General features: G+C 47.5%; 4 protein-coding genes, 3 long non-coding RNA genes and 1 pseudogene across 10 annotated transcripts; 4 read left to right on the plus strand and 4 right to left on the minus strand.

Annotated features, from left to right (window-relative positions):
- Positions 1 to 2,484: 2,484 nt before the first annotated feature.
- On the minus strand, positions 2,485 to 16,750 carry LOC114591948 (putative peptidyl-tRNA hydrolase 2). 2 transcript variants are annotated; one of them, XM_028719726.2, is made up of 6 exons: positions 16,321 to 16,750; positions 16,104 to 16,178; positions 12,892 to 12,972; positions 11,925 to 12,022; positions 10,817 to 10,931; positions 2,485 to 8,507 (listed from the first exon to the last, which is right to left on the minus strand). In XM_028719726.2, the coding sequence occupies exons 1-6, from the start codon at positions 16,747 to 16,749 to the stop codon at positions 8,418 to 8,420; spliced, it is 888 nt and encodes a 295-aa protein (XP_028575559.2). In that variant the 5' UTR covers position 16,750; the 3' UTR covers positions 2,485 to 8,417. The 2 variants fall into 2 exon arrangements, with proteins under 2 accessions (XP_028575559.2, XP_077781276.1); XM_077925150.1 differs by having other exon boundaries at positions 2,485 to 8,534.
- Positions 16,751 to 20,747: 3,997 nt separating this feature from the next.
- On the minus strand, positions 20,748 to 51,835 carry LOC114591949 (SRSF protein kinase 3-like). Its single transcript, XM_077920460.1, has 12 exons — positions 47,088 to 51,835; positions 43,014 to 43,120; positions 41,684 to 41,792; positions 41,295 to 41,382; positions 33,555 to 33,644; positions 31,944 to 32,048; positions 28,783 to 28,945; positions 27,849 to 27,934; positions 25,696 to 25,803; positions 24,417 to 24,486; positions 24,228 to 24,320; positions 20,748 to 21,971 (listed from the first exon to the last, which is right to left on the minus strand). The coding sequence occupies exons 2-12, from the start codon at positions 43,057 to 43,059 to the stop codon at positions 21,787 to 21,789; spliced, it is 1,143 nt and encodes a 380-aa protein (XP_077776586.1). The 5' UTR covers positions 43,060 to 43,120; positions 47,088 to 51,835; the 3' UTR covers positions 20,748 to 21,786.
- On the plus strand, positions 34,277 to 40,854 carry LOC144325891 (uncharacterized). The gene is made up of 2 exons (XR_013391050.1): positions 34,277 to 35,795; positions 37,710 to 40,854. It is a non-coding gene; the product is annotated as an uncharacterized LOC144325891 (long non-coding RNA).
- A 140-nt stretch (positions 51,836 to 51,975) lies between the features above and the next one.
- On the minus strand, positions 51,976 to 62,737 carry LOC114591950 (ankyrin repeat and SOCS box protein 5-like). 2 transcript variants are annotated; one of them, XM_028719728.2, is made up of 5 exons: positions 62,502 to 62,737; positions 60,351 to 60,574; positions 59,261 to 59,454; positions 57,583 to 57,711; positions 51,976 to 54,735 (listed from the first exon to the last, which is right to left on the minus strand). In XM_028719728.2, exons 2-5 carry the CDS (start codon positions 60,559 to 60,561, stop codon positions 54,514 to 54,516), a joined length of 756 nt encoding a protein of 251 aa, XP_028575561.1. In that variant the 5' UTR covers positions 60,562 to 60,574; positions 62,502 to 62,737; the 3' UTR covers positions 51,976 to 54,513. The 2 variants fall into 2 exon arrangements, with proteins under 2 accessions (XP_028575561.1, XP_028575562.2); XM_028719729.2 differs by lacking the exon at positions 62,502 to 62,737 and adding an exon at positions 62,177 to 62,455.
- A 2,505-nt stretch (positions 62,738 to 65,242) lies between these two features.
- Positions 65,243 to 69,084, plus strand: LOC144325879 (uncharacterized). Its single transcript, XR_013391046.1, has 2 exons — positions 65,243 to 67,697; positions 67,938 to 69,084. It is a non-coding gene; the product is annotated as an uncharacterized LOC144325879 (long non-coding RNA).
- A 944-nt stretch (positions 69,085 to 70,028) lies between these two features.
- Positions 70,029 to 208,828, minus strand: PLXNB1 (plexin B1). Of its 2 annotated transcripts, none has more exons than XM_028719730.2 (39): positions 208,292 to 208,828; positions 177,248 to 177,297; positions 176,155 to 176,279; positions 146,610 to 147,738; positions 135,494 to 135,676; positions 131,235 to 131,363; positions 126,689 to 126,789; positions 123,293 to 123,425; positions 122,245 to 122,401; positions 120,906 to 121,014; positions 120,713 to 120,821; positions 117,567 to 118,430; positions 116,526 to 116,651; positions 115,131 to 115,253; positions 110,950 to 111,043; positions 110,014 to 110,180; positions 107,794 to 107,945; positions 104,677 to 104,782; positions 102,539 to 102,675; positions 100,870 to 101,046; positions 99,303 to 99,471; positions 98,178 to 98,420; positions 95,596 to 95,772; positions 91,091 to 91,239; positions 89,980 to 90,080; positions 88,083 to 88,300; positions 86,677 to 86,855; positions 85,484 to 85,550; positions 84,051 to 84,197; positions 82,370 to 82,547; positions 81,640 to 81,743; positions 81,139 to 81,223; positions 79,091 to 79,257; positions 77,115 to 77,275; positions 76,467 to 76,614; positions 75,551 to 75,615; positions 75,376 to 75,451; positions 72,560 to 72,634; positions 70,029 to 71,500 (listed from the first exon to the last, which is right to left on the minus strand). In XM_028719730.2, exons 4-39 carry the CDS (start codon positions 147,735 to 147,737, stop codon positions 71,396 to 71,398), a joined length of 6,609 nt encoding a protein of 2,202 aa, XP_028575563.2. In that variant the 5' UTR covers position 147,738; positions 176,155 to 176,279; positions 177,248 to 177,297; positions 208,292 to 208,828; the 3' UTR covers positions 70,029 to 71,395. The 2 variants fall into 2 exon arrangements, with proteins under 2 accessions (XP_028575563.2, XP_077776311.1); XM_077920185.1 differs by lacking the exon at positions 208,292 to 208,828 and adding an exon at positions 182,026 to 182,198.
- On the plus strand, positions 87,065 to 87,320 carry LOC144325858 (guanine nucleotide-binding protein G(I)/G(S)/G(O) subunit gamma-5 pseudogene; annotated as a pseudogene).
- LOC144325885 (uncharacterized) lies at positions 139,787 to 150,895 on the plus strand. Its single transcript, XR_013391048.1, has 2 exons — positions 139,787 to 140,020; positions 150,349 to 150,895. It is a non-coding gene; the product is annotated as an uncharacterized LOC144325885 (long non-coding RNA).
- Positions 208,829 to 257,327: the final 48,499 nt, after the last annotated feature.

Below are 257,327 nucleotides of genomic sequence, written 5' to 3' on the forward strand. Positions count from 1 at the left end.
TAGTTCTTAGGCCCTCCAAAACTCCCTTCCCATCTCGGTATTCCCTGTCTGCATTTGCAGGATGTAGTAACACTTAACATCGGCGCAATGGGACATGAGGCTGCCTTCCGGTAGGCTGAGATTTTGGAAGTCCCATCCCCCACTTTATAAAGAAAAAAAGGGAGAAGCAGCCGCCACAGCCCTGTTTCTATATCAGGCCCCATAATGCAACAGTGCAGCCTCCCTCCTCCACCAGGATGTGGAGAACAGGAAACTGGCACAGCTGCTCCCCATGTCTGTGGCAAAGCAGGGGACAGACAGCGGCACCTGGTGGCCGAAAAGGCATTGTACACGCTGGACAATTGGGTTGTTTTGAGAGCGCTGGGCTGTCCACTGTGAAAAATACCCTTGCTCACTGTCATCAGGCATGTTGGGTCTTCCATCAACAACTTAAATTCATATTGGGGGGTGGGGAGGTGATAAGACAGCAGTCTTCACCGCCTGGTCATATGAACCCAGAAAACTGCCTTACAAAGTATTTGTCCGTCTAGTCCGCTATTGCCAAAGTCTGGGATGGGGTGTGTGGGAACACCTGAGGCCTATGAAATGTTTCTGGACTACAACTGCCCTCATCCCAGACTGCTGAAGGGGGCTGGGGCCCACCATCCAGGTGTTAGAATTCCTGCTCCGTGATTGCAGTCATGGGAGTTGTATGATGGTGTATATTTTGACTCCACAGAGTGGGAAGTGACGGAGACAGGATGTTTGTGTTACTGTGTTCCATGAAGTGGAACTATTGTCCTTTGTTTTTTCTCTTTGCTGTCCGATGCTAGAGAAGGAGGGAGCCATGTTGCAGTGCTCCGTGTGTGTTTATATGTAAATAAAGTAGATTAGCCAAAATGCTGAGGTCTGTCACGCAAGCTGCGAAGACTCTGCGGATCCCGAAGTGTGCCAGTGTCTGTTTGCATCGGTTGTTGTGGTGTTCGGGCTGAAGAAAGCTAATGAAGCTCCCGAACAATCGACCAGGAGGGAGAAAACATGCCAGTTGGGCATGTGTCTCTGCAAAGGTCCTACTCAAGTGTAGGACAAGCTCCTGACACCAGGCTCCCCAGGTCCCACCAAATCAGACTAAAACTCGTCGTCTCCACCATCCTGTATCCCGCAGCAGCAAACCCAATGCCACTGCGAAGTCCCAAGTAGGACCCCAATGCTGTAGCCCTCTGCTATTATTTCACAAAACGATAAAGAGTTGGAAGGGAAGCCAAGGTCATCTAGTCCAACCCCCTGCAATGCAGGAATCTCAACTAAAGTACAGTGGTACCTCGGGTTAAGTACTTAATTTGTTCCGGAGGTCCGTACTTAACCTGAAACTGTTCTTAACCTGAAGCACCACTTTAGCTAATGGGGCCTCCTGCTGCTGCCGCGCCGCCAGAGCACGATTTCTGTTCTCATCCTGAAGCAAAGTTCGTAACCTGAAACACTATTTCTGGGTTAGCGGAGCATATGTAACCTGAAGCGTATGTAACCCGAGGTACCACTGTATCCAAGTCAAGTCACAGTCTGCCCGGCCTGGCAGTGGTCCTTGAGGGTCTCAGGCTGAGGTCTTCACTATCCAATGTTCCCTGCTCTTTTTTCAGATGCCAGAGACTGGAACCAGAACCTTCGGCATGCAAAGGATGTGCTGTGGCGGAAAGGAAAATAAAGATAAATGTATTCAATAGAATTTCAACTTCCCACATGACAGAGGAGCAATCCTTCTCCCTGGACATCTGTGGTTAAGAGTCTATTGGTTCTCATTCCTGCTATGAACCAGACTCGTGTACTTTTTTGGCCTTGCTTATTATCTCAAGGGTTTCTCTTCTCACAAACAGCTTCGTGCTCAAAACATGGAACCTCGTGGCAGATTTGTACAGTGGTACCTCACGTTACAGACGCTTCAGGTTACAGACACTGCTAACCCAGAAATAGTACCTCAGGTTAAGAACTTTGCTTCAGGATGAGAACAGAAATGGTGTGGCGGCGGCAGCAGGAGGCCCCATCAGCTAAAGTAGTACCTCAGGTTAAGAACAGTTTCAGGTTGAGAACGGACCTCCGGAACGAATTAAGTTCTTAACCTGAGGTACCATTGTATGCTTAGGATGCCAAGTTGGTGTTGGAGCTTACTGGAAGCTATGCCTCAACTCAGCACTTTTATATTGCTACTAAGGCAGAATTTCCTTTTTTCATGTTTGTTGATATACAGTACTTGTAAATACTGATATTGAGCGGTATTCAAACAAACTTTAGTCAGAGTAGACCTACTGACATTAACGGACCTAACCTAGTCATGTTCGTTAATTTCAGTGGGTCTACCCTGAGTAAAACTGAGCTGAATAACATCTGCAATCTGATGACGCAAAGTAAGATTTACCCGGACTAGTATATTACTATAATGCAAGTCATTTAAATGCGATGTAGGATGTCAGGTATATGCAAATTTAACGTTTAATTAAAAACACGACGCGCTTGGAAGCTTGCATACATTTTTAATCATTTATACAGCACTATCATTGTACATGGAACCCTTACGGCGCTGATTTAAGAAGAAAAAAAGGAGGCAGGTCCCTGCCCCCATGAAGCAGCAATCTAAATTTTGACAGTATTAGATAGAAAGGGGGAGAGGAGAGGAATGTGAGCAAATGCCGTTAAATATACTTAGAGGAGTCTTTTAGTCCTCATCCACGTGGCTAGGAATGATAGGACACGGCCAAAGGCTTCAACGAGAAAAACCCAGCGAATGTCGAGAGAAAACACGGTCGTTTCACATGGGTATTCACACTGATGTATAAACCAGACCAATGGATTGCAGTGCCACCCAGCTGCATTGCAGAGAGCTGTGGCCACAGGGTGGTGCCTGCACTGCCACACAAAGCCCTGCTTACCATAGCACAGTCTCCCTTAGTTGTCACGAAGGGGAGACCAAGGGGCCAAATCTGCTCCCCAAATCGCCAAATCTGGAGCCAAGAGGGGCAATGGGAGGAACCGGTGGCGGCAGCAGGAATGCCACAATTTTTTACTTACCATACAGGTGTTTTAAAAAAGGCACAGGAGCTACCCTAGAAGGGGGGGAGGCAAAACTAGCAAGCTGAACGCCTCCTGTAGAAACAAGTGCGGAAGCACACGCAACCACCCGACGAACGGACATATATGGGAACGAGTTCTCTTGCAAGAAGCGGGATTGGCCTTCGAGCCTTGAGAACAGGGATCAGGCTGCGCACTGCTTTAACCCAGCTCCTAAGTGGAACCCGGAGCACAGATGGGAATGCCAGCTCCCAACGTGACTCTTTGCCACTCTCTTTTTGCCCGCCTGCTTCCACTTTTCTAAACCCTCTGTGCTTGCCGCCACGGAGAAGCGAGGAGATGGGAGGCAGCTGGCTCTCTCTGCCACAGTTCCAGCCCTCCAGGCTTGCCAGCGCGAAATACGCCAGGCAATTTGTTTCTTTACTTTGCCGGTACATAAACTTAGCAAATTGCACACCTACCAGCAGGACCCTGTCTTACGAGTCACTCCAAACCATCGGGGGGTTTATGACTCGGCTGTAAACATCACGTTGTCTTTATTCCAAGAGGCTCTTAACCTAGTTGCAAGCTTTTTTGTCTTCTCCTACCCCTCAACCCCCCCCCCCCACCCTCCGCCTGCAACATGGGCTCCTGCCAGCAATTTGTCTCATTGTGTGGCGAAATACTTGACCTAAATGGCAGGGGGAGAGAGGCAGGCTAACAAAATGCTTTTATTGGATGACACACACAAAAAAGGACCCCCCCACTCAACCGTCCTTACCCAGAAACGCTCCGCGTGACCTGTTAAAACGGGGCCAGGCTATTAAACCTGCTGGTTCGTGCTGAACTCTCCTTTTAAGCAAGTAAGATGAGACTGCAGGATCAGGCGAATGGCCTGTCTAGACCAGCATCCTGTTCTCACAGTGGCCAACTGGATGGCCATGGGAAACCCTCAAGCGAGACCCCAGCACAAGAGCCCTTTCCCTCTCTGGTGGAATCCAGCAACTGAGATCCAGAGGCCTCCAAGTGTACACAAGCCTTGCCACCATGGCTGGTAGCACCAGCTAGGCTTATCCTTCATGACTTTGCCTAATCCTCTTCTAAAGCCATCCAAGTTGGTGGCCGTTGGAGCGAGTGCCACAGCTTAACTACACAATGTGTGAAGTGCGGTCCTTCCATCTGTCCTGAATCTTCCAAGAATCTTCTCCATCTCCTCATCCTCCTTTGACCTCCTTGTCATAAAGGTCCAACCATATCTCTACATGGTCTCCTGCTACTAATGTAATTGAATAACTTCTTTGTTGTTAGTCTTAATGCTTTTAGCAATGCGCACCTCAAATTCCTTAAGGCATCCCTTACTGTGTGCATGCACCAAAGCTTTTGCTTCCTTCTTGTTCTTTTCATTTAGAGAAGGCTTCCATATTTTGAAAAGGACCTCCTTAATAACTTCCTCGACTCTGCTCTTTAATCATGCTGGCATCCTCTTGGCCCTCGTGACATCGTTCCTGGTCTGCCACAAACATTCCTGCTGAGCTTCCCATATTGCATTTTTAAACAACTCCTAAGCATTTTGGAGTGACTCAATCCTCTGGGCTTCACTTTCCTTTTTTATCAGTCTCCTCACTTGGGGAAAGTTTCCTCTTTTGAAGTCAAATATTGGGCCACACCACAATACTGTGCCGTGTTTTAAAGGAGGGGAGTTTGGCGGCAAATCTTATCTGGACTGCAATATCCTGGGCCTCTGGGTGAATGGCCTATTTGCAACACTCATAAGCTTTTTCTTTTCTTTTCCAAATTTACTATAACAAAGCCATCGTAATTCCCATGGACATAGAGCTATGCAACCAACCAGCAGAGAGTTTTTTTTATATTAATTGAAGCTACAGCTAGAAAAAGACCTTCAACTAGAGTTCCACCTGAAAACAAAATTAGGGGGTGACATTACAGTGGTGCTCCGTTCCGCGATTCTCTTCGTCTAGCGGTTTTTTTTGTCTTGCGAAGCAACCCTATTAGCGGCTTAGCGGATTAGCGCTATTAGCGGTTTAGCGGCTATTAAAGGCTTAGCGGCTTAGCTGCTAAAAGGCTATTAGCGGCTTAGAAAAAGGGGGGGGAGCGGGGGAAAAATCGCAAGACTAGCAAGACGTTTCGTCTTGCGAAGCAAGCCCATAGGGAAAATCGTCTTGCGAAGCAACTCAAAAACGGAAAACCCTTTCGTCTAGCGGGTTTTCCGTCTTGCGAGGCATTCGTCTTGCGGGGCAGCACTGTACATCTTCTGTTCCAACTTTTGACATAGAATTGGCACCCATTTCCACACCTGTCAATGTGTACTGAAAACTGAACTGGACAAGCGGCAATACAGGTGTTAGAGGTGGCATCTGGAGTTACCCATGTATTTTTTTAAAAAACAAAATGCTTAAAAAATTAAAGCAGACAGCTTTTCTCATCACGTCATCTGCATGCTGGGGAAAACGACACCTAGGGAATATCTGTTTCAACCGGCAGAGAGCCCGGTCGGAAAACAGGTGGTAACTTTGGTCGAGCAAACCACACACCAGGCTTACCTGCTTTCATCTAGACAAGCTAACAGTTTTGGCCTTCAACTGGCAGGGCCACTGACATGGGTGTAGCTGGGGGGGCAACTCCCCCCAAATCAATAAAAACACATAGCTAACTGAGGTCCTGCCCCCCCAACAAAAGGCCTGCCCCCCAAAAAAATCCTGGCTACGCCCACAGCCACTGACCCCCAATTTTATGACCCAAGACTTGAGTGAATACAACCCTATATAAAAGCTAAGCCGAGCTATGCAATCCCAGGCTCCACTACTGACTGTACCCCCAAGTTTCTGCTATCAGAAAAATTCAAAATGGCCGCCATTCATTCCTTTCACAGCAGAAGACGCCGGTGGGAAAGGACACAAAGTCCAAAAATGGATTGCAGGTTGCAGTTTGGTATAGGGAAGAGTCCTGGAAATATCAACGTCTAGCAGGTAGAAAAACCGCTACAACCCACGTTCACATCAAGCCTCCGTCACAGACCTGGTGTGTGGGCCTCTTGTTCTGAACGTTTGAGAATCTGGAACAAACACTAAAGCATGCCTTAGGGAGATGTTCTGGGAACGACACCAAGACGAGCGGACATCTGTTTTGCCACCTGGGAAAATGCCCCGCCACGCGACAAGTACCTGCGCAGCAGAGCTCTCAAGTCCCGTCCCGTCCCGTCCCCCCGTCCCCCACTTCCCTTCTCATGAATCCCTTCTCAAGAGGCATGTTTTTCATTTATTCGTTGAATACTTTTGTTCTACCAAAACAGGAACACTCACATTGGGTTTTTAATCGGACAGGAGGGGAAGGAAAGGATCGCACACCACCGAACACCAGTGTCAGGGGTTCAGGGAGAGAGGCGCAGATGAGGGAGGAGACTGAGAGCGAGGGGGAAGGATCCCAGGGCGACGAGGAAGAAGATGACAACGAGTCGAGGGGTTCCATGAGTCTCTCCAGTGAATCGGAGGATTCCCAAAAGGGAGCGCCCCTGGTCAGGCCAAGGGGAGCCACAGGGGGGAGTAGTCAGGAGCAGGGCAGCAGCAGGGGAACCCCCAGTGGGAGTTGGAGATCGGGACTGGCTTCTCCGCCGGAACGGAGTGAAGGGGGTGGAGTTCCCAGTGTGTCAGACGGAGCAGAACAGGAAGCAGAGAGGGGAAGGAGATCGGGGCAAGACGTCCTGCCGGAAGGGGCGGAGTGTAGTACCGAGAGCAGTGTAACTGTCAAAAGGAAGGTCAGAAGCAGCGTACGCGCGCCAAGTTCAAATGTGGAGGCGCGCGGAAGTGAGGAGAGCCCGGAGGAGGAGCCTGGTCCCAAAGCACGGAGGAGGGGGGAGCAGGCGTCAGAGGATTCAGCCTCTGGGGAATCCCGGAGGGAGGGAACCCAGGGGGGCAGAAAGACCCTGCGGAAAAGGAAGGAGAGGAAGAGGTGGTCCAGCGCAAGCCTCTTAAACTGGTGTAGAGGCGGGACTGATTCAGAAGGGACTTCAGCGGTCTAAGCCTAACAGGCGTGGGGTCACGCGCCTCGGATGTGGAGCTAACAATGTTCTTCAATAAAAGCTTTTGTACATAAGCTGGACTTGTCGTTGGTCTCTTGTGAGCTGGGACCTTGGGTGGCCCTGACAACCAGCAAAGCTGCATTCTCTTCTACATTGGTCCTTAGCTCTAGGCTAGGTAGCAAACATTGGGCCTTCCGGGTTTTTGCTGAACGGCCAACTCCCAACACACCCCAGATTATTGGTCACGCTGGCTGAGGCCAATGAGAGTTGGGATTTCGGCAACGTCCAGAGGGCACCGTGTTGGCTACCCCTGCTTTGGCTGCCTCTCTCTGCTGCTTTAAACCAAGGGTGGGCAGACAAACATCACAGCCTAATTTAATGTGGGTGGCTGGGAAAGGAGCAAAATTGGGTGGGGTGGGGAAGATGAGAAGGCAGGGGAGAAAAGGACGGTATCCCACCCACTTTGGACTCGGATCCTACCCACTGCTAGCATGCAGCCCTAGTGATTGCCCCCACCCACCCAGGAATACAGCCCCCCAGCAGGGAAAAAAAGTTCTCCATGTTTGATTTAACCCTCCTGTGTCAGCTATGGCCTATTCCTGGATGTGTCCAGCACAGCCATTCCTTATTCCACCCCCCATCCGTTGCCTGGAGACGTGATAGTACGTTGCGAACTCTATTTTCAAAATCCTTTTCCACCCCCCACCCCCTGAAGTCATCTGAAAAGGGTAACAGGAAGGATGCCGCAAAGATAGGAAAACAGTCCACAAGCAGGAATACAAAGACAAGGGATTTCAACTACTTTTGGCTAAAACAGAGATAACGACAGCTTCCTAAGAGCAGTTCAGCGACAGAATAAGCAGTCCGGAGGGGTTTGCGGCATCTTCATTCCTTCAATAATAATAATGCCCCAAATGAGACAAGTGGCGGCGATGCGTTAGGTACAAGGTCAGCCTTCCCGTCGCCAGGTGACCCCGGCATTCCTTTCATGGTTTCCCTCCACACGGAAGCTCGGGCCACACCTGTACATCATCTCACCTGGTTTGAGAGCGGTATGGGAAATGCAGACCTATATCCATGACAGAGCCACTGGGGAGAGAACCCTAACAATCCAACTGGGGAAGAGAGAGCTTTAAAGCCTCCGCCTTACTGGAAAGAAAAAGAAAAGGGGGGGAGAAAAGGAGCGCTCCTCTTATCGTAAAGGAGAGCCACCCCTCCGTTCGGCATGCTGCCCTGACGGGCCTCGAGAACTGCTGTCGGCAGGAGCTTCCTCTTCCCACGAGAAAAGCGTGTGCGCACACACAGGGGCGGCGGCCCCGCGGACTCCACGTGGGGCGGACAGAGCCACGCTCTGAAGCACTTCTCAGTTCAGCAGTTTCAGCTGCCCAGTCACCTGGTTCACCATCTCTTCCTCCCCCATGATGGCGAGGACTGTGTGGGAGCCCGTCGGAACCTGGAACACAGAGAGGACACCCCACAGCTGGGGCAAGCAAAGCACTGAGGAGGGAGCTGCCAGAGCGCTGGGGCCGCACCTCAATCTACCGTGCTCTCACCCCTGCTGTATACTTTCGAGTGCTCCCAATGTGGGATGTAACATCACTGAAGCAGTCAAGTACAGCGTTTCCTGTTTGCCCAGAGTGGACACACGGGGGAACGTTGCTCCAGCCAGGAGGACTTCCTGTCACACCTGGTCTGGAGCATCCTTCCCCTGCTTGTGACCAGGTAGATGGGCGTGACCCTGGCAGACCTTATAAAGGGGCTAGTCATGAAGCCATCTTTCTCTTACTCTCTCTTTTTTTTAAAAAACAAACTTATTGCTCAATTTCCACATAACAAATTATCAAACCATATAATCACCTACATAATTAATAATCCCCTTTTTTTTATTCCCGTGCCACCTCAGCTCCTCTCCCTGATTTCGCTGCACATATTTTCTCTGCATATTATAAAATTGTATCTGTCCATACATATCTGTCCATCATGTTATCAACAATAAAGTTGTGTACGTTTATTCAAAACCTGCCAAGGAGTCCACTTCATTTTGTTGTGTTTTTAAATAATTTGTATAAAGTTCCCATTCCTCCGTGAAGTCACAGTTGTCCTTGTCTCACAATTTGTATGTCAATTTGGCCAGTTCTGCATAGTTCGTCAATTTCTCTTACCACTAGTCTTTTGTCGGGGTTTCTTCATTCTCATCTTCCTCTTACTCTCTTCATCCCTTCTCTCCATTATGCCTTTTGCTCTCTGCTAGCTCTCAGCCAGCAGCAAATGGACTCATCCCTCACTGAGAACGAACCCACACATTTCTCTGTAACTGTAACCAGGGCTGGATTTAGGTTTGATGAGGCCCTAAGCTACTGAAGGTAATGGGGCCCTTTATATGCCCAGCTGTCCTTTGTCAACAACAAATTGTCAAGGTTTTTTTGTGTTGAATATATGCTATAAGGTAATTTATGGACCTAATAGGTATCTAAAGCCATTTGCTGTATGTAGGTTTTATTTTATTTGCTTTTATCTTATATTTTGGAAATGTACATCCAGGGTTTTTTCCCTTTAAATTTTTTTGGGGCCCCCAAGAGAGTGGGGCCCTAAGCTATAGCTTGTTTAGCTTATACGTAAATCCGGCACTGATTTACTACAAGCTAAAGCCTGCTTTCAGGACCGTACTGTGAACTGAATTTAAGTAAACTTTACCATTACTTTTAAAAGAAGAATGTTGTGTCATTATTGTTTTGAAGACGGAACTAAAGGGGATTTACCAGGAACAATCTGATCTGGACAAGCCAGACTGGATTGCTTAACTCAAATGGGTCTAACGAATCTATCAACTAGCTTCCTGTAATGTACAAGGGAATGTGCTCTGCTACTAGCTCATTAGCATGAGTGAGGAAGGATATTATTTAATCAATATATCCTCTCCTGCTATCCTCAACATTCCCACACTCAAGATATCAGGAGATTATTTTGCTGGGCTACTACAGTAGTTTAAACCAGATCTTTGTAAATAAATGACATTCTTTCTGTATGTGCTGTTGAACATAGGTGGTTTTTTTGGGAGGGGGAGGGGTGGGGATTCTAAAGGGGAAACGGTTGAGGTCAGCAAGATAGCCTCATCTAAATTGGAAATGTGTGTGTGTGTTTTTTAAGTGGATGTGAATTTTGAATGTCAGGCTGAAATTTTCAGGTTTGTAGCTTGCTCCTTGACAGCAAAGGATCTTTCAAAGTAGCAACTGTACTACAGAACACAGCTTTTGTTATCACCTGGAAGGAACCTTTCAAAAATAAAAGTTGCGTAAGTTTGCAACTCTGCTCAATATTGTAGGGGGGAAACCTTAACAGACACCAGCTTCAACTACAGGCTTAGAAACAGCATTCCAGTGCTTAAAAGGCAAAAGCTTCGTTTATTTTATCTCTTAAGTCCTCCCACAACCAGGGTTTTCCAGCATTCGGTAGAAACTTTCATCATTTCAAAACCTACTGCCTTTAGTGATCCTGCCGTATAAAAAGGAAGCCCTAACTAGAAAATAAAAACATCCTTTTGCTCCCCTTCAAGTTCTGAAACCAGAATTAGGTATTTGCAAACATACCCAATCTGCCCAACAAAGAAGTCAACCCTCCCCATGTGCAGAAATTAAAGTCCTCTTTTCTTACCTACCTACCTGCTAGCATCCCTGCAGAACACAAGAACCAGGTACATTCGCTTTGTTCAAGGCAACATACCTAGGAAGCGCGAACCGACTTTCAGAGTCTTTGGCCAATTACCTGGGTCCTCCCTGCGTCTTGCACTAGGTATGTTGGCAGTTCCAGGCTCAGGGCCAAGGCGTGCAGCTCCAGCAACTGGTCAGTGTTGGAACCCTGCAGTACGACTTTCTTTGCGCTGAGAGAAAGGCAAAGCAACCTTGAGTGTAATACCAGCTCCCACTCCACCCCGGCGCAGAATCTTGCACCTCCAGCCGAAGAGTCTGGCCTAAGGCAGCTACAGAGATCAGCAGCCCAGGAATTAGGACCTACAAGCCTATTTCAGAGACAACAAACAGCATTGTGTGCTGGGGATCAGGAACATGCTCACCTGCGTACCTGGAAAGCTCTCAGACGTCCGTCCAGGACTGGCACAAAGATCAGGTGTATTTTGTTTAGAGGACTTAAAAACCTTTCTTCAACTGATGTGGAGGGATCCACAGCCATGCACCCAGGACTGCCTGTGTGACCGCCTCTCTCTCTCTCTCTCTCTCTCTCTCTCTCTCACACACACACACACACACACACACACACCAATTAAAAAATCAGCGCATGTGACGCTAAAACATGCTCTGCAGGGGTACCAAGCTAGATGTGCTGGACTGCTGGATTCATAAGGTGCTCAGCAAGCCGGTTAAAATATCAAAAAGCCCCTTGACCATGTCATCTGCTGGATCCAAGAGGAAGTACTATGATCAAGGCTACTGGCCTGAATCAACAGACTATAAACAACCGCCTTTAAGCTCCTCCATCTTGCCAATGCCAAGGAGTTTGCTCTGGCTCAGCTTCAACACAGACACATGGTGCCCCTTCTGCAAGGTCTTAGGACATGGGTAGGCGAACTAAGGCCCGGGGGCCAGATCCGGCCCAATCGCCTTCTAAATCCAGCCCGCGAACGGTCCGGGAATCACCGTGTTTTTACCTGAGTTGAATGTGTCCTTTTATTTAAAATGCACCTCTGGGTTATTTGTGGGGCATAGGAATTCGTTCATCTATTTTTCTCCAAAATATAGTCTGGCCCCCAACAAGGTCTGAGGGACAGTGGACTGACCCCCTGCTGAAAAAGTTTGCTGACCCCTGTCTTAGGAGGCTGGTGTCCTCCGCAGGCCTGATTCCCCTTCTGCTTCCTTACCCTTGTTCATCCCATTGGTTGATGATGTCCCTGTGAGACGACTTCTCCTGCAACAACTGGAACAGGCCAACGGCAGCATGCCCCACTTGAGCGGCGATCTGCAACAATAAGCACCAAGAATCAAGAAACGGAAAGAAGACAAGGTCCCTACCAGAGAGGAACGGCAAACCAAGCCAAAATGGCAAAACCGACTGGGAAACTCAGAAAACCAAGAGGACAAAAACTTCATAAAAGAATGGAAGAAAATTAGAAGTTATTTAGGAGACCACTGTAAACAAATGGAAACATTGGCAGGATTTTGATTTCACTTGCAGTTTAACAAATACCAGGGACAATATGGACTGATATAGAAGTCAGGAGTATGGAATAATATGCAGTTGTAAATGTTCAAAATGGGAGCCCATGGGGGGGGGGGGAGTCGTGAGATTCAGAGTAACCTCTGCACATGTATTTGGATTTTTATAACTTTGTATTTGTAAAATCAAATAAAAATGAATTCAAAATTGGAGGGGGGAGAAACAAGAAACCCACTTCCCTCGCACGGCTTGCGCCAAAGCATCGCTACAAAGACAGAAGATGACAGCCTGCTGCTGAGATACCTTGCCATCACCTGCAAGGCGCAGGCTGGCAACAAGTTAGGAATCATAACCCAAATCATCTTCTAGACAGGGCTCAACAATAGCAGGTTGACTTATTTCAGTAGCAGCTGCGTCAGTATTGTTACTGGGCCCCCATCCACAAATTTATTGGAAAACCAGGAGCCCCTCATTACTCAAGGGCTCTTGCTCGCTTTCACTTTTCAGCCTTGGATAAATGCCCTCGATGGTGTAAGCCAAGGATGGAGAACCTGAGAACCATCTAGTCCAGCCTCCTGCAATGCACTCATCCTGCCCACATGTAAGCAAATCAGCAAGCAAAGCCAAAGGCCACTTAAAAAGGCCGAAACACAACCCATGAGTAGCTTTACCTTTCCAGTCCCCATGGAGAGCTCCATGTTCACCACAAAGACCATCTTATAGTAACCGCTGCCTTGTGCATCCTCTTCTTCCTGGAAAGAGATGGTGATGATCAAGTCCCTTTCGTCATAGCGTAGTCACCCGCCTCTCTTGTTTACGGCTCAGGATCACAGATAGTTGCGTTATACTGAGTTAGGCCACCGGTCCAGCCATCTGCATATTGTCCACACTTGGCCAGCAATGGTCCTCCAGAATTTCAGCCAAAGGTCTCGCCTAGGCTTGTCTCTGGAACCTTGTACATGCAAAGCCACTGTCCTACAGCCCTTCGCCATTTACCACAAGCCTGGTCTGACACCCAGGTCCTGCCCACACTCAAATACAGCTGTTTAGTACCTGTGGAATTAGGTCCGTTCTACTTCACCATGGACAGAGGTGCTAAGGAAGCCTTTACGAGGGTCTAGTGTATTGCAATCACTTCACCAGAATAACAGGGTGAGACAGTTGCAGGACCACAAATCTCAGCTATGTTATTTACACATGATAGCCCTTCGGCCGGCCCGCTGCAACCTTCCTCCTGCAGCAGAGCTGAATGAACTATATGATTATTCTGAATGTGTAGACTAGGACTCCGAAGGGCCAAGGACAAAGGTTATGTTTTATGTTGTGAACTGCCCTGTGATCTTCGGATAAAGGGAGATATATTACTAATTTTTTAATTTAAATTTTTTTTAATAAATTTTTTATTAAAGTTTCAAAAGTTTTTTATAACAACAAAACAGAACAAAACAATACAATAAAACTGACAAACAAAAAATATAAAAAACAAGTATAATTTCAACCCTTATTTTCTTATAATTTACTTCGACTTCCTCATACCTCCCCTTTCTGCATTCCAATTTCTAATTTATTATTCAGCAAATCCTTCCCTTATTTTTCACTTAATTTTGACCTTTCTTTTCTTTTTAACTTATCCATTACCGCTAATAACCACATATTTTCTAATCCAGCGTCATTCTAGCATTCATTAATCTTACAATATTTCTTTAGATAGTCCTTAAATTTTTTCTTCCCTGGTTTCGGATTCTGCTCGTCATCTCTGCCAATCCCATGTAGTCTATCACCTTCATCTGCCATTCTTCCAGGGTGGGTAATTTAATATTTTTTTTTACTTTTTTTTTACTACTATTACTAATACAGTGGTACCTCGGGTTAAGTACTTAATTCATTCCCGAGGTCCGTACTTAACCTGAAACTGTTCTTAACCTGAAGCACCACTTTAGCTAATGGGGCCTCCCGCTGCTGCCACGCCGCCGGAGTACGATTTCTTTTCTCATCCTGAAGCAAAGTTCTTAACCCGAGGTACTATTGCTCGGTTAGCAGTCTGTAACCTGAAGCGTATGTAACCTGAAGCATATGTAACCCGAGGTACCACTGTAATAATTTCATACCACTAAGATAAAGGGCAGGTTTTTCCTTTTTCCAATATTTTTTATTAAATGGACAGATTCTTCCCCAAGGAGTTTTAATCAGCACAAGGCTGGGGAAAGAAGAAAGGTATTTTCCTGATCTAACAGTGCTTTCAGAGCAGGGCATCTATAAGCTTTCTGCTTCCCCTTGCCCAGGGAATATCATTGTCTCAGTTGGGGCAACAATTAGCTTAGTTTCTTAAAGCCAGTCATGCTTCTGGCCCATAGGAAACCGCTAACAGTGTTCCCCCAGGATTGTCTGAGTTACTGATTTGGGCTGTACAGAGGAAGGCAATCCTCAAGCAGTCCTGGGCCTAAGTTATTCAGGGCGTTGTACATAGAAGGATAGAAATGTAGAGTTAGAAGGGGAACCCAGGGTCATCTATTCCAACCCCCTGCAATGCAGGAATCTCAACTAGATCACACATGACAGACCCACACCTCCAACCTCTGCTTAAAAACTTCATGGAAGTGTGGGAAAAGGAGATGCTGAAGGCGTTACTTAGAGGAGGCACAACACACAAAGTCTGCACCGACTGTAGAAACCCGGAGTATTGGCAGGCAGCTAGAGGTTGGAGCCATGACAGATTGGGTGGTCTCAGTCCTTTGCACGAGTCTGGTACAAAAACCTTGAACTTGGTCCAGTAGCAAATGGGAAGTCAATGCAGGTCTTAGCTACAAAGTCATGTGTTGCTTGGTAGTCTTCTTTCCTGTCTGGCCCTAGCATTCTGCACTAACCAAAGCTTCCAGACCCAAGGGCTTTGCACTAATCAAATCTTGAAGTTACCAACCCGTAGATTATGCATATTGTAAATCACAAGTGGACTTGCTTTTTACATAAAGCAGGTCTTCCTGCATGTGCCAGTACCCCCCAAAGACCAGCATCACGGCCTTCAGTGCATATCACAAAAATCTAGGCACTAAATACTCTCGTTGCTAGTCATCCATAACCATTCAGTATGAACCAGTTAAACGGCACTGTACCAAGTTGCATCCTAACAACCAGACAGGTGTGGTGGATGGGATCTTTCATTAAGTAGGTTAACAGAGCAAAATGGAGAATGAGGGGAAGAGCTTCAGTTATGAGTATTTAACATGCTTATAGGTAGGTGTTTCAGACACAGTTACTCACAGAGACAGGCTAAAGAATATTGGCTGTGAAACAGGCAGCAGCGATTAGTTTCTATTGTCACAGGTCACCAATGTGGAACCCACAGACATACATATACACGCAAGAGGCCTTCCCTGACACCCACAGGTTCCTATTATTTCCACTAAAATTAGGACTGGGGAGGTTAATCCTCATCTGCGCTTTCCAGGAAAACCACACGCGCGCAGATTGGCGAGTGGGTGCGGGGAGGAAGTAAAAACACTTCTTTCAAGGGATGGGGAGTAAGAATGCGTGCACGCGGTTGCTGGGCACGTGTGTACCGTCGCAGCACGGGGTCAAAAAAATCTCAGAGCTGCTCAGTCGCCTCTTGAATATCACCTCGGGGCGCCACACCCTCCGACGCGAGAGTCCCCGGTACCCAATTCCAGAGCGTGCCGGGCCGCAAGAAAGAGGCGCTCTTCACATGCTCAGAAACCGCGTCAGCAAAAAGAAAGGTTTGCGGGTCAAGGATTGAAAAAAGCGTAGGGCAGGGTCGATGAAACAAAGAGAGGAGTGCGTTGGGTTAGGCCGGAAAATGATCCCCGGCGGGATCAGGAGGCAGGAAAACGAGATCGGGCGGGGGGGGGGGAGATCGGGACGGGATTACCTGGGAATCGAGGCCGCTGCTGAAGTAGAGCTGTGCCGCCGCCTCGGCCGAGCGGCCCCCGGTGAGCGCTAGAGCCTGCGGGAAGGGAAAGGGAGACGGCCGTGAGGATCGGCTGCAGGGGGTGGATCCCGGCCCACACCCGGCGCCGCCAGCGCCACAAGGAGCAAGCGGCCCCCATCCCCACCCGCAAGAGAAAGAGATCCACCGGCCGACCCACCCGCCGCGCCGCCACCTCGGGGATGCCGAGCTCCAGCAGCGGCGCGACGAGAGACTCGTCCACGCCCGAGTCCGAGTCCAGCGCTTGCGACTCCATTCTTTTACAGCTGCTGCTGCCGGCGCTCTGCCCTCCGATTGGCCTCCCCTGCCGCCTCCCGGCCAATGGGAGCCGCCCACCGTCGCCGCCGCCGCCTCTCGGCCAATCGCCGCGTCGGCTCCCCGAGGCTGCGGCCAGTGGCCGGCGCCCGCCGAGCGGCGCTTCCCCCCCTCGTGACCGCCGCGGCCCGTCCAGGTTCGTGAACTTGCGCGCGCCTTTGGTCGCTTCTTCCGCACGTGACGCGGCCGCGTTCCAGCCTCCCTGCGAGGAGGGCAGGCGCGGGAGGAGGCGGGCTTCCCCTTGCGGGAGCAGCCGCAAAAGATGGCCTTGCATATGTTTTATATATATATAAATATATATAATATTTTATATTATTTATAAAAATATTTTATAAATAATGAAATAATATAGTACCTAACACACACACACACACACACACACACACATATATATATGTTAGGTACTATATTATTTCATTATTTATAAAATATTTATATTATTTTATTTATAATCACACATACCGTAAATAAGAATAAAAATCTGCGCCTCACCGCCAAGTATGATTTCAATGCGCGGAATGGGTGTTTGAATGTACAAGGTCACGCAAAAAAACAAACAAACCGCCAATGGGGGGGGGGGAGGCCCAAAACGTCGCCTATGAATATTGGCAGTGCACGGTGAAGAGAGCAATTTTGTGGAGCGGAGGGTCCCCTTGGCCTTGCACACGTTCAAGCCGCAATCCTATACACGCTTAGGGGCCGGATTCAACACAGTGGGACTTGCTTCTGGAAACTGACAACTGGGAAACACTGGCCTGCGAGCACTCCAGTTGGAGAACAGCATTTACCTTTATCATGGGCTTTGAAGACACTCGAACTCGGGACGCAAGGGGGAAACGTGCTGAGAGTGAGCCACGCTTGGCAAATCCACACCATGATCAACTCCCACCCGGAAACCAATGTCCCCACTGTGGAAGGACATGTGGATCCAGAACAGGCCTCCACAGCCACTTACGGACTCACTGTTAAGACCGTGTTTATGGAAGACAAGCTACGAGTGATCGCCAAAGAGAGAAGACTTACCCGTACCTCTGGGTGGGCAAATATAGGATTGTCTGAAAACCCTGAATTAAATTAAATTGAATTAGATTGTGACAGAGTGCACTTCGAATTAAATTGTGACAGACTGTGCTTTTTGCATTACTGTTTAAGCCCCACTCTTTACATTACTTGCTTCTTTTACACCCATGTGTATAAAAGACGCCTGGATCATAGAATCATAGAGTTGGAATAGACCACAAGGGCCATCGAGTCCAACCCCTGCCAAGCAGGAAACATGGATGAACTCCAGTCAAAGGCGACTGAGGTGTGGCACTCATCTTGCTTTTCAGGCCAAGGGAGCCGGTGTTTGTCCACAGACAGCTTTCCGGGTTGTGTGGCCAGCAGGACTAAACCGCTTCTGGCACAACAGGACACCGTGACGGAAACCAGAGCGCACGGAAACGCCGTTTACCTTCTCGCCACAGTGGTACCTATTTATCTATTGCACTGGTATGCTTTTGAACTGCTAGGTTGGCAGGAGCAGGGACCGAGCAATGGGAGCTCACCCCCTCATGCGGATTTGAACCACCAACCTTCTGATCAGCAAATCCAAGAGGCTCAGTGGTTTAGACCACAGCGCCACCCGCGTCCCCCATGTGTATATGTCCCTGTGACAACTGTCCAGGGCTCTGCTCAGCATTATGAGGCAATAGTGCAGAGCTTTCCAAACTGCGTCCAGGCACGTTAGTGTGTCGGTTGCAGTGTAGGTGTGTTGCATTAACGCTCCCTGTGCTCCTCCCGGGGTTGGAAAGAGGTTTGTTTAACCTCGTTTGCTAGCTGAATTCCTGTGTCACGAAATGATGCATGTCTAAAAAGCGTGCCACCAACACGAAAAGTTTGGAAAGCTCTGCAATCGTTGCTGCTGCCCATTGAAAACGAGAGGGCAGAAGGCAGGGAGGTCAACAGCAGGGGGAGCCAGAGCCAGCAACAGGCAGAACCAATCAATCCTCATTTTGTCCCCTATTCCCCTCCCTACAGGGCAACACTGAGACCACAGAGGAGGAAGTCTAGGAAACCACCTCCTAGACTAGTTGTAAGAAAGAAGGCAGGGAGGAGTTGGGCCAGTAAGAGCAGACTTGAGGTCAGTGGGGCAATGTCCATTCGCCCTAATGGGCCAACTTTCCGTGGCTGGGGGGCTCCCAGATAGCCAGCTTACTACATTTTGAAACAAGTGAAAGCATAAACATTGTCATCCGAAGAGCCCACCACCACTACCATAAGGCCAACAAGTCCACAGTCTAGATAGAACAGCCTTTCTCAAATGTTGGGTCCCCAGATATTGTTGGACTACAACCCCCATCATCCCTGGTCCTGCTAGCTAGGGATCAAGGGAGTTATAGTCCAATGCCTGGAGACCCAAGGTTGAGAAAGGCTGGTCTAGAATTTCCACTGTGTTGCCACTAGCATTCAAGGGGTGATTGGGGGTGGACAAGGAAGAAGGCAATGCCGTTGAAGGACACCGTGATGGAGGTTGTGGGGAGGGGAGAGAGAAGTGCTTATGCTTGGAGCTATGGAGAATTGTTGAGGTGGGAAGGGAGGGGGCTGTGGTAGCTCAATGGCAGAGCATCTGCCTTTCATGTAGAAGATTCCAGGTTCAATCCCTGGCTTCTCAAGGAAGGTGCTAAGAGCATTCTCCTGTCTCAGATCCTGGAGAGAGTCTAGTAGCGTAGACCAGTGTTCTTCAACCTCATGTCTTCAGATGTTGTAGGACTACAACTCCCATCATTTCCAAACGAGCCAGGAATGATGGGAGTTGAAGTCCAACCACATATGGAGACATGAGGCTGAAGAACACTGGTGTCAACAGTCCTGAGCTAGATGACAAGATGGGTTTGACTCAGTAGAAGGCAGGCTCATTTCCACATGCTGCAGCAGCAGCAGCAACAAGAAGGACTCTTGACTTTCCACCATGAGGAGTTTTGTGCATGTAACCGTTCAGTTTAAGAATTTTGGCCAATTTTGCAAAAAATGAAAGTATGGAACCAGAGTTACATATATTTACACCAATGCATCCTTTGCTACAATTCCATTAAATTTTATTTTGTTTAAACCAGTCGTGATCTTTCCTGTATGTTTGCATTCTGTTCTTTGCTTGTTTCCTGCATGAATACACACAGTTCCGTCTTCTTCAGATTAGCAGGCCATTCACTGTGGTTGCGGTATTTTTTTTATATTGCATTTTAATGAAAAATCAAGTTATACATGGGCCCCTACGAACACAGGCAAACAATAATTTTGCTGATGAGGTGTGTCAACATCAAAGGTGGCGTAGGAGGACCTTAAGACATCTCTGTGAGATCAAGTGGTACAGATCCCTCAAAATTCAAAAACCAACAAAGGTGTCTAGTGGAGGAGGTGGGGTGATGAACGGGTGTGCACATGCTCACAAAATTCTTAAAAGTGGGTGAGGGGGAAACAGCTTTGAATTTTGTAACATGGGGAAATGGATGGGCTGAAACATTCATCTAGATAAATAGATGGAATATCATGAAAAAGTTACTACTGCTTGTTCTTATTAGACACTCAATTTCACATTAAGAGGGTGGAATTGGCGCACCAACCAACTTAGGATGAGGTATGAAGTGTGGAAGACTCTCAAGAGTTCTGCTTAAAATCCTGCAAAACCATCAGGCGCAGAAAGGACTGGGTGAACCCAGATGATGTTTCTAGAGCAGAGAAACCTCCGTTTCCAAAGCACTCCAGTGGCAACTGTGTCTCCTACTTTACAGAGGACAATCCTCTATTTCAAGGAGTCTTCTATATGAAGGTCTGTCTAGTCCAGGTCTGGCTCAGTGATAAAGAACCGTAAGAAAAGGGAGCAAAGGCCCTGACGTTTCTCCACCAGCTAGATAACAGACTGAGCAGGTACACAGGTAACCTGGTCACAGTCTTTTCCTCTGCCGGGGAGGTGTATTGCAGTTCTATTTAAATGATAGTAATTCTATTCTAAATGTGCCGGGGAGGTGTATTGCAGTTCTATTTAAATGATAGTAATTCTATTCTAAATGTGCACCTATACATACGAATTGGCACATGCAGATCTAATGCAAATCTCTGCTGTCTCTTTTATGGTGATGTATATGCTGCCACCCTAGGAACCATCCTTACAAGCGTCTCCTTCCTCTCTGTGCTGCAGTTCTGCAAAATCTCTCTCTCTCTCTATATATATATATCTATATCTCTGCAAGTTTGAAGCAGAAGGTCTCCTAGCCTGTACCTGATGCTGATTGGCTTGCCCATCCATGATGTCACTCCAAAGCCGGATCCCAATCCCCAGAGAAAAATCTGCTCTTCTAAAACCACGGCAGCAAAAGTCACGAATGCATAAATGCAAACATGGAGAAATTAAGGTGGGCAGCTTGCCTGAGATGCGTGTGGCCAATATCCAGGCATACACACCTGTCATTTCCATTGTGAAGCCAGGAGGAAGCCAGGCTCACCCCATGGCAGAGGAGGGCCGCACCTTTTGTCTTACGTTAGGCTGGTCTTCACCCTGTAGAACTGGTTTGCCAAGGTGGATTAAGAGGAGACGTATCCAGAGTTAAACCATGACCATTTGCTCTTCAAGAGCCTCATCCATCCAAGACAAAGGGCAGCCAGACTAGGCATGATGTTGACTTCATCAATACAATTAATGTGCATGTGTTTGGTTACATAAGCAGATCTGGGACTCGTGAGGGTGGGAAGAATTAAATTCTCTCTCCCAGCTAAATTTGCCCCTCCAAAGGATCCACTTGCATTCCAAGGGATGCAAATAGCAGCTCTGGAGAGTTGTTTTGTGTTCGATTTGGCAGGGAGTGAAATAGCTGAACTACCCCTCTGCACCCTGTAAGGTCCCGGGGTGCTTTGAGGCCGGGGCTGTTGAAGTTCAGTAGCTCACTCTGACAGCCCCTAGATAGCCACACCCCCAAGGAGTTGTTGTTTTAAGCAGGTGTCAATCTATTACATAAGCTGCTCTCAACTTCTGACTCCCTCTGTGCTCTAGTGAAACTTGAAAGCCTCGTTATCACCTCATTCACTTTCCAGAGCAAGGAGAGCCTGTCACTTACCCTGCCTCTCCTGTAAATGAGGTCATCGCTCCCACTCCGAGAAAAATCCCAGAGCTGTACTCCCCGTGTTCCCTTGTCCGTGAGACCCCTGCTTGCTTACATAACAGAAAAACCCATGCACTTTAATTCATGCCTAGTCTGCCCCTAAGATTCCTTTGTGAGCATGTCCTATTTCTAAACCATCCTGGCGGAGAGAGCAGCAGGATCAGACCATGCCTGCACTAGGTATTGAGCCAAGGATGCTGAAGGCATTTGTCAGCTGCTGCTCTCCTTTCTGGGGCATATTCCAGCATAGGCAGGAGAAAACTGGCAAGCGGAGATGCCTGATGCTTGGGCCAGCTGTATTTATCCGTGAGGATATGGTAGAGGTCGTAGGGAGACAGCCAGGACATCCTCAGGAGAGCACCTGCCAAAGGAGAGAGGGAAAAAGGAGCCACAGTCATGTTCTGGAAACCTGTTAGATTCTTCCTGGGGACAAGGGCAGAGTGTGGCGTTTGCCTCCTAGGATGGGTCATAAGGAAAGGGTTAAATGAGTGTGATGTGATTGGCCAGTGGGAATGCAAGGGAGGAGTAAAAGTTAGAGTGGGGGGGTTTTGAAAGTCAGTTGAGGTTTGGGAGTTGAAAAAGGAAGAGGGAGGATTAGGTGTGGTTTGGTGGAGTTGTATTGTGAGAGAGTGAGAGGAATTGTTGGGTGGTGTCAGATAGATAGTTGGGAATAATCAGTTTGAAGTTGCTAGGAACTAAGATTTAAGAAACTGACAAGGAAAATTAACTGAAACCATAAGCTTGTTCCTGCATTTAAAAAATAAACTTGATTATTTGTTAATGTTAACAACTGACTGGACTCCGTGTGTACCCGAGAGAAACGGGTTGGTGGCAGCGAAGAGGCAATCACAGTGGTGGCACAGGGTCAATAGACCGTCAAACGTCCGGGGGCCCTGTGTGATCGCCACAAAGGGACACTGACTTGGGCCAAGATTATGGGTGCCCATGACGTCATGTTGCATCAGCGGTGCAGCGCCGCTTCTGAGGCCTCGCAAAAAAACGGAAGTTGTATTGGACTCCTGCGTTGTGGGTGCCCTGGAGCTGGCACCTGTGGACGAGGCTCTTGCATTTTCCCTTTACAAACTTATCTTTGGCAATTGCACGAGGCAAGTGCAGAATTTCACACCAGACTTGGGCCCGGCTGTGCAAAGGCAATCCTCTGCATTTGCACTGCTTCCTATGCAACAGCGTAGGGCCAAATTCAGAAGCGAAAAGTCCCTTCATGACAGCCACAGCCACTTCCCCTCACAGCCACAACCCCTTCTAAAATGATACAACCTTCAAGGATAATGCAATCATCTTAAAATTAGGCACGCATTGCAAACATCACGGCAGATCGCCATGTGTTGCCTTTCAGCTAGATCTACTATTTTCTGCGCATAATAATAATAATAATATAATTTTATCATTTCTACCCCACCCACCTGGCTGGGTTTCCCTAGCCCCTTTGGGCAGCTCCCAACAGAACATTAAAAGCAGAATAAAACATCAAACATTAAAAACTTCTCTAAACAGGGCTGCCTTCCCTAAAAGTCAGATAGTTGTTTATTTCCTTGACATCTGATGGGAGGGCAGGCGCCACCACCGAGAAGGCCCTCTGCCTGGTTCCCTGTAACCTCAATTCTCACAGTGAGGGAACCTCCAGAAGGCCCTCAGTGCTGGACCTCAGTGTCCAGGCTGAATGATGGGGGTGGAGACATTCCTTCAGGTATACTGGGCCGAGGACATTTAGGGCTTTAAAGGTCGGCACCAACACTTTGCCCGTCCATGGGCAAATGATACGGAGTGCTGCAGTATCTTCTTTCGGAGTTACTTAGGTAGGTTTTTTACTTGGAAGTTACACTGTACTTAACATAACTTCCACACTTCTTCACTTGAAAATTGAAGCACCTTGTGTTTTGAGTGCTTCTAAATTCCTAGCTTTGGAGGATAAATAACTACTCCTTCGAGACTTTGCGCCTGCCCGTTAGGGGAAATAGGAAGCCTCGAACATATATTTCTTATATGTCCTTTTTATGTTGAGATTCGTAGAGACACCACTGACCCTTTGCTGAAGAGGCTCGCCGATCTTTCAGACAAGTCTAAACTTAATTCTCTCCTCTTAGGCAAAGATCATAAGACGACCTGACTAGTAGCCAGATTCTGTGCCCAGATTTGTAGGCACAGATCATCCTCCAGAATAAAATAGCTTACTAGGGAAATGCTGAAGTTGCCCTTTGGGGCGCCTCGGGGCAATTTTTTATGGTAGCCCAAATCTCAGTTGTACGGGTGTATGTATATATCTCAATTTTAACTCATGAGCTATTGCTGCAATCTGTTCCAATTGTATATTTTATCTTTATGAACGCTGTTTTTATTGTGTTATGTTATGTGAGCTGGTCTTTGACCGTAATAAATTATCTAATTATCTAACGACTCCTTCATGTTCTTCCAAAACGACTCTAGGAGCCCATCCTCTGTGACGGACTTATCCCTTTTCACTCTGATTGGCTCAATCAGCACTCAAGGTGAGAAGACTTCTGAAAAGCTCCCCGCAGAAATAGTAACAGGCCTTCTGACTCCCCGCCAACTCCTCCCTCTGGACCTCTGCTCTTATCTCCAACTCCCGCAGTCTCACCTTGCCTGTTGAAGAATGTTGTCGCCCGCTTCCAGAACAAAGCAACTTTAGGTGGGATTCGGCCCAGGAGTTCGATGATCCGAACCACGTGATCTGAAATTGGGGGGGAGGGAAGCAAAGTTAGATGCTTTACTGTACGGTTTCTCCTATCAAATGGAGTTTAAGAAGACAGGCTGGACTCTGACCTACCATCATCTCTTGAAAAATACTGCCCAGCCTGGGGATCAAAGAGACGGTCTCCGGTGGCCAGTTCAAAAGCCTGCAGGATGACACACACCCCTCGAGTAAGTCCACTGCGAGCCAATTCGTATAGTCAATACAGTGGTACCTCGGGTTAAGTACTTAATTCGTTCCGGAGGTCTGTTCTTAATCTGAAACTGTTCTTAACCTGAAGCACCACTTTAGCTAATGGGGCCTCCTGCTGCTGCCGCGCTGCCAGAGCACGATTTCTGTTCTCATCCTGAAGCAAAGTTCTTAACCCGAGGTACTATTTCTGGGTTAGCGGAGTCTGTAACCTGAAGCGTATGTAACCTGAAGCATCTGTAACCCAAGGTACCACTGTAAATATTTTTGTTTTTACAAGACACTTAGCAGTTTGAGCCGAATCACTATAAATATTAAAATATCTATCTTACGTCTCTGAAACATTTTCACAAGAAGTAGAGACAAAAGGGTGAGACACGCAGGGGTCTAGGGTGAAATCCAGCTGTGCTCAATCCCAAAGGTGCCTCCAGACTATTTTACAGGAGGGATTCCAGTGCATGCCATAAATTTAGGGTTGCACATTTAAAGTGGATTGAAGCGCTCCGTCGCCTCGGCACAACAAATCCACAGATAAACTGCATCTTTTTTGCAGCTTGCAGAACGATTAAGAAATGCATTGCAAAGTGTGGGATGAATGAATGGTGAATGGGAAGACATGTAAACATCCCACAAGCACATCAGGGTGAAGGCAGGATGACTGCTCATTGTCATATAACCACTCCAGAAACAAACCGGAACAAATGCTCAATAAAGGCTGAACATAATCTTAAACACTGTTTGAGATTTGTGCAAACAGATTAGGGTGAACTCTGAGCGAAAAGGGCATTAGGAGGAGCCCCAAGGCTGTCAAGTTCATATGAATAGATGGTTGGGATTCTAAAGGCAAGAAGCAGCAGCAGCAGCAGCAGTGCCATTACTGAAGGAACATTCCTGTTAAGTTGTGGGTGAACATATCAGACGATACAGCAATTCTGCAAACAGCTCTTGTTTATTCAGAGGCCAGAATAAAACTGAACTGAAGGGTTCAGCCAGCCCGCTTATATAGGGCTCCACTACAACGCAATAGTAACCACTTTCTGTAACTATCCAATCACTGAACGTCACTTTCGATCCCTTATTTGCATACGTGGACCTGAGTGAAAACTATCTACAGTATCCCCCGGCTGGCCCAGGGTGAGAACTTCAGTACATAACAATTCCTTACCAGGCACGCTGTGCTCCAGATATCCGCTGGGGTGCCGTAATCTAATCCGAGGAGGACCTCCAGGGCTCTGTAGGGCTGGGTCTGGATCTTCTTGGAAAAGGGCTTGTACTGGAACAGAAGGGACAACGGGCTGAGTGAGAGTGGATGGCCCAAATGCACCTTTGAGTAGGCAGGCAGCCTAAAACAGCAGCAGATCCTTAAGGGAATAACACTGGGCAGGATTATTTTATTTGTTGATTCATTTCATAAGATTTAAACACTGCTTGATAGCAAAAAACAAAACCACCCTCAAAGTGATTTACAAACAGATAGAACCGTAAGACCAGGAAAGGTTTGCAATGCGCTAAAACACACACAAGAGGTTAAAAGACGAAAGCAGATTAATATTCACGCCAGCTTTTCTAAGCACCAAAACAAGAACGTTTTTAGCAGGGGCCGGAAATAATCCAGAGAAGGTGCCTGCTTGATTATCAACAGGCAGGGAGTTCCAAAGGGCCACTCTAAGCAAATGGGTTCTTACAAATGTGGAACGGGTATTCTGCGGCAGCTGCGGCAGTGCCATTTCCGCCAATCGAAGCAGTCAAGCGGGCACATAAGGAAGGCCTGCAAGCATGGCCATGGGAGATTCAAAGGGGCTCAAAGAATCTTCCCTGCGAGGCTTTGAAAAACGGAAGTGTCCGGGGCTTTTTGGTTTAGGAGAATTTTTATTATTATTAAGAATGCAGACCTGGGAGTAAGCCCCACTGCAGTCAATAGGACATGGTTAGGATTGTACTGTTCAGAGGAGGTATACATCCATATATAGCAGTTTGGGGGGCAACAACAGGTGGAGAGGTCTTTTGCCTTAGAATCAGTGCTTTTCCCCCCTAAAAAAATGTTTAGGGGTACTCTCATTTTCCTACTCATATTGAAATACAGTGGTACCTCAGGTTAAGAACTTAATTCATTCTGGAGGTCCGTTCTGTTCTCAACCTGAAGCAAAGTTCTTAACCTGAGGTACTATTTCTGGGTTAGCGGAGTCTGTAACCTGAAGCGTCTGTAACCTGAAGCGTCTGTAACCCGAGGTACCACTGTACTGTCCCTCAATGAGGCCAAACTTAGATTCACAAAATGTTTAGGGGGTATGTGTACCCCCCCTCATCCCCCAGAAAAAGCACTGCTTAGAATTATAATAATAGAATTGTGGGGTTGGAAGGGACCATGGGGGTCATCTCACGCAACCCCCTGCGATGTAGGAATCTTTGGCCCCATGTGGGATTCAAACCCACAGCCCTGAGATGAGTTTTATGCTCTATTGACTGAGCTATGGCTCTGCCTTCCTGCTCAACTTGGTGGCATCTGATAGTCCACTGGGCAAAAGGGAATGGTGGACTAGAGGGGTATTTAGACAGAGCCAGCAGGGCTTTTATTACATATTCACACCTGTCCCGATGTTCACTGCTGCCTTTTCCCCCAGCTTAAAAGACCAGGGGCAAAACCACCCGCAGCACAGCCTAGGGCAGAAAGCTCTTGTGTTTTGTTCTTGTGGCTTGTGGCAAGGGGACAGGTACCTCTGCCAAATTTTAGTTTCTCATTTTTCCAATTGTAATTGGATTTTTTAAATTGAAGATCGAATAAAAATGTATTCTTTTTTTCCAGCTTCCATAGTAGTTTGCGATTATTTTTTTTAAAGGAAGCTCCTCATTAAAAAGTCCTCAGCATTTTTATACGTGTTTCTCCTACGCACACATTCCTGTGAAGTTATTCCCCGATATACATTATTTTTTTTTGCAAGCAATTTCCTGAAATATAATGCAGTTTTGTGCATTATGAACTTTTATGCACGTTTGACACTAATATATGCATTTTTTTTTGGCGGGGGTACACATGACTTGGCTGGAAAACTGCACAAGATTTGGAGAAGCGCAAATTTTGAAGCAAGGCTCTGCTTCAGTTTGAGCGTTGTTGCGGAACGTGCAAATTGGGTGTGTTCACCTTTAAGTGTGAACTGACAGATTTCCCCTCCATCTCTACAACCTGTGGCAGTCTTGTCAAAAAGATTAACTAGCCAGCCATGGGGTGATGCCCTCACTGGTGAACTTCAAGGGAGAGCAATGTACTAACAAGCAACGATGGCAGAAAAGGGACGGGTGGGTGTGCTGTCATAGACTCACCGTCCAGCATGCGCTTCCCAGGTCAGCAATTTTCACTCCCAATTTCATGAGGTTGCAGCAGTCCAGGACAGCAGCCACGTCCTCCTCTGGACAGAACAAACACAAGGAAATAAGCTCCGGAGGCGATAGAAAACCATAGGTTATATATCCCTTATGGCACCTGTATTTCACACCAGCCCTGATCCAACAGCAGCAGTGTGATGTCTCATCCCGACGGAAACCAATTCCGAAAGAAGACTGTAAATGTATCTTGCAAGCTTCAGCCCGGCAGGAGTCAGCTGCAAATTATAGCACAGCAGACCCTCCAAGTGTCCCTATTTTCCAGAGACAGTCCCAGATTTTCAGAAGCTGTCCCGGTTTCTGATTTGATCCCAGAAAGTCTTGCTTTTCCTTAGGACGTCCCTGTTTTCATCAGAGAACCGTTGGAGGGTATGGAGTCATGCGAGCCAAGGAGATAAGTAACTATGCAACCTTTAGAAGGCAGCCCTGTATAGGGAAGATTTTTTTTTTAATGTTTAATGTTTTGCTATGTTTTTGTATAGGTTGGAAGCTGCCCAGAGTGGCTGAGGCAACCCAATCAGATGGACAGGGTATAAGTAATAAACTTATTATTATTATTATTATTATTATTATTATTATTATTATTAAATAGGATGTCCCTAGTTTCATTAGAGAAATGCTGGAGGGTATGGCATAGGCATTGCCACCCTCTCCCAATTAACCTCCGTCTCCTGAGTTGACAACCCTAGGCCCTGCCCACTGCCAGCGTGCGGCTCCAGAAGTTAACTCACAAGGGGCTGCAGCCCTTGATCTAAGAAAAATTGTTCCCCACCCCTGGCCTGAAGTGCCCAAAGAGGGATTCCTCCGAGTTCCTGGGTGGACGTGCTCTCCCCTTCCAAACAAACACTGCGGCCTTTTCTCCTGTGCGGCGTACCTGGCCTCTTGGGCTCAGCTCCTGCGCCGTGTTCCTGGAAAGCCACCTGGTGGAGAAGCGCCTGCAGGCTCCCTTCCGCCACGCAGAGCAGGATGTTCTCCGGTTTGATGTCTGCATGGATGATGCGGCACTCCTTGTGCAAGAAGTGCAAGCCCTGGAGAACCTGCCGCGAAGCAGAGGCAATCAGTGGCCCAAAGCTGTTCAATGTGTACTGCGCTTTATATTTTTGCGGTATTGAAGAGCATAAAGGAGAAACTCCAGAGTTGGGAGCAGGGCTCAGAGGCATGGGGGTATGGAGATCGAAGACCCATATCTATTTCTGCAGCAGGGTCCCTGTCTCCAGCACCCTAGAGCCATCCGATCTGACTGGGACTCATCAGGGTCAAAGGGAAGGTGAGTCAGCCAAGGAGGATCGGCTTCTGGGGTCACTCTGGAGAAGGCATGTGGAAAGAACATGGAGTGGAGTTGCTTTGTATGATCCAAAACTGGACCATAAAGAAGGCTGATCGCCGAAGAATTGATGCTTTTGAATTATGGTGCTGGAGGAGACTCTTGAGAGTCCCATGGACTGCAAGAAGATAAAACCGATCCATTCTGAAGGAAATCAGCCCTGAGTGCTCACTGGAAGGACAAATCGTGAAGCTGAGGCTCCAATACTTTGGCCACCTCATGAGAAGAGAAGACTCCCTGGAAAAGAGCCTGATGTTGGGAAAGATGGAGGGCACAAGGAGAAGGGGACGACCGAGGACGAGATGGTTGGACAGTGTTCTCGAAGCTACCAGCATGAGTTTGACCAAACTGTGGGAGGCAGTGGAAGACAGGAGTGCCTGGCGTGCTCTGGTCCATGGGGTCACGAAGAGTCAGACACGACTAAACGACAACAAACAACAACAAGGAACACAAGGGGCTTCTGTTTCAAGGGAATGCTGTGCAAACTCCGTAATGTAAAAAACGCGAGTCACTCCAAAAGAGTATCTCCAAATCAGTTGCCATAAATAAACAGAAGTAGCTAAAAGGCAACACCTTGAGATTTGCATTGGTCGCTGCAATGCATCCGTGAGTATTATTATTGTATAATTAAAAGATTACAGCCGTACCTCTGGTTGCAAACGGGATCCGTTCCAGAGCCCGGTTCGCAACATGAGCAGAACGCAACCCGCATCTGTGCGTCTGACGGGTTGCGATTCACCACTTCTGCGCATGCGCACGACATCATTTTGTGTTTTTTTTTTTTTAAATATTTTTTATTGGTTTTACAAAATTTTTAAAAGAAACAAACAAACACTAAAAGTGACAAACATACACGTATAGTTTCAAACATATTTTCATAAACCTCTTTTCTTGGACTTCCCCATACCCCCCCTCTCTGCATCTCAATGTCCATATTTCAACCAGCAACTCCCCATTGTTACTTTCCATTCTCCATCATCTTAATCCTCTTTTATAATTCCAACCTTATTTCCTGCACCCCTTTGTTTCTAGGAACCACAACATTTTAACATTCATTAAGTTTATAGTAGTCCTTAAGATAATTTTTAAATTTTGTCCATTCTTCTTCCACCGTCTCTTTTCGTTGGTCACGGATTCTGCCTGTCATCTCGGCCAATGTCATATACTCCATCACTTTCATCTGCCATTCTTCCAGAGTGGGTAGATCTTGTGTCTTCCAATACTTTGCGATGAGTATTCTTGCTGCTGTTGAAGCGTACATGAAGAAAGTTCTGTCCCTCTTTGCCACCAATTGGCCGACAATGCCCAAGAGGAAGGCCTCTGGTTTTTTAGAAAAGGTACATTTAAGTACTTTTTTAATTTCATTATAGATCATTTCCCAGAAGGCCTTAATCTTCGGGCATGCCCACCAAAGGTGGTAGAAGGTACCTTCAGTCTCCTTACACTTCCAACATTTGTTATCGGGCAGATGATAAATTTTTGCCAGCTTGACTGGGGTCATGTACCACCTGTAAGTCCGCACGACATCATTTTGAGCATCCGCGCATGTGCGAGCAGTGAAACCCAGAAGTAACCCTTTCTGGTACTTCCGGGTCGACGCGGGACGCAACCTGAAAAAATTTAACCTGAAGCAACCGTAACAGGAGGTATGACTGTATTGTATCATCTTAGAAGGGTGTGTGGCTGTGGCTGTCATGAAGAGGCCCTGCACTTCTGAATTTGCCGCTACAGTACGGGTAGGTCTTAGCCTTAAGAAAAATCTGTCATGGACTGGATGTGCTCACACCTCAGGAAGGAAAAGGAGGGTGTAGCATTGACTGCCTGTGATTGGCAGGAAGTATGGGAGACCTCCGGATTGGCCTTGTGAAGTCTCTTATTCCGGAAGAAAATTCTGCACATGCGCAGAAACACTTAGGTGCCAGGGTTGCTTACCAATGTTGCACGTGATCCAGGAGGGGGATGTGCCAGGGACTCAAGCAGCCTCTTCTGCAGGCCTCCAGGGTTTTATGCAAAGGGAGAAACTTGCCCAGCATCCGTGGAGGCTGCTCCATGGGGACATTTGGGTCACAGTCCCACCTGTGTCATCCTTCCCTCCGCGCTGCCTGTCACCTTCCTCATTTTCAGTGTTGCCCTTGTATGACTTAGCAGGGAGGATAGCAGTTCGAAAGCACGCCAAAAAGTGCAAGTAGATAAATAGGTACCACTCCAGCGGGAAGGTAAACGGCATTTCCGTGCGCTGCTCTGGTTTTGGTGTTCCATTGCGCCAGAAGCGGCTTAGGCATGCTGGCCACATGACCTGGAAAAACTGTCTGCGGACAAACGCTGGCTCCCTGAGCCTGTAAAACGAGATGAGCGCCACAACCCCCGAGTCGTCTGCGACTGGACATAACTATCAGGGGTCCTTTACCTTTTTATGACTGGAGCTGTTGTTGGCTCTGGCGCCACCTGCTGTCAGGTTCCCTGCCTTCCGCCCTACCAATCCCAATGAGAACCAGCCAACGCTGCCCATACATCTGAATGGGAAGATGCATGAATTTATATTGAGCATGCGTGGATTTTGGTGAGGCCAGGGCCACGAAGAGTTCCCCACCCAGTGCATCCTTTGCTGCTACTGTCACCTGAAAACATCCCCACAGTAACTGCCTTGGTGCATCTTGGCCGGCCCTGACGCTGGCTGGCTCAGCTCTCCAGGTAACCCTGTACTTACTTACCTGTTGTGTTGCTTTCTTCACAAAGGGTAACGGGAGGCCCTGGACTCCTTGGCTGCTCAGCAGAGACTGCAGAGAAGGCCCCAGCAGCTCAAACACTAAGCACACATGTGGGAGGAGATATTGTCAGGGATCCAGTAACTGGGAAACTGCTGGAATTCGGTTCACTCCATTGGCAGCTCCCCAAAGTCTCGTGCAGAGGGAGTGGAGGATGTGAGAAATAGCTTACTGAGAACTGTGTCCCACAAAGAAAGTTAACTGGGAGAGATCATCAGGGGGTTTGGGCTGGGTGTTCACAAGTAAGCAGATGATACCCAGCTCTACCTCTCCTTTAAATCAGAACCAGTGAAGGCGGTGAAGGTCCTGTGTGAGTGTCTGGAGGCAGTTAGAAGATGGATGGCAGACTGAGGTTGAATCCTGACAAGACAGAAGAACTGTTTTGGGGTGGACAGAGGGCAGGCAGGTATGGGGGACTCCCTGGTCCTGAATGGGGTAACTGTGCCCCTGAAGGACCAGGTGTGCAGCCTTTGAGTCATTTTGGACTCAGCTGTCCATGGAGGCACAGGTCAATTCTATGTCCAGGGCAGCTGTCTACCAGCTCCATCTGGTACGCAGGCTGAGACCCTACCTGCCCGCAGACTGTCTCGCCGGAGTGGTGCATGCTCTAGTTATCTCCCGCTTGGACTACTGCAATGCGCTCTACGTGGGGCTACCTTCGAAGCTGACTCGGAAACTACAACTAATTCAGAAGCGGCTGCCAGGAACAATATAAGACTAGTCCTAAAAGATCTTCATTGGCTCCCAGTATGTTTCCAAGCACAAATCAAAGTGTTGGTGCTGACCTTTAAAGCCCTAAATGGTTTCGGCTCAGTATACCAGAAGGAGAGCCTCCACTCCCATCATTCGGCCTGGACACTGAGGTCCAGCATTAAGGGCCTTCTGGCGGTTCCCTCACTGTGAGAAATGAGGTTACAGGGAACCAGACAGAGCGCCTTCTTGGTAGTGGCGCCCACCCTGTGGAACGCCCTCTCATCAGATGTCAAGGAAATAAACAACTATCTGACTTTTAGAAGACAACTGAAGGCAGCCCTGTTTAGGGAAGATTTGAATGTTTGATGTTTCACTGTGCTTAAAGTTTTTAATTTGTTGGAAGCCGCCCAGAGTGACTGAGGCAACCCAGTCAGATGGGCAGCATATACAGTAAAGTAAAATACAGTCAAACCTCGGTTGTTGAACGTAATCTATTCCGGAAGGCTATTCAGCTTCCGAAATGTTTGACAACCGAGGCACGGCTTCCTATTGGCTGCAGGAGCTTCCTGTACTAAAGCGGAAGCTACGTCGGACGTTCAGCTCGCTAAAAATGTTTGAAAACCGGAACACTTACTTCTGGGTTTTCGGCGTTTGGGAGCCAAAACGTTCCAAAACAGAGGCGTTTGGAAACCGAGGTTTGACTGTAATGATGATGACGATTATAGCGAATTCCGTTAAGGACAGCTGGGTGTGTCAGGACAGCAGCTTAGTACAATATCAGTGGAAATGTCCAACTTTGTTTAATAGCAATGCCCTGTCCAGCTTTTTGTGCCCTTGTGGTGCATTATCTACCAACCAAAGGATATGGAAGCCATTGTCTCCAATCATTTTGAAATCGTCCAGGAAGTGGATGACACGGTCGCTGCCTTGGTCTTTCCTCCTCTTGCTGTTCACCTGCAGAAATATAAATAAATAAAAAACGTGCACAAATTACTTTTATGAGGCCTTTGACAGTCTCCAGATGGCTTTTGACTAGAGGAGGTATCAACTGTGTTTGAAATGGGCCATTAACGTAGGAATGGCATCATTAGTAGTACTAATGTACAGCTAATGTACAGCTTTTTCGGCTGTGGCTCCGATCTGGTGGAACACTCTGTCACAAGAGACCAGGGCCCTGCGGGACTTGACATCTTTCCGCAGGGCCTGCAAGACAGAGCTGTTCCACCAGGCCTTTGGCCAGGTCCCAGCCTGACTCCCTCCCTTGGCAATCTTTGCGGAGCTCTGGCCGAATGGTTGCCAGTGGCTTGAATTAATTAATTTTATAATGAATGATTTTAGAGTGTTGTTTATGCTGTACTTTTGTACTGTTTTATTGTTGTTAGCCGCCCTGAGCCCGGCTTCGGCTGGGGAGGGCGGGATATAAATAAAAATTATTATTATTATTATTACTAGTATTAATTATACACCTTTCATCTTGAGCTCCCAGGGCTGGTTACCATGATTAAAAACACAGTGTTAAAAACAGTTTAATACAGCTGGCAATATTTTTTTAGGTGTGCCCTAATTTAATACAGTTTAATACTGTGGCATCTGAATATAGACTGCATTTTTAATCAAGGCATATATTGGCTTATATTTGATCAGGTTCCTAAATTAAATGGGCTTAGATTTTCAAATGTTTCATGCCAGGCAAGAAGGCCAACTGTTTATAGAGAAAACCTTGGCCATTCTCCTAAGACAAGGGGCCCCCCTTTGATTTATAGCAGAAAACAATTCTCAAAGTCATAAAAGCTGGAATTACAGGTTAAAGAGCAAGGTTACGGAAAATAAAACCATGTGCCTTAAACTTGAGCCAGATCTTCTTTCTAAGGTTAAAAGGCCAAGACCAAATGGAGAAGCATCTAGCTGGCAGAAAGAGAGGCTTTTTGGGAAGTCTTTTTAAAGCATTTTTGGGAAGTCTTTTAAAACTGTTTCTTTCTTAAACTGAGAGAGTTAAAAAGAGCAATAAATGTTGGGAAAGGCAACTGGCTTGGCTGGGGAAGAAGAAGCTTCTTCCTATTTTATTTTGAGGCTGGAAAGGAGGGTGAAAGGGGGGGGTGAACTGAAGAGGTTCCTTTTAAAAGCTGTTTTTTACTGAGTTCCTTCCTTTTTACTTTGAGAAGCTTTATTCTTTTAAAAGGTTACCTATGATAATGTATGAAATATATTGGTTTAAATGTAATTATGCAAAGGATCTAGAAAGAAAGAAATGTTAAATTCTTATTTCATAGAGTCATATTGCTGTAGGAGACCAGGGGGGCAGATGAGCCTAGCTCCCTGCCAGAAATGAGACGCCATCCGAGCAGTTCTGATATATATGGTTGTCAGACATTTGTTTAAAGACCTCCAAAAGGAGATATTTCATTGATGATGCATGAGAATATGAACCCAAGGTCTCTGACATCTGTTCAAGATAAAAATTTAAGATTAACCATTTGTTTTAGAAGGCAATAGGGCAAGGAGGGCAAAGAGGTGAGCTGGTAATTAAGATTCCTTGTTGAGACACATGTAAAGATATATTAATACTTGTTTGTCAATTATAAATGGAAGGAAATATAGCTCTTTGTCTCCCATAAAAGGCAATAGGAAATGAGTGTATTTTTGTGATTGGTCATACCAATCAGCCAATAGGAATTCCAACCAGGCTGGTTGGACAGATGCAGCCAGAGGAGAAGCAAAGGGGGCTGGATTAAGGAAATATAAGTGCTGGCCATAATGGCAGGAGGCCAGGCCAGAGCTTGGTAATCATATACCACTGTGCCTCACATTTATTTGTCTGACAAATAAATTATTATTTTAATTTCTCTGTTGCTGCGTTGAATATTTCATTCCAGCTAAGCGTTAACCACAAGCAGGGTGCTACATTTTATGGTGCCGTGACTCGGATAAGTGGTCTGCTGGAACGCAGCCCCTTCGCCTACTGAGCAGGGTACAAGACAGAGGATCACTCACTGCCTACTCAGCGCGCAATGGAAAATTTTTTTCCAGGGGAACGCAGCAGTCTCGTCTGTCTGATACCCTGCCCACCGACGGCGACGGACCGGGGGGAAACGGAACCAGCTAAGGGTAAGTGCACTAAAGGGTTTTGGCCCTCCAATTAATTGGGAGGAAGAGAAGTCCTGATCAAACTTCTGCGTCTCAGTAAAGGGGAACTGAGTACGCTAGGTGGCTGGGTACATCAGATGGTGATCTGGTGTAGGGCAAAAGGGAAGATTGGGAGGTAGAGTGTGGGTGAAGTATCTTGCGCATTGCATGTGTGAGAAAGTACAATGTGTAACTGACCTAAGTGTGGAGTGAGTACTACTTCGTTTCCCAGTAAGGTGTGTGTGTGAGTGACTGAGTGGATACTTCACAGGGCCATACAATGGGAATTGGGGGTTCAAAGGGGGAAATACACCTCTTGAATGTATGTTAAATAATTTTAAGAAAGCCTTCTCAGGGGCATATGGAGTCAAAATGACGCCAGGGCGCTTGAGAACGTTATGTGAACTAGAATGGCCAAAACAAAATACTGAATGGCCATTTCAAGGAACCTTTGATATAAATTTAGTAAGCAAACTTTGGTCTAACATCACCAAAGAAACTGGAGGGTGCCCAGAACAATTTTCATATATAGATTCCTGGCTGAGCACATTAAATAAAAATCCTCCATGGATAAGGGAATGCAAAGTCCAACGATGCAAATTATTGGCTGTAAAAGCCAAAGCTAGGAAAGGAATCTTGCCAAACAAATTCAAACCCTCCACCAGTTGTAACCCCAAGGCAAGAAAGTGGAATGAATAATGGGGGTGGAGTCATAGAACTTGATTCCTTGATAGATTATGATAAATATCTTCAGGAGGCATTGGAGTCCTATAATGAAGCCCAAGCAGAAGTGGTTATTCCACCTGTGAGTCCCAGTAGAACTCCATCTACAGTCTCCTTTAGTGGAACAACTGATTGCCTACCCTAAACCCCTGTACATCTATTATTACAGAAGTTACAGGGAGACCTTAATCGGTCAGCAAGCAATACAGCTAGGCGTATAGAGCTGCCAAAAGAACGCCTTGGGACAGATACCATCCCCTATGATTTGAGGCCCCTAGAGCAAAGCGAAGAGAAAGGTCACGTAGTAGCCCCTCTTAGAAGAGTATTTGATGCACTTGAGGAGCCTGTGCTGGTTAATGGGCAACCTGGACCACGGCCACCTCGAACTTCGACCCTGCAATGTATTCCATTCACAACTACAGTCTGATGAATTGGAAAACGCCCCATCTTTCGCAGAAAAACCTCAGGCTATGATGGACTTGGTGACTTCAATAGTAAAATACTCATAGTCCTACTTGGACAGATTGTCGCCAGCTCCTGAATACTCTCTTCACCACTGAGGAAAGGAGAGACGTAATTAAAAAGGTACAGATATATTTGCGTGAGCAGGCCAGAGTGGGAAATATTTATAATATTGACCGTCATCTCCAGGACAACTATCCCTTGGAAGATCCTAATTGGGATCCAAACAATGCGATTTACCTGGCCAGACTTACCACCTACCGCCAGACGCTTGTGCAAGGTATTTGCAGGGCATGCCAGAAGCCCACTAATATGTCTAAAGTCTCAGGAGGGTAGATGTGTTACCCATAACACTGTTTCGTGTTCGGTGCGCACCCACAAAAAGACTTAAGTTGTCACCTTTTGAGCTCCTGTATGGGAGGCCGCCCTCCTTTGTTCAGGATATTCCAACTGACCTCAAACAAATAGGAGACCATGTGACACAGGGATAAGTGCAATCTCTCTCCCGTGTTTTTGTCTCTCTCCCGTGTTTGTTTGTTTGTTGTTGTTTTTTTCTTAACAGGTGGGCCCTCAAGCACACGCCGTGCAGCATTGCCAAGCCGATTCATCAGCTCCAGGCTGGCATAGCATATGGGTGAAAGAGTGGAAAACGTGATCCACTTGCACCTAAGTGGCGTAGACCTTACACCGTCTTGCTTTCTACTCCAACAGCGGTGAAGGTAGCTGAGGTGACCCCCTGGATTCATCACTCTCGTTTGAAGAAGTCTGAAGGCAGTTGGACGTGCAAAGGTGACCCCTCTAATCCTTTAAAACTGACTCTCTCCAAAAACCCCTGTACCTAGCCCTACGGGGAACGGGCTAGGTCACGGGCAACATTAGACGACCGGCCTGCTGCAGCCACAACTTGGAAGCTGGCTGACCTGCGCACGCCTGAAGCTTGAGGAGCATCTGAACCAGCGATTGTGAAAGGGAAGATTCTCTTATACAATTGATTGACTGCCCCCTTGTGGAACAATTATCAGAGATATTACACATTGGGGATCCTTGGGATATATGTTTTGGTCTTGGTGGTTCCCCATTTCTGTCACTGGGGGAATTATATTGGGACTAATAGTTTTATGCTATCACAATAAGGTAATCTTTTGTGGAAGGAATGCATATGCTAGACATCAACATGATTTTATTATTAATCCTGATCCCTTGGTAAGGGGAAGGGTCCTTGAATCTGACCAAATTTGTTAAATATGGATTCAGCCATGACCACAATATGTGGGTAGGCTTAGCTGAAATGGTAGCCAATGTTGCAAATAGGACCAATTGCCTTGTTTGCTCTCTTGGGCCAGATGATTCAGAGGGAGGTATGCCCTTATTACTGATACCATTAAATGCCATTGGTATGGTAAGCGAAATGCCACACCAAACAGAAGTACAGAATTTCCCCGGATGGAACTCAACTATACCTGTACAAGGGGAATTCTGTGTACATAAATCATCAGATGCAGCTGATTCTACCATGATAGGCTCTTCTCATTGTCACTATACTTGGGATTATATTAAGAATAGTCATACCTGGGCACACGGTACTACCTATCGAACTCGGAATACCTTGCCCTGTGCACCTCCTTTTATTCATGCATGGAAAGTGGTATGGAACATAACTGTGACAGAGAAAGGCAATCTAACATACTGCACTGTGAACTCTATACCCCTTTTGATATTTCGCCTTATACACTCCACATACCAAAAAAACCTCAGACCCGATGGTTGTGGTGGATATGTGGAGAATGGGCATACAAGAAACTCCCTTCCAAATGGAGTGGGACTTGTTTCCTGGGATGGGTATTACCACCAATGTGGATTTGCCCACTAGTTCAGCTAAGCGAACACGAAGGAATGCTGATATTTCTCGTATAGCAGGAGGAAGTACCCAAAGTTGGAGCGGTACTAATGATTGGCCACCAGAGCGCATTATAGCCTATTATGATCCTGCCTCCTGGAATCCTGGTGAGCTCATACAAGGGGCACGGGATCCTATTTATAATCTAAACAGAATAATTCGATTACAAGCAGTAGTGGAACTTGTAACCAATGCAACGGCCCAGAGTTTGAGACTTATTGCATAACAGCTGGATGAAAGTAGAGCCGCTATTTTGCAGCTGAAAATGGGAATGGATTATGTACTTGCCAGGCAGGGAGGCCTATGTGGAGTCTTGAACTTGACAGGGAATGCCTGTTGCTTTAACATTTCTGATAATGGTGAGGCAATCCGTGTGTTGGCCACAAAGATGGAGAATATAGCACATGTCCCAGTATAAACATGGGAAGGATGGGATATGGGATGGCTCACCAATTGGTTACTTAATGTCACAGGACTCAAAGGGATACTATTGTCTTGCTTGTTTTTCTTGACGGTAGTAATAATGGTTTTATGTATGATGCCATGTATCATCTCATGTTTTAGACGTACAATTAGCAAGATGATTTCGAATGAAACTCTACCTCATATCATGGCCCTATACAGAGCTTTAACTTAGGAAGATCAAGCTATCAAGGACGCTTTGTAGCCAGGTCCTTGAGCTTGAAAGGGGGGAATGTGGCATCTGAATATAGACTGCATTTTTAATCAAGGCATATATTGGCTTATATTTGATCAGGTTCCTAAATTAAATGGGCTTAGATTTTCAAATGTTTCATGCCAGGCAAGAAGGCCAACTGTTTATAGAGAAAACCTTGGCCATTCTCCTAAGACAAGGGGCCCCCCTTTGATTTATAGCAGAAAACAATTCTCAAAGTCATAAAAGCTGGAATTACAGGTTAAAGAGCAAGGTTACGGAAAATAAAACCATGTGCCTTAAACTTGAGCCAGATCTTCTTTCTAAGGTTAAAAGGCCAAGACCAAATGGAGAAGCATCTAGCTGGCAGAAAGAGAGGCTTTTTGGGAAGTCTTTTTAAAGCATTTTTGGGAAGTCTTTTAAAACTGTTTCTTTCTTAAACTGAGAGAGTTAAAAAGAGCAATAAATGTTGGGAAAGGCAACTGGCTTGGCTGGGGAAGAAGAAGCTTCTTCCTATTTTATTTTGAGGCTGGAAAGGAGGGTGAAAGGGGGGGGTGAACTGAAGAGGTTCCTTTTAAAAGCTGTTTTTTACTGAGTTCCTTCCTTTTTACTTTGAGAAGCTTTATTCTTTTAAAAGGTTACCTATGATAATGTATGAAATATATTGGTTTAAATGTAATTATGCAAAGGATCTAGAAAGAAAGAAATGTTAAATTCTTATTTCATAGAGTCATATTGCTGTAGGAGACCAGGGGGGCAGATGAGCCTAGCTCCCTGCCAGAAATGAGACGCCATCCGAGCAGTTCTGATATATATGGTTGTCAGACATTTGTTTAAAGACCTCCAAAAGGAGATATTTCATTGATGATGCATGAGAATATGAACCCAAGGTCTCTGACATCTGTTCAAGATAAAAATTTAAGATTAACCATTTGTTTTAGAAGGCAATAGGGCAAGGAGGGCAAAGAGGTGAGCTGGTAATTAAGATTCCTTGTTGAGACACATGTAAAGATATATTAATACTTGTTTGTCAATTATAAATGGAAGGAAATATAGCTCTTTGTCTCCCATAAAAGGCAATAGGAAATGAGTGTATTTTTGTGATTGGTCATACCAATCAGCCAATAGGAATTCCAACCAGGCTGGTTGGACAGATGCAGCCAGAGGAGAAGCAAAGGGGGCTGGATTAAGGAAATATAAGTGCTGGCCATAATGGCAGGAGGCCAGGCCAGAGCTTGGTAATCATATACCACTGTGCCTCACATTTATTTGTCTGACAAATAAATTATTATTTTAATTTCTCTGTTGCTGCGTTGAATATTTCATTCCAGCTAAGCGTTAACCACAAGCAGGGTGCTACAATACAGCTTGCAATATTTTTTTAGGTGTGCCCTAATTTTTTAGGTGAGCATCTCAAGGGTCATAAGCTTCAGGGGCTTTTGAAGAAAAGAGGTGATTTGCAGTGGAGGCTGGTCCAGGAGGGTGAACAGGGCACTTGTCCCAACAAGCTCAGTCCGATTCCAGTCCCTACCTATCAGCCTTCTTAGTTTATCAGTCCAGAGGGTGGTACCAGCTAACGGCTTCCCTCTCTCTCGTCTCAGTGTTGCCCCTTGTATGAAACACAACTGGTTCGGGTTGGCTCTGTCTGCCGTCAGCTCTGTCGCCACCTCCTGTTGGCCTCCTGCCTTACACCCTACCAGTCCTAATGGGCCACCAGTCCCCCAACTGGCGGTTTGTTACCTACACAGCGAAGGAGCATGACTTCATCCAAGGCTGCCTCAGCAAAATCCTCCCCGCCCTTGGGCACTTTGACAGCCACACACCTCTTCTTCCTGAAAGAAGATGCATAGATTGAGAGCCAGAACAGATCTCTGGGCTCCGAACTGTTTTGCAGCCCTCTTCCAGCTGTTTCAAAGATGGGTTCAAACCTCCCCACCCCACCCCACGATATAGCAGCCTACTTTGCAAGGTTGTTGTGAGGAGCAAATGACAGGAGGGGGTCTTGTGTTCGCTGCCCTGAGCTCCTTTGAGGAAAGGCCAGATGAAAACACAGCCCTTCCTCAGCCAACAGAACGTGTTCCTACCACATGACTGGCCTCTGCACTTCGGAGCAGGCCGTTTTTGTTTACTCACCCCAAGTCTTGGCAAAGCCAGACGGTTGAGAAGTAGCCACACCCGAGAGTCTGCGCTACGTGGTACCTTCCATTGAACACCTCTCCTTTCCTCACGGGATAGTAACCTTCTGCACAAAGGGAGGGAGGATGAACAGGCGTTAATGAAAGACACCAAGAGACTTAGGCTTTGCAGGTCATGCCAATAGTATAAATCTTCCAAGGCTGAACAGTGGAAGGTGTGAAGCCTCTGATGGTAAGTATTTGAGAGATTCCCTGCAATTCTGTTCATAGAGGCATAGTGGACTATGCAATCTAGTGAAAACATCCCTATCTTATATATTACACCTGTATTCTCCCATTCCAGTAAGCAGGGTATGATTTATGGAAAGACAAAGAAACAGCTATTTATTGTATTTCCTCCCCACCCCCCCAAGAAAAATAGAGAAAATAGGGTGCCGATAGGGCAGCAGCCCAGATATGCATGGCGCCAAAGGAAAATTACTTTTCTGGCAACAGATTAGTTTTTAATTAATAGTTCAACTTGGGGTGGAAAAAATTCAAGAAGAAAACTTGCAGCAGCTGTTTGGTGATGCTGGCTCCTTTGCTGGTAGAAAAGCTGGTTTTTATAAAATTGTGACCAGCTTCTTTCCCCCCTGCTAGGAGCAATAGCCATAGCTGTCAACCTTCCCTTTTTTTTTGCGGGAAATTCCCTTATTCCAGCGCCGTTTCCCACTGCTATCCCGGATTGTTAGATATCCCGTAGTCTGTCCCCGGGACAAGTGAGGCTGCTGATCCCTTATTTTTGAGGCTGACGATCCCTTATTTTCAAATCTGAAAGTTGGCCGCTATGACAATAGCTGGTGTGCAGTCATGTGTCTGGGACTGATAGGAGCTGTGGACAGTCCATCTTGGGGAAGGCCAATTTGGACATTGTGGAGTGGCTCACCTGTGGCCCTCTTGTTATTGCTGGACTTCCTCTCCCGTCAGCCACAGCCAGCCTGGCCAGTGCCAAGAGATGATGGGGTTGGAGTCGAACAACATCTGGGAGGGCCACAGGATAGCTACCCCCAAAGGAGACCAACCTGCATTCTTCAGCTGCACTTCACAGGGGGGGGGTGGACTGGATAACCATTGGGGTCCTTTCCACGCAGTCTATGTTCCCTGACTTTTTTGGATCCATTTGCCCATCTGACTAGCAGCCAGAAATCTTCCTTCATCTATAAAGCTTTCTGGATAACCTTTTGCTGGATGCTGTTTCTTGAGAGTGGAGACCACAGCCTCCTTTGAGGGTTGCTAAATGTCACAAAGAAATTAAATGATGCTAGACGCATGCCTGCCACCCAACTCACCTGCGCAGGAGGCCAAGGCCTCCTTCTGCCACTCACACCCATCCATAGCCGGTGTGCAGCTCTCTCAAGGATGCTGAGAATTCTCCGGGGTTGAGGAGGCTTCACATCTAAGGGCAGAAACATTTTTATTCCGGAGTCAACTGTTACTCCTCAAGCTGCAAGCTAACTGAACAGAACTCTGTCTTAAGCCATCACTGCAAAGACTACTTTTGTCAGGTGAGAATAATTAGAGGAATTCTGCAGTTCTACAGCACAGAGAGGGGGATCTGCAGAAGTCGTAGGACTCCGATGCCCAACAAGGCCAACGATCAGGGATGATGGGAACTGGAGCCCAAGAACATCTGGAGAACCACAGATTCCCTGTCACCGCTTTAAAGATCTGGACCAATTGCATGAGGAAAACCTGAAGTCAATAGATGTGTTCAATCTTGAGAAATGCACGTGCCAGTTTTGAACTGTTTAGGAGGAGGCCTGAAAGAACCCACACAATTAACTTGGCCTGCGTTGTTGCTGCAGCTCATCTGATTAAACAGTGCATTTGGGGAAGAGAGCCAGTGTGGTGTAGTGGTTAGGAGCAATGGACTCGTAATCTGGTGAACCGGGTTCGCTTCCCCGTTCCTCCACATGCAGCTGCTGGGTGACCTTGGGCTAGTCACACTTCTCTGAGGTTTCTCAGCCCCACTCACCTCACAGAGTGTTTGTTGTGGGGGAGGAAGGGAAAGGAGATTGTTAGCTGCTTGGAGACTCCTTAGGTAAAGGGAGCCCTGACCATTAGGTCCAGTCGTGGCCGACTCTGGGGTTGCGGTGCTCATCTCGCTTTACTGGCCAAGGGAGCCGGCGTACAGCTTCCAGGTCATGTGGCCAGCATGACAAAGCCGCTTCTGGCGAACCAGAGCAGCGCACGGAAACGCCGTTTACCTTCCCGCCGGAGCGGTACCTATTTATCTACTTGCACTTTGACATGCTTTTGAACTGCTAGGTTGGCAGGAGCAGGGACCAAGCAACGGGAGCTCACCCTGTTGCGGGGATTCGAACCGCCGACCTTCTGATCGGCAAGTCCTGGGCTCTGTGGTTTAACCCACAGCGCCACCTGCGTCCCTTTTCTCTTGTTAATTATGCTGTTTTAAATGTGCATTCTATATTTGACTTCACTTAGCATTTTTTTGGGGGGGGAAATGTTTAAGATTTTTGGGGGTTAACTTTATGTTAAATATGTATTCTGTAGTTGACCTTCTTTGTAATGTTTTATTTTGAAATCTTGAAGATGATATTTTAGTTTTCTGTTAATTATGTTGCTTTGACTGTATACGCTATATTTGACTTTCTTCAGAAATGTTTGATTCTGGATTGTTTTATTGATGTTTTAATATGCGGTAAACCGCTTTGAGTTTTTTCCTAAAAATATAAAGCGGTATAGAAATGAAATAAATAAATAAATAAATAAATAAATAAATAATAGCTGGTGTTTAAGGATAATAAGTTAAAAATAACAAAAAATGTAATACAAGGTTAATTATAGGGAATGGAATCCGAATTAGAAATAACTGGGAAAACAATGCAGCAACAAGAGGAGATTATGGACACATTGAGAACGGATTGCGGGAAGCCGATTTTTGGAAAAATGGCATTAAATTTCTTTCAATTTGCGGTTGATTCATTAACATTTGGAAAAATCAATAAAAACGATTTGGCAGAAATAACACAAGCCTATTGGGTAATCGTAGGGGACGCAGGTGGCGCTGTGGGTTAAACCACAGAGCCTAGGACTTGACAATCAGAAGGTCGGCAGTTCGAATCCCCGCGGTGGGGTGAGCTCCCGTTGCTCGGTCCCTGCTCCTGCCAACCTAGCAGTTCGAAAGCACGTCAAAGTGCAAGTAGATAAATAGGTACCGCTCCAGCGGGAAGGTAAACTGTGTTTCCGTGCGCTGCTCTGGTTCGCCAGAAGCGGCTTAGTCATGCTGGCCACATGACCCGGAAGCTGTACGCTGGCTCCCTCGGCCAATAAAGTGAGATGAGCACCGCAACTCCAGAGTCGGTCACGAATGGACCTAATGGTCAGGGGTCCCTTTACCTTTACGGGTAATCGTAATAGAAATACTGATTGTATTGGACAAGAGGAGGAGGAATATTTGGTTGGCTCTGAGCAGGAGCTTGCTGTTTCAGAACCTGGAAGTGGAAGGAAGGCAGGAGATGGGAGTACCTGCCGCCTTATACCATTGGCCCATCCAGCCCAGAGCTGCTACCGACACTGACTGGCAGTGGCTCTCCGCAGTCCCTGAGTACTGAGCCTCATCCTTCCCTCTCTCTCCCCCCCAGCTGTTACGACTTCCCAATCCTCCTGGGCTCCTGCTTCCTTCAATTCTGAGCGCTGGCCTGGCAGGAGAATTCCTAGCATTTCTGATAGGGTCGTGGCAGAGATTATTTCAGCTGCACTGGGCCTGGGCGTTTCAAAACGAGGGCAGCTATGCCCGTTCTGCTTTCCACACTCCACTGAGCTGGACCAAGGCCAGGCCGAGAGCTCAGTTTCCTGGCTGCCCTTCCTTGGATTTTCAGATGGGATTAGTGAGGATTGGAAGGAAAGGCCCAGAGAGGCTTCCCTGCTGAAAGGCTGGCCTGGCCTTCTGCTGGGAGCTCTCAGATCACCTTCCCCAGGCGAGCAGAGAGGAGAGGCTGTTCTCGCACGTCCACGGTTTCGCACGTTCAAGCTGCACAGTTCAAATGCATCAAGAGCCTTTGGGAGGATGGAGCCCTGCGCGTCCCGTCATGTAGAAAACCCTTTTTAGCAGTTGCAATGTAAGCACAGATCTGGTCCAAGGTGAATGTTAGAATTATTCCAGTTCAGGCTGTGTTGGGTTGAAATAAACGACAGACGAGTGGCAAGTGTCATGTGGGAGGCATCTCCCGAGCATGTCTCGGGGAGTCCCTTTTATTGAATATTACAGCATTGCCACATATGTGCTTGTTGCTGATTGGTTAACACAAATACAGTAAAAGGGTTGCATATAGGCAGTAATCATCAATAGATTAAAGGTTGGGAAAGGGAACACAGAATTAGACAGGCATGAAAACCTCCTTATTAAACTATAACTAATGATTGATATAGCAAAACTTAAAGGAGCATATAAACTATTACTAATGATTGATATAGCAAAACTTAACAGGGCATAACTATTGTATTCCAGATGTGGTCCACCATGCATTAAGAACAGGTCAGGGTACGATGTTTCATGAACTCAGTGTGAACTGAACATTCTGGGATGGGTGAGAAAGGAATGCTTCAGCTTAGATGTTTGCCAGAGTCATGTGCAGAAGCAAAACGTCCCATCAAGGCTGTCCGGTAGCACAGCAATCAAATCAACCTCATGTTCGTGAAGAACAAAAAGGGACGACACCACCAGCCAGCTTTCTTCCTCCTCTCCTCCCCTTTCCCGCTTTACTTACCATCTAGCCCGATGAAGAGTTCTGCAGAACTAAAAAGCTTGCCCATTAATGGTCATGTGGGCATTTTTCCTCACAGCAAAAAACCAACCTGTTGGAAGTGTTGACCCTTACAACACTGCTTGTTTGTGGATGCTCCTTTCTTTCAAGACAAGTACAGTGGTGCCTCGGGTTAAGTACTTAATTCGTTCCGGAGGTCCGTTCTTAACCTGAAACTGTTCTTAACCTGAAGCACCACTTTAGCTAATGGGGCCTCCCGTTGCTGCCGCGCTGCTGGAGCACGATTTCTGTTCTCATCCTGAAGCAAAGTTCTTAACCCGAGGTACTATTTCTGGGTTAGCGGAGGTTTTTAAGCAGCGGCTGGATGGCTGTCATGGATGCTTTAGCTGTGATTTCTGCATCCCTGGGGGTTGGACTAGCTGCCTCTCAGGGTCCCTTCCAACTCTATGATTCAATCTAAAAGTTTCATTGGCTAGCAATGTAAGAGTCTGGAGATCAAGAGCAGTGCCCAAGCTGGGAGTTTCTGAACACTCACAGGACTTCCTCCCCCTACTTTCTGTGCCCTTTGCAAAATTACAGAGCCAAACAACAGTAACTTGCGTATACAATCCCTACCTAAAAATGCATGAAACTTACCTTCGTTGCGGTTCAGGACTTAAGCAGCCCAGATCGTTCCGGACTCGCCCGGGGAAAGGCAGCTTGCAGGCTCCTGAGCTCTGGGGAGACTCAACCAACCAGCTCCCAGTGCTTCCCTTTTTAGTCCCTGTTGCTGGAAAGGAGGCGGGGGGAGGGGGGCGTCCAAAGTCCCCCAGCATAGCTGTGGTGAGGATAGAGGGTCGGGATTGGATCGCACTGAAGTCTGTGGAAACACACAGTGCTTCGAAACAGTTCACGGGCCCCGGGACAGCTGGGAGGGTCTCATTTTACCATCCCTTTTCAACCCTACACCTGTTGGAATAGCTTCCTGCTATGCTCTCTAATACTTTCCTGGCTCCCATCTCTGCCCAGCAAAACCCGGAATCTCCAGGGTGTATATTTATAGATCAGCAGTGGCCGATTGCAGAGATGGAAATGCAAACTTTTGCATTGTGCAAAATGCAGACATATACCTAGAAGAGGTATAGGTCTGAACTCGGAAAGACTTATGCCTGAACAGACAGACATAAGTCTTTCCGCTGAACTCGGAAAGACTTATGCCTGAACAGACAGGCAGAGGGCTGTGTGTTAATTAGCATACCAATCATTCTCTCTCTCTCTCTCTCTCATACACACACACACGCATATACATATACACACACACACAGTGGTACCTCGGGTTAAGAACTTAATTCCTTCTGGAGGTCTGTTCTTAACCTGAAACTGTTCTTAACCTGAAGCACTACTTTAGCTAATGAGGCCTCCCGCCGCCGCTGTGCGATTTCTGTTCTCATCTTGAAGCAAAGTTCTTAACCCGAGGTACTATTTCTGGGTTAGCGGAGTCTGTAACCTGAAGCGTATGTAACCCGAGGTACCACTGTATATGAATGAAATTATAGATTAGCAATACATGCTACTTTGTTTATTTATAAGAGTATTCGTATACTGCTGTCACACACAAAAAAGGCTGACAAGCAACAGAAACCATATAATAAAAAACCATTTAAAAACAGAAATCAGCTGTTATGGAAAGATGTGTTCTTAATTGCCTGCCTAGGCTTGGCAGAACAGAAATGTTTCCAGGAGGCACTTAGAAGTTAGCAGAGTAGGAACCTGCTGAATCTCAACTGGCAGGGTGTTCCACAGGACTGGGCCAATGCCATGAAAGGCTCAGTTTCTTGTTGTCGTTAAATGAGCCTCGCCAACTCGGGGAATGAAAAACAAGGCTCCTGGGGATGATCTCAGCAATTCAGCCAAGATCAACCTTGGGAATAAGCCCTCATGAACTCAGAAGAACTTGCGCCTGAATTCCTAGGCTTACCACTGCCATGATACTTGCGCTGTCACCAACACCGTTGCTTTTATGCAATTCCCCACTGTCCTTTTTGCATTTTGTTTCCCTCCAGCCTCACTTTACTCCAGCCCATTCCCAAGCTATGTGTATACAGTGGTACCTCGGGTTACATACGCTTCAGGTTACAGACTCCGTTAACCCAGAAATAGTGCTTCAGGTTAAGAACTTTGCTTCAGGGTGAGAACAGAAATCGTGCTCCGGCGGCGCGGAGGCAGCGGGAGGCCCCATTAGCTAAAGTGGTGCTTCAGGTTAAGAACAGTTTCAGGTTAAGAACGGACCTCCGGAACGAATTAAGTACTTAACCCGAGGTACCACTGTACATGCCTGCTGCATCTGATGATCACACAGTAATACATTTGCCGGTCTTTACGGTGCCACAAGACTCTCCATTGTTTGAAATATACATACAGACCGTCCTCAAACAAAGGCTCCTACATTGTGCCAGAGGACCACAAACCCAGGACGCTTCTGCCTTGAAACTTAAGAACCAAGACAACCATTAACTCTGATGGCAAAACAGTGATGTCAGGGCAGTGTGTGTGTTTTTTAAAGAAACGGCCTCAGCAACTGCGCTTGTGAACTCTCGGGGTGCATTCAGACACGCCTACTAAAAGAAGCCGCTCCATGTTTTTTCCTGCTGCAGGGAGAACTCTTGCTTCCTCTTACTTTCATTCTTCTAATGACAACACCCAAAACCTGGCTTAAAATCCAATGCTGATTTTCTACAAAAGATGAACAAGTTAAATCTGTGACGATAGATTGTGCAAGAGATGTAGGACATAATATAATGTTTGAGGATTGGGAAAGACTATGGAAGAAAGGAGTCAGGTTCACCGCATTAAAGTTAAATATAATGAAAATGATGTACAGATTGTATCTGACTCCTGTAAAATTAGCAAAGATATATCATAACTGTGATAATCTATGCTGGAAATGTAAAGAAAAGGAAGGAACATTTTATCATATGTGGTGGACCTGCCCCAAGGGAGACTTCTGGGAAAAGATATATAACGAATTGAAAAAAATGTTGAAATATACGTTTATAAAGAAACCAGAGGCCTTTCTTCTTGGAATAACAGGTTTGGAATTGCCCAAGAAAGATGTAAAATTATTTTTGTATGCCACAACTGTGGCTCGTATTTTGTTAGCTAGAAAGTGGAAAACCCAAGAATTACCAACGATAGATGAATGGCAGATGAAGATGATGGATTTTTCGGAGCTAGCTGACCTAACCGGAAGAGTCCACAACCAGAAGGAGTAGTATCAGGAAGATTGGATCAAATTTAATGATTACTTAAACATGTTAAACTAACTGAAAACAGCTTGCAGATACTTAATTGGCTTAGGATTTTATTTAAGTTAAGTGATGAATTAATAGGTTTAATTTCATACTGTGAAGATCTAAGGATGTGTTAATGTTTAAGTTAAATTATTTTAAGAACTATGAGTTGGAAAACCGTTAAAAGGAGATGCAATAAAATTCAACCAAGGGGGAGCAAGGAAGTAATTTAATAATGTTAATGAGTGTAATTTTTAAGAAGGTTATGATTTATGTTTGTTTGTTTTATGTTTTATGTTTTATAATGTTGTGAAAATCAATTTTAAAAATTGGGGGGGGGGGATAAAATCCAATGCTGATTTTCATTTTTTAAAAAAATATTTCTTTTAAAAATTCAGGTGGTTAGCATGTTCATCAGGCTCAGAGGTAGGAACGTGGCCCTGAGACTGAAAATAATTCCCCACCCCAATCTAGTCAAATGATTACTTATCCTCCCCACCATCAAAAAAAGGGCCACTCCATTGTGCTGTTTAATGAAACCTTGCTCCAGACAAGGGGAGCAGCAGCATGCTTGTCTTCTGTGACAGATTTTCTAAGCCCACCTAACATGGAAATGCGGAGTTTTCCTGATTTGTAGCTCAGTCTCTTAGCCACTGAGGTCCAGCTCCGAGGGCCTTCTGGCGGTTCCCTCACTGCGAGAGGCCAAGTTACAGGGAACAAGGCAGAGGGCCTTCTCGGTAGTGGCGCCCGCCATGTGGAACGCCCTCCCATCAGATGTCAAAGCGATAAACATCTACCTGACATTCAGAAGACATCTGAAGGCAGCCCTGTTCAGGGAAGTTTTTAATATGTGAAATTTTAGTGTATCTTTCATCTTTGTTGGAAGCCGCCCAGAGTGGCTGGAGAGGCCCAGGCAGATGGGCGGGGTACAAATAATAAATTATTATTATTATTATTATTATTATTATTATTGCCACTAGTTGTGGTCCCCTGCTTGTGGAATGCCTTCTTGAGAAAGGCTCACCTGCCAATCCATCACATTGTGGCCTTTCTGACCTTTTCATTTCCCCAGGCTAGTTCAAAGGTTAATAGCCCCAAAAGCTTTGGTTATTGCGGCTTGATAGTAGCATAGTAATGCTGGTGGTCAACAAAAGAGGTTTAAAGACTCTCCCAAGGCAAATCTAAAAAAAATGTAGCATAAACACCGATAACTGGGAAGCACCGGCCTGCAAGCGCTCCAATTGGAGAACAGCCTTTACCAAAGGTGTCACGGACTTTGAAGATGCTCAAACTTGGGACGAAAGGGAGAAACGTGCTAAGAGGAAGGCACGCTTGGCAAACTCTCACCGTGATCAACTCCGGCCTGGAAACCAATGTCCCCACTGTGGAAGGACGTGTGGATCCAGAATTGGCCTCCACAATCCGCAATCACTTACAGACTCATTGTTAAAACCGTTCTTCAGATACCTGAAGAAGTGTGCATGCACACGAAAGCTCATACCAATAACAAACTTAGTTGGTCTCTAAGGTGCTACTGGAAGGATTTTTAAAATTTTGTTTCGACTATGGCAGACCAACACGGCTACCTACCTATATGTTAAAACCGTGTTTATGGAAGACAATCTTACTCGGCTACGAGTGATCACCAAAGAAGAAGAAGAGCAGATGAACGAAGTGAGCATAAAAGCAGCAAGGTAGCAAAATTAAAAATTCCGTGCACACAATAACCCAGGGAAAAGCAAACACAAAAACCCCCAACAGTTGTAGTAAGCCTTTGATATAAAAGTTTTTTAAACTGCAATGTGCATTACATACACACCTTTGGCAGCAGATGAGGCTAAGAGAAGATCAAATTAAGGTATTATCATGGAGACAGACAGTTAAGTTGTATATCCATAGCAGTGACCGGAGGAGAAATGACCTCTGGGAGGAGCACAGGGAGAAGAAACACCATGGTGCCCCTGTAACAACAGGAAAACTGGACACCTTCATCTGCCCCAGCTGAAACAAAACATGTCTCTCCTGCTTTGGTCTCTACAGCCACAACAGGCGCTGCAACTTTCCAACAGCTTGACCTCACCCCCCAAGGCGCATTCCTCCATTGTCTCCCGGGACAGACAGAATGCCAACATACAAGTAAAAGGAACAGGTGAAGAGACAGAGGAGGTCCAAGCTGCTGAGATACAAACTGATTTCTCCAGATACAAGACCGTTTCAGTGCTGGCAGGGTCAAGAAAGAAAAAAGAGAGAGGTCATCCCAGGGATGAATTAGCTTTATTAATCTCAACATCAATTAGAACAAGAATCTTCCAGTGGATAGTAATGCAGTAGTTTGGATAGTTAAGGTATCAAATTATAGCTTTTCTTGTAATCAAGGCGCATATCCAACCTAACTTCATCACCCTTTGCCGACTGGGACGTATGGCCGAACGTGGATAATTTTTTGTAGCAATTGGGGCAAGAAGTTCCTAGAAATTTTAATTTTAATGCCAGAATTGGTGGGAAAAGAAGTGAACATTTAAACTGGAGTGATCAGGAATTCCAGGGACTCCCAAATCAAGTCCTGAGAGGTTCTGGTCGGTTTATTAGTCAAAGCTAATCTTTGTTGAATGGTTTTGCGAAAGGGGATGAGAAGAGAGAATTCACTTTTCTTACAAAGGAGCAAATGTAATGGATTATATGGCTGCTACTCCACTCTGGTGGTATAAGTGGAAGAGTTTCTCAAGTTCTTCCAGAACTGGGACGTGACCACCAACCCAACTGCACACTGGAGAAGATGAACTGAAGAAAGCCCATCAATGTACACCTTCTCATCTTAAGGGTAATAGAGTAGTGTCTAAATTCATGTACAGATCCGAGGACATTACAGATACCGTATGGTATACCTTCCTCTTGGTTACGAACCAAAGCTAATCCACCCATGTTAGATTTTAGTAAATAATAGGATGACAGTAGTTTATTGGATTAAGTTATCCTATGGAAATGGCTGGAAAATTTCCAGGCTAACACTTCTTACTCTCCTGGACCAGAAGATCTCCGGGTGATTTCTTACAAGAATTTCTTACTCCTCACTGATTAAGGGAGGAGGCAAAGGAGTAGCTTTATTTGTGTTGTTTTTTTGTATGGAAGGACTATGAGCCCATTTCAGTTCTGTGGTACTTGAAACAAATTTCTAGGCTTGGAATTCTCTAATACTAGCAGTGTGTCTCTTCGCACCTGGCTCTGGTTTGTGGATCTGGTTTGTTTTGTTCTTAAAGTAGGGCCTGCATGCTTGAAGCCTCCTTTTCCCTTGATCTAAAATGCACGTGGAGTCAGCTAGAGATAATAGGGGCAAGCAGCAGGAGAAGGTAAGGCATCACCTTCATGCTCTGCTTACAAAAGGGGTGAGGAATCTCCCCCCCCCGGACAACCAGCCAAGGGTTCAAGTAGCCCCACAAGGCCATTTCCCCACAACCATGTCCACCTGTCCATCAGCTGATGTCACCGGATGACATCACCTGATAGGCTGGGGAGTAAGGTTGAGTCCTGTGTGGTGTAGTGGTTAAGAACGGCAGTCTTGCAATCTGGTGAACCGGGTTCGCTTCCCCGCTCCTCCACATGCAGCTGCTGGGTGACCTTGGGCCAGTCACACTTCTCTGAAGTCTCTCAGCCCCACTCACCCCACAAAGTGTTTGTTGTGGGGGAGGAAGGGAAAGGAGAATGTTAGCCGCTTTGAGACTCCTTCGGGTAGTGATAAAGCAGGATATCAAATCCAAACTCCTCTTGTTCTTCTTCTGCTGGGTACCGCTTCACTAGAGTGCAGGATTGGACCCTCTGCTCATCAGCTGGCGAGCAGAGAGTTCAATCCTGCTTGATGCCGCTTTGAATCGGACTACTCCATCACCACCACAGGTAGGTCAACATTTGACAGGTGGGTGGGACCAACCCCCTATCAGTCATCACGATGTCAGATGATTGACAGGCAGCCCACCTTGTCGGGATGTGGAGAGATAAAAGATCTGGCCTACTTACTGTGCCAAAAAGGCTCCCCCCTGCCCCTAGTTTACAAGCTCCCCAGCAATATCAGGTTTTGTCAGGAACAAGAGGTCTGATCCAGGAAGGCAATTCGGCCATCAAAATGCCAAGACATCCAGGTGACAAGCAGAAGAGATGAAGGGGTGCCAATAAGGAAAGAAGTGACTCGCAAGACAATAAGACACACCCCCCCCCCAGATCAAACCCATCTAGGCTAACAACCGCTTTCAGGAAGTGACCATCTAGTTGCCCCTGGGAATTGCAAGTAGGACATGAACGCAACACACATCCTCCCACTAGTCGGAGGAATCATGCCTCTGATCCCATGTGATCATTGACCACCTTACCCTCCGCGAAGTGACCTAAACCCCTCTCATAGCCATCCAGTTTGGTGATCGTCGCAGCATCTTCTGGCAGCAAACCCCAACGTTTTAACAATGCGCCGTGCAAAGGAGTCTCCCAGCACTGAGCTTCCTTGTACAACCAGGTCCTTGTGGGAGGAAAAACGTCTTTGTTCTCTTTATATGTGCTACACATTGCTTTATGCGCCTTTCTAGCGTGTTCCCTTCGCTTGCCTTTCCCTCCTAAACTAAAAAAAGTTGTAATCTCGGCCCCTCGTCTCCTTCTTGGAGAGCCCGATTTCCGTGTGTGATGGTGACGCCGGCACCCCAGTCGAAAGACAAAGGCGACATACACCGGGCAAGGAAAAGGCGCCGGCAGGCCCTTCCGCAGCGGAGAAACAGCGCCAGCCAGGAGGAGCCGATTCTGCGCCCGCGAGGCTACAACCCGTCGAGGAGAGCCAGGTCTTCAAACATAAGGTATTGCTTCAGCAGCGGAGGGAGGTTGAAGTCCCTGATGGCTTGGAGCCTCCTGTGGCCCAGGGCAGTCCGGATGGAGAGGCGGCTGAGGTGTTTGAGGGAAAGGGGCTGCTGGCGGCAGGAATCCATCCAGGACATCAACGCCGGCTGCGAGACGAGGCGCTTGGGAGGGGCTCCTGTTTTCTGCAGCCGGAAAAGAGGAAAAAAACAGCATTTCGGGTTGCGTTCCCAAAGTCCTACTTGGAGGAGGTGCACTGAAATTAGTGTACGTGAGTTAGCCCTGTTCCTTAACGCCAAAGGGTCTACTCTGAGTTGGGCTGGCACTCGAGGTGATTCTTCGGTTTGGGTGGCGAGAGGTCAGGTGGAAGAATGGCAGTGTAGCAGGGAAGGTAACCTGGGACACAAAGGAACTTTGCCACCTTGGAATTAGATATAATTATTATTATTACCGTATTTTTCGCTCTATAACACGCTCCCAACCATAACACGCACATAGTTTTTAGAGGAGAAAACAAGAAAAAAAATATTCTAAACAAAACAGTGGATGTATGATTTTTGTGGTTCATGCTGTGGCCACAGACATGTGATCTGACGGTGAGTTTGGGGTAGCCCAATGCAAAAATCCTGAGGATCCATGTGGATCCGTGCTTTGTAACCACGTTTTTGCACCACTGCGGCCCCAGGCAACAGTGGGTGCGTGATTTTTTTGGTGCAAGCTGTAGCCATGGACATGCTATGTGATCTGATGGTGAATTTGGGGTGACCCAGTGCAAAAATTCTGAGGATCCATGTGGATCCGTGCTTTGTAACCACGTGAATGAAGGAACTGTCAGTAATGTATGGTATCTCCAATACAGTGATGAAGGAAGAAGGGGGGGGGGGGGAGCTCACACTTGTCCTAGGCAAAGCAGCCAACTCCTATAGGCCTAGGTGCCTTCACCCCCTCCATTAAGTATTTGAGGGAGTCATCCTCCCCCCATGCTGATGGGCATTGCCATTCATATAAGGTACCAGTGTGCATGCACTTTGTCTTGAGATCATTGCAGTCTGTGAGATGGGGCTTACCTGTACCTGCCCCCCCAATATTTTATTGAAATTGGAAGAGGGAGGGAGGGAGGGAGGGAGGGAAGAGAGATGGAGAGCTCACATTTGTCCTAGGCAAAGCAGCCAACTCCTATGGGCCTAGGTGCCTTCACCCCCCCATTAAATATTTGAGGGAGTCATCCCCCACCCCCCATTGTGGTATGTGGGTGGGGCTTACCTGGTTGTCCCCCCAATATTTTTTGAAGTTGGAAGAGGGAGGGAGGGAGGGAAGGAAGAGAGAGGGGGAGCTCACATTTGTGCAGCTGCCTTGCCTCGAACCGAAGCAAAAAGAGGAGGAGACGCAGGGACACGAGCCTTGTAAGCAGCTTTGTTTGAATTTACCGGTGAGGTGCTGGGGGAGGGACGGAAGGGGATGCCCTCTTTGTCCCTCCTTCCAGCTCATTGTAAAGAAAGCAGAGTAAGAGCCACTTACATGTGTGTAAGGGAGAGCCATAGAGCAGGCAGACAGGAGGGAGAGAGGCTGTCTCCCTTCTCCCACCTTGGCTTTTACAGGCTGCAGGCATCTCTTGCCGGCTTCCAAGCTGCCTCCCTTCTCCCACCTCCCCAAAAAGCCATAGAGCGGGCAGACAGGAGGGAGAGAGGCTGTCTCCCTTCTCCCACCTTGGCTTTTACAGGCTGCAGGCAGCTCTTGCCGGCTTCCAAGCTGCCTCCCTTCTCCCACCTCCCCAAAAAGCCATAGAGCGGGCAGACAGGAGGGAGAGAGGCTGTCTCCCGACACTCAGCTGTTGCTCAGCTGTTGCCGGCTTCTCAGCGAGCCAAGCGGAGGAAGAGAGGCTGCCGAACAGCCAGCAAGAGCGGCTCCTCCTGCCTGCATTCGCTCCATAACACGCACACACATTTCCCTTTACCTTTTAGGGTAAAAAAACTGAGTGTTATGGTGCGAAAAGTACGGTACTTATTTTTTATTATTTGCTATCAACTATTATAATTATAATATTTATTGTTGTTGGGAAGTTCGGGTTACGTACTTAATTCGTTCTGGAGGTCCGTTCTTAACCTGAAACTGTTCTTAACCTGAGGTACCACTTTAGCTAATGGGGCCTCCTATAGCCGCCGCACAATTTCTGTTCTCATCCTGAAGCTTCCAGCCAACAGAGGACACTGGGATTATCTCCATATGGGATAGCTCCACATGTATATACTTTGTAACTTAGTCTGCCTTCAGGGATTCAACTGTGAACAGAATGTGAGTAAACTACGTTTATATACTTTACACAAGATTGTGGCATGTTCATTCTTTTAAGAGGGATATAAGGGAACTGACCAGAAACCCAATACAGTCATACCTCAGGTTGAAGTTGCTACAGGTTGATTGTTTTCGGGTTGCGCTCCGCAGTGACCCGGAAGTAACAGAATGCATTACTTCTGGGTTTTGCCACTCACGCATGCGCAGAAAATGATGTCATGCGCAGAAGAGGCAAAACGTGACCCGCGCATGCGCATGTTGCATTCACTTCAGGATGTGAACGGGACTCTGGAACGGATCCTGTTCGTATCCAGAGGTACCACTGTAGTGAGAGGCTTACACAAGCCTGCAACCAGCTACCAGGGGAATGTGAAACTCTGCTAAGTAAAGGAACTTGCTAGCGCAAGTTAGGAAGGAAATTAATAAACAATATATCCTCTCCTGCCTCCCTGGACATTCCCACAGTCTTTAGCATGGGTAGGCAACCTAAGGCCCGGGGGCCAAATCCGGCCCAATTGCGTTCTAAATCCGACCCGCGGACAGTCCAGGAATCAGCGTGTTTTTACATGACTAGAATGTGTCCTTTTATTTAAAATGCATCTCTGGGTTATTTGTGGGGCATAGCAATTCGGGTTTTTTTCTTCCAAAATATAGTCCGGCCCCCCACAAGGTCTGAGGAACAGTGGACCGGCCCCCTGCTGAAAAAGTTTGCTGACCCCTGGTCTTTAGTAATAGGCTACCTTGTTTCTGTAGCAGATGCAGGCCCCAGCCTGCACCAGCAACCGGATGCACTCTGTCTGTCCACTGCAAGCAGCCAGGTACATGGGGGTCACTCCCCAGTTGTCCTTCAGATTCACATCTGCGCCGTGCTGAGGAGAAACAACAAGTCATTAGCACCACAGGCCTCCCCCCCCTCATGTCCTGGCTTGCTGAAGCCATATGGTGTGAGCAAAGTCCAGAAGTCCATCCTCGGCATCTTTAGGGCCGAATCGGATGCAACAGGTACCCGATTCCCCCTCCACCCACCACAGGCCAAACAGAACAGCTTCTGTGTAAATAATTTCCTGCAGTGATTGAATTTGCCCTCCCTTCCTCCTGCCACTCTCAGGAATGGCAGCTAGGAATGGAGGAAGCTGGCTTGAAATGCCTCGTGGAGCAAAAAATACCAAGGGAGCAAAAAAAGCTGTTTATGTACGCAACAACGGCAGCCCGGATACTCTTAGGAAGAGAAGATCCCTATACAAGAGAGGAATGTATAACAAAACTGATGGACTATACCAAAATGGCTAAAACGACTGGGGAAATCAGAAGCCAGGATGATAAAAATGTCAATAAAGACTGGGGGAAATTTGTAGCTTATCTGAGAGAACACTGTAAACAGTTTAAAAATATTAGGACTGTAATAACACTTGCAATGGGAAAAAGAACTTCAGTTAATATTGAGTACCTTGGAGAGACAGGTGACGATATGATACGCAGCAGAAAGTGACTATCTGCGGACTCCACGGAGTGGAGGAAGGAAGTCAGAGAATTATTTATTTTATGGTGGTATTTTATGTTTGAAGGTAAAATTAAAATGTAAAACTAATAAAAAATTGCTTTACAATATAATGAAATGCCTTGTGCAGAAAAACCTCTGAACAAGTAAATGAAGTCAGACCACAATCAATACACAAATAATTAACTATTATATATTATATTATTATTATTATTATTATTATTATTATTATTATTATTATTATACCTGTCAACAGGCCGCTATTATGATTATTATGATTATTATGATTATTATACCTGTCAACAGGCCGCTATGCCCCTCTGGATCCTGGCAGCAGGCATGCGGATTAGGAGCAGAGAAATCTGCCTTACACCATTGGCCCACCCCAGGTTCTCCCATCCCACCTTAAGAGATGCCAGGATTGAACCTGGGGCCTTCTGCATGCAAACCTGGTGCTTAACCCCTGGACGATGGCCCTTTCCCTAAGGCTTCCATAAAGGTAAAGGGACCCCTGACCATTAGGTCCAGTCATAGCCGACTCTGGGGTTGTGGCGCTCATCTTGCTTTATTGGCCGAGGGAGCAGGCGTACAGCTTCTGGGTCATGTGGCCAGCATGACTAAGCCACTTCTGGCGAACCAGAGCAGCGCACGGAAACGCCGTTTACCCTCCTGCCGAAGCGGTACCTATTTATCTACTTGCACTTTGACGTGCTTTTGAACTGCTAGGTTGGCAGGAGCAGGGACCGAGCAACGGGAGCTCACCCCATCGTGGGGATTTGAACAGCCGACCTTCTGATTGGCAAGTCCTAGGCTCTGTGGTTTAACCCACAGCACCACCCGCGTCCCGCTTCCATGGAAGGAAGCAAACACCACTTGCTGCAGGACAGGATGATACGGAGCAGCACCTTTGACGACGTTACCTGGATCAGCAGCAGGGTGCAGTCGGGGAAGAGGCCGACGGCCGCGTGGAGAGGGGTCCCCCCGTGTTTGCAGCAGGTGTTGACGTTGGCGCCGTGCTGCAAGAGCAGCTCCACCGAATGCCTCTGCCCCTTGTAGGCCGCCCAGTAGAGGGCCGTCTTGCCGTAATAATCTTTCCTGTCTACCAGCTCCCTGCCTGAAACCAAAGGGGAGATGAGCACCTTCCAAAAAACAGTGCAACACGGAAACAAACCGAGAACTTAAGAAAAGCCGGCCGGATTGGGCCAGTCTAGTCCAGCATCTTGTTCTCACAGATGCCCCCCAAGCACAAGAGCCCCCTCCCCACCTGTGGTTTCCAGCAATTGGTACCCGGAAGCATCACTGGGGAGGTAGAGTCTAGCCCACTATTTTAGTGTTTTGTTGGAAGCCGCCCAGAGTGGCTGGGGAAACCCAGCCAGAAGGGCGGGGTATGAATAATAAATTATTAGGCTCGTGGGCAGGATGTGGCCCAATCGCCTTCCCAATCTGGCCCGCCGATGGTCCAGGAATCAGCATGTTTTTACATGAGTAGAATGTGTCCTTTTATTTAAAATGCATCTCTGGGTTATTTGTGGGGCATAGGAATTCGTTCATTTCCCCCCAAAAAATATAGTCCGGCCCCCCACATGGTCTGAGGGATGGTAGACCGGCCCATGGCTGAAAAAGGTTGCTGACCCCTGGTCTATCCAACGCGGCCAGTTGCCCTCGATAGCCCTCCCCTCCATGACTTTCGTCTAATCCTCTTTTAAAGCCACCCAAGTCGCTGCCTCATGGGGCAGTGAGTTCCACAGTTTAACTGTGGAAGGGCATTCTTTTATTCATCCCAAATCTTCCAACATTCAGCTTCACGAGTTCCCAGGGTTAGGAGGGAGGAAGGACAACTTTTCTCTGGCTTTCTCTATGCCATACATAATGGCCTGGATTAGGAGTGGACTACAACCACCCTTTGCCTCCCGTCCCCTCTTGTTTGGGGTGGTACAGCAATATTGTTATGGGGTTTTGCTCCATTTTTAGCCCTACGTGCAACCTGGAAATGTTATATAGGACACACACTTGAGGTCAGCAGCAGTTGTTTCAGCTTCTCCACGTTGCCACGGCTGGCCTCGTAGTGCAGCTCCGTCCACCTGTAGTTGTAGCTGGGCGCCGCCTGGTAGCGCTTGGCAGCGGGCCGCGAGGACTCTGGCGGTGCCCCATTGCCGTAGGGCGCTCGGGAGAGGGAGCTGATGTAGAAGCCCATCTCCGTCCGTCCTCCCTCTGTCCACATGCAAAGGCTTCCCCTGTATGGTAAGGTAAAGGTAAAGGAGCCCTGGACGGTTAAGTCCAGCCAAAGGCGACTCTGGGGTTGTGGCGCTCATCTCGCTTTCCGGTGTTTGTCCACAGACAGCTTTCTGGGTCATGTGGCCAGCAGGACTAAACCGCTTCTGGCGCAATGGGAAACCGTGACGAGTGCCAGAGCACACAGAAACGCTGTTTATCTTCCCGTCACAGTGGTACCTATTTATCTACTTGCACTGGTGTGCTTTCGAACTGCTAGGTTGGCAGAAGCTGGGACAGAGCAACGGGAGCTCACCCCATTGAGGGGATTCGAACCGCCAACCTTCCGATCGGCAGTGGTTTAAACCACAACGCCACCTGTGTGGACTGGGGGGTGCATTGAGCTTCAGGTTGGTGATAAGAGAACAGGGGAGAGGTTAAGCACCCTTATGTGTTGCATAAGACCCCATGACCAGATTCTCTCTACCACAGTGTCTTCCCAGAACTACTTTAAAACTGCTGAGGGTCTTGGCAGACCACTTTATGATTTTTCTGCCAGTTGTAGCAATTGGCCAAAGTGCTCCTAGCCATGTACAGAGTTCCTCCCTACTATGTCCCCCCTTCTCTCTCTTTCCCCGCTTCAGCCATAGCACGGCTTCTCAGGGACGGAGGGGGGCAGACATGGTCACCCATAGGAGCCAACTCCAAGGGGCCAAGGTCCCTTCATAGAATCATAAGAGTTTGAAGGGACCCCAACAGTCACTGCATTCCCTTGCAATGCAGGAATCTCAGCTAAAGCACCCATGACACGTAGCCATCCTTCTTCCCATCCCAATAAAATTTGTCTCCCCCAAGTTGATGCGCATTGCCGTTCAAAAGTGTGGGTGTGCCCCATCATGTGATCAATTATGCAGGGTGGGGCTTACCTCCCCCCCCCCCGTATTTTATTCAAGTTGGCACCCCTATGGTCATCTGTCAATCCCACTAGGAACACGGCCCCGCCCCATACCCAGGAGTGCCAGCTTGGCCCAACGACTGTGGGTGCCATGCAGTGTGCATGGCCCTGGCGCCGAAATTTGTGGGTGCCTGGCCCCTTCATGGGAAATTTTGTGGGAGCTTGGCAAGGCCAGATTTAGGTTTGAGGAGGCCCAAGCTACTGAAGGTAATGGGGCCCTTTATATGCCCAGCTGTCCTTTGTCAACAACAAATTGTCGCCGTTTCTTGTGTTGAATATATGCTATATGGTAATTTATGAACCTAATTGGTATCTAAAGCCATTTGCACATAACAAAATATGTATTTTATCAAAGTAATTGTTGAACTGAAATACAACTAAGAAGTATATGAATAGTGAAATTTTTTTGGGGGCCCCCAAGAGAGTGGGACCCTAAGCTATAGCTTGTTTAGCTTATACGTAAATCTGGCACCCAGGGAATTGGCACCTAAACCTTAACTCAGCTCAAGCCTCCTGCACCAGAAGCCCAGGGCTCCAAAGAGTCAGCGAAACGAGCTCAGGGGTGCTGGAGCCTAAGACCCGCGCTCAGCCCTGGGTGTCGAGCGCACTTCTGAACATGTGCAGAGTGCAGCGGCCCTAACCGACCCATTACTACTACCAGACCACGCACCCATCGGAGCTCAGGGGAAGGACCTTCGAAATGGATTCATCCCAAACTTTCGCAGGGAGGACAAGGGGGAAGCTGATCTGGGGCCGGCAAGAGACGTCTCTGTCCGCGATGCAGAAGGAGAGGCTCCCGCTGCACCGACGCCTGGACCGATTCGCAGCTGCAACATTCCCTCCCCGCTGCATCCGGCGCGGCGAGCGGATCCGGATTAAAACCCGCTTCGACCCCTCCCCTGCGCCATGCATTGCTCCTTTGAACGCCAAGATGGGTCGTGGCCGCCCGGCATCTCCCCGAAAACCCTCCCTCCTTCCCCGTTTGGGCCGCTTACCCGCCCGCGCTACGCCCGGCACCGGCTCGGAGAGACGCGGCCGGCCATCTCGGAGCGAGAGGCGGGCGTTGCGAGTCCCGTCGGCGGCGCCGCTCCGCCCCGGGGAGGCCGCTTCCGAGGGCTTTCCTCAAGGCCCCGGGGGAAAGGCGGCCGAGCCTCCTTCCTCCGCGCCGCTCCCGCCCCGAGGGAGGAGGCGCCGCCTGCAATGGCTGCCGCGCGGCGAGAAGGGAGCCGCCCTCCCGGGCGCCGCGTTCTCTGCAGTGCGAAGCCGGAGCCGAGCGGGGCCTCGAGGAGCCTTTGTAAAACACGCGGGAAACCCCGGGGTGTGACTCTTCAATCCACACGCCTTCATTTTAAATTCATTTTTAATGCCGTATAACACCGTGTTAATCAGGGGCGTAGTCAAGGGGGGGTGGGCAACTGCATCCTCAAAAATCATTGAAAAGTATTAAAAATACTCAATTACCACTCGGCAGATAAGGTCAAAAAAGAATGGGGATGCTTCCAAAATTATCTGAATAAATACGGTGCCAATAATAACACTTGGCTGTGTTTATTTTAATTTCACAGAAAAGGGAAAAAAATTATTCCTATTGTTTGGATAAACAATAAAACACAGATTATTTAATTCTAATAGCAGAGTCAAACCACGAAGAGATAGACAAACTCATAAGGGACTCAAACCAGTTGGAAGGACTTTGTGTACAGAATATCCAAGTATTGGTTTGAACTTCCTAAATGTTTGTCTTAGAAAAATATTTTTTCCTAGTTTTTGTCATTTTGTTTTGGTTTCCCCCCCTTCCTTTTTTCTTTTTTAATGTTACTCAGTTTATCTTACATCTTCTACCATGTATTTTGTAACCCCTGTTTTTACCTTATGTAGTTGAGGATCAAATTATTCTTTTTATTTGTTCTTTGCAAATTCTGAAAATGTAATAAAGTTTATTAAAAAAATTAAAATTAAAAAAATACTCAATTAACGGAGTGTGACAAAAGCCTGTCCCCCGTGATGTCCTCTTTTTGGACAGGAATTTGACCCGTGATCTCCCCCCCCCCCCCCAAAGCTGAGCTCCATAACTTTGGGGATGGTAATAATAATAGATGTAATAATAATAATAATAATAATAATAATAATAATAATAATAATAGATGGTCACATCAGGAAGGTGCCTTAATATAAAGTCAGGCCATTGGTCCATCTAGCAGAATGGCTTTAAAAGAGGATCAGCCAAATTTGTGGAGGAGGCTAAAATTTATTTAATTCTTATTCCATTGTTTCTCCAAGGAGCCCAATGTGGTTTTACAGAGTTCTCCTCATTTAATCCCCCACAACCACCCTGTGAGGCCACGACAGGCCCAAGGTCACCCAGTGAGCCTCATTGCCGAGTGGGGATTTGAACCCTGGTCTCTCCCAGCCCCTTGGCCAACCCACTGACCACGTCACCGCATGTGAGAACATCAGAAAAGCCCTGCTGGATTAGCCCAATGGCCCTTCTAAAGTCCAGCAGCCTCTTCTCACATAGGCCTGCCAGATGCCTAGGAGGACCTCAACACAACACCACCTTCCCCACTTGTGATTCCCAGCAGCTGAAGCTCATCTGCTTTCACCAGTGTAGGTAATAATTACATGGCTAGTAGTCCTTGATGGCCTTATCCTCAATGTTGTTGTTGTTGTTGTTGTTGTTGTTTAGTCGTTTAGTCGTGTCCGACTCTTCATGACCCCATGGACCAGAGCACGCCAGGCACCTCTGTCCTCCACTACCTCCCGCAGTTTGGTCAAACTCATGCTGGTAACCTCGAAAACACTATCCAACCATCTCGTCCTCTGTCGCCCCCTTCTCCTTGTGCCCTCCATCTTTCCCAGCTTATCCTCAATACTTGTGTCTAACCCTCTCTTAAAAGCCATCCAAGTTGGCCATGCTGACACTGCCGGGAGATGGTCGTCCTCTCAATACCAATTGCTGGGAATCGCAGGTGGGAAGAGTGGTTGTTGTGAGTTCGAGTCTGGCTTCTCGCAGGCATCCGGTTAGCTGCTAAGAGAACAGGAGGCTAAGCAGGGCTCTTCTGTTCTTAATAGTACCAGTTAAGTGAAAGCAAGAGTTTTTCCAGGCCCACAACTTGGCTGGTGACCTCCCACAATAAGGTTCACACACACACACAAACTAGCTTTGATCCTCCGCTTTTTAACAGCATTGTGGCACAGAAATTTAGCTGGTGAGGTTTTCCACAGCAGAATACACAGGCTAGGAAAATTGCAGTTTCTAAATTTATGTATCCTGTTAAAAACACAGGAGCAGAGCCAGTTGGTTTTTTTAAGGCAATCAGACCTCCCACATCATTAAGGAACTGGAAACTCGAGCCGTCTTCTGTGTTGTATATTAAAGTTTATTGAATTACCGTGTAAGAATTTTGCTCTGTAATAAAGTCATCTGGGATCTAAACTGATTATTTACAGACAAAACTTCTCATTTGATGATAAAACTCCTACTTTGCTCAGAACAGTATCTACAATAACATTATTATACTATGGAACAACAACAAAATCAGGCTGGCTGGTTTGTCCATCAAGCTTTCCAGATTGGAGAACTTATTATTATTATTAATCAGTTGAGAGAGTGCATTTACGGAGCTGGGCCAGAATGGGGGGAAAAGGGAAAGTGAGATGCTGAGCACCAGGGAAGCAAGAAACTAGAAAAGAAACACAGGCAGAGTCCCACCCACCCACCCACCTCAGGCAGCCCTCTCCCCAAAATAAGAAGCTACCTTACAGTGAGTCAGGCCATTGCTCCATCTAGCTCAGTATTGTCTACAGTGCAGGCAAGAGACTCTACATTGACTGGCAGTGGCTGTCCAGGATTTCAGGCAGGCATTTTCTCAGGCCTACCTGGAGATGCTGGGGATCAAACCCCCCTTCTGCATGCAAAGCGGGTGCTCCGTCACTGAGCTGTGGCATGTGCCAAGAGCAGTTTCTTCCTACAGAATTTATTCCCCCATTGTAGAAGTTCCTGCCGCCATTCACGCTCCAATGGAAATCTGTTGGGGAACCGAGCTGCCAAGACATATAACCTGAGGAACTGTCCTCTCTCTGCTTTTCCAAGAAGCATGGTCACCTGTACCAGTGCTTGCAGACCGGGCTGGTGTCAAAAACACACCACAACTGAGACAAGTTAAAAAAGGAAGAAGTTGGCATTCTGTTTTCCTTCTGCTTGTTGCAAGAGCACAGGTGACTGGTGCGTGGGACAGGAAGGATGGGCTACAGCAGTGCTCTCCAACCTTGGGCCTCCAGCTGTTTCTGGACTACAACTCCCATCATCCCTCGCTAGCAAGACCAGTGGTCAAGGATGATGGGAATTGTAGTCCAAAAACAGCTGGAGGCCCAAGGTTGGGGAACACTGGGCTACAGGACATGAGACGTGCCAAGGAGCCAAGGCAGAGGAGCCCCACCTTTCTTAAGGTAGCGCTAAAGATACAACATGGTCCTCTGGGCAAGCCGAATTGTGCAGGGACCACTTTCTACAATGGACAGCTGCCGCTTTTCAGTCTCGGAATGGCCATTGCCACTAGAGGACCACCTCTGGGGTTTGAGTAAGCACCAGACTTACCACTGCTTCACCCAAACGCCTTTTTAGCACCCACAGAAGGCAGTGGGTGCTGGGACCCCGCAAGAGGGCTCACCACCTCAAACAATGCTCCCCTCTCACTTTGCACAGAGCACCCCCCAGAATCGGAGGCGTCCCGAGGCAAAGAAAGGACTGAGGTACGCAAGAGGGGACAGGGTGTGGGGAAAAGAAACTCTTAATACTAGAGCCTGGAAAGAGAGCATTGAACTACAGTGGTGCCTGGCAAGACGAAATTAATTCGTTCCGCGAGTTTTGTCGTCTTGCGATTTTTTTCGTCTTGCGAAGCATGGTGTCGGGAAAGCTTTGGAAAAGCTTCAAAAATCACCAAAGTCTTTAAAAAACCTCAAAAAAGGCTACCACACCACGTTCTATGAGTTGCTCCTCGAAGTCAAGTCGAAACTGTATTAACGGTGTTAAGAAAAAGGAAACAAACTTGCAAGACGTTTCCGTGTTGCGAAGCAAGCCCCTAGGGAAAATCGTCTTGCGAAGCAGCTCAAAAAACAAAAAACCCTTTCGTCTTGTGAGTTTTTTGTCTTGCGAGGCATTCGTCTTGCGAGGTACCACTGTACTAGAACCTGGACAATCCGGGACAAAATGAGGTGCTTCTTCACGCTTGGGATACCGTTCATGAAGAATGCTTGTGTATTCATGTCCGCAGGCACTCAGAGAACAGACTAGATGGGACCAGGAGGTTTCTTCTTAGGCTTTTAAGAACATATCCCCACAAAGCAAGGCAAAGTCTCAACCTCTGCATCCCAGAACCAACTCTGCTGCATTCCTCTCTCAAGAACTGCAAGCTCCTAGGCATGATTATAGGGTTGGAAAAGGTCCTTCACTCCAACCCCCTGCAATGCAGGGATCTCAATTGGGTGGTCGTCCCCCTATCCAATTTGAAACCATACCAGACCCTGCTTAGCTTTGCAGTTTTATCGGGGCACCACTAGGAGGGATAATAATACGGAGCTTTCAGATTCAGAGGCGTCTCAGTAGCAACTGCTAGGGAGCAACAACAGGAAATGGGTATTGCCCTTTGCGTCTCGCTTGTGGCCTTCCAGAGACATCTAGCTGCACACTTTGGGGCTGGGGGGAGAGAAGGATATGGGAGTAAACAAACCTTTGGCTCTTCCTTACATTCTTATCCTTGGCAGCAGGGCTAAAGAGGTAAGTTGCTGTAGGCTGACGAGAGTCGACTGGAAGGCAACTGCAATTTTGTCTCGTAATGCGGTGATGAGAGGCCACCCCATTCTGGGAAAGGAAATGGGTGCCCAATATCTGTCTGTGCACGATACACACTTTTCGTGGTACAAATCTTTACGGGACAAATTCGGAGCTCAAGACTAAGGCTCCAAGTTACGAGTTTTGTCTCGCAGCCTGGTTTTAACTATGGAACAGGGGAATAATAAAAGGAGCAAGAGGCCTGCTGAGCATGTACAGTGTGCTCCCTACGCCCAAGTAAAACCAGCACTGCTCTGAGCTACCTGAAATTTGGGGGGAGGTTGTTCCAGGTCAAAGGGCATGGTTTCCAAGCACGGTTGTGCTCTCACCTGAGGTATTAATGACTAGACTGAGATAACAGGTGGGAATAGAAAAAAAATTCCTTCCAGTAGCACCTTAAAGACCAACTAAGTTAGTTCTTGGTATGAGCTTTCGTGTGCATGCACACTTCTTCAGATACCAAAGGTACCAAGGTATCTGAAGAAGTGTGCATGCACACGAAAGCTCATACCAAGAACTAACTTAGTTGGTCTTTAAGGTGCTACTGGAAGGAATTTTTTTGTTTTGACTATGGCAGACCAACACGGCTACCTATCTGTAGGTGGGAATATGTATGGCTGGACGGCTATGTTGGCTGGATCTGGAGGGCATCAGACTGGAGAAGGCCGATGCGGCCTTTTCCTGAAATGTGTGACACACGTAATCTCAGTAATCCTTACAACAGCTATGCAAGGCATACCAGTGTAATTATCGGCGTTCCCCATATTGTAAACAGGAGGCGGAGGGTTGGAGTTCAAGAGGCTGGCTTAAGGCACCTGGGGAGTGTTATGGCTAGGCTGAGATTTGAACCAGCAGTGCCAGAGCTGGCAACAGGTGCTCTTCCTAAAATCTGTGCTACCAAGGTGGCACCAGCCTTTGAATCTCTTAAGGCATGATGCAAGGAGATCCGTGAACAGACTCGCCTGCATTTTAAAAAGCCAGGGAGGAGAAAAAAATGTGATTTGAATTCAGGCCTTGGTGCTAACAGATGGGAGGGAGCTAGACCTTTCGTGCTTGTGCCATTTCCTCAATTCAAATCCCCCTCCCCGAGGCTGGTGTTCGATTTGTTTAAAATATGCAAGACACCTGTATGGTACCTGGAAGTCTACCAGCCACAGGGCAAGTAGCAGCTTTGGGGGAGCGGGAGTTTAAAATCAGGAAAATGGCACAGTTGAGAAAGGCAAACAAGCGCTGCGACTCTAAGCTGAATCCTCCTCCCACTCTGCGCCTGGTTTTAAATTACAAGGGTTGGAGATATATGCTATTCACGGATGTCCCACAACATGCCTCATATGGCTCTTGTTGACCTATTTTGATGCTGGCACAGGCATTCTTTTAAAATTACACAGAACTCTCCGTAAAAGCTCACTGGAGTGTTCTAGGAAGCCGGACTAAAAAAAGCTGGGCATCTATCTGCAACAGAGCCTAATCCAGGGAAAACATGCCACCTCTTCTGTTTTGTTGCCTGACCGTGCAGCTGTTGAAGGAGCAGGAGCCCTGCCAAAAGAAAGAGATAGCAATCCTTACCCCACGGCTTGCAAGGAAGGGGGCCAGAGGCAACGATGCAAAGCGGCAGATTGGAACGGTTTACTGCGGCTGGATCTCACCTGAAACTGTGGCATTAGTGCTGTTTTACGTGGGCTGCAAACATACAAGGAGAAGCAGAACTAAAACTGCAGAGGCAATAAGGTGCAAGGGGGAAAAAGAAACCATCACAATCCAGGGTTTCTTTCTCCCCTGTGAGGAATGACATGGAATGATTCAACAGCGCTTCAAGTGATAGTTCCTTTTCAGCTAACCTAAGTAAGGTAGAGTTGTCAATTGACGGAAAATAACTCCCCAGCTGGGCTTGCACCCGTGTCTGTTAAAACAGATTAAATCAGCAAGGGATAAATATTGCCTCCTGCCTGTGGGTTTGGGATGGGTACCTGCGACCTTCCAGATGTTGCTGGAGTTCAAGGGCGCTTCCAGACTGCTGCTATTTAGGGATGGGATAAGCAGAGCAGTGGCAAATTCAGAAGTGTAGGGCCCCTTCACCATAGGCACTGCCACACCCCCTTCTAAGAAGGCTGCATAACCTTATAATTATACAATACTACTAGTAATCAGGGATGTATTGCAACGATAAGTGCAGATCTCCATGTGCTTCCTGTGAGCTAGATCTACTTTTTACTGTGCTCGTACACGGGCAAATCATTTGGAGTGCTCCAATATCTGGAGTGACTTAAGTTGTATTTGTACGTTACAGAACATGCATGCAATTCTTCCAAAACCGAAGCAGCTTGTGTTTTCAGTGCTAAAAGGCTTAGCTTTGGAGCATACAGAACAACTCATCTGAGCACTTCCTGTGTGCCTTCTGTAGAACGACCCTGGGAGCCAATCATCCATGGCTGACTCACTTCCTTTCCCTCTGATTTGCTCCAAACAGCACAGTAGCTAAAAGACTTTCCTGTGGCTTCAGGACCCTGGAGGCAGAGACCCTGCTGCAGAAATCGTAACAGGCCTTTGTAACACACCATCCCAGACCACTAACACCTCTGGGTGAGAGTCAATGACATATGGACAAATTCATGTTGGGTAAATAAATCTGATTTGGAGCTCTTGCTGGAGAACCTCATTCCCACCTCCAAATCTTATTTTTTTATAATAGGGGAAGTGACAGGAAAACACACTGGGAAGTGTGGTATAATATTGCAAAATAAAATAAAAACCAGAATGCTAAATAAACAGCTGAGGCTGTCTAGCTTCCCCACAATTTTTGTGCAAACAAATCCCAAAGTAAATAAACAGAACGTCTGGAAGTGACCCAACTCCCATCAGCCTGAGCCAGTGGTCAAGGACAATGACAGGAGTTGTCGTCTAGCAACTTTTGGAGGGGGCGAAAGGGTAGCCATTTCTGTTGTAGACCAAGCAGCTCTCAAAGACACAGAATGAGTAGCCGGTGAAATATTGGCAACCGAACTGCAGGCAGAGAAACAGCAAAAGCCGCCACAATGGGCTTTGGAGGAAGCCAGAGGCACGGCCAATTGGTTCTGCAAAAATTCTGAGTTGCCTCTGGCAGACCCAGGAAAGACCCCCGTGGGGAAGCGGGGCGGCGTTGGACAGAGCAAAGCCACAGCGTGAGAGACAGGAACACGAGGAAAGAGGGTGTTTGCTTGAGGAGAAGTGCTAACTCAAAAGAGGAGCGGGAGAGGGGAGGAAAGGCTTCCCCTCTCCACAGTGCGATTCAGAGGTCTGTTTTCCCCCAAACAGCAGCAAACAGGAGGGGGCGAGGCAGTCGGAGGGGAGCAAGATCTCCTTTGTGCTTTCTGGGGACGGGCTCTGTGCTTGGAGCAGCAGCTGCAGAAAGGCATGCTGGGATTGCGGGGGGCAAGGACCTCCGAACCAGGTGTGGGTGAGCAAGGAAGGCGCAGGCTCCTCTGTGCTGTTTCAGGAATCTCGGCGGGGTCCCAGCTAGCGGCAGGCCTTTCCCAGCCTGGCGGTGGCTCCTCTGTCCTCCATCCTCAGCCTCTTCCCTTTCGCTTGGCCCCAGTCTGTTTTGATGCGCCAGGGAAGGGCACTGCTGATGAGATGCTCCCCTCCTTCTCTGATTGCTTAGGCAGTTGGATGCTTTCTCTTCTCAGGGCGAAAGGGAGCCTGGAGGCTGCTGCCCAAGCCTTGGCTTCAGGCGTCGAGGCAAAACAAATCGCCGCCTGCGTGGCTACACTAGTCTCTAACCCTCTTGGCACATTCGTGACTCCCGGCCTCCTGGCTCAAGCTGAACGGGAGGAGCCCGCAGCTTCTGAGGAGGGAGACACTCCCCTAAAGTCCATCATCATCATCATTATTGTTGCAAAAAAAAAAAGGAAAAAAGAAGAATAAAGTTCTCTGGCACCCTCGGCCCTCCAGGGCGCTTGGCATTTCCTGGTCTGCTGCTGCTCCTCCCTCCTTCCACGTCGTCGGTGTGGCGTGCCTGGTCCCGGCTGCAGCAGGTGCCCTCTGCCCTCTCCCCCCGCCTGGCTGACTGTCCCCTTGTGCACATCACAAGTCCGTGACTTTGTTCTCTACGGCGGCGGCAATCTGCTGCAGGCGGTAGCCCAGCTGCATCTTCTGCGCCGTCGGGTCTTCCTCCAAGGCGGTGATGATCTGTGGGGAGAGGAGACCTGGGGTTGTTATCTGGTAGTGATCGCCTTCTAGAGCCAGATTTTTGGTTTTGTTTGGTGTTGGGGCAGCGGATGCTCTGCATCCTAGAGAGGCCTCTGAGGCTCGGTGCATGGATTGCTAGAGGCCAGAATCTCCATCAATAAGATACAATGCGAACCTACGTTGTATTTTAATATTCTGCTGGAAGCCGCCCAGAATGGCTGGGGAAACCCAGCCAGATGGGCGGGGTATAAATAATATACAGTAGTACCTCTGGTTACGTACTTAATTCGTTCCGGAGGTCCGTTCTTAACCTGAAACTGTTCTTAATCTGAAGCACCACTTTAGCTAATGGGGCCTCCAGCTGCTGCGCCGCGCGATTTCTGTTCTCATCCTGAAGCAAAGTTCTTTACCTGAGGTACTATTTCTGGGTTAGCGGAGTCTGTAACCTAAAGCGTATGTAACCTGAAGCGTATGTAACCCGAGGTAGCACTGGATGATGATGATGATGATCATCATCATCATCTTTAGGAGGGCCCCTGCTCTGGGTGCCTTCCTTGTTGGCATCCAGGAGGAGCAGGGCCTTTTTGGTAGAGGCACCCCGATTAAGGAATGCTTTCCTCTTTGGGGTCTGTGGTCAGCATGATTCATTCGCCCTCCTGCTCTGAATTATCTCCCCACTTCCACCTTCTCTCAGCGGCCAAGGGACAAGCACCAAAACAAATCCTTTGGTGGAGGGAGCAGTTTTGAGTTCCAAGGGAGCCACAGAGTTTCTGTGGGGGCAGTGGGCTCTTTTACACCCAGTCTGCAATTTTCCCCGTTGCACGTTCGTTGTGCCACTGAGTTAGTAGTAACGGCAGCAGCAAAACCAACCGAGAAACGGAGTCTTATGAACCATTAACCTCTGTGGGCTAAATGTGGTACAAAGATGAAATTTGCACCCACTTTTGCCTCTGGTCCCACCCACCAGGGACATGTGCCCCCCCCCCCCAGCCTGAAAAAACGTTCCTTTCCCCTACAAGGAAGTTTTTGGGACCACATTAAAATATGAGCCACATTTACCTGGTCATAGTACTTGTTGATGTACTTGTAGAGCTCATGCAGCGCCACCAAGGAATTGAGGTCACCTGAGTAGTTCTGTAACCGAGAAATGACAGGTTAATAGTCACCAAGAGAGTAAGATACTGTCCCCCTCCCCTACTGAGTCACTTTCAATAGTTTTGTGGTGGTCCAAGTTGCATACAGGGCTGGCAATAATAAGGTGAAGTCACTTCATGGCGGGAAACTCTCAATGGATCTATGGAACATGCCTTAAATAGGACTGGGACGGACGCCTTGTCCACCTGGCCCAGTTCTGTCTGCTCTGATGGAAAATGGTTCTCCAAGGCCTCGCGCAGAGGTCCTTCCCATCATCACCTGTTATCTTGATATTTTTAACTGGAAGATGCCAGGGTCTGAACCTGGGAACCTTCTGCATCCAAACTTCCGCCTGCCCTTTGGGCTGGACTCAATCTAACCCCCCCCCCCATTTGTTTATTTTTTGATGGAACCCCTTATATAGGATTTTGTATATAAATTTTCCCTCGGCTCTTTTTGCTCGCCAATGTAGGACCAGCATGGATAGTTGGCCCCGGTGAGTATTTGACGTTTTCTCCCCTTATGGCTTTGATCTATAGGCTACCACTAAAACGAGGCTGCATTTTAAGCTGTATTCTAACTTATATCCTAATCAACTGTTTGTTTGTTTGGTTATTTGTGTATGTGTGTGTGTTTTGTTTTTAATGTATTTATATTTGGTGTTAGGGGACGCGGGTGGCGCTGTGGGTAAAAGCCTCAGCGCCTAGGGCTTGCCGATTGAAAGGTCGGCGGTTCGAATCCCCGTGGCGGGGTGCGCTCCTGCTGCTCGGTCCCAGCGCCTGCCAACCTAGCAGTTCGAAAGCACTCCCGGGTGCAAGTAGATAAATAGGGACCGCTTTCTAGCGGGAAGGTAAACGGCGTTTCCGTGTGTGGCGCTGGCCCGCCAGATGCAGCTTTGTCACGCTGGACACGTGACCCGGAAGTGTCTGCGGACAGCGCTGGCCCCCGGCCTCTTGAGTGAGATGGGCGCACAACCCCAGAGTCTGTCAAGACTGGCCTGTACGGGCAGGGGTACCTTTACCTTTACCTTTTTATCTTTGGTGTTAGCCGCCCTGAGCCCGGTCTTGGCTGGGGAGGGTGGGGTATAAATAAAAATTATTATTATTATTATTATTATTATTAAACTTGTGCTCTGTCATTAAGGCACACAGCCACAGTCTACAAGCTAAGACTTATTTTCCTTGCAATAACCTCTGCTCTAACAGAGTTGCTTCAGGGGATTTGGAAGCCCCAGGTGCAAGGAAGTTGGGATGGAAGGTCATGATGTTACCTCGGCTCCATCTTGTCTGTGAGACCTGCTCCCTTTCCCACCTGGCCTGGGAGGGCGGGGCCCTGACTGACTCCAGCTACAAAAGCAGAGGCTGCTGAACAGACTCTTGGTCCGGGGTATTGTTTGGGGTGGGGGGTGGGGGGTGGGAGAGAGTTTCCTGTTATCAATGTTACTTTTTTTGCATCTTTATTTTGGATCTTAGGCGTATTTTTTGATGCTTCACTTATTGTTTATGACTGCTTTTGTTATGTTGTAATTACGTGTTGTTGTTTTTAGCATTGCCAGCCACCTTGAGCATGGTTTCAACTACGGAAAGGTGGCGTACAAGTAGAATTATGTCAAGTATGCATCTCTGCAATGGAAGACAAGGGTGGCAGAGAGCAACGCCAATGCCAATGCTGCTTCTGTGCCCATTATGCAACCTGACCTGGTAACTCTAGAGGAGCGGACAAATTCATGGAAGAGAAGGTTATTTTGGGCTACCAGCCACAAGCCAGGCTTCCTCAACCTCAGCCCTCCAGATGTTTTGAGACTACAATTCCCATCATCCCTGACCACTGGTCCTGCTAGCTAGGGATCATGGAAGTTGTAGGCCAAAAACATCTGGAGGGCCGAGGCTGAGGAAGCCTGGGCTATGCCCAGAGGCAGCAATGCTTCTGAATACTAGTTGCTGGAAACTGCAGGAAGGGAGAGGCCTCTTGTGCTCAGATCCTACAGGATCTGGGTGACCTCTGTGAGAATAGGATGCTGTATCAGATGGGCCAGCATTCTTTCCCCTGGGATAGCTCAGCTGGTAGGAAAAGCATGAGACTCTTAGTCGCGGGTTCGAGCCCCACATTGGGCACAAGTTTCCTGCATTGCAGGGGGGCTGGACTACACGGCCTTTGTGGTCCCTTCCAACTCCACAATTCTATGATTGCCTTGATCCAGCATAACTCTTCTTCTGTTCCAAAAGAAGGCTCCTACAGTTTTCCCAGTAGTGATGTATGGAAGTGAGAGCTGGACCATAAAGAAGGCTGATCGCCGAAGAATTGATGCTTTTGAATTCTGGTGCTGGGGGAGACTCTTGAGAGTCCCATGGACTGCAAGAAGATCAAACCAATCCATTCTGAAGGAAATCAGCCCTGAGTGCTCACTGGAAGGACAGATCGTGAAGCTGAGGCTCCAATACTTTGGCCACCTCATGAGAAGAGAAGACTCCCTGCAAAAGACCCTGATGTTGGGAAAGATGGAGGGCACAAGGAGAAGGGGACGACAGAGGACAAGATGGTGGGACAGTGTTCTCGAAGCTACCAGCATGAGTTTGACCAAACTGCAGGAGGCAGTGGAAGACAGGAGTGCCTGGCATGCTCTGGTTCATGGGGACACGAAGAGTCGGACACGACTAAACAACAACAACAGAGGTCTTGGCTCAGCAGGAGGAAAGCAGAGAAAGGAAAAAAGACTGCGATGTAGCTCGCAGCCTACTTACTCGTGAGAGTTCAGCCAGGGCGGAATTCATTTCCTGGTCACTTGCAGAGATGGTTTGGCGGATATCTGCATAGTACCTGCAGGAGACACAGAACGATAACCCTTCATTTATTTACCCTGTTTCCTTCCTTTTCCTTCTAGGCACATCCAGCCAGCTCCCTGGCCCTCCTCCTTACCTTTCCACCATCTGCTTGTAACGTGGAATGTCACGGGCGTAGAGAAGCTTGTTAATCGGAGAATCCTGGAAATGCCACAAAGGGAGCAAGACATTAGGAACAACACCCAGAAAATTTTTAGGTGTCACGATAATGGTTATCCAAATGGTGGCACTGATGAATAGGAAAAGGAAAGTTTGAAAGAGGAAATTTTGAAAGAGCTGGGTTAAGTTTAGGATGTTGTTAGCACTCCGAACTCCCTTCCATCTCTGCCAGCATGGCCAAATGATCAGGAATGACGGAAATCATAGACCAGAAGTTCTGGAGTGCACCAGGTTTGGAAGGCCTGTTCTGAGCACCCTAAGGTGCACACAGTGACTGACAACTGCCCTGATGAATGGAGGTTGGAAAGCAAAAAAATTGGTTTGGGCAGCCACTCTGGCTGCAGAGAGGAAGCCTCGCATTCTATCGTCACCCATTTTTTAAAACAGTAATTGCGGGCAGGAGCTCTGCATGCACATTACAATGAATGACAACGGAGACATTGCAGCAGCAGCAACAAAAATGGGCTGGAGTTGTGTCCCTTGGCATCCTTCGCATGGCAGGTACTAGCCAAGAGTCGTGCAACTGCATGATTCCTGCATTTGCAAGGGAGATGGGTCCCTTTGGCCCCTTTCCCCACGATTCTCCATCAGGTTGCGTCAGTGCTGGAGAGAAGCTCATTTTCCGAGCGAGAAAGCACTGTGGGTTGCGCTCAGGAGAAAGGCAACATGCCCACAGGAGAGGAATGCCTGGATCCTCTGCAGCAAAAGGGAACAGCCCCACTTGACTTGCGTCAGGAAAAGATGGCGTGGAGAGCATACGGCTACCATATTTTCCCCCAACTGATGTCAACGCATAAACTCAAGGCACCCGCCCAGGCCTTCTCCAAACTCACCCGACCCAGCTTGTGGTCAGCGAGAGTGCAGGAGTCCATGAAGGTCTGAGCGATGACCAGGAGCACAGCGTCCACATTGTCCGACGTCTGCACATCAAATACGAACTGGGGGTTCTTGATTATGTTGATCCAGAACCTCAGGGGAAGGCTGCAGAGAGAAGAGGAAACGGTCAACACACTGGCATGCAATGGGAATCCTATGGGCTTGGTAGCCCAGTGAACAGGGGCCCAAACCCACAACCCAATTGCAATCCTGGCACATAGCGACAACCCCACAACCCATTAGGGGCAGCAGAGATGGGTGCTGTCAAAGTTCTGCTAGAGCATGGGTAGGGAAACTAAGGCCCAGGGGCCGGATCCGGCCCAATTGCCTTCTAAATCTGGCCCACGGATGGTCCGGGAATCAGCGTGTTTTTACATGAGTTGAATGTGTCCTCTTATTTAAAATGCATCTCTGGGTTATTTGTGGGGCATAGGAATTCGTTCATTTCCCCCACAAATATAGTCGCCCCCCCCAAAGTCTGAGGGACAATGGACCGGCCCCCTGCTGAAAAAGTTTGCTGACCCCTGTGCTAGAGTATTCTCCGTCAAGAGAAGTGGAGAGCATGACAATATCCCAGTGGGATATTCCACTCCTGGGCTGCACACCTGTTTGTTTTCCAGATGTGGATGGTCTCTGGGTCCGTGATCCCATGGCTCAGCGCTTGATCATCCAACAGGTCAAAGAAGTACTTCACAGCCAGCGGGACGGGGCGGGAGGTACTGAGGATCACCTGGAACAGGTCGTCTACAAACTTTTGCATCGTCCCCTGAAGGCAAACAACCCAGGTAGAAAGAGACAAGCCATCAAGAAACTTCTACAGTGCTGTTTTTCCAGCACGGAGCCAGCGAGGAAGAACTGCCAAGCTACATGGATTTCCATCGTTGTTTCGGGTGGAGTACTTTGGTCTACTTTTCTTTAAATAAAAGGTTGCTGAGACTGTACAGTGGTACCTTGGTTCTCAAACTTAATCCGTTCCAGAAGTCCGTTCCAAAACCAAAGTGTTCCAAAACCAAGGCATGCTTTCCCATAGAAAGTAATGCAAAATGGATTAATCCGTTCCAGACTTTTAAAAACAACCCCTAAAACAGCAATTTAACTTGAATTTTACTATCTAATGAGACCATCGATCCATCAAATGAAAGCAATAAACAATGTACTGCAGTCACACAATCAATCCATCAGTAGCTGAACTGGGTTCCACACAGTCACAAAAACAACACAAAAAGAGCCGCAAAAACAAAAACACAAAATAAGTAGCAAAAACAGACACACCTCAGCGTGACACTCAAAACGGAAGTGTGGCACTCAAATTGGAAGTGTAACACTCAAAACGGAGCATATTCGGCTTCCGAAAAAAGTTCGCAAACCGGAACCCTTACTTCTGGGGTTGCAGTGTTTGGGTTCCAAGTTGTTTGAGTACCAAGGTGTTTGAGAACCAAGGTACCACTGTAATCAGAAACTGAAGACCACTGGAGTGGATGTTAAGGGTCTTTCAACCTTTACCTCTTGCACCCTCAGTGGAAAATGTACCCCTCCTCCAAGTCTTTGCTTATGAGCGACAGAGCTTTTATGTACAGTGGTGCCTCGCAAGACGAAAAGAGTCTCTTTGTCTAGCGGTTTTTTCGTCTTGCGAAGCAACCCTATTAGCGGCTTAGCGGCTTAGCGCTATTAGCGGTTTAGCGGCTATTAAAGGCTTAGCGGCTTAGCTGCTAAAAGGCTATTAGCGGCTTAGTGGCTTAGAAAAAGGGGGGGGGAAGCGGGGAAAAAATCACAACACTAGCAAGACGTTTTCGTCTTGCGAAGGAAGCCCATAGGGAAAATCGTCTTGCGAAGCAACTCAAAAACGGAAAACCCTTTCGTCTAGCGGGTTTTCCGTCTTGCGAGGCATTTGTCTTGCGGGGCACCACCGTACATGCCATAAGCAATGATAGTAGCAATTATTAATAAACAATAGCAATTATTGATAAATAATATATATAATACATAAATTATCAACGGATCATGGAAAAACAAATGCTAAATTGTGAAATGCATCAGAACTGACAGATGCAGCCATGTAAGATGTGTATGGAAAGCAGTGCTTTTCATTTCCAGATTACAGTGGTACCTCGGGTTAAGTACTTAATGCGTTCCAGAGGTCCATTCTAAACCTGAAACTGTTCTTAACCTGAAGCACCACTTTAGCTAATGGGGCCTCCTGCTGCTGCCGCACCGCCGGAGCACAATTTCTGTTCTCATCCTGAAGCAAAGTTCTTAACCTGAGGTAATATTTCTGGGTTAGCGGAGTCTGTAACCTGAAGCGTATGTAACCTGAAGCGTATGTAACCTGAGGTACCACTGTGCTACCTTTCTCCCATGAAGGTTCAGCAAGAGCATCGTGGGACAAGGTCCTAGGATGCAACAGTGTCAATGATGCCAAGTCGCAGTGCACAGGCCTAGCGCTGCAATTCTGTGCATGCTTACTCAGAGGTAAAGTTCCTCTGCTTTTTCACTGGGGCTTATACCCAGGAAAGTGTGCCTAGGGTTGCAGCCTGAAAGGATACCAGGAATGGGAGGAGACGAGCAGGGAGCTCCTTCTTACCTTCATGGAGAGGAGGCGGGTGAGATAGATCTCAGGAATAGCCTTGGCCCTCTCTCTCTCCCGGACGCTCCCTCGCCGATGTTTAGGCAGCTCGGGCTCCTCTGTCGGCTTCACCAGGTGCCAGAGCTTCATCCCACCCTCATCAGCATCCTCCAGCATCGGGGTCTCTATAATGTACAAAGCGGTAAACACCAACAAATGTTTAGAATTTGGAACTGGGTATTGCCTGTCTTTTAAAATAGTTTTATTCTGTCTTTTCTCCAAAGGGACCAAGATGGCATAGATGGCTCCTGCCTGCCTGCCATTCATTCTCACAACAGTCCTGTGACGTAGATCTGTGTGTGTGTGTGTGTGTGTGTGAGAGAGAGAGAGAGAGAGAGAGAGAGAGACAGACAGACAGACAGACAGACAGAGACAAAAACTGACCCTAATAATAAAAATAATAATTTATACCCCACCCATCTGGCTGGGTCTCCCCAGGCACTCTGGGTGGCTTCCAACAAAAGATTAAAAATACATTAAAACATCAGACATTAAAAACTTCCCTAAACAGGGCTGCCTTCAGATGTCTTCTAAAAGTCAGATAGTTGTTTGTTTATCTCTTTGACATCTGATAGGAGGAACGTTCCACAGGGCAGGCGCCACTACCGAGAAGGCCCTCTGCCTGGTTCCCTGTAACCTTGCTTCTCGCAGTGAGGGAACCACCAGAAGGCCATCGGAGGTGGACCTCAGGGTCCGGGCTGAATGATGGGGGTGGAGACGCTCCTTCAGGTATACTGGGCCAAGGCCGTTTAGGGCTTTGAAGATCAGCACCAACACTTTGAATTGTGCTTGGAAATGTACTGGGAGCCAATGTAGTTCTTTCAAGACTGGTGTCATGTGGTCTCAGTGGCCACTCCCAAAAGCTTCATGGTCAAACAGGGATTTGAATGCAGGTGTGCTCAATGCGCTGACTACCACACCACATACTGTAGATCCTTGCAAGCGAATGACAGACCTTTTCTTCTTTCGCCTCTCTGATCCAGGGGCATGCAGACTTCCAAGCTTACAGAATTGTGTTGAACCAAAGGTGAACTGTTCAGGAAGCTCTGCAAACGCCATCTTGGTAGTCAAGATAACCCCACAATTAATGGGCAGTTATTGCAGCAGTGAGCTCATATATGTTTATATTCCCTTGCTTTGATATTAAGCCAATTGGCTTTCTTTGATGTTGTCCTTATCTGTGGGCTTGGGGTGCTGGGCTCTGAGCCCAGAAAGAGGAGCTGCCTGTAAGATTTGGGGCAGGCATAGGCAAACTCCGGTCCTCCAGATGTTTGGGACTAAAATTCCCATCATCCCTGACCACTGGTCCTGTTCGCTAGGGATGATGGGGATTGCAGTCCCAAACATCTGGAGGGCCAGAGTTTGCCTATGCCTGATTTGGGTATTTCCTGCCTATGCCCTCATCTGGTCAGGCGAAGTGATGGGAAGTTCTATCCAAAATGACGTGTGCTACTTTGTGTATACAGTGGTACCTTGGGTTAAGTACTTAATTCGTTCTGGAGGTCCGTTCTTAACCTGAAACTGTTCTTAACCTGAAGCACCACTTTAGCTAATGGGGCCTCCTGCTGCTGCTGCTCCGCCGGAGCACGATTTCTGTTCTCATCCTGAAGCAAAGTTCTTAACCTGAAGCACTATTTCTGGGTTAGCGGAGTCTGTAACCTGAAGCGTATGTAACCTGAAGCGTATGTAACCTGAGGTACCACTGTAAATAATATGTAAACACCTTCTGAGGGAGGCCGCTCCACTTATCAGAGCTGAGCTCACAGTCCTGCCTTACAAAAATCCTGTCCTAGTTTCCTCCAGAAGCTTTCTTCATTTCATCAGCCTACTTTACAGGGGGAAGGTGGAGGCTTTCTGTTGTTGCTATTGTTAAAACAACCGGCAGTCAGAATATTTTCTGATCTACCGGCAAGCATTCAGAGATTTACCTTCTGCCCACCCAAGTCAGCACTGATTATTTCTCCAGATTTTCCTCCAACATTTAAACAAGAGTTAGAGCGACTTACTCTCTCCAGGGATATAATCCTGATTCTCCCTGGGAAGATGCTTGGTCATACGAGGAACAAGAGCAACAGTGGCTCCATCGGGCACCTGTGAATGAAGGGGGAAACTGAGTTAGAAAGCACCGCGCATTCCTCTTTTCTCTCTATAGAATAAAAATGTCATCATGTCATCATGCAGCCCCTACTGGAGGATCCTGCAGCGGCTCATCACAATCTTGGATTTGTGTAAAGTCAGGGTGGGATAGGGGAGCAAAAGCAATGGCAGGATGCACAACCCAGAATCTTAAGTGGGAAAGGACCAAAAGGCCAGGAAGCCCAACCCCCTGCCGCAGAGTAGGACCTTTCTTTCACCAGATCCCAGAGGTCAAGAACAGGCCGAATCTGGAGAACCAGGGCGTTCCAAAAAAGGTCCTTAGGGGAAAAAACAGCTCAAGGCAACCCATGCACTGAGCCAAACCACCCACTGTAGAAGAAAGCCAAAGGCCAACAATAATTCTCCCTCACCTTGTAGTGTTGCAGTGTGTTGAGACGCTTCCAGTTGCCCTGGACAACAGAAGTCACGTCCTCATCGGAGAGGATGAGGTGCCCAGCCAGACCTGATCTCCACTCTAGCACCATCGGAAATGAGGGGGGAACAAAAATAAATAACCAGGTTGGAAAACAGCACAGAGCAGAGGCAAGCAGCTTAGAGATGGCTTGTGCCCAGATGGGGAGAGAGGAAGGAAGGAAGATCAACAGTAGGTGCAGCCCGATCCAGTTTTGTCCCCAACCTTCTCTTCCCTGCTTAGTTTTACAAGAACAACACTGAGACTAAAGAGGAGGAAGTTGGCAAGCAGAACCACCCTAGTAAGAATGCAGGCAGGTGGAAGCTGGAAGAAGGGAGACTAAAATTGGTCTGGCAGTGCTTCCTTTGCCCTAATGGACCAGACTTCACTGCGGCAGCTACAAACCCATAATGAGCACGGGGGCGGGAGACACTTCCTCTATGTATTATGTTCCCCACAGCAGGGACAGAAAACCTGTGGCCCTCTAGATTGCTGGACTCCAACTCCCATCAGCCTCAGTCGGCACAGCCAATGGTCAGGGATGATGGGAACTGAAGTGCAGCATCAGTTGGGTAGCCACAGGTTCCCTCCATCCCTGGTCCTGCAGCCAGATAGTCCATCTCCTTGGTACTTTGGGGTACCGTCCCACCATAATCGCTCTTTCCTCCACTGCCTGGGATTCTACTCACCCAAGTCAAGCGTGTCTGGGTCTGGCCGGTGGCAGTAAGGTGTCCCTTTGTAGACCTGGTCGAGAATCTTCTCCTTCACTTGGGTGATGGTGTCGCAATCCAGCCCCTTCACCAACACCCCCTGGGAGCCCTCTGGTCCTCCCACCGTGCTTCCAGTTTGCGCCACGGCTGTCAAGGTCTGCAAAAAAACAAGGCGGGCAAAGATGAGCTGACTCAGCGGCACTCCACTCGCCCACCTGTTTCTCGAGTTCCCAAATGCTGACTAAGTACTATAAAGATGAGTGGCGGTGCTGCTGTGGTGCAAAGGAAGACACCACAAAGAATTCTGGGAGCTGTAGTTTGTTAAGGGTGCTGAGAGTTGTTAGGAGTGTCGGAATCTCCACTCCGCCAAGCTGATAAAGCTCATCTTCCGGCCGAGTCCTTCGGAATCGCCCTCCCGACGGATAATTAACGACCTGAGCCTTTGATTAGGCCTCAGGCACGTTCCCCCATTCAGCAGAGTTTCCAAAGCAGCAGAAGTGAGATTTATAGCTACATGCTATGCTTTATTACTAAGCTACGCAGACAGCAAAGAAATATACACCCTCTCTCTATGAAAGCAGAAAGCAACTGAAACAAAGGAGCAGAGAAACCAGTACGTCACATCCGTCTCCCTTCTCCCGTGAGACTTCCAACAGTCTGGAAGGTCTCTGGAATGTAAACAGAGTCTTGTGACTCTAAGCAGCTGCTCAGTGGCAAACAGAAACTAACAAGGAGACCCCCCTATTCTACTCCCAGAGCTACAATTTTCTGATTGATTTAACAGTCCATCCCTCTTCCCAGGGAACTGCTGGAACTGTTAGCTCTGTGAAGGAAAAGGACAGAGGGTGAGAAGATGAGGTATGCATTTGGGTGGCCAGAGAAGCCAGTGTTTAGCTGAATGAGAGACTGTTTCTAGGTGGGCCTCTCTCCTGTGATAGGAATTTTATGATCTTAGATATATGGTAATGTTCATAACTGCATGTATATAGATCAGCACAGGAAGACCGACCTGAAGCCATTTTGATTCCTAAACTGAGCAAATGTTTTCTCTGCAAGGTCAAAGCGGAAAAGCCTCCCCATTGTCTTTTCCTTCACAAATCCTGTCTTAAGGGTATGTCTGTGTTTGAATAGGGTGTGAGCCTGTGACCTGGTCTAGGAACTAAGTATTTATCACTACAAAAGAATGGCCAGGCTCCCCAGGCAATCCAATCAAGTAACCTGCCAGACAGGAGATAAACAACAACAGGAGAAAACAATATTCAAATTTCTGTTTTAGACCGCCTTTTCTGTGATGTAGGTGTGATGTATCTGAGGGGTGGTCTTAGGTTACACCCCTTCTGTGATGTATGTATGATGCTTCTGGGGATGGTCTTGATCTACAGGCTGGGAATTTCAAAAGTCTTCATAAGGCCTTGCATGCCATTTTTCTGGGTTCCTCCTCTCTCCTGTCGGTGAGGGGAGCACCCTGTTGCAACAGATCAATAAAGATCAAGCTTACTAAGCTGCTTTGCTTCTCAATATTCTCTGGTTGGCCTCTGTTATTCTCTCCTACCAATAGGGAACCTATGTAAGGACTCTATATGGGCTCTTGGATACCCCATAAGGGAAAAGGGCAATTTTTGTTTACAACACTCCCCAGCAGGACTTTGGTTGCTCTCACCAGTGTGCGGTATTCCAGGTCTTCTCTGAGAAGGCGGTTGTCATTCAGGGTGTACTTCGCCTTTCCCGTCACCCAGTCCACTGGCCCTTTATCCACCTGGTGCTTTATGCCCCGGAAGAGCATATAGAGAGGCTCTCCAACAGAGTCCTAGCGGAGAAATGGAGAAAGGCCTCGTCAGACACAACACAGCAGCTCTGGGAGCTTCTACCTGCCATTCTGGGCCATCTCACTGCAGAAGCAGGTCAGGTGGGAACATCTAACCAAGCCAGGCTGAGTGGGTCAACTGGTGGGCTGAGACCAACCAGTGGGGCCCAGCTTCACCTAAAGTGGGTCACACCAGCAGCATTACACTGCTGAAATACAGGGTGGAAAAAATTAAGGAATTAATCCCAAAATGCACGTTTGGGTCTGAAAAAGTTGATTAGTGTTACCACTGAGCCACGGTTCCTCTTCAAAACGTTAAAAATAGCCAGGCCTTTGGCTGATTTGACATCCAATGTCCTTTCAAAATGTGTTGGGGAGGTGGTTTTTGTTCTTGTTTATTATGTATTTTGGGTTTTTTATACAGTGGTGTCTCGGGTTACAGACGCTTCAGGTTACAGACTCCACTAACCCAGAAATATTACCTCGGGTTAAGAACTTTGCTTCAGGACGAGAACAGAAATCGAGCGGCAGTGGCGTGGCAGCAGCAGGAGGCCCCATTAGCTAAAGTGGTACCTCAGGTTAAGAACAGTTTCAGGTTAAGAACAGACCTCCGAAACGAATTAAGTTCTTAACCCGAGGTACCACTATATTGTGATTTTATGCCATCACTGCCCCGAGACCTGCAGGTATAGGGCGTTATACAAATGTGGTGGGCTCGCAGGTCTGAGTAAAAGCCGATTTAGCCAGCAGCTGCCTTGAAAGCATCTTGGCTTCAGACTAGATGCTAGTGCCTTCAAAGGAGGGGTTGTGTCGATCCACATTTCACTATTCTGAAGGACAAATGTTCCTGGTGTGTCAAGATGGCCAACCTTTTCATGGCCTGGGCTTTAATGTGTTGGGTTCCAGGGTCACCTCTGACTCCTGTTCCCCTGCTCTTGCCACCTTTATCTTGGGAGAAAGTGACAACGGGTTCTTGGAGCTTTTGCTTCTCCCTGCACACCAAGAGATCCTGACAGCTGTCCCCAGCCTTATGGGGATGGGCAAGATTGAGTTACTCAGATAACAACAGCAGGCCAGCCACATAGGAAGTTGGCAGCATAGTGATCTCCTGACGCAGTTGGCCTCATATTCCCATCATCCCCCGACAGTTGGCCATGCTAGCTAGGGCTGATGGGAACTGTAGTCTGACACCAACTGGAGGGGGCCATTTTGGCTAGCTCTGTTCCAGCAGGACATGCAAGCTCCACCTTGACCTCCTCTCTCAATGGACAACTAGGAGCATGTCTTACTCTCACAAACGCATATAGGCAGATGGACATCCAGTTTGTCAGCAGCTTCTCCACCACCGTCTCTGTCCTGAAAGAGAACCCAAATTTGTTAGGCTTCTGTCAAGGGTGGATAAAAATCAGTGATTTTTTAAATGGATTTTTAAAATTTAAATTGGATTTTTTAAAATTTTAATCGGATTCTTTTTAATTTAAATTGGATTTTTAAAATAAAATGCTTTTGGAGGAAAAATCTTTCTAAACATATTTTTCTATTTCAGTTACATTATAGTCCAAAGGCTATTCATCAGGGAATAAGGATTTGTTTTAAGTTTTTCATGTGTGCTAAAACTCAGTAAGTTAGTTTTAAAAAGATTGTTTGACCACATCAGTTAACAAACATGGATAACATATGCTACAATGTTATTGTTTTAGTTAAATAAATTGCTTAAATTTTTATTGAGGAAATGATTATTTTTCTCCTTCCAATAAAGTACAGAAGAAAAGTTGTCCAAATTTAGAGTTAACTTATTAAACGCCACCATAATTTCAAAATTATTTTTCTATGTGCAACCGAATCAGTAACTTCTGATAGAGCTGTAAAAACTACTCTGAAAATTCATTATTCCAAAAACGAAACCTTCATCTGGTATATTAAGATTATACCAGCAAGAATGAGTCTTTCTGTAAAAAAATATTATTTAAATCATCTTACTGACTAGTGATTTAAATCGTGATTTAAATTGATTTCATTTAAATCAAATCCATCCTGCTTCTATCTCACAGCTCAAAAAAGACAGTAACACAGGGGTGCCCAAACTTTTTTCAAAGATCTGATGAATTGAACATGCGTGAGGGCCGACGAAAGTTGTTGAGCTTCTCTTAGGATTGAAGTTTACCCAAAAGTTGTTCACCTTTTTTTAGGATTTAACCCAGAAGTTGTTGAGCTTTTCTAAAAGGATTTTACCCCAGGACATATACTGCCACGGGAGCTGAATTAAATCGACCGACAGGCCAGATTATGCCCCTGGAACGGACTTTGGACATGCCTGTGCTCCCCACAGGGATATACTGGGCACTCAGTTTTTTCTAAAACATCTTGAAGTTGGGAGGTGGGGATGTCAACACCAGAAAAAAAGTGGCGGGCTTTCTCTCTCTCTCTCTCTCTCTCTCTCTCTCTCTCTCTCTCTCTCTCTCTCTCCCTCTCTCCTGCCCACCTTCGCAGCATCAGTTTGGGGTTCTTGGCGACGTACTGCTCCACCAGGTCGTTCAGGAGGGTCTTGAGGATGTCCGTGAAGTACTCGAGCTTCCCGTGCAGCGAGACCGTGAGAAGAGACGCGACGTAGGCCCGGTCCCTCGGGGAGAAAGTGCGCTGGATCTCCAAAGTGTGTATAAACTGGGCACATCGAGGGGGGGGACGGACAAAAACACAGAACTGTCGTTAGGAAACAATTGATTAGTTGGGGACGAGGTATTGGTTGATGGGTCGTCCTTTAGAGGTTGCTTTCCCATAAAAACAACAACCATGGAGATTAGCAGCTGGAAGGGGTTAAATTTAGAAAGGCCCCTGCCTTGAAGATTTACAAGAGGCGCGATTTTGGGAACCATGTCCGGCTCCTCCAACGTGGCAGCCATGAAGAAGGTCGTGCAGCAGCTGCGCCTCGAGGCCAGCGGGAGCCACGTGAAGTTTCCACAAGCTGCAGCTGACTTGAAGCCGTTTTGCCTGCAGAATGCACATTGTGACCCCCTACTAACGGGAGTTTCCTCAAGTACAAATCCTTTTAGGCTGCAGAAAGTGTGTTCATTTCTCTAACTTGTGTGACCTACGTGGACTCTTTTAATGATCTAAAAACCTTTCAGTCTGGTGAATATGGAAGCGAAAGAGAGTAACCTGGAACCTGTACAGAAATTTTGTGTAAAATGTGCCAACTTAGAACTAGTAAAAAGCAGAGACATCACCTTGCCAACAAAGGTCCGTATAGTTAAAGCTATGGTTTTCCCAGTAGTGATGTATGGAAGTGAGAGCTGGACCAGAAAGAAGGCTGATCGCCGAAGAATTGATGCTTTTGAATTCTGGTGCTGGAGGAGACTCTTGAGAGTCCCATGGACTGCAAGAAGATCAAACCGATCCATTCTTAAGGAAATCAGCCCTGAGTGCTCACTGGAAGGGCAGATTGTGAAGCTGAGGCTCCAATACTTTGGCCACCTCATGAGAAGGGAAGACTCCCTGGAAAAGACCCTGATGTGGGGAAAGATGGAGGGCACAAGGAGAAGGGGACGACAGAGGACGAGATGGTTGGACAGTGTGCTCAAAGCTACCAGCATGAGTCTGTGGGAGGCAGTGGAAGACAGGAGTGCCTGGTGTGCTCTGGTCCATGGGGTCACACCAAGAGTCGGACACGACTAAACAACTAAACAACAACAAAAAAGAACTAGTAATACTGCCACTGTTGTCAAACTTCTTACAATCTACCTCTCTAAACTTGTATGCTAGTTGCAATAACTTCTGTTATCATGATGGAATCAATTTTATATTCAAGCAATAAAGAGTTCATTAAAAAAAAAAAAGAGGCGTGATTTTTGCTTTACTTCAATACGAAAGCACCTGTTCCCGAAAACATACCTTGGTGAGAAAGAGCTTACTGTTGAGAAGGTTGGAGAGTTGCACCAAGCCTTGTTCGACCGTCTGCCTCCGGCATTCTGGCACGTCCAGGTCCCTTTGCAGCGGCGACTCGCGGTGGCCTGGGAAGAAGACACGCTCTGCGTAGGACTTGTAGTCCAAGAAGGGGATCCCGGTGCCAACCAAGTCGCTGGTGAGGTCCATCATCTCCGTCATGAGGTCTGCAATGAAAGAAAAAAACCCAGGTGATGAGGACGAGAGTGTGGGAAACAGGATATGAAAGGAAGCTTCCTTATATAATCTCAGACTATTGGTCCGTCCAGCCCAGTATTATCTATTCTGGTTGGCAGCTGCTCTCCAAGGTATCAGACAGAAGTCTCTTCAAGCCCTCCTGGGAGATGCCAGGAAATTCTGCATAGACGCTAACACACGGGTAGGCAAACTAAGGCCTGGGGGCCGGATCCGGCTCAATCGCCTTCTAAATCTGGCCCGCAGACAGTCCAGGAATCAGCCTTTTACATGAGTAGAATCAGCATTTTACATGAGTAGAATGTGTCCTTTTACAGTGGTGCCTCGCAAGACGAATGCCTCACAAGACGAAAGAGTTTTCTGTTTTTTAAGTCATTCCGCAAGACGAATTTCCCTATGGGCTTGCTTCGCAAGACGAAACGTCTTGCGAGTTCTTGCGAGTTTGTTTCCTTTTTCTTAAAGCCGCTAATAGCCGCTAAGCCACTAAGCCGCTAATAGCTGTGCTTTGCAAGACGAAAAAACCGCAAGACGAAGAGACTCGTGGAACGGATTAATTTCGTCTTGCGAGGCACCACTGTATTTAAAATGCATCTCTGGGTTATTTGTGGGGCATAGGAATTTGTTCATCCCCCCCCCCCCCAAATATAGTCCAGCCCCCCACAAGGTCTGAGGGACAGTGGACTGGCCCCCTGCTGAAAAAGTTTGCTGACCCCTGCTCTACCACTAAGCCTCCTCTACTACTAAAAATGCCCCTTTGTTTTTATTTTAATGGAGCTCCAGCTATTTCTTCTCGCATTGGGAAGGCCCTGTGAGATTCCCCCGCAGCCTTAAAAGTTCAAAGAGGAGAGCAGCCTACGCAGAAGGGATTCTTCTCTATTTCATGGGTTTGGCTGCCTAACATAACAGCATCATAATGAATAGATCAGCAATCCTGATGCGGCAAAAGAGGCAATTCACAGCATCGGCCTTGAAAGAAACCTGCATCGTGAGACTGAAGGAACGTTCTATCATATGTGGTGGGCCTGTAAAAGGGCAAAAGAGCACTGGGAAATAATCCATAATGAATTGGAAAAAATGTTTAAAAGTACTTTTCAAAAAAAAAAACAACCCACCCCAGAGTCCTTTTTGTTGGGGATAATTTAGACGGAAATTCCCAGGTGTCAAAAAAGGTTATTAATGCATGCCACTACTGCAGCCTGTGTTTTGTTAGCTAAAAAATGGAAATTGAGCAAAGTCCCAACCAAAGAAGAATGGCAACTTAAACTGATGGAATAAGGGCAGCTTGCGGACCTACGATATTCTATATGAGAACAAGAGAACAAGAAGAACATACGTTTAAAGAAGATTGGACAATGTCTATTGAAGATATGGAGGAAAATTGTGTTTATTTGAAAATGCGGGCAGCATTAAGATCAATTCAACGGTGTAAACAAGTTTTGATGGCTTGGTTTATATAAAATATGCAGGGATTTATGTTTTGTAAAATGAACCATGGAAAGAGAAGAAGGGAAGTCGTCGATATTTTAAGGTTGTTTAAATGAATGTCCCAAATTGTAAAACAGAAAATTTAATAAAAATTAGAGAAAGAAGAAGAAGGGAACTTGAATTCCCAGGGACAGATCAAGGGAGAAGCTCCTTCCTCTCCTCTTACCAGTGAATTCTTTTTTGCACCGGTCCCGGACACTCGTCTCTAGGTTTTCCAGCTGGATCTGAACTTTTTTGTAATCCCTCAGGGCCTGCTTGCTCTTCCTCCTGGAAAGAAAAACCATCACCATCATATGCCAAAGTCGATCCCTTCTACTCACAGCGTAGCTCTTTATTTCTGTGCAAGAGAATCACCCCAGGTTTTGCAACCACAAAACTGTGCAAAAAGGAAACAGCGAGCTGTGCAGCTAGGTTGATATTTTCATCCAAGCCTTTTTTTGACATTCTCAGACGCATCAGCAAAAAGGCTTTCAAATATCCCCCGTGCTAGGGTTGCTATATCTTGAAGAGCAAAAAAGAGGACAGCTGGAGCCGCTGCCAGCCCGAGCCAGGAAAAGAGGCACACAGGCCTGTTTCCCTGGCTCGGGCTGGCAGCTGCCACAGTGCAGAGCAGCCCAAGCCCCCAAAACCCAGACATTTCCTTTAAAATGGAAAATCCGCTTGGATGGGCATGTTGGTCTCCCAAAAGAGGACATGTCCGGGTTTTCCTGGACGTATGGCAACCCTACCCCCCATGCTGCACTTTGATGTCCCAGCAATTGAGGCTTCAAAGTGCAGCATCACCTGTTGTCATAGTGATGTCAGGTGACTGACCCTGATCACCTGTCTAAATTTGTCTGCCAGGAGTCGGGGAGATAAGGACCTGGCAGACAGAAAAACTTCCTCACTCCTGTCTTACAGGGTTGCTGTAAGGGATGCAACAAGATAATGAATGGGATGCACTTTGAAAGCTTCATCACTAGCTTGCCTGAACCTGGTGCCCTTCAGATATTTTGGACCACAACTCCCATCAGCCCCTGCCAAGTATGATCTCTGGTGTGGAAACAGGGAGGAAGAAACCTACAAAGTTCCCACTGCTCTAAGCAACTCTGAGCAGTTCCTGCTTCAGTGCCAATGTACTCTGTTCCCAGAAAGCAAATCTGTGTTGTTGTTTTTCCGCAAACAGAACAGGTCTCACAACCCAACTGGCTTCCCTCCCATGTAGACTGCAGTGCCTGGCTAGGCCTATGGAATATGGTCCTGCAGACAGGCCGGCAAGCACCCTCCCTCCTCCTCACCTGTAGATGAAGACGATGATGAGGACGATCAGAGCAACAAAGGAGGCGACAACCCCCAAGCCAATCTGGGCCTCTACAGGGAAGGTCAGCTGACTCTCTGTGTCATACTGCACGCGGCCCAGGCGGAATTGGTTGTTGCCCATTTGAACCTACAGGAGGACAAGAAGGTGGAAAACTGATTTCACGTGAAGGTGAGAAGGAGGCGCCTCCATTATTAATATTATTATTATTATTATTACTATTACTACTACTGAGGGACGCGGGTGGCGCTGTGGGTTAAACCACAGAGCCTAGGACTTGCCAATCAGAAGGTCAGCGGTTCGAATCCCCACGATGGGGTGAGCTCCCGTTGCTCGGTCCCTGCTCCTCCCAACCTAGCAGTTCGAAAGCACGTCAAAGTGCAAGTAGATAAATAGGTACCGCTCCGGCGGGAAGGTAAACTGCGTTTCCATGCGCTGCTCTGGTTCGCCAGAAGCGGCTTAGTCATGCTGGCCACATGACCTGTATGCCGGCTCCCTCGGCCAGTAAAGCGAGATGAGCGCCGCAACCCCAGAGTCGGCCACGAATGGACCTAATGGTCAGGGGTCCCTTTACCTTTACCTTTATTACTACTACTATTTCCATGATGTATGTGCCAATCATCTACCTACCTATCGTCTATCTATCATCTATCTACACGCATATATTTACTAAATTTGGGGGGGATTATAATAGTGGGTTGACACAATCTTTCAATATCGCACATAGTTCAGTCTGAACAAGGAAAACAAATGGAAGAAAAAACTAAAGGAAAGGATTTCTCATCACTGACCATTTTATCTTTTTCACGGGGTTCAGCAAATGATGCTGTTGGAGATGCTGAAGATATGGGCTGTATATTACTGCTGTAATAGTTTTTACTTTTTTGTGCTTTACCTAGCTGCAGTTTCTGAAACCTCAGTTCCTTCGTTAATGCATTAAAAAATAAATCAACCATCCCATGACAAATAAAATGCTTGTTGTTACTGCTATGCCTTCAGATAAGCATACCTTGTGGGCTAGCTTTTCAGACAGAGCCAAAAAAACAACCCCAGACCCTATTATACCAATACAGTGGTAGCTCTAATTGTGGACATGATCCGTTCCGGGGTGCCATTCGCACCCGAAAAGACTACATCTAGAGCGGCGCTTCTGCGCAAGTGCAGAGCACGATAGAGTGCTTCTGCGCATGCGCAAAGCATGCAAAATGCTTCTGCGTTTACACTTCCGGGTTTGCCGCGTTTGCAAGCCGAAAAGACGAAGCATGAACCTAATGCAACACGAGGTACAACTGTACAGTGGTACCTCAGGTTACATATGCTTCAGGTTACAGACTCCACTAACCCAGAAATAGTGCTTCAGGTTAAGAACTTTGCTTCAGGGTGAGAACAGAAATCGGGCTCCGGTGGCGCAGCAGCAGCAGGAGGCCCCATTAGCTAAAGTGGTGCTTCAGGTTAAGAACAGACCTCCGGAACGAATTAATTACTTAACCTGAGGTACCACTGTATTATAAAGTGGCCGTTTCTAAGTATTTCCTGCTTTTCCCCACCAGATGGACCCAGTGTCTCAGAAGACCAAAAATCTTCAAAACTTGCTGCCGGTGGCAAAGGAGAAACCATGGTGTGGTGTTGTTAGTTTGACCCTAATCTGGCACATTCTCCGTGCATGTAAGCAAGCATGCAAGGGTACATGAGGATGCATTGCTGAATCCTGCCCCCTCTGGTATTATCGTTTTCCACCCAGTTCTGAACCCTCCACACAAATTTAAGGGCAAAGGTCCGAAGTGGGGAGCCTCCATGATTCCTGCACAATTACAGAAACCTGACTGCGCAGCAGGAATCATAGAGTTAGAAGGGACCCTAAGGGTCATGTAGTCCAACCCGCTGCAGTGCAAGAGGAAAGTGGAGAGGTGGCTCCTCACTTCAGACCTTCGACCCTCAAGCTCCTGGAGGGCCGTACACAGAATAAAGAAGACCAGAAGAAGATGGGACTGCCAAGATGCTCCCCACCAGCTCCCTCTCATGCGATTGCTTACGTCCGGCTACAGCAAACAGCTGGATAGGGCTCCGCACAAATCAGCATGATTAGTGGCGTCAGTGAGGACCTTCTCTCGTGACTATCCCAAGAAGGTCCCCATCAGCTCTATCTCTGTTACTTTATGCCAGTGGTTTCCAAAGAGGTAAAGGTAAAAGGTAAAGGACCCCTGGACAGTTAAGTCCAGTCAAAGGCGACTATGGGGTTGTGGCGCTCATCTCGCTTTCAGGCCAAGGGAGCCGGCGTTTGTCCATAGACAGCTTTCTGGGTCATGTGGCCAGCAGGACTAAGCCGCTTCTGGCGCAACGGGACACGGTGACGGAAACCAGAGTGCATGGAAACAGTGTTTACCTTCCCGCTACAGTGGTACCTATTTATCTACTTGCATTGGTGTGCTTTTGAACTGCTAGGTTGGCAGGAGCTGGGGCAGAGCAATGGGAGCTCACCCCATCACGGGGATTCGAACCGCCGACCTTCTGATCGGCAAGCCTAAGGGGTCAGTGGTTTAGACCACAGCGCCACCCGCGTCCCAAAGAGGACCCGTTTCCAAAGAGGACGGTACTGCCAAGAGGTGAGGGGGTGGCAGGGGCCCCCTGGAGGTGTAAATGGGTCTCGGACTTTGAAAAGTCACTGGATCAAGCCCATCCATTTTTGCTGAATTAATTAAGCTAAATAATTTCAGGACAGGAGTGCCTGGCGTGCTCTGGTCCATGGGGTCATGAAGAGTCGGACACGACTAAACGACTAAACAACAACAACAAACAACAAAAATAATTTCAATTGGATTTCGAGTAAACTTGCAATTGATTGTTACTGTTTTGAATTCTATTGTGCTGTTATCATCCTTAGTGGGTCGTACAAACCTGAATAATGCATTTTATAGGTAGGGTCAGGGTCACAAGGGATGAGTTTATGGAACCAAGGGGGGCGGTGACCCAAAAATGTTTGGCAACCACTGCTTTATGCGATATCCCTGCAAACCTTTTTTTACTGACAAGATCCTCAGTCCACCACAGTATATTAGGGGAGTGACTGGCAAAGGGGTAGTAAAAGGGTAAAGGTACCCCTGCCCGTACGGGCCAGTCTTGACAGACTCTATGGTTGTGCGCTCATCTCACTTAAGAGGCCGGGAGCCAGCGCTGTCTGCAGACACTTCCGGGTCACGTGGCCAGCGTGACGAAGCTGCTCTGGCGAGCCAGCACCAGCGCAGCACACGGAAACGCCGTTTACCTTCCCGCTGGTAAGCGGTCCCTATTTATCTACTTGCACTTAGGGGTGCTTTTGAACTGCTGGGTGGGCAGGAGCTGGGACCGAAAGACGGGAGCTCACCCCGCCGCGGGGATTCGAACCGCCGACCATACGATCGGCAAGTCCTAGGCACTGAGGTTTTACCCACAGCGCCACCCGTGTCCCGGCAAAGGGGAGCTGGATAAAAATAGCCGTTCCTGCTCAGAAGCCACAACTCTTGGTATTAAACCTTCGTCAAATTTTGCTTCCAACTGCAATTGAAGAAGCAGCCCACAAAGCGATAGAGTACTATTCTTGCTAGGGTCTGCCACCATGATTTTATTTTATTTTACAGAATGTGCGTACCACTAATTGTATAGAAGGAGCAGGAGGAGGAGGAGGAGGAGAAGAAGAAGAAGAAGAAGAAGCAGCTCAAAGCAGTTTACATAAAATACACACATTAAAATGATAGGGAAAAGCCAGAAGCCTGAAAAAACAACAAGCTGACCTAAAAAAATCCAAAGGTAAGATATAAATAAAACCTGCATTTAAAATAAAATGATATACATTTATAAAATAAAATAACATATTAAGAGGCATGTCAACCTTATCTATCCAAGCGAACAAAAGGTTTTAAACAAATTTGGCTACAAGATGTGAAGCAGGCGAAAAGGGTCTCTGCTGTGGGGTTTTTTCTTCCAGTTTTGCTAATTGGCGGCTCCACAAGGCCCACTTTGAAGATAAGGGAGCCTTTGTTCTCAGACGGCCTGTTTCACCCTTCCTTCCCACAGCCTCTGTCAGAAGTAAATCCCACCCACCCACCTCAACTGCTTTTAATCCCATGAGGGAACAAATGAGCACCATTTATACCCGCTTTCTCCACCCCCAACAATTTCCCACAACGCCCCAAAACAGACTATTAATAACTACATTAAAAAAAAACACAACACAACTTTTTCCCAATGCACCCTCTTTTAGACCCACAAGAGTTCCTTACAGATGGAACTCTGAAGAAAATTATTTTTCCTTCCTTTCCTCAGTCCTGACCTATTGTGTTCTAATTCCCAGCCCTGCAATTCTTCCATCAGGCATTCCTTCCTTCGCCCACCAGGTTCCCTGCCCCCCCACCCCCTGGCCATCTTATCCAACTCTTCCCTTTCCCTCACAGTCCACCCCGCTCCCCATCCCGGTTCGAGTTCTTCCCATTGCCAATATCCACCCCTTACTGTGAACTCTGGCAAAGAGTCTGTGCCTTCCCGCTTGGCCCGGTGCAGAGGGGCCGGTTGCTCGGCGGGGGGTTCGCAATAGAGGTGGTTCTTCGTCAGGGTCTTGACCGAGCAGACGCCAACTCCGATCATGGCTTTCACCTCTTCTTTGGAGATGGCCAGGTCCAGGTTTTCCCCCTGGAGGAAAGAAACCGAGGCAGTCAGGTGAGGGCAAGCTGTTTTTGTCGCACAGCAGCCCAGTTTGCACGCAACGCTAAGCCAAGCCACGGTTTTGTGTTGATCTATATCGCCGTTTAGCTGACAACAGCGGCAGGACTGGAGAAATGAAGTGATGGTTTGGCTTAGGGTGTTGTTTGAACGCAGACTTGTGGTTTGTCTTGCTCCAGATAAACCATAGCCTGTAACTAAGGTTTGTTCTTCATTTATAGCTTGTGGCTGTTTATTATTTATATAAAGGTAAAGGTAAAGGGACCCCTGACCATTAGGTCCAGTCGTGGCCGACTCTGGGGTTGCGGCGCTCATCTCGCTTTATTGGCCGAGGGAGCCGGCGTACAGCTTCCAAGTCATGTGGCCAGCAGGACTAAGCCGCTTCTGGTGAACCAGAGCAGCGCACGGGAACGCCGTTTACCTTCCTGCCGAAGCGGTACCTATTTATCTACTTGCACTTTGACGTGCTTTCGAACTGCTAGGTTGGCAGGAGCAGGGACCGAGCAACGGGAGCTCACCCCGTCACAGGGATTTGAACCGCCGACCTTCTGACCGGCAAGTAATAGGCTCTGTGGTTTAACCCACAGTGCCACTGGCATCCCTATACGCCATTCATAAAAAAATACCAGAGTGGTTTACAACAATTGTACACGAAAGCATATGGTAAAAGCTATACGAAAAAGCTGAAGTCAGCTAACTATGAGGGGAGACAAACTATGAGCCCAGGTTTGGACAACACGCTATGCCAAACCATGGTTTAGCTCACAGCAGCAGGACTGGAAGAGCCAAGTGTCCACAGTCTCAACCCAGGAACCCCAACAGTTGCATTATAACATGTTTTGGCACTGCATGCAAACCGAGCCAATTTATTTTATATCAGTGCACGCCATAACACTGTCTAAATTAAATAGTGCTATTGTTAAGGGTTGTTACAGGCACAGATATAACTTTAAAGGTCTTGTGACTTACAAAGGACAGAGCTTTATATTTCGTGACACTGGTCCATTGGTCACACAGTATCGTCTACACTAACTGGTAGCAGTTCTCCAGGGTTTCAACAGGGGGTCTCCCACAATCCTACCTGGATATGGTGGGGATTGAAACTAGAACATTGGCTCCCAGTACGTTTCCGAGCACAATTCAAAGTGTTGGTGTTAACCTTTAAAGCCCTAAACGGTCTCGGCCCAGTATACCTGAAGGAGTGTCTCCACCCCCATCATTCTGCCCGGACACTGAGGTCCAGTTCCGAGGGCCTTCTGGTGGTTCCCTCACTGCGAGAAGCAAAGCTACAGGGAGCCAGGCAGAGGGGCCTTCTCAGTAGTGGCGCCCGCCCTGTGGAATGCCCTCCCATCAGATGTCAAAGAGATAAACAACTACCCAACATTTACAAGACACCTGAAGGCAGCCCTGTTCAGGGAAGTTTTTAATGTGTGACATTTTAATGTATTTTTAATCTTTTGTTGGAAGCCGCCCAAAGTGGCTGGGGAAACCCAGTCAGATGGGTGGGGTACAAATAAATTTATTATTATTATTATTATTATTATTATTATTATTATTATTATTATTATTATTAAACTTTCTGCATGCCAAGCAACTGCTCTATCACTAGCTATGACCCTTCCCCACCAAAAACAGTCTAGAGATTATGACTTCTGTTGGCATAACTGGGCGGGGGCTTTGGGTAGCATACATTAGGTAGGGCATTACAGAGGAAGGAATTCATACACCGCACTTTCTACCTGCTGCCTTTGCACAATGCCTAATGATCTTATGGAACTCACCGCCACAAGACACGGAGGTGGCTGCTGTCATGGATAGATTGCATAGGGGGATTAGATGGATACAGAATTATTATTATTTTTAAACTTTTTATTTATGCTTTTCATGTTTATACATTTCATTAGTTTTACAATCAATTTAGCATCTCAAAATTTGACTTCCTTCTCCCCTTTCCTGCGGTTCCTTAAACGTTTTATTTTAATACCTTCTGCGTATCCAAATTCATTTCACTCGCTCCTTTAATTATATGCTGCAAATATATACTCTTGTGTAACTGCAGGTTATTACAATAATCCTGCCAATGCTTTTAATCTGTTTACAATTTATCTGTAACTATTCAATACACCATTTCCATTCTTTTATAAAAAGTTTGTTATCTTGATTTCTTATTCTTCCGGTAAGTTTCGCCCATTTCTGCATATTCCATGAGGTTTCGTATAACAACGTTCTTGTATGCAGAGACGAATGCAGAATGAGACCTTTCTTAGGAGGGACTGAGCTACCTTGGAAGACAAGTTGTGGTCTATGGAGTACCCAAAATCTACAAGCAAGGGACAGTTGTATCTGCTCCCTGCATGGTGGGGCTGCCCCATTACCTCCACAGAGATGACGCTTCCAGGCTTGTGACGATAGGGCTTGGTGTGGTCGTCCATATTGAGGGGGTGCAGGACGGGGTCCACTTCGTAGGAGAAGCCGCTCGGATGCACAGCGTTGAAGTCGAAACTGAGGTTATCGAGGACAAACTCCAGCTTCACTTGCACGGAGGGAGAAAGCTGCTTAATGGCAGGCGTTTTGCACAGGATGAGGCTGGAGGAGTTGACCTCGCAGGGCTCTTCAAACTAGGATCGGAAATAAAGGAGAGTGAAAGGCTGGCCCCCCCTCTCTCCTAGACACCCCACTCCCATTCACAAGGACACCCCAGAGCAGAGGGAATCCCTGGAGTGGAGCTTGCTAAAAAAACATCTGCAGGATACTCTCTGTGGGAGACCTGGGGCGCATCCCTTGTCCAATTCCTCAAGACCAAAGCCAAAAGCCAGTCTACCTTTGAGGAAACCCAACTGCAAATCCCCCTTCAATCATCTGACTGGTCACTTTCAGAACAGGATGTGGGACTAGACAGGTCTTTGGCTTGATCCAGGTGAGGGTGTTTGTGTGTGTGTGTGTGTGTTTGTGTTCAGCCTTCAAGTTCAGTGGGTGAACTTGGGCCAGTCACGTTCTCTCTCTTCACAGGGCTGTTGTAAGAATAAACAATTTTTTCCCCCTGGGGGCGGGGAGAAGACATGTTTATGAAGATGGATGGTACTTAATTTTAATTAATTAAGTGGAAATACATTGCATGTATCTTTGTTCTTTTTTATCTTTTTCTCTTATTTTTTGTTTGTGTTTATTATTGTTAATCTTTTCTCTTTTTACTATGTTTATCTACTGAAAATAATAAATATTATTTGAAAAAAAGAAAAAATGTTCACCACCCCGAGGTCCTTAGAAGAAGGGTAGAATCCAAAGGAAATGAATAAGGCCTGTCCCCAAAACGCTTTGGTATTAAAAAGGGGGAAATCCAAAACACCACTAGGGCCTGAAATGAGAAGTGTATTGCAATAATACTAAATGGACCCATTTTCGCTACCCTTTAGTTTGCAAACTGAGGCAGCCGCAGATCCCTCACACCGGTAGCTTTGAACAGAACAACACATTGCCAAGCATTGCACTGGTAAACCTACTTGCTGGACGCTGCAGAGGGCATTCTCAGGGCATTCTGTATCCGGAATAATCCTGCGCCACCTGCCCAAGCCCCGGCGCCGGCGCTCCAGCGGAGAAACCGTGACGCGGATTTTGGGCCACTGCACAACATCGAGGTTGTGCCCACGAACTCGGATCTCTCTCCCACCACTGAAATACACAAACACACACGTTAGTGGCTACAACCAGTGCAGATCTGAGGGCCTGCAGCTTCAGGATTTGCCCTTTGAGGCAAATGCTGCGGCTCAGTGGAAAAGCCCCTGCTTTTCATTCAAAAGGTCCCAGTTTCAACATCTGGCATCTCCAGGTAGGGCAAAGGAAGATTCTTGCCTGAAAAGCTGGAGAGCCACTGCTGGCCAGAGTAGGCAATACTGAGCTGTATGGCCCATTGGTCTTACCTCTCTCTCCAAACCCACCAGCTTCCTGCAGCTGATCGCTTTCCTGATCACAGTGTGCTGTCAGGCAACTTTGGGAAGCTGACAGGCCTTGTAAGGTAAAAGGTAAAGGACCCCTGGATGGTTAAGTCCAGTCAAAGGCAACTATGAGGTTGCAGCGCTCATCTCGCTTTCCGGTGTTTGTCCACAGACAGCTTTTCGGGTCATGTGGCCGGCAGGACTAAACCACTTCTGGTGCAACGGGACACCGTGACGGGAAACCAGAGTGCACGGAAATGCCTTTTACCTTCCCACCACAGCGGTACCTATTTATCTACTTGCACCGGTGTGCTTTCGAACTGCTAGGTTGGTAGGAGCTGGGACAGAGCAACGGGAGCTCAACCCCATCACGTGTATTCGAACCATCAACCTTCCAACCAGCAAGCCCAAGAAGCTCAGTGGTTTGGACCACAGCGCTACCCATGTCCCTTGTAAGTTATCCTGTCTAAATACAGATTTCCAGAGCAGCAGCCATGTTAAGCCTGCACTACAGCCAAAACAACAGAGTCTCGTGACTCCTTTAAGCAGTCGTTCTCAAACTTTTTTCTCTGGGCCACACTTTCAGAATAAGAATTTGCTCTGAATATGTGCATTGGTAAGAAATACATTGGAAAACAAAAAGAAACGACTCCGAGCCGTGTTTGATTTATAATGTATAACACAACTGCTTTGTAATATGATCACGGGACATCCAGAAAGTATAAAATAACGCAACTACATAAGAACACGAATCATTCCCAAAATATAATATTGATCACCCTTGAATCTTGCCTCCCTCTCTTCCCTGTGGCACACCACACCCTTTGTGAACCACTGCCTTAGAGGCAAACAAATTCCCAAGCTTGCTGGTCTTTTAAACTGTGATGGCATTGATTCAACTGCTTTTGCATTTATCTGACCCATTTTCCTCTTCCTCCTCCCCCCTCCCACAAGGTGGGGGTAGCTGCCGAAGGCAAAGGAAGAGTGGTCTGATAATACCGAAGTGATGGAGGACCATTCCAGGTTGGTGGAGCGAGAAACCAAGCGGTCAAAGTCTCAATATTTTTTTTTTAAAATTAAATTTAAAAAAACCGCCTTACAAACTTGTCTTGGCGGGGACGGAGAAGTCATTTACCTCTGGAAACTCTTGGCTGGTTCTGCATACGTGATGTTGGGGTCCAGGGTGTATTTGAAGCGGGGGTGCTCCAAACTCCGTTCCTGATCCCCGTACTTGATTGTGACGTTGAGTTCCACAGATGCGTTGCTGGCGCTAGTCAGGCACTGAAGCTCCTTCTCTTGTACTTCAGAATGACTTGTGGGGGCGAGAGAGAGAAAGAGAAAAGGGCCTGGTTTCAATTTAAATATCGTATAAATATATTCAGCCACTCGCCTAGAAAATCTGTTCTAAACTAGTGCCCTTCAGCCTTGGGTTCCCAGGAACTGTTGGACTACAACTGCCATTGTTCCTGACAGCATCGGGCTAAGCTGCGGTTGGGGATGATGGGAGTTGTAGTCCCTTGCTAGTTGTTGTTGTTGTTTTGCCTAGGCCTCAGCCTCCAAACTATCAGGCCCCACCCAAAGGAGGTGAGGAGGGCATCCGATGATCTGACCTGGTGAAAGGCCTCTTCCTTATTTCTCCAGAAATATGTTGCTATCTGGCTAGTAATGACAGGAAAATTGCTGCTTTCTTCCTCATTCCTGAGCAGGTAGAAATACAGTGGTACCTCAGGTTAAGTACTTAATTCGTTCCGGAGGCCCGTACTTAACCTGAAACTGTTCTTAACCTGAAGCACCACTTTAGCTAATGGGGCCTCCTGCTGCTGCCGCACCGCCGGAGCCCGATTTCTGTTCTCATCCTGAAGCAAAGTTCTTAGCCTGAAGCACTATTTCTGGGTTAGCGGAGTCTGTAACCTGAAGTGTATGCAACCTGAAGCATATGTAACCTGAGGTACCACTGTATACCTGTTTTTCCTTGTTAAGAGGGCAATGTTACCTTAAAACAGGGATGGAGAACTTGTGACCCTTCCAGAACCTGTTGGATTTCCCAGCAGAAGCAGCCCATATGGCCAATGGAAGCCAACATCTAAGGAGGCCGCAGGTTCCCCAAATCTACCTTGGAACTATTCTGAAAATGCTGACCCAAAGCAAACTCTGGCTTATGACAGAAGGTCCCCATGGCTCATAGCTGTTAACTTACAGATTTGAAAATAAGGGACCAGCTGCCTCAAAAACAAGGGATTAGCAGCCAAAATAAGGGATTTTCCAGGCACAGGTATGTTCAACTTCTGAGCCCCTCCGAGCCAAAGGCAGAAAGCCCAGCCAGCAGCCAAACGAAGCCTGAAGCCTCAAGGAAAACCGCCGTCACCTCTCCGCTGGGAAGCACTGAGAAAAGGCGAGTCCCCAGGCAATGCAGCCGATTTAATCAGCATAAGGCATGCAAGCTCCACCCCCCAGTCGTTCTTAGACTCCTTATTGGGTGAGCAACGCAGCCAAGCAACACAGTTGGAGCCTCCCTCCTCCCTGGCCGGCAGGGAGGGAGGGAGAGGAGCTGCTTCCTTTGAAACCCGGGAAATTTAAGGGACATCATCAATCCGGAACAGCAGCAGGACACAGCGCTGGGATAAGGGACTGTCCCGCCAAATAAGGGACGCTTGACAGCTATGCCATGGCTTACAATGCCCCTACAACCTAGAAAAACTTGTCAGGGGCTATGTCCCAATAATCCAAATCAATGACCACTCTGAGCCAACAGCCTGGGGGGAGGGTGTTGGAGCAGCAGCCTGCTGCCCGGCGCCATTTCTTACATATAGCAGGGGAAGCGTCCGACCAGAATGCTGATTTTGCTGGGGTTGCCAGTCAGCAGCTTGGATCCCGTCAGTGTGAGGCAGGTTCCTCCAGCCTTGGGGCCTCGTGTTGGGTAAATGGACTTCAGCTCTGGGTTCTGAGCAAAAGGGAGAGGAAGGAAAGAAGGAACAATCAGCCAAAGGAATTCAAGAGGCAGGGAACAACACTCCTGGCTTGGGCTGCACATCGCAGGAGAGCGCAAGGAGGAGGCTCAATGGCCCATCTTGTCCAGCGTCCCGTTGGCGCCTCTGGGAAGCCAGCAAGCAAGACCCGATCACAAGAGCAGTTCTCCCCACCAGAGATTCCCAGAAACGGGTTTTCAGAGGCCTCTGACAGCGGAGGCAGAACATAGCCATTGTTTCTAGCAGCCACGGAGAGCCTTCTCTTATAGAAATGTGAAGAGGAGCCCGGCTAGATGAGGCTGTGTCCCCTTCAGACCGGTGGCATTTTTTAACACTGCCGAAAAAGGATGACTTTGGGCATATGCTTGCAGCCCCTTAGCTGCTTATGCAACTTGCTGCTCAGGAAACAAAAACTTTTCTGGCAACCATTTCTGGGAAAATACGGAGGGGCAGGTTCTCAGGGGCTGGTGGCAAAGCCATCTATTTGTAAGGGCCACGGGTGGGAAAAAGAAGCCATGGGGAATCTCAGGCCATGGGCCTAGTGTGGTCCTCCAGGCCTCTCTATCTAGCACTCAGGACTCTCCCCCAGGCTAACTGCCTAGCCAGCCTTTGCTCTGCACCCTCCTCAAGTGTCTCTTGCCTGCCTAAAATGTGCCCTTGATGGTCCCTTTCCATGGGTAAACTAATATTTACTGATCCACTCACTTTTGCTTCTGGCCCCACTCACCGCTGGCATGTGGCCCCTTGGGGGGTAGCCTGGAAAGGAATGCAGCCCTCAAGCTGAAAAATGCTACCTGCTCCTGATGTGGCTGCTCTACGCAACCAGGGTGTTCTGTGCACAAAGGCACTCCTATTTACATTCAAAGTGTTGGTGCTGACCTTTAGAGCCCTAAACGGCCTTGGCCCAATATACCTGAAGGAACGTCTCCACCCCCATCGTTCTGCCCGGACACGGAGGTCCAGCTCCGAGGGCCTTCTGGAGGTTCCCTCACTGCGAGAAGTGAGGTTACGGGGAACCAGGCAGAGGGCCTTCTCGGTAGTGGCACCTGCCCTGTGGAACGCCCTTCCAGATGTCAAGGAAATAAACAACTATCTGACTTTTAGAAGACATCTGAAGGCAGCCCTGTTTAGGGAAGCTTTTAATGCTTGATGTTTTATTGTGTTTTTAATATTCTGTTGGGAGCCGCCTGGAGTGGCTGGGGAAACTCAGCCAGATGGGTGGGTTATGAATAAATCATCATCATCATCATTACATGCCCCATGCAATGTGTTGCTGACGCCAGAGCTAGCAGAGCATGGTCCCTCTCCCTAATCATGTTTACTGTATGTGTGGAGCATGCATGAATAGGACCACGATGTCTCACTGCATCATGGGTTTCCTGGTTCCTGCAAGCGGTACTGGGGAAACGTGCAGCATGTCGGCATCACAACATACTGGATTTTTCTGGGTATAAGACTAGGTTTTTCCCCTAAGAAAATAATGTCAAAAATCTGGGTGGCATCTTATACACGGATACATCTCCCCCCATTTTCTTAAATCGGAGTCCCCCCAAAATAGGAGGCGTCTTATACATGGGGGAGTCTTACAGTCAGAAAAATATGGTATATATTCCTTCGCTATTATGGGGAGAAGAAGAGGAGGAGTTTGGATTTGATATCCCGCTTTATCACTACCCGAAAGAGTCTCAAAGCGGCTAACATTCTCCTTTCCCTTCCTCCCCCACAACAAACACTCTGTGAGCTGAGTGGGGCTGAGAGACTTCAGAGAAGTGTGACTAGCCCAAGATCACCCAGCAGCTGCATGTGGAGGAGTGGGGAATCGAACCCAGTTCACCAGATTACAAGTCCACCACTCTTAACCACTACACCACACTGGGAGGAGAGACTTCCTCTTTTTATCTGGCAGGCCACGTGCGTTCTTGCAACCAGACAGCTCTAGCCTGGGAGTTGCTGTCCAGAGACAGGGGCCCCCTTACCTGGTAAGTAAACACATGTCCAGAAACTCCCTGTCCTCCTCCGGGAACCTCCACGACCACGTGCCCAGACCTCTCCACGCCGCTTCCGCCCGTGGTGCACACGATACTGCAGGACAAGGGCAGAAGAGAGGATGGAGAAGAATCCCCCACCAAGGTGCACCACATGGGCTGCTCTAAACCTGAGTTAATGAGAGGGGGGGCACTTTTAGCTCTCGGCCTGAACAGTCGCGGCGCCAAATGATTTCCCCCGCTTCCTCTGCTCTACGTGGCTTGGCCCGTTCGCGTGAGCCACCTGGGAGAGAGTGAGCTGTGCAAAGCACTTTTCTGCAGCGCCAACAGACGGTGGTAAGGGACATGGGTGGCGCTGTGGGTTAAACCACAGAGCCTAGGACTTGCTGATCAGAAGGACGGCGGTTCAGATCCCTGCAACGGGGTGAGCTCCCGTTGCTCGGTCCCTGCTCCTGCCAACCTAGCAGTTCGAAAGCACATCAAAGTGCAAGTAGATAAATAGGTACCGCTCCGGCGGGAAGGTAAACGGCGTTTCCGTGCACTGCTCTGGTTCGCCAGAAGAGGCTTAGTCATGCTGGCCACTTGACCCGGAAGCTGTACGCCAGCTCCCTCGGCCAGTAAAGTGAGATGAGCGCCGCAACCCCAGAGTCGGTCACGACTGGACCTAATTGTCAGGGGTCCCTTTACCTTTACCTAACAGACGGTGGTACAGATCGCACAAGGTTGCTGTTTGGTTATGGGGATTTTTTTGGGGGGGTGGCATTCCTGATGCACAGTGACTTGTCTCTGGGCACCTACCAGTTCCGTCATTCTATGTACTGCTTTTCATCAACCTCATTTTCGGTCTAGAGGAAGCACTTCAGGCAAGTTCCTTTATTATCCCTTTCCTCTTGGGCCCCTCAGACAGACACCAGCTTAGGAGACGGCTCAGAGTCAACACAGAACAGAATCCTTGCACTCTGCATGGCAGATGGGCATGATCAGAGCTGATGTCTCCACTGCGTCAAGATCAGAACGGACCAGAACCATGCCACACTGTTAATGTTCAATAAGACGCACCTGCCAACCCTATAAACCAGTGTATCAAATTCCAACAGAAGTACAGTGGTAGCTCAGGTTAAGCACTTAATTCGTTCTGGAGGTCCGTACTTAACCTGAAACTGTTCTTAACCTGAAGCACCACTTTAGCTAATGGGGCCTCCTGCTGCCGCCGCACCGCCAGAGCACGATTTCTGTTCTCATCCTGAAGCAAAGTTCTTAACCTGAGGTAATATTTCTGGGTTAGTGGAGTCTGTAACCTGAAGCGTATGTAACCCGAGGTACTACTGTAACTCATAAAGTTCAACAAGCGAACAAAGCAGACGACCCAGTGGATCAGATCATTCTCTAGTCAGTTCATGCATCAGGTCCATCTGTGTAATATTGTCTATTCCACCTGTCTGTTCATGAAGTCCAAACAATCTACGTGATAGGTTAGACCAGGGGTCTGCAACCCGCGGCTCCGGAGCCGCATGTGGCTCTTTTACACCTTTGCCGCGGCTCCGGGGCGGATACTAGCGAGGGGAGGAGGCGCATTGTGCGCCCCGACACTCCCCACTGTGGCGGGCGCTGTACTGGCTGTGACGTCGCATGGGGGCGGTGCGTGCGTTAGTCACGCGCCGTCCCGACGTCACCTTCCCGCCCACTGTCAGATCGGAGGGCAGCGGCGCGCATGCTTTAAATGTCGCAATGGTTTTGCGGCTCCCAGGTTTTTTTTTCCTTCGGAAACGGGTCCAAGTGGCTCCTTTTGTCTTAAAGGTTGCAGACCCCTGGGTTAGACAGTCTCGTTAGACACTGTGAAAGGATTTTGGAGAACTGTAACAACCTTTCATGTGGATTGTTTGGATTTTATGAACAGACAGGTGGAATAGACACCATTACACGGATGGACCTGATGCATGAACTGTCTAGAGAATGATCTGATCCACTGGGTTGGTCTTCTGTTTTGTTTGTTTATTGAACTTCATGAATTACTTCTGTTGAAATTTGATACAGTGAATAGTATACCTTATTTATCTAAGAACACAGCTGGTTACGCCTCGTGTGTTTATTGAGGATGCTTTACGTGACCATAGGTTTGTTTGTTGTTTTGTTAACCCTATAAACCAGGCATGTCCAAAGTCCGTTTTGGGGGCCTAATTCGGCCCCCCGGCAGTTTATTTATTGGGGTAAAATCGTAAAATGCTCAACAATTTAAACTCTAAAAAAAAGCTGAACATCTTCAATCCTTAAAAAAAAGGTGAACAACATTGGGGGGAAATCCTAAAAAAAGCTGAACAACTTTGGTCGGCCCTCACGGATGTCCACTTCATCAAATCTGGCCCTCTTTGAGAAAAGTTTGGTCACCCCTGCTAAACCTCCCTCCCTCTTTGTCCCTTTAGTAGCTAACAGTGTCAACTATCAAGGTTTCTCCACTAAGTTTTTTTTTTTGCAGATTTCTTTCTCCGAAATGCAACTTCAGGAACAGGAGATTAGGAGGCAGGCAAATCAACGGGGAGTGAATCGCAGGATAATCGGGTGTCAACCTTGCCCAATGAACATGGCACAAGGCAGCGCTACTATTACTCTTATTAATAGTAATAATTGAATTTGTTACTCGTTTTCTCTCGCCCAAGGCAACCCGAAGCAACTTACAACAACCCAACCAAGAGTGCTGAGAGTAATTTGGTAGTTCTGCCCCCTTATTGGCCAGAAGGCATTAGAAGGCTGCCCGAAAGCTTGCCCTAAGGTGGGGATTGGGGTTTCTTTATGGTATATATCTTACACTTCCTGGAACCTGTCAGTTCCTGTTTCCTTCCCACCCAACACCCGTCCTGCAGTCTTTTAGCCTGCCTTTCCTCTCTGGGACTGATCCTCGGAAGAAGCCGCTTGTGCCAAAGCTACCATTCGATGCCAACACAGTGGAATTAGAAGGATCTGGCTGAAAGAGAGAGCACTTTCTTTCCCAAAGCCCTGCCATCTTTTTTTAAAGAGGGGGGGGGAATGGAAATTTCCACCTGTTGCTGCCTAGGTCATGATGGAGAGCCAAGTATCAGCTCCCTCCTGTGAACCCCTGGGAAAGCCACTTACCTGCTGGAGATCTCGTACACCAGAGCATCGACCTCGCAGGGGATTCCGGCCACGGTGACTCTCCCAGCAATGTCCTGGTGCTTCTGACCAAGGTTTGAGCCGGTGATGGTGATTCTGGTACCTCCTTCAACCAGCCCAGTTAAGGGATAAACCTGAGAAGGACAGAGTGAAAACCACCCATGTCAAATTAAGAGCCAGGGGGAATGCAGATGTTTCTGGTGCCAGGTTAAAAAAAATAAATTAACCTCCATAGGGAAGGGAATCTTAAAACTAGGGAGCTTTCAAACCAAAAGGCCCTGCCTCGTGTTCCCACTAATTAAACCTCTTTTGGTGGTGCAGCGCATAACAAGACCTTGGCAAATGATACCAGGCTCTCGTGTTAACATTTCTATCGCCAGCTTTTCAGGACTCAAACGTTAATGCTTAAAATTCTCCACTTCTCTGCCCTAGATTGCTCTTCTCATCTCTCGCTATCGGCATGAGCTTATCTCCAGCACAGGCGCCTCTGCCTTTCATCTTCCTCTCCCACGCTCTCCGTGTTTTGTCTCTGCGCTGCTCTCCGGAGCCTTCACCTCCACTCTGCCCTCTATTCATTAAGCCTCTGCCGAAGTTCATCTTCCAAGACCTACTTCCTCTGCAAAGATTGCCCTTCTTTTAAAATTTAAATGGTATTGATTCCTCTCCTCAAGGTTACTTCTGCTATAATCCCTTGCAAACACACAAGGGAGCTGGAGAAACCATTCCCTGATTACGGGGTCTCAGAGATGCTTCTCATGATAAATCCACATCAGCAGGTCTCTTATCCTGCCCCACATTCATTCTGCAGGCAAAAAATGAAATAAAAATACTTCTGTGGCTGCTCTTCATAAATTATATTTTGCACACGCGCTTTGTACACCGGACTCAGCTTCCTGAACCCAAGAATTAGCACCGCCCTTCATAAAACAGTGCATTGGGCTGAGTTGAAAGGAGGGTGAACTTTTGTGAACGTTTTCCGCAGCTTCCTAAAACAGCAATTCTTTTGGTGACCAATGAGACAAGACTTGAAAGTGCTTGCTAATTCAGCCAACACTGCCCCCATTCTAACTTGGCATCCTTTGCCCCTTGCGACATAATCAGGTAGTCGCCAAATTTGACTGGCTATTGTGATGAAATTCCATTCGGCATGTGATCCCTGATTGGCTGGGATCACCCCTCTGAAAGGAAGCATCACCGTCACACACAATTAGCTTTGTTAGCCTTAAGTGAGAGCGATGCCTCCCAATCTGATCCCCTATGTAGTGCCGTTGCGACGTTGTCTCATTCATTCCATGATCCCTGATTGGTTGGAATCACAAAAGTCACTATTCCCAGGACATTATAAAGCAGGTCAGCAATAACTCGCAAGGTGTCAATGAGGATTATTCAAAGAAACTAAACACCTCAGGCCTAGTGAGCCCAGCAGCTCTTCCCACTATGTCATGCCCTGATGAGGCAGTTGCGAGGATGGAAGGTCCTTGCCTTCCCACAGCTCTCTTAAGTCACCTCCTCCCCCAGGTCCTTCCCAAGCAATCTGAGACTCTGGTGCCTTGTCTGTTTCTGCTCCACCCTCTTCATACGTCTATGGGTTCTGGGAGACCGGGTGGAGGGGAGCTGGTCACAGCAGGAGCCAGGGAGACCCTGGCTTCTTCAGCAGCCTGACTCATCTCTGCCTCTTGGTCCTCCTTCTCCAGCCTCCGCTTCTGCCTCTGATCCTGAAGTGCTCTCTACCACAGCCTCTTCCTGCTCACTAAACCCTGCCGCCCCTTCAGCTTCTGACACCTCCTCCTCCTAGTCTGCTCCCTCAACTCCCTCTGGCCACTCATCTCATCATCGTCGCACCACCAATCTCCTGGCTCTGAGCCTTCCTCTCTTGGGGTTTCCCCAGCTGTTGGCTCCCCCCCTCCTCTGCATCCAGCCAGTCCATAACACCTAGGGGGGACAGAGTTTGGCTGAAACGAGGCAGCTGCCTACACTCCTCAATGCCAGGCTGCAGAAAATGGGCAGGGATCCATGCCATTCTCCCTCTGTGGAGAAAGCCAGCTGCTTTCCCGCACATCAAATGCTCCACGTCGAAAGTAGCCACCCACCACTTCAATCGCAACCTTGGCTACCCTCGTCGGGCCACTTGGGACCATCCTGGATCCCTCCCGGGTTTCTCCGACAAACGCCTGGCTCCCGCCCCACCGCGCTGTTACTCACGGCGTGAATCAGGGGAGCCGGGCATGTGTCCGCCACATCTTCTTTGCAGGAGTCGCGGAACAGACAGCTGGGCTGCTCCCCACTGCACCACACGCAGCCGTACTTGGCATCGGCCGTCTGGCAGCGGCTGCAGTCCAAGTGCCCCACAGAACAATTGTACAGGGTCACTGCAGAGAACGAGAGAGAGAGAGAGGCAAGGGTGAGTCCCTGCTAGCACAGTCCTCTGGATAAGAAAATGAGGCTATGCGGACAAAGGGGCATAAAAGAAGCCCAGGTGTGGGGGTATCACATTCCTTCCCTCCCTCTTTGCTTGCCCCAGAAGATAGGACTCAATGGATTCAAATTACAAGAGATTCTGGCTAAACACCAGGAAGACTCTTCTGAAAGTGGAACGGACTCCCTCGGGAGATGGTGGGCTCTCCTTCCTTGGAGATTTTAAAGCAGAGAATGGGTGGCCATCTGCCAGGGATGCTTTAGCTGCAATTCCTGCATTGTAGGGCAGGGGAAACATGTCCCGTTTCACCTTGTCCTGGCTGCCACTCCCGCTGCCGTACCTATGACTGCCGGCACAGCTTCTCCACGCTCCTTGCAGCCTCAGCCCCTGGTGGAGAAGCAGCATTGGCACAGGTGCCAATTTCGGGCAGGATCGCATGAGATACCGGCGCTGCTTCTACACAGGGCTGCAACTAGGGGGGGCTTTCTGCCGCCTGAGACAGCCGCCCCAGTTTGCCTAACGGCAGAGCAGTATGCAACTTGATCTGCAACTCCCATCGGCCATGGCTGCTATGCTAGGTGGAGATGATTGCAGCTGCAGCTCAAAACATCTGGCGGGCACCAGGTTGGGGAAGACTGACCTAAAGCTGCAGTGATTCCCTGTCTCCCCCTTTTACCAGCTCCAGAACCCCCACAATTCTCCCCGTGCTCCTTTTCCTGTACCGTGGAGATCATCGACGCTGTCCACACGCAGGCGCCTCTTCCGCTGCACAAAAATCACGGCACTGAATTCCAGCTGGGGGGCTGAGTAGCTGTACTGAAAGAGAGACCAAAGGCAAACAAATAAATAAATCGGTATTACATAGAGCTGAGTCACCGCAGCCCAGCTCCGTGGAATGCAGGATTGCCTTCACCTTAGCAAAATAAGGGAAGGGGGGCTAGTTCAGCTGTGCAAATCGTAAGTTTGCCTTCAGAAGGTTTTAATAAGTGAATATTATTTTTCTTGGACCTCCAGACGCTGCGGCATTAGCAGGCAGAGGGAGACTTTGTAGAGTTATGTAGAGCCTCCTCCTTGTAGAGGTCTGGTGGTCCCTCTTCTTGCTTTTGGGTGGGTTTAATAAAATCATCATTTCAACAGGCCTTCAGAGTATGACTTTCTGGGTGGGCTTTTAAAAAATTGCTTTCCTGTTAGTTTTACCACTGCTGTTTCAATTGGGGCTTCTAAAAATGTGGCTTTAGCCTGATCCTCTGATTTCTTTTTAATATCCCAACCAGCTGCATCAAAGGGAGAGAGGAAAGGCCACTCCATCGGCCTGGCTGGGACCCGCTGAGAACTGGCTCCTCCTCCCTGCAGAAATCCTTCCTCCATTGGTCATTCCACCCGGTCCCTAAACCAGTGTTTCCCAACCGGTGTTCCGCGGCACACTAGTGTGTCGCGAGACGTTGCCTGGTGTGCCGTGGGAGGGAGGCGGGCGAGTCGGGCGGCGAGAGGCGGGGCGGCGGCGGCATCTCCTGCTGGATGCAAATCCAAACATGGCGGGCGCCTCCCTCGCTCCTTTGTAGGCGGACCATCGAGAGAGAAAGAAAAGGAGGCGAAAGAGCGAGAGAAGGTGCCTGCGCGGAAAGAGGAGCGAGCAGTGCGCCTGCGCGCCGCGGCGCCCGAGTGCAGTGAAATTCCATGAAGAGGGGAGGGGGGCTGGAAAAGAGAGAAAGGAAAGATTTTTCATTTTTAAAAAAAAAAAAAAAGGAAGAGGGAAAGAAGAGAAAAAGCGGCAGAAGCTGAGGGGAAGGTTTCCATGAGGGAGAGAGAGAGAGAAACGCGGGGCTGGCGGGACCCCTCCTCTTCCGCCACGCGTTGCCCGCCACCGCCTCAGAATCTCCTCAGGAGCGGCGGCGACTGCTCCCCCTCGCCCCCTTCCTCCCCCCCAGCCCCCTCCCAACCCCCGGACGAGGGACGCGAGGCGGCGCCGCTGAGAGGACGGGAAGGCCCCCGGCGGCGGGGTCGGCTCGAGCAAGGAGGGGCGAGCGCTAGCCGGCTGGCTCTAGCCCGGCAAGAGGAGGAGGAGGAGGAGGAGGAGCACGCCGTCGCTTCCACAGCGGCCGCCCCACACTCCCCTCCCCGGGCACCGGCGGGGAGAATGATGGAGCTCCAGTCCGCGCTGCTACTGCGGAGACAGCTGGCAGGTCGGTCCGTCCGTCGGTCGGGGCAAAACACACCACAGCGCAGGCAGAGGCAGGCAGGCCCGTCTCTCCCTGCCCCCCCTCGGACCTGGCCGGCCTGGGGTTTGCACCCCAAACATTCATGTCCACCCCAGCTACACAAGCCACACCTTGCTCTCAGTTCGATCTGTCAAATAACTCACCTATCATTCACATAAAGAACCTAGTCTATCCTCAAACGTCAGAATGTACCTCCTCTCTAGCTTCCCCCACTTCATCTAGGCACTTTCAGCCCTTACTTAACCCACCCCAGCCTGCTTACTCTTCCTTCATTTGCTATAAAAACTAAATACAGAGAGAGACTGAGAGCTGTTGACGAAGAGCTACGTGTGTGTCTTTCTTCGATTCCAGCCAGAATATCAGCTTTGTGTTCAGCCAAACAGGCCCAGGTTGCGCACTGAATAAAGTATTTTATAATTTTTCATATTTCTGTTTACTTACTATTTCATAATAAAGTAATTATAAAATACTTTCTTTGTGTTTATTTGATTCCTATTAAAGAGAGTTACTTTATATATAGTCAATATAGGCACAGAGTTAATTTTTTAAACATTTTCTAATGGTGGTGTGCCTCGAGATTTTTTTCATGAAACAAGTGTGCCTTTGCCCAAAAAAGGTTGGGAAACACTGCCCTAAACATTCATGGTCTTTTATGAAGAACCAGTGCCTGATTTTGCTTGGTCTCAGGATCCCTCCATGTTCTCTTTGTCTCATGACTCTTGGGCCCTGTCTGCAATAATGCTTCCGGCTGCTGAGAGTAGGTGGGTTATGAACTCTTTATAATGTGAGTGGCCATTGTTATCTTGGAAGAGGTTCAGTAGGGCCAGTGATTTCTTATTTCTTGTACGACTGATGTCCAGAAGTTGGGTTTTGGGGCATTCCCACCACATGTGGAGAAGAAGAAGGAGAGTTTGGATTTGATATCCCGCTTTATCACTACCCGAAGGATTCTCAAAGCGGCTAACATTCTCCTTTCCCTTCCTCCCCCACAACAAACACTCTGTGAGGTTAGTGGGGCTGAGAGACTTCGGAGAAGTGTGACTAGCCCAAGGTCACCCTGCAGCTGCATGTGGAGGAGCGGGGAATCGAACCCAGTTCACCAGATTACGAGTCTACCGCTCTTAACCACTACACCACACTGGAGGTATGTGCCTGTGGAAGTGCAGCCTCTCCAGCATTTTGGTGAGGCTCCTGGGCACATCAGCGCCAGTTTCCGTGGTGTTAGGTCCCATTTGCAAGTGAGTGTCAGGGTGAGTTCTTTTCTTTTCCATTATATGGATTTAAAAGGAGGCTTAGAACACATTCTAATCCATTGGGTGGGGTTAATTTCAGAGCCTATGTCGTCCTCCCATTGTTTTTTTATTACGTCAAGAAAGATTTTGGAGCAGTATTTTATATATTATGGATACCATCCCCTTGTTGTGTCCCTTTGCTGTTAGGAGGAGATTAACAAAACAAGAACAAACAAACCTATGGTCACGTAAAGCATGCTTAAGAAGGCTTGTAGTGGGTGGTGTGTTAGCCAGGGTATTTGGGTGTCCCCTAGTTTGTCTTGGATTTCTTGTGTCGATGTGGGCTTGTTATTTTTGTAGAAGTCTGCTTGGCGATATAGGCCTTTGGCTTGCCAGGTTTTTATGTGGAAGTTTTGTGCTGCGTGGTGGAATAGTGGGTGGTGAGCCAAGGGGATTAGTGGGGATGGGGTTGGGGACAGTTTGCCTACCTCTTCTTCTTTCCATACTTTAAACATGGTCTGTGTGAACCTGTTAAGTGTTGTGGGGATTTTCCTTAGTTTGATTTGGAGGAATGGCTATGCTATGGTGGGGGTATTTTCGATTATGTCTCTCTCTAGGTGCATAGGTTCAGGCAGGTAGCCGTGTTGGTCTGACGCAGTAGAAATATATAAAATAAATAAATAAATTGTCCAGTAGCACCTTAGAGACCAACTAAGTTTGTTCTTGGTATGAGCTTTCATGTGCATGGTATTTGAAGATGTGTGCATGCACACAAAAGCTCATACCAAGAATAAACGTAAGTTGGTCTCTAAGGTGCTACTGGACAATTTATTAAATTTTTAAATATATTTCTAGGTGTATACATTGCTTCGTCTCATTTTCTAGAATGTATGGGATTATGTGGCAATGTAGTACAGTGGTACCTCGCAAGACGAATGCCTCGCAAGACAAAAAACTCGCTAGACGAAAGGGTTTTTTGTTTTTTGAGCTGCTTCGCAAGACGATTTTCCGTATAGGCTTGCTTCGCAAGACGGAAACGTCTTGCAAGTTTGTTTCCTTTTTCTTAACACCATTAATACAGTTGCGACTTGACTTCGAGGAGCAACTCATAGCACGCGGTGTGGTAGCCTTTTTTGAGGTTTTTGAAGACTTTGGTGATTTTTGAAGCTTTTCCGAAACTTTTCCGACACCGTGCTTCGCAAGACGAAAAAAAATCACAAGACGACAAAACTCGCGGAACGAATTAATTTCGTCTTGCGAGGCACCGCTGTATAGTTCTATGTTGGGGATTCCCCATCCACCTTCTGAGGAAGAGAGGTGCAGGTATTTGGGGTTTATTCTTGGTTTTTTTGGTGTGTGTACGTGAGGTGATAACTACTCCCCTTTATGAAGATTCTGAGGTCAGCACTCGTGGAAACTTGAGCACAGGCTCCTCTTCCGTGAAGGCCTTACCTGATGCAGCTGGCATGTGATGTAGCAAAGAGATGGATTGGTTTCGTCTTGTTCGATATGCGCCTCCACGCTCAAGGTCTTCCCTTCCAGGACCAACACGCATTCATATTCCCATAGATTATCCTTTTAAAAGATGGAAGAAGCACAGGGGCTGAATCCTACGAACCCTCGCTGCGGTGCTAAGCTCCATACAACACTGTGGGTGACCCCTGTTCACTTTCATCATCTATGGCTAATTCCCCATGTCAGTGTCTCTATGTTTGGTCCTGTGACAGGGCAAGTAGCTTCTGGGAGAGAGGCATTCACAGATCGGCCCACTTCTAGCGTATTTTAATGGGATGGGCTGTTCCTGTTCATCCACACAGGTGTTCAGGACACAGGTGGGCTCCTTTTATTATTGCTGAGGATAATTTGTTGGGGGAGGGAGTCTGCATGCCAGGAGTGGGCGGGGCCAAAGCCAAAAGCAGGCGGGGCCATGTCTCTCTAGATGACGGAACGTATCAAATATCCCTCCAGGCAGCAGCTCACAGTTGCATTTAACAAGAGAGATTTGCCGCCATTGCGTCTCTATCTTGCATCCAAGGGTTAAAAATCAGCGCCAGCGTTGGATCAGCTCTTAAGGACAGATCAGTGGCAGAGGAAATACCCCCCGGGTATAGGGTGGTATATACATTAATTAAATAAATGATATTTTGCACACAGAAGGTCCCAAGTTCAATTCCTGGCATCTCCAGGTAAGCCTGGGTGTGTGTCCGCTGCCGGAAACCCTAGAGAGCTGCTGCCAGTCAGTGTTGGCAATACTGAGCCGACTCTTCGTGACCCCATGGACCAGAGCACGCCAGGCGTTACGAATATACAAACATACAATTCATACAATCCTTAAAAATGTTCATACACACCCACACTTAATCCCACATATATTTCTTTTCCCTACCACCATCCCTTACCCCTCACCCCACCCTTGTGTTGAACTTCCAATCTACTCATTTGCAATTTCTTTCTACTTCTATTACTTTCTTTCACACACTTTTAAAACCAATTTTCTGCTTCTTTTTCTGTTACACATTGTTTTTTGTTTCCTATTATTAATAATAATAATAATAATACATGTGGGTAGAGAGTGGTATAATGATAATGATAATGATGATAATAATAATAATAATAATAATAATAATAATAATAATAATATTTATTGGATTTATATACCACCCTTTATCAAAAGATCTCAGGGCAGTTCGCAAGATTAAAAACACAAGAAAAAAGCACAATAGTTATAAGAAAAGCAACGCAACAGCAATCCTTCCCTTTGAAAGCTTTTGCTAAGCATCTTCATAAGCAGGGTTTTGCACCGCCTCCCCAACCCCCCGAGTGCCTGAGCTCAGTCTCTAGGTTTACCTGGTAGAGGTGGAAGTTGCTCCCTATCAGCGTGATCTTTCTCTGCACATTGACGGGCATCAGCGAGGACCCCTGAATGCCCCGCACACAGGGACAGGATTCCGGTCCCTGGCTCAGCTCCTCATTCTGAAAGCACACAAGCGAGGCAGGAAGAAGTAAGGAAGAGATTTGCCCGCACAGCTTTGTTGCTGCTGCTCCAAAGAACCTCCAGCCCGAAAAAGAAAGACAGCGGGTCAGAAATGTTATGGCACTGTTAGAAAATTGAAGGGGCTTCGATGAGATGACCCTTTGGGTCCCTTCCAACTCTATAGTTCCATGACTGTATGAAACGGGAGGCTGACTCTTTCAACCATGCTGGAAAGACCATGGATTAGGGAACCATTAAAATACTGTATTTTTCGCTCTATAAGACGCACTTTTTCCCTCCTAAAAGGTAAGGGGAAATGTGTGTGCGTCTTATGGAGCGAATGCAGTGGCGGGCTGCACTTCTCCCTCCTCGGCTCGTGAAAGGAAGTTCTGAGCAGAGCCTGGGATGCATACAGGCTCTGCTTAGCGCTCCCTTTAAAGAATACTTTTTTTCTTGCATTCCCCCTCTAAAAACTAGGTGCGTCTTATGGTCAGGTGCGTCTTATGGAGCGAAAAATACGATATGTTTCCATGGCAGACTGCAGATGTGTACTGCAGTTGGGTCTGTCAGGCCTTAAATAATCCTTCACCAACATGGGGGCCTCCAAGTGCTCCCATCAGCCAACAGGGGAGGGCCGCAGGCTGGTGAAGGCCGCAATAAAAATAGTTTGAACGCAGCGTACTTTTAAGGCAGGACTGGGCAACCTGTGGCCCTAAGACCATGTGCAGCCCTTGGCCTAATTTCACGCACCTTTGGTTTTGCCTCCAACCATGCCTGCCCACCATTGCACATGGGGCCCATGGCAGACGACCCCCCAGGGGAACACGCCCCTCAACAACAACAAAAGGTTGTTGCCTCGCAAAGTTCCCGTTCTCAAGTTCCTAGTCCTCATGCCTGAGGTTCTCGAGACTCACCAAGTCGAGAAACCCAGGCGCGTCGTACTGGTAGTCCAGGCCCGGGTTGAGGATTCTGGGGATATCAGAGACGTCGCTCTCTGAGGAGTCCCCGTCGCCCGAGAGGAGGATGGAGGCGGAGAAGGAGGACGTGTCGTTCTCGGGCGGCAGAGAATCTACCCATTCCGCACTGTCCTCGAGTTCAGAGCTGTCCCCCGGAGGCCAGTCGGGAAAGCCCGTAGCAGGCGGCGCCTCAGAAGTCGCGATCTCCGTCTCCAGATCTTCCGGACGCAAGTCAGCCGAAGAGTTGGGGGCGCTTCCTGTCTGGTTAGGGGCGAGGGAGGTTGGGACGGGAGAGGTGAGGGCCTCAGGGGCAGCCGATGGAACCGATGTCGAGTTTTCGGCATCGGGGGAAGGCGTCTGGGCCTCCACATGAGGCCGCAGGGTGCTGTCAGCCACAGTGGCAGGAGGGGACGTGGACCAGTCTTCGGGGCCAAGGACCGGCTCAGAGGTAGAGTGCGTCACAGGGCCCTCGGTCTCCGGCTGGGCACTGGAGACGACCTCTGAGGTAGGGCTGGCTGTGGCAGGCACGTCGGTCGGAGGCAGCGTCGGAGCGTCCGTCCCCAGCGAAGTGAGGCCGTCCGTGGTCGGGGCTGGCGCATGTGTGGGGCTGGGGGTTTCCGGCGGCAGAGGGGTTGTGGCAGGAGTTGCCGGCGGGGTGGTGAGAGGGACGGCAGGTATGGTGGTGGGACTGGGAGCGGAGGTGGCCGCAGGTGTGGCCGGGAGAACGGCAGGTTCGGTGGCCGTGGTCGGAGGAGACGAAGGGGACACTGCTGCGTCTGGGGTGGCCGCAGAAGGCCATGGGGTGAAGGCTGGTATTTGAGCCTGGAGGGGGGGAGAGAAGAGGCAGCCAGTCAGGGCCAGAGGAAGACAACAACAGAAGGATACCGTTTTTGGACTTTTGTGGTTGAGAACGAAGTGGCTCCTCGCCAAGCAGGCATCCCTTCCAACTTTTCCTCAACAGGCCTCACGAGTTTCCTGGTCTGAGTGAAGGCCTCTTGTGGTGAGTCAGACCATTGTTCTACCTACACTGGCTGGCAGAGGCTCCCCAGAGTGTCTCTATAATTGCTGAATATTGAACCTAGGGCCTTCTGTACACAAAAGCACATGCTCCACCGCCCAGTCCTTCCCCCACTGCATATCTGCCTATTTGTTATCCCTATGCTGCAAAGCTCTTCTGATTTCTCCATCAAGCAGGAGCTTCCAGAGGGACAGTCTCCTGTAGCTCAGTCAGTAGAGCATGAGACTCTTAACCTCAGGGTTGTGGGTTCGAATCCCATGTTGGGCAAAAGATTCCTGCGTTGCAGGGGCCTTCCACCAGATGACCCTCGTGGTCCCTTCCAACTCTACCGTTCAACTCTGCACACTGCAGATTTAACAAATACCGTATTTTTCGCTCCATAAGATGCACCTTTTCCCTCCTAAAAAGTATGGGGAAATGTGTGTGCGTCTTATGGAGCGAATGCAGGGGGGAGGCAGGCAGGAAAAGCCCCCAAGAGCTGCACACAAGCTCCGTGAGGCTCTTGCAGGCTTTTCCCCAGGAGGGAGAAGGGACTGACGTGGCCAGTCAGTCGCTTCTTCCTCCTCGTAGAAGAGCCCGCAGGAGCCACACGCTCCTTAAAGGGTGCACGGCTCCTGTGGGCTTTTGCGGGAGGTGGGGCTTCTTTAGCCGCGCGCAGCCTCTCCCGGCCGGAGAGGTTGCGCGTGGCTATGGCAGAAGCTTCTTTGCTCTTTGGGGCTGGGCTTTCCCGGCAGCCTTGAGGAGCTCTGGGAGAAGCTCTTTGGGGCTGGGGGGAGGGGGGAAATCATTTTTTCCCCCTTGATTTCCCCCTCTAAAAACTAGGTGCGCCTTATGTTCCGGTGCGCCTTATGGAGCGAAAAATACGGTATATTGTGGCTTAAGCTTCCGTGGGTCAGAACACATCTGATTAAATTCAGAGCAGGTCTGCTACCAACAGCTAATTCAGCAAACTGAATTTTCACAAAGCACTGCTTCCCCTGCTGCAGACACTCACGTTTTCCTCCCAAAGCCCAGTCTCTGGCAGATTGCCCCACTTTCAGAGGAATTCAAAACAGGAGCTAAGGCAAAGGATATGTAGTTGGCACAAGGAACTTGTGGCTCCTCAAGTGTTGCTGAACTCCGATCAGCCCCAGCCATCATGCCTAATGGTTAGGGATTATTATTATTATTAGCCACCCATGTGACTGGGTTGCCCCAGCCACTCGGGCGGCTTCCAGCAAAATATAAAAAACACCATAAAATATTAGAAGCTTTCCTATATTCGCAGGCTATGAAGGACTTGCTCACTAATTTATTGACAGCTACACGAGTTATTATAGCTAGGAAGTGAAAGGGGCAAGCAGAATATAAAATGAAAGATTGGTATATAGAGGTGTGGGATATAGTTATTAAAGACTATCATGTGCCATTAAGGTAAGACGGGGAATATGCAGGAGAAATGATTTTGAGGAGATGTGGAAGCTGTTTGGAGAATTTGTAATGTTAAAAATGGAAAGGGGTCAAACCATCGCAATTTTGGGAGGTTGGATAGTTACAATGGAATTGTCTCAGGGTTTGGGGAGCACATTTCTATTTCTATTTCTATTTATTATTACTTTGTCAAAATAAAAAATAAAGTAGAAGCAGCAGCAGCAGCAGCTTCCCTATACAGGGCAGGTTCCCCGCCCCTTTTCTACAGGGAATAAATAGTTCACTTGAGCAAAGGGAACTTGGGTTACTCATTTTCATGGTCCTGAGGTAGCTACCTTCATCCTAGACGAGCACCTTCTGTTGGAGCCACCCACATACTCTCTAGAGCACATGTGAGGAACCTCTGGTCCTCCGGATGCCGCTGAACTACAACTTCCATCAGCCCCAACCAGCACGGTCAATATCCAGGGACAATGGAAGTCGTAGTTCAGCAACATCTAGAACACCACAGGTTGCCCAGCACGTTCTCTAGAGCACGGAAAGTTCTAGAGGCCCACTCTCTTGGTACCCTGAATACTAGGGCTTCAAAATGGCCGCCCTCTGGCTACTGGGATGTATATCTGACAGGAACTAGCAGCAGACCAATCAGCAGACGAGAGCTATGAAAGACACACACCCTCTCATTGTAGATAACGGTTCCTTTTTCACAGGCATCTTTATGTGTACAGAGGTGCTGGTGGACACACCAATTGCATCCCCAGTGGCTGCTCACACATCCCTGGCACCTGAAAACAACACAAGAACAAGGTTGAGTAGGCCCCATCAAATCTGATGCCTGCTGCGATAATGTGGAAACGGGCAGGACTCACGGTGCCGATTTCCTCAGAAGAGCCACCGCCCTGCAGTCGTAGAAGGAGAAAGGCGTTGAGGTAATGAAGACGTCGTTGAAGCGCACCATCAGCTGAATGGTTACGTGGTCTGGAAATGGAAAGAAAAAAGGGAACCCTCAAACCACAGTTCGGCAGCATCCTATTCAGATAATGGGAAAAGAGAGAGAAATATGTATCTACTCTAATGGAACATAGTCAAAGATTCTAGTTGATAACAGATTTGTTCTTAAGCAAGGAAGACACATTCTGCAAATCCACCACTTGGAAGAATAAATTTTGTCTTTTCTTCAGATCTTCTTTTTAGGTAAGAAAAAACCCTGCACGTCTTACTAAAATAAGGACGCGTGATTGATCAGATTGCAGGGACAAATGTCTCTCAGCATCATCTGACGTGTTCATTCATGACTCGGTCGCAAAATTGGCAGAGGAGGAGGAGGAGTGGGGGGGAGGTCAAGGCTCATGAGATTTTTTGGCAGGGATCACATGGGATCTTGGCAAGGGAGCAGCGACTGGGGTCAACGGAGAGGGAGAGACGGCTGGGAAGAGAAAAGCAGTCTCTCTCCCGGCGTGGATGAAGGGAAAAGAAAGTGGGGAAAGACTAACGAAGCAACAAGTGGCCAGATGGGAAAAGGCATTCGAAAAAGCAACAAACTGATAAGGGCACCAAGGTTCGGATCGCTTCACAAATGACTCCCCCTATAAAAATGCCGTGTTTAATCAAATGTCTTAATCTGTTGTGTCAATGTTCTAATCTGTTTTAGAATGTCTGCTATGCCTTTGCTTTAAATGCTGCGTTTGTGTGTCACCCTGGATTCCTTGGGGAGGAATATAAATTCAATAAACAACTCCAGGCAGCTTCAGACCCTGAGAAATGGCCGACTTGCCCTTCATGAAACACTCACACCATGCACACACTGTGGCTTTTATATCTATCTATCTATGGGACGAGGGTGGCGCTGTGGGTTAACCAGGGCCTAGGACGTGCCGATCAGAAGGTCGGTGGTTCGAATCCCCGCGATGGGGTGAGCTCCTGTTGCTAGGTCCCTGCTCCCGCCCACCTAGCAGTTCGAAAGCACACCAGTGCAAGTAGATAAATAGGTACTGCTCCGGCGGGAAGGTAAACGGCATTTCCGTGCGCTGCTCTGGTTTGCCAGAAGCGGCTTAGTCATGCTGGCCACACGATCCAGAAGCTGTACGCCGGCTCCCTCGGCCAGTAAAGCAAGATGAGCGCCACAACCCCAGAGTCGGTCAGGGGTCCCTTTACCTTTACCTTTACCTCTATCTATCTATCTATCTATCTATCTATCCTGGCACTCACCTGTCCCTGCTTTCAAAACTGGCGCATGGCTGGGATCTGGCGAAAGACACATGATGCCTGACGCCATTGGCACTGCGGGGCTCTCATACTCTTCAAAGAAACACGTGTAGGACTCTCCGTCCCGCAGGGCCGGCAAATCCGAAAGAGTGAGGAACACCTGCCAATCAAGAGAACGGACAGATCAATACCTTGCCGTCCTAAGGAAGATTCTCCTCTAATTAGCATTATCTCACCTTCTGAAACTGGAGGAGAATTTTTTTTGGGGGGGGGATTGCATGACGGAAAGAACAAGGGCATGAAAAAGTAGGTGCGTAGTACACATTAAGTACCGGTTCTCGAGAGCTCGCAACATCTTTTGACTAACTCTTTTTATCTGCAGATTTTTTATTTTATTTTTTAAAAAATCCTCCTCAAAATATGCAAACTTAAAAATATCACGCAAACACCAAAGGCTTTGATTCCGAGGTGCGTTTTCTGGAACTGTGAGGAAGACATACTTTGTTTAATACAAAATAAAAGGAACGCATTGTTCTCCCAGACGCCAGATTCTGCGCTTGCCTGGGGAACCACATAGATGCACGAGATGAACATGCTCTTGTACACGAGATGCTATGGTGCATCAGCCACATAGGCTCCCAGACTATTTTTTTTAATAACTTTTTAATTCAAAATTAAAACAAAACATATTATCCAGAAACATATCATCCTTATTTCTCCCCCCATTTTTCCTCCCCTCCGTCCCCCCACAGAACCCACCCACCCCCATCCCCCGACTTCCCTCAGTTCCAGTCTTTGATTTCTCTAAAAATGCTGTTTTCTGCATGTTACACAGTTGTATAGATCCTCAAACGATTTAGCTGATTATTATCAATAAAAAGTTTGTGACTGTTTATTCAAAATATTTATTAAACAGCTATTGCACACGTGGCGGCGGTGAAAAGCACAAACAACTTCCCAACCCCTTCACAAATGACTTCACAGCCTTCAAAAATGGGGGTACGGCGGGGCTAGGGCGTAGAGAGACATTTTACTCATCATAATAGCTCACGTTTTTCTGTTCTTCTCTGCTGATGTTGGCTGGGCTCAGGGACTGGACGGAAAGACATTGCTGGGTGGACTCAAAGCCCCACAGCCACTGCTCACTCACTTTGAACCTGGAGCACTCAGAGCGACGGCTGCACCTGCAGAGATACGTATACAGGAAAACAGAACGGAGACCTTAGACTGCCCTAAAAGGGAGAAGACCTTTTTTCTCTTCAGTCAAGCGCTCGTCCATAAGCAAACAGACAGAGAAGATTACCTGGCACAAAAGTGGATGCGTCCAGAATGTCAGGCAAGGTTCTCCCCGCCCAGAAAGCACACAGCTGTTATGAATTTGCTGAGCATGATCCAAATGACGTCCGCATAATGCTAAGCCATGGTTTGCCTGGCCTAGGCGTAGCTTGCTTGAACGTCCGAGCCCAGTCTAGAAAACTAGCTATGGTTTGGTTCCTTTATTATTATTTTTGGATAAGATTACTTAAACGTTAGATAAGTATACAGTCGTATCTTGGTTCTCGAACGCCTTCGTACTCGTACATTTTGGCTCCCGAACGCTGAAAGTGAGTGTTCCGGTTTCCGAACATTTTTCAGAAGCCGAATGTCCGACGCGGCTTCCGCCTGAGTGCAAGAAGCTCCTGCAGCCAATCGGAAGCTGCGCTTTGGTTTTCGAACGTTTCGGAAGTCGAATGGACTTCTGGAACGGATTACGTTCGAGAACCAAGGTACGACTACATATGGAAATGTAATTGTTACCTTTTATAATTATACAACAGGCCTTTTCATTTTCATTTTGTTTAATTGAACTGTTCTTTAAAAACAAAAAAGCTATGGTTTGGCTCCTGATAACAAACCATGGTCTGATGTCATGGTTTGCTGTTGGCTTGCTTTAACTGTGGTTCAGCCAATGCCCTGTTATGTTGTGGCACTGAGTCGTTCCACAAGCACTGCTAGCAAAATGGATGGTGGCCTTAACTGTGGCACACTGTGTGTGTGCGTTGCGAGGATGGTCCATGACAATTGTAAAACCTTGCAACTGCCACCACTTCCACTAAGCTCTTCTGTTCCAAAGCAAGTCACGCAGAACAGTTCTCTCTCTCCCCAACTGGCTGGTAGCTCCCCAATCTCCTCTGAGTACAGCCTGCATGGGGTATCTGTGGCTCTCTAGATGGTGTTGGACTCCAACTCCCATCAGCCCCAGCAAGCATGTCCAGTGGCCAGGGCTGATGGGAACTGTAGGCCAACAGCATCTTGCGGGCCACAGGTTCCCCATCCCTGGCCTAAGGTGTTTGCAGACTGACAGCTCCCAACACAATTCATTTGTTGTTCCTTCGCCATAAACTGCACACCTATGACTGCTCTGTGGGGGTGATTGCACGCTTTGCATGGACATTCTTGCAATTTTCTGTCCAAGTTAGTGGGCAAAATGCAGCCCTGTGGCTCAGAAAGGTATAATCCACCCAACTAGCACGTGTTTTTAAAAAAAATAAATTTCATTCAATCCCAAGTGTCAATCTCTGCTCCTTCAGCGCCCTCTCTGCCCCCTGGCCAGTTGGCCCAGCCTCAGCCACCAGCTGGCAGAAATCCGAGCCACCGGCCTGCACTCCCCAGGGTGGCTGCTTCTGCTGTGATCCTCCTCCGGGGGACAGGGAACAATTCCCTTCCTTCCCTGCAGATGAAGTCATTGTGTCCCCCGCCTCCTTTTTAACCCCTGTGGCCTGCCGAAACAACTCCGCTCTCCTTCGCCCCAAGCGTAAAAAACTAGGGTTTCGGAGGCAGGTTTAGCCAGTTTGAAGCAAACAAGGAAACGTTTAACTCCCCAAACAAGCATGTCTCTCCCTGGAACTTGTGCAAGTTGCAGTCCTCTTTCAGTGACTGCGAGCAACTCTTGATGGAGCGATCAGTTTCGAATTAAGAACGTAAGAGAGCCCAGTTGAGTCAGGTCAAAGGCCCATCTAGTTCTATCAGATGAACCCATCTAGTCCAGTATCCTGTTCTCATGAGGACCAACTAGAGAACTGGTTCTCAATCTGTGGGTTTCCAGATGTTGTTGGACTACAACTCCCATCATCCCTGAGCTCTGCCTTGCTACCTAGGGGTGATGGGAGTTGTAGTTCAACAAGATCTGGGGACCCACAGGTTGAGAAAGGCTGAAGTAGAGGCCTGTGTGAAACCCATTGGCAAGGCCTGAGTATAGCACTGTGTTTCAATGAGGCAGAGGCTAGAACAGAATAGGAATCACATGTGCTCTCCTGTCTTGGGCCAGACATTTGGTAATGTTACATTTTTAAAAAATACGTTGGCTTGTATTGTATTGTATTGTATTGTATTGTATTGTACTGTATGTTGAAAATTCTTAATAAAATTGATTTCCTAACATAATTACTGCATCCGTGAAAGAGCTCTGTTAACATACATGCGTGTGTGTATGCACAGTCGTACCTTGGTACTGGAACGCCTTGTGACCCGAATGTTTTTGCTCCCAAACAAAATGTTCTGGCCGCAAACCCGGAAGCAAGTGTTCCGGTTTGTGAACGTTTTTTGGAAGCCAAACGTCCGACGCGACTTCCGATTGAGTGCAAGAAGCTCCTGCAGCCAATCGGAAGCCGTGCCTTGGTTTTTGAACGTTTTCGGAAGTCAAATGGACTTCTGGAATGGATTCCATTCATATATATTACAGTACTGGGGCAATTTAAAGGCAAAGAGGTAGGAAGAGTGGAGAACACATGCTCTGCAGGGGAAAACAGGCTTTCGGGAACAGACTGCTTTTAATGAAAGGGCTGGTGCCATGCTGTTTTTATTGCGATTACTTGCAAGGTTTTCATCGATTTTATCATAGAACTGTAGAGCTGGAAGGGTCCACAAGGGTCATCTAGCCCAATGCAGGGATCTTAACCCGATGTGCGGCTTGAACCCACAACCCTGGGATTATATACAGTGGTACCTCGGGTTAACTACTTAATTTGTTCCGGAAGTCCGTTCTTAACCTGAAACTGTTCTTAACATGAAGCACCCCTTTAGCTAACGGGGCCTCCTGCTGCTGCCGCGCCGCCGGAGCACGATTTCTGTTCTCATCCTGAAGCAAAGTTCTTAACCCGAGGTACTATTTCTGGGTTAGCAGAGTCTGTAACCTGAAGCGTCTGTAACCCGAGGTACCACTGTATGTTTATAGTTTTAATTAATTCTATCCATGTTTTCAGCAGTTCTTATTTTTATCTGTAAATTACCTTGAGTCCTGTTAAGGAAAAAGGGTGGTGGTAATAATAATAATAATAATAATAATAATAATAATAATAGCAGCTAAATCAGCCACGGCCCTCCCCCTCTGCCACTGCACCGGCCCTCTTGCTGCTGCACGAAGCATCTTGCCTGCAAGCAGCCACTGTGTTTTAAAACCGGGTCTTACCTTCCTTGGAGGACGCACCAGCCACAATAGGGGTCCCTCAGAGCCAAGCACGACTCGCAGTCGGGGTACTGGGAACACTCAAATATGGGGATCTTGGTCACCTGAAAAGGCAGAGCCACAGAGCGGCCTGTCAACTGGCATCCACAGATTGGGGAGTCTGCCTCTTTGTTGCAGCTGTGTAAATCTCTGGGGCTGTCCATCCTCCCCACTGCTGGTACTCCCATAGCAGAGAAGACAACAGGTTGGGACTGAGTCAGGGAGGCTTCCCAAACCCTCCCAGATTTGTGGGTGGAGGGGGTAAGTACATGAGCTCTTAAGCTGGCATAGAGATTTCCCTATTTTTTAAAAAAGGGGGGAAACCCCCCAAAGGGGAGGGGAGGCAGCCCCCCCTTCCTCATGTAAATACAACAAGGCTTTGGATTTGGAAGTTCATACACAACCACTAAACCCCACCACCACCACTGCCTTGTTAAGAATCATGACACCTTTTTAGTCGCTCAGTGTTTCCATCTCATTGTTTTCCCAGATAAAACTGAGATACAAGGAAGTACATCAAGAACCAAGGAAGAGAGCCACACTCTTTGAAGGAAAGAAAATCAGAACGTTACTCCAGCGCTAACAGCATTAAATAGAAGCAGCCTTCCATAAATCGTCATGTGTTCCAGGAGAGCAGTTTTTAAAATTATTTTTTGCTCCCCAAACATTGCAGCTCTGCTTGTTGCCATCTTACATTAAAACCATTGTCCGGCACAATATATTAGAAAGGTTCCTGTGCGCCACGTTTTAGAATGACAGAAAAGCAAAAAACATCACAGGGCCGTATTGCGTCTTGGTACTTAATTGTTTCGAAACTTAACCAATAAAGCCCAACATTCGAAGAACTTACCTGGTGGTTGTTCCCATCTTATGCCGTGTGCTAATTTTGTCATTATTACGATACCCCATTATTTTCCTTTATCCCATTAAAGAAAAAAACCCACACCATTCTTAACAATGTCAGAACATTACTTTTTGTTTCCCTTTCATTTTGCGAAACATTTTTTTTTTGCTGCGGTAAGGAAAAGTATCCAACGCTTCTATTTCTGGAACTGGGTGCTTTAAAAATAACTCAGAAGCGGCATTTCAGGTTTCATCGGTAATAAATAACCTGAAATTTCATTTACTGCATTTCTGGTTTTAATTATGTGGAACATACGCCCCTCCAAGGCTGCCTGCCTCTGATGGCAAAATTACCAAAGGAGTTAACAGACGACAAGCCCGGAAGGGATGATTATGCTGCCTCTGGGGTTGGAGATGGAGGGGAGCGAGGCAGCCCTGGCTTGGAACGGCCAAGGGAGCCTTTCAAGGTTTGAAATTCCCAATCGACTTGGACAGGGCACGGTCACGTGAGCGGGAACCTGGTGGAAGGCGCATAAAGAATAAGACAGTGATAAATGGCACGCGGCTGGGGGAGATGCATAAGATAGCCTGGGCTGCAGAGCAACCAGCCTAGCCTCTTTGTCTTAACGGACACTTCACATCTGCTGGGTTTTTCTTTTCCCCGCTGCGCTGTCTGCTTTTTGTCAAGAAGCCCTTCCTTATTTGTCCAAGCCACTTTTGCGATTAGAAAGATGCGGTTGAGTTAAACACACACGAAGGGAAGGAACTGAGATGCTTTGATATGGTGGCACGCAAATGTACAACACGGTGCCCTCTAAGTGTTGCCGGACTACAACTCCTATCATCCCATGCTGGCTGGGGCTGATGGGAGTCATAGTCGGGCAACATCCTGAGGGCACCACGTCGCCTATCCCTGCGCTGCAGGGTGCAACGTTTGGAATGTTGCTGCTCACGCCGGCCCCCTCCAACCTGGTGCTGATGGGAGTTGTAGTCCAAAACATCTGCAGAGCACTCAGCAGCATAGCTGCCAACCGTCCCTTATTTGGCGGGAAACTCCCTTATCCCAGCGGCGTGTCCTGCTGCTGTCCCTTACTGAGGATATCCCTTAAATTTCCCGGGTTTCATGCTCGCCCGGCTCGGGAGGGAAGCAGCGGCTTGGGGTCCTCTGCCGTGAGAGAGAGCGTGTGATGGCGCCGTTGTCCTGGCGCAAGGAGTTCCATCGGCCCTTCCCTGCCGGAGGGGGGGGGAGGGAGAGAGACTCTCGCCCACGCCGCCCGCGAGCCCGGAGGTGGTAGCGGTGGCGGCAGCTGAGGAGGCGGCCTGAGGGAGGAGGAAGAGGAGGGGATGGGGAGGGACGCAGAAGGGCGCCGCCGCAACCGCCTCATGCCGGATTGACAGCATCTGTCAATCCTACCAATGTATGCAACTTTACAATAGCAAAATCCCTTATTTTGGCTGCTGATCCCTTATTTTCGAGGCTGCTGGTCCCTTATTTTCAAATCTGTAAGTTGGCAGCTATGCTCAACAGGTTGGGAAAGGCTGGCCTATACCCTGCTCTGTGAGTCACCCTGAGATTGTATGATGAATCCAATTAATTTATAAATAATAAAATAATAAATAAAAACACACCCATCTTATAAGCCTGATTGGGCTTAAGTATTGCTACTGACCTTGCACCCTCGGGATACAATAGGGTAGGCCTCAAACAAGGTAAAATAAATTAAATGAAAGCACGCTTAGGAACCGGGTCCCCTTCTCAAGTCTCATAACCATCTTACAACTGTTAATGAATGAATGAAGGCCTTTCTCTTCCATTACTCAACGGCCTTTAGATGTTCATGATCCCTCTGGGATATTAGCATGACTGCCGGAGCTTTTGTTATCTATAAATAGATATGGATTTCCATCCTCCTCTGTGCTGCGAGTTCAAAGGAGGTCACAACATTCTAAGAGTGTCAGAAGGCTCTCCCCAATTATTCTCTGCGGGACGCAGGGAGAGAAATCCATCAATGTGCTTGAAAGCCCAACAAGAACCACTGCGGTATCGTGAGGATCTCAGCAATTCCAAGTTGTTCTACATAACTGTATTATTTTGGCAGGATGCTTTTTTTGACCATCAGATTTTTTACCCAGCCTCTCAAGGAATCCGTTTGGAGATTGATTGATTGATTGATTGATTGATTGATTGATTGACTGATTTGTTTGTTTGTTTGTTTATATTATCAGGTTTCCAGGTGAAAGAATACATTTGTTGGAGGAATAATATAGTGGTACCTCGAGATGCGAACGGGATCCATTCTGGAGCCCAGTTCGCATCCTGAACGCAACATAAGCCACGACGGCAGGTCTGCGCATGCGCGGGTCGCGTTTTGCCGCTTCTGCGCATGCTGTTATTTTGAACGTCTGTGCATGCGCAAGCGGCAAAACCCAGAAGTAACGCACTCCGTTACTTCCGGGTTGCTGCGGAGCGCAACTCAAACGCGCTCAACCCGAAGCACATTCAACCCGAGGTATGACTGTACATTGAAAATGGGGGGAAATTGCCCTGACTTGCTGAAATTTTTTTTGGGGGGGATTGCCTAGAGGCCAACAGCCGCGGGCGTCTAATAGGCTGCCTATCAGCTGTTCCCTCACCGGCAATTGCTGAGCTTTGGGGGGGGGGGCAGAGTTGTGCTTTTTTGGGTGGGGGGGAAGCGGTGAAGCTTTTTAAAAAAATTCTTTTAGCACTTTTCGCCTTTCCCACATGGCCTCCGTATTCTGCTTGCCTCCTCCCACTCTGCCCGCCCTACAGCTGGGAGGGAGGCTGTAGGCAGTCCGTTTTTGCCGTGCGGGCCTTTGCGCGGCTCCATTTGTGTGCGGGCAGCGCAATGTTACACAGGAGGTGCCTTTAACACCAGCGAAACATTGCGCCTTGTGCTCCTCCTGTGTAACATTGTGCAGCCTGCACAAAAATGGAGCTGTGCGAAGACGCCGCGCAGAAAAAACAGATTGCACGCAGCCTCCCCCACAGCTGTAGGGCAGGCAGAGTGGAAGGAGGTAAGCAGACTAACCAGTCTCCACCCCCATTGTTCTGCCAGATGCTGAGGTCCAGCGCCAAGGGCCTGCTGTTCCCTCATTGTGAGAAGCAAAGCTACAGGGAACCAGGCAGAGGGCCTTCTCGGTAGTGGCGCCCACCCTGTTGAACGCCCTCCCATCAGATGTCAAAGAGATAAACAACTACCTGACATTTAGAAAACATCTGAAGGCAGCCCTGTTCAGGGAAGTTTTTAATGTGTGACATTTTAATGTATTTTTAATCTTTGTTGGAAGCCGCCCAGAGTGGCTGGGGAAACCCAGCCAGATGGGCGGGATACAAATAATATATTATTATTATTATTATTATTATTATTATTATTATTATTATTATTATTACAAGGCCACATGAGAAAGGCCCAGAGGGGAGAGATATCTTCGATCACTGCGGCCAACTAGAACAGCAGTGCCTTTCCCGCAGGGCATTCTCAGCATCAGAAAAATTAGAGGATTTAAAAAGTATATGTGTCTGCCTCTTGGCTCAGGAAGAGACAATCCCCAAACAAAATCCCACCCCCCACCCCCAGGTGTTCTGTGCCTTGTCCAAAATGGCTGACAGCAGCCATACACAGCAGGGACTTTCACTTGCTCTCACCATAGACTGAGTCATGACATACAGGTGCTTCTTGGGCAGGTCGAAGAGGAGGTCTCCACTCACGGCACTGTTCGGCTGGATCACTAGAGAAGCGTACAGGTTGGCGTCTCCCATTGGTCCCAAGTACACCTGCAAGGTGGCAAATGAAAACGGGGAAAGGTATCAAATTCAAGGGGAGGGAGAGAAGGACGCCATTGTTGCCAGCCTAAGACTCTTTCAGTAATACAGTGGTACCTCGGGTTAAGAACTTAATTTGTTCTGGAGGTCTGTTCTTAACCTGAAGAACCACTTTAGCTAATGGGGCCTCCCGCTGCCGCCGGAGCACGATTTCTGTTCTCATCCTGAAGCAAAGTTCTTAACCTGAAGCACTATTTCTGGGCTAGCGGAGTCTGTAACCTGAAGCGTCTGTAACCTGAAGTAATAGGTAAATCTATTCATCGCGCTCAGTGAGCAGAAACCTTCATTTAATGTGTCCAGAATAAACCAGGCAAACTGAGTGCCTTTGCTGTCTCTTAAGGCCTTTCTGCATTGCAAGCCAAACCAAGGACCAAACGCCATTTTTACTTCTAAGCAAAGACCACAAGCTCCCAAAGCACAGTATTTTCTCCATGAAGTATTGGGATGAGGGAGAGAGAAAGCTTGACATCTTGCATGGAGGGAAATGACTGCTGTTTGCCTCCTCCTAATGCTCTAAAGCAGTGTTCCCCAACCTTGGGCCTCCAGCTGTTTTTGGACTACAACTCCCATCATCCCTCGCTAGCAAGACCAGTGGTCAAGGATGATGGGAATTGTAGTCCAAAAACAGCTGGAGGCCCAAGGATGGGGAACACTGCTCTAAAGCATTAGGAAGAGAAGACTCCCTGGAAAAGACCCTGATGTTGGGAAAGATGGAGGGGACAAGGAGAAGGGGACGACAGAGGATGAGATGGTTGGATAGTGTTCTCGAAGCTACCAGCATGAGTTTGACCAAACTGCGGGAGGCAGTGGAAGACAGGAGTGCCTGGCGTGCTCTGCTCCATGGGGTCACGAAGAGTCGGACACGACTAAACAACAACAATGCTCTAAAAGCATATTCAAGCAGAAGACGGGAGTGCACAGCTTGCAAAGAAAGGGAACGAAAACAGCGGGTGCTTCTAAAGTATCAGGCCATTGCATCAGAGGAGAGAAGGGAAAAGGGAAGGGATTGCCTTGCTGGCATTCGCATTAAATCAGGGTTTCACAAACTTGAGTCTCCAGCTGCCTTTGGGCTGCAACTTCAATCACCCCTAGATAGCAGGACCAGTGTAGTCCAAAAACAGCTAGATGCCCAATTTTGGGAAGCCCTGCATTAAATGAATAAGGCTGAGTGTTCCACAATGGAGTTGGGCAACTGTCTCCAAAATATGATGGCAATGCAAATTGAAAAACCCAGGGAAGTTGCTGGTTGGTAGGAAAGTAAGAGGGGACAGTGTCCCTCAGATTTTCTCGTTCAGTCACACACTGGAAGGAACATTGCCTGGAAAGTTAGCAGGTCCTGGTTGTGGCGACTCCCACAAAATCCAGACAAGGAGCCGAAACCCATGACTACCACTCAGCAAAAGTGCAAAAGGCAGCAATTGCTTCTGGCGGGAGCTGGGGCACATTGTGGGGACAGCCGCCACCTGCGCTGACTTTAGAAGAAAGCCACTAGGTGGCACTGAGGCCCAACAGTTGACAGGGAAAAGTTGTGAACGACCAACATTGCCTTTTTTGAAGGGCAGCTCCCAAATGCCCATTGGGTTGATAGGTCAGGCTAAGTGGGAAAAGGGGAAGAGACTGGTAGAGTGTTGATTTAAGACATGGGCAGGCAAACTAAGGCCCAGGGGCTGGATCCGGCCCAATCGCCTTCTAAATCCGGCCCACGGACAGTCAGGGAATCAGCGTGTTTTTACCTGAGTAGAATGTGTGCTTTTATTTAAAATGCATCTCTGGGTTATTTATGGGGCATAGGAATTCAGTCATTCCCCCCCCCCCCAAAAAAAATAGTCCGGCCCCCCACAAGGTCTGAGGTACAGTGGACCGGCCCCCTGCTGAAAAAGTTTGCTGACCCCTGGTTTAAGAGAAGGGCAAGCCAGGACTCGCATCAGCCCCATACAGCCAACGGTCAGGAGTGACGGTGATGGTTTGCTTTATTTCTCAGTTGCTTTTCTTACAACTCAAAGCAGCTTAAATTAAAAACTTTGGGAAACAACAATAAACACCTAAAGGCTAAAGCAAAAGGCAAGGCCACATGTCCCACCCCACAAAAAAGAGGACACCAAAGCCTTCAAATTAAGGACCGCAATCTGTAATATGGGGCTTGTAGTGCCACCTCCCACTGGTTTCTCCTTACAGTGAAGATACGAAGAAAAAATTAACCTTCCGGATCAAAGAATGCTACTTTTTATTTTTATTTTTAAACTTTCAGTGAGATACTGGTAAGAAAACCATGGAATCACAGAATTGCAGAGCTGGAAGGGACACCAAGGGTCATCTAGTCCAACCCGCCCACTCTGAGCTTTTAAAGAGTGAAAGTATTGCTAAAAATGCTGCTGCTGCAGTAATTTGGGCACACTTCAGTTCCAGGGTTGATGCCCCAGGTCCCACATAGATGAGAATGAGGCTGAGGAAGAACTGAAGCTCCTTTTTCCAATATGGAACTTTGCCTCCACATCAAGAACATGTGTATTTTGAAAAGTGTGCATAGCAGACTTCTAACTACATCCTGGGTCTCTTCATGCCCCCAAATGAAGCAGATTTCGTATTTTTGGCTGCGTGCTCTCTGTTTTCACGAAGTCCAGACACTGGGGCCGGATGCAAAACCTTAGGCATTTTTAAAAAAAAGTATCTTAAATGCAAGTTTCAGACCCTCGGTGCTGTATATAAAAGGTGAGGTTTGATATAGCGATAAGAAGATTGTCCCATCCATGCAAACATTTCTGCTTGCCCAATGGAACCATCTCCCCGCTCCACCCCCACCCCCACCCCCCATTCTGGGGGTTCTTCCAACCTTCGAGAGCAGATGTGGTGAAGGTGGGGGTCTTATGGGGGGAGGAGAGTGGGGGGAAGCCCCGTTGCGTAAGTTGGGGACCTTATACTGTCTTCCACTAGTGTAACGGTTTAGCTGAATCCAGCTCAAAGGCTACAGAGCTTGTATGAGTCTGGTGAAGTTGTGGAAGCCAGAAAAACAGCAGTAAGCAAGATTTCCCAGGATCAGTAGTGGTGTGTATGTGTGTGTCTATATCTATATCTATATATCTATATAAGTAAAAAGGTAAAGGACCCCTGGACAGTTAAGTCCAGTCAAAGGTGACTATGGGGTTGTGGTGCTCATCTCGCTTTCAGACCAAGGGAGCCGGTGTTTGTCCACAGACAGCTTTCTGGGTCATGTGGCCAGAAGGACTAAGCCGCTTCTGGCACAACGGGACACAGTGACGGAAGCCAGAGCGCACAGAAATGCTGTTTACCTTCCTGCCACAGCAGTACCTATTTATCTACTTGCACTGGTGTGCTTTCGAACTGCTAGGTTGGCAGGAGCTGGGACTGAGCAACGGAAGCTCACCCCGTTGCGAGGATTCGAATCGCCGACCTTCCGGATCGGCAAGCCCAAGAGGCTCAGCGGTTTAGACCACAGCAACACCCGCGTCCCTATACAGAACCTGAGTCTGCATCCCTCCTGCTAGGACACATCCAATCAACTATATAAAAGAACCAAATAATATTCCCACATATTGGTGTGCTTTCCACAATTTGTAGAGGTTGCAAAATTCAGCTCACTGCCCCCGATCCAATTAGCAGTGCATCTGAGCACACACAGCCCTGCCTGTACTGGCACGCACACATTACATAATAAACACTTTTCCTGATCTGCAGATCAATCTTTGTTGGGACAAGATATGCGGTGCAAACCTCGCCTTGCTCGTTTCAAGCACACACCACACAACTCCGCTTAATAATACAGTGGTACCTCGGGTTAAGTACTTAATTTGTTCCGGAGGTCCATTCTTAACCTGAAACTGTTCTTAACCTGAAGCACCACTTTAGCTAATGGGGCCTCCTGCTGCCACCATGCCACCGGAGCACGATTTCTGTTCTCATCCTGAAGCAAAGTTCTTAACCTGAAGCACTATTTCTGGGTTAGCGGAGTGTGTAACCTGAAGCGTATGTAACCCGAGGTACCACTGTAATGGGGCACCCAGCATTAGTGATGGCCCCATGAGGCGCCACCCCTCCTTCCCATGCCAGGCCCACCTCGCTCCTACCTTGTGCAGGCAGCCTTTGCTGTCTCCCAGGAAGATGACAGGGTGCCCATCTTCAATGCTGACGGCCACGGCGGTCAGGCGGGCGTCCGGCTTTTCCAAGATGGGCTCTGCTTCAAGCGGTACACGGCTGGCCATTGGACTGGGGGTGTGGTCTGATCCACAAGGGTAGGCATCCAAAGTATCCTTTTTTGGGAAGAGGGGGAGAAAGAAGAAGATGAGAATAAAGCTATTCCAAGCCAGCCAACATTTGGGAGGTTGGTTGCAATAATCTGATATAAACCACAAATACGTAAAGTGTTGGAACAGCAGGACTTGGGAACAGCGGAGGATCTGCTGGGGTCTACTGGCAGATCGACTGAAGATTTGCAATAGAATATGCACAACTTGCAAGGAACGCAGGTGGCGCTGTGGGTTAAACCACAGAGCCTAGGACTTGCCGATCAGAAGGTTGGTGGTTCGAATCCCCATGACGGGGTGAGCTCCCGTTGCTCGGTCCCTGCTCCTGCCAACCTAGCAGTTCGAAAGCACATCAAGTACAAGTAGATAAATAGGTACTGCTCCGGCGGGAAGGTAAATGGCGTTTCCGTGCGCTGCTCTGGTTCTCCAGAAGCGGCTTAGTCATGCTGGCCACATGACCCGGAAGCTGTACGCCAGCTCCCTCGGCCAATAAAGCGAGATGAGCGCCGCAACCCCAGAGTTGGCCACAACTGGACCTAATGGTCAGGGATCCCTATACCTTTACCTATGCACAACTTGCAGACTTAACACATAGAATAGGAGAATAAGAAGAACCTACGTTTAGAGAAGATTGGAAAACATTGATTGAATACGTATGGGAAATAATTGTGTACTGCTGAAAACGCTGGCAGCATTAAGATAAATTCAACACTGTAAGTTTTGATGGATGCAATAATGGAATACCGAATGGCATAGTTTTTGTAAAATATGCAGAATGAACCATGGAAAGAGAAGCGATGTAAAATGAGTATTTTAAATTGTAAAACAGAAAATTGAAAAGAGAGAGAGAGAGAGATTTGCACTAGATCAGCAAACATTAGAATCCCAATGGTTTAACAAGAGTGATAACAAAAAGCCCTAGCACAATTCCTGGTGTGAAGTAATTCAGGTGTAGTTTTGTCCTTTCATATTCAGCCCAGGTGAGTATAGGGTTGATAAGGTTAAGTGGCTCCAACCCAGGAGGGTCACTGCTTCGTCCCTAGCTCTGGTTGTTTGACCGTGGAGCTCCAGTAAAAAAAAAGGAAAACCGGTCCCACGAGCCCAGAATCTGCCATTATTGAATATGATGCTAGGAAAACAGGACTTTATGAAACATTATGGGAACGTTTCTGGGAACATTACTGCAACCACAGAGGCAGAGCATTGCCCTTGTGGCAATAGCCCTTGATAGCCTGCTACCCTTCACGAATTTGCCTAATCCTCTTTTAAAGCCATCCATCCAAGTTGATGGCCAAGACTGGCTCCTGTGGGAGTGAGTTCCATAGTTTAACCACACGCTGCATAAATAAATACTTTATTTTGTCCGTCCTGAATCTTCTAGCATTCAGCTTCACCGGGTGTCCACGAGCTCTAGTGTTCTAAGAAAGGAGAAACATTTTTCTCCATCCACTCTCGCCAGGCACATTTCCTCCTTGCATGCACACACATGCTCTCGCCACCCCAATATTGATGGTGCCAGAATTCAAACCCAGACCGGTTCCTAAATCTAGACTTGGCTTTCCCAACCAGATACCATCCAGATGTTTGAGACTACATTTCCCATCATTCCTCATCAGCCCAGTGCTGCTTGCTAAGGCTGATGGGAGTTGCTGTCTAAGACGTCTGGATTGCGCTAGGTTTGGGAAGGCTGGTTCAGGGCTTGAGGGCTAGCCTGCAGGAAGGAACCAGCCAGTTTGCCATCTCCAAGCTCTGGCCAAGGGAAAGAATGACAAGAGAACAAGCCTGGCCAGCAAAGGAGCATCTTCTGGGAGCCAGTGGTTAAGAGCGGGAGACTCGTAATCTGGGGAACCGGGTTCGCTTCCCCGCTCCTCCACATGCAGCTGCCGGGTGATCTTAGGCCAGGCACACTTCTCTGAAGTCTCTCAGCCTCACTCACCTCACAGAGTGTTTCTTGTGGGGGAGGAAGGGAAAGGAGAATGTTAGCCGCTTTGAGACTCCTTAAAGGTACCCCTGCCCGTACGGGCCAGTCTTGACAGACTCTAGGGTTGTGCGCCAATCTCACTCAAGAGGCCGGGGGCCAGCGCTGTCCGGAGACACTTCCGGGTCACGTGGCCAGCGTGACATCGCTGCTCTGGCGAGCCAGAGCCGCACACGGAAACGCCGTTTACCTTCCCGCTAGTAAGCGGTCCCTATTTATCTACTTGCACCCGGGAGTGTTTTCGAACTGCTAGGTGGGCAGGTTGAGACTCCTTAGGGTAGTGATAAAGTGGGATATCAAATCCAAACTCCTCCTCCTCTTCTTCTTCTTCCTCTTCTTCGACATCAATAGACTGAAGCAGATACAGTGGTACCTCTGGATGCGAACGGGATCTGTTCCAGAGCCCCGTTCGCATCCTGAAGCGAACGCAACCCGCGTCTGCGGGTCACGATTCGCCGCTTCCGCACGTGACGTCATTTTGAGCGTCTGCGCATGTGCGAGCGGCGAAACCCAGAAGTAATGCACTCCGTTACTTCTGGGTAGCCGCGGAGCGCAACCAGAAAACGCTCAACCCGAAGCTACTTCAACCCGAGGTATGACTGTATTGCAAAGAAAAAGAGAGAGTGATCTTTCCAGTTCAGGTTTTTGTTCCTCGGTCTCCAGGCAACAAGGGGACTCAGTTTGTTGCTGCTGCATTGGGTTTCCTCCTGCAACCTGGCAGAAGCTAATTCTTCTGACGAGAAGCCAGCTTGTACCACAAGGAACCCAACAACATGATGTCAGAAGTACAGTTTGTGCCCAACATTATGTCCTGCTCTGACAGATATTCTACCTCTGGGCTTCAAGCACTAAGGTTAATAGGAAGCTTCCTAAGACCAGATGGGGCTCTTTGGCAAGTAGCTGAGCATTGTAAATTACGACTGGCGGCAGCTCTCTGGGGATCTCAGGCAGAGATCTATCACATCACTTGCTAAAAAAACCTTTTAAAAAGGGTGGCGGGGGGGGGGGGGGGAGAGAGATGCCAGGAATTGAACCTGCAACCTTCTGCTTGCAAAACTACGAGTCACTGAGCTGCAGTCCCTCCCCCCAACAACTTTACACTGTACTAATATACCCTTTAATGCTAACAATACTATTTGGGGAAACGTTTTGCAACTCCTTCCAACCCAACCCTTGCTGTGCTCTTCTCCCATTCGGCCACCTTTAGAACAGGACACGCCTGCCTAATTGCCAATCATTTGCACATAAGGGAGACCAGTTTTCAAGCTGTGGACCTCCAGATTAAGAACGGGCACATCTGTCAATTTGGACTCTCAGTCAATTTCTCTTTCCAATCCTAAATTCACTCCTCCACATTTTGCAGCAATTTGCCCCCCCCCCAAACAACAGTTTTCTACAAAGAATCCTCATGAAACTTCATCAGCATTTGGGTGCAAATTTCTCCTAATGAACACAATTTTATATGCAGTTGAACACATTTTTTCCTTAATACGATAATTAAAAAACCGCAAACCAATGTAGTATCTTCGTTTTTGTGCACACTTCATTAAGCTATGCATTTTTATGCAAACACTGGTTGGAGAACTGCACTGCAACGTTCAGGCAGGTGTGACTTTTGATGTGTGTGTTTCACTTCACTTAGTGCTTGCGGAAATTGCCATGCAAATTATTCCTTTTAAACTCTCCCTCCTGGAGGTGCTGTTTGCTGCAAACACAGAGAATTGGGGGGGGGGGGGGCAAATAACAGCTGCAGAGACAACATTTCGGCAGAAAGCAGCACAGGGAGGACAGGGTTAAACTTCTCTCCACTCCCCAAACACGTATCCAGGGCCGATCCATCCATGAGGCAGACTGAGGAAGCTGCCTTGGGCAGCAGAATCCAAGGGGTGCTGCCCCGGAAGCCCCCACCACTGCTGGAGAAGTAAGGACAAGCAGTGCAGCCGTTCCCAGGTTCCAGAAAGATTTTTAAAGCTATGCATGCTTTTTCTTTTTCTTTTTTAAAAAATGATGCTTAAAAGTATCGTACAGGCATCATTAAGGATTCCCCGTCGCCCAAATTACACACACACATCTGTTTGCAGAACCACAACCCTGCACAGTGAGCCAAGCCAAACGATTTCCAGTGGAAGGGACCAAGTTGAACTTTCTGTCTAGTGTCTGGATTTTCTGGCCCTCCCCGCATGTCGAAAATAGACTCAAAAGCGAGCTTGCGGAATTCGCTGGGGAGCCGGTTTCCAGAGCTAACCTGTGCGGGAGGAGAGGCTCGCTTGCAAAGCGAGCACAGAATTAGCATTATACGCCTCAGAAGAATGCAAGCAGAACGGGCCACTGCGAGAAACCAGCCAAGCTCAAACTGCCTCCGGTCCGGAGAGGTATGTGTATGGGGAAACCAGCAAGCATTTCATTTTGGGAACTGGCACAACAAAACATGCGCAGCCCGATACGAGCTTTTTAATGGCAAGCCCCTTCCCAGGGCTGAATGGCCAAGGTTGACGTTCACACGCCACAGGATAAACACACCATTAAACAAGGTCTGTGTTCCACACATGCCACCTTTGCGTTCTAAACTATGCAGCTGGAGCCACAGAACGCAGAGCCAGAAAACTCTGGAGATTTGTGGTTTGCCCTCCAGTCCCAGAGGCCTTCTTCCCCTCCTTGCTCGGCTATTTATTTTGATATTAAATTCCATTTATAATGGCATTCACCTCCCCCCTCCCTCCTCCCAGTCTGGCATGTTGCACATTTAAGCTGTTTGCAAAAAAAATGAGGAGTTTGTGCTTCTGCTAAGGAAGGTCCAAGGGTCACACAGAAGGGAAAGCTAAGAAAAAGGGGTGTTTGGATTATCTGCTGGTTTGTCTCTTTTTTTTCCATTTTGAGAGGAGGGAACTGGGCAATGACAGTTCACGTAGGCAACTTGGAGGTCTGAATATGCTTTAAATGGGACCAACTGTGTTGCTACTACAAACCTGCTTTGAATTTGTCTGTGGGGCCAGGAAAATGAGTAAAATTAAAAAGCTGAAGAAGATCCCAGCCAACAGGTTGCATAGGACAAATCGGGACTTTGGCCTGAGCTAAACGGACAGGGTAGACTTTCAGGAACATTTCCATGTTCTTCGAAAGGCGCCTGTTTTATGTGGTTCTTGTGAGGACGCTGAAAGTCATGGAAACATTAGTACAGTGGTACCTCAGGTTACATACCCTTCGGGTTACATACACTTCAGGTTACATACGCTTCAGGTTACATACGCTTCAGGTTACGGACTCCGCTAACCCAGAAATAGTACCTCGGTTTAAGAACTTTGCTTCAGGATGAGAACAGAAATCGTGCTCCAGCGGTGCGGCAGCAGCAGGAGGCCCCATTAGCTAAAGTGGTGCTTCAGGTTAAAAACAGTTTCAGGTTAAGAACGGACCTCCGGAACGAATTAAGTACTTAACCCGAGGTATCACTGTACTTCTTCACACGGCGTATATTTGAATTGTGGAATTCACTCCCACAAGGAGCAGGGATGGCCACCAACTTGGACGGCATTAAAGGAGGATTAGACAAAAATCCTTGGAGGATCAGGCTGTATCAGTGGCTACTAACCCTCGTGGATCTGTTCTGCCTCCACTGTCAAGATGCCATAATGCTTCTGAATACCAGTTGCTGGAAACCTCAGGAGCGGAAAGCGCTGCTGTTCCCTGGCCTTTTTTACAGGCTGCCCATAGGCATCTGGTTGGCTGCTCTGAGGATGGGAGGCTGCACCCGATGGACCAGGAGGCTCCTCTTCTGTGCTTACGCTCATTCTGAAGATGGTTTGGAAGCTGCCGCTGGTTCTGAATAAGGCTGCTAGACTGTCACAAGCATACAGTGGTACCTCAGGTTAAGTACTTAATTCGTTCCGGAGGTCTGTACTTAACCTGAAACTGTTCTTAACCTGAGGTACCACGTTAGCTAATGGGGCCTCCTGCTGCTGCCGCGCCACCGGAGCACGATTTCTGTTCTCATCCTGAAGCAAAGTTCTTAACCCGAGGTACTATTTCTGGGTTAGCGGAGTCTGTAACCTGAAGCGTATGTAACCCGAGGTACCACTGTATTGCACTTCTGCATTCTCTCTCTTTTGGGGTCCGATTCAAAGGAAGCTGCCCTATACCAAACCTCCTAAATTGGATTTGGATTTGATATCCCGCTTTATCACTACCCGAAGGAGTCTCCAAGGGGCTCACATTCTCCTTTCCCTTCCTCCCCCACAACAAACACTCTGTGAGGTGAGTGGGGCTGAGAGACTTCAGAGAAGTGTGACTGGCCCAAGGTCACCCAGCAGCTGCATGTGGAGGAGCGGAGACACGAACCCGGTTCACCAGATTACGAGTCCACCACTCTTAACCACTACACCACACTGGCTCTCCAGTGTGGCAGCAGCCTTATTAACACCCCCCCCCCCAAAACCCTGAGAAAACAAGCCATGCTGAAAAGCTCCTCACTTTTACAGGGCTGCCATTCAGGACAAACTTCCCGTTTTATTTCCCCCCAGTAGATGATCTACAAGTCTCCCATGAAAATACATTCTGTGCCCCCTTTGCAATGGAAACCACAAAGTACAGACAGAGGCTTTCTCTCTCCAGTTGCCCTCCAGACAGAGCTGGCCCAAGATTTTGTAGTTCTTGTTACCAATCTTCCTATGCAAATTAAAACTTCCCCGGGTTTTTTTTTTTGGGGGGGGGGTCCCTTACAGCAATGCCCAAGGTCAACAGGCATACTATCTCTCTAAGTATTTTTTTACTTCCTTCCCTTTACAAGGGTGCCTAACTATGCCTCTGGGCAGCGGAAAGAGATTACAAGGCTCTTGAAAACAAGGGATATAAGGCTTGCCAGCTTTCGAATTGGCCCCTGGAGCCAGGCTTTTAACGCCTCTTTGATCTGAAGCAATTAGCAGGTGACTGGGCTTATCTCGGTGCCCTTATCTCTGTCCCTTTCACCAGGTGTTGGCTGGTAACTCTGCATTCCAAAGCTGCTGTCTGAGTCACAAGAGCAGCTCCACAACAACAAAGAGAGGCTTGTGTCCCCTTAAAGAGTAAGAGCCACAAATAGATTGGTTAAGTTTTTAATGGGCCAGAGGAGTCATGAGTGTGGGTGTTGCGCTGAAACAGACACAGCGCCAGGCTCATGTGTCCCTGTCCAGTGGCGTAGCGTGGGGGGTGCAGGGGGGGCCGGCCGCACCGGGCGCAACATCTGGGGTTAGGGCAAATCCACAGATTAGGGGGCGCAAATCCACCGGTTAGGGGGCGCAAATCCACAGGTTAGGGGGCGCAAATTACTTGCCTTGCCCCGGGTGCTGACAACCCACGCTACGCCACTGTCCCCGTCCCCATCCCACCCACAGGCCCCATCAATTGACAACCCCAGGGGACAACTATTATAAGCCAAACTTCTAAGCAGTCCTATCGCCTTCCAAAGCAACTACTCTATTCCAAACTTTAAAATGGAAAGTGTAATGCTGGTGGTCAGCCAAAGAGGTTTAAAGGTTGTCTCAAGGCAAATTTTAAAAAATGTAGTATCAACACCAACAATTGGGAAACACTTGCCTGCAAGCACATCAGTTGGAGAACAGCCTTTACCAAAGGTGTCATGGGCTTTGAAGACACTCGAACTCAGCACGCAAGGGAGAAACGTGCTAAGAGGAAGGCATGCAGAGGGCCTTCCTGGTAGTGGCACCCGCCCTGTGGAACGCCCTCCCACCAGTTGTCAAAGAGAAAAACAACCACCAGACTTTTAGAAGACATCTGAAGGCAGCCCTGTTTAGGGAAGCTTTTAATGTTTGATGCTTTACTGTATTTTAATATTCTGTTGGAAGCTGCCCAGAGTGGCTGGGGAAATCCAGCCAGATGGGCGGGGTATAAATAATAAATTATTATTATCTGGCTGGGCTCTCCAGCTTTCTTAAGCAGGTAAACAGAAGTGCTCATTTATTGCATTTACGTATATCCGAACTTAGGAGTGCATGGTTCACCTTCCTCCTCCAGTTAATCGCTACAATGACCCAATGAGGTAAGGTTCAGAGGCTGTGACTGGCCCAAGTTCACCCAGTGGGGACTGACTGAGTGGAGATTTGAACCCGGATCTCCCAAGTCCTAGTCCGACACTCTGACCACTACACCACACCGGCTTCCTAGAGTACTTCTGTTATGGGGCTGCTATATAAATTAAGCAGGGAAATATACATGGGGAAAGCAAAATGTCACCTAGAGAAGGATCTGAAATATTTTCCTTGAAGCTTGAATTTTTGTTCTGGATTATTTTATTTGATGTTTTAATGTGCTGTAAACGGTTTTGAGAGTTTTTTCTTTAAAATATAAAGCTGTATAGAAATGAAAGTATCCACCAACAACAACTGGCACTTAGACATTCCATTGTGGCGACCGTAATATAGGTTTGATGTGACTAGGTTTAAGGCTAAACTAAATAAAAAAAGATCCTTCCAGTAGCACCTTAGAGACCAACTAAGTTTGTTATTGGTATGAGCTTTCGTGTGCATGGACACTTCTTCAGATACACAATAAAGGTAAAGGTAAAGGTACCCCTGCCCGTACAGGCCAGTCTTGACAGACTCTGGGGTTGTGCGCCCATCTCACTCAAGAGGCCGAGGGCCAGCGCTGTCCGCAGACACTTCCGGGTCACGTGGCCAGCGTGACAAAGCTGCATCTGACGAGCCAGAGCTGCACACGGAAACGCCGTTTACCTTCCCGCTAGAAAGCGGTCCCTATTTATCTACTTGCACCCGGGGGTGCTTTCGAACTGCTAGGTTGGCAGGCGCTGGGACCGAACAACGGGAGCGCACCCCGCCGTGGGGATTCAAACCGCTGACCTTTTGATCGGCAAGCCCTAGGCGCTGAGGCTTTTACCCACAGCGCCACCCGCGTCCCAGATACACAATAATTGCAAGCAAAAAGAGCTTTTCAGCTATGGGTGATTAAATCTGCCTCCCTGACCACTCCCTCTCCGACGTCTCCATCTTTTTTCTAAGAGGAAAACAGTACAAACATATATTCGAAAGACTTGCCCTGGAGTTATTATTTCTGAATTATAAATCATTGTTTATAGAATTCTAAACAACCAGGTGTAATTTGAAATTCAATGCCGGAGTACAAAAGACAACAGCTCCTGCAGAGATTTTGATTCCTGCAGTGCTCATTATATAACGCACTTAATTGTTATATGCATTTCAAGTATTACTACTTTCATACTTCATCATATTTCTCCGAGATGCAAAGAGGTGTTGAAGTGAGGCTAATATCTACCTGAGTCAACTGAAAATGTTAATCGGCAACCTTTCCTCTGTACGTGGCCGATGAGTTAACAATTTTTTACTTTCTTGGAAAGTGGTCGATGGCAGGGGTGGGCAGACTTCAGGCTCGCAAGATCGACTTAGGGTTTTGTTTTTTGTTTTCACTAGAACCCCAAGATCCATCAGACAGAGGCTGGTGCAAAAATAAAGAAGACACACGCAGAAGAATCTAAGGCTGTGGAGCCCAGGAATTTGTACTGAGTACCATGAATGAACATCACCTTGCCAACAAAGGTCCGCATAGTTAAAGCCATGGTTTTCCCAGTAGTGATGTATGGAAGTGAGAGCTGGACCATAAAGAAGGCTGATCGCCGAAGAATTGATGCTTTTGAATTATGGTGCTGGAGGAGACTCTTGAGAGTCCCATGGACTGCAAGAAGATCAAACGCATCCATTCTTAAGGAAATTAGCCCTGAGTGCTCACTGGAAGGACAGATCGTGAAGCTGAGGCTCCAGTACTTTGGCCACCTCATGAGAAGAGAAGACTCCTTGGAGAAGACACTGATGCTGGGAAAGATGGAGGGCACAAGGAGAAGGGGACGACAGAGGACGAGATGGTTGGACAGTGTTCTCGAAGCTACCAGCATGAGTTTGACCAAACTGCAGGAGGCAGTGGAAGACAGGAGTGCCTGGCGTGCTCTGATCCATGGGGTCATGAAGAGTCGGACACGACTTAACGACTAAACAACAACAAACCATGACTGAACACAGCTCATAGGGTTGTTGTAGCTAATGATAGAGGAGGCCCACTGAAGTTAACAGGCATTACTAACTTAGGTTTCATTAATGGGTCTACTCTTGAGTAGAACTCACTTGGCTACAACCCATAGGGTGAGCCCCACATCAGCAGAAGCCCTGCACAAGAACTTCCACCTGCACAATGGAGTTTCCTGCCAGTGTTTGAGAACCCCCAGAACAGAATGCAGGGGGAAGGAGATGGGGGATCATTCCATCAGAAATGTCCATCCCATGTTGAATGGCTCCTGCACTCTTTTCACAAAGAAGTCCATTCCTAGTTACATACCCACCCACCCCCACCCACAGAGGGAATTTCACAGGGGGAAGGAAAGTTGTCTTTTTTAACAATTGGGATTTAGAAACTTGTGCTGAAATAGTTCAAATCGTGCAGAAATCAACCAGAAAAGGCACCCACCCATCTTCTACCTACCTCTGATCTGTGGAACTCGCAAAGTTGAGTTCCTTCTGCCTATAGGTTAAAAAAAAAAAAGTAAAGGAGCGCTGGACGATTAAATCCAGTCAAAGGCGACTCTGGGGTTGTGCCGCTCATCTCGCTTTCCGGTGTTTGTCCACAGACAGCTTTCCGGGTCATGTGGCCAGCAGGACTAAACGTTTACCTTCCCACTACAGCGGTACCTATTTATCTACTCGCACTGGCATGCTTTCGAACTGCTAGGTTGGCAGGAGCTGGGACAGAGCGATGGGCACTGACCCCGTCGCGGGGATTCAAACCGCTGACCTTCTGATCGGCAAGCCCAAGAGGTCCAGTGGTTTAGACCACAGCGCTTTACCTCCTGCCTATAAAACATCCTGGCACAATGAACGCCATCTTGCCCCCTTCAAGGTGTGGGTTCCCACATGCACATCGCAGGACACACACACACACACACACACTTACCGCCGACAGCTGGACACAGTTGGAGCTGACGTCGTACTCTATATAAGCCACCTCGACACCTTCCTCCGATTTCCCGTCCTTGGTGTAGCAAAGGTCCCTGGTCCGCGTGGCGAGGCGGTCCACCTCGTCCATCGTGTAAATGCAGAGCGCAGATTCCTCGCTCAGCTTCCCGGAAGAAGCCTGCCAGGCGGAGAAGGCAACAAAAAGTACGTCTCCCCGGCCTGCGCCGCCGACGCCGCCTTCTCCGCCCGGCTGGGAGACGTAGGCGGCCTGGAGGTGGCTGTACGTCTTCCCTTTACTCCGGCAGAGCAAGGGCAGCTCCACGTAGGAGTAATAGTGCGCGTCGTCCAGGCAGATGCGGGAAATGTAGGTGCGGTACTCGCGCGAGTGCGACTTGAGGTCCCGCCGGTAGAACAGGAAGTAGACGCTGGAGCCGTGCGTGAACGACTTGACAAAGTGGTGGTTGTATTCCGAGAGGCGGCCCACAGCCAGCTTGGCCGTTTCCTCGTAGGAGAAGATGGAGTGCGGGTCTTGCTCAGGGTGGGTCCCGAGATTGCGAGTGGTAATGGGGGGGATGCTGCCCCCGACCCCCCGGCTGGTGTAGCCCCGGCCCACGAAGAGCAGCGGCATGTTGTCTTTGGCGTATCCGATCAGCCCCACAGTGGAGATGTTGGGGTCGTTGGCTGCCACGTACTGGGTGTCCCCCGGCGTCTGGGGCTGGAAGAGGACGCGGTCGATGAAGCCGAGTCTCCTCTTCTCGCAGATGCCCTGCCACACGCTGCCGCAAACGATGAGCTCCTCCTTGGGCGAGTTGACCAGCAAGAGCTTGTTGTAGTTGTCCGTCTCCTGCGCTTGGGGGCATTCCTGCCTGGTGACGGGCGGGAGGCAATCCTTGCTGTCCAAAGAGGGCCCGGTAGAGACGGCTTCCTCCAGCGCCAGGCCCGACGTCAGCTGGAAGAGGAAGTTTGTAGCCCCCAGGTAGAGAGTCCCCGAGTTGGGATCCATGATCAGATGGAGGAATTTGGTGGCGTTGTGCGAAAAGGTGGCATACTGGAGTCCCGGCGGAATTACTGCACCCAGGAAACACAGAGCAGGAAGAAGGAGTGCCCCCAGAGGCATCATACTCATTCTACAAGAGAGACAAGGTTGAGGGGGAGACACAAGAGAAAGTGTGGTTAATTCATCTCAAAAAGACTAAGGTAAAGGTAAAGGTACCCCTGCCCGTACGGGCCAGTCTTGACAGACTCTGGGGTTGTGCGCCCATCTCACTCAAGAGGCCGGGGGCCAGCGCTGTCCGGAGACACTTCCAGGTCACGTGGCCAGTGTGACAAGCTGCATCTGGCAAGCCAGCGCAGCACACGGAACGCCGTTTACCTTCCCGCTGGTAAGCGGTCCCTATTTATCTACTTGCACCCGGGGGTGCTTTCGAACTGCTAGGTTGGCAGGCGCTGGGACCGAGCAGTGGGAGCGCACCCCACTGCGGGGATTCGAACCACCGACCTTTCAATCGGCAAGCCCTAGGCGCTGAGGCTTTTACCCACAGCGCCACCCGCGTCCCCTCAAAAAGACTAGCCGTTACCAACTCTTTCCCTTACTCTTTCATTATAAAGAAAGTCCACATAGTATAAAGAGGTTATAGCACTAGAAAGGTCTCACATATATCTAAATTATATTCTGCATTCTTGTAAGCAAACAAAGGAGATCAGGAAATTTTGGTATATGACTATCTGCCATCTCCTAATAAAGGTAGGCGGATTGGGGAAATGGGTGATCGCGTAATCTGTCTTGAGATCCTTAGAGGAAAGGCAGGATATGGATGTAATAAATAAAAGCTCTCATGTGGCCTTATTCAGTCAGTTTCGCCATTAAGACTACACTCCATGTCCCCCAAACCCATTTTTTTTCAATGCTGGAGGATTATGACCATACGGTTCCAACACAATTGCCGTTTTTTGCTGCAGTTATTTAAATTCCAAAAAAATATCATCATGTTCGTAATCGAACCACGTCCGCAGATATCTGAGCAACATAATCAACAGATTAAGTGGGAGAGAATAATTGTCAAACCAAATCAGTCATATTTGCCCCCACGAAAGCCAAGATCAGCTTAGTTCTTCCACTGATTCCCAACTCTTCATCTATGCATGCCCAGTATTAAACCAGCACAGAGTCTTAGAAACAAGAGCTGAAACAAATTTGTATGTTATTAACCTCGTTAGCATATCTTCTGCTGAAATTAGAGTTGGTGGGCAAATGTCACTTTCCCCGCAAAAGCTTTGTGCAAAAGAAAATCCTCATCCTACATCAAGGGAATCCAAATTCTTCATTTAAAAAAGCTGAATAATGCAAGTTGCATGTATTTGCATAATTATCCATTTGCTTCGGCTGGCAACGTAGAAGGGAAAGGAGCTCCTCGTATCTGAAACATTGGAATGATCTGATAATTCCCTCTCCAGTTTAAAAAACTGTATTACATGTTGCCTACACCTTTTCATAAGGACATAAAAAAGCCCTGCTGTATCAAATTAAAAGTTCATCTAATTCAGAATCCTGCTTCTCATAGCAGCCAACTGGCAGGTGGGTTGCAGTCATGTGCTGGGAGGGGCAAGATAGCAGGGAGGCTGGTGTGGTGCAAACGCTCCCCTGCTGGTGCATTTGCACTGCACTAACCTCCTTGCCCTGCCTGCTACTGGAAAACAGAAGCAACCCACCTGCCAGGAAGTTAGGACACTGACTTCACCCAGCGAACTGCTTCTGTTCATAGGAAACTCCCCTGTGAACACAGAGCCCCCAAGGTCTGACTGAAGCCATCCAGGACTTTCTCTGATTGTTGGGATAGCTCAGATGGTAGAGCACGAGACTTTTAATTTCAGGGTGGTGGGTTCAAGCCCCACATAGGGCAAAGATTCCTGCATTGCAGGAGGTTGGATTAGAAGGTGTCCAAACTTTTTTCAAAGAGGGCCAGATTTGATGAAATGAAGGGCCGTGAGGGCCGACCAAAGTTGTTAACCTTTTTTTTTTAGGATTGAAGTTCTTGAGCTTTTTATAATTTTACCCCGGAGTTGTTGAGATATTTTCGGGTTGAAGTTGTTGAGGTTTTTTTAGGATTTTACCCCAGAAAATAAACTGCCACAGGGGCTGGACTAAACAACAGTCGGGCCAGATTAGGCCCCTGAAACGGACTTTGGACATGCCTGGATTAGATCATGGGTAGGCAAACTAAGGCCCAGGGGCTGCATCAAGCCCAATCGCCTTCTCAATCCGGCCCGCGGACAGTCCAGGAATCAGTGTGTTTTTACATCAGTAGAACGCGTCCTATTATTTAAAATGCATCTCTGGGTTATTTATGGGGCCTGCCTGGTGTTTTTACATGAGTAGAATGTGTATGTTTATTTAAAATGCATCTCTGGATTATTTGTGGGGCATATGAATTCGTTCATTAATTTTTTTAAAAATATAGTCTGCGCACCCCCCCCCAAGGTCTGAAGGACAGTGGACCGGCCCCCTGCTGAAAAAGTCTGCTGACCTCTGGATTAGATGACTGGCCCTGGGAACTTTCCTCAGCCCACCCCCCTCACTGGTGCCCCAGGTGTTCTGGTCTGGCTGGAAGAATGCATCCTTGAATTCTAATGAATGGCCCTTGTTTACCTGAATACAGGGTAGAGTGGGTGGAGGAGCAGGTATGTAGAAAATAGCCTACTCTACAAAAGCTAAAATTTACATTTGTTCCTCTGCCTAGTTTTGCCCCTGGCCCTGCCCACCTCTGCAAAGTGGCTGTCGGAAGGTTGTCCAGAAGAAATGTGACCTGCGGACTGAAACAGAACACACACACGCAGACACCCCGGCTTGGCCCAGTACAGTGCTACCTCAGTTTTTGAGCATGTTGGAAGCTGAAAGTTTCGGTTTTTCAACGCCAAAAACCTGGAAGTAATTGCTTCCGTTTTGAAATGTGCCTTGGAATTCGAACAACTTTCGCTGCGTGTCTTTCAATTTTTCCAACTGAACTTACAGCCAGCCCTTCGTGTCTTGGTTTTCCAACGTTTCAGAAGTTGAACGGTCCTCTGGAACGGATTATGTTTGAGAACCAAGATACCACTGTATTACCTCCTCTGATTGGTTGTGGTTCTCCAAAGTTTCATCCAGCTCTGCTACCCAATATCTATTGCAATGAAGATACTGGGGACTGAAGATGGGACCTCAAGCAGGCAAGCGGTGTGGTCTATTATGTAATATGAGGACGCCCCTATCCGCCGCACTGTGGAAATACATTCACAATGTTTATGATGGACATAGTTATCCTCCTTCAGTACTGAGATTGAAGGAAGCTGGTTCTATGGTGCTTCTAGCAGGGCTTCCTTGCCCAGCACTGATCAGCTGGCTACTGGGTTGCACAATGTACACAGTGTGAACTCATCAACAGTTGTGGGTCTAGAGTCATAGAATTGTAATAATAATAATAATAATAATAATAATAATAATAATAATAATAATAATTTTTTATTTATACCCCGCCCTCCCCAGCCAAGGTCGAGCTCAGAGCGGCTTACAAGCAATAATAAAAACAAGAAGAATGATTACAACTTAAAAACAAAAATAAAATACAACATTAAAATAATGGAACATTAAAATATTAAAATGTAGCCTCATTGCAGGAGGAGAAGGAAAAGAAAAAAGAAAGAGAGGGAGGGAGGGAATCAAATTGGCTCCAAGCCAAAGGCCAGGCGGAACAACTCTGTTTTACAGGCCCTGCGGAAAGAAATCAGATCCTGCAGGGCCCTGGTCTCATGAGGCAGAGCGTTCCACCAAGCCGGAGCCAGAGTTGAAAAGGCCCTGGCTCTGGTTGAAGCCAATCTAACTTCCTTAGGGCCTGGGACCACTAGGGTGTAGAAAGTTGGAAGGGACTATAAGGGTCATTTAGTTGCTCAACCCCCTTCTCTAGAGCAGTTTCACACAAAAAAAGGGTGCTGTTGTTTTTTAAGGTGTTTAAAGCAAGCAGGCAAAGGCAAACTCAGCCCTCCAGATGTTTTGGGACTACAACTCCCATCATCCCTGACCACTGGTCCTGTTAGCTAGGGATGATGGGAGTTGTAGTCCCAAAAAACATCTGGAGGGCTGAGTTTGCCTATGCCTGAATTAAAGGATAAATGCACAAGTGTTCGTGTTGCAGGAATTTTACAATTCCTCTGTAAAAACGTGAACTGCTCCAGGAAGGAAGGCTCACAGCCACCAGCCACTTAGTACTATAGACAGCCAGCCATCAGCCAATCAGCACTGCAAACAGCCAACCCTCCGGTAAAAAAAAATTAAAAAATAAAAATTTGCAGAACCAGTGAAATAACGGGAGGGCACCAGATTCATCTCATCAGAAAAATAAACTGCATGGCAACAGCTGTTTACAGATGCAACTACTATGTACATACCCCAAGGGTGCTGAAAGGGTGTTTACAACCTGGAAGAGGATTCCATAGGGCTAGAGAAGAATTATCTCTTATAATCAGGGCCTTCTGTTATGTGTCAAAGGATCATCTCTAAGCAAGGTGCAGCAACAGAGCCAAGAAGTGCAAATTCAATGGAGGAAGCAGTTGTAACAACGAGCACAAGATGATTCCCAGAAAGGAGGGAAGTTTGCGGGTGCTAGTCGTCCGACTCTGCAAAATCAAAAAAATCAGAGCCCAGCAGACAACAGCGCTAGGCCGGTGGAGGGGTGCAAAACCAGCCAGTTCTTAATCCGTTGTTATGGAGACTGCCCATGAAGGCGTGAAAGGTCAAAGTTGCCTTGGTGGCGAGAGCAGAGCCCCAGGCGATACTTTCCCCAGTGAAATCCCAACGCTGGGAGTGCTCTTTGCACCACCACACTCCAATTCCCTGGCAGGACAAGCGTTATCGAAGTGTGACTGGCCACGACTCTCAGGGCCTGCTGGAGGGAAGGAACAGGCTGTCCTCTGGGCCAAAGTCTCCCTTTGTTGCTGCTGCTGCTGCTGTTTTGCTTGACCTTGTGGAGGGGGAGAAAAATTAAATCTTCCAATCTGGAAGCTTTTCAATGCAGTTTCTTGACAGTGGTTGAAAACGGGGCGGGGGGAGTTATTGACAGGGATGTTACTACTCAAGTCTTCTGAGATCTCTGCCAATATCACTTTGAAATCAGTGTCGCTTTTGTTTTGATTTAATTCCCCGGCAAAGGGACAAGAATCTTAAGCATTCTAAAAATCATTCTGGGGCAGCTGTTTTGCCCCTTCTCTATGTCCCCTGTATCGGATCAGACGAAGAAGCAAAATGTTCAAAATGCAATATGTCATGGACGCTTTAGCTGAGATTCCTGCATTGCAGAGGGTTGGAATAATAATAATAATAATAATAATAATAATAATAATAATAATAATAATAATAATAATAATAATAATTTATTATTTGTACCCCGCCCATCTGGCTGGGTTTCCCCAGCCACTCTGGGCGGCTTCCAGCAAAGATGAAAAATAAACTAAAATGTCACATATTAAAAACTTCCCTGAACAGGGCTGCCTTCAGATGTCTTCTGAATGTCAGGTAGTTGTTTATCGCTTTGACATCTGATGGGAGGGCGTTCCACAGGGCGGGCGCCACTACCGAGAAGGCCCTCTGCCTGGTTCCCTGTAACTTGACCTCTCGTAGTGAGGGAACCACCAGAAGGCCCTCGGAGCTGGACCTCAGTGTCCGGGCGGAACGATGGGGGAGGAGACGCTCCTTCAGATATACTGGACCGAGGCCGTTTAGGGCTTTAAAGGTCAGCACCAACACTTTGAACTGTGCTCGGAAACGTACTTGGAGCCATTGTAGGTCTTTCAAGACCGGTGTTATGTGGTCTCGGCGGCTGCTCCCAGTCACCAGTCTAGCTGCCGCATTCTGGATTAGTTGTAGTTTTCGGGTCACCTTCAAAGGTAGCCCCACGTAGAGTGCATTGCGGTAGTCCAAGCGGGAGATAACCAGAGCATGCACCACTCTGGCGAGACAGTCAGCAGGCTGATAGGGTCTCTGCCTACGTACCAGATGGAGCTGGTAAACAGCTGCCCTGGATACAGATTTGACCTGTGCCTCCGTGGACAGCTGTGAGTCCAAAATGACTCCCACGCTGCGCACCTGGTCCTTCAGGGGCACAGTTACCCCATTAAATGACCCTTGGTATCCCTTCCAATTCTGTATTGTGAAATAGCAGTAAGTGACCTATTAGGCTGCCATTTCTGCCGTCTAAAAACTGCCACAGCAATGGTGAAAGCAACAAGAGCTGCTGGAGCTCTGTTTGTTGGAAGAGTTGATCTGCAGTTTGAGCAGAAGCCCAAAGGACTGTCCTTCAGACACAGTTTTCTCAAAGTCTCCCTGTTGTCACAGAACCAGTTCCACCGTCCTTTTGATCCTAGCCAGTTGGAAGACAGGATCCTGCACACCGTATGACGTTAGTTCAATCTGATAATGCCATTCACAGATTCTTAAAAGAGTGTTTAGGAATTCTATGCAAAACGGGCCAAAACTCTGGAAGGTGGGTCTGGAGAGCAGATCGTCCTTCTCTGGGATGTAAAGCCTGTTGCATGTTATCCTCGTGGTACCTTTCTGCCCACGTTTCTCAAAATGTAGTGGTTGGAACGGAAGGATCACCTAGATTTCCTTGTGGGTTGACGTTCCCCTGTCCAGGGTTTGCTCTACCTGGAACACAGGGGTCCGTACAGATACAGGCGCCCGTGTGCGTAACCTTCGTGCCAAGGCAATTGAGCACAATGGCTCTTGTGATTATAACAGCCAGCATTTTGTTAAGCTCCAAAGTCCATCTCTCCATGCTTATTTTAGGTAAGTAAGCAAGACGGCCGGGACACTCGCGCTCACTGATGCTACTTTGGCACGCTGCCCTCGAAGCTCACATACGCCGATTCACATCACACCAGCTCTGGCTGCTGTTTAGGTGGCACAGACAGAGGGGCTTTTGTTCCTGGGGGATAATGGGCACTCAGAATTCCCTCCCTCCTCCCCCCACAAAGCCGCTTCTCTTGCATTCCCAAGCAACTCTGCATTGGGCTGCGGAGATCATCCTTTCGCACTCTCCTCTCCCTTTTTCAGGCTTCTAAGGGATGGGAAAGAGAGCGGGATCGAGGTGCATTTAGTATAACTAGGTCTTTTGTGGGGCTTGGGGCAAGGGTTACGGACCCCCTAACACACCTGCCCTCCAAGTCACTACAGGGCAGGGAATAACTGATGTCCACACAAACACACAAATAAACCATCAGAAGTTTTTCTGCGGACCTAGAAGAGAGTGATTAAAATTGGGTGCATGTGAGAGGCATTAATAGGGTTAACTTAAGAATGTTAAGCCCTGCTGGATAAAGTCCGACAGCATCCTGCTTCCCACAGCAGCAGCCAATCAGACGCCCCTGGGAAGCCCTCCGGAAAGGCTATTGGCCACAACGGCTATGTTCTGCCTCCAAGGTCAGAGCTTCTGAATACCAGGCAGAGTCTTCATGCACCCAGGTCCTGGCTTGTGGGTTTCACACAGATGGGCCACTGGCCTGGTTCTTATGTCCTTATGGGAAGCCTGAAGCACGGCATGGTGGCAATAGTCCCCTCTTTCTGCTGTTCCTCACCAACCAAATTCAGAGGTATACTGAATATGGCAGTTTCATGCAGCTTCCGTGACTAAAAAGCTGTTGGATAGACCCACCCTCATTCAGAAGTGTGTCTGGAAGCCATAATGAATTCCTGCCCATCTGCTACAATGGTTATAGCTGTCAATGAAGGCTTAGAAGTATCACAACACGACCTGAAAGCCAAGGCTGCCAAAAAAAATCTTGCTGTAACACCTGAAGCCTGGTTCTGGTCATTTGAGGCCATTTTTTAATGTGACTGGGATCAGTTAACGCCCCACCCCCCTCTCATTTCGGTCTCAACACCCATACGTGTTCACGGATGTTGATCGCAAGTGGATGTGATCCAGGCAAGACTCAACAACATCTAGAGCAAAAGCAGACACCGCTGACTCAATTTCCTTCCTTCTTAGGAAAAACTACCCTCTAAGCCAGGTGTGGGGAGCCTGGTGTGATAATTGCAACAATCCAATCTGGGTGTTACCAGAGCATGGAGTACAGTGCATGTCTCATGTCTGAAGAGTAGCCTATGTGCATTGATCTTATCACTTACAGGCCCCCATTTGTGCAATCGTTCAGAGACAAGAGAACAATTATCCAGATTGCACCTACACATGTGTGCCCCTGTTGGAGCATAGGATACAGTGAGTGTCTGATGGGCGCATGGGAGGAAGCACTAGGAGGAGCCAGTGATAGACAGGCTAGTGCAATCCCAGCTCTGCTTCATACATGGGAACTTACATACCTGAAGAATAGAGTGGCCTTTGAATGGTGCAAGACAGCCGTTCAACACCTTTGCAGGGGTCTGCTTTGCCGGTACCTTTCTTGCAGGGAACATGCTGGCGTCGGCAAAGAATTTAGGGTGACGCGGGAGAGTTCCCCCGCACAGGATGCTGAGCCAAGGGGGGCAAAAGAGGAGAATTGAGAAGATCCATTTGGGGTCGCTCAATTCTGGCACAATATTGTGGAAGATTACCAAAATCTGCCCCGATGGCGTAGCATCACCCAGCTGGATTGAACGCTCCGCTCATCACCTGTTGAGCAGGTGTGGATAAATCCCGCTTCTTTGGAAGGCACAGCCAGTGCAGAACTGAACCCCACCTTTCAGCTGACATCACCTGCCAATCACACCAGCTGATTGACAGGGTGGGCATAGTTTGGGGGAATAGCCTTGTGGGCCACATGGGACTCCCTGGAGGGCCAAGAGTGGCCACCCACCCACCTTTCCCTGACTCCCCACCCTGCCTTCAAATGTCATATAGACTGGGATTATAATCCGAGGATTAACAATCCTGGGGTAACAAATCCTGTTCTGCCTCCAGACAGAGGCAGTAATGTTTCTGAACACCAGTTGCTGGAAACCACAGGAGCTCTTGCACCCAGGTCCTCCTTTGGGGCCTCTATTGGGCACCTAGTTGGCCACAGTGAGAACAGAATTCTGGATGCGCTGGGCAACTGGTCTGATCCAGCTGCCTCTTCCAATGTTAAGTTGACTGTACAAACGGAGGGGGAAATTACACGTTACATGAAATGCTTAAAATGGAACCCTGCTGTTGTTTTAATGAAAAGCAGTCACTCCCCGTGCCAGGATTCCAGCTGCATAATTGCCCTTTTAAAACACACACATCTGGAACCTGGGTAGAGGAACAGATTGGGGGTGATTTTTACTTTTAAGATGGCCACCAGGCGCTCTTCCCAGCGCCTCCCCGGCAACACACAGAGCACTCCTTCGCTCAAAATAGCAACCTCTGGAGAGACTACTTTTCATTTGAAAGAAATACCTGCCTGGGTTTTGTTATGTACATTTGTGCATAAAGTGCAGAAACTAAAATTAAAATCTGTGTGTGTGCGCGCACGCGTGTGTATATATATATATATACACATCGGTACCTTGGGTTACATACACTTCAGGTTACATACGCTTCAGGTTACAGACTCCGCTAACTCAGAAATAGTACCTCAGGTTAAGAACTTTGCTTCAGGATGAGAACAGAAATTGTGCTCCGGCGGCATGGCAGCAGCAGGAGGCCCCATTAGCCAAAGTGGTGCTTCAGGTTAAGAACAGTTTCAGGTTCAGAACGGACCTTCCAGAACGAATTAAGTACATAACCCGAGGTACCACTGCGCACACACACACACACACACACACACACCAGCTCTGGACAAATGTTTAACATCTGTACCTGAGGTTTCGAAGGTAATTTACAATCTAAACATTCAGTTTAGATTCATCTTCAAAAGCCTTGCTAACAAATGTTAAAGGCAGTAATGGCAAGCACAGCTTCCCCAACCCATCTTTTTTTTATTACAGTATTACACTCTGTTTTTCTAAAACCCTTGACTCCACCAGCACCCATAAACGTGGATCACAATATTACAATAGGGTTAATTATTAGCAATTATTTCAAAGTAGCATTAAACAAGCCTAGGCACATGGGGAGCAGGAGCAGCGTGCCATACCTTTAAAAAAAGCAATTGCCTTTTATAATTTCGCAGCAGTTATGGGTGCCCGTGAAGGCTGAACAGAACCACTTTGCAAATGTTTACACAACCAACAGAAGACAAAAGGGAAATAAAAGCTACCACCAGCATTTGGCAGAATGGAAGAAGATCCTTAAATGTTTTGCTTTGGCAGAGGGCAAAACAGAACAAAATTGAAGGAATGACATGTGGGTTGCCAAGAAGGAAATACAAGATGAGAAGACAAACAGACAAAGACCAGGAAGGAAAATGGAGAAAAGAGGATTGGGGGGGGGGGGGGACATACAGCCCCAAAGGTCACAAACGCCAGCGCTCATTCCCACAGGAAGCTGGATTTTTTTCCATGAGCTCTGCAGAATCTATCGCAGCAAAAGACACTGGACAAAAAGACAATAGCTGCGCTTAAAGTGAATGAGACCATCTGATGGGTCTAAAAAAACAGCGGATCATGTGGAAATGCTTTTTCTAGACCAGACCACTTGATACTTCAGGTGAGGGCGATATGATTTCAGTGTTCTCTGTGTACAGAAAACTAGATCTTAGGAGGAGGTTACTGGCTTTCACCACAATAGACAAGTTTTGTGTGTGGCTCAAGTATTATTATTTTTTTATCTTTACAGGAAAGCACTGCAGCATTTAACTCTCTCATCCACCTGTCATCCAAGATGGTATATAGTCCAGGAACGTGTTACCATGTGCTTTGCTATTGAAAAGGCCTTTAGGTCATCTTTAAGGGGAAATCCCTCCAATAAAACTCCCCTATTATGTGACACTTACAATGCAGTCCTACATGCAGGAAGGCCCACTGAGTTCAATGGGGTTTACTCCCAAGTAAGTGCATACAGTACAGTATAGAACTGCAGCTTTAGTGGGTTTAGTGCAACTGCATGGCAGGTGAGCAGAACACAGGCTGCCTAACTCAAATGCAACGTAAGAAATAAAAATCAATAAAATACAATTGGAAGTCAATATGAACATTTAATGCAATGTTATGTGCTATCTCCTGTCTTCAGCCACAAATCCACAGACCAGCTGCAGGCCGCCTGAATGAAGTTCATGGACTCCTGGTGTTCTGCAAACCAGAGTCTGTATACCCCATGGTACAATCCTTAGTATTTGGATGGAAAACCCATGAAAGGCACATTGTCATCAGCTTTCTGTACATGGGATCTTCTATATCAGGCATAGGCAAACTCGGCCCTCTAGATGTTTTGGGACTACAACTCCCATCATCCCTGACCACTGGTCCTGTTAGCTAGGGTTGATGGGAGTTGTAGTCCCAAAACATCTGGAGGACCGAGTTTGCCTACGCCTGTTCTATATTTTGGTGACCTCTTTTGCTTCATTCATATAGACAGTTGCTTCTCCCAATAATATCTGCACAGCTGGACTGGTCTGGTATTGGGCAAGAACTCAACACTGCAGCTCCTACAACAAACCCTTGCACGTTGATATGCCTAGACGACACCTTCCCACGCCTGCCTTTGGGTGATGTAGCGCCATGTTGTTAACGCTTCACTGCTTACAAGAAGCATCAAGTTCAATTTACAACCGAGGAGATTAAGATCAGGTATCAGGAAGTACCATAAGAATGCAGGGGGAAGTAGCGGGGAGGCATTTAGCTTGCATTCTCCAGGCACGTCCCACAGATTATTAGGAGCACAATGACAAGCATAAGGGTTTTTCATTTTAAAAGCTGAGCTTGGGGATCTGGGCGGCTTAAAACCACTGATCTTCAGTTGGCAGGTCGGGCCGGCCCTCGACTGGGTCACGATCTGGTCTAAGATGGGTTGCAACAGCAGCACTCGCACCGTACCTTCCAACATTTCTCTGATGAAAACAGGGACAGCCTATCCCATAATAACAATTGTGTTATTTATATCCTGCCCCAGCCACTCTGGGCAGCTTTCATCTTATATAAAAAGATAATAAATCATGAAAACACTTCCCTATACAGGGCTGCCTTCAGATGCCTTCTAAAGGTTGCATAGTTACTTATCTCTTAGGCTCGGGGGCCGCATAACTACATACCCTCCAACATTATTCCAATGAAAATAAGGATGTCCTAAGGGAAAGCGGGACATTCCGGGATCAAATCAGAAACTGGGACTGACCCTGAAAAATATGGACAGTTGGAGGGTCTGCTCTCCTCATCTGTGATTCCCAGCATTCAGACATTCTCATTCACGCTTTGCATTTTTGCAGAATGCAAAAATTTCCAACTGCTCCTAAGTGTGGACTGTCTATGAGGCTTCTCTCGCGCACTAGAAATTAACATCCGAGGCTGCCTTCGGGCGAGTCAGCCTATAGGCCCGCCTAGCTCTGCAGAGATTACTGGCACCGCTCTTCTTCTACCTGGAAATGCCAACTGTTGAATTCGGTCATTTACCCTCGCTAGATTCAATGTGCTGCCATCTGCCTTATTGCAGGGCAGATTTGAAGGTAAACCATATGCGGAATGAGTCTGCCCCTGCGGCTTGATGGAAGAAGAAACTGTCTCTCATGCCTTGTTACGCTGCCGTTTTTACGGGGATATACTCTCGGTATTTATTACCCCTGCTATGCAAAAATCTCCAAATGAATCCGAACTTCAACATCTAAAATCCCTGGTAGAGGACAAGGATCCTGAGATCATGTTAAGGGTAGGCAAATTCTGTGCAACTGCCATAAAACTTAGGGAACAAGCTGTGCTATCATTATGATTACGGTTTTAAATGATAATTTTAGGTTATATGCTAGTGACTGAGTTTTAATCTATATATTTTTAAACTGTTGCTATATCTGTATTGTGCCTGTTATAAAAGGTAAAGGTCCAGTAGGCCCAGTAGGTCCAGTTGTGGCCGACTCTGGGGTTGCGGTGCTCATCTCGCTATATTGGCCGAGGGAGCCAGCATACAGCTTCCGGGTCATGTGGCCAGCATGACTAAGCCGCTTTTGGCGAACCAGAGCAGCGCATGGAAACGCCGTTTACCTTCCCGCCAGAGTGGTACCTATTTATCTACTTGCACTTTGACGTGCTTTCGACCTGCTAGGTTGGCAGGAGCAGGGACCGAGCCATGGGAGCTCACCCTGTTGCGGGGATTCGAACCGCCGACCTTCTGATCTGCAAGTCCTAGGCTCTGTGGTTTAGCCCACAGCGCCACCCATGTCCCTTGAGATCATGTTAAGGGTAGCCAAATTCTGTGCAATTGCCATAAAACTTAGGGAACAAGCTGTGCTATCATAATGATTACGGTTTTAAATGATAATTTTAGTTTATATGCTAGTGACAAAGTTTTAATTTATATATATTTTTAACTGTTGCTATATCTGTATTGTCCCTGTTATACCGAATTGCAAATTCAAATGCATCCCTATCATGTTTTTTAAGACTTCCAACTGTTGAATCGGGAGTTTCTGCTTGCAAAACACGCAGTCTACCTTGTCCCAGCCAGCCTTCTACTGGGATCCCTAGCTTGCCCTCTCCCTACAATGTCTCCCCAGGAGCCTCAAGCCCAGGAAGTCAGCTTCTTCTCCACCCACACGCCACCCTAGGTCTACTAGGCTCTTTTCTATGGGGGCCAGGAAGCAGCATCCCATCGCCCTGCATGGCTCCCTGCCCAATCCCAATGGGAGCACAAACCTGGAAAATAAGGAGATGCACATGCGCTACCGTGTGGGTTGCAAGAGAAGGAAACAGGCAAAAACACCAGGCCCTGCTTGGCTTTTAAGCGTGCTGTTTTCGTGTATCCTTTTCTACATTCCATAGGTGCTGTGAGAGCTGCTATGTGAAAAGTGGACTACGGGTCGTCTCCAAGGCTGCCATTCTGCATGCGCAACAGAATTTCCCTCTCCCCTTCCCTCCAGCACATAGCTGTCAACTGTCCCTTATTTGGCGGGAAACTCCCTTATCCCAGTGCTGTGTCCCGCTGCTGTCCCTTACTGATGATGTCCCAGGTTTCAAAGGAAGCAGCTCCTCTCCCTGCCGGCCAGGGAGGAGGGAGGCTCCAACTGTGTTGCTTGGCTGCGTTGCTCACCCAATAAGGAGTCTAAGAACGACTGGGGGGTGGAGCTTGCATGCCTTGTGCCAATCAAATCGGCCGCATTGCCTGGGGACTCGCCTTTGCTCAGCGCTTCCCAGCGGAGAGGTGACGGTGGTTTTCCTTGCTGCATCCCATTTGCCGGGTTGCTGCGCTGTGGGAACCACCGCTTGAGGCTTCGTTTGGCTTCTGGCTGGGCTTTCTGCCTTTGGCTCAGAAGTTGAACATACCTGTGCTCTGAAAATCCCTTATTTTGGCTGCTGATCCCTTATTTTTGAGGCTGCTGGTCCCTTATTTTCAAATCTGTAAATTGACAGCTATGCTCCAGCAGCATCACACAGAGGTTTGGGGACCACCCTTCCCCCCGGAGCAGAATTTGGAGTTGCACGGGGAGAAGAAGAGGCACTCCCGCTGCAAAAGCGTGACATCGCTCATGCAGCTATAAACCCTAGTAAACGAAGCAAAGAAATAAATTGCGTCATTTGAACACATCAGGAAATCCAGCTTTTCTTGGCAAACCTTTTAAGCACACTGAGTTGCACATCCTTGGCTAGAACCTCCCTGCTTCCCTCTGCCCCAACTGCTTCTGAAAAATAGGATATACACGCGCCATTCCTCCCTTCCTGCTTTCTGTAGCAGCAAAAAAACAACAACACAAAAAACCCTGCCTGCTCTGCACTGATGCTCTGCGTAACTTCCTAGTACTGCTTTGAGTAATCCCAGCTTCATAATCCTTAGCAGAAGGGAGAAGGATAATTTGCATATGCATCTGCAGATTTTGTTGGAATTGGCTAAAATACGGTATACTAGTACAGCCATTGCACGTCGCTCCCGAGCCTCTCCTCTCCCACCTACTCACAGAGATCCCCTTTTTAGAAAAACACAAATCAGGGTTTCCAGCAGTTTCTTGATTCTCCATCAGGAAGGTGTCACAGTACTGTATATATTGTTTAATATACCTCCCCAAGGAAATTTCCTACTCCTTGCTGTTGAAATAACACTCCCAGGTCCAGCGTATTTAATCTGGAGTGCAGCAGAAGGCAATACAGAATTAATTGCTTCTGCAAGAGAAGCCTCCATCTCCTGTTCCGTGGGAACTGCGAAAGAAACCTGTGACTTTTTAGGAGTTTTTTGTTTTTTTAATGAAATGCATGCTGATTGGTATTGAACTGCCCACCTCTGCTGTGGGTATGGGTCTTTGAGCTCCTCCAAAGGCAAAAAGTAAGCGAGATCGCACATTTTTGAATTCTCCACCCACCCAGTGGCAAATTTTAATCTCATATCTGCACTCAAGAGATTGATTTCAATCCTCTTTTATTATCCACCTCGATAGCAATTCCTTGCTCCCTCCTGGATGCGTCAAGTGATGGTGGATAATGCCTTCTGCTTCCAGGCTAGATTTCACATTATTAGTTAATAATCCCGATGGAGTTTTGTAAACAAAAGCGGGGGTTGCCCAGCCACTAATAAATGCTGCTTTCTCTAGTGTGCAGCCAACAAACCTGTTTCAGGAGAACCCCTAAACAGAGATTTTTTAAAAGGATTTATAAAACCGTCTCCATTCCTGAGGCTGAAAGTGGTGGGGAGGTTGTGGGTGTGTTTTATCCAGTGCTATCACACTATATATCACACTATATAGTGGGACGCGGGTGGCGCTGTGGGTAAATGCCTCAGCGCCTAGGGCTTGCCGATCGAAAGGTCGGCGGTTCGAATCCCCGCGGCGGGGTGCGCTCCCGCTGCTCGGTCCCAGCGCCTGCCAACCTAGCAGTTCGAAAGCACCCTCGGGTGCAAGTAGATAAATAGGGACCACTTACTGGCGGGAAGGTAAACGGCGTTCCGTGTGCTGCGCTGGCTCGCCAGATGCAGCTTTGTCACGCTGGCCACGTGACCCGGAAGTGTCTGCGGACAGCGCTGGCCCCCGGCCTCTTGAGTGAGATGGGCGCACAACCCCAGAGTCTGTCAAGACTGGCTCGTACGGGCAGGGGTACCTTTACCTTTACCTTTTATCACAGAGTATGGCATAGCCAAAGGAGACTGAGCCATTCCTAGCCATGGCATGACTTCAGGGCCGGCTCTAACGTTAGGCAGGGTGAGGCGACTGCCGATTTTCACTTAGCTGCTGGCTTTTCAACTACCTGCTCTTATTTGTTGTTTTATGATTGTTCTGCATTTCTGCATCTTGCCGTCCTGTGCATGTTTACATTAAATAACTAACAGGGACTGCAAATAAAACATTGTCAGGGACGGAAGAAGCACCGCTCTCTTCGCACACTCCCATCCATCTGACGGGCCCCAGCTGCTGCTTGCTCTGCTCCTAATGCCCAAATGTGCAGCCATCTATTTAAATGGCAGATTTCACCCACTTGGAAAACAACTCGTGAGATGAGTAACTATTTCCCATTTATAATCCTGAAGAGCTATTAATAGCAGGCAAATAAAGTGCTTCCTGCCAGTTTGGTGCCTACCCATTATACGTCTGAGAGATGTCGGAGCGACGCATATCTTTTTTAATGCTCAGCGGAGCAAATATTTATTATAATCGCTAATTATAGAAAAGGCAGAAGAAAGCAACAGAGGTATGGCACTGCGGATGCTCCAGATGGTTTGAACTAGGAGATAATAAAAGAATCACATAGAGGAATATTGCAGGGGCGGCTTTATTTTTATTTTTATAAAAAGAAAGACACCTTTTGGATTTGTATGTCATTTGGATACCATGATCCCCCATACGGGCTTTTAAAATATTTGCATGGATTTTTAACCGTCTTAATAACCAGTCCTGAGAAAGACCTCTGTGTGGTTAAACAACCCGATCATACACAACGAAAATTACCTGGAGGGGAGAAAAGTTTTTTTTACTGCGTCGATACTTGCTCTGCTATGTATATGTGCATGTTTTTACAGGAACTTGGAATCAATTGTGTTGGTTTCGCCGAGTGAAACAGACGGCTGCTCCAAGCCAAGTGATGTGCTGTGGGGTGTGGGAGCTATGATAATCCAAGGCGATCCATCACTTGCCTACATGAAGGAAGCCGAAATTCTGCAGCCAGGCCCATGATTCTATCATGAACTATGAGCTATCTATCATTTATCATGAGTGCCATTGATTGTCGGTAAGAGCAGTTTGACAATGGAGCCAAATCACCTAGCAGGGTGGTGGGTACACCATTGCTGGAAGGTCTCTCAAGCAGACGCTGGACAGATCCCTCTTGAAGATGCTCTGGCTTTCCTGTATCAAAATGGCCAACAACGATGCGCAACCTCATACCAAGAGGCCAAATATGGGCTCTCCGGGCCTCTCTGTCTAACCCTCTTGACCACCCACCCTACCCACAAAGCCATGCCCCCTCACTGGTCTTGCTCCACAGCCTCCTCCAGTTCTTTTGCCTCCTGAGAAGGTGCAGCAGAAAAGGGCCTACGGTTGGTATCCATCTCCCATCCAGCAACAGTCCTGCCACCACTGCCTGTCTCCTAGGCCCCGATTTACCTGCACCATCCATCACCAACACGTTTGTGAAACCATGCTAAATTAGGAGCAGGCTGGGGCTATGGGCCTCTGGGGCTGTTCTCCAGCTCAGCGGCTTGAGGTGCGGCACTGCAGGAAATGCTCTGTTGAGTACGCAAAGGCGAAGGACCAGGCTCCTGGAAGATACACCAGGCCTGGCTGATCCAAAAGCTGCTGACATGGCACAGCCTTTCTGTTCCTTTCTGCTCCTCTAGTAGGATTGAGACGATACTGTGGACAGAAGCTCACGAGACTATGGCCACATACACACCACACATTTAAAGCACTATCATAGCTTCCCCAAAAGAATCATGGGAGCTGTAGTTTGTCAAGGGTGCTGAGAGTTGTTGTCATTCTTGTTTAGTCATTTAGTCGTGTCCGACTCTTCGTGACCCCTGGACCAGAGCACGCCAGGCACTTCTGTCTTCCACTGCCTCCCGCAGTTTGGTCAAACTCATGCTGGTAGCTTCGAGAACACTGTCCAGCCATCTCGTCCTCTGTCGTCCCCTTCTCCTTGCGCCCTCAATCTTTCCCAACATTAGGGTCTTTTTGAGGGAGTCTTCTCTTCTCATGAGGTGGCCAAAGTATTGGAGCCTCAGCTTCAGGATCTGTCCTTCCAGTGAGCACTCAGGGCTGATTTCCTTCAGAATGGATAGCTACTATCATAGCTTCCCCCAAAGAATCATGGGAGCTGTAGTTTGTCAAGGGTGCTGAGAGTTGTCTGGAGACTTCTATCCCCCTCACAGAGCAACCATTCCTAGGATGGTTTAACCATCAGTCCCTCTTCCCAGGAACTTCTATCACTTCTTTCGGCGCCCTCAACAAACTACAGCCCCCAGCATTCTCTGGAGGAAGTCCTGACTCTTTTAAAGTCTTGGCCTCAAGTGGTGAAGTCCCTGTGGTTTGAGCTCTGGAGACTCCTCTATCCCAGCCTGACAATGGGATGGGTAAGGGACAGCTGGGAACTGGGAAGGCAAGTCCTTAACTGTGACCCAAACATGCATGTCACGGGGTAGAAGCCTAGCTCAGTGGCAGGGACACATGCTCTGTGTTCAGAAGATCCCTGGTTCAATCCAGTTAAAATAGCCTGGAAGAAAGTAATGGGAAGGACCTCTGCCTGACATGATGTACCGTATTTTTTGCTCTATAAGACTCACTTTTTCCCTCCTGAAAAGTAAGGGGAAATGTGTGTGCGTCTTATGGAGCGAATGCAGGCTGCGCAGCTATCACAGAAGCCAGAACAGCAAGAGGGATTGCTGCTTTCACTGCGCAGCGATCTCTCTTGCTGTTCTGGCTTCTGAGATTCAGAATTTTTTTTCTTGTTTTCCTCCTCCAAAAACTAGGTGCGTCTTGTGGTCTGGTGCGTCTTATAGAGCGAAAAATACGGTAGATCTGCTGCCAGTCAGAGTAGACAATACTGGTCTAGATGGACAAAGGTGCAAGATGTCTGGTATAATGAACCATCCTACGAAAAAGAGGACTTCTTTTTCTCTCCCCACTCTGTCCAGTTTCTCTACTTGCCCAGGTATGGCACTCAAGCTACCACCTGCTTGGTGGTCTCTGAAACAGCCGGTGCTCCTGTATCCCGCCGCCCACTCTCGGGATAAGCTGAAAATAAACAAAACACAGCGGGATTGTGCTGCATGATGTAGGCGACTAGTTCATAGCTGTTCATAGATTCAAGTAAGCTGCTCCCGAGATGTGTGTGTAATTTAGCTATTGTTTAAACAGCTTTCATAACAGACAAAGCCTTAAATTATTTCTCCCCCCCCCCACCTCCACACACACACACACACACACACACACCCCTCAGGCTACTCAGAAGCTACTCAGCCAAGTTTTTACAAGATACTTTCCAAAAAGAAAAATAGCCAAGCCCCGTTCAGTGGCTAAATATAGAGAAGAGTCTATTTTTTTCATGAAGAGTGTGATTCATGACCCAGCGACGCTTAAAGCCCAAACTACGCAAAACAGCAGGTCTCAAGGTAGTGAGCTGCTGCTGAACTGACCTACCAGATGGCGTGAGAGGGGATAGATCACATGACAGAGGAAGCCCCTATACTTAAGAAGCAAAATAGCCAGGCCAAAGAAAAAACTATGGGCGGGTGAAGGATTCTAACACAGACTTCCCCACAACAAACTGTCCTTTCTCTTTAATCAATATATAGTAGTACCTTGGTTCCCGAATGCCTTGCGAGTCTAACGTTTTGGTTCCCAAACACCGCAAACCCGGAAGTGAATGTTCCGTTTTGTGAACTTTTTTGGAACCCGAATGTCCAAGATGGCTTCATATTGGCTGCAGGAGTATCCCTCACTCACTGCCAGTATATGACCAGTTGCATCATCCTGAGGAACACCCTGGGATTCCCTGATACAGCCTGCACTACAGTTGACAAGGGTGAGGGAAGACCCCAAGCATCATCATTGCTCAGAATCTAGTCAGGGTAGCCTATGAGCCAGTTTAGTATAACGGTTAAGAGACCAGGGTATAAAATCCCCCCTCAGCCATGAAGCTCACTGGGTAAATTCAGGCCAATCCCGCCCACCCAACACTTAGCACCTAAGCTACCTCAAAGGGTTGTTGGGAGGATAGAAAGAGGTGGGGAGAACCACATACGTCAGCGATGGCCAAACTTGGCCCTCCACCTGTTTTGGGACTACAATTTGCAATCTGCAAACGCCATCTTGGTAGTCAAGATAACCCCACAATTAATGGGCAGTTATTGCAGCAGTGAGCTCATATATGTTTATATTCACTTGCTTTGATATTAAGCTAATTGGCTTTCTTTGATGTTGTCCTTATCTGTGGGCTTGGGGTGCTGGGCTCTGAGCCCAGAAAGAGGAGCTATCTGTAAGATTTGGGTCAGGCATAGGCAAACTCCGGTCCTCCAGATGTTTGGGACTACAATTCCCATCATCCCTGACCACTGGTCCTGTTAGCTAGGGATGATGGGAGTTGTAGTCCCAGAACAGCTGGGAGGGCCAAGTTTGGCCATCACTGACATACGTCATCTTGTGTGCCTTAGGATATAATGGCAACATAAATAAAACCCCAAAGTCTGGGCAAAATCTGGACAAATGGGAACGGATGGAAGGAGGGGATTGTTGGTTTGTTCCTGTTCTTGTTTCTATTATGTATTTTGTGTTTATTTTATTTAATTTTTTTATTCTGTGAGCCACCCTGAGATCTACAGATGAAGGGTAGTACACAAATTTTAACAATAACAATAGGCCTATCCTTCATTTACAAACCAGGATGCCTGCCCTTTGTTCTGGGAGCCAACTAAGAACAATGTGAGTGTCTATTTGAGTGGCATGTGTCACAGACAAACTGTGCCACTGATACAGTTGGGAAACTTTGGACAGCAGAGGCCTACATGAGCCAACAACCTGACTTAGGAAAAGACAGCTAATAACCTTTCCTGTATTCTCTTTCTGGTCCGTAGAAACACACCGCCAACCAGTACTTTTTGTCAGACATTTCCATATGTTTTTCCACAGCCTTCCATCACGAGGGAGAGAAATGGATGTACAGTGGTGCCTCGGGTTAAGTACTTAATTCGTTCCAGAGGTCTGTTCTTAACCTGAAACTGTTCTTAACCTGAGGTACCACTTTAGCTAATGGGGCCTCCTGCTGCTGCTATGCCACCAGAGCACGATTTCTGTTCTCATCCTGAAGCACTATTTCTGGGTTAGGAGAGTCTGTAACTGAAGCGTATGTAACCTGAAGCGTATGTATCCTGAGGTACCAGTGTAAATCAAGAGTCTGAAGACCTAGGTGCCAATGGTGAAAGGGCAGGATTCGCGGTGCCCATCTCAGTGGCAGCCGCTCAAGACCTCTGGATCCTCAGCTATAACAAGCACACAATAACAGCCATAATGAAACCACAGAAAGCTCCCGGCCAGACAGTGCTGTTATGCGAGAGGGATATAAATTGACAGGAAAACGACAGTGATCAATTGTCTAGTGACATACTGGGAGGAGGCTCTGGCTGGAGCTGGCAGCCGTCCAGTAGTATTCAACATTTTAATTAGATATTTGAAGGGCTGTGTGGTAAATACACTAGCTGGATTCATGAATGGTTTGAAACTGAGGAGGGAGATGGTAAAGACTGTGGACAGGGATCATAAAATAAAAAATAAAAGAAGGCCTGACCTCAATAACATGGAGAAGCAGGCTGAATTTCTGGCCTGGTGCCACACAAAAGCTTATACTCAGCAGGCTTCAGAGAAGCCTTTCTAGTGCATTAAAAAAAAAAAACTTTTAATGGATTTGAATTCTACCAGTCTTAAAGGATTTAGGCTAGAAAGCACAGAGCATCTGCTTGTCTCTGGGGCAAATCCCCGGCCAACGTGCAAAGTTCAGCTTCAAGCGGGGGGAAACAATATTTCGGGCAGTGTGGGTTAGGAGAAATTGGAGAAGTGGAACTTAATTGAACCCATGGCCATGTACCTTTTTCTTGGCCAATCTTGTAACCAGCCAGCCCTCCCTGCAGAATTTTCACTGCCAGTGAAAAAGACCCTGGAAAGTGAAGGAAGGCAGTCCACCTGCTGCTGCTGCTGCTGCTTGGAGTGGAAACTTTTATACAAGGAAGGAAATCAGAGAGGGGAACGAAGGCTGGCATTATGAGCCACGGCTGTACAGTATAAAAATCAAAGGCGTACATCTCAGGCCCAGCAATTGTCAAGCAAAAGGTTGCGTTGGAGAACAGGTGGCATATAATATCAATCGCATACAAGAAACACACACTTTTCTCCGCCCCTCCAAGGAACTTGGGGCAGCATACATACTTATTCCCCCTCCTTTATCCCCAAAGCACAGCCTGTGTTCAGACACTAAAGGTAAAGGGACCCCTGACCATTAGGTCCAGTCGTGGCCGACTCTGGGGTTGTGGTGCTCATCTCGCTTTATTGGCCGAGGGAGCCGGCGTACAGCTTCCGGGTCATGTGGCCAGCATGACTAAGCCGCTTCTGGCGAACCAGAGCAGCGCACGGAAATGCCGTTTACCTTCCTGCCGGAGTGGTACCTATTTATCTACTTGCACTTGATGTGCTTTCAAACTGCTAGGTTGGCAGGAGCAGGGACCGAGCAACGGGAGCTCATTCCGTCGCGGGGATTCGAACCGCCAACCTTCTGATCAGCAGGTCCTAGGCTCTGTGGTTCAACCCACAGTGCCACCCGCGTCCCTCATATTTGGACATTACGCTAAGCCATAGTTTAGGTTAGCCTTGTGCTCACACCCTCCTCCTCCTCCTTCCCCAGAGTCCAGAGCAGGCACCCCGAAACTTGGCTCTCCAGCTGTTTTGGGACTACAATGGGATGACGGGAGTTGTAGTCCCAAAACAGCTGGAGGGCCAGGCTTGGGGGTGCCTGGTCCAGAGCCATGGTTTCAATGCAGCTTTAAAAAAAGTGGCTTGAGGGGAGTAGATCAGCCCCCCCCCCCCCCATGCACAACAAACAGCGATGTCATTACTTTGGCACACAGTGCCTTAAACTATGGAACTCTCTTCCAAAAGACAGCTACAAAGCTGGACAGCCGCTACAAGAGAACTAGACAAATTCATGGAGGATAAGGCTCTCAATGGCTGCAAGCCACAGTGGCTTTGCTACACCTCCTGTGTTGGAGGCAGCAGGCTAGTTGCTAGGAATTGAGAACGGTGAGGGTGCTGCTGAATTTAGGCCCTGCTGGCTGGCTGGCTTCCCATAGGCATCGAGGTGGTTCACTGGGCTAGATGATGAACCTTTCGTCAGATCCAGCAGGCCTCTTCTTATGTTTATTTTTTGCACAGCCAACTCCTCCAACCACAAAGGTCCCTTCATCTGGACTTGAACTCTCTGCCACCCTGCGCTTTGCAACCACACATGCCTTGGGGATATAATGACAGTTTGCTGCAATTCTGCCACCGCCACCTCTGCCCTGAATTCTGTGCTATAACAAGAGCTGTGCGGAGCTCTGGCAGGGCAGGGCAAAAGAAAAGGAAAAAGAACAACAAACCGAAATGAAGAACTGTCTAATTTAGCAGAGTTATAGTCCCGCAACAAATGCAAACGGCTGAGTGTTTTTTTCTTCTAACCCTCTCATCAAACTGCTTTTTACTGGGGTGTTTTGCTTTTGGTCTCTGGGCTTTTGATGTACTAATTAGCCCACCCAACCTGGGACAGCCCTTCTTCTGTTTTTGCTCTGACCATTTTTGGATTGAGGAGGAGCTGAAAGAGTCCTGATATTTTTGCTCTGTGCTTCCCTTCTACCCATGTGGTCCAGAGCAGACATGGCAACAGGGAAAGGATGCAGCTCAGTGGTTGAGCATCTGTTTTGCACTCAGAAGGTCCTGGGTTCCATTCCCAGCATCTCCAGATAGGACTGGGAGAAACCTCTGCCTAAAATCCTGGAGAGACACTACTGGTTTTGCGTACGCAATACGGAGCTGGATGGAGTAATGGACGGGCTCAGTAGAAAGGCAGCTTCCTAGGTTCCTAACGCTTCCCCAGCCAGAAAGCCTGCAAAGCTGGACCTGAACACAACAGCACTCTGCCCACCCGTGAATCCCAGCACCTAGTATTCAGACTCCAAAGAGTGGAGACAGACCTCCACAACACTTGTATCAATCACATTCCAGAAATCGTTCACCGTCACCACGGATGCCATTCTCTGGTGGAACAGTAGCTAAGTTCATTCACGGTTCTAAATACTGGAGTTGGGGAATGCTGGAGTTGAGGTTAGGAGTACAGGTGCTTGTAGTATAAACACCGACAACTGGGAAACGCTCACCTGCGAGCGCTCCAGTTGGAGAACAGCCTTTGCCAAAGGTGTCATGGGCTTTGAAGACACTCAAACTCAGGACGAAAGGGAGAAACGTGCTAAGAGGAAGGCACGCTTGGCAAACCCTCACCGTGATCCACCAGGAAACCAATGTCCCCACTGTGGAAGGACACGTGGATCCAAAATTGGCCTCCACAGTCACTTACAAACTCCTTGTTAAAACCATGTTTATGGAAGACAATCTTACTCGGCTACAAGTGATCACCAAAGAAGAAGTAGTAGTACAGATGTTGTCAAAACAACCATAGGAAACCATTGCCTAGAAAGGCCCACAAAGTCAAATTCCTTTCTTGCCTCTGTGCTCTGGAATACCCAGTCTGGTCATCTGAATAAAGGGGGAACTTAAGGCACGGTTCTGCAATGAGTTTGCTGGAAGGCTCTCTTTCATCATGTGAAATGAGTGAGAACGAACTTCTTGTGGGATCTACTTTGTTGTTGTTTTCTACCAGAATGCCAAGATCCACCAACTGGTGCCAAAGACAACAAGGTAGAATTAAGGAATTCTGAGCCCGAGGAATTGTTTCAAGTACCAAAACCCCAACTGCACTCACAGTCCTTCCACAAAAATAAAAGCACACCCGTTTTCCCACCCCCAATCACCAGCTTATTTAGGGGGGCTCTTTTGTTGCTGCTACTGTTGGAACAAATGGGCATAAGAAATCCTTGCCAATGTACTTAAGATACCTTCTATTCACCCCTAAAGCAGGTAGCTAGAGGTGAACAGAAGACTGGGAAAGGTGAGGCTTAAACCCTAGCAGAAGTATGCTCAAAAATTATCACCACCTTCCCCTGAACCTGCAGCTGATCTGTAAAAGATACAGGGACACATCCTGTATCCTGCAAAAGTGTGAATAGTCAGACAACAGAAAAACAATTAAAACAACACTGCTACCTCATCTCATCCTCTTCTGTATTGCAGACTAAACAGTCTTGATATTTTACTTCCCCTTTATACAGACACCCACTCAGAAGCTTTTCATCAAAGTTTCCAGGCCTCTCTTTTATCTAAGCTCAGCTGTCTGACCAAGAGCCCAGTCATAGCAGAGGGTAATAGCTGGAGGCAGCCTGACTAAGGTGGACACATGGGAACAGGTGCTCCTGCACCTTTAATAGCTGGGTCCCTGCGTTTAATGTATGACAAGCTGAAATTCCCATTTCCACGCAACAAAAAAAGGTGCAGCAGCCCTCTCCTGTTTTGAACCTGGGCCTCCTAATCTTGTCCTAGACTAAGGAGACAAAGTCATGCACTTCACTTCACTTTACATGTGTGGGCCTTAGGTATGTCCCTCTCCCATTGCTGCCCAAAAACTAACAGCACAAATTACAATTATTATCATTTAATGTATTTGCATCCTGCCTTTTTCCGAAGACGAGGTTCAATTTGTGATATTCAAAAAGAGTGAAACACAAGGCAAAAGGAGTAAACTAGATTGGCATTCAAAGCAATTGCTATCACCTATTAGGGTTCACAGGGAAGTGGGTTAAACCACAGAGCTTAGGGCTTGCCGATCGGAAGATCGGCGGTTCGAATACCTGCAACAGGGTGAGCTCCCGTTGCTCGGTCCCTGCTCCTGCCAACCTAGCAGTTCGAAAGCACACAGTGCAAGTAGATAAATAGGCACCGCTCCGGCGGGAAGGTAAACGGCGTTTCTGTGCGCTGCTCTGGTTTGCCAGAAGCAGCTTAGTCATTCTGGCCACATGACCTGGAAGCTGTACGCCGGCTTCCTCGGCCAGTAAAGCAAGATGAGCGCCGCAACCCCCGAGTCGTCTGCAACTGGACCTAACGGTCAGGGGTCCCTTTACCTTTACCTATTAGGGTTCACACCCAGCACGATTCAAAGCATATCTACTCAGAAGTAAGCTCCACTGGCTTTAGTGGGACTTAAAGAGTGTAAGCCTATACATGTTTACACAGAAGTAAGTTCCTGCATGCTCAGCGGGTCTTTGTCCCAGGTAAGTGCTGTGTGTTCCAGAAGCTTTAATCCAAATGGCTGAGGGTCTTGGTAGACTACTTAACAATTTTTTCACCTGTTGTAGCAACCTTAATTCACTGTGCTAGATGCTGTATGATTTGTAATTGCATTTGTATTGCTTTTTAATTTTTCCTATCGCCTTACAATTTGCATCCCACAGATCTGCAATACAATAAAACCCAAGGTAAAGAAAAGAAGAAGAAATAAAAATACTATTAAAAACCAACAAGAGCAGGCATGCCACAGACCACCTGAATGAAGCTCATGGTCCACTTCTGGTCCACGGACCACTTTAGGAACCCCTGTTTGAACCTCTGGTAATTGTCTTTATTTCATTTATTGCACTTGCAGCTTTCTTGCATAAAATGCATTCAAGGATGCTTATAATAAAAAAACAAAACATAGCATAGCCGACATCGGAACCCAGCAGGTTAAGAAATGAATAGTTCACATAGAGGCAATCGATTTCAGCCACGCTAAGCACTTACTTCCTGCCTGTCTCCCACACTGGCCCTCTCAGCAGCCCACAGGAAGCTCCCAGGTGGCTTTCCATCCAGGCTCCTGCCTCAGGTGTCTTTGGACCATAGCCCTGGGGCGGCTGAGCTCTGCCCTTATTCAGGCTGCCCAGCTGAGGACTCCAGAATGGCACTTCCAACAAAAGTGGCAGCCTGCTGTGGGGTACGAGTCACGGCTATTAAGAGCCAGCTGCATCCTGCGCAGCTGCCAATCAGCTCTCCTCAAGGAAGTAGGAAGAGGCTGCTGGTCAGCAGTTGCTTCCGCTCTTGCCTGTTTCTTAAATTGCTCTTTTGTTTATCTTGGTCCGTGTTCATATCATACGTTTTAAGCACGGTGGTGCCACTTCAAAGCGTCATGGCATCCCCCAAGGAATTCTGGGAGCTGTAGTCTGCTAAGGGTGCTGAGAGTTGTTAGGAGAGCCCTATACCCCTTGCAGCAGACATCCCCAAACTTTGCCCTCCAGATGTTTTGGGACTACAATTCCCATCATCCCTGACCACTGGTCCTGTTAGCTAGGGATGATGGGAGTTGTAGTCCCAAAACTTCTGGAGGGCCGACTTTTGGGGTGCCTGCCTTGCAGTTCCCAGAGTTCCCTAGGAGGAGGGGCTGACGGTTAAACGCAGGCATCCCCAAACTCTGCCCTCCGGATGTTTTGGGACTACAACTCCCATCATCCCTAGCTAACAGGACCAGTGGTCAGGGATGATGGGAATTGTAGTCCCAAAACATCTGGAGGGCAGAGTTTGGGGGTGCCTGGTTAAATCACTCTGAAAATGTCTCCTAGCAGACTACAGTGCTAGAAGGGTAGCCAGTGCAGACCTTTTAATAATGGCGTCACATATTGTCGACCAGATGCCCCCTTCAGCAGTCTGGCTATAGCACTGTGCAGCAGCTGGAGCTTCCAAAACAGGCCCAAGGCCAGATCTACATAGAGTGAATTGCAGCAATCCAGTTTTGAGGTTACCACCACATGGCTATGCGCAGCTTCTCTTATTAACAGTACTTGTACAGAATGGTGGTATTCAAATGATCCTCCACACCATAGTTTAAAAGAATCAGTAGCAATTATCATGGCCCACGTGCCCCCTTCTCCCTCCCTCACATGCACAGCTTCATGTATTACTTCCTGTTTAGCTCAAACTACCATGGTTTGATCAAATCAAAGTTTGCAAAATTAAAACACAACAGCAAACTATGGTTTAACCGAAACAAGAAAGCAGGGGGTGCTGGCGTGGAGTTCATTCTCAGTCATCCAAACCATGGTTTACAGGACAACCAGGAGGCAGCCACCAGAATTCCTCTTCTTTTGCTACCCAACAGCTGCCTGCAACAGCAGCACAACCATGTCACAAACAGAGTTCCAATACGGATGATGTCACCATCAAAGGGACAGGGTTCAACCAGAAACACCCAATTAGGCTTTGAACACTGGGATCTCTACAGTCAAGGTACAACGAGGAGTGTGGGTGCCTGATTAGTCACCAAGAATTACGAGAGGGTGGTGATTTCTCCTCCAAAATGGCAGGAACTTTCTTCACCTGCAAAAACTCGATATGCGGCCATGCAATTTTTGGTCACCTCTGCACAATGGGCTGCATGCATGTTATACATCTCAGAGCAAACTTACCTGAGTCCTATAGGCAAGTTCTGGCAGGAGTCCACAATCGATGCAACAGCAGCAGTTGAAAGTCTGCTGGTAAATCGCTTAGAGCTGCAGCCAGAAATGAGTGGGATACCTGGGGTTCAGGCAACCTTTAGGAAAGAAAACAGGGGATGGGAGGGTTTGTTGGTAAACTTAAATCTCCTACTGGTCAGTATACAATGTGCATAAAACTCAGTCCTACGAAGAAAGCAAAAACCACACATGTCTAGGTTTGCTACGTTGCAATCCAGTGATGTAAAAAATTCTGGGCTTGCATGATGCAGTTGTGGCTGCTCCTGCCACCCCAAATAATAATAATAATAATAATAATAATAATAATAATAATAATAATAAATTGTATTTATACCCCGCCCTCCCCGGCTAGAGCCGGGCTCAGGGCAGCTAACACCATTAAAATTACAGTAAAAACATAATAATGTTTTTTTTTTAAAAAAAACCAATTTAAAATACAGTGGTACCTCAGGTTACATACGCTTCAGGTTACAGACTCCGCTAACCCAGAAATAATACCTCAGGCTAAGAACTTTGATTCAGGATGAGAACAGCATGGCAGCAGCGGGAGGCCCCATTAGCTAAAGTGGTGCTTCAGGTTAAGAACAGTTTCAGGTTAAGTACGGACCTCTGGAACGAATTAAGTACTTAACCTGAGGTACCATTGTACAGGTTAAAATGCAATTTAAAATGCAGCCTCATTTTAAAAGTAGCCCATAGATCAAAACCATACATTGCCCAACACCAGGGCCAACTGAGGCAGACTGAGGCAACCGCCTCAGGAAGCAGAATCCAAGGGGCAACTCTGTGCCCCACCTCCCAGAAGGGGAGAAGTGAAGCGGCTTCCAGTAAGTGAGGCTTCAGTGGAGGGTGGTACCTTCTCATTTCACCTCAGGAGTCCAAACGGAACAAGCCACTCCTGCCCAACACCCACTTTGATTGCCTACAAATGGGGCAATTCTCATTCTGGGCCAAGAGCATCATCCAGAGTCTCACCCTCCCTGGCCTCTGGTCCACGGCTTGCTCCTCAGTAGTACAGCATGGAATCGTGGCCCCTTGTACTTACCATCTGGACTGCCTGGGCTTCATTTCTCTTCTCAGTCAATGCACCTCAAGCTGTAAGAAAAACACAACGAGAATGTCTCATCCCAAGCAAAGCAAATGCAAGTAACCTTGGGCCTATATATTTCTTTAGATGCATGGGACATTAAGAGTTTGGACCACGGTACTCTCTGAACAGTTGACTAGTTGTGTTAAAAAAGCCCAGGGACGGAAAAGCACAGACTGCTTTATTATTGATTGGTATCCTTTTATTCAACACATGACAACAACTGGTGTCAATAGAAAGCCGCCTCGCTCCCTGCCAAAGCAGAAAAAAATGGTCAGCTGGAGCTCGATCTCATACCAGACTGAGCCTTCCCTTTACAATAATTCTTTTGTCCTCTATGTCTCATCAAAAGATGCTTGTTTATGATGCAATATTGTCTTCTTCCTGAATTCATTCTGCACTCTCTTCCGCTTTGTTTTTTTAATACGATAATCTTTATTGCCATTGTCCTATACAGAACAACGAAATTGAAAAATTCTACATCATACATTCAATAAACAAGCCTGCTATCCCAGCCTAGTTAACCCCTAAAAACTCTGATACCCCATCATTAAATACAATATACACCCACAGAGACTACCTTACACTGCGTTTAAAACCAAAATCGCATTTGGATAGAAACTGTTTCTCAGGCGGCTAGTCCTAGTCTTTATAACCCTGTACCTTCTTCCAGAAGGCAGAAGCTGAAAGAGATCATTTCCAGGGTGCGTATTATCCTGCACTATCTCTGCAGCTTTCTTATGACACCTGGAAGCACAGATTTGATCCAAGGTGGGAAGAGTGCACCCAATTATTCTCTCCGCAGTCTTTACAACCTTGGACAGCATTGTTTTTTCCCTGGCCGTGCAGCTCCCAAACCACACACAGAGACCATAAGTTAATACACTCTCAACAGTGCAATGGTAAAATGGCATCAACAGGTCCTTTGAGAGATTATTTTTCTTTTGTAGTTTTGACTTGTCATATCTGTTATAATTTAGAATTCGATTAAAATTTTTTTTAAAAACGGTGGGCCTAAATGTAGGAACTTGTCCTTTCCGTATGTGTCCTTGGGGCATGATGGGGCGATGGTAACACTCATCTCAACCTGAGCTCCTTGGAAAGGTGGGGGGGGGGGCTGCAATAAATAAATGAAGGACCACACACCTTCCGTCAATGCAGTACTGCAGCATAATATTGACTCAAAAACAGGTACATAAGCTTTCAGGAGCGATCAACCATATTCACAGAAGATGGACCTCTCAATCATCAATCAAATGAACAGCAGTGGATGGCCGGATGGGGCAGTGGCACTGATCTGACCTCCCTTTGCCTGCATCACTGCAGCCAGGGCAAAGAATGGGAGGTTAGCACAGTGCAAACACACCAGCAGAACCAATATGATGTTCCCACTGGTGCATTAGCATCCCACCAACCTCACCCCCTTCCCTCTCTGTTTTGTTACACAGCAGTGACACAGGCAACTAGAGTTCAGGTGAACGCCACAACGCCACTCCACAGTCCTCTACTGCAAATTCTTAATGGACGCACACTAAGAATTGCTGGATGCTAGGAACAAATAGTAGGGTGATGCGATAATGAATTAATGAATGGCCAACCAAGGACCCCATGCACACACATGCGGGCATACATGCACCTTACATCAGAGCAACGTTGTGATCCCAGAACATGAATATTAACCGTAAAACAGAAAAAGAGCACAACATATAACAAACTTATAAAATTTATGGCCGCAGGTTATGGCGATGACTCAGATAGCTTTAAAATGTGCCAGACAAAGTAATGCAGAACAGGCCTGCTGGTGGCTTGTAAATGAGTTCACCCAAGTTACTAGCCTGCAAAGACATTTACTAGCCTGCATTTCCATGTGAGAGTAGCAGCCAAAGTAAGAATACAGGCTGCTAGCCCCTTAGCAGGCTTGTAAAAGAGGAAAGGGGCAGGGGAGACAAAAATGTTTCCACCCAGGAGAGAAAGAGTGATCCACCCCTCCTCCACAAGCTCTGCTGGCCATGATGGGCTCTGTGGCTGGCACAGAGGAGGAGGAGGAAGCTAGGCTTACTGGTCCCCCCACTAGCACCCACTCAACTGCCTTGAATTCCTGGTTGCCTTGGTTTCCCAGGTGTTAAATAGTAAAGGTAAAGGTACCCCTGCCCGTTCGGGCCAGTCTTGACAGACTCTAGGGTTGTGTGCTCATCTCACTCTATAGGCCGGGAGCCAGCGCTGTCCGCAGACACTTCCGGGTCACGTGGCCAGCATGACAAAGCTGCATCTGGCGAGCCAGCGCAGCATACGGAACGCCGTTTACCTTCCCACTGGTAAGCGGTCCCTATTTATCTACTTGCACCCGGGGGTGCTTTCGAACTGCTAGGTTGGCAGGCGCTGGGACTGAACGACGGGAGCGCACCCCGCCGTGGGGATTCGAACCGCCGACCATGCGATCGGCAAGTCCTAGGCGCTGAGGCTTTACCCACAGCGCCACCCACATCCCTCCAGGTGTTAAATACACAGCTGCAAAAAGTACTGCAATTTGTCATCATTGCCAATGGGTCCTCCAAGTTCAGGGACAATATGCCTCTGAGCAGCACATACTAGGGATCAACAGAAGGGAACATGCTGGGTTTGTATTTATAGGGGTGCAGCTCATCGACAGCATATCCTACAAAATCCAGGTGATGCTCTGCTGACAACACGCCAGAGTGCCAGACCAAAAAACAGGACATTCTGGGATCCAACCAGAAGCTGGGATGACTTCTATAATTCCGGGATGTCCCGCTTAAATGGGGATGGCTGGGCAGCATGTGGTACAGCCCCTGCTTTGCAGATGAAAGGTCCCAGGTAGGACTATGAATGTCCCTTGGTTGGAACCCCAGAGAGCCACTACTGAGCTAGACTGACCAGTTGGTCTGACTCAGAATAAGCTTCCTATGTTCCTGTGCTTTGCTTCCAATCAGCTTCCCAGAAACATCTGTTGGGCCACTGCAGGAAACAGGATACTGGGCCAGATGCACCTTTGACCCTGATCAAGCAGAGCTCTTCTTGCATTTGTGTCATCCAGGCAAAAGCTCAAAAGCTCATAGCCCAAGAGGATGCTGGTGATCTTACACCAATTCTGGCGCCGGCCAGGAGGAAGTCCTTTGCAGGGACGCTTGGATGTCGCACTGTAAAGCTGTGTGAGCCTAGCTGGCCTATGCAACAGCTAGACAATCGCTGCATGAAAACCGCCTTCCCTTGCCAGTTTGTCAAGTTTTGGCTCGTCTGCTTCACCTTTCCAAACAAGGATGGAGACAGAAGACACCCATCACCCCCTGGGGGCAGAGGGGGTGGGAGATTCTGTTGGCATGGTGACTGACAGTAGCCCTCGCTTCCTTTTTAACTAACAGGAATAAAAATGTTTTGTTCTCATTAAGGAAAAAGAGAGCTGCATTCCTGATTGGTGAGTAACGTCTCTGCCTGCGAGTTAATCTCCCAGAAAGCTGTGGCAGCCTGGGATGGGGTTTCCAGTCCGACCCACTCAGCCACTTTTCTCCTGAGCCTCTCTAGATACTCTTGAGGAGGGAGTTTCACCCAGGTTGGGGCTCACACTGCCCCACCCCACTTCGTGCTAGGGTCCCACAACAGACAGGTGTTTCCTCACAGTGCCCAAGGGAGAATTGAGACACACAACTGGTTGAAGGGGTGCGGTGGAGCAAGCATGTTAATTCCTCAACTCTTATTTGTGATAAGGCTGATCAACCATCAAAGTTCGCAGTTTTCCAGGTCAGGGAAAGCTTTTCACACCATTCTGTCTGATGAAGCATCGACCACACTGACTCCAGCATGTTGCAAAGGATTCTGGGGGCATGTTCTGGGATGCACGGTGCGTTCATGCAGGCCACTGTGGCCAGGCTATCAGCCCACTGAATCACCTGGCAGGAACTGAGAGAGCACCCTAGAATACACACAACAGTCTTCTGCATTGCTATCTGTGTTGGGCTCAGAATTGGCATGGGGTAGGGGAAGCCGGGAGAAGTTAGGGAGGTGGAAAGGGGAATAAAATACTTTTGCAGCAGCAGCTGCAAGCAAAACTGTTCCAGATAGCCACATTGCAGTTAGAAATTCTGGCCAAAGTAGCAGCAGCAGCAGCAGCAGCAAGCAATTTTATCATAATCACAATCTTTTTCGTAAACCGCCTTGAGGGGTTTTTTCTACGATCAAGCAGCGTATAAATGTTATGAAATAACCAAATAAATCACCAAGCAACTTGCATTTCAACGAAACTTATCAACCATTAATAACCTCCGAATTGTGGAATCCTTCCTCCTCCTCCTCCTCAGATAAGTTTCCAAGGAAATTCATGGTTCAAAAGCCAAGTTTTGCAAAAGCTTGTTTAAATTAGCTTCCGGGGAACTGAGCTGCAGGGAACACACACACAGAGAGACACTCTGCTTTGATCTAGCAAGCTCAGCATTTGGAAAGCTGGCCTGGATTGCCAGGATACTTGAACGAAGAGCCAAGTCGAAAGGCCTGCATTTCAAAGTGTTAAAAAATAAATAAAATAAGGCACTTGTTAAGGTTGCTGAGAATTCTGTTAGGGATCTCCCAGGAGCTTCTGGCAGAGGGAAACGTTATTAAAACCCGTGCTCTTCTGTAGCACAGAAAGGCTGCAAGTATTTTTGGATTGAATTAAACTGGTTTTCTCGGCACCTTTGCAAAAAAGAAAAATAAAATCAGAAAACAGCCAGGAGAGGATCCGTTACCTGAATTTTCCCCTCTTCTTTTTATGCCCAGAAGAATGTGACTTGCAGATCTAGCTCGCAAACCGTTCCTCTTACAATGCCGACTCCCTGGCAGGTGGCCGACGAGCCCTCGAAACCATCTGTGATATGAGCAATTAGCGCAAAATGCCAGCTTCCCAACTGACAACATGGGCAAGTTATTTCCAGCGGAGAAGGAGTTGCGTTCCAATAGGCCCAGGCAGGCATTTCACACCCTGGCATCTAAGCCTGCTCTCCGCTTGCCTGCCTCCGGGTAGGAAGTTCTTCTGCAGCTTATACCCCCCCCCCCACACCCCTCCTCCAGAGAGACAAAGGGCCTTCTCACAAAACACCTCAATGAAGGAGGCAGCTGAATGAACAATGATGCAAACCAACCTTGGCTAACAAGCTCTGCCCAGTGTCCATTAGCTCAAATTTCTCCCAGTCCAGTGAGCAAAGCTGAAGAGGCTGCAGCACTGGGCACTTCTGCCCACCCCACCCCTACCCCGCCTGCAAATTTGGGGATTTGTGGGAATAACTCCACTCCTTACACTCTCTCTCTCTCTCTCTCTCTCTCTCACACACACACACACACACACACACACACACACACAAATGTATACACTAACCAAGCATGGGCTAGAATAGAGCACAACCAGAAACAGCTGATCATAATATTAAGAGATCAGAGCCATTCATTGGGTTTGGCCATAGGAACAGGCATCTCTCTACACTATACGTTTAAAGCAGTATTGTACTACTTGTAATAATAATAATAATAATAATAATAATAATAAAATTTATTTATATCCCGCCCTCCCCAGCCGAAGCCAGGCTCAGAGCAGCTAACAACTATAAAAGTAACACAATTTACATAAAATCACAATCAATTGATTGAAATGCATTCTAAAACCAATTCAAAATCAAATTAATGGCAACCATTGGGCTAGAGTTCTGTGAGGATTACCAAAGGAGGGGGTCAGACTGTGCCTTGGCCAAAGGCCTGGTGGAACAGCTCTGTCTTGCAGGCCCTACAGAAAAATGTCAAGTCCCACAGGGCCCTAGTCTCTTGTGATAGAGCATTCCACCAGATTGGGGCCATGGCCGAAAAGGCCCTGGCTCTGGTTGAGGCCAGTCTAACCTCCCTGTGGCCCGGGATCTCCAAGATGTTTTTATTTGAAGACCGTAAGGCTTTCCCCCAGAGACTCCTGTGGTTTGTGAAGGGTGCAGAGAGTTGTTGGGACAAGTGGTGATGATGATGATGATGATGATGGGTTGTCCCAGTCACACTGGGCGGCTTCCAGCAAAATATAAAAACACAACAAAGCATCAAACATTTAAAACCTCCATCGCGGTGGGGTGGGGGAAGCCATGCCTGTTTAAAGTGGTATGATCCTGCTTTAAAAGTTTAGTGTAGATAGGGCCAATATGTGAGGAAATGCCTCCTGTTGCCTCTTCTGAATGTAGCGCCATACCCATTTCATTGATTTACGGAATACACTTCCACAAAGATGTGTTGACAGTCTCTGCCTCAGACAGGTTTAAAAGGAGATAAATTCTTGGGGAAGGTTAAGTGTATCAACCACCACTACTAGCTATTTTTGTTTTATTTATTTGTAGGAGATGCTCTAGCCTGCCCTCTGTCACATGATCCAAAGGCAGTTCATAATAATACCATGATGCCATAAAAACAAATCAACAGAAAGGAGGTCAAAACAAAGCATGCCTTAAAAAATATCCAGCGAGCCGCAACCTGGGCACCAATGGGATTTGTAATAACATTAAAGGCAAAGAGGGCAGTTTTCCCCTGGCACAAGCATGACAAACATTTTAAGAACATAAGGAGAGCTCTGCAGGATGAGGCCAAAGGCCATCTAGTCCAGCGTTCTCTTCACACAGCGGCCAACCAGATTCCTGCTGGTGGTAGTTGTGCCTGCAGGGCAAAGGTAGCCAACATTTATGGCTGAAGGGTTGCATCTAGGCAGGCAGGCAGACACAAGTTGCTGTGGCCAAAGTAAACTGTGTCCTCTCACCCACAAACACACATGCACAAGCAGGTACAGTGGTACCTCGGGCTACAGACGCTTCAGGTTACAGACTCCGCTCACCCAGAAATAGTACCTCAGGTTAAGAACTTCACCTCAGGATGAGAACAGAAATCGCGCAGCGGCAGCAGGAGGCCCGATTAGCTAAAGTGGTACCTCAGGTTAAGAACAGTTTCAAGTTAAGAACGGACCTCCAGAACGAATTAAGTTTTTAACTAACCAGAGGTACCACTGTACTATGCATGCAGACCACACAACATTCAAACACATGCACACACGCATAATGTTTATATGCTCTGCCTCCACAGTCGCTGGAGGAGTGAGAGCTCTTGTGCTCAAGTCCTGCTTGTACATTTCCCACAGGCAACTGGTCAGCCCCTGTGAGAACAGGATGCTGGACTAGGTGGGCCATTGGCCTAATCCAGCAGGCTAGTCTTATCATCATAATTATTAATTATTATTATTTTCTATTTGTACCCCGCCCATTCGGCCGGGTTTCCCCAGCCACTCTGAGTGGCTTCAAACAAAGACCAAAACAAAGACCAAAAGTCACACATTAAAAACTTCCCTGAACAGGGCTGCCTTCAGATGTCTTCTAAATGTCAGGTAGTTGTTTATCTCTTTGACATCTGAAGGGAGGGCGTTCCACAGGGTGGGCGCCACTACCGAGAAGGCCCTCTGCCTGGTTCCCTGTAGCTTTGCTTCTTGCAATGAGGGAACCGCCAGAAGGTCCTCGGAGCTGGACCTCAGTGTCCGGGCAGAACAATGGGGGTGGAGACGCTCCTTCAGGTATACTGGGCCGAGGCCATTTAGGGCTTTAAAGGTCAGCGCCAACACTTTGAATTGTGCTCGGAAACGTACTGGGAGCCAATGTATTCATGCCACTGAACACCAGGCACTTTGTTCTCTCTCAATTTACCCAGTTGTACAAATGGAAAGTGCCAGGGAGATAACACTGAGGTAATACATAACCTGCTTGATATATATATATATTTAAAAATAACAACTCTTTGAGGAATGAGCACTCCAGTACGTGAGATGGCAGGCAAATGCGAGTTAGCCACACTCAGATGACCTGTTTAGCAAATATTCATCCCAACTTATTTGCAAAGAGATTAGATGGCAATGCCTATTTAATGAGCATTCATCCTTTTTTCTTAGTGGGAGGGTTTAACGCCCTTGTCAACCCACGCTTTTCAATGCATTTTCCCCCAACCCACCCACACTCTCCTTATCCCCCAAAGTCCAATCTTTTCAGGAAAGAAGGGGTTTGTTTCACAAGAGCTTCAAATCAGGTTCAAATGTGCAGCTGGAATTTGGTGATCTTCTTACTGTTTGAACTGTGCGTCTATGATAAAGGGGAAAGAGTTCTGGGCCAGTCACTATCTCTCAGCCTAATCTACTTCACAGGGTTGCTGTTGGTGGGGAAAACTGGATATGAGCTCCTTGGAAGAAGGGATATAAATTGAGCTCATGTCATCCCATGCTCCCAATCGATTCTCCACCATTCTGTCGTTTTTTCCCCTTCCCACATCGCCTGACTTGCACCTGTTATTTTCTGATGCCTATCATCTTATCCACACATACAACGTAACATTTTTCTCCATGGGATATTGTGCATGCTGTTGCCATGTCTGTTTTGTTTGTGCTGCAGTAAACATTCAAACATCCTTGGGTTCGGGTCAAACTGAGGAAGGGGCTTGGATATAAAAGAGGGCAAAATTGCCTTTCTCATTTTTGCTTGTTGGGGGTAAATTTATGGCTGGGGGAGCAGAATTAATTGGCACATGAATGCTCTGAAAGTTCCTATGCTGCTGCTGTTATTTAACACTGACACAAGCGCCTAAAACTTGGTAAGTGCTGCACACACATTAAAAATATATGAGTTGTGGCCTCAAACCTCAAAAGTTCCTTCCACCACAACTTTCTTCCTCTTTAAGGTGCCACATGGGTCTTAGTTAAAACATTTTAGGATATTTGAAAAAGAAGATAACTGAGAGACCGGAGGTAATGCTGTGTGCGTTTGAGGCCGGCCTAAAAAGAAAATTATATAACACCTTTTACCAATATATATATATATATATATGCATGGATATTAAAGATTCATAGCACTGCTGGAGATGTGTGGCAAGTCAAAGCCCTGGCTTTGGAGGCAGCAAGGTTTTGTTTGTGCTGGAGAACTTTCACCTTCTCTAGGAAATCCAGGTGACACAGGCAGTTTCCTTTTGCTGGGATGCAAGCATCGTTGGGCGGTCTTGTGGATCTTTTTAAAAGCAGGCCACAAGCTACCCTAATGGACTGCAGAGGTACTTGCAATGATCTGTCTTATAAAAAACTTTTGCCTTGCACTGAAGATGAGCAAAGAGCCACACAGAAAATAAAAACACATGCAAGTTATTGTGGGAAGTGTTACAAAATATGGTTCGCCGTGCAACAAAGGGGGGGGGGGGACAGAGAGGAGGGAAGCAGGAATCCATGTGAGCAGCTCTGAAGGAAATAAAGGTAAAGGGACCCCTGACCATTAGGTCCAGTCACGGACAACTCTGGGGTTGCGGCGCTCATCTCGCTTTATTGGCCGAGGGAGCCAGCGTACAGCTTCCAGGTTATGTGGCCAGCATGACTAAGCCGCTTCTGGCGAACCAGAGCAGCGCACAGAAACGCCGTTTACCTTCCCGCCGGAGTGGTACCTATTTATCTACTTGCACTTTGACGTGCTTTTGAACTGCTAGGTTGGCAGGAGCAGGGGGGAATAGAGTTCTCTTAACTGCTCTCAGCTCCCTTGAGGAAAAAAAACTACATTTCCTAGGATTCTTTAGGGGAGTGGGGGAGGAAGAATCCATGACTGTTCAATAGGTATTATAGCGCTGTGGTGGTCATGGGGCCCTGAATTTCATTACAGTATTTGGCTGTCACTGTAATGCAAAACGCCACATCAGAGACGCATGCCTCTCATTGGCAACCTCCTTAGGCCCAAGGTGCCCCAAACACAGTCCCCAAGGGCCTGGCTGGCCACTTCCTGGCCGGCACCTCATGGGTTAACACGAACATTCCTCTCTCCTTCTGACCTGAGCGGTGCAGCTTGAGTCCAGGCTATTCTTTGCGCTCTTGATAAAAGCATGTGAAAGCTGAAGGCCTCACACATTCCTCCATTCAGGGCTTGGCTGCCTGCCTGTAAACTGTCACTCCCTGGCACCCAGGCCAGAGAGGGAGAGAACTGCAGGGAACGCAAGCCAAACTCCCACCCAGGGCCAGCTGCGCTTAAAACGGCACCCTCCCCATCTTTCCCCACCAGGGAGATGAGATCCCTTCTTCCGGCAAGTGGAATAATAATAATAATACCACTCCGTTTTGGCTCCAGTCAGCATCTTTCCACAGAAGCCGCCCCCTGTCCCCAAACCTGTGCAAAAGAGAGCACCTTACCCATCCCTCGGGAACAACTCAGAACAAGCCCCGCTAATAGCAGGGTTGTGCCCTGTTTACGTAAAACCTTTGAGAAAGGCGAGAGACAGGACTGTGTAAGAAGGTTCCTTGGGGTGCCGTGACATTTAATTACCCAGGCCCCACCTGTCCCAGGCCCACAGCCTGGCATGGCGGCACAGCAGGCAGTTACGGCAAGAACATGTTTAACAGCACATCGTGCTTATATCACAAGGGGATCTTTGCACCCCCTGGGAAGCTTTCGTTCATTAAAGAAACAACAACCCAGAACTAAATTAAAACCAGCAACATCACCAAACCTGGCTCAGCAGTGGCCCAAGTAACACTTTAAAACCACCACCACCATCATTTTTTCAAAAAAAAAACCCCACAACCACCCAAAGCACCTTATTTTTCTTTTCTTAACTTTCTATTTAAAAAGACAGCTACGTAAAGGAGCATATTTTTAAAAAATAAAGCAGTCCCGTGCTAGTGACAATGAAGGTATTTTTAGATACTATAAAAATGAAAAAGCCTCAGCAATCTGGAAATGGGTGATGGGCCGGCAAAGGAGGCACACTTTGCCAGTCAGATTTGCAGCTGTAAACTTGAGGGCTCAGGACTGTTTGAAATTCTGTGCCCTGAGTTCCTTAGCATCAAAATTCTGCATTAAGGAGACAGAGAGGAAGAGGGATTGGACAAGTACGGGCACACATTAAAGGCAAAGCCAAGAAAGGAGGAGGGATTAAAAAGAATAGCTACGGGAGCTTTAAGAATCACAAACACAGGGCATATATATATACCCAAGATGATCTGGCATTTGCGATCAGTCACAAATGAGAATTGGTCACATAAGCTTTCCATGGGTGGTCATTTTACTTAGTTCTTAAATTCACTTTCTGCCACTTTTTATGTTTTTGATTGTTCTTTAGTTGTTGTTTTTATTATGCTCTGTACATCGCCTTGGGCCATAAGCAGGACAGATAGTGACAGCAGCTCTGCACTGGCCATGTGGCCCTTGGAAGATCATCTGCTGTCACAGGTATCCCTCCTGCCCTTAGTTTTTTACACTAAATGCAGCAGCTGCAGACCTTGCTGCTAGAATAGCTCTACAATCAGTGGGTGAGGCAGGTGTTTCCATTTGTGTTGGCCCATTTTATGCATTAAGGCTTCCTTCCAGCCTCGGAAGTGCCCGGCGTATACCTCTCAAGTCGCACTCAAGCGAAACCCCACCTGACAGCCCGAGCTGACAAGGCGCCAGCTCCTCCGGTTGGAAATCAAGAGGCGTCAGGAGCTAAAACAATGCAGGGACAGTTTTGAGAACAGAAATGCCTTGCATGGTGAAGGGCCCTTAGGAAGCCAAAGGAAATGCCATTTCTGAGGTGAGACATTACAGCTTCGGGCCGCCTCCGGACGTCACAATAAAACATATCTGAAGAAGTGTGCGTGCACACGAAAGCTCATACCAATAACTAACTTAGTTGGTCTCTAAGGTGGTGGCGCTGTGGGTAAAAGCCTCAGCGCCTAGGGCTTGCCGATCGAAAGGTCGGTGGTTCGAATCCCCGCGGCGGGGTGCGCTCCCGTTGCTCGGTCCCAGCGCTTGCCAACCTAGCAGTTCGAAAGCACCCCCGGGTGCAAGTAGATAAATAGGGACCGCTTACCAGCGGGAAGGTAAACGGCGTTTCCGTGTGCGGCTCTGGCTCGCCAGATGCAGCTTTGTCACGCTGGCCACGTGACCCGGAAGTGTCTGCGGACAGCGCTGGCCCCCGGCCTCTTGAGTGAGATGGGCGCACAACCCTAGAGTCTGTCAAGACTGGCCCGTACGGGCAGGGGTACCTTTACCTTTTAAGGTGCTACTGGAAGGAATTTTTTCATTTTGTTTCGACTACGGCAGACCGACACGGCTACCTATCTGTAACTAGAACAATAAAACATGTTTTTTTCTTCTTGCAGGGTTTGGGGAACCTTTTTCCTGGGGGACCTTCTGGGGTCTGGATGTAGTGATGGGTAGGGCCACAGGCAAAAGCGGAAAGAGGGATGGGTGCGACTTTTACCTCGCAGGAGGCTACATTCCAGCCACACCAAAGTCAGAGGTTTCTACATGCACACATTTCCATCAATCCAAGCAAGCAAAAGGGTGTTCGCAACATTCAAGGACATGTCCCAACCCAGGAAAAAGTACAAAAGGAGGGCATGATGCAGGGGTGTGGCCTATGGAGAGTCTGATAAGAGAGGCCTAGACTGGGGCGCAGGTCTGAGGTTCCCCACTGTTGGGCTATTTTAGTGGGAATGAGCCTGTGCATGTTTCAGGCCCACACAATACCCGCTCTCCTCTCCCTGCATGGCCATGAGTTCAGAAGCTTTCACTACCATTTTAGATAACTACAGATTAGTTACAGTGGTACCTCGGGTTACATACGCTTCAGGTTACATATGCTTCAGGTTACAGACTCCGCTAACCTAGAAATAGTACCTCGGGTTAAGAACTTTGCTTCAGGATGAGAACAGAAATCGTGTTCCGCCGGCGGCGCAGCAGCCCCCATTAGCTAAAGTGGTGCTTCAGGTTAAGAACAGTTTCAGGTTAAGAACGGACCTCCGGAACGAATTAAGTACTTAACCCGAGGTACCACTGTAATTAGGGGTGCTAGGGGAGAGGTATTATTATTAATTGAATTTATATACCGCCCTATACCCGGGGGTCTCAAGGTGGTTCACAGAATAAAATCAAGATATAAAACCACAAAATACAAAATAAAAATACAACTTTTTTTTTAAAAAGGTACAGATCATTTGAGCACATCAACAACAAATCTTTATTACGGTCATAGACCAGCATAAGGAGGGAAGGGTGCAATCGTTTAAAATTATTTAAAATCTAAACAAAAAACACATTTTGTTTTGTTTTGGTTTTTTTAAAAAACTAAAAGGAGTTAAAACAGAGTATTAACCATAAGAATCCAAAAGAAGCTAAGAAAGTCTAAAAGTACGGTTAGAAACATCAGACAAGAGTGAAAGAGCGCAAAAGGCTAGTACAGTGGTACCTCTGGTTACGTGCTTAATTCATTCCAGAGGTCCGTTCTTAACCTGAAACTGTTCTTAACCTGAAGCACCACTTTAGCTAATGGGGCCTCCTGCTGCTGCTGCGCCGCCGGAGCACGATTTCTGTTCTCATCCTGAAGCAAAGTTCTTAACCCGAGGTACTATTTCTGGGTTAGCAGAGTCTGTAACCTGAAGCGTATGTAACTCGAGGTACCACAGCTATCAGACTACAGAGCACTCAAATCCGAGAGCTCATTATCGAGCACATCATCATTCCTAACACTACTTTCAGAAATACAGAAGTGGTCAAACATTAGTAAAATGTAACAATGAACCCAAAGCGTACATTGATTTTTCACTACTCTATCTAGGCTTCTAACTTTATTGACTCAAGTACCGAAGATGCTCCTTTATATTCTTCAGCTTCTTCCAACTCTTTTCCATTTTCTAATAGCTGGGCAAGATCTGCACGTGCAGCTTCTAATCTGCGTTGGCAATCAGGAACCATCATTCGAAATTCTTGCAAGATCTCAATCTGTTTTTTAATTGCATAATTTTCAGAAACTTCAGCTTTCATTTTCTCAAATCTTCTCTTCTTGCCGTTTTGCTTCTTTTTCATACATAACCTTTTCTTTTGCCAAGTGCTTCACTAAGTCCGTTTAGTACCTCTGGTGGGAGACACATTGTGCTCCTTCTGGGGTAGTTTTCTCACCTTTTGTCCACACCTTGCCCCTCAGCTTTCACCTGTGGCTCCTAGAGCGACAGCGGCCGCGCCCCAGGAATGGCTTCGACCGGTGAGGGTAGCCAATGGGTATCAAACCCTCAATGAATGAACTTCCCCTGTATGCAAAGACAGGCACCGGTGGATTAAGCGGATGAGACTGTGATAGGAATTTTGAGGTCTAGATATATGGTAATGTTCATAACTGCACGTACATAGGAAAAGGGCATATTTTTATTTACAACAAGACCAATTGTGGGTCCAATGGTCAAGAAGGTGTTTTCTGCATATACTGCAGAGGGAAGTAAGGGGCAGGTGGGGCTTGCCAACCTGAGAAGGTAGCCCATCTAGAAAAAGGAAAACTCTTATCCTATGCTGCCTTGAGGGAGATCTTTGGGAGGAGAAAAGGCTAAGGAGTAAACTCTACATGAATCCAGAATGGAGTCTCCAAGATGGTTGGAGGACACTTTAGATGCCTCCTTCCAGCAACTCCTGCAGCCAAGCTGGCGTCAAACACATTGCTCTGCTTGGACCACATTAGCAAGGCCGAGAGAGGTGTGGGTGTCTTGCCATCTGGGCATCCCAGGATCTCCAGACACACTGCCCAGGCTTTAGCTCCAGGGAGGTCACTTTGATGCTGCTAACACAGAGGTCTAACTTCACCTCCAGAGTCGTACTCCATTGTCTCTCGAGACAGATGGATGCCAACAGCAGTTTAGTACCCCAAACCACGATTAATCATAACTGGAGTTGGTTGAATCGAGCAATCTTTATACAGTGGTACCTCTGGTTGCGAAAGGGATCCGTTCTGGAGGCCCGATCACAACATGAAAGGAACGCACCCCGCAGTGGTGTGTCTGCGCACACGTGGGTTGCGATTCGCCGCTTCTACGCATGCGTGTGAAGTCATTTTGCACATCTGCGCATGCGCGAGCGGCGAAACCCGGAAGTAACCCTTTCCGGGTCGCCACGGGACGTAACCTGAAAGAACGTAACATGAAGTGGACATAACATGAGGTATGACTGTACAGTGGTACCTCGGGTTACAGACGCTTCAGGTAACAGACTCTGCTAACCCAGAAATAGTACCTCGGGTTAAGAATTTTACTTCAGGATGAGAACAGAAATTGTGCGGCGGCAGCAGGAGGCCCCATTAGCTAAAGTGGTGCTTCAGGTTAAGAACAGTTTCAGGTTAAGAACGGACCTCTAGAACAAATTAAGTTCTTAACCTGAGGTACCACTGTAACCCATAGTCTAAAGCTGGCTCGTGTACAACAAAGCATACTTCAGATTAACCATAGCGTAGGGTTTGGGCAGCACAGTGAGCGGTGATTTATGTGAAAAGGATAGGAAGGCTTCCAATGTTCCCTTTGCAGTGGAGAGGGGAGTCGCCAGTCAAAGGCTCACATAGGTTTGTTCCCATCACAACCCTGCCCTCATGCAGATTACGACCGAACACAGCCAACTGAAGCTAAGCGTGGGCGGGTCCACCGTCCCTCAGACCATGTGGTGGGTGGGCTGGACTATATATTTGGGGGGGGGGGGATGAATGAATTCCTACGCCCCACAAATAACCCAAAGATATATTTTAAATAAAAGCACACATTCTACTCATGTAAAAACACCAGGTAGGCCCCACAAATAACCCAGAGATGCATTTTAAATAAAAGGACACATTCTACTCATGTAAAAATACGCTGATTCCCGGACCGTCTGCGGGCTGGATTGAGAAGGCGATTGGGCTGCATCCAGCCCCCAGACCTTAGGTAGCCTACCCCTGGTCTAGAGCAGGGCTTATACAGGATGTCTAGGGTTCAAAAACCCTGCTCAGCTAGCAAGCTAACTAGGCATAGCCTATATTGCAGGGTTACCGTGAGGCCAAACAAGGCAGGGAAGAACTATGCATGCTACCACAAACTCCTTGGAGGAAGGGTGGGTAATATATGGCATAAATGTTTTTTAAAAAGGCCAAATTCACCATCTACTAGTGGTTACGAAATTGCACTACTACTACTACTACTAGCAGCAGATAACTATGACTGATTAGAGACTGATTGCCCAATTTCAGAAACCCTGGAGTATGGGTTTGGTTTTTTTTAATCTACTTGGTTACACTTACATTTTACGGCACTTCAGTAAGCTCACAGAAGCTTACCTGGGGCTCTCCGCTGCCATCTCCCATCCGGGTCGAGCTAAAACTTGCTCAGCTTTAACAAGGTAGCAGCATCAGTACCCTCAAACCATTATCCTGCTTCAGCTTTTCTCCTCCAGGCCCCCAAGGCACCAATTTCCCGCATGATGCATCCTGCGTTATTTTGCTTTCCGCCCCAGCAACCTCTCCTCTCACATTAACATGGGTGCATGTGCCAAAGCGACTAGGCCGTAGCTGTAAATGCCTCCAATTGCCGGAATCAGATGACGAACCGGTGCTCCTGGCAGGTGGGGAAACTATGTTCTGTGTCCTCTTCCCCTCCTCATGAGCATACCGTATTTTTCGCTCTATAAGACGCACTTTTTGCCTCCTAAAAAGTAAGGGGAAATGTGTGTGTGTCGTATGGAGCGAATGCAGGCTGCGCGGCTATCCCAGGAGCCAGAACAGCAAGAGGGATCGCTGCGCAGCTCTCCCTCTTGCTGTTCTAGCTTCTGGCTTAGCCCCTCTGTCCCTTCCCCCACCTCCTGGAAAAGCCCCCAAGAGCCTTGCTCCCTTTCACGAGTCGCATGGAGCGTGTGTGTGGCTCTTGCGGGCTTTTCCCCGAGGAGGGAGAAGGGCAGCCTTCCATGCACTCCACGTGGCTCGTGAAGAAGCACTGAGCAGAGCCTGGGATGCATACAGACTCTGCTCAGCGCTCCCTTTAAAGAATACTTTTTTTCTTGCATTCACCCTCTAAAAACTAGGTGCGTCTTATGGTCAGGTGCGTCTTATGGGGCGAAAAATACGGTAATTTCTGCCTGCTGTTGAGCGTGGGGCACAGAAGCGGTAAGTGTTCTATTTGGCTTTAAAGGAAAATGAAATGTGGGCACACAAGCACGTTCCACGAAGACAGTTCGGATTAAGGCCACACTCATGCCATACATTTGAAGCGGCTTTTAAAAAGTCGTGGCTTCAGTTCAGCTGCAGTTTGTTAAGGGTGCTTGGAGTTCTCAGGAGACCCCTCACAGAGCTACAATTCCCAGAGTGACTGAACCGTCAATTCCTCTTCACAGGGAACTCTGGGAATTGTAGTTCTGCCAGGGGAATAAGAGGCTTCCTATCAACAATCAGCACACGAAACAAACTACACTTCCCAGAATTCTCTGGAAGAAGCCATGATTGCTTAAAGTGGTATCACAGCGCTTTAAATGTTTGCTGTGAATGTGGCCTTAGGGAAGACAGTACTACCAAGGTCTCTTAGTTAAAGTGTGAACAGGGAGGTTCGTCTGACACCTTCCTTTCATATCTTTAGGCACCAGGCAAAAAACCCCTGTTCCTCTGCTACCAGGCCTTTGGCTGATTAATATTCTACAGCCTTTTAAATGTGTTTGTGGCAGAGGGGGTTATTGCTTTGCTGATTCTGTTTTAACTACAGTGGTACCTCGGTTCTCAAACGTAATCCATTCAGGAAGACCGTTCGACTTCCAAAACGTTCAAAAACCAAGGCTGGCTGCAAGTTCAATTGGAAAAATTGAAATACACGCAGCAGAAGCCGTTCAACTTCTGAGGCGCGTTTGAAAACGGAAGCAATTACTTCCAGGTTTGCGGCGTTCGAAAACCGAAACGCTTCCGAGACACTAAAAAATGAGGCACCACTGTATTTATTTGTGCTTTTATTGGACCAGAGCTCCCATCAACCCCAGCCACTATGGCCAATGGTCAAGGAGGATGGGAGTTGTAGTCCAACAACATTTGGAGGACCACAGGTTCCCCATCCCTGGAGCACCAGAGGCTGAGAGGAAACTACAGGGGGTTTCAGGCTGGCTACTATCAGAGGCAGAGTGCTGGGTTTGATGGCCCAATGCAACAAGTATGAGGGATCTTCCTCAGGAGTCTTTCCAAGGCCCAAGCCTTTCGCAGAAGCAACTTAAGGCACTTCGAGGGGGCTGCCCTTTGGTGTCGAGGGCAGCTTTTAGCACTGCATTTTAAAATCTGTTTTATTGCATTTTAAGGTGCTGGTTTTACGTCTTTCAAAATATATATTCACCCACCGGAGCCTGAGGAAACGGGCAGGTTTACAAGAAAACACTTGTGAATCACTTGAGCCTCTTTGAAGACTACTTGGAAACTACAACTGCTTCAGAACAGCAGCCAGGTTGTTAACTGGGTCCTGCCATTCTGAACATTTTTCAACGGTGTTAAAAGTTCTTGACTGGCTTCCAGTTTGTTTTCTAGTCACAATTCAAAGAGCTTATTTTGAGCTGCTGTATGTATAATGGCACAAGAGGAAGGAATTAGCACGCCTGAGGAACCCCAAGCTTCACAAAAGGAAAGGGGCAAAAGCGGGGGAATGGAATGGAGTGTCCTGCAAAAGGGCATGGCTGGCTTAAACAGGGGAACTCCATGCTGCATTTTGCTGCAGGTCTCACTGATGAAGCTCTAAATGACCTGGGATCATAATATCCAAATTGCTGAGGTCTTCTGGTAGACTGCTTTTGGTGCCCATGAGGTTCAGCTGGCCCTTACCCAGATTCCAAACAACAACAATAATAATAATAAATTTTATTTCTATCCCGCCCTCCCCAGCCGAAGCTGGGCTCAGGGCGGCTAACAACAATCAGTGGGATTGTGGGAGGTGGGAATTACTTTTGAGTAAACACACACAGGGGTGTGCTGTATAAGTACTTCACTTTAGCTAGGCTAGCTGAAAAATCTGAGAGCTTTCCCCTCCACAAGACATTTAAAATTGGACTATGAATGCACGTTTTATCTGACCTTGAGTTTGTGTTTTATTCTTTTAATTGTCTCATTAGCAGCACATCTTTCAGCTCTGGCATGAAAGACACCTTGAACTTTTCAAGTCATAGAATTCTAAGTACACAAGCCCATCAAGGAAAGAAGAGTTGGCGGAACATTTGTAAATCTGTGTCTTGTTACCAAGTGTGCGCTGTGGGTTAGGATCATCATCATCATCATCATTATTATTACATTTGTTACTCACCCTTGACCATAAGGTACCAGGGTGGATTATATATATATAAAAATGCAATACAACACAATAAAACAAATAAAATAACCCTACCCCAAAACACCATACGGTATACATGTCAAATAAGGTCCTTTTTAAAGGCTACATCAACTCCAAGTTGAAGAAAACATAGCTTTTTTGTAGTGCATACTCATGAAAATCGTTGATGAGAGGTATTTGACTTTGCTAACTCCTGAGAGGAACCGGAGCCCCAGGGGAAGGCATTTGTAACAGTAAGTATGGAGCTCTGAAGCAAAATCTGCCATAGTAAAAGGGTGGCGTTTGAAGCGGGAACAGGAATGTGTCAGAGTCGAGGAGAGAACAGTTGTCCCAGTATAGGGCCAGCCCTATCATTATGCAGACTGAGGCAGATGCCTAAGGGGGAGAAATTGGGTTGTCATTAAAAGAAGCACAAATTTATTATTGCCATAAAGAGGTAGAGAGGCACTTGTGGGATTGTGCCGCAAAAAAAAAGGGGGGGGACAACTTGATGGGCCTTTGGCACTAATAATAATAATAATAATAAATTTTATTTATATCCCGCCCTCCCCAGCCGAAGCCGGGCTCAGGGCGGCTAACACTAGGCACCATGACACGAGAGAAAAGGGGAGGGCACTATGATGAGGGAGCACCATTTGCTCCTCTACCTCAGGCATCAAAATGTCTTGGACCAGCCCTGACACTGTGACTGCTTTGTCTGAAACTTCCTTAATAAAATATATCACAGTAAATTGGAAATTGTTGCTTTTGGTTACAGTAACAGCGTGACATGAAACACCATCTCTAGTTAAGGAGCAGGGCTGAGGAACAATGGCCAATAGCGGGGGGTTATGGGACTTGTAGTCCAACATCACAGAAGACCAAAGTAGGGCCGTCTTAATCTTATGTGGCACCGGGGTGCAAAAATCTGCCCGGCGGCCCCCCCCCCGCAGATTGCCCAGAGTTGTCGACATTTTTTAGGGGGGGAACCCCAAAGTTGTTTAGCTTTTTTAAGGAAAGGTTCCCCAGAGTTGTCGACCTTTTTTTAGGGAGCTGACACCACGCTTATCTCAGCTCAGGAAAAGAAAACAGGAAACATAAGGAGCCTAGCACACAACAAACCAGCCCAAGGCGTCAGTGTCGGTGACTGAGCAAAGCCGGGCGCCTCATGGCATAACCAGCATGTGCTGGATGAGCCTCTCCACAGACCTACGCCAATCCCAGGCACACAGAAGGGCAGAGCCAGCCGGCCGCCTCAGCACCTTGCTGGCTTGCTCGCCCCCGAACTCATGGCGCAGAGCCGACCACAGCAGAAGAGCCAGCCATGGCGCTCCAACCGACGGACGGGGTCTTCCCCAGACTCCAATTCTCGGGCTCCGGACTCTCAGCCTGGCACCCCTGAGAGCCTGGCACCCGGGTGCCCCACACCCCTGGCACCTATGGTTAAGATGACTCTGGACCAAAGGTTAGCCACCCCCAAGGCTCCCGGATAGCAGTACTACTCTGGAAGGCCCAAAGGAAACATCATATGCTCATTGTTGTTCAATGCAGACTTAACATTACAAACTTAAACCACCGTTAAAGTCTTATTGTTATTCCTTGCCAAAAGGAAGTTGGGGAAATGCGAGGATTTGTGAGGGACAATACAGTGGTACCTCTGGTAACAAACTTAATTTGTTCCGGAGGTCCATTCTTAACCTGAAACCGTTCTTAACCTGAGGTACCACTTTAGCTAATGGGGTCTTCTGCTGCCGCCGCCGCCGCGTAATTTCTGTTCTCCTCCTGAAGCAAAGTTCTTAACCCGAGGTACTACTTCCAGGTTAGCGGAGTTTGTAACCCAAGGTGTTTGTAACCCGAGGTGCTTGTAACCCGAGGTACCACTGTAAGTCTCTCCCATATCAGTCTCTACAACCACAGAATGCGCTGGAAACCCTCCAATGGTTTGACTTCCCCATCAAAGACACACTCATCCATTGTCTTCTGAGACAGACAGATGCCAACAAGTTGGACTAGGTATAAGGTAGCTTCCTAAGATAATAAATAACCTTTTATGCCATCTTCATTTGCCTTTTCAGTCTAGTTCCTACCTGCCCCCACACAGGGGCTAACTAAACCTTCCATCCATCTTTCCAACCTGGACTTTCTGTGCTCCATCTTTCTCCTAGTCTGGCTCCAGAATATGGCACCCCGGGCATTGTTAGAGAACTAAGAGAGGGAAAGAAGGAGGGACTCTGGCCGGAGCCAAAATGAGCAGCAGAAAGGAGCCTGCAAAGATTTCCATGCCAGCACATTCTCCCAGGAGATTAACAGTGTGCTATGGGTAAAAGGGGAGGGCGATCTTTAACAAAGCTGTTTCCCAAATGAGATTTTACAAAACTACAACAGATGTAGAGGGAAGGAAGAGGGGGACTGGTAAATTATTAACCTGTTTGGCTAATCTGCAGATGGAGAGAGAGAGAGAGTGCGTTCGTTTGTGCAGCAGCGAGAACAATTTAATACAGATTTCTCGCAAAACACAAAACTAATTTTACTGATCAAGTCCACGCTGACAACAAGGAATTGCTGCAAATGCAGATAACACACCTTCATCATAAAGTCATCAGGGAGACCCTTGCAAGCATTTGGTAGCTGAGAAAGAGGAGACATTCCCAGATCTCCTGCATGCATTATCTGTACTGGAGATCAAATATAAAGTATTTGGCTTCTTTGACACACTTCCTTCACCTGGAACGAGCAGCTCCCACAAACACCTTACTGTGATTCATTTTGTCACTAGTGCCAGGAGCTTGTGGCTGATGTAGAAAAATGAGAGGGAACCACAGCAGAGGCTTAAGGAGATAAAGGATGATAGCTACGGGATAAGAGTGATGAATTTAGCAAAGGATATTGCAAACTGTGCAACAGAACGCCTCCCATCACGTCTCTGGCTACTGCAGACTGGCAGGTGCTTTCCATCTGCTGCCTTCTGTGATTCCGTTCTTTGTCCTGTGATTGGGGCATATCAGAAACTTAGGTAAAGGTAAAGGGACCCCTGACCGTTCGGTCCAGTCGCGGACGATGCTGGGGTTGCGGCACTCATCTCGCTTTACTGGCCAAGGGAGCCGGCGTACAGCTTCCGGGTCGTGTGGCCAGCATGACTAAGCCGCTTCTGGAGAACCAGAGCAGCGCACGGAAACACTGTTTACCTTCCCACCGGAGCGGTACCTATTTATCTACTTGCACCTTGATGTGCTTTTGAACTGCTAGGTGGGAAGGAGCTGGGACTGAAGAATGGTAGCTCACCCCTTTGCGGGGATTCGAACCGCCAACCTTCTGATCGGAAAGCCCTAGGCTCCTTGGTTTAGCGTCCCTATCAGAAACTTAAGCAAGCCTTAATCTCTGCACGTGCAAGTACTTCTTTGCTTGCCACTGGAAAACCTCCACCCTCAGTGTGAGGATTGTTGGCATATTTGAATGTCATACCAATGGCATTCAATCAGAAACATTGCTGGCTGTCAGAGAGATATTTCGGCCATAATGAGATCATCTTGTGAGTTTCAGGTGGGAGATGAACAGAAGTCCCATTGTCAGTCTTTCCCAAAAAGCACCAGAATGAACAAGGGAACCTGTCAGTGTCAGATGCTTGGTCCGTCTAGATTGTTTTTGTCCACACTGATTGGCAGTGGCTCTCCAGGGTCTCAGACACTCGTCTTCCCCAGGGAAGGTATGTGAAGCTTCTCCCCAAGATATCACAGTATTGTGGACTTTTCATAGAATTGGAAGAGACCACGAGGGTCATTTAGTCCAACCCCCTGCAATGCAGGAATCTGTTCCCCAACATGGGGCTTGAACTCACAACCCTGAGATTAAGAGTCTCATGCTCTACTGCCTGAGCTATCCCAGAGTATCAGTTCGGAGCACACCCTAACTATTTTAATGCGCCCATGAATTAAAGGTAAAGGTAAAGGTACCCCTAACTTTAGTTCCAGGCGCAGACGACTCTGGGGTTGTGCACTCATCTCGATCTATAGGCCGAGGGAGCCTGCATTTGTCTGCAGACAGCTTCCAGGTCATGTGGCCAGCATGACTAAGCCACTGCTGGCAAACCAGAGCAGTGCACGGAAACACCGTTTACCTTCCCACTGGAGCAGTACCTATTTATCTACTTGCACTTTGACGTGCTTTCAAACTGCTAGGTTGTCAGGAGGAGGGACCGAGCAACGGGAGCTCACCCCGTCGTGGGGATTCAAACCGCCAACCTTCTGATCGGCAAGCCCTAGGCTCTGTGGTTTAGACCACCGCGCCACCCGCATCCCCCTCCCATGAATTAGTCATGGCCAAAATGGCCCATTCATGGGCTGAGGAGGGCTTTCCCTCGCCTCGCCCATTTCAGACAATAAATAAATAAACACCCCCACCTCACTGCCTGCTTTTTTATGAGTGAACAAGGCACACAGGTAAGCAAAGTACAAGTGAGTGCCCCATCACATTTGCCTCAACGCTCCGTCGAGGTCTAACTTCCTCAATGGTGTTTCTAAACTTTCCGCTTTCCCCTCTACAGTGGTACCTCAAGTTAAGTACTTAATTCGTTCTGGAGGTCCGTTCTTAACCTGAAACTGTTCTTAACCTGAAGCACCACTTTAGCTAATGGGGCCTCCCGCTGCTGCCGTGCTGCTGGAACACAATTTGTGTTCTCATCCTGAAGCAAAGTTCTTAACCCGAGGTAATATTTCTGGGTTAGCAGAGTCTGTAACCTGAAGCCTATGTAACCTGAAGCGTATGTAACCCGAGGTACCACTGTACTTAGACCAGTGGTTCTCAAACTTTTTTTTCCTCTGGGCCACACTTTCAGAACAAAAATTTGCTCACTGAATTTGTTACTGATAAGAAATACATTGGAAAACAGACAGAAGCAACTCCTAGCCGTGCTTGATTTACAACACAGAACACAACTACGTTGTATTATTATCATGGGACACCCAGAAAAGTATAAAACAACACAGCTACATGAGAACATGAATCATTCCCAAAATATAGTTATAAACGAGCCTCTTAAATGTGAAGCATGTATACAAACTCCATGAGAGGTGTGCGCTTGCTCTTGCCCGGTAATCTCATTTATGTGAGGTCTAATTTGAGACAAACTCTCATCTTCTCACACAAAGAAGGCTTTCTCTTTTCTGATCCTTTGTATTTGTTGAAAATTCCTTTTCACAACAATATGTTGTCCAAAACCATAGCAGAATAGCCAACATTCTTGAAGAGAGGCATGGATACATGTTTCTGGTTGTATATCCCCCCCCAAAAAAAATTTATTTTGATACTATGCTATGCTGTACTCTATTACAATGCACTGACATGTTTAAATGTTTCTTTAATTGTCCATGAATCTTTCCGCAACACTTGCCACACCCTTTGAGAACCACTGCAAACCTTCCCACACAAACTTGCCACGTGCTTTACTTTTCTGCAAGGCCATTTGTACACCTTGAAAGCAACGCAGAACTTTTAACAATACAAATAGCTGCTGCAAGTACCTGCCGTGTGTCTGGGTAGCCTGCGGCCTATTTTACAAATGTTGAGAGGATCCAACGCATTCAAGGCCACCCAACGACGCAAAGGGAAACTGGCCTGGGTTTCCTGCAGAAGGTGAAAGTTCTCCGGCAAAAACAAGGCTTTGCTGCTTCCAGTGCCAGGGCTCCAGAAGTGCCATGAATCTTTAATGCCCATGCTTTTTTAAAAAAGATGTTATATAATTTTCTTTTTAGGATGACAACCAGAGATGTCGGCCTTAAATGCACACGCCAATACCTCCAGTCTCTCAGCTACCCTTTTTCTCCAAGTATCCCAAAACGTTTAAATTAAGACCCCTGCAGCACCTTAAAGAGGAACAAATTTACGGAGGAATAAACCTTTGTGGGTGGTGCTGTGGGTTAAACCACAGAGCCTAGGACTTGCCGATCAGAAGGTTGGCAGTTTGAATCCCCGCGACGGGGTGAGCTCCCGTTGCTCAGTCCCTGCTCCTGCCAACCTAGCAGTTCGAAAGCACGTCAAAGTGCAAGTAGATAAATAGGTACCGCTCCGGTGGGAAGGTAAACGGCGTTTCCATGCGCTGCTCTGGTTCGCCAGAAGCGGCTTAGTCATGCTGGCTACATGACCCGGAAGCTCCCTCGGACAATAAAGCGAGATGAGTCCCACAACCCCAGAGTCAGCCACGACTGGACCTAATGGTCAGGGGTCCCTTTACCTTTAAACCTTTGTGGATTCATGTGCTAGTAAACCACCCATGTGGGCTCATCATGCATGTGTCTTCCTGCTTTCACCTTTTTAACCTCAACTTTGGAAACAATTCTCTCTACTATGGATGCATTGTATACCACACACCTCACGACCCTCCTGTTGTCGCTGGACTCCCAACTCCCATCAGCCCCAGTCAGCATGGCCAATGGTCAGGCATGATGAGAATTGTAGTCCAGCAACATGCACAGGCCCCTCTCAGCATGTCAGTAAGAACAGGTTGACAGTGGAACCAACAGAGGGGAAAGCGTTCTCCCTTGCTGGAAATCTTCAAACGGATGCTGAACCATCTTGTGCTCAAAAGTTTTGCACTGGCTGCCCATACGTTACTGGGCCAGGTTCAAGGTTCCTGGGTCAATTTACAAGGCTCTTAAGAATTTGGGCCAGGGATACCTCAAGGACTGCCTGATCCTTTATATCCCTGCCCTGGTCACTGAGGTCTTCAAGGGAGTAACACTGTTAACGGTCCCCCATTGCTTGGATGCACTGAGTCACGCTCTCAGTATTGTGGGCCCAATTTTACGGAACTCTTTCCAGCTGAGGTCAGACAGGTTCCCTCCCTACTGACCTTCCAGTGCCATTATTATTATTATTATTATTATTATTATTATTATTATTATTATTCCAGCAAGCGTTTTAACTGATTGTTTTATTTTATTTTTGTATTGTGTCTTTGTAAACTGCTACTGTAGTTAAGTGGCGTATGAATTGTTTAAATAAATGAATAAATCGCAAGCACGCATAAGCCAACAATTGGGTGTTCCCTGATCACACTACAGAGTAAAAGGTAAAAGGACCCCGGATGGTTAAGTCCAGTCAAAGGCTCTCATCTCGCTTTTCAGGCTGAGGGAGGCGGCGTTTGTCCACAGATAGCTTTCTGGTCATGTGGCCAGCATGACTAAACCGCTTCTAGCGCAACGGGACACTGTGATGGATAATAATAATAATAATTTACTATTTATACCCCGCCCATCTGGCTGGGTTATCCCAGCCACTCTGGGTGGCTCCAAACAGAATTAAAAGCACAATAAAACACCAAACATTAAAAACCTCCCTAAACAGGGCTGCCTTCAGATGTCTTCTAAAAGTCAGACAGTTGTTTATTTCCTTGACATCTGATGGGAGGGCGTTCCACGGGGTGGGCGCCACTACCGAGAAGGCCCTCAGTGCACGGAAATGCTGTTTACCTTCCCGCCATAGTGGTACCTATTTATCTACTTGCACTGGCATGCTTTCAAACTGCTAGGTTGGCAGGAGCTGGGATAGAGCAACAGGAGCTCAGCCCGCCGCAGGGATTCGAACCGCCAACTTCCACCGATCAGCAAGCCCAAGAGGCTCAGTGGTTTAGACCACAGCGTCACAGTGAAGGACTGTTGAGAAGCTGGACAGATGGAGGCATGGGGCATCCATAACCTTCAATGTCCATGCTGCACATCAGATTATGAGGGCTCTTGCTTAGAAAAACCTGGTCTTACGGACGCCTTGTTCCTTGCTGCAAGAGACTAACATGGCAACCCTCTGCGACTGCAAACATACGCTGGGAGACCACAGCACCAAATATAGTCTTCCAAAGCATTCATTTGTACACATGGTTATATTGGGGCTCTCTTCTTCTCACACCCACGCACCCGGTGACTTAGCCTCTGCTGAACGAATGAAACGAGATCTCGGCACCACCCACTTGACCCCAGTAAATCAAAGAGCCGGCAGCCAGCAGCAGAGTTGCCAGATGTCCTTCATTTAAAGGAATGTCCCTTCCTCTCCCCCAAGTCAACCCGGCACAGCGTCCCATGGAAGTGGTCCATTATTTCTGGACTTTTGACCCAGCAGCGTTGTCAGCTTGATTGGAAATGCAGCTAAGTGGCTTGGGGCGCAGATGCCCCCAAGGCCCGCAACAGACGATGGGGCGACAATAGGATTTGGCCTAAAAGAAAAGGCGGTGGCTTAACAAAGCACCAAGCCCAGCCTCTGCCTGGAGGAGAGGGAGCGAGGGCCTCCCCCCTCCTCCCCAAATCTTCAGGGACTCTTCCCATCTCTCTCCAGCGCAGGGGGTGACATCTGCTGGCAAACGGTCACACCACAATGTGCTACATTTGCTCCTCTGCAGGCAGCGCAAGGTGATGAAAGTGGCCGTCTGCCACAGCTGTTAGCGAAAAAGAGTCTTGATGCTCCCCCTCCTCTCTTTCTGATTTGCATCTGACACACTTGCAAAGGAAATCTCCTGGCAACCCACCCACAGTGCAGGCTCCGGCTAATAACGCTGTCCTTCCCAAAGCACGAATTCCCTCTCTCAGGGTCAGCCGCAGCAAAGTTTGGCAACTTTTCCAAAGAAAGGCAATGATTTTGTACTATGAGTCCACAGCTAGTAATATTTATTGTCAGGATAGATGCCCAAGTCTACATTGCTACAGGAGGAGGAGTGGGCCTTTTGGGGAAGAATTGGTGTTTTTTTAAAAAGGGGGAGGGTCTCACATCTCAGGTTTTCTGTACTACAGTGGTACCTCTGGTTACGTGCTTAATTCGTTCCGGAGGTCCGTTCTTAACCTGAAACTGTTCTTTACCTGAAGCACCACTTTAGCTAATGGGGCCTCCCGCTGCCGCTGCGCTGCCGGAGCATGATTTCTGTTCTCATCCTGAAGCAAAGTTCTTAACCTGAGGTACTATTTCTAGGTTAGCAGAGTCTCTAACCTGAAGCGTATGTAACCTGAGGTACCACTGTATTCAGTAGCTAGAGGGCCTGTGGGAAAGGCAGAATACCACTAGCTGTTCTCACTAACTCTCCCAGCAAGAGGATACTTGGTTTTCTTAACCCCCCCCCCCACCCTGAAAACAAGCCCAGTTATTCCAAACTGAATGGAAAGCGTTCCTGAATGAAATGTCGTATTGGCAGATTACATACCCACTGGGTGCGCTAATGGTAATTATGACTCCTTTACAGGGAAATCCCAACCACGTCTAGCCCAGAAGTTCTGCTGGATTCAGATGGGAGGAAGGGCTGTTGCTGAGTGGCAGAGCATCTGCCCTGTCAGCAGCAAGTCCCAGGTTCAGCCTCCAGGAAGTCGCAGGTTCAATCCCCAGAGTGGGATTGTCCAGTGTCCGAAATGCTGGAGAGCTGCTGCCATTTGTTGTGGACAACACTGAGCTAAACTGGCCACTGGACTGACTCAGCAGAAGGCAGATTCCTATGTTCCAATGGGGTTTACTCCCAGGTTAAGTGGCGCTTGGATTGCAGCCTCAACTGTGACCCAGCGGAGGTCAGGGAAAAGTAGGACCCCGCCTGCTTTTGCCACTTTCTGATTCTTTTTTTAAAAAAATAATATTTTTATTGGGTTTTCTGCAAGCGTAACAAACATCGCAAATAAACAAAAGAGAACAAACACTACAACAACAAACTAAAAAAGAAAAAGTCACTTTGTTATTCTGACATCTGATGAATGAGCACAAAGGCTGTGCTCTGTCAGAGGCTGCGTGACGCAGGATTCGAGTTGCTGGGAATCACAGGTGAGCAGTGCTGCTGTGCTCCTGTCCTGCTTGGAGGTTTTCCACAGGCATCTGGCTGGCCACTGTGAGAACAGGATGCTGGACTAGGTGTGCCACACTGGCCTGAATCAACAGGGCTCGTCTTGTGATCTTATGGTTTGAGCTTTGCATGGACCAAAGTACACATGATGCTAACACTCAGCTTGGCGCTGCAAGTGCCCTTCCCTTTTTTTAGCCATAAACATCTGTCTCTGGGGGGAACTGATCCAGACTGGGACCACAGCCTGCAGGAAACAGGGGTTTAACCCAAGCCACAATCCTGACCCCCACCCCCCCAAAAAAAAATCCAGAAGGGGAGATCCTGTGTGTGAATTATAAACTCTGTTGATAAATGAATCTGTCTTAAATGAACAACTTCTAGCATACTCGCAAAGCACACACAGGCTTGATTCTGAATTAATTGCCATGTAATAACTACCGTTTGCCCAGGATACTGTACATAAATTTTTTACTACCTCATTAACATGCACTGAGGGGGGGAGAGGGTGAATCATCCCATTCGCCTCTTTGATTGGGGTGAGCACAAAAGGATGGTCAAATGGGGAACTAAACCCAACAATTAAGTGATTTTAAGCAAGTGGTTGGGGGGGTTTTTTACTCAGAAACCGCCAACTCTGCAGACAAAGTTCTTGCAAGCCATCAAATCTGGGCATGCTTAGCCTAAAAGCTGGGAGGTGAGAGTGCAAACTGAGATCTTCTTTACTTGTACTGAACATCTCCGTGAATCTTGTTGCTAGCAGATCACAAGAAGGGTGTGCGTGTGTGTAATAATGTACACAGAGTGGGACACTCCCTGTTCCAAACACAGAGCAAAAATCGCTGGAACCTTTGCAGGGCTATCTTCAGTCTCCCCTTCAACGGGACTTTCCCTCTCTAAAGTCCTTCAGCCTCTCCCCCTAAGCATGCACATGGGCAGAAAAGTACATCAGCTAGTCTGTTCCCCCCCACACTGCGCGCCCCCCAACTCCCCATAATATAGGCAGGTTTCAGAGAGGAGCATGGGGCTCTCCCCGCATCCACCCCACTTCTCCCTCCTTCTGGTAAGCAGGTTTCATGTTTCTTCCTGAGCTCCCAGTGGGACAAACAAGCACCTCCATCTGAACAAAGGAGGCAGAGGGGGGTGGGACCAAGTCCAGCCCTCCAGTGCTCGGAGGGGAAGGGTCTCTGCTGCTGCTGCTGCCACTGCTGGATGGCTCTCCTTCCCCCCCTTCCTCCTCCTCCAGACAAATGGGACAGGGAGATGGGGGCCACTCTAGAGGGCTAGGATGGCTGAAACCGAGAGATTCCCAAGGAACACTGCTGGTCTCTTTGGAGGGAAAAGTCCAGCCAAACCCATCTTCCCTTGGCAAGGCTTAAAAGTGGCAGAAATGCGCCCTTATCCCCCCCCCCCCACACACACTCCTCTTGCTAGGCTGCCGGGGTGGGGCTGCAAGCGAAATGGGGGAAGCGAGCGGGCAGGCAAGAATAAAAGGGTCATTCTGGAAGGCCGGAGGCTCTCCTTGTAAACACACCTCGCTCTCCCGAGGACGCAGCGGCCGGCCAACTCACACACAGACACACACAGATGTGTAGACAAGCGCTCCTCAGTGCCCGGCGAGGGAGGCGATGCCGGCCTCCCACCCCACCCCCCAAACCAGATCGGAGGCCTCCCAAATAAGTTCCGAGGGACCCGGCCAAAGAAGCCGCCCAAAGCCGATGCCCTTTCGCGCGGCGTGGAAAAGTTCCATTCAAAAGCCGCGTGCGCCGCCTCGATTGCGCCGGGGAAGGGAAGGGAAAGGAGGGAAGGGGGAATGAATGGGCGCCGGAGGGGAAAACTTGGTTAGACGAGGTGCAGAAAATGAGAAACGGGGGGGGGGGAGGAGACGGGGGGGAGGGCTCTGCGAGATCCCCCTTTCCACCATTCTCAATGCAAAAAATATTAAGCACACATACCACACAAAAAAACACTTTCCCCTCTTTTCTTTTCTTTTTTGTTGCTGCTGCTTCTCCCAGCCCGGGCAAAAGCCACCAGGTCTTGGAGGGAGCGTGCAAACAAAAGAGAGAACGCAAATTTAGCCGGGGGTGGGTGGGGGAAAAACAAGCGAGCAACTCACCCAAAATGCCATCTCCGGCGAAAGTGCACCGGGGAGGAGGCGGAAGAGAGCAGGGGTGCTGGATCAAGTCGTCTTCTCCCTTCTTGCTCCAGGACAATAATAAGGGACGTGAAAGCAGTTAAGTAGCAGCGCCTCTTCCGCGCACAGCACTCTTAAGCACCAGCTGCAGCCGCCAGGGTCCCCCGTCACCTTCGCGCTGGGTGTGTGTGTGTGTATGTGGGGGGAATTCCAACTCCCGGGATCGTGCCTGTGTCAACAAGCCCCCGCGGTTATCCCTCCTCTTCCTCGGGCGATCGGGCTGCGCGGAAAAGGCACGGCTCCTCCAGGCACGCTACCGTGGGGCGCCCCAAGCGATCCGTCGAGTTTCCTTGCAAGAGAGCGCGGCGCGCACACTCACACGCGCACAAAAACCCGGGAGGGCGACGCGGCTGCTGCTGCTGTGTGCGCAAAAGTAGTTCTGCGGCCGGCCCGCCGCTAAGCAAACAAGGAGGCAAGGCGAGGGAGCCCCTGCTGAGAGCGAGCGGCTACTGCAAAGAAAAAAAGAGGAGAGAGAGTGAATGAAGGGCGGACAAAAGCCAAGCCAAGCCCCCAGAGCTGCTGCTCCTCTCTAACCTCCGCAACTCCGCCTGGAATGGTACACAGCGCTGAACCCAAGTGGGGAGATCCCTTTGGCAACATAAGGCGGACCCAGGAGACCACCGCGCTGCCTGGGACTTTATTAATCCCCGGCCCGTAGAAAGGGGTAAGACAGGAGCGCATGGGGCGCCATGCCTTCGCCCCGCTCTCCAGCCAAGCCAGGCTTAGGAGTTTTGTTCGTAGGCAAGTTTAAGAGGCCCCTTCATGGATCACTGCCTTGCCGTGGCGAAGAGCCATCACCTTGCCAACAAAGGTCCGTATAGTTAAAGCTATGGTTTTCCCAGTAGTGATGTATGAAAGTGAGAGCTGGACCATAAAGAAAGCTGATTGCCGAAGAATTGATGCTTTTGAATTATGGTGCTGGAGGAGACTCTGGAGAGTCCCATGGACTGCAAGAAGATCAAACCTCTCCATTCTGAAGGAAATCCGCCCTGAGTGCTCACTGGAAGGACAGATCCTGAAGCTGAGGCTCCAATACTTTGGCCACCTCATGAGAAGAGAAGACTCTCTGGAAAAGACCCTGATGTTGGGAAAGATGGAGGGCACAAGGAGAAGGGGACAACAGAGGACGAGATGGTTGGACAGTGCTCTCGGAGCTACAAACATGAGTCTGACCAAACTGCGGGAGACAGTGGAAGACAGGAGTGCCTGGCGTGCATTGGTCCATGGGGTCACGAAGAGTCGGACACGACTAAACGAATAAACAACAACAAGTTTAAGAGGAGGCCCGTCGCCACCCAAGATGAGGCCCTCCTCGTTCAATGGATAGCATAAGGGCAGGTGCCCCCCCTCCCCAAATGCCGGGTGCAAATGAGGCAGACTTAACTGGACGCGCAGGCCACTCTCAGTTTACACGGGGTTAAATTCTGGGGAAAGCACCAACATCGCATATAGTCAAAACACATTGGGTTCAATGGCGGGTGGGATTACCAAAGTCTTTCCCCGCCCCCACCCGATGGACAGCTCCTTTCCGCCCCCTTTAAAAAAAATATTGCCAGGCACATAAAGGTGAAGATGTTAAATGTGCATAAGTTGCAGTTACGTGTGTGCCTGTGTATTATTAAACAGGCTTTGAAATGTGGTAAGCCAGCCCAGCTGCATTCTGGGGACCTGGATGTCTGCCCCAAAAAACTGCCCTGGTGGTGCCCACTGTGTGCCACGCTCCCCTCATCCCTTGAATACATACTAGGTTAAGTACAGTGGTACCTCAGGTTACAGACGCTTCAGGTTACAGACTCCGCTAACCCAGAAATAGTACCTCAGGTTAAGAAATTTACCTCAGGATGAGAACAGAAATTGCTCGGCAGCGGCAGGCCCCATTAGCTAAAGTGGTACCTCAGCTTAGGAACAGTTTCAGGTTAAGAACGGACCTCCGGAACGAATTAAGTACTTAACCCGAGGTACCACTGTACATATCAGTGGCCGGCCCAGTCTCCTATGCTAGGTGCTGTGGAGAAACTGAGCACCTCTAAAAATGCATAATGTTGCATATGAATAAAAAGATATGTAGACTTATTAACCACAATCATCTTAGTAACGCTGAGTCAATTATCACCAATTTGCTATTGTAAAAGGTGTGCCCATTTAGCATAATGCTCTAATGATCCCTGGCTGCTGTTATTTGCATCTCGTTGCCATCCACCCCACATTTTACAATTTTCTCCTTCATACGCTTGCCAATTAAGATTTCACTTAATGCGTCTGACGAAGTGGGCTTTGAGTCCACGAAAGTTTAGGCCATAATAAATGGCCTAGTCTTTTAAGGTGCCGCAGGACTCTTTATATATATATATATATTTGCTACCGCCCCCCCACCCAAAATCCATATCATTATGTTGACAGGTGTTGTCATTTTCCATAAAAGGAAAGATGAATCGAAAAAGGAAGAGTGGGCTAGCAAATCGGCAATGCGTGGTTTAATATGTCAAGGCGGCATTCAAAGAAAATGTACCGTGAGCTTTCCTGTGGGAAGTACACAGCTAACATTTTCCACAAAAAGTCTTTGTGTGTGTGTGTGTGTGTGTGTGTGTGTGTGTGTGTGTGTGTGTGTGTGTTGCAAGGGAGTCATGGGCCCACTCTGCCATGCTAAAGTCTTGGGAGATGGTATGAACTGGCACATGGCCTCAACATGTGTTCAAATGTGGAGCCACCCACACCTGTAATCTGAAGAACTACTGTACTAATCAGATACCTACATCACTTTCTTGCGCAGCCATCCCTTATCCCTAAGTTTGAAATGGGTTTTTTTTAAAATAGATTTTATTAAAGCTTAAAATAAGATACAGTGGTACCTCAGGTTACATATGCTTCAGGTTACATACGCTTCAGGTTACAGACTCCGCTAAGCCAGAAATAGTACCTTTTTTAAGAACTTTGCTTCAGGATGAGAACAGAAATCGTGCTCCAGTGGCGCGGCGGCAGCAGCAGGAGGCCCCATTAGCTAAAGTGGTGCTTCAGGTTAAGAACAGTTTCAGGTTAAGAACAGACCTCCGGAATGAATTAGGTACTTAACCCAAGGTACCACTGTAATGCAAAGATTAATATCAACTACAAAATATATTTTTACAATACAAAAAGATAAAAAAGGAATCAGAATACAAACAAAAATTAAGGAAAGAAGAAAAGAAGAAGAGGGTAAAGGAGAGAGAAAAAGGAAGGGCTTCCAATTCTTCTTATATATTAAAAAATATTCAAAACATTCGCTCCAAGGGAAACACCCAACAATTCTACGTTCTATAAACCAGCATTTGCTCCCATCTTCAAACCCAGATACCTTTTTTCACGCAAAAAGTTCATAAGGATTTCCCCATCATTAATAAAGATCAACGATTTTTCTCTAATTAAATAGTAATTTCAGCAACCATCCGTCCATTGTAGGTAATGGTATTTATTTACATCCTTGTGCGTATAAAATAACATGTATTGAAAGCCTAAGTTATTTAAGGGATTTATATACTGCTTAACCATGGGGTGGGTGTATATAAATGAACATTCCCCCCTTCCTCCTTCATTTTGACAGCTTGGGGGAGGCTTGGGAGAAGTGGGCGGGTGGTGCGCAGAACGTCCGCCATTGGCGGCTTGCTCCGCCCCTGGCCACAGGGCACACGTGTCGCTCCAGGCACCTGAGCGGCTGTCCCACGCCTGGGAGGGCACCTGAAATGGAGTCGAGAGTGGATTTCATGCTCTTTATTCAGCTCATAGTGGTGAGGAGGAATGGAAGTTCCCCCACAGTATCTGCTTTATATACATTATTTACACAGTGGGCTGCACGTGATTGGCTAATTCCAGGATTCTCCTGTAGGCCAATCAGGTTGTGGATTCCCTTCCATCTGGAGCTGGATTGGGTGACTCCTGCAGACCAATCATACTGCTGCATTGTTCTAGGACCAATCAGACTGCTGCATTCTGAATCCAATTGTTCTAGGACCAATCAGACTGCTGCATTTTGGATCCTATTGTTCTAGGACCAATCAGACTGCTGCATTTTGGATCCTATTCAACTCAGTGCATAACAGCACCCTTCACGACCCGCCCCCCTCGGGAACGCAACCTGCCCTGAGCAGCGTGGGCATATGCTCCGAAACCGTGCTGGTCCCATGGGTTACCCGAGAGGCAAGGTCCAAGTCTGGTCGGTGGTCAAAGGTGCAACGTGGAGGCAGTCCGTAGTAGCTGAAGCTGGGTGCAGGGCAGGGAGTCGGGTGAAGTCAGGAACAGGCATGCAAGCAGGGAGCCAGGGCAGGTCAGGAGCTCAGGACAGGGTTCAGGCAGGAACTAGCAACCAACAATGTTGCTCCTGCAACTTGGGACTGGGGCTGGCCAGCTTTTATCTGCCCCGAGGCATAGGGCGACCCCGATCCTCCGGTGACTCGCCTCTCCTGGCCTGGAGGCGAGCAGTCCTCCTGCGGGAACTTAGTTCCCTCTGCCTCTCTGCCCTGAGCCTCTGCAGCTCAGGAGAGGCTGGAGGGTTACCGGACCCAGAGGCAACCTCAGCCTCCCCTGACGGGGCTGAGAGTGGAGCACCTGAAGGCAATGGGTCCTCCATCCCCTCAGGAGCCAGAGCAGACTCAGCTGATGCCTGCACCTGAGGATCCAGCACAGGTGAGGACCCTTCAGGCTCAAGCCCCAGCCCTGGCTCAGCTGGTTCTGGAGGCGGGGAATCCTGTGCAGGCTGGGATCCCTCAGGTTCAGCATCCGAGTCCGAATCCCAGGCCATCACAGCCGCTGGCCTCTGGATCAATGTAAGGAAAATGGCCATGGTCCAAGTCAACTAGCCCCTACTCCTGCAATGTACTCTTAAAAAGGCCTTTCGTACCATTGCTAATTGCAAGGACGGAATCGAGTCTTGTTTGGCCCCCGCAGCCCCAACAAAGGACAATCTTATCTTTCTTATACTAACTTTAATCCTTCACATTGTACATTGTGCTCTGCCGAGAACCAAACCGCTGATTACCTTAAGCATACTGCTTAAAAACCACTTGAGAACCTGCCACTTTTCTCAAAAAGGGAGGTTAGGAGGAGGAGTGGAAGTAGAGATCCGAAGGTTGTTATTTGACTGGGCGACTTCCCGTCCTGCCGGGTTTCGAGTTTGCCATGCCAGCTCGCTTGCCCTCGATTGACTGCAATGCATGCTATTTCATACAGCAGACCATTTCAGATTCTACTATTAGTGCTCATTTCTTCCCCATTCCCTTAAAAAGGACAAACATCTTATCTATGTGTCCAAGGGGTGGGGAAAGGAGCGACTTAACGGCATTAATATGTGATATTCCTGAACTTTGTTCCTTAGTCAGAACACAAGCTGGGTTGGTGCTGTGCTGACTGCACAAAATCCTAGGCAAGGAGTCATCGCTTTTTCCGAAAACCTCTTGCTATGTTCAGGACATTTATTCACACCTGCAAAGGTGTTTTTTGTTTTCGTTTTTTGCTCCTGAAATGGAGAAACCACAGGTATCTATTACACATCCATTGTGTTCTGGGGGTGGTGAGAGGAGAGGTTTATGCTCCTTTCCCAACATTTTAAAAAAAAACAACAACAGCTGTGTTCTTCACCACATGGTTGGCACAGTAATAGCGCATTGGTGGTCTATTTATACTCGACCATCCACACATCTCCTGCCAACCTAGCAGTTCGAAAGCACATAAAAGTGCAAGTAGATAAATAGGTACCGCTCCGGCGGGAAGGTAAACAGCATTTCCGTGCGCTGCTCTGGTTCGCCAGAAGTGGCTTAGTCATGCTGGCGACATGACCCAGAAGATGTCTGTAGACAAATGCCAGCTCCCTCGGCCTATAGAGCGAGATGAGCGCGCAACCCCAGAGTCGGTCACGACTGGACCTAATGGTCAGGTGTCCCTTTACCTTTACCTATCCACACATCACGCCACTGTATTAGTTGTTCTGAGATGCTTCCCCAGTGCTGCTATACAGTTGTACCTCAGGTTAAGTACTTAATTCATTCCTGAGGTCCGTTCTTAACCTGAAACTGTTCTTAACCTGAAGCACCACTTTAGCTAATGGGGCCTCCTGCTGCCGCCGCGCCGCCAGAGCACGATTTCTGTTCTCATCCTGAAGCAAAGTTCTTAACCTGAGGTACTATTTCTGAGTTAGCGGAGTCTGTAACCTGAAGCGTATGAAACCTGAAGCATATGTAATCCGAGGTACCACTGTATTATTGCCATCCGGAGGGACACTCTTGCACTATAGGATGCCAAAAGTGGAACAAGAATAAATAAAGAAACAGAAAATTTGATTGGCTTCTGGTTGGCCACTGTGACAACAGGTTGCTGGGCTAGATGGGCCGCTGGCCTGATCCAGCAACCCCTCTATTATGTTATTTTGGAACTGAAGCAGTTTGACTGCCCCATAACTTTTGCAAATGCAAACTGTATTGAAGACAGGGTTGTGTATAATTGCTCCGATTCCATCATGAATGCACAATGAAACGAATGTCTGGAGGAGCCCTAAATGCACATGGCTTCCCATTTTAATCTGCGGACCTGTTTGCTTCCGCACAGGAGGTTGGCGGTTACTAATCCCTGTTCCCTGTTGCAAACACTAACCAGCCTAGAGGGCGCGATGATATTGCAATGCCCCACCCCAATCTCAGAGCAGCAAAAGGCTCCCAGAGTTCCTGCGCTTATCCAGGTTTGGTTTCCTTGGAACGAAGGCCAGCAAAGATTGTGGTGTCTTTAGGATATATATGGTTTTATTTGTACATATTTACAACCCGAGCATAGGGACGCGGGTGGCGCTGTGGGTTAAACCACAGAGCCTAGGACTTGCCGATCAGAAGGTCGGCGGTTCGAATCCTCGCTCCCGTTGCTCGGTCCCAGCTCCTGCCAACCTAGTAGTTTGAAAGCACGTCAAAGTGCAAGTAGATAAATAGGTACTGCTCTGGCGGGAAGGTAAACGGCATTTCTGTGTGTTGCTCTAGTTCGCCAGAAGCGGCTTAGTCATGCTGGCCACATGACCCGGAAACTGTACGTCGGCTCCCTCGGCCAATAAAGCGAGATGAACGCCGCAACCCCAGAGTCGGCCACGACTGGACCTAATGATCAGGAGTCCCTTTACCTTTACCTTTACCTTACAACCCAAGCGTAGGGTGGAGGGGCTCACGGCATTAACACCCCAACAGATCTTGCCTCTCCATTAGGTTTCCAGGAGAACCCCAAAGAGCAGCACAGAGCAAGACTTGCAGCTTCCAGCTTTCCACCTCCAGTTTCCAGCCAATACACCCAGTTCTGGCTATTGTTCTCCTACATACATGGGATCAGGGCAAGGCCAACCCCACTTGCTTCTATGGCACAGAGCAACTTCTCTGGATATGTTATATTATGGTGCTTACTAGCCAGCCAAAGCCATCACCATGACAAAGGAGCTGACTGGGCGAGTTTCCCCTGTTACATTCTACCTTCACAGATACAGGGTCGCAGGTCTGGAAGAGGACCCAGAGTTTTATCCAGAATGACACACACCCACCCCTTCATAACATTATTTGTTCCCGAGTCAAAACACTGGCTGGCTTGCCGTTGTGCAGAGTGCACAATCTTGTGCAAGGCATCAGTGCTACTTCAGGTTGTTGGGCTCCTTTAACCAGTTCTATAGTAACTTTTCAAAAAAACCTGCCACTGTTTTGGGGGCGATCATTCGGGGCGGCAGATATGAAGAAGAAGAGTTTGGATTTGATATCCCGCTTTATCACCACCCAAAGGAGTCTCCAAGCGGCTAACATTCTCCTTTCCCTTCCTCCCCCACAACAAACACTCTATGAGGTGAGTGGGGCTGAGAGACTTCGGAGAAGTGCGATTAGTCCAAGGTCACCCAGCAGCTGCATGTGGAGGAGCGGAGACGCGAACCCGGTTCACCAGATTACGAGTCTACTGCTCTTAACCACACCACCACACTGGCTCTTTGATCTTCTCGCTTCCCAAACCAAGAAATGATGGAGATTCGTTGCATCCCCTTTTTCCTCCACAGTGAACTGGGCAAGTCCTGTCCGAGGCGAGGGAAAAGTTCTGCATTGCCAGCTGCCCATCTGCTCCCTTGCCTGAGAAATAGACAGCCCAGTTTTATGCACGGCTGCGCGAGACAACTGCATGATTGCCTCTTTCCCCAACCGTGTTGGCAGCAATCTATTCTCTCAATGGGAGGGCGGGAGCAGGAGGCAGACTGGGATGTGACGGAGGGATGCTCCGCAGGAAAGGGGGAGGGAAAAGAGCTTTGCTTATAAGAATTCTGAAAGTTTCTCTCTGCAGCAGCACCAGCACATACCTGCCCTTCCCACACGCCCCTTGGTCGCGGGCAAACCTTCCTCCAGGTGTTTCAAAGCATTCCTGCCATGCTAGAAAACATTCGTGGGAGCCAAGCACACTTTAGAAACCGTGGTTAGGCTGGTATCGATTTTTAAGGCAGAGACAAAGGCGACCTTTTACATGCCATTTGAGGAAGGAGTTTTCATTTCGCGCACACACAAAAGCAATTAAGCTGGCTGGTAGTCATGCAAGCCCGGAGGGATCCAACTTTTCCTTCATCTCTTCCCCGTTGCTGCCACCACACCGATTTTTTATTTTTGCAAAGAGGGAAGATTCTCAGGAGCATGCCAGAGAAGAAAAAAGGCTGACCTGGAAAGTTAACAGCCATGCCAGGGAGAGCATCGCTGTCTCCCTGCGGTTGGCAAATCTTGATCTATGTACACATTAATAGCTCCACTTCAGCTTCCACAGTGAGAGAGGCCAAAGGAGGATCTGGTGGGGATGGGGAGAGAGAAAGAGCAGTCAATCTATCACTGTCAATCAGCCAGCCAGTCACTAAGCACAAAGTGCGGTCTGCTCAGTTGGAATGCAAAGCAGCCACACAACCTCTGGACCCTGAGGAGAGCTGAGGCAGGCCTGCGTGTTTCTCTGTGTTTTCCCACAAAAAGGGCAGAGCAGCCCTTCCTTATTTATGCTTTAAAATAAAAAATCTATCTCTGCTTCCAAATAACAACAGCAAAACCCAGAGATGCCAGCAGAACACAGAGCCGGAAAGAAACAAAATGGAAACTCTTTGTTAGAAGAAATAAAGTTAACAATGGGGAATAAGTGTCTGCGAACCCAACCTCCTTCGCTGAAACTAACCAATTCTGACAGGAGCCTAAAAATAAAAGGACAGTAGCTCCCCACTAGCAAAAGCTGCCATGTTTTGACCAAGTGATAAAAAAAAACCAACAGTGATGGAGCCTCCTTGGAGGTGCCACCATCCAAAAGGCCCTGCCTAGCTACCTGAAGAATTTCAGCCAGTGGAGAGACTCAGAGCAGGTCCAGCACCTTATTTTCATTTATGTATTTGCTCCTTATTTGTTCCACCCTTCCTTCAAGGACCACAAGGCACCACACGTGAATCTCCTCGCTTATTCTCCTCACTTCTCTCCCCCTAATTATCACAACCTTGTGAGAGTTAGATCGGGTTGAGAGACGGTGACTGGCCTAAATGAACTTGCAGGAGGTGGGGATTTGAACTCAAGCCTCCCTCCTCCTAGCCTGACACCCAAACAAATGCACCACAATGGCTTAAATTTTGGTCCTGCAAACAAACCGGCAGCCCATGCAAATCATGTATGTCAGCTACTTGTTCCGTATCTTTTGGTTCTATGATGCTTCCATTATTTCGCTGGTACTGTTAGTGAGCTAAGAGGTTTATAAATACAGCATTAGATAAGAATACAGTGTTTTAATACAAATGTATAAGAACACAGTTTTTATTTTTTATTCTTTTCCAAAAAAATTATTGATTTTCCACATTTATCACAAAAATGACATAACAAAACGCACAAAGAAAAGCACATTACACTACAATAAATTAAACACAAAGGAAAATTGATTCTTCAAATACCTAATTCTCATTACATTGATAACTGACTTCCTTGAATCCCCTCTAACTGAACTTCACTATATCACCTATATAACAGTTCTCCAAATTCATATTTCTAACAATATTAACTCCTTTCAATTACTAACCTCCTCTCCTTTATTAATATTTTAATCCTTAATATTTACTATCACCTATTCTAATTCTACCCCTAAGCCAAGAACACAGTTTTTAATATCGTAATTTACTTGTTGGAAGGGACCCCAAGGGACATCTAGTCCAACCCCCCTCAATGCAGGATAGTGTAACTAGTAGTACTACTATGAGTAGTGATAATGTTTCATTCTTCCAGCCCCAGTCAAAACTCTGGTGGCAACTTTTTCCTCCTTTTTGGGTAGCAAGTGAGTTTTCTGGAGACTTTTTCAAGCCGGCCCCATGTACAGCGCCTTACAGCAATCCAGTTAATAGTTTATTATTATTGCTGTCATGTTAAGCATTGATCAAGGTAATTAACAGATTTCCTTCTTAGCATAAAAAAGCACACCCTCTCGAACTGTTCTCTTTGAAAGAGTGTCTTTTCCTCGCATTTTGATGCTCTCCTATTAATCAAGGATAGATGTCAGTGCAGGGGCAAGCGTTTCCCAAAGGAAGAAGGGAAAGGAGGCGGGTGCGGGGAGGAGGGGGAGGCAATCTGTCAAATTCTGACAGGTCCAGAACTTCAGCGCTAGACTCCAGTACATAACAATTTATTAACCATCTGTGCCATCCAAGGTCACTACACCACGCTGAACTTTTCTTTAAAGAACGTATCGCACAGCATTAAAACGGCTTTGCAAAAGACTTTCACTGCCAAGCCTGTGAAAGCCTACTCAGAGGTAAGTCACATTTCAGCAGTCCTGTTCCAAGGAAATCCTGTGGTACCTCGGGTTACAGACGCTTCAGGTTACAGACTCCGCTAACTCAGAAATAGTACCTCGGGTTAAGAACTTTGCTTCAGGATGAGAACAGAAATTGTGCAGCGGCAGCGGGAGGCCCCATTAGCTAAAGTGGTACCTCAGTTTAAGAATTAAGTGGGATTGTGATGTAATTTTTTAAAAAATGGGAAATTATATACAATGAATTGAAGAAAATGTTCCATTTAACATTTGTTTAAAAACCTGAAGCATTTTTGTTAGGGATTGTAGGGAAAGATCTGCCAAAAAAGCTGAAAAACATCTTCACGTATGTGACAACGGCCGCGAGAGTTCTGGTAGCACAAGGATGGAAGACTGACGAAACCCCAACTAAAGAATCATGGCGAGAAAAATTGATGGACTATGCAGAACTGGCAAAATTGACATATAAGCTACTGGACAAGGATAACTGTGACTTTAAAGATGAATGGGAACCTTTTACAAAGTATTTGAAGAACGCAACAAAGCGAACTGGACTCCTTGGCTGGCTTTGAATAAACATTCACAAACTTTTCTATTGATGATAATCAGCTAAATAATTTGAGGATCTGTACAACTGTGTAACATGCAGAAAACAGCATTCTTAGAGAAATCAAAGACTGGAACTGAGGGAAGCCGGGTGGGTGGCTTTTGTGTGGGAGGTTGGGGGGAGGGAGGAAAATGGGGAAAAAATAAGGATGATATGTTTCTGGATAATATCTTTTGTTTTAATTTTGAATAATTTTTTTTTTAAAAAAAGAAGAATTAAGTTCTTAACCTGAGGTACCACTGTACAGTATTGATATTAATATTAATAATTAGTGTCTGTTACAAACCAGAAGTGAGAGAAGTGAGAGCTGGACCATAAAGAAGGCTGATCGCCGAAGAATTGATGCTTTTGAATTATGGTGCTGGAGGAGACTCTTGAGAGTCCCATGGACTGCAAGAAGATCAAACGCATCCATTCTTAAGGAAATCAGACCTGAGTGCTCACTGGAAGGACAGATCGTGAAGTTGAGGCTCCAGTACTTTGGCCACCTCATGAGAAGAGAAGACTCCCTGGAAAAGACCCTGATGTTGGGAAAGATGGAGGGCACAAGGAGAAGGGGACGACAGAGGATGAGATGGTTAGACAGTGTTCTCGAAGCTACAAACATGAGCCTGACCAAACTGCGGGAGACAGTGGAAGACAGGAGTGCCTGGCGTGCTCTGGTCCATGGGGTCACGAAGAGTCGGACACGACTAAACGACTAAACAACAACACAAACCAGAATAAGAGCTAAAAGAAAAGAGGGGGGGTTCACTGGTTGACCACAAATAAATCTACCATAAAAATAAAATATATCGAGGTTATTATGGTCGTAATTCAAGATTCAGGGACAATAGAGAGAGATAGAGGAGTGATGATGCCTACTCTGCTGAGTTTAAAAATGAAACACTGTGAAATATCAATATGCCCCCTGAAAGGCGAAACCAGGAATCTAATAAAAATGGGTCAAGGAGGAAATTGTCTGTCATGAAGGAAGAACTGTGGGCTCCCTTTTATATCCCATTAAATGGATGTGCAACTAAGGATTACATCTGATGGTCTGACTTGAGACTGCAAAAGCTTATGCTCCATAATAAACTTGTTAGTCATTAAAGGTCTCTATGTCGCCTTTGCTGCAACACAGATACCCGTCCCGGAAATGGGGGAAAGAGGGAATTTAACGAGTTAATTTACTGACCGGCCTGCAGCCGCCACAGAAGAATTATTCTAGTACCTTTAATCGTATTAGTCATTGCTATGTCAATCGCTTTATTAACCTAATTCTCTTCACATGTTTGAGGAAAAGGAAATGGAATCATGTATGATCCCAGCAGGTGGGCTGCTTTTTAATTAAATTCCCACTTTGAGCTAACCGCATGTGAAGTGCCATTCTAGACTGTGTCTAATGGGACTTACTCCCAGGTCTAAGTGTGCGCAGTGGAGGTGGGGAGCATAGCTGTCAACTTTTCCCCTTTCTTGCGAGGAATTCTATTTGGAATAAGGGAATTTCCCTTAAAAAAAGGGAAACGTTGACAGCTATGGTGGGGAGTCAGCCCCAGTCAGCATGGCCAATGGTCAGAGACAATGGGGATTTTAATGCAGCAGTACCAGGCGGCCACAGATGCCCCCAAACCCTGCTTTGTAGAATTACATTGTTACGGTGCAACCTTAAATAGGTCGGCTCAGAATAAGTCCCACTGAGTTCAAGAGGGTTTACTCCCAAGTAACAGGGTACAGGTCTGCCGTCACAAACAGCTCTTCCACATCTGGTTGATGCTGAAATCAATGGGTGTTGTTGTTTTTTCGAATCTGAGGGAAATTCGCCCTCAGATTTTCACATTTGAATTTTTGACTGCAGATATCAAAGACTCAAAATACCTCAGCCCCTCATTTTTTTATTTTCAATGAGCATTTTGTTTGATAGGGTCCTATGCCCCACCTGCCATGCCCCATTGATGCCAGTGTGGTGTAGTGGTTAAGAGCAGTGGACTCGTAATCTGGTGAACCGGGTTCGCTTCCCTGCTCCTCCACATGCAGCTGCTGGGTGACCTTGGGCCAGTCACACTTCTCTGAAGTCTCTCAGCCCCACTCACCTCACAGAGTGTTTCTTGTGGGGGAGGAAGGGATAGGAGAATGTTAGCCGCTTTGAGACTCCTTCGGGTAGTGATAAAACGGGATATGAAATCCAAACTCTTCTTCATATCTGCCACCCTGAATGAGTGCCCCCAAAACAGTGGCAGGTCTTTTGAAAAGTTACCATAGAACTGGTTAAAGGAACCCAACAACCTGAAGTAGCACTGATGTCTTGCACAAGATTGTGCACTCTGCACAACAGCAAGCCATAGCCCATACAGAACAGAAAATATTGGCATGGTTTATATCCAAAGCAGAATTTCTCAAGCCACACTTGTCAATGGCCACATCTCATCGTACGTTTAGAACACTATTATACCACTTTAAACAATTGTGGCTTCCCCCCCAAAAGGATCCTGGGAACTAGTTTGTTCAAGGTATTGAGAGTCGTTGGGAAGATAACATTAGTCCGTTTGTCTTGGCAAAAGGGACAAATTACTATCCTCTCTTCCCCAACATCTGTTCTTACATGGATACTTCAAAACAGAGATTGGGGACCTGTAGCCCTCCAGATGCTGGATTCCAGCAACTGCAGCCACCATGGCCAATGGTCAAGTATTTATTTATTAGATTTATTTAAAATTTATATGCCACCCTTCCTCTCAAGCTGGCCCAGGGTGGCAAACACTTCTGTGATTAGAAAAGGCAGATAAAAATAATATGAAAACATGTTGAAAACATTTAAAAACATCAAAAAGCAATTAAAGCACAACATAACATTTAAAACGAATTCGGAAAAACAGAAACAACCAGTTTTTGTGTCTGGATAGGCCTGCCTGAAAACTGAAAAGTTTTCTTTTTTTCTTTTATACATTTTTATTGTTTTTTTTAACATATCATTTCCAACAGGCATATAACATAACTTTTCATCTTATACAATGTTATGGACTTCCAAAACTGATGATTTTTCATTCTTTATCACTTATTCTGCATTTCTTAATTTCACTATTACTCTTAATTGTCATTAACTAATAATTCTCCCCACAGTCTTCCTTGCAATATTTTGAATAATCCTCCTTACAAAACTTCTTGCAGTCCTACTAGCGTAATCTGTTCAGTACAATTACTTTCCAAATAGTTCGTATATTTACTCCAGTCTTCTAAGAATCTCTGATCCCTCAGGTTTCGAATCCTTCCAGTTAATTTATCAAGTTCTGCATAGTCCATCAATTTCATCCTCCATTCTTCTTTCGTCGGTAATTCTTCTTGATTCCATTTTTGTGCCAATAATATTCCTGCTGCCGAAAACTGAAAAGTTTTCAGCAGGTATCTAGAAAAGTGTAGTGAGGGCACCTACCTAATGCCAAGAGGGATGGTGAGAGTTGTAATCCCATGACATCAAAAGGATTCCTATCCGTGGGCATATTTTCAGACAGAATTTAATCACGTACCACCAAATTCAGGCTGCATGATCAAACTCGATTTGGAACTCGTGTGCAACAAATTCACTTCCCTGCATCCTCACCTGCCCTGCCCCCCTAAATTGGACTTGGGAAATGCACTGGAAAGTGTGGGATGATGCTTTCTAGACACAATGTCATGTAACCTCTCCACAAACAAATAATAAACAGCCGGGGTCTAAACTCCCTGCTCACTTTGTGACTGCTCACTTAACAGAAGCAACCTGTTAAAAGGATGAGCAAAACTCCCTTTGAAAGGAGGCGTGCTTCTCGATGCAGCAAAAAGCGTTCGTGAAATACCCACCAACTTTCAGCTCACTCCTGTTCGATGCTGAGAAACTGCTAGATCATGGGTAGGCAAACTAAGGCCCAGGGGCCAGATCCGGCCCAATTGCCTTCTAAATCCGGCCTGTGGACGGTCCAGGAATCAGCGTGTTTTTACATGAGTAGAATGTGTCCTTTTATTTAAAATGCATTTCTGGGTTACAGTGGTACCTTGGGTTACATACGCTTCAGGTTACAGACTCCGCTAACCCAGAAATATTGCTTCAGGTTAAGAACTTTGCTTCAGGATGAGAACAGAAATTGTGCTCCAGCGGCGCGACAGCAGCAGGAGGCCCCATTAGCTAAAGTGGTGCTTCAGGTTAAGAACAGTTTCAGGTTAAGTACAGACCTCCGGAACGAATTAAGTACTTAACCTGAGGTACCACTGTATTTGTGGAGCCTGCCTGGTGTTTTTACATGTTAGAGTGTGCTTTTATTTAAAATGCACCTCTGGGTTATTTGTGGGGCATAGGAATTCGTTCTTTCCCCCCTCCTCCAAAAATATAGTCCACCCCCCCCCACAAGGTCTGACTAGGGACAGTGGACCAGCCCCCTGCTGAAAAAAGTTTGCTGACCCCTGTGCTAGATAATGCATGGATTGCAGACCATGGAAGTCTTTGCCCAGAAGGCTTCTGCAGTCTGGCACTCGGGTCCTCCTGGCAAAGCAGAGCTGTTCCAAGCGCTATATCTCAGCCCCCCTCCACTGTGAGCTAAGCATCCTTCGTCTTCCCGCATTTCAAGCAAATCTCTGGTTGCGCTAGTAGCCAGCAGCAGCACCTGTTCAAACAGCCTCTGGAGGAGTGCCCTTGCCATGACTTCGCACTGGTAAATCACGCCTTTAAAATGACAGGATGCGCTCATTCCGAATGCGGGGAGGAACATCAGAGCCCAGAGAATAGTCCTTGAACAGCAGCCACCCTCCCTGCATAAAACATGTGGCTTTTGACTGCAATATCCAAGGCAGGGCAATCTTCTCCCTCTTTTCGTTAAAAAGAAGAAGGAAAATAGCATTGCCTTTTACTATCCACCATATGGTGGGCCAGTTGGGGAACAGACTGGAAAAGTAGAGAAGATTTACCCTGCCAGATGCATCAATCATTCAGTTGCATTTGGAACGCCCTGGCATTTCAATTATTAACATTCGGGTGGTGGTGGGGAAAGTGCATTAAAAGAAGAGGAGAACACTATGTCCTGGGAAGGGCAAAGGGGGTAGAGGATCTGCTTTGCCCATGGAAAGTCGCAGGTTCAATACCCAGCATCTCCAGGGAGAGACCCCTGTCTGGAAATGCTGCTGTCAATCAGAGTACAGTGGTACCTTGGTTTTTAGAACAGCTGAATTTATGAACAACTTGGAAACTGAACGCTGCAAACCGGGAAGTAGGTGTTCCGGTTTGTGAACTTTGCCTTGGAAGCTGAACCTGTTCCGCTTCCTGTTGAGTGTGTTCTGTTTGTGAATTGAATCCCATGCTGCAAATCAGAGGCTTCCTGTTAACTTTGTTGGCTGTTGAGTCCCGAGCACCCATGCAACACAAAGGTGATATTTTGAGCTTTTGTTTCTGCAATTTTTTTGCGTTTTTTTGCGTTTTTGTGTGGCTTTTTCTTTTTACTGTGACTGTGGCTTGTGACTTTCTTTTTGTGACTGTGGCTTGTGACTTCATTTTTGCGACTTGTTCTGCCCAGACGCTGAGGTCCAGCGCCGAAGGCCTTCTGGCGGTTCCCTCATTGCGAGAAGCAAAGCTACAGGGAACCAGGCAGAGGGCCTTCTCAGTAGTGGCACCCGCCCTGTGGAATGCCCTCCCAGCATATGTCAAAGAGATAAACAACTACCGGTACCTGACATTCAGAAGACATCTTAAGGCAGCCCTGTTCAGGGAAGTTTTTAAGGTGTGACATCTTAGCGTATTTTTGGTCTTTGTGGAAGCCGCCCAGAGTGGCTGGGGAAACCCAGCCAGATGGGCGGGGTACAAATAAATTATTATTATTATTATTATTATTATTATTATTATTATGATGATGATGATGATGATGACTGTGTGGAACCCAGTTCAACTACTGACTGATGGATTGCATGACTGCGGAAATGGATAAAAGCCTCCCATCCAAACAATGACTATTATCAATGCACATAAGAAAAAAAATTAATTTTTATTTTTATCATCTACCATACTGTCTTATTTATTTTATAGTACAGCACATTGATTATTGCTTTCATTTTATGGATCACTGGTCTCGTTAGATAGTAAAATCCATGTTAATTACTGTTTTAGGGGCTGTTTTTAAAAGTCTGGAATGGATTAATCCATTTTGCCTTACTTTCTATGGGAAAGCGTGCCTTGGTTTTGGAACGCTTTGGTTTTGGAACAGACTTCCGGAACGGAGTAAGATTGGGAACCAAGGTACCACTGTAGATTAATACTGAGCTGGATGGACCAAGGTAGCTTCCTATGGAATTCTGGGAAATGATACACAATGAATTGAAAAAAAATATGTAAAATAACCTCTGTTAAAAAACCAGAAGTCTTTTTGTTAGGAATTGTAGGTGCAGAATTTCTGAAGGAACTGAAAATACTGTTTACATATGCTACAACAGCTGCAAGGATGCTTCTTGCCCAGAGTTGCAAAAATGAGAAGACCCTTAGCAAAGTGGACTGGCAGATGAAACTACTGGACTACGCAGAGATGGCAAGACTAACCGGGAAGATCAGAAACCAGGAGGATCGATACTTCAATAAAGATTGGGACAAATCTATATTATATTTGAAAGACCACTGTAAACACTTGAGCTCTTTGGTAGGTTTTAAATAACTCTTGCAATGATACACAGACTTTGTATATAATGGGGGACTGTAAATTAGATGAACTTATAATATGCAGATTGAAAAAAAGAACCCACAGAGGGGAGGAGGGAAGTCTGGAGATTCGAAAGAATCTTGTATTGTTTTTATTATTTGTGATTATGAATGTGAATGGAGTTGTAAAAACCAAAAACAAAGTAGCTTCTTACACTGCTGTGCCCTCATCCCCACAAATGACAGGTGAGCTGGCAAATAATTTCAGACTGCATATTATTTTGCAGCAATTATCTGTGAAAGAAGTAGAATGAGCATGCTTTATTACACACACACACACACACACACACACACACACACACAGACAGACCATAGCTGTCAATTGTCCCTTATTTGGCGGGAAACTACTTTATCCCAGCGCCGTGTCCCACTGCTGTCCCTTATTGATGATGTCCCTTAAATTTCCCGGGTTTCATGCTCGCCCGGCTCAGGAGGGAAGCAGCGGCTTGGGGTCCTCTGCCACGAGAGAGAGCGCGTGCTGGCGCCGTCATCCTGGCGCAAGGAGTTCCATCGGCCCTTCCCCACCCGAGGGGGGGGAGGGAGAGAGACTCTTGCCCACGCAGCCTGTGAGCCCAGAGGTGGTAGCGGTGGCGGCAGCTGAGGAGGCAGCCTGAGGGAGGAGGAAGAGGAGGGGATGGGGAGGGACGCAGAAGGGCCCCGCCGCAACTGCCTCATGCTGGATTGACAGCATCTGTCAATCCTACCAATGTATGTAACTCTTTACAATAACAAAATCCCTAATTTTGGCTGCTGATCCCTTATTTTCGAGGCTGCTGGTCCCTTATTTTCAAATCTGTAAGTTGACAGCTATGACACAGACACAGTATATACAGTGGTACCTCAGGTTACAGACGCTTCAGGTTACAGACGCTTCAGGTTACAGACGCTTCAGGTTACAGACTCCGCTAACCCAGAAATAGTACCTCAGGTTAAGAACTTTGCTTCAGGATGAGAACAGAGATTGTGCGGCGGTGGCAGCAGGAGGCCCCATTAGCTAAAGTGGTACCTCAGGTTAAGAACAGTTTCAGGTTAAGAATGGATCTCCAGAACGAATTAAGTTCGTAACCTGAGGCACCACTGTATATGTTTCCACCGATACTCCATTACATAGACTGACAATGGTCATTCCTATCGATCTATTTATTTGTGATTCCAAAGTTTAGCGCAAGTGACAAACATTTTGGGGCAGGCAACAATTTAGGGTATGTCACACTCCTTCCAAAAGCCCAAATCTAAGCATCTCTCTGAAACATGCTCTGTTGGGGGATGGCATTTGGAGGCTGGAGTTACGTTACTAGGCCTGCAAAATATTTTTACTATCCTGCTGGGGGCCGACAGAGGAAGGATGGAGAGCTTCGGCTCTCCTCCAGAAGCAGCTCACTGCATTTCTATGGCCGGAGCCGGGGGGGGGGGGGGGGGCGGTTTCACACCTCTTCTAACAGCCTGTTTGGTTTCCATGTGAAGAGCAGAGGAGAGCTGCCTTGGGAATTTTTTGCTTAAGCCCTCAGGAAAAAATATTCAGTGAATTTCCCCCAAATGCACATACTTGTACGCCATTCTGCTTAACAGACATGTTTTTGCAACACCCCCTGATGTTGTTGTTTAGTTGTTTAGTCGTGTCCGACTCTTCGTGACCCCATGGACCAGAGCACGCCAGGCACTCCTGTCTTCCACTGCCTCCCGCAGTTTGGTCAAACTCATGCTGGTTGCTTCAAGAACACTGTCCAACCATCTCGTCCTCTGTCGTCCCCTTCTCCTTGTGTCCTCCATCTTTCCCAGCATCAGTGTCTTCTCCAGGGAGTCTTCTCTTCTCATCAGGTGGCCAAAGTACTGGAGCCTCAGCTTCACGATCTGTCCTTCCAGTGAGCCCTCAGGGCTGATTTCCTTAAGAATGGATAGATTTGATCTTCTTGCAGTCCACGGGACTCTCAAGAGTCTCCTCCAGCACCAGAATTCAAAAGCATCAATTCTTCGGCGATCAGCCTTCTTTATGGTCCAGCTCTCACTTCTATACATAACACCCCCTGATACGACACAATTTTTAATGTTATTTTTTGCTGACGTATGCATTTGTATGCGCAATTTATCCTAGTTGTGTGTTTTGTATGCATGGATTGGCTACAGAAATGCATTGCAACATTTTGAGATGTGCAAATTTTGATGGCTGGCTCCTATTTTGGTTTGTGCTTCGTTTCAGGCAGTGCCGCTTAGGTAGGTAGATGAGTTTGAATGGCAATCTGTTCTCGCCATCATCCCTCCGAAAATACAAGGCTGGGTTCAGCTGCTGTGGGAGGGCTGTTTGGATTAAATAAATAAATAAATATTGCCCAATTTTGATGTTATTTCAGGTACAAATCAGTGCTAAAAAGGAGATAGGGCAGCAAGAATTAGACATCACCCCATAATTGGCCCTACTAAACATCTTCCAAGACAATAATGCCCACTGTCACATTACAAAGAGCTCATAACCCACCTACTTTCCGCAGCCAGAAACATCATAACCAGACACTGGAGGGACCTGTCAGGAGTAAGCATGGACCAATGGTACCAAATAGTATGGGAAACAGCCCTACAGCAATACCTCGGGTTAAGAACTTAATTCGTTCTTGAGCTCCGTTCTTAACCTGAAACTGTTCTTAACCTGAGGTACCACCTTAGCTAATGGGGCCTCCCGCTGCCGCCACACCGCTGCCGCACAATTTCTGTTCTCATCCTGAAGCAAAGTTCTTAACCCAAGGTACTATTTCTGGGTTAGCGGAGTCTGTAACCTGAAGTGTCTGTAACCTGAAGCGTCTGTAACCCGAGGTACCACCTTGGGATGCGAACGGGATCCGTTCCGGAGCCCCGTTTGTATCCTGAATGAAACATAAGACGCGACGGTGCGTCTGCACGTGTCGTGTTTGCTGCTTCCGCGCATGTGTGTGACATCATTTTGAGCGCCTGCGCATGCGCGAATGGCGAAACCCGGAAGTAACGCGCTCCATTACTTCTGGGTTGCCGCGGAGCACAACCCGAAAGTGCTCAACCTGAAGCACATTCAACCCGAGGTATGACTGTACTAGAAAAATTAACCAATAAACTGAAACTGATACGGGAACAAATAGAAGAAGACACCTTCACCACGGTATGGCTCCCCTTTATCACATACACAGCCCAACAGGACGACGACAAGAATCCACCAACAGCATACGAATCAATATGGTCTATCTAGGGCAAGAGAAGAAAAAGGGATATAAATCGTTTGAAAATCATATATTCCGGAAATCTTTAATTGAAGTTTGGGACAGATATAAAAACATATTAGAAAGGGGGGTACCACATTGGTTATCCCCATTAGAGGCTATGGGAGTCAAAAAAATTAATATGAGAAGTAATTGGATTACGTATGGAGATCTGGTGATAAAAGAAGGAGAGAAATGGAGAGTAAAACCATATGAGCAAGTAAAAGAACATGTATTTGATTGGCTGCACTATCTTCAGATAAGTGATATGTTTAAAAGGGAGGTGAAAGAAAAAGGGTATAATGAAAAAGATTCGAGGTTTCAATCAGAAATTGTCAATAATGATTGTAAATTAATATCTAAAATGTACAAAATCTTATTGGAATGGCATACGATGGATGAGGAAGTCAAAGAGGTAATGATCCATTGGGCCAGAGATTTAGGGTATAGTATAGAGCTGGAAGAGTGGCAAAAAATATGGAATGAAAATCTGAAGTTCACCGCATGTATAGCGTTGAAAGAAAATGCCATGAAAATGGTATACAGATGGTATATGACACCGGCCAAGCTGGGAAAAATGTATAAAATCTGTAACAAATGCTGGAGATGCAGAGAGAAAGAGGGTACGTTTATGCACATGTGGTGGGAATGTAAGAAAGTGAAGGGATTCTGGGAAGCAATATATAATGAGTTAAAGAAAATGCTGAAGTATAGTTTTGTAAAGAAGCCAGAGACCTTCTTGCTAGGGATAACCAAAAAGGAAATAAAAAGAAGGGATCTCAAACTCTTTCAGTACGCAATAACTGCAGCAAGAACGCTGATAGCTCAAAGGTGGAAACAAGAACAAGAACCGACTCTGGACGAATGGAGAAGTAAATTAACAGACTATGCGGAACTGGACAAACTAACTGGAAAAATCAGACTTCAAAGAGATCATAAGTTTTTGGAGGACTGGGGAAAATTTAGAGAGTATTTGAAAACTGTATGTGAGGAGAATATAACACTAGTGTGTTTTAAAGAAGCTTTGTGAAATTTAAGGAATATTGCAAGATGGTAAATGAGGATAGAAAACTTTATTTATAGGCGATACTTGAAATAAGGAATGTGTAGCTAAGAGAATAACCTTGGATGATTTTCAGGGGAGTTGTGGGAAGTTCAACAAATTGGAATATGTGATGTGTAAAATCAAATGACTAGAGATTTTATGGAAAAATTTAATAAAAATATTTTTTTAAAAAAATATGGCTAACCTGATTCAAAAACACCCACTCACTCACACATGAAAACAAAGTTCACCACAGCGAACCACAAACAAGCAACCACACCCTAGGCCAACCCCAACTTCTCTCACCACCAAAGGAACACAAGCGAATAGCACAAACGACCCTGACACATAACCCCATACGTACATTAAGTAAAATAGAAACTTCGCCACCCGACTCCCTCCATCTCTTCCCACCTTTTCTTCCTAATGTAACCCTAATGTCTCAACAAATGAAACTGACCTATAGAAAATGTAACTTGGAAAAAGAGACATTGCGCATACCTTTGTAAACCAATAAATCTTTAATAATATTTTTTTTTAAAGGAGATAGGGCGACAGCACTGGGATGCAACGGTCTGGGAGCAGTGTTGTCTGTAAAGTTAAAAAATGATGGGAAACTTGTATGCTACTTGAGAACAAAGAAGAGAAGTGCAGGAGGGAGCTTATGTTAGAGTATCTTCCCCACCTACCACATGTGAAGGAGTCATACAAAAAAAAGAGAGAGAGAGAGAATTTGAGGCTCAGAGTTAAAGGATTGTATCCAATGTGGTGTGAAGGAGGAGGAACATAAGGAAGACCCTCGTATATGTCCTTAATGTATTCCCTGTGTGCACTCCAGGTAGCAAAAAGTCAAAGGTTTTGCCTTTCCTTTGGCCAATTTCATACTGAACACCCATTTTTACGTGAGTACATTACGCCAATGCCTATGGAGCATTGATCCTGTTTTCAGGAGTTTGCACCGGCAAAAGTTTTCGGGATAGAAACACTGGTTCATGAAAAGCTTCTGGGAGATGATATATAATGAGATGGGAAAAATGTTGAAATATACATTTATAAAGAAACCAGAAGCATTCTTATTGGGCATTGTAGGAAATGATATAAATAGAAAGGAATGTAAGCTGTTTTTATATGCAACAGCGGCAGCAAGAATGTTATTGGCCCAAAAATGGAAGCAAGAAGAATTACCGACGAAAGAAGAATGGAGGGTGAAATTAACGGACTATGCAGAACTGGACAAACTAACAGGAAGGATTCGAAATCAGCGGGACCAGAAATTCACAGAAGATTGGAGTAAATTTACAGATTATTTGAAAAGTATTTGTGACGATCAGACTACGTTTGTAGGCTTGCAAGAAGTTTTGTGAGGAGCACTATTGGAATTATTGCAAAAATGGATAAAGGGGAGGAGGATTAGTTATGATAATTAAAAGTAATAAGAATTTAAGAAATGCATAAGAAATGGTTAAAACGGTGGATCAGCAGAGGTGCTGAGGGAAGTCCAAAAAAGATTGTATAAATGATGTTGATTTGTGGTATGTATTACAATTTATATGTTAAAATTAATAAAAATTATTATAAAAAAAAGAAACTGGTTCATTTCCAATCAGTGCCTGTCCCACAGCTTCCTCCCAAAACCCTTTAACTTTTCATTCCACAAAGGTTTCGGGGTACGGTGTGACTCCCATTTTTGTTGCACTAAGGTGCAAGAGTGCATTTTCAGACAGTGATAATGTAGTAACGTTGGCGGTTTCATCACAGAACAACTAATAAGGCAGATTGATGCGTGGACATCCCCCTATAAACCCACCACAAAATGCACTGTCATTGCATCAGGGACATGTTGCAGAATACACCCCCCCCAAAGAAAAAAAAAACATCTGTCTGGATTGGCCCAAAGTAGGTATACGTATTCTATTATCGCAAGCTTTATTTGCTTTTTAAACTAGCCCTGGCTTATGATTACAGATGATTTTGCATTTTTACGAGTTAAAAAACCCCAAAACAGAACACATTAATGACTGTTGAAACAAAATCTACTTAGACATGGGAAGTTGGCGCCAGAATCTAAATGGCTTGCCCTGCATATGACATACTTGATTCTGTCAGAGATATGAACGCGCTATCTCCAGAGGAGGCCTGGCAGCTCCCAAGACAGAAAACAGGCTGCTCCTGATGGCTAAGAATAGGCCCTGCTAAGTTTTTATTGCGCTTATCTTTATTTTCCCTCCCCAACACGGTCCAAAAGCAACCCTGAAATTGAAACTGGCCCTGCCTAGAACATGATTTTTTGCGTTGCTCATTGATTTAAGACGCGGGGCCAGATTTGGACCAAAGCCGTCCTGGATTCATAATGATGATGATGATGATGATGATGATGACGATGACTAACACCAAAAAAGGACATAGCACAGTGTGTTATGAATGTCAATGAACGTGGGCAGAGCCACTCATATTGTTCCTAGATATCCAGCATTACAGAAGAGAGGAGATTCAGACTGCAATAGTCTCTGCACTGTAGGAACAAAAACATTTTCACTTAGGTGTTAGAAGGACTGAAATGGTGGTGCCTGATAACCCACTCTAGAGAAGATGCGGCTGGCACTGTGGTCTAAATCACAGAACCTAGGGCTTGCTGATCAGAAGGTTGGCGGTTCGAATCCCCATGACAGGGTGAGCTCCCGTTGCTCAGTCCCTGCTCCTGTCAACCTAGCAGTTTGAAAGCACGTCAAAGTGTTGAATGGTCTCTTTAAATTTGAAGGTTCATTATTGTTCCACAAGATGTGTATTTCTTTAAGGGCCAGAGCAAATAACGACCTGGTTTTACAGCTGTGAAGCAGTATAGCAGGTGCTGTTAAGTTATGTTAATTAAGCTGTTTGGTATAGTATATAAAGAGCAGCACCTAGCTCTCACAGTACCCTGGTGGTTGGGTCATGCTTATTGATATAGTATAATTAATGTAAAAGGAGTTTTTGTTTTTGTTATTAAAACCTAGTTAAAGTCATTTTGCGTTTCTACAGTGCAACTAGTCTGCAAATAGCCAACACAAAGTGCAAGTAGATAAATAGGTACCTCTCCGGCGGGAAGGTAAATGGCGTTTCCGTGCGCTGCTCTGGTTCGCCAGAAGCAGCATAGTCATGCTGGCCACATGACCCGGAAGCTGTACGCTGGCTCCCTCGGCCAGTAAAGCGAGATGAGCGCCGCAACCCCAGAGTTGTCCGCGACTGGACTTAACGGTCAGGGTGAAGAGAGAGGGAAGGGTTGCAGGGGTCCCTTTACCTTTTACCATGCCTCTGCTTTTAATTGCTTGATGATTTTGGCCATGTCTTATGTATAATTTTATCTGCACACCACCTGGAAGTGTATTTATTTTTATCAGAAGTGTTTGTAAGTTTTCTAAGCAAATAAATAAATGATCGGTTTTCCTATCATGCACAGCAGATATGTGTTTTCCGTATAGCTGGGAAATGCCGTTTTAGTCCCAGAATTAATTACTGAAACATGGCCGCTATCAGCCGGACCCTGGCACGCGTGTGATACTGCTTACTGTCAGCCTTGCAGTGAATAATTACAGTTGTATAATCCTAGCGTCCCCGTTTCGTGCTGACAAATGTACGAAGGACTTTCTGAGATGGGGACAGAAACACACACAAAGCTGGAGAGGCTGCCTTCCACCAGAATCTGTGCCTTGCACACCCTCACATTAGTCTGAACCAAACAGCCACCCAAACTTGCCAGCTCTTCCCTTCTTGTACCTGAAGGAGATTGCAAGGATTTAGGTAATCGGCAGCCACCGGCAGCAGTACACAGACTCCCTCCAAACCGAGCCACCAATATGGAATTGCAGTGGTACCAGCTTCCAGTGTGCAATGCAAACGTTTCTGCTGAGGGCTGTGGCCAGAAGGCATTACACACAGAAAGGGGAATGGTCACCTTCAGCATACCAAGAAGACCCCACAGGCTTTCTGTTAGGAAAGGCCAGCAGCCTCTGCAGTCCTTTCATATGCATTTTGACACTTCTTATGTAGAATCTTTTCAGTCATGAAACAACCCCTCTTCTCCTCCCTCCTTTGCATCCCTACGACTATCCCACAGACATTCTCCTCCACCCTGTGAGGCTGTTGCATGCGAGCAGCAGCTGTTACCATGCAACTTAGAGGGGGTGCTGTTATGTACTGAGCTGAATAGGATCCAAAATGAAGCAGTCTGATTGGTCCTAAAACAATAGGATTCCGAATGCAGCAGTTTGATTGGCCCTAGAAAAATAGGATTCAGAATGCAGCCGTGATTGGTCCTAGAACAATAGAATCCAGCTCCAGGTGGAAGTGAATCCGCAACCTGATTGGCCTACAGGTGAATCCCGGAATTAGCCAATCACGTGGGGCCCATTGTGTAAATAATGTATATAAAGCAGACATTCTGGGGGAACTTCCATTCCTCCTCACCACTATGAGCTGAATAAAGAGCATGAAATCGACTCTCGACTCCGAGTATATTTCAGGTGCACTGGTACCCAGCCCCCTCTGCTCAATCTCAGCTCCTCCACCTCCACGCCTGTTCAAAGCCTGCACTTGGGGCTCTTTTCTATCCCCTGGTCGAAGTGCAATGTTGGCTCCTCTCAGAGTATGGAGATCAAAGGCAGCTCCCCCAGCCTTGGCAAATGCAGGCCTAGAACTGAAGGCGGCGGTGGCGGGGGGGGGGGGGGGGGGAGAACAAACGTCGCAGGAGAGACAGAAATCAAATTACGGTTCCAAGTCAGGGCCGCCAAGCGGTCAGGACACAACTTTTTTCTTGACAGTAGTGGAGAGAGGTCAGGGCTTCAAGATTGGCAAAGGCCCCCCGCCCCCAATAAACTCTGCCATTTTCGCTTTTATTTATTACATTTCTATACCATCTCTCTTCCATGGAGCTCATAGTGGCTGTCCCCCCCCCCCCCAGCACATTTTATCCACACACAGCAATCCCTCTCAGTCTGAGACGCGGTGACTGGCCCAAGGTCACCCAGTGAGCTTTGTGGCTGAGTGGGGGATTCGAACCCTGGTTTCCCAGGTCCTTGTCCGACACTCTAACCACCGCCCTACACTTTGCAGAGAGTGCCCAAGATCAGAGGCACTCAAAGAATGGATAGCCACACGTCATCTTTCAAAAAGGACGGTCCTGTGTTTGGAGGAGTCCTCTCTGTGTGAAGGCCTCTCCAGTACAAGTTTGGTTTTAAAGGAGGGAGGGCCTTGAGGCTGTCCATCAACAGGGAGTATCTGGGCAAAGCGCACTGAGCTAGCGCATACAAGCCACCTGGTCACAGCTTCCTATACTAGGGTGACAGTAAATATGTGCATATAAACCAGCACGTGCAAGCATTATGCAAATATTCAGTATGCCCTCTTTTCCAGTCAAGCATTTTCTTACTTTTGGCAATGTGTAAGTAGCTACCCTACTGTAAGTAGGCCCTGTCCATAGCCCCATAAAATCCCAGAGTGGGTATTGTATTGGGGTCTGAAAAGCCAGTAAACGTTTTTTTATTACCCATAATGCAACAAATTCTTCCATCTTTCAACCTGACTTGGCTTCTGTTGTGGTACCTCCCGCTGCTTGCCAGATTCTTCCATATTCCACCCTAACTCAAAAATTCTACTTCCTGGTTCCATCTGAAAGGAACTATCTTTGAAATAAAACGCTGGCAGTCCTTCTTCCAGAGTGGCAGAGTTAGATGTAGATGTACCTGTCATTGGTTCCAAATATATTCTAGGCCTAATTCTTGCAGGTAGCCCACCTGGTGGTGATTCTATTTCCCATCTATTCCACTTCAGATGGGAGGGTGTGAGGACAGCTGACTGAGCACTCCTCAAAAGAGAATTCCCTGTACACAGAAAACTAGCCTATCAGGATCAAGGCATGCCCAGGCATGTCCAGACATGCTAATTTTCCATGGGTAAGGATTGTTTATTTATTTTTTTACACAAAAGAAAGTTCAGCCACACGTGCCCCCATGTCATGGTCCGGTTCATGGGCAATCGAAGTCCCGGCAGGGGACATCAGGACCGGGGGCAAGATGGCGGGGTGGGAGCAGGAACGGGGGTCCAGGAGCCAGGAGTCAGAGAGCTGGGAGTCAAGAAGCCGAGGGTCCGAGGGTCAGGAAGCAAGGAGTCAAGAAGCCGAGGTTCAAGGATCAGGAAGCAAGAAGCCAAACGCAGCAAGGCAGGAAGCGTGTTGCTGTGCCAAAGAGCCGAAGGGAAATGCTGACCTTATATCCCTTCCCAGCTCTTGCCACCAGGTGCTGTGAGTTACCAATCGGCCTCACCTGTGAGGCTACGCCTTGCCTCTTCAGAACAAACTTAGGAAGGCCCCAGTCCTGCAAAGTCCTACTGGTCACAGGGCCTGGCTCCTGCACGCACACCTGACACCCCATCTGCCATCTGATGTGTTATAGCTCAGTCACACATTTGCCATGGTGGGGGATTTCTCTGGACAGCTAGTTTATTCAACCTTTATTGAGGATTTGTTCTGATCTGTTTAGAGCAGGCATGGCCAAACTTGGCCCTCCAGATGTTTTGGGACTACAATTCCCATCATCCCTGACCACTGGTCCTGTTAGCTAGGGATGATGGGAGTTGTAGTCCCAAAACATCTGGAGGGCCAGGTTTGGCCATTTCTGGTTTAGAGGATAGCTAGATGACAATGAGCATTCATCCTAATTTGCTTACACGTCTGTTAATCATTTGTTCAACCTACACTTTTTTAAAGCATTTCCCCAACACTTTCCAAACCATTAAATAAATCAGTGTGTTGTGGTTTTTTGTTTTTTTTAAGTTGATTAAGTTGAGATTCCTGCATTGCAGGGGGTTGGACTAGATGACCCTTGGGATCCCTTACAAATCTAGAATTCTATTATTTGTTGTGTTGGGGGCGACAAAGCACTTAAATGCACACAAAAGGCCTGTATCCCTCCCACAAAATACTTACAGTCCGGATGCACCCCAAGGCATTTATGTCAGTACATCTCAAACAGTTTGCATCAAAACACAGAAATACATAAACCATCTCAGCAACTTAAGAAGAAAAATCCAAGTACAGCACAGTATCCATAAAGCTAGCAATAATCGTAAAGCAAACACATTTTTGTTATTAAGATGACAAATCATACAAAGACATAGGGATTACGACAAATGATTCCGGCACTTACGTCTTATGAGAGCATATCTGCAAGCTGCTGTCACACAGGGACGCAGCAGCAAGGCATGTCCCTTCCTGGTCCCAGCTGAGAGTATCCATGGTAACTGTCCTCACTTATCAGCCAGTCCACAGCATAAAAACCATACCAGTCCATACCCCATTCAGGATCCCCTCCTGGCCTCTCTAGGATATTGATGTTATTGCTTTGCCATAGACTAAATGGTTTCCTTATTTCTTCCTGGTTTACCACACTATCAAGGGAAGGTATGTTCTAGCATCTGCACTCGAGTTTTTTTTGTTGTTGTTGTTTTTTAAAAAAATAATATTTATTAAGAATTTAATAATTACAAATAGAAGAAAAAGAGTTAAACAAAGCAAAACAATACAATACAATACATAAAAAGCAAAAAAAGAAAAACACTGCTTATCTTAACAAAACAAAACAAAAACAAAGACAAAAACAATTAAAAACACATCCAATATTTTCATATCTTGTCTTTCATTTACTTGTTTCGACGACCTCCTCGCACCTCCCTTTTTTGTATTCTAGTTCAATTAGCTATTTCAGCAAATCCTTTCCATCTTTCCCAGTTTTTGTCCTATAGTTTATCTTAACACAATCTAACCTTATTTTTTTCCCCCTTTGGCCCATTAACAGTCTATTTTTACTTAATTCTTTATAACATTTCTGCTAAAGCCATATAACTTCATTCCAGCATCCTTCTAACATTCATTAATTTTACAGTGTTTCTGTAAATAGTCTTTAAATTTTTTCCAATCTTCTTCCACTCGAGTTTACCATTTGTGGCATCGAACAAATTTGGGGAGTGCTAAGAATTATCTGTTCTCGCGCCGTAACCCAACCTTCCCCAATCTGATGACCTCCAGGCACTGGTGGACTACAACTCAAATCATCCCCATCCCATGCTAACTGGGGCTGAGAGGCGTTGTAGTCAAAGAAAATCTGAAAGGGACTTCGATTGGGGAAGATTGCAGACCCTCCAAGTGCCCCTGTTTTCCAGGAACAGTTCCGGATTTAGAGAAAGCCTTCCTGGTTCCTGATTTGATTCTGGAATGTCCCTCATTTCCATAAAGGGAAAGGTAAAGGGACCCCTGAACGTTAAGTCCAGTCGTGGCCGACTCTGGGGTTGCGGCGCTCATCTCGCTTTACTGGCCGAGGGAGCCGGCGTACAGCTTCCGGGTCATGTAGCCAGCATGACTAAGCCGCTTCTGGCGAACCAGAGCAGCGCACGGAAACGCCGTTTACCTTCCCGCCGGAACAGTACCTATTTATCTACTTGCACTTTGATGTGCTTTCAAACTGCTAGGTTGGCAGGAGCAGGGACCAAGCAACGGGAACTCACCCCGTCGTGGGGATTCGAACCGCCCACCTTCCAATCGGCAAGCCCTAGGCTCTGTGGTTTAGACCGCAGCGCCCCCCGCGTCCCTTATTTCCTTAGGATGCCCCTATTTGCATCGGAGAAATGTTGGAGGGTATGGAGTTATGTGACCCTCCGAGCGAAGGAGATATGTAACTATACAACCCTTAGAAGACATCTGAAGGCAGCCCTGTAGAAGGAAGTGTTTTAATGTTTTATTATGTTTTTGTATATATTGGAAGCCACCCAGAGTTGCCGGAGCAACCAAGTCAGATGGGCAAGATATAAATGTTGTTGTTAGAATAGGACATCCCTATTTTCATCAGAAGGGACGCGAGTGGCGCTGTGGGTAAAACCTCAGCGCCTAGGACTTGCCGATCGCATGGTCGGCGGTTCGAATCCCCGCGGCGGGGTGCGCTCCCGCTGCTCGGTCCCAGCGCCTGCCAACCTAGCAGTTCGAAAGCACGTCAAAGTGCAATTAGATAAATAGGTAGCGCTCCAGCGGGAAGGTAAACGGCGTTCCGTGTGCTGCGCTGGCTCGCCAGATGCAGCTTGTCACGCTGGCCACGTGACCCGGAAGTGTCTGCGGACAGCGCTGGCTCCCGGCCTATAGAGTGAGATGAGCGCACAACCCTAGAGTCTGGCAAGACTGGCCCGTACGGGCAGGGGTACCTTTACCTTTACCTTTATTTTCATCAGAGGAATGTTGTAGGGTATGAGAATGCCCAATGAAGGAATATGCAGCTGTCCCTTATGGGGATCGAACCTGCAACCTAGTGTCATCAGCACCATGCTCTAACCAACGAAGATGGATAGATAAAAACAGCATGCAGAGGATCGGCCAATAGCACCCCAGGAGATGTACATTGCCATCCCTTCTGTGACATGTGATCAAGTGCTGCCTGCTCCTCTACATCACTGCAGAACGGCGCATACTGCTTCATTCACCTTCACTGGAGATTGTGTCCAGGTCCGGATTTAAGTGCCGCCATCTAAATCCTGGCTCTACCCTGACAGTTCCCAGCGTTCCCTGGAGCCAAGAGGGAATAACAAACGCCTACTGGCATGACAGGTAAGGGGACTTGAAACCTTTCCTTGCCCCCGTGATCCCAATCTGGACTGTCTCCCACCCACTTGCTCCTTCTATTTGCATTGGGGAGAAAAGCCGCCATTGGAGCTAACTGCGTCAATTGCGCCTCATCTGATCTGGCCCCCTGATCTTTTTATTTGAAACGATGTGCTTTCAGAATTAGCAGCTTCTTTGTTAATAGCTTAGTAGATGGGAGTTACCTAGAAACCAGCCCTACAGGACTCAGCTGCGTGCCTGTTTCGACCACTATCTATCCAATAAAAGACATGATTTTTACCCTACTTCATACCTCTTTGAAAACGAAACAACATTAAGAGCTTTGAGCCTGACCTTCTGTCTTATGTGAGACATTTGCTATTTCCTCCTTACTCTATCAAGCCCATTACATTGTGTTTGGCTAAAATGTCCAACCTTGATTCCAAGGCCGCAAGGCTTTGGAAAATCCATCACTCTCCTGGCAGACTGTCCTAGTTCATCCTCTTTAATAAACAATGGGCTCCTATTTCCAGTTTGAATTTGTCTTGTTTTAACTGGCCCCTTTGTCATATTAAAGGGATGCGGGTGGCGCTGTGGGTTAAACCACAGAGCCTAGGGCTTGCCGATCGGAAGGTTGGCGGTTCGAATCCCCACGACGGGGTGAGCTCCCGTTGCTCGGTCCCTGCTCCTGCCAACCTAGCAGTTCAAAAGCATGTCAAAGTGCAAGTAGATAAATAGGTATCGCTCCGGCGGGAAGGTAAACAGCGTTTCCGTGTGCTGCTCTGGTTCGCCAGAAGCGGCTTAGTCATGCTGGCCACATGACCCGGAAACTGTACGCCGGCTCCCTCGGCCAGTAAAGCGAGATGAGCACCGCAACCCCAGAGTCGGCCACGACTAGACCTAATGGTCAGGGGTCCCTTTACCTTTACCTTTTGTCATATTAAAGACTTTAAGAATCCAGAAATATCCCTGTGTGACATAATCATGCTCTTGGGGCAGCAACCAGTTTGATGCTGGTTTGCGACCCGAGTTTGTAGTTAAGAACTCAGCTACAGTTTCCTGGTTCAAGCATTACACCTAACTGCTTTGTAACAAAACTCAGAAGTCTTGCATCAAGCTGCGTGAGAGAGACATTCGTACAATGCCACTTCATACTGGTAAAAAAATATGGGTAAATAAAGAAATCATTTTAATAAGGCCTGGTGCACAATGTAGCCTTGGCACCTTAGAAACCATGGTTTGCAAAAATGTGTGCTCCTCCCCCCACTTTTTTCATTCTTCCAAAATTTAGTTCTCCACATTTTCACATCAATTTATAACTAAAAAAAAAAAGTCCTCATGAAAATTCACCAGCATTTCACTGCAATATTTTCCTCAAATATACACATTTCAAAGAATTATAGAGCTGGAAGGGACAACAATCGAGTCCAACCCCCTGCAATGAAGGAATCTCAACTAAAGCATCCATGACAGATGGCCATCCAACCTCTGCTTAAAAACCCCCAAGGAAGGAGAGTCCACCACCTCCAGTGGCTGTTTCTACCACTGTCCAATAGCCTTACCCTCAGAAAGTTATTCCTGATGTTAGTTGTCATCTCCTTTCTTGTAAGGCTAGGCAAGACTACTTCCTCTCCTTCTTCTGTGGACCAAGCCAAAAGTAATGTGGGAACGTAATGCTGTCTGGCTTCTTCCTCACAGTCTGATGTGGCTCACCATGCCCTGCTCTCACACAGGAATGCTGGTGGCATGCTGAGGGCATTGTGAGGATAAAATAAAATGTCCCGAGCCAGGAACTCGTTCCCACACACATTGCTGGCATTTCAGAGAGCAAAAACATCCCATTTCGTGGAGATCCATTCTTCTCTCAGCCCCTTTATGCGCCAAAGCTCCTATCTTAAAGAAACTGGATGCTTAACACTGTGTTCATAGGCAGTGCAATGAGGGCATAGGAAGTGCCATGATCCCTCTTTGCAGTCGAATCACTACCGCCATCACAGCAGCCGATTCCATTGGGGCAGGAAAGAAGTGGTGTCCTTTTGTGGGTGCTCAGGAACCTGACGATATGCTTCTCAGTCCTTTGGGACACAATTGCCTAAAGCTGCAGTTTGCAGATTCCGACCACATCCATATTATACTCTTGAAGCGCCATGAACAGTCATAGCTCCCCAACCCAAGAATCTCGGGAACAGTAGTTTGTTAAGGGTGCCAAGGGAACTATAATTCCCAGAGTGGTTTAACAGCTCCCTCTTCCCAGGGAGATTTTGAGGGAGATTCGGGTGGAGTGATGTCTGCTAGCTGGCTGCTGCTCAGTGGTGGTGTGAAGGCATGACTTTGGTACAGAAGTCCAGGTTTCCACACCTCAGAACAATAAATAGGCTTACCCCACATTTTGAGGTAAGAGAAGTAATGCATGTTGTTATATAAAATGGGGAGGGGAGCAAGACATTGCCAACAGTCTAAAATTACCTGACTTGTGGGGTGGGGCCCCGTTGGCTCTCTAGACATTGTTGGACTACAATTCCCATCAGCCAACGGGGTCAGAGATTATGGGAGTTGTAGTCCAGTAACACCTGCAGGTCCCAGTAACCTCAGTGCACCATTTTTGTGGCTGAAAAGATTTCTGGGGCCACTAGCAGTAAATGTGTGTGAAAAGGGTTCCCTGAAGGTTTGAAAACTTCAGGCCCAAGACTATCCTCCTTGAAAATATGAGGGCCGAACAGGAATTTGCAGAATGGCTGCCGTATACACACCATGAATTTACTACACATTCCTACCCCTCAAGAATCCTGGGTACTGTAGTTTGGGTGCTGGGAACTGTAGCTATGGTTCCTAGTATTCTTGTGGAGGTGGGATTGGGGCAGAGGTTTGCTTCAAATGTATTTTGTGTGTGCAGCCTAGACAAAGCAGACACGGCTTGATTTTGAATACAGCCGCATCTCATGTTTGTAGTGTGTGTGTCAGAGTGGCTGCTAATTCAGAAGTGTCCGACCCGGGATGCCAGCGAAAAAAGGCAGGAGAAAGGCAAGCCCTTTTTCTTCGCTTGCTTTCCAACCTCTCATAAGCCCAAAGGGTTCCAAGTTATACATACTGATCTCACAGCAAAGGCCTTTGGGCCTGCCCGCCGGTCACGCAAACATTTTCTCTGCTCCCCAGACACTCTAAAACTCAAGCAGGGTTTTTATTTATTTTTTCCCCCTTTCCCCTTCCTTCTCCCACCCAAATCCCAAACTGGTAACTAGGAGACGGGAGCCAAAAACACACTTTTGCCTTGCTACGATCCATTCATGACTTTTAAACACTAATCCCCTTTGTACCTCTCCTCCGGAGCCAATCCTTGCCTGCAGCCCATTCAACTGGGTACAGAGTTTTCTTGCAAGCTTCATTTAAAGGACGGGGAAGGGAGGGGCAGGGAAAGGGGGGGGGAGAGAACATTAAAAAGGAAAGGTTGGAAAAAAGTAGTCTTTTCTTCCTGTCCCGATCTCAGTCTGGAGTGGAGAACTGTGTTTGTATGTTCTGTGTCTTTGGAGCAGCGTAAAGACAGGGCTTTCACTGAGAGTGAGTGCCTGTCTGTCACAGCTCGGGGCATTCATTCCCAAACACTGCATGCCATTCACGGCCTGCCAGGCCCGGGCTCAGAATACAGCTTAACTCAGGAGGCAACCACGAGAGGCTGAGAAAAGGAGCCGAAGTGGGGAAAGGAGCGGAGAAGAGAGAGGCCGAAAATGGAGGACGGGCCATGGGGTGTTGCTTGCGTGTGTGAAAGAACCGCCAAAAGGGGTTCGGTGCAGCGTCATGTTCAGACCGGCTTCAGATCCGCACTCGGCCCTTCAAGCTCCCTGGGTGGTCTGGTGCCTGTCGCTCCCACTAGGCCTGAACCTACCTCACGTGGCCGTTGTGAGGGCAAAATGGAGGTGTGGGGGAGCAGCGGCTGACATTTCTGTGGCACCCTGTGCGTTGCTAAAATCCGGCAGCCCCACCTCTCACACTGTTCTGCAGCATCCTTGTGACGCCCCCTCAGCGCAGCGTCCAGTCCCCCTAAAACTGCCTCTGTGGGGAGCCACCTTGCACTCATGAAGGAAAGGTGGAATGCAAATGGAATAATTGTTGTTTAGTCGTGTCCGACTCTTCGTGACCCCATGGAGCAGAGCACGCCAGGCACTCCTGTCTTCCACTGCCTCCCGCAGTTTGGTCAAACTCATGATGGTAGCTTCGAGAACACTATCCAACCATCTCCTCCTCTGTCGTCCCCTTGTGCCCTCCATCTTTCCCAACATCAGGGTCTTTTCCAGGGAGTCTTCTCTTCTCATGAGGTGGCCAAAGTACTGGAGCCTCAGCTTCACGATCTGTCCTTCCACTGAGCGCTCAGGGCTGATTTCCTTAAGAATCGATAGGTTTGATCTTCTTGCAGTCCATGGGACTCTCAAGAGTCTCCTCCAGCACCAGAATTCAAAAGCATCAATTCTTCGGTGATCAGCCTTCTTGATGGTCCAGCTTTCACTTCCATACATCACTACTGGGAAAACCATCGCTTTAACTAAACGAACCTTTGTCGGCAAGGTGATGTCTCTGCTTTTTAGGATGCTGTCTAGGTTTGTCATTGCTTTTCTCCCAAGAAGCAGGCGTCTTTTAATTTCGTGATTGCTGTCACTATCTGCAGTGATCATGGAGCCCAAGACAGTAAAACCTCTCACTGCCTCCATTTCTTCCCCTTCTATTTGCCAGGAGGTGATGGGACCAGTACAAATGTAATAAGAAATATCAATTAAAAGCTGTCCATGTGTGTCTGTGAGCAAATAGCAACCTGGGTGGGTCGTCCCTTCACAAGCATGGTTCACCAGGTGCAGCTTTTCCTGACATAGTAGGGTTGCTAAAACTACCTAAAGTTGTGGAGCATTTTTAGGAAAACCACCTAAAAAACCCCACCAGAAGTTGTTGCTTTTTTTAAAGACAAAAACACCCAAAACCCCACAATTTTTTTGATTGACTTGCCAAAGCATTGGGCGTCAATTTCGCCTTTGAAATCCTACTAATGCCCGTATGGCAGCCCTATGACATGGGAATGCAAGAGATGATGCTTTTGCCAGAGAGCGAAAGGGGCACCCCTCTCTTCTAGGTCAGATGCCATGACTTCCAGATATGATGTACCGATTGCGATTGCAATCGTTGCTGCCACAACACAAACGCATGCACACTTCGATCACGTCCGCACCATACTTTTAAAGGACCGTGACACACCACTTTCGACAATCATGGTTTTCCTCAAAGGCACCTGGGAAATGTAGTTGGTAAAGGTTGGTAAAGAGTTGTCAGGAGACACCTATCCATAGCTGTCAACTTACAGATTTGAAAATAAGGGACCAGCAACCTCGGAAATAAGGGATCAGCAGCCAAAATAAGGGCTTTTCAGAGCACAGGTATGTTCGACTTCTGAGGCCCTCCGAGCCAACAGCAGAAAGCCCAGCCAGCAGCCAAACAAAGCCTCAAGCGGTGGTTCCCACAGCGCAGCAACCCAGCAAAGGGGATGCGGCAAGGAAAACCACCGTCACCTCTCCGCAGGGAAGCGCTGAGCAAAGGCGAGTCCCCAGACAATGCAGCCAATTTGATCGGCACAAGGCATGCAAGCTCCACCCCCCAGTCGTTCTTAGATTCCTTATCGGGTGAGCGACGCATCCAAGCAACACAGTTGGAGCCTCCCTCCTCCCTGGCCGGCAGGGAGGGAGGGAGAGGAGCTGCTTCCTTTGAAACCCGGGAAATTTAAGGGACATCATCAATAAGGCACAGCAGCGGGACACAGCGCTGGGATAAGGGACTTTCCCGCCAAATAAGGGACAGTTGACAGCTATGCACCTATTGCCACTCACTGAGCTACGAAGAGGGCTCAACTCTGGATATTGTGAATTGGAGAGTGCAGTGTCTCCTAACAACTCTCAGCACACGTAACAAACCACAGCTCCCATAATTCCTTGGGGGAAGCTTTGACTGTTTAAAGTGGGCTTAAAACTGCTTTAAAAGGATGGTGCAGATGTGCCCCTGGATTCCTATGTCTATAGCAGCTGGGTTACAGATTATATACAGTGGTACCTCGGGTTAAGAGCTTAATTCGTTCTGGAGGTGCCTGCCTTCTTAACCTGAAATTGTTCTTAACCTGAAGTACCACTTTAGCTAATGGGGCCTCCCGCTGCTGCCACCCTGCCGCCACACAATTTCTGTTCTCATCCTGAAGCAAAGTTCTTAACCCGAGGTACTATTTCTGGGTTAGCAGAGTCTGTAACCTGAAGCATCTGTAACCTGAAGCATCTGTAACCTGAGGTACCACTGTATTTTAAAACCCTAGATGACATAGGTGTAGCCGGGGGGGGGGGAACTACCCCCACAAAAAAACAGGAAAAATCAATACAAATATGAGGTTCTGCGCCCCCCGCCCCACAACCTAGCACCCATGCTAAATGATTCCCCCGCCCCCAATCATGGAAAAAGCTTTGGCTGTTGAGTATTGGCTTGCTCTCGAGATAGATACAGTGGTACCTCGGGTTAAGTACTTAATTCATTCCGGAGGTCCGTTCTTAACCTGAAACTGTTCTTAACCTGAAGCACCACTGTAGCTAATGGGGCCTCCTGCTGCCGCCACACCGCCGGAGCACGATTTCTGTTCTCATCCTGAAGCAAAGTTCTTAACCCGAGGTAATATTTCTGGGTTAGCGGAGTCTGTAACCTGAAGCGTATGTAACCTGAAGCGTATGTAACCCGAGGTACCACTGTATTAGAATTGCAGAACCACTCATATTGAGGCTGGGGGAAGGGGAATTAGTACCCTCATTTAAGAACTTGTTTTTTGTGCTGGAGAGTTCTTCCCCCTGCTGGTTCACAAGATGAATGTGGTCTGGTAGCGGGAACTCTTGGCGAGCCCCGGGAAGTTTGGTTTCTATCAGGGGGTAAAGAGAAGGACGGCTGAATATCTTCCAGGCAGCCTTCCAGCAGCCACAAAAACCTCCCCCAGCTTGCCCTCTCCCAAATTAAACATGGAAATTAGTCAGTTCCCTCATTACAGGCACCTGGGAACTAGAGAGGGCTTTCATTGTTTCTATAGTTTCTTTTTTCCCGCAAAGCCGCTGCTGTGCTGAATAAGAGGCGAGTCCACAGCCCTCTCCCACAGCTCGATGGGGGATTCTTTTCGGGCCTTTGGTTTCTGCTGGAAGGCCAGAATGAGGCCAGAGTGCGACCCGATTGCAGAGCCGAGCGCTAACAAGCAGGGCATTCTTTGGGCTTGGCCAACGCCGGTCTCAGTCACAAGGCAATTATGACCTTTGCTAGCCTAAAAGAAACAGCTCAGTAACCCCCCAAAAAGAGATTATAAATAAACCCCCACAATTCCGGCCGAGTTTTACAGGGGATTGTTCCCAGCTTCCTCCGAGACCAAAGTGTCGCAAGCGTCGAAAGAAAGCCACCATTAAATTAATAATTAGAGCCCTTGAGGGGGATGTCAAAATTTCTTTCTAGGAAGCGTTCAGGAAATTGGCATACAGAGCGCTAGTAAAGCCAAACCCTTAAAAAACTTTTGTGGGCCTGCCTCCTTTGTAATAGCGGCCTTGGGTTTCTAAATAGATGCTTTGTCATCCGAGTTTCTCCGTGGTTATGACCGTGGGGTTTCCCGAAAACAACCTTTGGAGAGATAGTTTGAAAGGTTTGTGGGTGACCAAAAAAAATAAATAGAATAATTAAAAGGGAAGAGCAAGCTGGTCAAGGGATTTGAAAAAAGAAAGAGATGAAGGTAAATGGCAGGCTGCAAATTCACCAGGAGCAGATTTTCCTGGCATGTCAATACAAGGTTGGTGGAAAGCATCGCTTTGTGAATGTCTGCCTGTCATATTGTGGTTCAAGCTGCAGGAGCCCTGCTAAGATAGAAAAAAAAACCAACCCTGAAAAGAAAATAAATTAAACGTGAGCACAGAAGCAAAAGTCAGTTTTATATACAGTGGTACCTCAGGTTACATATGCTTCAGGTTACAGACTCTGCTAACCCAGAAATAGTGCCTCAGGTTAAGAACTTTGCTTCAGGATAAGAACAGAAATTGTGCTCCGGTGGTGCAGTGGCAGCAGGAGGCCCCATTAGCTAAAGTGGTGCTTCAGGTTAAGAACAGTTTCAGGTTAAGTACGGACCTCCGGAACGAATTAAGTACTTAACCTGAGGTACCACTGTATATGAACGCTCAGGGTGGCATCAATCTGTCCTCACAGAGTCCTGTGCCAAGCAGTTCAGTGCCAACAATTTTAAATTAAACTGAGATTAAAAATATTGTTATTGCACTACACGTAATAAAGATTTATTAAGGGTAAACAATGTAATCAATGTTTTTATTACGCTGCACATTAGCTTACCGATGCCGCGATGCCAGTGCTATCAGTAATTGTTTCTCCTGAATGGCTCCCAGCTCCACAATAGGCAATAATACAACCACCTCAGCCACCCAGAGCTACCCCAGGCTACTGGGCCAGGTGAGACAAGAAGCACCTTGAACATTCAGTTCAAGGCATAGCTCCAAAACTTGGTCCACAAATAAGCTGTTATACCAATATTGTTCCCTGAGTGTTAATATGATATTTCATTTTTGAATCCAGCAGGATCCCTCTCTCTCATTTATTTCATAGCATCGTAGAATCGGGAGGGATCCCAAGGATCATTAGTTCGCCCCCTGCAATGCAGGAATCTTTTTCCCAGCGTGGATCTTGAACCCACAACCCTGTGTTTAAGAGTCTCATGCTCTACCGACTGAGCTACCCCTTCGTCTATGATCAAGCTTGAAGCGCTGACCAGTGACACGGTCTTCTCGGTAGCTTCCCCGTTTATGGAACACCCTCCCTGGTACGGAGTATATAGAAGAGCTGTAGCTCAGAGGCAGAGCACCTGCTTTGCATGCAGAAGGTCGCAGGTTCGATCCTTGGCGTCCTCCCAGTAGGGCTGGGGGCGGGAGGAAGTCTCCTGCTGGTCAGTGTGTAGACCAGCCTTTCTCAACCTGTGGGTCCCCAGATGTTGAACTACAACTCCCATCACCCCTAGCCAGCAAGGCCAGAGCTCAGGGATGATGGGAGTTGTAGTCCAACAACATCTGGGGACCATAGCTGTCAGCTTACAGATTTGAAAATAAGGGACCAGCAGCCTCAAAAAGAAGGGATCAGCAGCCAAAATAAGGGATTTTGCTTAGCTTATACAGAAATCCGCCACTGATGGAGCCATGCTGCTTTTGCTGCGACTGACTGTGTTTTGCAGGGGGTTGGACTAGATGATCCTAAGGGTCTACAACTCCGACCAAAGAAGAGTGGCAGACAAAACTGATGAACGACGTTGAGATGGCAAAGTTTACAGGCAGAATTAGAAACCAGGAAGAGGACCTCTTTAATAAAGAATGGGGAAAGTTTATAATTTAGTTGAAAAGCTATTGTCAAGAGTTACATTGGTAGGATTGACAGAAAACTTGTAGTAAAAATTTGAACTATGGATGGACAAATGATTTATAAAAATAGAGTTATGAAAGGGATGCAGAGGGGGAAATCACTACATTAAGATGCTGCACTGGTTGGAGGGTATGCTAAGCAGCACGTCGGGGCTGCCGTCGTCCTGGTGCGAGGAGTTCCATCAGCCCTTCCCCGCCCGAGAGAGAGGGAGGGAGGGAGAGAGACTCTCGCCCACGCAGCCCACGAGACTGGCATGAGGTGGTAGTGGCGCCGCGGTGGCCACTGAAGCACTGCCCTTCTGCGTCCCTCCCCATCCCCTCCTCTTCCTCCTCCCTCAGGCCGCCTCCTCAGCCGCCGCCACTGGCAGCGCAGCGGAAGTCTCGCAAGAGAGGGGCTGCCTGCCCGCCTCCACCCATCTCCTCACGACGCGCCCCTGAGGGGGAAAAGGGAGAGACGGAGATGTGGCAGCTCGTGCATGCGCTCTCTCTCGTGGCGGAGGACCCCGAGTCGCTGCTTCCCTCCCAAGCCGGGCGGGCATAAAACCTGGGAAATTTAAGGGACATCATCAATAAGGGACAGCAGCGGGACATGGCGCTGGGATAAGGGAGTTTCCCGCCAAATAAGGGACGGTTGACAGCTATGCCTGGGGAGCCACAGGTTGAAAACCGCTGGTGTAGACAATAATAAGCGAGATAGACCAGTGGCCTAGCTTGGTGTGAGGCCTATGATTTCCTCAAATAATTCAGGAGGAGTTTCAAAACACAAAATATACTTGGTTGCATGCTGCGTTCTCTGTCTGCTAGCACAAGGGCTCTTGAGTTAATGGGTGGTTGAGATTTAATGCTGGGCAACCGAGAGGAATCTGATGCAACAGCTGCGCTAGCAGAAACTCCTTGCACAATCAATGTGTTTTAAAAAACCTTCATTGGATGTTTTTAAACAGAAGTTGGATATCCAACTGTCGGGGATTCTTTAGGTGTGGTTCCTGCATTGCAGGGGGTAGGAATAGATGACCTTTGGTGTCCCTTCCCATGCCACAATTCTTTGAAAGTTACCAGCAACCTGCTGAATGCACTGTTTTGTGAAGCAACGGTCTGTAGCTGGCGCAGAAAATTTCAAGTATCCCACTAAGCGTGTTTAACTTGGCGCCATGCTGGATGCAACCCAGTGATCCTGGCAACCATTAACTGATTACCTGTAAGAATACTTTGCTGTTTTATAGTGTGTGTGTGTGTGTGTTTAAAATGGGATTATTCTTTGCAGCTCTGCGCTCCTTTGGGAGGAAGGGTAGATGGACAGAAATCTAATACAATAAATAAGTACATTTAAGCTCAGATTAGGAACACAGGAAGCTGAGTCAGGCACATTGCTCCATCTAGATTGGTATCGCCCACACTAACTGGCAGCAGCTCCATAGGGATTGTGGCAGAGAGTATTTCTCAGCCCTACCTGGGGACACCGGGGATTGACCTTCTGTGCGGATGGCAAACGTTCCGCCACTGAGCTCCTGCTCTCCCTTCAGCGATCACCAACTGTAACATTCTCCATCTCCTTGCCATTCAACTCCCACCTTGCCATTTTCTCCTTTATATGCCTGCCAACTAAGATTTCACTTCATACATCTGACAAAGTGAACTTGAATTAATGGAAGCTTAAAGGTAAAGGGACCCCTGACCATTAGGTCTAGTCGTGGCTGACTCTGGGGTTGCAGCGCTCATCTCGCTTTATTGGCCGAGGGAGCCGGCGTACAGCTTCCGGGTCATGTGGCCAGCATGACTAAGCCGCTTCTGGCGAACCAGAGCAGTGCATGGAAACACCATTTACCTTCCCGCTGGAGTGGTACCTATTTATCTACTTGCACTTTGACGCACTTTCGAACTGCTAGGTTGGCAGGAACAGGGCTGAGCAACGGGAGCTCACCCCGTTGCGGGGATTCGAACCTCCGACCTTCTGATCAGCAAGTCCTAGGCTCTGTGGTTTAACCCACAGCGCCAGGCTGCAATAAATGTGTTAAAGCCTTTTAAAGTGCCATAGGGCATCCTTAACTGTTGTACCTTCTGCTGTGGCTCTTGCCCCATTCCTCCCCTTGGTCTGTCCAGTCACCTTGCCTTCTTGTCTATTGCAGCGGCAGAATGAATGAATGAATGAATGAATGAATGAATAAAATCCTGCTTACTTTGGATCATAGGAGAAGAGGGAGGATGGCCTTTCAGGAGAGAACATAGCCGAAGCTTTTTCTGCTGCTGTGGAGCATTATAGAGACTCCTGTGAAGGTCTGGCTCCACCATGAGGCAAAGAGGCTGCCCTTTTCCCCTTGGAATTGCCTCTCAGAACACCTAATTATTACTATTAACTATTATTATTATCATTATTATCCTACCTCTTCCCCAGATCGTGACTCAAGGCGGCTTACACATATAAAGCAGTACAGTGGTACCTCAGGTTAAGTACTTAATTCGTTTCGGAGGTCCGTTCTTAACCTGAAACTGTTCTTAACCTGAAGCACCACTTTAGCTAATGGGGCCTCCCGCTGCCGCCGGAGCACGATTTCTGTTCTCATCCTGAAGCAAAGTTCTTAACCCGAAGCACTATTTCTGGGTTAGCAGAGTCTGTAACCTGAAGCGTATGTAACCTGAAGCGTATGTAACCTGAGGTACCACTGTACAGGTAATATGGACAAAGCTAAAAATGTGTCAGCTATAATAGTTAAAAAGCAATTAAACTACAATATATTTATTTTGCAGAGTTGCAGAAATGAAAACAGTAGTTGTTACAAAGCACTTGGTTCTCTGTTCTTAATCTGTTCTGGAAGTCCGTTCCAAAACCAAAGTTTTCCAAAACCAAGGCACGCTTTTCCCCATAGAAAGTAATGCAAAATGGATTAATCCGTTCCAGGCTTTTAAAAACAACCCTCAAAACAGCAATTTAACATGAATTTTACTATCTAACGAGACCACTGATCCATAAAATGAAAGCAATAAACAATGTACTGCAGTCACACAGTCAATCAATCAGTAGCTGAACTGGGTTCCACACAGTCACAAAAACAAAACAAAAAAGCCACAAAAACAGAAACACAAAAGAAATAGCAAAAACAGACAGACCTCAGCGTAACACTCAAAACGGAAGCGTGGCACTCAAAACGGAGCATGTTCGGCTTCTGAAAGAAGTTTGCAAACTGGAACACTTACTTCTGGGTTTGCAGCGTTTGGGTTCCAAGTTGTTTGAGTACCAAGGCGTTTGAGAACCAAGGTACCACTGAACTTGCATGCAGCCAGACATCTTGCAAGGGGTATGGCAGGTGCAGACAAGCACAACTCCCCCTGCACCACAGGAAAGGTTGTGCCATGTGAAGTGAAAAATAAATTGGGGGGGGGGGAGTTCGAGGCAGGGATGGAGGTCTGGCAGCACACGCTCCCCCTGCAAATGTGTATGGACTGGCCTCACTGTGCTAGAGCTGGTCCCAGGCCCCTCCACCAAGCCTAGCCTACAAAATGGCTTTGAAAATAAAAGGGGTGGGGGAATTAACCCATCCATGCAACCCGTCATGAAGGGTAAGAGAGCTGAACAGCATAATGGCAGCTGAAGGGATCAAGGGCTTGAAGAAGGATGGCATATGAGCCCGAGGAATGAACAATACAGGCACAATTGTTGACTATTGAGATCCAGCGCCGAGGGCCTTCTGGCGGTTCCCTCATTGCGACAAGCCAAGTTACAGGGAACCAGGCAGAGGGCCTTCTCGGTAGTGGTGCCTTTCACATCCTTCAGATGTGAAGGAAATAAGCAGCTATCCTATCTCTAAAATACATCTGAAGGCAGCCCTGTTTAGGTAAGTTTTTCATATTTAATGCTGTATTGTTTTTAACACACAATTGGGAGCCGCCCAGAGTGACTGGGGAAACTCAGCCAGATGGGCGGGGTATAAATAAATTATTATTATTATTATTATTATTATTATTATTATTAAGAGGAAATCGGCAAAAGTCAGCAGAGATCAGGTGCAGATGTTTAACCTTTTAGCACACAGCTGTACATATACACGGAGAGCCAAGCCTTTGTCAACCATGAACTGTAGCAGCCGAGTGTGAGTTCGACAAAAGCTAGAAGATAATAATATTATTAATAATAATTTATTATTTGCACCCCACCCATCTGGCTGGGTTTCCTCAGCGACTCTGGGCGGCTTCCACAAAGACCAAAAATACACTAATATGTCATACATTAAAAACTTCCCTGAACAGGGCTGCCTTAAGATGTCTTCTGAATGTCAGGTAGTTGTTTATCTCTTTGACATCTGATGGGAGGGCGTTCCACAGGGCGGGTGCCACTACCTAGAAGGCCCTCTGCCTGGTTCCCTGTAGCTTTGCTTCTCGCAGAAGGCCCTCGGCACTGGACCTCAGCGTCCGGGCAGAATGATGGGAGTGGAGACGCTCCTTCAGGTATACTGGGCCGAGGCCGTTTATGTCAGGTGACTTGTGTCAGGTGACAGGACATGGGCGAAGGGGCTTTCAATCCTAGCACATCTCTGGGTACCAACAGCGCAAGCTTCCCCTGCCTCCATTCTGAATCTCAGTTGCTCATTCTGACCCAGGCAAACGGCCCTTTCATTCTCTCCATCCTGCCCTCTCTGCACCTCGATGACTCAACCCAATTTCCTGGAAAAGACACAGGAGGAGTTTAGCACACCCACTGCGAAGGTCTGTTGACCCACAAGAAAAATCGGTTAGCTGCGAGAGCTGATAATGGTCTGAGCAACCCCGTCTCCCTTTGTCTCTGCTATAAGGGGGGGAAACCCCAAGCTTCTGCTGCTGTTTGCGGTGGTGGAAGGGAAGCCGGGTGTTAGGCAGCCCTCTGCTCAATGCGGGAGAAAATGGCTGAGCTGCCTAATGAAAGTCCCTGGGGTTTAAGGGCTCATAGCTGTAGGGCTGAACGTTGCCCAATCTCACAGCAGTGTCTAGGGCAAGACTACAGCCTAGCACGAGTGTACTTGTTAACGCCCTTTGAAAAGCTTTATCCCCGGCAACGTCATGGCAGCAGGATGACTCTTCAGAATAGCATTGTTATGAGTTTGGTTGGGGGGAGGTAAGCTGTATGCTGGATCCTTCTAACCCCAGGATCCAACAAGTGTTAAAATATAAGCCAGGCTAGATTCCTGTGTTGAGGTGATCACCTGGGTAATGGGCCATTTCGTCTTCCAAAGCAAGTACAGTGGTACCTCGGGTTACATATGCTTCAGGTTACAGACTCCGCTAACCCAAAAATAGTACCTCGGGTTAAGAACTTTGCTTCAAGATGAGAACAGAAATTGTGTGGTGGCGGCACGACAGCAGCAGGAGGCCCCATTAGCTAAAGTGGTGCTTCAGGTTAAGAACAGTTTTAGGTTAAGAACGGACCTCCGGAACGAAGTACGTAACCAGAGGTACCACTGTACAGTGGTACCTTGGTTCTGGAACTTAATCCGATCCGAAAATCCGTTCGACTCCCGAAACTATTCAAAAACCAAGGCACAGCTTCCGATTGGCTGCAGGAGCTTCCTGCACTCAATTGGAAGCTGTGTTGGACATTCGGCTTCCGAAAAATGTTCGCAAACACTCACTTCCGGTTTTGCGGCGTTCAGGAGCTGATTTGTTCAACAACTAAGCCGTTCGAGAACCAATGTACGACTGTACAGTGGTACTTCAGGTTACAAACACCTCAGATTACAAACACTTCCGGTTGCAGACTCCACTAACCCGGAAGTAGTACCTTGGGTTAAGAACTTTACCTCAGGATGAGAACAGAAATTGTGTGGCGGCGGCAGCAGGAGGCACCATTAGCTAAAGTGGTACCTCAGGTTAAGAATGGTTTCAGGTTAAGAACGGACCTCCGGAACGAATTAAGTTTGTAACCAGAGGTACCACTGTACTCTTTCTGAACTTAAAAATGGTAAGCGTAATCCCGGTGGTCAACAAAAGATGTTCAAAGACTCCCCCAAGGCAAATACAGTGGTACCTCAGGTTAAGTACTTAATTCGTTCCGGAGGTCCGTACTTAACCTGGAACTGTTCTTAACCTGAAGCACCACTTTAGCTAATGGGGCCTCCTGCTGCCGCCGCGCCGCCGGAGCCCAATTTCTGTTCTCATCCTGAAGCAAAGTTCTTAACTTGAAGCACTATTTCTGGGTTAGTGGAGTCTGTAACCTGAAGCGTACGTAACCTGAAGCATATGTAACCTGAGGTACCACTGTATTTAAAAATGTAGTAGAAACACCAACAACTGGGAAACACTGGCCTGCGAGTGCTCCAGTTGGAGAACAGCCTTTACCAAAGGTGTCATGGGTTTTGAAGACGCTCAAAGTCAGGGCGAAAGGGAGAAACGTGCTAAGAGGAAGGCACGCTTGGCAAACCCTCACCATGATCAACCCCCGCCTGGAAACCTTTGTCCCCACTGTGGAAGGATGTGCGGATCCAGAATTGGCCTCCACAGTCACTTATGGAATCACTGCTAAAACCGTGTTCAGGGAAGACAATCTTACTCAGCTACGAGTGATCGCCAAAGAAGAGAAGAAGAGAACATTAAGAGAACAATGGAAAGGGGGCTTTGTGCAAGATTGCAAATGTCTCTCCGGTTTCAAAAGATGTGTGATAAGAAATCCTACAGGTGCGGTTTTCTCCATCTCTTGCATTCCCATGTCAGGAAAAGGTGCACCTGGAGAATCCTGCTTATGTGCCTGCTGTGAAGGGACGGGAGGAAGAAACTTCTTTTTTGAAAGGTGCAGGAGCCCCCAAGGTTGTAATGCCTCCCTCAACTCAGAGAAAGAAGGACAAAGCTTGAGTTGCAGCGATGCGGCCGAGAAGTACAGCAGCAAGCTGGGGAGAGAATGAGTCAGGGCAGTGTTTGAGAGCAATGTTTGATTTTTGTTTGAATCTAGGGCTGCGGCTAAGGGATAATCAAGACCCTTTTGGGGTGTTAATGCTGTGAACCTCTCCATCATAGGCTCAGGCCATCTATATGTGTGTAAATAAACCATATACCGCATCTTTTGCTCTATAAGATGCACTTTTTCCCTCCTAAAAAGTAAGGGGAAATGTGTGTGTGTGTCTTATGGAGTGAATGCAGACTGCATGGCTAAGCCAGAAGCCAGAACAGCGAGAGGGATTGCTGCGCAGCGCTCCCTCTTGCTGTTCTAGCTTCTGGCTTAGCCCCTCAGTCCCTTCCCCCACCTCCCGGAAAAGCCCCCAAGAGCTGCACTCCCTTTAAAGAGCCGCACAGAGTGTGTGTGTGGCTCTTGGGGACTTTTCCCTGAGGAGCGAGAAGGGCAGCCCATCAGTGATGGGCTGCCCTCCTCGGGGAAAAGCCTGCAAGCGCCGCACACACGCTCCACACAGCTCATGAAAGGGAGCGCTGAGCAGAGCTTGGGATGCATACAGGCTCTGCTCAGTGCTCTCTTTAAAGAATATTTTTTTTCTTGCATTCTCCCTCTAAAAAATAGGTGCGTCTTATGGTCAGGTGCGTCTTACGGCTCGAAAAATACAGTATCGTAAAGACACCACAGTTTCCGCTGTCCCTCACTTCCAAGAGGA

This window comes from Podarcis muralis, chromosome 2 (assembly GCF_964188315.1).
Source record: "Podarcis muralis chromosome 2, rPodMur119.hap1.1, whole genome shotgun sequence".
Lineage (NCBI taxonomy): Eukaryota > Metazoa > Chordata > Lepidosauria > Squamata > Lacertidae > Podarcis > Podarcis muralis.

Bases quoted from the DNA above. Each gene is read 5' to 3' on its own strand.
- PLXNB1 (XM_028719730.2), bottom strand. From the start codon at position 147,737: ATGAGTATGATGCCTCTGGGGGCACTCCTTCTTCCTGCTCTGTGTTTC. The intron at 107,946-110,013 runs GTGAGTAACAGC...TGTCCTTCTCAG, and splicing joins CGGCTCCCCTGATTCACGCC to GTTTATCCCTTAACTGGGCT. The intron at 88,301-89,979 runs GTAAGAGGAGAG...CTTTCATTGCAG, and splicing joins GTGCAAAAAAGAATTCACTG to ACCTCATGACGGAGATGATG.
- LOC114591948 (XM_077925150.1), bottom strand. From the start codon at position 16,749: ATGCAAGGCCATCTTTTGCGGCTGCTCCCGCAAGGGGAAGCCCGCCTC. The intron at 12,973-16,103 runs GTAATCCCGTCC...ATCTCTTTCCAG, and splicing joins GCAGCGGCCTCGATTCCCAG to GAAGAAGAGGATGCACAAGG. The intron at 12,023-12,891 runs GTAAAGCTACTC...TTATTGTTGCAG, and splicing joins TCTCCATGGGGACTGGAAAG to ATCGCCGCTCAAGTGGGGCA.
- LOC114591949 (XM_077920460.1), bottom strand. From the start codon at position 43,059: ATGGATGGGTGTGAGTGGCAGAAGGAGGCCTTGGCCTCCTGCGCAG. The intron at 33,645-41,294 runs GTAGGTAACAAA...ATATTTCTGCAG, and splicing joins AAGTCATGCTCCTTCGCTGT to GTGAACAGCAAGAGGAGGAA. The intron at 32,049-33,554 runs ATCCTTTGGTTG...CTCCTCCCACAT, and splicing joins TTGGAGACAATGGCTTCCAT to GTGTGCTTAGTGTTTGAGCT.
- LOC114591950 (XM_028719729.2), bottom strand. From the start codon at position 62,418: ATGCATGGCGCAGGGGAGGGGTCGAAGCGGGTTTTAATCCGGATCCGC. The intron at 60,575-62,176 runs GTGCGTGGTCTG...CTTACCATACAG, and splicing joins CTTCCCCTGAGCTCCGATGG to GGGAAGCCTTTGCATGTGGA. The intron at 57,712-59,260 runs GTAACGTCGTCA...GTTTCTCCTCAG, and splicing joins GCACCCTGCTGCTGATCCAG to CACGGCGCAGATGTGAATCT.